This window comes from Notolabrus celidotus, chromosome 1 (genome assembly GCF_009762535.1).
Source record: "Notolabrus celidotus isolate fNotCel1 chromosome 1, fNotCel1.pri, whole genome shotgun sequence".
Lineage (NCBI taxonomy): Eukaryota > Metazoa > Chordata > Actinopteri > Labriformes > Labridae > Notolabrus > Notolabrus celidotus.
Genome location: NC_048272.1, coordinates 37,437,552 through 37,725,909, shown reverse-complemented (window position 1 = coordinate 37,725,909; position 288,358 = coordinate 37,437,552). Strand labels below are relative to the sequence as shown.

Here is a 288,358-nt window from a genome sequence, read left to right as displayed (position 1 = left end):
CCATCACGCCTTAATACCATATTGACCAAAATATTAGACACTTTTTTTCCCTTAAATATATCAGAAAAATTCTGGATCTTCTTATATTTAGACTTTTAGTCATTAAATGTTAAATGATACGTGATCTACATTACAACTGTAGATCACGTATCTGTAAAGCAAGTGTACCCCCCTTATATTGTGTCTATTTTTAAAGGGTTGTTAATGCTGCAGAGGCTTTAATCAGACGTCAAACAGACAATAAATATGGTGTCACAGAGGGTAATGTCGGAGAATGGCAAGCATGAGAAGATTGTCTGAATGATTTTTTTTCGACAGGTGGATGGTATGCCTATGAGCAGACCATCCATCCAACAGACTGCAGGTTATTGGATGTTTTATGGTACTCATATATGGATAGGCTACCTTAAGTGCTTTATTTACATACATGATTAAGGATGCAAATTTTAAGAAAACTCTGTAATCGATCTTTGGAAATGTTAAAGATCAATTATCAATTATTCATGAACAAACCTACGTTTTTTCCTTTGACGAAAACAATACCAAATGCCTTTTTCCCCCCAAAACATATATTTTTTAGTTCAGGGAGTGGAGATGGCTCATAAAAATAATCTCTGTGGAATTATAATCACACAGAGCGAGGGTCAAACTATTAAATGTGAAAGTGTTGCAACAAGAGAAGCAAACAGAGAAATATTTCAGACTCAGAATGTCTGGGAGCACAATCAGGTCAAAATCAGCCCGGTAGCAGAAACATGCCCAGGAAATCTGTCTGTATTGGCTTTCCACAGGCCGTGACCAAAGACATTATGTCTCACAGAAAGTTCTCAACCTCCTTGTCCATGTTGTGTATTGCTCCCTTAAAACAGAGCTACACTTTTAGCAAGATGGTTCACATTGAAACATGTTTTAAATAGAAAAAACAACTACAAAATGCATAATTGAGAACGTGCTTAACAATCAATCACTCGAGACTCCATTAATTGTTGATATCCCTGCAGGTTTATTTATTCACAACTCTGTATTATATAAGATATTAAACTTACGAGTTTTGCCCAAATAAGGGCATGGTTGACTTGATTGACAGGCGGGCACCCTGTAGCTATTCGCAAAAAGGCTAAAGGCCCGCCTCTTCACCTCACACTTCCTCCACAGAAGTTAGGTTGAGAGTTAGGTTGAGTTGAAGCGGCAACCTCTGGTTGCATACTACATTTGTAGGTCATATGTAGCAGGCGGTTTGGAAAAAACAGCCATTGTTCACTGTATCAAAGGCCAATCAGTGAAACGCGTGTGAGAGAGATTTAGTCCAGATTCATTTCCTCGATGTCTGATCGTTTCCTAACAGCATGGTTAAATAAATGGATGACACACGGTGGATATACTCCCTGTCAGACAGAGGATTTGTTAACATAAGGTGCATTTCTGAACTCTAAGTCATACTGAGTCCAGCTGGCTCTTTTGCTAAATGATAGTCAGCTAGTTTATTCACTCTATCTTTTAACAATTTAGAAACGTTTTCACTCACCTCCAGATTAATTACCTTCAGTTAACTTGTTAAATTAATTTGCCATGTCTTTCAGCAGCTGCCCATAAGATGTTTTTAACTACTGACATTGGCAGAACTCTTTCACAGTTTAACTGGCAGGTCTATTTAGGAAGTAAAGACATCATCGGTGTGTGCTGGACATCATTTATATTTCTTATAAAGTGAACATGAGACAGCTTTCAGATACGGTATCATCACTGCCTGTAGAACTCAAACTGTGTTTATGCACTGTAGACTAAATAAGATATACTTTCCCCAGCCCCTTGTAGAAACACTGAGCTCTGTCTTTGGGCAGAGGCAGGAGGAACAAGAACATCAACTCCCAAACATCATGCTGTAAAAAAGGCAGGAGGAACTTTACCCCAGAACTACATGCGTTTCGACCGGTGGATCCAGGTTCTAAATTCAGTTCAGGGGTAGATAATCTCCCCCCTAAAAAGCCCCTGCTAGGGGGGTAGTACTTTTCAAAGGTCCCGGGACTTTCAGGGAGAAGGGCCTGCAATGCTGAACGTGTCTGATTGGTAGATTAACCACAGTGTTTTTATTCTGCCCTCCGTCCACAATAACATCACACACATCTGTGATTCACTTGATTTCTCTTTCTTTCATTAGTTTTTATTTGTTCTATCTGTTTTGTATGTGTGTGTACTTTTCAAAAGAAGAAGCTGTGATTCACTTGATTTAGCAGCTTCTAACAGTAGTCTTTTCTCAGCCAATCGTGAATGCATCTCTCCCGGTGTTATGGTTTTAAAAGTGACCCTGTAAACTGGAGACCTTCAGCTGAACATGTCAGTGTTTGTGGAGTTTACACAGTTGTTGAAACACAGAGAGAGTTCCTGGGAATGCAAACTAGTTTAGTTTTTATTAAGATTTCGAAATATCCTCATCATATATTTAATAATCGTCTAAAGACGTTTATGAGGGATGCATCTGACTGAAAGTCTCCATTTGACAGGGTCGCTGTTTAAACCAAAACACCAGCCGATCTCTGCCACAGCCTTTTGAGTTAAAAACGATTTTAAAGCAGTGTTGAAACGTCTTTGCTACTCGCGCTTATCTCCTCTCACATGTTGATGCAGTGAATCGGTTGAAACGCAGACAACAATGGGGGCACAAGAACCTATTAGTTCTGGGTAAAGTAGTTCTGGGGGCTAAAAGACCCCAAAAGTCGTGGTCCAAATGCACCTTATCAGTGTATAGAAGGGCAATTGTAGTGTGAAAAAGCTGTTCTATTGTTTCTCTGTGTGGGAATCCCTTAATGAGCACTACTTTCTATTATTGGAGTAAACATGAAGGTGTGTATTTAGAGACACCCTCACCCCCCTGTACTCAGCTTTCAGGGGGAAAGCTTCATAATTGAGGTCTGGCATCAGTCAAAAAGTGATACACTTTGTGGATCTCATAATATACACTTACTCAAGTGATACCTCTGTAATTATTGTAGTAAGGCTTTCATGTTTGATCGAAGATGATGTCAGTGTGTCTTTTGAGCACCAACCTTTAGATTTCTTGAGAAGAATAAACAATAGTGTAAAAGGTGCCACGGGAGGCTTACAGGGGTTCTGTTAGACAAACAATAGCAGCTCGGTTGGCATTTCACTTGACTGAACTCTGTGAATTAAATGTTTGTCAGGTCTCGGGGGCATGACCACACTAAGCTGGATGCATCCAAGGCTTTTGACAATTACCCCACGAGACTCCAGAAAGTCTGAGGCCACATCACAGTGGAATAATTAAAAAGCAGGGTGAGGCTTCTGTAATGCCAGCGAGGGTTCCCACTCAGTGAGGAGGAAGGAGGTTAAGCTGATGTCATTCAGCCGGAGGCACACAGAGAATACCCCGGCTGCTTTGCCAAACACACCGAAAGGTTCCACTCTAACCCTGAAAAGGCTTTTCACCACTGCCAGTCTGCTCGCTGTAAATGCCTTAATGTGGTGACAGCCCAAACTGTCTCCTCAGTCTGCAAGCTTGTAAATTAACCCAGCTTGTCTGAATAGATTACATTAAACATATTTTTGGGTGGTCAAAGTGCTGTTTCTTAAATGAGTGATGTCTGCAGTAAAGCGGATGTGGAGATCCATCACAAACACTCACAATCCTGGATGTTTGCAGACTTGTTCAAACTTCAAGGCTCTAAAATCCAGCTTGTTATCGACATAGGACACAAAGAAATGTTTCTGAGCTTTCTGATTAAAAGCCTTCAAACTATTTTACTCAAAATTAAATCAAAATTCTACTTTTGCACAAAGAAACAACAACTTTAAGGGTCACGTGTTCCTAAAATGTGGGCAGAATACACATGCGTATCGTTTACTCCATGAAGTTGCACAACTTCCTTACTATTGTATAAAATGCTTCTTCAACGAGTGTGTGTCTTGTAAAAGAAAGGCACATACATAGCTACCAGCCATAGGGTGACGTCCCGTCCCGGAGCAGCTCTGAGATCTCAGGAATGCTTACATTCATTTGGAATGCTTGAAAACTTTTGTCTCAACCTGTTGAACTATTCATGTAATATGTTAGTATTTCTGTGAACTCGTGTTTCCTACCTGCTCATTATAGAGAGACAGGATCAAACAAACTAAAAGTAGTGTGTGGTGTTTGAAGCTCTTAAATTGTGTTATTTTGAAGAGGAAAGCATCTTAGATCCACACATATTAATCACTATAATGAAAGTGTGTCAGGAAGTTTTTACGCAAGAAGTAAATATGAATTTATTTCAGGTCGTAGTACACCTACGCTCTGAAATAAATTCATATTTACTTCTTGTTTATAACAAGAACAGAATTGTCAACCTGATCAGTGTTGTTCTGAGACACTCTGTAGTCAGAATGAGCAGTCTGATGTTTCAGTCTTAGATAAAAACATAATACCATGCACTTTTAAAGTTTAATACAGAGCCTCAGGGGTTTTGATCAAGCCATTCAGTAAAATACGAAGTTTTAAATCCATCCCTCCATGCCTCAGATCCAAATCTCTCAGGGCTTTAAGGTCTTGATTGCAGTTGAGCAGAGTGAAAGTTTTAGTAGAGGTGACGTATTCAGAGCATAGTACACCAAAGCTCTGAAATAAATTCATATTTAATTATTGCATTTTTAAAACTCTACACGTTTTAGCTTCAAACTTTGAATACTTTGCTTAATCTGCGCTTTCTTCCACGTTTCAGGTCCTGGAGAAGGGTATGCGTCTGGAGTGCAAGTGTCATGGTGTTTCAGGATCCTGCACCACCAAGACATGCTGGACTACGCTCCCCAAGTTCCGTCAGCTGGGCTACATGCTCAAGGACAAGTACAACAAGGCCGTGCATGTGGAGCCAGTACGAGGCCGCCGGAACAATCGCCCCACCTTCCTAAAGATTAAAAAACCCCATTCCTATCGCAAGCCCATGGACTCAGAGCTGGTCTACATCGAGAGGTCGCCCAACTACTGCGAGGCAGACCTTCTGACCGGTAGCATGGGAACACAGGGCCGCCTGTGCAACAAGACTGCTCTGCAGCCCAACAGCTGTGACCTGATGTGTTGCGGTCGAGGGTATAACACACACCAGTACTCCCGCGTGTGGCAGTGCAACTGCAAGTTCCTGTGGTGCTGCTACGTCAAATGCAACACCTGCAGTGAGAGGACAGAGGTGTACACCTGTAAATAGACATATTTATTGGACATGTTGTAGACGCACTTCCAAACCGGACTGTGTGTGTTGTGTGTGTACTCGAGGAAGAGAGTTTGGCTGATACACACATGTGGAGTAAATGCCTCGCTGCTTTGGCATAACAGAGGAACTACATCAACCAGTGCTTCCAACATGTGTTAATTATAGTGATGCCAATGGACATCTGCAGTGACACTGGATTTAACCCTTGGGCTCATACTTTTTTATTCCATGTCAAATAACTGTTTAACGCCCCAGGCTTGACTCCTCTGCAGGCCGGCTGCTCTGTTGGCACCACTCGCCTCGGACAGTAGTGACTTTGTTTTACTTTGACTAATAATTTATTTGATGGGAAAACTACTGATGATTTCAAAAACTCACTGATGAGTTCATGTGGTGAAGTTTTTAAGTTGGTTTAGATGCCATTAGTGTAAAATATTGTACGCGCACTTAAAAGGAAAAGTTTCTTTCTCACACACTGGAGCTGAAAACTGAAGTGGTCGTAAATGAACACAACTGAATGACACTGCAGCTTATACGAATCAAGCCTAGCAAACAAACGTTAGACTACTGATCCTTGGCTTGGTATGGTAGTATTGTTCCTCACGTGTTCTGCCCCCCTCCCCCCGCTGGTTTGCTGCTAGTCGTCTGGAAAGTGATGCCGTTTGTCAGTGAGCAGCCATATTGACTCTTTAAGCTAAGTCGACACCACTAGGAGTAGCATGAGCTTCCAGACATTGCCTTTTAAATATAGGTTGATAGAATATATTTTGCAAAAGATTATTTTTATATAATATTTTTTTATTTATTTTCTATCTATATGTAAGATAGTCCCCTTATCATTTCTGACTGTACAGTTACTGAGGTTCCCCACAGCCCCACTGAAACACTGTTTGAAGATGTGTGTTGTTTCTCAGCAGCAGAACACTAAACTGTTACACTGAAATGAGCAGTATTGTGATTTTAAACCCATATCAGTAACTGTGAGCTCAACTTACTGAGGCTACACAGTCAAAGGTCTGAAGTAGCCTCCAAGCTAGCAACAGTCGCGCAAATGCTAGCTTACTTGAGCCAGTGTGTTTAAATGTTCTTATATGGTTTACTTTCTGTAGCCTTACATAAACAAGTACTCACTACAGCAATTGCCAATACAATTTGAACAATGGCTAGTTCTAACTGAGTTTAATAATGGTTATTTGTTAGCAAATACATGCTATGGCTAGCATTTACTTTTAACATTGCAAACAATGAATCGCCATCATAAGCGCTGGTTTCTTTAATATTTTTGATGTCCAGCCTCAACCCTTTTGTCACTTGTTTCTGCTTACTGTCAGTGCACTTACAGAAACACATGTTGATGATTTCTAGAAGATCAAACAAACACGTTTTTTACATACACTACCAGTCAAAAGTTTGGACACACCTTCTCATTCAATGGTTTTTATTTATTTTAATTATTTTCAACATTGTAGATTAATACTGAAGACATCAAAACTATGAAATAATCTGGTTTTGCCATAATCTGGATTACAACAGTAGTCAAATAGGGTTATCCATTGTGTACTAACCCTACCTCTGAACAACACAACTGATGGTCTCAAACACATTAAGAAGGCAAATCATTCTACAAATGAACTCTTGACAAGGCTCATGTTAATTAGAAACCATTCCAGGAGACCACTTCATGAAGCAGACTGAGAGAATACCAAGAGTGTGCAAAGCTGTCATGAAGGAAAAAGGGGGCTACTTTACAGAATCTAAAATATAAAACATATTCTGTTTTTTTTAACACATTTTTTTTCATTCAATAATTCCATATAAATGTTCTTTCATAGTTTTGATGTCTTCAGTATTAATCTACAGTGTTTCAAATCAGTAAAATAAATACAAACCCTTGAATAATAAGGTGTTTCCAAACTTTTGACTGGTAGTGTAGATGATAAAATATCTCATCAAATAAAAGGCAAATTTAAGATTTGACCCAAGATTAAATCCCAGCGTTTGATACATGAGAGATGTAATATGTAGTTCTTCAGGCGTGTTTCTGCTGCTACTCCACGAGTCTTAACATTTGATGCTCAGTCACAATACAAAAGTATAAAACACATCACAGTGACCTAAACTGAACTTTTCATTATGTATTCTGATTGGTTATGGATAGTGTTTCATTGTAACAAGCCTTCACCACAGGGAGCGTTTCATGTGTATGTCTGTAGGAACCCTGCTGCTTCCTTCATAACTCTCTTCTTTGGTCGTTGTAAAGAAAGTTTCCATCCCAGTGCCTGAACTGACAATATCATATCACTAAAATGCTGCAGTGCTCTTAAATCAGAGGTCGTTGTTGACCGGTTTATGTACAACCACGTTGCCTTCTCGTTTGTGTTTGGTTAATAAATGTCACTGAATTAATAGAGGGGTACTTTTATTTGATTCACATGTTTCAGTCTTATGGTACGGGCAGATCTGAGTGAAGGAGGTTTGATTGAGGGTTGAGGTGCAGAGGGTGACACTGTGAGGCACACAGTGAGCTGTGGGAGTGTGGAGCTGCCGGCTGATGGATTACTCTGACATCTGCTTCATTCACTCCTCAACAACGTTGCCACAACAACCACACTGTGCCCCCCAAAAATGCTCCTCGTCTCATGGAGAGGCCAGACTGCCCATTAACAAAATGGTAACCATGCAAAACCCAGATAAAATTTGGATGCTATTTATTTTGTGGAAATGGCAAATGGGACCAAAGCGGTGAGGGGGCTTTACAATTGTAAGGGGATGATGTCAAGAAGGATTTCAATCTGACCAATTGAAAAGGTCTTAACTCCCAGAATAATCAGGACAAAACATTCCTCTGCTAAACTTTGCCTCAATAGAGTGACGCTCTCAAAAGGCAGCTGGCCAAACAGCCTTGGTTAGAGTAACACCAACGCTCTGTCATTGAGAGCTCAACAACATTATCTGAGTGTCTCAGAGCCCTGGATTGATGCATGCTTCACTTTTCTATTCACAATTCAAAAGATGTGGCCTCCTACCGACTCTGTAAACATGAAAACATTCACGGATGAAAACCACGCAACTAATCAAGCTTTATATGGGTTATGCTAATGTTTTAAACTGATGATATTCTTCTTTTCAAGACTTACTCCTCTATGTAACAAAACACCAAAGATTAACAATGGAGACCTCATTAAAGCTGGGGTTGGTAGTCAGATTTAGATACACTTTTTGTTATACTGGTTAAAATGATCTTTATGTCCCGATGGCAATCAATACATGATGTGTTCTTAAAAAAGAGCGGAAAAAAAGCTGCTATCTACAGCCAAAGTAAACCTGGGAAAACACCAACCAATCCCTGCCATCAGGAGCCAAATGATGAAACCAATCAAATCCAGTCCTGCCGTTCTGCCCGCCTCCTGCAAAGCGTACAGTTCATGCTTGTGTGTGTTTTTAACTTTCACTATGATAATATTTTGGTGTTTTCTTACTACTGAGTGAGACATGAGTTGATGTAGTGCAAAACACAAATGATGTGCTGAGGACCAGTTTGGAATCAGTCACCATCATATGGTCATGAATCAGCGACACTTGTGCATGTGAGCAGGGGCGTCGTTTTGGAGGAGCTCTGAGGGGAGGGGGGAGAGGTTAGACAGAGTCATGAGGAAATGCTACATTCAAATTCAAGCTAGTGTTCCGACCAACACTGGCTTTAATGCTCATGTCTTTCACTCATAGCTGTTACACCTGTAGCATCTTTTTCACAAACATTCAGCTGGTTGAGTTTAAAAGTTCTTGACTTTAGAAATTAGTGTCTTAGAAAAGTCTAATTAAACAGCATTATGCAATCTATAGAGAATGTCATGATACATTTCTACTCAAACTTTCAATTCCAACATCAACGAGACATTTTCAGTTTCACTTAAAAAAAAAATGGAAAACCAGTCACTCAAACATACACTTAACAACTTTGCAAATTCTGCTCGAGCCAATCCACAGAATCATCATTGTTCATCTCCACTGCAGCACTAATTTCAGAGAGAGCTGCTCTTAATCAAAATCATCATTTGTGATTGTTAATCTGATGAATTCATGTAAAAACACCGGAATAATGACTTGATGTTTCTAATTGAGGGCTAATTTATTTTGAACCCCTTCATCAATCAATCAATCTTTATTTATATAGCGCCAAATCCCAACACATGTTATCCTCAGACTCTTTCCAAACAGAGCAGGTCTAGGTCCAGTCCCATCTTACAGACAGGACTCAGTCTGATCTCATCCTAATCCACCATGAGCAGAGCACTTTGCAGCATTTAGCTTGGCAGAGGTACCTACGTGACAAGGGAGCTCTGGGACTCCAGAAAGGTCTATGGTTAGTGACTTTAAAGGGACAGGAAGAGTTAAAGTAGTTCTTCTGGGGGGGCTGCTCACCCTGTTGGGATTCAAATATGCATAACAAATCGCTCACTTTACATTAATCCACTTATTACCCAGCTCCCAACTAAAGACATCAAACAAGTTGATACAAAAATATCGATTAAAAATGATTTATACATACAGCTAAAAAACTGTCCCTCAAAATCCACGGTGAGTGATTCTTCCTGAACAAATCCACATAACTGAACATTTCCACTGAAGGTGACATCAGACGAGGTGAGCAGGACTTCTGCAAGAACGTTTTTGTTGACATTTCTGTCCTCATTCAGCTCTCCTTTTCTGAGCTTTGCAGTCAACCCCCTTTTTTAAAAACATAACTTCAAAAACATAACTATTAACACTGTTGTTATCATCACTTCTGTGTGAGGTTGAAGTTACCTCAGAATGAACCAATCAGCCGCTTAGAGATGCTCTCACCAGCTCTGCTGCTGTTACCTGGATCACAGGACAAGATGTTGCTTACAACAAGTGTCATTATTTCCAGGCTGAGATGTAAGCTAGTTTTTGGCCCAATGTTGACCAACGTTTACTAGAACTAAGATTGACCTTTTTGGAGTCCCTGAGGTCCCTTGTCTCGTAGGTTCCTCTGAGCTGCCATGGACGTCCTCCTGCTACGGACGTTCCAGACTCCAGCTGATACTACTCGTCTCATCACTATCACCGCTCCTTCCTCTCTTATTCTCCTCTATCCCTCTTTCCAGACCCAACTCAGTCCAGGCAGATGGCCATCTAACATGAATCTGGTCCTGCTCAAGGTTTCTGCCTGTTAAAGGAAGTTTTTCCTCGCTGCTGTAACTAGCTAAATACTGCGAGGTGCAATGCTCATGGTGGATTAAGGTGGGGTCAGACTGAGTCTTATCCTGTCTTGGTGTTGGGTCTCTGTTCATAATTTGACATAGAGTGGTCTAGACCTGCTCTGTTTGTAAAAGTGTCTTGAGAAAACGTTTGTTGTGATTTGGCACTATACAAATAAAGATTGATTGATTGATTGATTGATTGATTGATTGATTGATTGATTGATTGATTGATTGATTGATTGATTGATTGATTGATTGATGAAGATTGTCTGTACCCGGTCTCCTTCATGGGGACTGATTTGATAGTGCGTGTGTGTCTTCTGGTTGTCCCTGACATTGCTGTTGTTGTTATAAATTATTCACCGTTGTTGTAAGGTTTTGACCAATCCGAATCAAACATCAAACATACTGTTATAATTCCTGATAACTTTTTTCCCGTGTGCTCAGGGTGACATTCAAATGTCTCACATTTTAATTTGATCAGATTCTAATCACCTATAGGCCTGTATGCACGTCCAGCCATTAGCGATGAAAACGGCCGTTTGTACTAATGGTGAAAAATAAATTTTACCGCATTACCGCACCTGTTAGGCTGTTTAAAGGATTGAGGACATCGTGCTTATGCGTTACCGTTTAAGACGAAATATGTGAAGACAACAGATATTTAGGGATTGAACAAATCCTTTTGAAAAGTATGATCTTTGAGGGTTGACTTGCTGATAATATCTGTTTGTTCAGATACGGCCAAATGGGCCGTTCCATAACGGTACGTTAAGACTAGTGGTCCTGTTTGTGTAATGGCTGGACGTGCATACGGGCCCAGTTCAGCTTATTATTAACTAAACAGATGAACTTTTCTGGTTGTAGAATTATGAAGCCACCAGTTTCAGTTTTACAACCTATTACTTTTTATAGTAAGTCAAATTAAACTTGAACTTCCTCAGATAGACCAGAGTTGGCTGGAAACAGGCAGTGAGTAACAAGTCAAAGCACAGACTTGTCCTCTTCAGGCCTTGCTCGGTCAAAAACCACACACCAAAGCGGGATGATGGCAACACTAATGAACTGCTTCATAGTGTTTTTCCTGTAAACATGGTGCATCACTGCCAAGGTTCCTGGAGTTTAACGCCTTGGCATGCTCAAGGGGGTCTGGAGCAGCCTCGTTGGGACTGTCTGCCTCTGCTGCACCTGTGAACACCTGCTTTGAGGGGCTAGTCCACAGTTTATGACTCTACACATTTCTGCCAGTCTTTCACGTGAGAACGGTGCACATACTTCCAGTGCCTCATCTCTTTGTTTGTTCTTGAAGCTGCCAACATGCCACCCAGGCTCTTCTACTTGTAATCCAGAGTCAGTGTGATGTTTGTGCAGAGATTAATTCTTTAATACAGAACTTTCCAGATCAGCTCTTTCAGCATGAGGAGCTGACAGGTTGGTGCTCTGCTGCGAACAACGCTGTAAGATGTCACGCTCGGCTTGTGCAGGAGGGATTCTCTGACACAGCCTTGATTATTTAAGACAGGGGCTGCTTAATAACTATCATTACAGCCGTGCCTCGAGAGCGAGGGCCAATCAGGGTCCAAACACAAATCTCCTCTGCCAACAATGACGTCGTAGCTGAGGAATGAGCAAGACACTTGGTACGCATTGTTTGAAATACCAAAGGGTGTTAGAAGATTTAATTGAAGAATGCATAAATCAAACATTTCATATCACATAAACTGCATCAGCAGTAAATCACTATTTGGCTCTGCAGTGATGAATAATGAATGATGTGTTATTTGTTGTTTGAAATAGGCCAAGGTTACGGCACGCCAGATAATGATAAATCAATAGCCCCAAGCTAAAATTGTGCAGTTGTAAAATGTCTCCAGTGTTGAAAAGCAAACGCAGTAAAGTTGTTTATTAGGATGAATTCTTCACTGAGACATTTAAATCAGCCGCACTCTTCATCTTTTGTCTGGGTTTCGAAAATTCAAGAAATATTTTTCTAGCTCTGCTGACTTCTGCAGATAGATTTGTTATTATTTGATCAACTTGCCAGATATTCTTCCTCAAGTCTCGGCCTCTTCAAAGTCAAAGAGGAGAATAGAAACTTTTTAGTGTTGACCTCATGGGGAAACAATCCTTCAGTGAAGTCTTATCAGAACCAGTTTACAGATATAGAGAGTAGTTTTATGGCTTCCATGTAATTTGTCCATTTTCAGTATCAGGTGAAGGTAATATATTTGTTTTAGAAGTCTTAGTTGCTGGGTTTTTTTTTCTCATATCTGCTGGCTGTGAAAGGATCTCAGTAAAAGAAAACTTAAATGTCATGTATGAAGTACCTTTCAAAATAAGACTTTGATTTTGAATTATTTAAAAAGTCTAATCATAATGTTTCTCAGTTATTATTACTATTATTATTATTTTACACAAAGATAGAAGTTGAATTTTAGATGAAACCATGAAAACCAAAAACTTCTCTTCAGTTTTCTGCTGGTCTTTGTTGCCCCGTGACCCATTAGGTGATTATGATGGATTAATGAAAGCATCAGTGGCAGCAGGTTCATATACAGCAGCACAGAAAACACACAAACACTGGTAGGTAGGTTGGCTAATTTTCTGCAGACCAGTTAAATTATGGGCGCAAGCCAAAATGATGACACACAGACTCACCTGTGGGTCTGCTCATTAAATACTGTATGTCCAATCACTGCAGCAGTCTCAACGCGATGACTTGTATTCTGCTTCCAGCCTTTTGGAATGACTCTAACATAATATTATAGTTGTGTGGCTGTTGCGTTCTTTTTCTGTTGTTCTGATATCTGTTTTTGATATCATTTCATCCAAGATGGCGCTGCAGATGGCGACCTCTGAGTGGAGCTCCTCTGTACTTTGTTGTTTTTGCTTGTTTTCTCGGCCCTAAGCCACTCCACTCGCCTCATTTTCACCAGAGTTGAACTTTTAAACATCAGGCAACACACATTTGATATTTTCCAGACTGTTTTACAGATAGTATTTCAAATTTTATTTTGAATTTTTAGATTCGATTTTAGGTTTCTATATTTATTGTCGTTACTGTCTTGTTGTGTCCTTACTGTCTTGTTGTCAAGTACCAGTGTTCCAATCACCACGTCAAATTCCTTGTGTGTGCGAGCTGACTTGGCAATAAAGCTTTCTTAAATCTTAAATCTTGGGTCTTGTGTTGGCCTTTCAGTGCCTGCACTCGTATGTGCACACTGAACATAACAGCAACAATTCTCCACATTTAGCTCAAAAAAGTCATAAAAACGTATTGTGAATTTTAAAAAGTCACTTTTTTAAAATCACATTTAGAGGAATATTTGTGATCTTCTTCACATTTAATTGTGTTATGAAAAATATATTTAAGTTACAATCACTGTTAAATCCAAATATTAACTGTTAAATCCAAATATTAACTGTTAAATATAAACACAGATATGAATGTTAAATATAATTGTTAAATGTTAAATATAAATGTTGATTGTTAAATGTAAATGTTAAATCTAATTTTTTAATGTTGCTCTGCGATCCTAAATATTTAACTTATATGGTAAATGGTAAATGGACTTGTACTTCTATATCTCTTTTCTTTCTGACCACTCAAAGCGCTTTTACATTACTTGTCACATTCACCCATTCATACACATTCACTCACTGATGGTAGAGGCTACTATAGTAAGGGACCATCAATATTAGCTAATGTCATGCATACACATTCACACACCGCTGAACAACAGCGGAAGAAATTTGGGGTTCAGTGTCTTGCTCAAGGACACCGGTATGTGACTGTAGAAGCTGGGATCGAACCGCCAAGTACCAAAATAAAAGCTTCATAAAGAGATACAGACTTAGCAATACCAACTTAGCTTGTCCGTACTATAGACTGGGTCAGTTCTGACTCTGAGCTTTGTGAAGGCCTCCCAAACTGCCTTTCCAGCATTTTTATGCAGGTAGTCTGGCTAGTAACCTGTAGGAGTCAGTACTGACAGACTATGGTTTGGATATTTGTATCGCTTTATGTTACAATGTTACAATGTTACAATGTCATTTAGCAGACGCTTTTATCCAAAGCGACGTACATACGAGAACAAGAACAACACAAGCAAAGATTTAGACAAGAGGAAACAAGATCAGTAAGAGTAACAAAGTGCTTCAAGTCCATTTGGGTGCAGGTACTGCCAAGCAGTGTAAAGGCAATGCACAAAAGTAAATAAGGAATTTTTTTTATTTTTTTTTTGTAAAATAAGGAACATCTACAATGAAGCAACCAAACCATTTAAGACTTTCCATTATCATCATCAACAATTAACATCACCACAATAATGACCAAAGTACCAAGTGCTGGGTCACTCAAGAGCTGAACACAGATTCCCAGAGTAGAGCAGGACAGTGCGAGTCAATTGTAGCTGGAAGACATGATCTGCCACTGGGGACAACAGTGGAGAACAGTCTAGCTAAGTGCATAGTGCTTCTTAAAGAGCTGGGTCTTTAGCTGTCTTTTGAAAGTAGAGAGGGACTCTGCAGATCAAATGGAGTTGGACAATTCATTCCACCATTTAGGGGCAACAGAAGAGAAGAGTCGAGCTAGTGATTTTGATTTTGAGGCCTTGTGTGCTGGAAGCACTAGGCGCTTTTCAGAGGCTGAGCGTAGCGGGCGAGAAGGGCAGTAGACCTGGATGAGGGGTTCCAGGTAAACTGGAGCAGTTTTGGTGACTGCTTTGTAAGTCATGATTAGAGTTTTGTATCTGATGCGAGCTGCAACTGGAAGCCAGTGTAGCGAAATGAGCAGGGGAGTGACATGAGCTGTCTTAGGCTGGTTGAAGACCAGACGTGCTGCTGCGTTCTGCGCTTTATGAAGCTGTTATATTGGTACTAACAGCGCCCCATACAAATTCACACTTATGCCAAGCGGAAGTACCAAAATAAATGCTTCATAAAGTGATACATATATCATATTAGCTGAATATTTAGGATCGCAGAGCAACATTTCACATTAAGATTTAACAATTAACATTTATATTTAAATTTAGCATTTTGATTTAACAGTGATTGTAACTTAGATATATTTTCCAAAACACAACTAAAAGTGAAGAAGATCACAAAGATTGCTCTAAATGTGATAAAAACTATTACTTTTAAAAATTCACACTGTTTTTATGAGGTTTTGGAGCTAAATGTGGAGAACTGTTGCTTTTATTTTCAGTCTGACAACTTTACAAACGGCGCCCCATACACTCAGCTGTGAGCAACTTCCATCAGATCCGTGTTCGGTCTGTCTCTGCCCCGCCACGGCCACCACATGGAGATGATAGTGAAGTCATTGTGTGTGCTTTCACTGTCTCAGCTCCAGCAATCCGGAGCCCTCTGCAGCAGATACACAAGACTTCTATTTTACAGGTTAAACACTTAAAGGGACAGTGGGGATCATCAGTCTATGCAACGTTTGGGAACCCCTGCTACAATCTTTTCATTATGAGCATTTTCCATGTCTGCATGTTAGGCCGCTATGACAAATTGTGGTCCACACAAAGGTTCCTCTTTGAGCTGATCGACAGTATGTCGTACTTATATACACGTGTGTAATCTGTTACCTCTTCACCATGTTACAATGTTACAATGTTACAATGTCATTTAGCAGACGCTTTTATCCAAAGCGACGTACATACGAGAACAAGAACAACACAAGCAAAGATCTAGACAAGAGGAAACAAGATCAGAACGGGTAACAGAGTGCTTCAAGTCAATTTGGGTGCAGGTACTGCCAAGCAGTGTAAAGGCAATGCACAAAAGTAAGTAAGGAATTTTTTTTTGTTTATAATAAAAAAGTTACATCTATAATGAAGCAACCAAACCGTTTAAGACCTTTCATTATCATCATCAACAATTGGCGCATCCTAGGATGATGGAATGTGTCTCAAATCAATCTATGTTGCCAACACTTTTCAATGCCAAGTAAAGCTGCCAACCTGCCAGATCGAGACAAAAGTACTAAATGATGTTCTCTTAAACTGGCACAGACTCAGCTGTAATAAAACTCCAGAGCAGACGACTTTAACAAACACGACTGCACGATCAGAGTAACTAGCAGTGATGGGGATTCCTGCTTTTTATAGTGAGCAGGATTATTTGACTTGAATTATTTGATTGTTTGGCAGCACTTAGGCTCCTAAACGTCTCTCATTTAGTTCTACCACTGGGGCCAAGTTATGTTTCCCATGGTTATTACACAAGTCATATTTTTATTTGTGTCCAAAAATGAAAGTTTGTCTATATGTTTTGAAATACCTGATACCATTTAAAGTTAAACAGGGAGACATTTTCACAGTATGTATTAAAAATATAACTTTCAATGGTAAATAAAGGATTAAACAATCAATGACTTTACAGCCCTGTGATAGGTTGGCGACCGGTCCAGGGTGTACTCTGCCTTCAGCCTGAAGTCAGCTGGGATAGGCTCCAGCCCCCCGTGAGCCTGAACGGGACAAGCAGTCAATATAATGGATGGATGGATGGATGGATGGATGGATGGATGGATGGATGGATGGATGGATGGATGGACCCAGAGGAAAATTTTACTGCTCAAAGCTTTCTCTTCTAAGTATCTGGAGACAAAATTGAGATTCTCACTTCAGCCTCATTCAAGTTTCAAAGTGTTCTCATTGGTTTCTCCTAAAATTCACTAGGAGAAATAGTTGAGACCATGACATGAGTCTTATTTGAGACTTAAATGAGAGATCTCATTAATGGCTAATTTTCTTCTCTTTTTTTAAATATATTTTTGGCCTTTTGGCCTTTATTTGACAGGACAGCTGAAGAGAGACAGGGAATGTGGGGAGTAGTGAGCGGGGGAAGACATGCAGGAAATGGTCGACCGTCCGGGAATCAAACCGGCGACCCCTACGACGAGGACTGTAGCCTCTGTATGAGGGGCGCTTAGTTCGCTAGGCCACCAGACAATTGAGAGAGCTCCCTGATTTCTCCACCTGAGCTCAAAAGGAGTCACAAAACTTGAGAAATACCTGAGAATCATTTCAGATTTTGACAAGATCTCCTTTTGAACTGAAAGGGAGACTAAGCTGAGACTTTTTGCAACTTTTTTTCTGAAGGCAAGAATGAGAAACAGGAGACATAAGCTATAGTCTCATTTTGCTTTCAAACAGATCTCATTGTTGTCTAGGAGACATGAATGAAACACTTTTGAGATCTCCTCTCTAAATTTCTTTTCCTATGAGGATGGATGGGTGAATGGGTGAATGGATGGATGGATGGATGGATGGATGGATGGATGGATGGATGGATGGATTAACTTTAAAACTCTATCAAACTTTTTACCCACTAAAACACAAACACCTTGCTTTTGCCCTGAAGAAAATACAGAATCAAGTAGTTATGTTTCCATCCACAAATATGAAACGTTTTTAGAAATCTGGGACAGGAACTGATCACTTCATGTGTGCTGTCATTAACTTTGGTAAAGTAAACAATTGGAAGTTTGGGAAGTGGAAAACACATCTGATGGTCATCATTCACCTGTTGGACAAATCATAGTTATTGAAGAAGAAGAGAGGGCGATGGGATGATGTAATTACAGGGGTGCCAAATGTCCAATGAATGGCAAATGGACTGTACTTACATAATGCTTTTGTAGTATTTCCAACCAAGCAGAGCCCGGTTCACTAAAGAACTGGCCTGCTAAACTTGTGCTTATGAGCCAAAAATATATTTTCTAATTCACAAAACATACGTTAAGGGTTAAATGCTCCACCAATCATTTGAATGAGCTATAATGCATTCATTTGGAGCAAACTATACCCATTTGTATGCAAATAAGCCTCATTCCAGAAACACCTCATTCAGAAACTCTGATGTGATCAGCACCACGTGGTTAGGGTGACATTTTTACTGTCTGCTTAGATTTTTTGGAGGGATCAAACTCCTCAGGGATCACGTCAACATTCCACCTCTTGATGACCTAGAAGTAATATTTCTGCACACAAAGTCTGTTAATATTACTTTGATATCACTACTTTTATTTAAATCAGGGATTTAATCAGTCTGGTGCCATCTGTGGCTTCACATACAAGCTGCACCTTTACACACAACAGAGTCTTTTTGAATGATAGTGGGAGCAAATGATGCGCAGTTAGCAGCTGAAATCCATTTTTAGTGAATGGATTGCAATATGCCTTTACACTACATTTCACTTTCCCCATTCCATGAGAGATTATTGTCAGTTTTTTAAATTGTTGTATTGTATAACTCTATAACATGCCAAAGTTATGAGTCATGTTAGATTTCCTGCTCATGGAGCTAATAAGAGTGATCTCTGATTTTTTTTATCAGTGTGTTTAAAACGTGTTTTGGTTAGCGCTCCAGGTGTGATGTCACTCCCGTGACGCTCCAGCCAGGTCACTTCTGCTCATGCCTTGATTGCACCAGCGCAATATGTCAGAGCCCACAGGGGTATTTTGGCACCAAAGTTCAAACTGGGCATAACTAAAGTGACGTTGTCCTCTCGGTATACGATCAATCATTTAAACTCAATATACCACTAGCTCACTTTGTTTGACTTTCTAATTGAGACGTTGTCTTGAGCAGAGCTTGTCTGTATATTTTGTTTTCAGTAGGATGTTTGCAGTTTTTTCCAATTATGCAGGTGTTGATGGAAACATGTTTTTTTGAGGAGTGTTTTGGCAAGTTTTAAATGCTGTTCAAGTGTGAGCATGCACACATACACACAAAGACACACGGTAAGAATGCATAAAGTTTAAAAGCAATAATATCTGTATCTGTGGATGGGCATTTGTGTCAAATAAACTCAGACTGAAAAATAACAATAAAATAAAACGATCTGAAGGTCACATTATGCACAAACAAACCAGGCAGCAAAATCACTTTGTGTTTGAGTGTTGGCATTCTTTTCAGTAGCAGACATAAAACTGACTATAAGAAGCAAGCTACGGGTATTTCCACAAGTAGTTCTCACCAAAAACAAAACTTTAAAAAATATGTATACCTGTATGACTGATGTAGTTTTTGTTGTTAGACGTTGGCTCAACTACTTTTTGCAGGTGGATTATGTCCTTTTTTATCTCTGGAGTTGAATAAGAGATAATGTATGGTTCGCACGTAGTTATGGGAATTGGGGTCCCAACAGGGTGAGACAAGACCCAGACGCAGAACCACATTGTTTAACAATATGATGCTAACGGAAGCTTACGGTTTTACCTCACCTTGCGGTCTATGATGTCAACCAGCAGAAGCTCAATGTGTCTGAACTCTTTTCTGTGGATTGATTTGACATGACGTGGGATCAGTTTGTCTCCGGTGTTCAGGGGCGGATCCAGATTATTTTAAGGTGGGGGGCACAGGGGGGGTACAACAGTTAAGTCAGGGGGGCCATTAAGTACTTACACTCAGTTGTCATAGATAGTAGAGAAGACAGTGTTTGATGTCTTCATCTTTCTTTCATTACACAAATGAATGAAGGCTAGACTTTTTCTCTGCTTCATGCACACTGGAAGTAAATCCAGTTTTGCCAGACAGTCATACCACAAGCTTCTATACCAAACATTATAATCAGAACAAATTACATTCTCACAGAGAGAGCAATAACATTTATTATGACTGCTTCGTAAAAAGTAATGATAAACAACTTACAGCTGTAGTTCCACAACTGGACTGGACTGTTGCTAAGCAACCCAAACATTTCTCTGAACTCTGTTACTCAGAGTAGATATTCTGTGGTGCACAATAGACTCAATCTTATTAATTAATTTGCATGTTTTACTTTTTGCAACCAGTTAAGTAAGATTCTGCTGTATGATCACCTGTTTGACATTTTGTGGAGCAGAAATGAAAAGTATTGGTTTGTTCATGCTCTTGTATTTTTGTGATGAAGAGGAAGTGAGTGTAATTATAAGTACGTGAGAAAATTAAACTTTTTAAAAATAAGATCACATCAGACAGAATTATTTTCAAAGCATAAGTATCTTATGTAGATTACAAAGCATTTCTTGAACAGATCTCTAAGCAATGCAAATGATGTAGGCTAATAACATCCTGAGGTGGCCAAGTCTGATCCTTTATCACAAAAATGGAACTGATATAAAACTACATTCTATCAGGTGAGAAATACAAAAGAGCAAATAACATATTGCTGCATGGTGGGTTAATAATCAATAGTCTGCATTTGGGACCTTTAGATGCAGCACATGGCTGACTGGGTGCAGGTGTTTCTGATGCTGTCATCTGAATCCGTATCAGAGTCAGTGGTCTCTTTCCTGGTTGCATCTTTGACACAAAATTAAATTGCATCATCAAAACTTTAAGTGTATTTCTAAATTAAACTTCTATCATACTTTTTACAGCAAAGCATAAAGAGCAGATGTATAACATTTTCTCCACATCACCTGGAGGTCTGTCTGCTGCTCTGCATGCAAATTTAAACCAGTAGCTCACTGTTTCTAATGCAAACTTACAGAAATCAATAATAAAAGTAATAAGCTAAACGTTGTAGTGAGTGAAACATGCAATAGTTCTCATGAACCTAGGGAATAAAGGTTTATGGATCTAGTGATCTCACCTGGAACAGGCTGAACTCCGAGATGGAAGTCTGCGACGGTGCTGGTGTTATAAAGTTAGCATTGGTCTGCTGCTGCTATTTCCTGTTTAAATTTCAAATCAAGAACCCCTTAATTGTACGAACATGGTACAATCAGATACAGGTTTTTTTTCTTTTTCTGCTTGATCACAGAACGGCTTGTAGCGACATTGATTAACAGCATGAAGATCCAATGAAATTTTGGGGGGGCACATGGGGGGGGGGGGGGGGGGGGGGGGGGGGGCAATCAGATCCATGTAAGATCCGCCACTGCCGGTGTTGCTCATTTTAGTGAAAGTTAATAACTGTTGTCAAGGGGTTTTGACCAATCAGAATGTAACATCTTACACAGCCAGAAGATCAGTAAGAGAGACGGGTAATAAAGCATAATAATTTATTGCTGGTATGAACCATAGACTGTATAAATAATGGATGTAGTATCCGTGACATCACCCATCTGTTTCTGAAGCCCTGTTTTGTAGCCAATCATTGGCGGGAGCCATATTGGAAATTAAGAACTCAACATAACTTCTAGCGAGCTAGTGCGAGGTAAAGAGGTAGATAACAGCTACAGTGTTCCCGCCAGTCAATCAAGTCAGTCATGTCCTTAAATGGGCAAAACTCATAATCTTGATATCTTCTGAATCGTCACTTTATAAAAATTTCACCCCCCTACAGTGTGTGCCGATAGAGAAATGAGCTGTTCAGACCTAAACAGTTTTTTGAACCAGGCTGTAAACATGTTTATTTCTGCTGTAAAGATCATCTTTTTTGAATGGGTGTGTATGTGGTTTCTGGTGTATCTGCAGCTAGCCTCTAGTGGACACTTGATGAACTGCAGTTTTTAGCACTTCCACATGGGCTTCATATTGTAAGACTGGAGGTTGCCGCCTGGTATGAACCTAAAAAGTTATCAAATCAAAAATAATGCTTCAAATGGCATCACAGTTTTGTATCAAGAAAAAATCCAACCAGGTTAGGTTAGGTATCCTTCATGACATCAGTTTCTAAAAATGTACATCCTGTCTTACTGAATGACAGTATCACATTTTGGATTCAGTGTCCTCAAGATGTTAGTGACAAAACATGTTTTTTAAATACGATATTGAACTTTATATTTAAAGGATTATACAGGTTTTTAATGTCACAGTCATGCCAACAACCTTATTCTTTCACCCCAGTCCAAACAGAACCCAGTGTGTGTATGTGTGTGTGTGTGTGTGTGTGTGTGTGTGTGTGTGTGTGTGTGTGTGTGTGTGTGTGTGTGTGTGTGTGTGTGTGTGTGTGTGTGTGAAGCAGGTTGGGATCTCCTGCCATCGGCACTGAGGCGTCATGTAGCTGTGCTGGGGTTACTCACTGAGACATGAAGCCATGCAGGAGGTCCCCGGCCCCTTTTGTTTCCTGCAGTGATTGACAGGCAGCTTAATCCCAGAGAAGCCAAAGGAAATAAAACCAAGATGCACTTAATTACACTTTTTTCCTCCTGCAGGCCTTTCTACCACATGTGTGGCGTGTATCTGAAATTACACTCCACGTATGAAAAGGATTAGGGACGATTCTTGTGCTTGTGTTAGCTTGCAGTTCATACCAATTTGTGGAGTATAGAGAAGAGTATCATGCTGTTATTAGAGCTTACAGCGTAGTGGAGCTAAATTATGTGTTGTCCCTACAAAGGTTTACATCAGACACTACACCCTCTGCTCTTCAGACTGTAAAAATGTGTGAAGAATGCAGTAATGACACATGTTGTGCACCGTATGAACTGTAGTACTGACAGCACATGGGAGGTATGTCCCTGTGGCCATGCAGACATGAAAACCAAATAAGCAAGCATCAGCTACGCAAACGACTTCCTGCTTTACGCCCAGCAAGCTATAATTTTTTCTCCAAATAAAAGGATGTTAAAATATCTTGAGGCTTAAAGAACCGTTAAACGATGAGAACTGTGATGTCTGCAGCCTGAAGCAGAGGGTGGGCAAAGGCTGAACCAACAAGAGTACAAATCCAACTGCAGAAAAAGCTACGATTCATCCCAGCAGCCACCGTTCCTCACAGATAGAGCAGGTATGCTTAAAGTGATGCATAAATTCCTGCTCATTCTCGATGGTTTCATCACCTCATTCACAGATGATTTAGGCTGAGAAATGTGGAAGATGATCCCGCAGCAGAGAGAGCAGCTGGGGGAACCTGAAAACAGTTGTGACAGCCATGCTAAAATAAGTCTGAGTAATGAACAGCCTGATGACAGATTAATGCCATATCAATAAATCCCCAAACCCTTCTCCTCTCTCTTCAAATGCTCTGAGTGATGAGAAAGAGACATTTATAGGTGACTTTTCAATCACGGTAAAGCAATGATCAGGTTTTGACGTTTTCTGTCGACCCGTGTTGCTGTTCTCTGCAAAGACCGTCCTGATTGACTTGTGCAGCTTTCATTGGACTTGTTTCCCGGAACACTGGGTAGCTGTTTTCTGAACATTTCCCTGTAGCTCTGAAGTTTTTAGCTGGTTATGAAACAGACTGACATTAACTCTAATGCCTTCATGATTTAATAAGACCATCAAATAGAAGAGAGGCTGTGTCTTTAGTTATTTTTAATGCCTGAAACCTCTGGAGGGGGTAGTTGTAAAAACCAAGTGCTTTACTGTACGCTACTGGTGCAGCCATTTCTCATGTTCCACAGTAGTGTACTCATGTTGAGTGATTGATTTGACTGTAAAAAGAGAGCAGGATGAGATTTTTTGTACATGATGAAATCAGCAAAGCCGTCTTCATCCACAGGGGGCGCAGAAAATCAACATAAACCAAAAGTTCCTCTCAGGAGCTTTAGACAGACTCAGGGAGAATTGTCAGGGCAGAACAACCCTGGCGCAATGGTTGTCTAGGGCAGGGGTTCGCAAAGTGGGGGTCAGGACCCCCTGAGGGGACGCAAGACACTAATGGGGGGTCGCGAGATGTCATTGAGAATGTTTTTTTTTTTTTAAGTAATCTCAAATTGCATATTTTACCCATTATTGTAAAAATATAGACAACATTGATAGTTACATTTGAAATAAAACCTTGCAAATAAAAACATATTCATTAGTTTTCTGCCTACCTTTGTTGCCTGATGACTCCTGAGGTTAGGGTTATTTAACAGTTAGCAACAGTAGCAGCCACGTGTGCATGTAGGTGGACTCATTTTCTGCAGACCAGCTAAATGAAGGAAGAAGCTACATTTAATCACTTGGAGGGACAGGGAGGGTCGTGAGTCTTCTGCACCTGTATTTTGAGGGTCGCGGGCTGAAAGGTGTTGGAACCCCTGGTCTAGGGCATCCAAGAGTTTGCTGCCGTTCCGTAACAGAGGAAGAAAACAGGTTGCTGTTGAGCTAAGGCCAAAGAAAGGCGGACCTTACCTGTAGCGACTTCCCTTCACACCATGCATGGATCCCGGGACCAGCTCACGCTGCCTTCTTCTGATGACCCCTCAGGGTTTCAGATGACAGTTCATTAGTGGTAAAAGATAAACACACAACAATAAGTCAAACTTAGTAACACAATGGAGAACTTCTGAAAATCTTTCAGCGGCCTCTTATTCGCCTCCCGCACAGATGTCTACCCAAGCAAATCAAGACCACAGCTTCCCCGTCTCATTGGCTGCTTGACCTGGAAGCCCTGCCCACCTGTAACTTGACAGCCATTACTCAGGACAGAGATGCCATACGAGGATGCACCAACAATGGATTGGGCGGCTGATTGTACAGTGGCCAAGAAGGGCTGTTTCATTTCCTTTGGACTTTTGCATGTTTTGAACGTTGCATCGTTTCTGCACCATTCAGATCATGACAACAGCATACAGAGGAATTTCTTCAGTTTGTCTGTTTGTTAGTACACATAAAACAAAGAAGTAAATCATCAAACTCTAGAGGCAAAATTGAATACATCTGAGTGGTTATACAAATTTACAACCAATGTAGTGACTGTTTGACTTGGTCAACTTTACAAAACTCAAATCAAAAACCTGCCACGGGGCACGGGGAGAGTGGATCGTACACAGTGTCCAAAGATTGCCAACGTCCAGCCAAGTATGCAGTATTTTGGTGGTTTATTGTACAACAAAAGAAAAGCTTCTCTCAAACAAAAGGGAACATCTTTGTGCCTTGAAATCTCCTAGTAAAAAAACATTCACCCAGGTGTCCACCCCTCCTGCCTTACCTGCCCATCTACAGTTATATGAAAAAGTTTGGGCACCCCTGACAATTTCCATTATTTTCATTTATAAATTATTGGGTGTTTTTATCAGCAACTTCATTTCAATATATCAAATAACCAATGGACACAGTAATATTTCAGTGGTGAAATTGTGTTTTTTGGATTAACGATAAATGTGCAATATGCATCAAAGCAAAATTTGACAAGTGCATAAATGTGGGCACACCAACAGAAAAACCACATCAATATTTAGTAGAGCCTGCTTTTGCAAAAATAACAGCCACTAGACGCTTCCTCAGGCCTGTAATGAGTGTCTGGATCCTGGTTGAAGTTATTTTGGACCATTCTTTCTTACAAAACATCTCCAGTTTAGTTAGGCTTGATGGTTTCCGACCATGGACAGCCCACTTCAAGTCATCTCACAGATTTTCAGTGATATTCCAGTCTGGGGACTGGGATGGCCATTCTAGAACATTGTACTTGTTTCTCTGCATGAATGCCTGAGAACATTTTGAGCAGTGTTTTGGGTCGTTGTCTTATTGAAATATCCAGCCCCGGCGTAACTTCAACTTTTGAACATTATTCTTAAGAATTTGCTGATATTAAGTGGAATCTATGCGACCCTCAACTTCAACAAGATTCCCAGTACTAGCACTAGCCACACAGCCCCACAGCATTGTGGAACCTCCACCAAATTTTACTGTGGGTAGAAAGTGTTTTTCTTAGAATGCTATGTTCTTTCACCGCCATCCATAACTGCGCTTGTTATGCCCAAATAACTCAATCTTTGTTTCATCCGTCCACAGCACCTTATTCCAAAATGAAGCCAGATTGTCCAAATGTGCTTTTGCATACCTCAAGCGACTCTGTTTTTGGCGTGTGCTCAGAAAAGGCTTCTTACGCATCACTCTCCCACACAGCTTTTCCTTGTGCAAAGTGCGCTGAATTGTTCAATGATGGACATTAACACCATCTGCTACAAGATGATCCTGTAGGTCTTTGGAAGTGGTCTGTGGGTTGTTTTTGACCATTTTCACCATCCTTCGCCTGTGCCTCTCCAATACTTCTCTTGGCCTGCCTCTTCTGGCCTTAACAAGAACTGTGCCTGTAGCCTTCCATTTCCTCACTATGTTCCTCACAGTGGAAACTGACAGCTGAAATCCTTGAGATAGCTTTTTGTAGCCTTCCCCTAAAACATAATGCTCAACAATCTTTGTTTTCAGGTCATTTGAGAGTTGTTTTGAGGCACCCATGTTGCCACTCTTCAGAGGAGAGTCAAAGAGAAGAACAACTTGAAATTGGCCACCTTAAATAACTTTTCTCATGATTGGATGCACCTGTCTATGAAGTTCAATGCTAAATGAGCTCATCAAAGCAATTTTGTGTTTGAATAAATCAGTGTTAATAGTTACAGGTATTCAAATCAATACAATGACAAGGGTGCCCAAACTTTTGCACAGCCTATTTTTGACATCTGATTTATTTTCATACATTTAATATTTCTACACTTAAAGTTTTTGTCTTGAAAACACCACAGTACTCAGCTTTGATTAGAAAATGAATGACATGCCACTTTGATCATTTTCTGTGAAGACAGAGTAAATTATTGTGCAGCCTCAGAGGGGTGCCCAAACTTTTTCATATGACTGTATATACACATCACCCGGTGCAAAACTATTAACCTATAAAAGTGAGTAACAACATATATTAATAACACCTAGGGCATCAAAGTTAATCCTATAATTACTTTAAATGAATTAATTGATTAAAGTAAAAATAGTCATTAGGACACAGCCATTAGGACAAGTCCCTCAGGAGTTGGTGGAGACAGTGAAATAGTAAAAAGATATTTTTTTAAATACTAAAACTTTGAAATAAATGTGATGTTGTTCCCTTTCTAGGCTTCTGTTTGCTGAAACTTTAACCGTATCATCTAAAAAGACTCAAAACAGCACAAGTTAAGTTCTGAGATCCTGCAAGGCCTTGGTGCACTTGTCACCTCTGTAACGTCTCGCCCTGTGATTCAGGAGCAGACAGGAAACCTGAGCTCTGTTTTCCTCGGAGTCCTGGGTGTGCTGACACTACCTGTACAGGACCTGAGCACATTATCTTTACGCTAAATCAGCTGTCTGTGTTCACATACGCATAGCTTCAGTGAGGAAACTATCCTGCTCACATTCATCAAGCACGTATCTTTATGAGCTTCATGAGGAATTACTGAGATAAGACACGCTCATATTGTAAACGTGCATGACTCTGGAGTTTGCTCTAAAGCTGCATGCTTTAACAGCCTGTGTGTAAGAGCCCGTAATCGCAGATGAAGAAAGTTGTCTTTTGTTCTCGGCCCGTAGCGGCGTGCAGAAGCAAACTTTTTCATAAACTCAGGAGCTGCGTAAAAAGATACGATGAATTGTCAGTTTGAAGGTTCACAATAAGGTCAGCACAATGGCACAGCAGTATAAACTGTGGAAGAGGAGATAAGTATGATAATGATGACAGGCTCAGTCATTGGGCTGGCAACATTAGCCCAGGATTGAGTGTGTGAGATCTCCGCTGAGTTGCTTTAAAACAACAAGTTTTAACATGACGTGGGTTGAAAAAAAAAGACCTCAGCTCTCGTCTGTGCCAAATGTCATGCTTTTGAAAGCAGAGGCAGCTCCGACTTCCACTTCTCTGTGAACATTATGCAGAACCTTTGTGGGTCTTTGCGACATATTAAAAGCCAGATTGCATGTCAGCTGTCAGGGTAATGATACTGCAGAGAAAACAATAGCAACAACAACACGACTGTACCTGTGGGTTTAGTGACCTTTCATCTCGCTGCAGCCTCTGATGTTCAGACAAAGTCTGGCAGAGGTAAAAAGGGGAACAGAGATCAAAACCTTCAGAAGAACTATAATGCAATTATACTCTTTTCAGGCTGAAAGAGATTCCTCTGTAGTGTGTAGGGCCTCTGTCCTCTAAAGCTGCCCTGCTACCCGGCACTTGAAGGATGGGTCTGCTGCTTGTTACAGCTTAAAGAGTAATTACATAAATCTTTGTGTCGAGCAGGAGGCTGAGTCACTCTCACTTAACTTAGTCACTGAGTTTTTGTTGAAGTATCCCTGGGAAGGAAATCCTTTGGACAATTGTCTAATGTTCATGGACCTGCACTGAAGAGCCGCAGGTTCTACATGAAGAGTAAGGGAGGGATTTGGAGTTAGCGTCCTGCTACAGACGTGCAACAACTCTCTTTATGAAGCAGAGAAGAACATTTAAAGACACACGCTCAGCGACTCTGATTATGAGACGACCCCTCTGTTTCAAGAAGACTTTTAGAAGACTGAATCTTGTTTTATAAAGAAAAGAGATGATGAAACCAACACTCAATTCATTTTTATTCATATAGCAACCTGTCATACATTCATGCATTCAGCCCAGAGTGCTTCATAAAAGAACAGGCAGACAGAAAACAACAGCAAGAGGTAAAATGATACAAGGCTAAAACAAGATAGAGGAAAGTGATATGAAATACTTAAAAATTCAAATCAAATCAAATCATTACAATAGAATAAAACCAAATAAAACCAGAAAAATAAAATATAATAAAAGAAGAGAGAATAAAATAGAATACGTAAAAATAATTCCAAAACACTGTTAATAATGGTAGCAATGCAGTCCTTGGCTAAAAGGTAAAATCTCCAAATTAAAAGCCAGATTAAAAAGGTAGGTCTTAAGTTTACTTTCAAAAACACCAAGAACACAATGGATGTCTCTAAAGTAAATTGTCACATTTAAATGGAATGAAGCACTTTTAGTATCAGTATTTGTATAACATAAGATTAAAATAACCTGCTGTAAAAAATGGATGTTAAATGGATGACAAGTCAGCTAATAGGCAAACTGTTTCTCCAAAACATACTCCCACTCATATTTTAAGAGAATCTTTTCAGGCTCCTTGTCATCGGACACTTTTACTCTGTGACACCATCATTTGTGTCTGTATGATACTTGTTAAATGCATTCATAATCATTTTCTTAAGAAAGGCGTCAGAACTCTGCCACAGCTGTTGGTTAACTTGTCCTACTTCTGAGCAACATTGTTCACCATGTCACTCTATTATTCTGGCACTGTAGCAGTGAGTGAAGGTTGGCCTGAGTCATGACGTATGAGGGGTACACAGGCGTTACAGACTAGTGGCGCCGTCTGATGTTACGAATTATCAATACATTTCTAAACTCGACGACAACAGCTTTCTTTTTAGCTGTATTTTAAAACATACAGTATGTAATATATTTTCTTTGTCTTTTACTTTAACTTGGACTTCTGACGAGTGACAGAAAAGGAGAGTGGAGTACACACCAAATAGCCGGGGACGAGAGTCAAACTGGTGGCCAATGCATCAAGGGCTGCATCAAGCCTGTAGCTCAGTGGGTAGAGTCAGTCGTCGATCAATTGGAAGGTTGGCCATTCGATCCCAGCTCCTGCAGTCACATGCCGAAGTGTCTTTGGGCAAGACACTGAACCCCAAATTGCTCCCACTGTTGTTCAACGGTGTGGGAATGTGTATGAATGAGATTAGCTACTTACTATAGCAGCCTCTACCATCAGTGGGTGAATGTGATGAGTAGAAGAGCTTTGAGTGCTCAGAAAGACTAGAAAAGAGAAGTACAAGTCCATTTACCACCATATTTACCATATATTGGGTCCCTGCCAAAGTCAAAACCAGTTGCCCACGCCATGTGTGAATGATAACAACTGTTGCTAAAGAACCCTGCTATTAGCTGAATGACTCATCTTCAGTGATTATCAAAGTGGTTTAAAACACCCAGATTTAAAAATAATATTTGTCTTTCCTTTTAATTTGAATGCGTCCTACATTAGTGTGTAAATGTAAATGAGACAATGGAATGAATGGATGGAGCTCCGCACCTGCAGGTTTATAAAAAGCTGCACAAACACACGTGGGATCTGAGCACATACTTCTCCGAATAAGAAAAATAAAGGCTATTTCTTCCTTCTGCTCCCTGAGATGTGCATTCTGCTTTCCCATGGCTGCCTCATGTTGCTTGTTGCTGTCCCCTCTCATTCATTGTTTAGACAGCTTGAGGCCTCTTCAAGAAGGGAAAGTTGATATTTATGTTGAGGCTTTCGATCTGACCATAAGCAGGAGGAGCTTTTGCCAGGACCGAGGCAGCCTGCCACTGATACAAACTTTTATTCATAGAACTTTGGGAAAGTTGAGGGACTGTGATAGTGACTCTCAGATGTATCAGGTGAGGTCTTCTCTTTAGTGTCCCAGAAGTCATGGCAGGCTGTCAGGAAACATTCCAACAACACACTTTCCACTGAACTCCTCATGATTCCTCTTTTTCCAATCGATCTGGAAAGATATTCCGTCTCCTTTGGCTCTTGAGTGAGTTCCAGTGATAGCTAACTGCAGGAGTGGATTCTTGCTGCCGCCTGATTGGCTGAAAGTGTAGTTCAGCATGAGGTCAGAGGTGTCCGACAGTGTCATCCTCAGCCCAGAAAAACACAGCTGGCCAGGCCAGTGATGTCAGATAGAGGATAATAATTAAATAACTGAGGCTGGCCCTGTTGATTGACATGTAGCTAACACAGCATTAGGACACAGAAGACGACGATGAAGAAATGTACAACACAAGAGTTAATTTGTTAGCATTGAGAACAAACAAGACTGAAGTACAACTAAGTTATGACTAAGATCTGAGGACACATTGATATGTTGTAAACAAGCCACTGCTCCAGTGAACATTTAGATAACAGTTACTTGATAACCACACTTCCATATAAAGATGGCTTTGGATTACAAATACAAATAACAACATGAACAAGTGAGACTGTACTCCCACTGTGCACCTAACTCCAGCATCAGATTAAATCCAGCTATTTACAAACTTGTCCTTAATTTTGAGGCCACCTGATAGGCCAACCCAGCAGACGCACAATAGCCGTTCCTCCCTCTGGAGTTATTTAGCCCTCCTCTGGAATGCTTAGCAGGTTCCTGGAGGCCATTCCCCATTCAGCAAACAATCACTGCCAGGTAATAAAAGAAGCATTTGTGTGATATGTCAGCAGTGTGCGCGAGGCTTAAAAGCAGAGCGATGGTGTGGCAAGATTACATTCACTCTGTCTCCCAGAGGGGAAAGCTAAACCATCATTACCAGTAGCCACTGACACGGCTACAGTACTTTGAAATAAAATGTGGCAGAGGCTCCGTCAGACGATACTTGTGCGATCATGACCGCCATAATTTGCAGTTCCTGAGGTCCAATGACTCTCTGGTTACTTCTTTGAATACAACAATGGCCAATAGAGATCTTTCATGGGTCACACCGAAGAAAAGAAACCCTTCAGAAAATATGACAGACTCCAGTCATGAGCTGGTCCTATTGTAAAACCACAAATCCTTCAGTTATTCTAACCTAATCGACCACGGAGTTTCCTCCAAGATCCATTCTGACCTGACTTTTATTTGTAATTTATTTTATGCATTTTCGCTCAAGATATTCAAGACTAAACTTTGTACATGACAGAGAACCAAAGGGAACAATCTGGGGTCTATTTTATGGGCCCATTAAAAACTGCTACAACATCATCTGTTCTTCTGCTGAACAGGTTTATCATGTCAGACACAAAAAAGCAGATTTCCTTAACTATGTTGTTGTAACTTGGAACCAATGTTTCAATATCAAGGTGTGCTGTAACTAAAAGATAAATGATTTTAAGCCAAACACAAATAGACACTGGGACTATGTTTAAAAACTTAAGTCATGAATAATTTTAGATCAATAAAATCATCTTTAATCAAGGTTTTTACCAAGATCCTGGGTCTTGTCTAACCCAGTCGGGATTCTATTTCCCATAACTACCTGCTAACCATACATTATCCTTTACTTAAATCAAAAACATTATCCTAAAACTTGTTTTTATACTTGCAAGATTCCTCTCACTTACGGCACGCAAAATGTCACAAGCGGTCAAAGATGGTGGGCTTTTGTTTTTGAGGGGTGCTGTTGCAGGACTGACACATGCCATGATGAAATAAATCTTCACAGATGCAGTAAACTTGCTGAATCTATATCTTTCCATTCTGCTGTTTTCCAAGGTTCCTCTTCAACTCAGCTCTTTGCACTCATCCTTCCCCTGTCAGAGGCTGAACTGAGCATGGTGGAAGCGTTTATTACACACTGCATGAAATTGGTGACATTTCCTGTTTGTTTTCAACAGAAAACAAAGCTTTAACAATATTAGCTCTTCCAATATCATGCAGCCCTAGGTTTTAGCTTTTGAACCCTCTAACTTCTTTTTTCGCATTGATCCAAAATCATTCTTTCTGCAAGTTTAAATATTTGAACTTTATCAGCTTGTGTGAAAACACGTCTCTGAGTGCTGAACTTGAGATCCGTCATAAGTCTCTAGATAGGGTTCCAGAGAGGCGCTAAGCTAGTCTGTACATGTGTGTTTTCTACATGCTCCTTAAAACACATGGAAACACACAGGTTTGTTTTGTCTTATCTGCCTGTGGTGTGACCGTGAGCTACAGACTTATTAAAGCCATTCATCATTTCACCCAGTGCAGACTGTCACAACAGTGTAGTAGCTGGAGGAAAGAATCAACACGGTATGCGGTTTGGAACAATCAGCATTTGTTGACATTTCCATTTGTTTCCTCTTGATTTTTGTGAACTCTTAAGTCATTAAACCCCCGAACTGGTCCCATACCCGACTGCAACATTATAAATAGTTTTTAAACTATTGCTGTTTACTGTTGACACAAAAAGGGTTTTACTGAAGCTCAGGATGTATGTTTAATGTGTATTCGAAAGGTCCAACACAATATATAACACCTTTTTCCCTTGCCGCTTGAGTCAAACTCCAGCCGAGCTACCCTGAGAATGTGTAGGTAAAAGAGTCTCTGCATCGGTCGTGTAGCCCACCTACTGGGAAAACATAGCTTTGACAAGGCGATTTGAATCTCCTGTGGTAACGTAACGTCAGGAATGATTTGCAGAGGCATAGATGTAAAACCACTCCCACTCCTCGAGCAATTCCGCTTCCTTCTTTGCTCTTGTGGTTTTGCTTCAGTTTTGCAGAGCCATGTTATTAAAAGATAAAGCCAGACACACCAAGTGCTGTGGTGTCGGTTTCATAAACCAACACTAATGTCTTCATTCTGCCCCAGCACCTGAGGACCAAAGAAAAAAAGGGGTTGCTTTTTATTTTCAACAACAACGTGCTGGCTACAGTTGATGCTAACTTGTTCATTTGTGCCAAACACTTCATCCTGGGCTGCTTTAACAACTGTGGCTGACCACAGAAAGTTAAACACAAAGGGCAAGAAAGTAGGTTTAATTCTAATCTTCACGTACCACTCTGAGACATGCTGATGTAACACCACAACAATCGCCTTCTCAAGTTCAGATTCTGGATCATATGTGTAGTGTACTGGTGCAGGTTCTTCTGGGGACTCGCCATGTTTGTTTTGGTGTTTTTCTGCCTCTGCATCCATCTGCACTGGTCTGCATCCTCCCCCCTGATGCTGGACTTCCACCAGATCTGTGTCCGGTCCATCTCTGCTCCGCTTGCTCTCTCATCCTTCAACACCCACCAGCTGCATTTCTGGAATCCAGCACGGAGCAGGACCACCACACAGTTGGAGTCTTAGACCAAAGATTTCCCATGGTACTGAATCAATAATTCTCCTCCTCCTCTCCTCATCCATGTTGTCTTTCTGGTCCTCTGAAAACCTCTGACCTGTTGACTCCAGGCCTGGCTCCGCTCATCATGATGGTTTGTTGTTGTAGTTAAGTGAAATACAATCTGGTGATAACACAGAGTGTTTGATTCTGAAAATTAACCGGATGTTTTCTTTTTGCTTTGGTGCCTGACTTCCAACTGGCAAAAGTCTTGCGTATCTGATCTGGAGGGCTCCAGTGGAAGTTAACACATTGACTAGAATTGAAACCTATCAGATCTGGTGCTGTGACAGAGGAGAGATGGGCAGGACTTGGATCTGGTGGAATTTGGCCGTCAGGCAGCCAATCATCACAGTGCCTCATTATCAAAGCATCCCCGCCCACTCAGATCACTGCATGGAAAATCAGGTCAGAAACTGAGAGGCTGCAGATCCTCCAAAAGCTGAATTTGTGATGTTTTTTTGCAACTGAATCCATATCTGGGACCTTTGAAATACATACAGTGAGCAACAGCACTAAAGCAACACTTGATATAAGTCTGTTAAGGAAAAACATTTGATCCCAGCATCACAGGAACACACATGTATTTTCTCCCATTGCATCACAATTTAAAACTGGGCCTCCACATCTGGACTGTAAGAAACTCTGAGTTAACGAATGACCTCATCATTGTGTCATTACAATTAAATCTTTGGCAGATCAGTGGGCAAACGGTCATAGTCTCAATAACGAGCTCCCGCTTTCCTTTATAATTAAGACAGACAATGCTGCTAAGGCTTATTTACATTGATGTCAGTGGAACAACCACATGCCCCGACCTATGACTTATAGCAAAGGAAAATGAGACAGCTCAAAATGTTCTGCATACGAAAGTTAAGAAAAGGAGTTTATATCATATGACCTTGGTTGTTCTGAGGCAGTGGTGTGTTTGTTTACAGATAAATATGAATGTACTGTATGTATGCACCTGTTGACTACCGGATTTTTTGATGCATTGTTAATGGGGGCTATTTGGAGAAATCTCATAGCTGTGGAGGTGCTTAACAGCCCTGTGTGTTGGGTTAGGCCCCCAAACAAGAAGAGTGAGCCTTGAAAGAGACAATATTTTTCAGATTGTCTGCCTGTTGAGCAATGATAGAGCTGCCTGCCACATTTTTCTCCCTGACTACAGGGGCTCCCTTTCAGTGGAGCTCTCAGGCCCTCGGATCTGACACACAAGCACCCTTCCGGCCTTGTTTGCATTCAAATGTGATAAAACTAAGAGGTGACTTTCCCCCACAGCTGGGCAGAAAACGGATTAGGTCAAAGTGACAGGCTTCTTGGGGATCTTGTCTCAGCGACTAGTCACACTAAGGAAGAAAAGAGGCCTCACTAAGCTCAGCTTTGGAAGCCAATTGAAGGGCTTTGCTATCCCTTTCACACTTATAGTGTTCCCAATGGCAGCTAGCCAGCCATGGTGACCCGCTCACAGACAGGGTTAGTCATTCAGCACAATCTCCTCCCAATGCCAGGGTGCAAAGCAGCCCCAGCCCTGAGGATCATCAAAATACATTAGTTCATCTGAGAGAAGTCAAACGGTCCGGATGTTCTCTCACAGCAGAGAGACCATATGTACAATAGTTTTTTAACTTTTCAATGTAAAACTAATCACAACACTAGATGTAAAAGATGATATCAGGCAAAATGAACAAGAACATTGGACTGATTGTGAGTTGGTTAAAAAAATCAGCTGTAATCAAATACAAATACATAAAAGTGGAGAGGATATTTATCTTTGAGTAAACAGAGGTTGGGATATTGAGACTGACTCTCTGTGCGGTGTAAAACTTTATTTTAAACCTTGTATTCCTTGGATCTGTCGATATCGATATTTATCACGATAAATATCAAATCAATATTTCATTTAAAATAAAATGTAGATTTTCGGTCCTCAGTGAAAGTTGAAGAAATCAGACAGTTTGTTAGTTTGTATCTGGATTTAGTTTTCTGATAAACTTCTTGAATCTATCATTTCTGATGGTGCTAACAGGAAGCAGGTCTTTTGTGTAAAATTAGATTTTTGTGAAGTTTTAGTTTGTAGATTCTTATTTTTCTCAGATTGAGGTAATTTCCATAATTTAATTTACATTTACAACAAATATTTATCAAATTGTGTACTGTGTATTACTAAGGGTTACAGACAGAGTGATATTGTTTCCCACAGTGCAGTGAATGCATCACGGTTATCCAGTGTTCAGTTGTCCTACGGTGGCCGTGGACTTTAACGTGTTTGAAATGCACAGCAGAAGTTGTCTCTGTGCTCTTCCTTTACCCACATCCTGAAAGTGTATTTAATGAAGTGTATTAAGTTAATGGTAAACGCAGAGTCGACTCAGTGTTAGACAAACGACTCTGCTTTGAGCTGCTAGGTTTTGAGTTTTCTTCAGCGTCGCTCGTTTCAGCTGTTTACATTCCGCTCCGAACATCTTTAAGCCCCGCCTACCTCTCACCCCACGACTTCTGTCAAATGTTGGTTGGCAACTAGCGTTTAAGGCTCATTAGCGCCCCCCCCCCCCCCCCCCCCCCCCTCCATTTTAAGTGGCCGGGGGGTGTAATTACATGTTTATTTATATCATATTTTCATTGAAAATGTTTAATATTTATATCAATAAAAATTATATCATGATGTCTCATGTCCCATATGCAGAGACTATATTTGAAGCAAGCAGCCTGGGCTTGATTCAAATGTGTGGGCCTTTGCTGTATGTCACTCTCTCCTAGTTTCCTGTTCTACCCACTGTCCTAACCTCTTAATAAAGACATGAAAGCCCAAGGAGGAACATTAAAGCTGGGGTTGGTAGTCAGATTTAGAAACACTTTTTTTTATATTGGTTAAGATGATCTTTATGTCCCGATGGCAATCAATACATGATGTGTTCTTAAAAAAGAGCGGAAAAAAAGCTGCTATCTACAGCCAAAGTAAACCTGGGAAAACACCAACCAATCCCTGCCATCAGGAGCCAAATGATGAAACCAATCAAATCCTGTCCTGCCGTTCTGCCCGCCTCCTGCGCGTACATTTCATGTTTGTTTGTGTTTTTAACTTTCACTATGAGAATGTTTTGGTATTTTCTTACCGCTGAGTGAGACAAGAGTTGACGTAGTGCAAAACACAAATGATGTGCTGAGGACCGGTTTTGAATCAGTCACCATCATATGGTCATGAATCAGCGGCGCTCGTGCATGTGAGCGGGGACGTCGTTTTGGAGGAGCTCCGAGGGGGGGGGGGTTCCTGAGGAAATGCTACATTCAAATTCATGCTAGTTTTCATTGACTACCAACCCTAGCTTTAAGAAAGTCAGGTTTTGATATTCTTAACAAGTGGCAACATATTGGTCTATTTGAATAACTGAATCCACGACAACATGAGGTTGGGGTTTTGTTCCCCTGTCAACATATTAAAGACACTGAACTTGATTCTGCTTTAGGAAGCCAGTGCTGCACAACTAAGCTGTCATCAATGAAGTGTGTGCATGTTTTTCTTTTTCATGAGTCAGTTTAGTTCAGTTCCTTCTTTGTGTTTCATTCCTTGGTTTCTCCTGTGTTTATTCTGTATTAGTTATTCTTTGTGTGTTTAGTGATCCATGTCTCTTGTTGTACTTTCTTGTGTTTCTTAGTCTTGTCTTGTGTTCTCTGTTTTGTAGTTCTGATCCCTGTGTTTCCAGTTTAGTTTCACGTCATGCCCTTGTGTGTTTCCCTTCTTTTTGATTACATTGATTAGTTTCACCTGTATCCTGTGTTCACACCTGGGTTAATTATTCTGTGTATTTAGTTGCTGTTTCCCCTGTCCCTTGTTGGATAATTGTATGTCTTCCCTGTGTTTGTCTTTCTTGTGTTCTGTTTTCCCTGTGTTCTTAGTGCTCTTGTTTTTCTGTGGATTTGTTTATAGTAAGTTTTAGTCTGTCTATCCTGTTTTTTTTTTATTAAACCAGTTTTATTTTTAAGTCTGCATCTTTGGTCCTCCACCTTCTTTTCCCCGCATCATGACAATGTGTAGGTGGGTAAATAAATAAATAAATAAATAAAGAGCAAATTTTCAAGAATGTGTCAGCTAAGGTGACAATTCTTAAAAAAATTCTGCTCTTGAAATGAAACATAGGTAATGCATTAACTAACTAAATATGATGAACTGAAGTGGATTTATATAATATGTGATGAGTCTGACTCTCTTTAGATTTTGCGGTCATGGCCTGCAATAATTAATGATTGATTAATTAATGTTTTTTGAAGCAGGATCAAATGACACATTTTCTTTAGGTAACATTCATAATGAAGATATCAAGGCTCATACGACTTCCTCTCTGAGTGCTTTCTATTTATAGAAAACCTCTTTTAGGCACCGCTTGTCTATTTATTAGTTGGACATGCTTTTCTCCTTAATGTACGCCATGCAGCATTCAAGTGTTTATTTTCCAATAGACCCCTACTCTCTGGTTGTTGGCCCCAGATTACGACCAGTTTACAGTCCCTAAAGCACAGTTTGTTTAAAGCTCAGCTCTCTGTTGACTTTGGCTTAATCCACTGCAAGACACAGGATGCTTCTATTTGAAAACAAGCAAACACAGTTCCTTTAACATGCTATGGGACACAAGTTCACATCGCCACATGGTTGGGATTTCACTTTTTTTTAAGCACCATGCAAGATGTGATAAAGTATTTTCACCTGAGGCAATAAAGATTTTCCAGCACTGAGCGACACAATAATGACTTTGAGTAGGGCTTCAGGGTGCAATTAATGACAGAAAGGTATTTCCAAAGTGCTGCTGATTAGTTAATTGATTAATTATTGATTAAAAATGGATCTATATTCTAAACATGCAGCTGTGAATACAGTCTCTTTAGTGCTTAAGGGGATACTCAGAGGGCTCAGGACCTGGGGCGCCATCTGCAGGTTCACTGAGTCTCATTATTCATGAGCCTCACTCAGCAGTGTGATGTTTAAAGACCAACTAATGTACTAAACCTACAAGTCTACACTGTAAGAAATGCTCCTCTTTATAGAAGTGATTTTGGACTTTGTGATAATGCTGAGTCAGATGATGAAAGACAAAGTCATCGGATGCTGCGAGGATGAAAAAATAATCAAGATGTAAGTGTTCTTTTTGTCTTCTTTCAATTTGATGCTTCATTGACGTAATTCACAAGTTAACTTTCAATTATAAAATGTATCATGATGCATCAAAGGGATAATAAAATGTGATTTATTGTCTGTTGTAGCTTTTCAGCATGCACCACATCCAGCGAAGTTATCGCTGCTCAGTCACGCAATCGATGATTAAGGCTCCCGGAGCAGGTGGCATCTAACCTGAAGGTGTGCTCCTGCCGAGGACGGTTTCCAGGCCTTGAGTTTAGTTTAGTTTGATGTGTGTTTATTGTTGCAGAGGATAATATCGTGTGTTTAATGAGAGGAGTTGTAAAGGCTTCATGAGCTGCAGCCCTTTGAAGAGGTGCAGACAACATATCTGAGAACAGATATCACCTCAAAGCTGAAGTGTGAAACCGCCGACTAACAGCTGTGTGTATCATGTGTCATCACTCACACATTACCTGTCTACACCTCACACACACGCGCACACACAAACACACACACACACTCACGCCTACCTCTACAGAACTACTTCAACTATTCAACTACATCTATCGAGTTATTTAAAATACAAAAGGTTAAATCAGCTTAGTTAGAACTTGAGATGTCAAAAAAGATGTCTGTGGCAACACTTAACTGGAATAAACCAAACTACTGTGCATAACCTTCATACAATGATTACAGGTGGACACCAAGCAGAGGTCAGGTTATGCGAGTTAGGGCCAGAAAGCTTCAAACTGTTTCAGTCTCTCAGTCCCTCTCTGCTCTCCTCCCCCTCATTGTTGGCAGAGCTGCTCCAGGCCCAACTCAACCACGGCTCCTAATTCCCCCACCTCCTAACCTCAACCACACCCAACTCCTTCACTAATCATCCCCCGCATCACGATATGAACAGTCACACAGACCTATTCATAGATGCACGTTAAGACACATAAACCTCTCCCATTTCAATCTTGTGTTGTCTAGCAACTTCTCACTTCTACTGTTTTCACATTCTGCACAGTTAAAAATATAACGTCATGTGAAAAGAGCTTTTTTAATTTCCCCACTAACTGTAGTTTCAAGACGGACATTAATTGCAATCGCACCATTCCCACCAATCAGGGACGACATAGGAGTCACATGATCATATCAATCAATCAATCTTTATTTGTAAAGCGCCAAATCCCAACAAATGGTATCCTCAGACTCTTTCCAAACAGAGCAGGTCGAGACCATACTCTATGTTCTATTATTAACGGAGACCCATCATTATTTTTTTTTATAATTAAGTAGTGGTGATTGTTAATCGGCACAAATATCTCATTACTTTTATCGATAATAAAACTTACATTTGAGCATCAGGTTGACACTGTTTGCAAAAAGGCTGACTCGTGGCATCCTCTCTTTAGTGAGTTTCACCGGCTTCCCTAAGACCGCAGATACGCACTGCAAAAAAGCAGGACGAATAGGAAGATAAACTATTTTGTCCCAGTAGCAACTGGCCTCCTTAATGATGCCACATAACACTATTGTTTTTATGTTGTCACTGTTTTTTTGGTGTAATTTGTTGTACTGTTTTGTAGGGATGTAATGATATATCGCAAGACGGTAAAAAAAGGATAAAATATGGGTGGATTAAAATCGATTCAACAACATTTGTATTGGGATATTATTTTTAAACAGTAGAAGGCGCTATCTGCATTTCACTCCACTTATTCAACATCATTATTAAGTCTCTTGCGCTGCTCTCTTCTCACTTGCTGAGTGGAGGTGTTTTAAATCTAAAGCATTTGTTTGGATGTGAATCAGCTGACTGCACACAGCGGAGACGGTCAGCTGGGGGCTGCAGCTGAGTGACAGGTCTCCATGAGTGCTTTTTTTCCTCCGCCGCCACCACCGGACTGATTCGGACCCGGTTTGTCTCAGATCAGCTGATGCCTGACCACGTTTAAATGCTTATTTTTGTCAATGAGAACAACTAGACAGAAAACTGAAAACTGTGAGTCCAAAATATGATTCTGTTCAGTTATCCTGTTGCAGTAAATCAACATGTTGTTGTCTGAGTCTTCACTCTATGACCATGCATCCACAGAGATTATTTATAAGCCTGCTCCTCACGTTGATATTCAGCGTTTTAACATTTTGAACACCTCAATATGATCCGTAGCTTTTTAATACCATCAGTTATATACACTGTGTTGTGAAGGAAAATTTGGTTTAGGGGAAAAAGAAACACAGTTGACATTATTTTGACACGGAAAACGTTGAAGTTTTTTTTACTATAAAACGATAATTGATCGTTAACATTTCCACAGATCGATTACGGACAATATTTGAAATTTACATCCCTAATTCAAAGAGTTTTACCTTATTTGTTTTAATATTTAATACTTTAATTTGGGAATTGTTCACTTTCCATTTCTCTATAATTGTTCTGACATTTTCCAACAAGGTATTTTTGTACAGTGTTTTTAGTGTGCAGTGGTTTTATTTGAGTTACAACACACCTTAAAAATGAAAAAGGATAACTTTGTTTCCAAAGAAATATAAGAGAAAAATATATATTGCAACTTTCCATATCTGAGAATTGAAATAAAATAATAGTTATTAAAATTTTTAGTTCAATCCAGTTTTCTTGAAAATTGTTAGAGAATCGGGATTCAAATCGTATCGGGAACCAAAAAGTGAGATTTGAATCGAATCGGGAACCAAAAATCGGGATTCGAATCGAATCGTGGGTTGAGTGTATCCTTACATCCTTACTGTTTTGTTTATCTGTCACCGCTGACTGAAAAACAAATTGCCCCCCGGGGATAATAAAGAAACCTTGGACCTCAAACCAAGACAGGATGAGATCCAGTCCCATCTTACAGACAGGACTCAGTCTGATCTCATCTTAATCCACCATGAGCAGAGCACTTGGCGGCATTTAGCAAGTTACAGTGGCAAGGATCACACATTTTCAATTCGGTGCATCTAGTTTCTACAGAGAACAAGAAGATTTTGATGTCACTAAGTTATTTTTCATCAACACTATGTTTTGTTTGGTACCTATATTAATTCAGATAACACACCCATAAGGACGATTGTAACAGAAGAACTCACATGGTTTATAATATTCTTGCAGAGGTTTGAGCCTGTTTGATTTGTGGTTAACAAATGTTTCAGTGAGTTTCAGGTCCTGAAGCAAAAAATGTTACAACCCTCCCTTGTCTCCCTGAATACAGCTGAAGCTGTCTAACCTATCTAACATTTCCTCTAGGCTCAATGATTGATCTCTCTTCTAGCTTTGAGTCTACTTCATGAGAAGTTTGGGGGAAAATCCTGCTACAAGCTATATATTTTTTAGTACTTTTGTCATCCATCTCCCCATCTGTCAACTTGTGTCAGCTGAAAAAGGTTGATGTTTGATCAGTATCCCACAAAGAAAGTGCTAGGTTGACGCTTGAGAAAAGTACTGATGCTGGTGTTGCTTGGAGGCAAGATGAGAGGTCCATCAGTAGGAAAAGTGGTGATGGACCTGAATCCCTCTGCACAGGCATACATGTACTAATCTCAGTCCTCAGGCCTGCAGCTTTCTAGCAGCATCATCGACATTGCTCTAGGATGCTACAACAGCATAGGCCTGTATCTGTAGTGGAGACAGAGGTGCTGCAAACTGTACAGTTCTAAGCATAGTCCAAACTGAAATATTTTGGAGTGGAGGAGTTTTGCACATCACATATTTACAGTGGCTGGGACGTGCAATACAAATTTAAAAAAGAATGACACTCTTTTCCAAAGTTGGAGACAAATTTACATTTCGGAAAACATTTTTAAATTTTATAAAACAAAATCACATTAAACATTTTTAACAAGGCCACAACAAATTTACAATTAAGAAAACAAATTTAAAAAATCAGAAACACGTTTACAAGATAGGGAACATTTTTACCTGTCCCCAAACAAAATGACAATCGAGCGTACAATTTATGGATTTTCAAAATAAAAGACATCTGTAATATGAAAATGTGCAACAGCTGGGGAACTAATATATATTTGACATTAACAACCCTGCTTTTACTAAAACATTTAGATTCACACTGATAAGACAACACTTCAACGTGTGTTCCTGCCAATCACTTGGGAATTTAAAAATAAAAACATTGGAAATTTAAAGAAGAAGAAAGGTACTTTATTAATCCCCAGGGGGAAATTCAATTTTTTCACTCGTGCTATTTTTGGAAATGCTACACATACAGTTTTTTGGTATATACATACAATCATGCACAAACATGCAGTGAACATGATTAGGGAGAAATGTCAGAGTGAGGATACTGCCATCAACCAGCGCACCCCGAGCAGTTGGGGGTTTGGTGCCTTGCTTAAGAGCACCTCGGCAGTGCCCAGGCAAGTGAACCAGCACCTCTCCAGCCACCAGTCCACTTGCCAAACTTCGTCCATACTGGGACTCGAACCGGCGACCCTTCGGTTCCCAAGCCAAGTCTCTATGGACTGAGCTACTGCCGCCCCCATTTAGCATATTACAATGATTTTAGAAACATTCAAAGTGAGATAATGAACAAAATCCTAGTTTCCATTTCATAGTGTTCCACTATTAGTCTTAACTATAATGAATCAGTGGAAACTGGGATTTATTTGGTACAATCCCTGTCCTTCAGAATCTGCTGTTTGTAATTTTGTTTCAGGACAGGTAAAAATGTTATGTATCTTTAAAAGTGTTTCTGATTTTGTAAATTTGTTTTATAAAATGTAAAATTTGTGTTGGCCTTGCAAAAGCGTTTTGTTATGTAATTTTTTTTAATAAAATGTCAAAATGTTTTCCAAAATGTAAATTTGTCTCCAACTTTGTAACGGTGTTTCATCCTTTGATAATTGGCATTGCACTTCCCAGCCACCCTACAGATTCCCTTAGGAGTGAATGGGATTCAGGTCGAGTCACGTCCCTACATATAGTATATGGAAATGGAAACAAGACGCAAATCACCCGCTTAGTCATTTACCCTTAAAGAGCTAGACCATTTTTGGGGGCGCCAGACTCTGCTGAATTTATTTTTAATATGCTGAATGAGACAAATATGGTGTCAATGGAAAGCTGAGAATGTCCGCTGTAACTGAGTTTGTAAAGCTTGTTGATAGGATTAGTGTTTCAAAAGTTAATAAATATTTAAGAACAAGTAGCCATGGCCAGTTGTCTAGGTCTTTGAGGGCTACGCCAGCAGTGGACATTTGTGCTTTGACATATCATCGAGACCTGGACAGTGTCATTAAGGTAATTCAAACAGGTTTTATTAAATGATGTGGTAACGGATCCTTCTGATTTGGGGTGTGACCAGCAAACCAACAAAGCACGTTTTGTAGGATTTCACAGGTAGATGGGGAGTTTTAAAACCAATGGTATGCCTGATGAGACACAGGAGCTGTGTATGAGTATAATAAGAACTGGACCATGTTTGGAAGCTACCAGAGAGCTGTTATGAGATGTAGGTTACAGTTCACATCTGCACCTGGTGCCCTTAATGACATAAATGATCTGAATTACAGGGCAAATGTTTTGTCTCTTCTATCATCACCTGCATATAAAATCTTAGAGGCAAAATGAATGTTTTTAAATTGAATGTGCTGAGAGAAGGAACCTTGCAGGTGAACACACTCACAAAGGAGGGCTGCGCTAAATAAAGTGCTTCAAATCTTCAAATCTGCGACAGTGAGACATGCCTCTACACCTGTAGTTCAGTTTCAAAGAGGACTCTTAAGTCTGCCTAAGTTTAAAAGTGAGATGTTTGTGGTGAGTATTACAGCCTTAACCAAGGCTTGCCCTTGTTCTGAAAGAAAAGAAGCTAATTATGTCTCCAAGTGCTCTGATGAGTCAGACAGCAGGAAAATTACTGAGCTGTCCCCGTATGTCAAGAGCCCCGGCTCACATCTCAGTAAACTGATGTAAGCAGAGGCCCTCCTACTGTTTCCTGTTGGGGGGGGTTGAAAGAACGGCCACTGTCCTGAAACCTCTGGTAGCACAGAGACTGAGAGATAAGTAATTACACAGACAACACAATCGAGAGTGACGGTACCCAGCGACATGAAACAGTTAGCAGAGAGGGTGACAGCCGACAGCTCATCAAAATCATCAGATGGTTTAGAGCAGGTAAAGGTGAGTCATAAAGATACCTGGCCTGGAATCACATCAAGCAGCAGTTTACCACAAATTAGCACCAAAACTGGTGCAGCTGTGTTAGTGCTGAGACTGACAAAACTGAACCGGTGGTAATATCAAAGAAGTTTACAAGACAGTTCAAGAGGCTGACTTTTAATGTGCAGCTGATCTCAAAAATACATTTTCTCCAGATGAAGAGAAAATGAAGCTACAGTTTGAATCCAGCTTTACCTGAGGACTGACATGAAAGAAGGATGTTATGTTGTATTTTGATCTAGTGTACAGAACAGTCTCCATCAATGTTTCACACTCTTGAGCGTGACCTTCGCCTCCATTATTGTGAGGATTCTGGTGTGTGTGTGTTGTGTTGTGTGTCACCAAGGTGAGTATGTGGTAGCACCCCCTGAACTTTCCTCTCTCTGCCTCCCTTCTGGTGGCCTCAGCCTACATTAAGTTAAGTTTTTTTATTTGGCTTTCTTGTTGTTTAGTTCATGTGGTTTGTTGTTTTATGTTGGGGGCGTCTATTGTAGTTTTTAATGATAATTCTCTTAACTTAACTTTTGTAGGCCTATTTTAAATGGTGTAAGAATAAAGCAATTTTTTAATCATTAGTTGTTTGTTATTGACTTGTTTATCTTTATGCCTTTTCTTTCCCCTCAGCTAAACTATCAAGTTTTGCCTTTTTTCCCTTGATTCAATAAACTTTTGAATTACTTTTTTTTGAATTACCAACACTACCCTTTACTTTTGGCACTAATGATGTATGCTATCTCTCTGGTTTATGGTGATATCCATAAAGTTTACAAAATCAAATCCTGACCATCCTGCTCAAGAAACCTGAAATTTCCCCTTCAGTCAGACAAACAAGTTTTCATTAAAAGTGCTCATTTCTTCATGATCTATACACTGGTTCCAAACCTAACTTGGCTGACCTGGCAGCAGAAGGCCAGAGTGTTTGTCAGTGTCAGACTTCAGCGTGTGAGCATGCTGCATATAGAGTCGCAGGCTCAATATGAATTAAACCTGCAGAATTATCACAGGAAAGAATATGTTGGTTCATTTTGGGCGAAATGTGAGGAGTAAATGCAAACATGAGGGTTTCAGTTTGCACTCAGCTTGGATCTTTTGTTACTTATTAGTCCTAAGGAAGTTTATTGCAGCTGAAAAAGAGGTGTCTGCAGCCTTAGTCTAAGCTTCAGTCTGGGTTGGACAGGAGGAACCTGGTGCAGGTATTTGTGGGTAATGACAGGGAGGGTGACAGCCCTTTCACAAGCATGCTGAATGTCTGTATTCAGGAAGTTCAACACCTGGTCTGTGCTGTTCATTGTGACAGTGAGAGCATGCAGGCTGTCTCCTAAAATTATCACGTCTTCATAGACGTCCCCTCACAGATCCTACCACCATATTAAGTCATTAAGTTCTCAACCTCTCCCATGAAGGTTATTAATAGACATAATTTGGACTTAATTACAGGTTTACAACTCTCCAGTAATGATAGGAAGCACTGAGCTCCTCTTTGAAGTGAGATCCCAATCTTTTGGAAGATGGATAAGCACCAGTCCTGCAGATCGAGCTGATACCTTCGTGTCAACAGCCTCGGGGTTAGAAAGGCGAATGCTTTTTCTTAATGGGTAAACACACTTTTGCTCAATTTGAGAAAATTACACATTCAAGTCTACCACTGTGCTTTAGTCAAAGTACAAACAAATATATGACTGATTCCTCTTGTATGAGTGTCTCTTCCTTCTGTGTACCTTTTGAGGGTCATTAGTTGAGGAATTTCAAGCCTTTGGCGTGTTTGGCCAGTATGAACAAATTCTGTGATGGATCACTTAATGTTAGATCGCTGCACGTTTCAGAGAGAGAGAGAAAATTCAGTGTTAAAGAACATTTAGCTTAATCAGACATTTAAGGGAAGCTCCGAGTTTCTGGATATCTACTGTCTCCAGTTTATAAACACAGACACACAATCTGAGAGACTGATTCAGAGGTGGCCTGATTTAAACAATGTTCTCTTTATACGTCCCCTGCAGTGATCGTTCGGCTGCTCCCCCTTCCCCTCCCCCCTCCCTAACATTTGTGTTTCCCAGCAGCCAGACAGCTCCAGATCAGTCTGTCAGGTTAGTTTTACCTGCACCTGAACCCTGCACCACCTCCTGTTGTAGCCGGCAGCACCGGCAGCGCTCTCTTATCCACTAAACAAACGGTGAATTCCAGGTTCATGCCCCCAGGCTGTGATACTTCCACCACACATCGTCCTAATATGTTTTTACATGGAGCTGCTCATTGAAAAAAGGGGGATTTGTTCATTTGCTGCAGATCCTATCTATGACACGATCATGTAGCTGGTTGTCAGAACAGTTTTTTGCACAACGTGACATATCGTTTACATGAAACTCAATCTCAGCTTGCTTTTGCTTATTTTTGGCCTAATCTGTTTTGCCAAACTACAGCTTCCTCATCTCTAATCTCTCTCAAGGTAAACGTTTTTAACTATCTCTGTAAATGGGAGAGTGCTGACTTAAAGCCACTTTGATAAACTTTGAAGGTTTTGATTATTTCGTTTCAGTATCTGGTTCAAAATCATGAAAGCTGGCTTCAATTAAGCATCTTTTTTTACAACTTTCAGCTCCTGTGAGATGATTTTCAGTGCATTGCTGTGCGGATGATAAACTATATCTGTAACAAACTTCAGGTTTAAGTTTAGCAACATTTTAGCAGTCATGTCAACTTAAAGGTAAACACATTAGATATTATCTCAGTGTGAACTTGCTGCACTGCTACACGTCTGGTACTTCCTGCTTATTACCCAGCTTTCTTACTGATCTTCTGGTTGTGTAAGATGTTTGATTCTGATCGGTCAAAACCCCTTGATATCGGTTATTAACTTTCACTAACATGAGCAACACCAAACTGATCAAACTGATCACACGTCATGTCAAATCAAGGTCTAGAGTATCATCAATAACACACTAACACACTGTATGCATGCTGCACTCTGATTGTGCCAGAGAGAGAAAGAGAAAGATGAGAGAAGGGGAGGGAAATTTGTTCTCGGGAAATGGTGTTCCTCTTAAAAACATCCCTTAAAGCCTCAGGAAACGTAAATGGAATATTTAAAATTCATATATGTTATCAAAATTAAATATGTAATCAAGCTTCAGCAAAAATCTGAGTGAAAATAAACTCAAGAATCTGAAAATTATCATTTCAAATGGTCTCTGAGTGCTCAGTCCCAAAATACTTCAGAATCAGGACTTATATCATTTATTAGTTTTATCACTTCGTAGTCTCCAGGGCATCAGGACCATGGGACGCCCGGAGCAGAGGAGGCTGAAGAGTAGTATGTGCACGCAGAGGAGCTCGGCTCAGACGGAGCTGTTTGTCTAAACTCTGAGCTGTTTGGGGAAAGTTAGTGAACGGGTCCTGGGGGAAGTTAGGGAACCGGTCCTGGGGGAAGTTAGGGAACCGGTCCTGGGGGAAGTTAGTTAACGAGTCCTGGGGAAAGTTAGTGAACTGGTCCTGGGGAGAGTTAGTGAACCATTCCTGGGGAAATGAGCCGAGCATGTGCAGGACTGCTTTAGCCATTCGGCCAGTCAACCCAACCGCATCCCAAAGTTTCCCCAAATCCACCGCAGTTAGAGAAATAGAAGAATGACAACAAGCTGTCATCTTCAGCGGTGGATGTGCAGACAGGGACACACGAGCACAGCAGTGCAAAGAGCAGAGAGACAGCTATACAGACAGATTACAGACAGTACAGGATTAGCAAACATGCTAACAGCTAAGACAACACTGGAGGGAGCTGGCTGAGACGTCAGGAGACGGTCTGAGCAGGAGTGGAGTAGTCCTGTTGAACATGTGTGCACTTGACTTGAGTGTTTAATTTATGATTGGTTAGATATTTATTTTGTCATAAATATCCAAGTTAACCCCGCCTTCTTTATCCTCGCGTTAGAACAGTATCAAAACTTAGCCGATAATACTTCAAAAATGGATTAAAGTTCAGTTCCAATATTTTAAACATACATAATAGTCTGTAAATGTGACTATAAAAATCATAGGTAGAACGCTTTTGTTGATTTGGGTTACCAGAGGCTTTATGGCTGACGTGAGCCACAGGCCGAACAAATATAGGACTGAAGCTGCCATCGCTCACTTTGATAATAAGAAAAACCCTGACTTCTGTTTACGTCTAAAAATGAAGTAGCATGTGATAAAATTATGAACCATAATCATCAGGATTAACGCATTAACGCTTAAAGCTCATATCTTTCAATCTGTTCACAGAACAGACACGGGTATTTCAGGATATATATGAATCACTTGTCCGATTATTTTCCAAGTATAAAAGTATTTCAGAAACAGTCATTTTTAAAGACACAAAAAGGTTCACAACCCCGCTCCAACATCATTTTCCCTGGCAATACCATAACCTGATATGCACTAAGAGCTCTGAGATATTTGCACATAAATACTTTCTGCTTGGCATGCTTTCAGATATTTATAGCCACAGGAATAACACATCAAGTTACAAGCAGCAGTAAGAAAACAAGACAGAATCATGCCAGCTTCTGCCATCTCTGAGGCCCATGAACCCTGTTACCTGATGGGTCTTTGATTGGGATTCAGGAATGTCCCCTCGTCATCACACAAACATTTAAACAAGTTTGTTTGTGGAGTTCATAGTAAGGCCTGTGCACGCCTGAACATTTGATCTAATAATTTATGGGTATGATTTGTCTAGGTTTTATAGTGCGTACATTCAATATGCTAACAAACTCCGTGCTGAGGTTCAGCAGTTGAGGCTAGTTCAGGTTTGTGATGCTGCTTGTGCAGTAGAGCAGGGGCTTTATAGGAAATGTTCAGACTTTAGAAACCATCAAAATGAGTTAATTCATCATGCTGTAGCACACAGAGGATGAAAAGAGTTTAATAGTGGCAAAGTGGTTCTCAACTGGTGAGTAAAGGTCTAAAGATGGGTCGTGGAGCCATTTCCAGGGGCCGGGGTTTTGGCAAAATGTCTTTGCAGTGCCTTTATTTTTAAGAGCATGTATCTGATGATGCAAAGAGCTTGCTGTAGTAGGGTTGTTCATTCATACTCTAACAGTGTAGGATGGTGGTTATGCATCTTATTAACACTGGTTGTGATCCACCAATGAATAACACCTATTGTGATGATGGTGGTAGTGGGTCTTGAGGCTAGACTAGAGTTGCATAAAAGTTGACAGTAAAGCAGACATTCAGGATCGTGATTCTAATCCAGAGTACTTCAAATATACCAAAGTTTAATTCAGTAACAAGTTCCCTTTAAATAATGAAAAATTAGTCTCACTATGAAGCAATACTGACAATTATTGTTCCACAAGCAGTATCCTTAAAGGTGACATATTATGCTCTTTTTCATCAATATATATTGGTCTAAGAGGTCCCCAAAACATGTCTTTAAAGTTTATTGCTCAAAAAAACACTTTGAAATCAGATTTTGGTAAACCCCCTGTAAACCCCTCTTCTTCAGCCCTGCTCAGAACAGGCTGTTTTCTGTGTCTGTGCCTTTAAATGAGAATGAGCGCTCTGACCACGCCCCCTCAGGAAGTGGATGTGCCCTCGGCTGTCCAGCACGTTGATCTAATGTTTACATGTTCGCTGCATAGACATGGCTGCTCACAGACCCGCGTTACTTCAACCCTCTGAATCTGATCCAAAATCTGATCCTGACGGAGACGCGCCTGCAGCAGGACCTTTCTGAAGGATTGGTCACAGATTTTGTGTTTCTTGTTTTTTTATTTGTCCTAGTACACAGCTACAGCTACAAACATGTAGCTATGTGGCTTTGCTAACTAGCGCTAGCACTTTTCCATGAAAAATAAAAGTCATCTACTAGATCTTCAAATCTGCAGACGTGGGGAGTAAAACCGACATTTGTGTTTATTAAGACAGCCTACAACTAGCATGCCTCCCTCCTAAGCTCCTCTTTAGCACACGTGTGCAGGGAATGAAAATCGGAGGAGGAGTTGAGTTGTATTTTATACAGTCTATGGGCTGAACAAGCTCCAAGCTCTGACTTCTGTTACAGACTGGATGGCTTTGTGACGTATGAAAAACACTGAAAACTGAAACGGCTCGTTTCAGAAGGTGGAGAAATCAGAACAGGGGCAGAATAGATTTTTTTTCATTTTCGGGGGGTTTGTAGACATGCCAGGGACACATATTTCAGGTAGAGAACCATTAAAAAGGCGATTTTGCATGATATGTCACCTTTAATGTCTACCAACTAAACTGTTGCCCTTAGCTGTGTTCGGTCTGAATGGATGGAAATTAAATCACAGTTTAAATTTTGGCTTAAATTCACTCAATCTCGATTTTTTTGCAGAAACGATATCCAGACTAGACCATGGCTGAGTGTTCCCTTTGACTTTTATCTTTTGAGACAGTAATCCCTTACAAATTAAAGTTAACTGTCTAAGATATCTCAACATAACCTGACTGACAACTGTATGGAGAAAACAACAACATATTAACACTTAATTAACACAGATAACTTAACTATGTACACAAGTAGCCAAGATGAGAGGCCGGTGACGCGAACAACCGATGGCTGGAATCAAGTGATGGACAAAGGTTTTCACAATTTACCACATAATCTGACCTCCTCAATCACTGTCCTCCAAGATAGCTCCTAAAAACAGGTAGTGTTGATGAAGATGATGATGAAGATGAATCAACCTCCACCAGTATGTTCTTCACATCAAACGTCACCAGCGGATATCCATACTGATTGGCCATTGCGGTGCAAATGACTAGCTGAAGATCAGATTTTTCAACTCCCTAGAATAAACGAATGAGGTGAGTAGAGTGTTGCAAATTCATGCCATTTCATGTCATTCGCGTTGCCCAACAAGAACTCGCATCTACTCATGTCTTTACATTTACATTACATTTACTTTACATGTAATTCACGCGTATGATCTTATTAACGTTTGGTGTGAAGACAACATAACTATCACTCTCTCCAACACTCCCATAAGCTTTCGTTCACATGGATCTTTAATTACACAAAACCCTGTTCAGAATTAAATCCTCCAATGACTGTGTCCGTGAAATGTAGCATTATGGCTAAATTCCACAGGATCTGCCTCCGGTCCGTCTCCGATCCATCACAGCACCGGATTTGATAGGTTTCTATTGGCAATGTGTTAACTTCCACTGGATCCACTCCGTTGCGTTCTGGCTGCGTCTCTGATCCGGCAGGTCAGAGCCCTCCGGATCAGATACACAAGACTTCTATTTTTGCCGGATGCCGGATCACGACGCATCAATCTCAACAGAGCAGATGGAGCGGGACAGGAAGTCAGGCACCAAAACAAAATGAAAACATCCGGTTAATTTTCAGAATAAAACACTCTGTGTTATCACCAGATCGTATTTCACTTAACTACAACAACAAACCGTCATGATGAGCGGAGCCAGGCACTGGAGTCAAGTTTTCAGAGGACCAGAAAGACAACATGGATGAGGAGAGGAGGAGGAGAATCCTTGATTCAGTAATTACTGCAGGAAACCTTGGTCACATGACTCCAGCTGTCCGATGGTCCTGCTCCGTGCTGTGTTCTGAAAACTAGACAGAATTCGTTATATTTGACCAACAGGGAGGCAGAAGAAACAAAGACAGGACAGTTATATTTCACTTTATTGTATTTTGAATAATCCGCTCAAATCATCGAGCAAGACTTGTGAATGAAGAAGGCAGAGGTTCAATACTCTCACCAATGTGGTTTTCTTACGCACTCTGACCTTTAAGACCAACTTTTCATAATCTGCTGAATCATCGCCACTGAATCATCAAACTGTCTGCTCAGCCTCCAGAGTCTAGCAAACAACCTCAGTATGAATGCAGTAGAGCGTCACATTCAGTCCTGATTTATTCTGCCTGGGGAAGAACACAGAGTGATATGTTCATGTGACAAATGGGAAAAAAGAAGGCACTTTGCAGGCCTCTACCACAGACAATTAAACACATGGCTGTTTGGGGGTAGAGCACACAAGCAGGTTTACTAGTGAGGACAGGACCGTGCTGGAATTCCTGAGGTGTGCACTAAGTCTGCAGTAAAAACACTCCATGTATCTATCCAAGACTCCCACACACAGGCAGCCCAGTGTAAAGTGGTCATGCATCCCGACGGATCTGTCACCAGATGCTTAGTATGTCCCACAGTCGCTGACGGCCCTGGCCCGGCTCTTTGTCTGCCTGACTGCTGCACAACAGAACAGATTCGCATTCCCCACATCCACAGGCAGCACAGGGCACTGCTCGGAGAGAGATACTTTATGGTGGCACGGCACATTTTGTCTCCTCAATTTGTCATCTAGTGAAAGGAGGTTCATTAGCTGTGGATGGGCTCCATTTTCAATCTGAGAAGCAGAAAGCATCCAGCCTTTGAGGGGTGGCTGACTGCAGGCAGAAACACTCACCCCCCAGGTCAGGCTACATTTAGCCTACAGTACCAGTTCAATTCAGGGTTTATCTGCTGAGCTGTTTCAGGGAGGTGTAAATCACGGACGAGGTTTCCTGCTCTAATGAACAGAGTTGGAGTAAAGCAGGAGGGGAAACACATTTCTGAAAAACAAACACTTCCAAGAGAACTTTATTCTCCAGAAACACTGTGTCTCTGGGTGCAAGAAGCAACTTTAAATCTTTGTAGAGCGTTGTCCACTACTTGACTCTGAGTAATGTTTTGACCCTGGATCCATTTGCAAGAGACAACATGCATTCCTGAGCTGATTTGTTACTGAAGGCAACAACACCCCACTGGAAAGTGTGGAAGAATGCCCAGATGAGAGGAAGATAGAGATAAAAATACAGATAGAGAGACAGGATGATATTTAGAGGTGTTATTCGTATAACTGGTAAAAGCTAGTATCACATAGACAGATCTTTAGTTTGGGACATTGTTTGCAGAGGGATAAAGATCTTTTCATTTTCTATGCCGTTTAAAATTGTATGAATTAATTGCGATGTGATTAAGGGCTGACGATTGTGTCTTCTTTTTTAATAGTATACATTTTGTTCCTTTCAGCACATCAAAGTTAAGCTACCATAGCTTCTTCTTGCTGCCTCCATGATGAAAAATAACGACATCACTTTGTTGAAGGGCACATTTCACTTCCCAGTTGGCTTAGTTAAGACAACACATTTCTCGATCGCCACACACTTTAGGGGGTTAATTTTTTCATAACGCTGCAATATAGAAAATATTAAGATTACGAGTCTTCCAATGAGAGGCACAGCTGACTTGATTGACAGGGGAGAACACTGTAGCTGTTGGCTAGGAGGCTCAAAGTCCTTCTCTTTATCAATCAATCAATCTTTATTTGTATAGCCCCAAATCACAACAAACGTTATCTCAAGACGCTTTTACAAACAGAGCAGGTCTGACCACTCTTTGTCAAATTATGAACAGAGACCCAACACCAAGACAGAGTAAGACTCAGTCTGACCCCACCTTAATCCACCATGAGCATTGCACCTTGCAGTATTTGGCAAGTTACAGAGCAGCGAGGAAAAACTTTCTTTTAACAGGCAGAAACTTCAAGCAGGACCAGACTCATGTTAGACAGCCATCTGCCTCAACCGAGTTGGGTCTGGACAAAGGGATAGAGGAGAATAAGAGATAGAAGGAGCGGTGATAGTGATGAGTTGAGTAGTAGTAGCTGTTGCCGCTGGAGTCCAGCACGTCTGCATCTTTACCTCACACTAGCTCCCTAGAAGTCTGGTTGAGTTCAACATTTCCAACATGGCTTCCGCCGACGATTGGCTTCAAAACAGTGCTTCAGAAACAGATGGGTGACGTCACAGAGACTACGTTTTATACAGTCTATGGGTTTAACCACTTGCAGGGGTAGTTGGTGATCTGTTGATGAGCTGAAAAGTAAATAGAAAACTAGCAAGTCCAGAAACAAGTGCAAGTGCTGAAGGCTTGGGAATATCATAGCCTTGAGGTAGTTTTTAAATTTTGATTGCCCTTGAAAAGGTTTATTCTTTTACTTAAAGGCCCTGTGAGGAGTTTTGAACTGGCTTAGAAACAGACTGAAAATGATACCGATGCCTCTTTATAACCTTCAATAGCAAACAAGTCCATCAGCAGCAACACTGGCACCTTCTCTGTTGTAATGTTTAATGCCTGAAACCGCCCTGGGGGGGAAGGTGTCAGACCAGATGATGGACATCTTGCTTCAGAAACAGCCTTTATTTGACTGTTTTCATGGAAAGTAATCACATTGCCTGATAAAGTTGACTGTTGAGCACAACAGGATGAGGCTTTTGTTGAAAATACTACTTTTGCATGTATAGGACAAGAGATAAGAGGCATCACTTTGTCTACAAGGGGGGCGCCAGAATCAATACAAAACAAAAGTTCCTCACAGCACCTTTAAAGTGCCGTCTTTAATCTGGCTGGACTGTTGGCTTGGTTAAAAATAATAACCTTGTGAATGTTTATGTTTCTAAACCTTTTGGATGTGTGGAGATGCTGCTGGGATCTTCTTCTTCTCTACAGTCTATCTAATTTCAAAATCAATGCTCTACGTTATGTCTGGACGTTATTCACTGATTAAAGAATCGATAATGTTGTAAACACAGATGAATCATTTCAGACACTGGACAAACACTTCTCCTAAAAGCTTCTGACAGTACTCTGGAGCACTGACCAGTGAAAATCATTTGCATGCACATGCACGTTTTACATTTCTGGAATCATATCCCTTCACTGATTTTTCTGTAATGACGAGCCCAAGTTACGGCAGCCCTGAGGGTCCTGTAAAAAACATTTTACAAAAAGATGACTAATGGAACTGAAATATTGTGGTTCAGAGAAATGTATTCCTGTGCTGTGAGTAACCTTGCTTGCCATTGCTTGCTGGTGTTTTTTGGTGCATGTAAGCACCTGGGTAAAGTCCTGTGAGCATGATTCACTTGTATTCAGTGAAGTTAGCTGGAAGTCTTTTTTACCTGAAATGAAATAAATCACCTTGAAACTGAGCGGATCTTGGCAGAGCCCAACAAGTACCTGTGATTGAGGCCCACAGCAATGTCACAGTGTGTGGGTGTGTGTGCGTGTGTGTGTGAGCGTGTCACAGCAGTAGCACAGGAGCAGACTGCATGCCACACAGTGAGGCAGCCCTGGGATCAGTCATCAGAACCATTATCCTTTGTTGTAGCCAGACTCACCTACGTCAGGCGATGAAAGTTCAGGTTAAAGAGCACCCGGCTGAGGAAAGCTCTCTGCTCGCTGCTTTCTCAAGCCCCTAAATTAATTTGGCTTGATAGGACGGAAATGTTTGCATCCATTACACGGCTGAGAAACTTATCCCGCAAGAACCTGCCAGAAGACATTTCAACATACTTCATCACAAGTGAATACACATTTTCTACAAGGAAGTTTCACTGAATACGTCTGCATCTTACGTAGGTGACATTACAGCTGTATAACAAAAGAGACTAGTCTGGACATTCAGTCTGTACAGAGCAACTATGTTACACTTTTAATAATATATTATTTAAATGAAATAAAATGTTTTATTTTTGTGTGTGTATGGGAAGAGATCCAAATGTGGGTCAGAGTTCCTTATTGATCAGCAGTTAGTAGGATCACCTGTGATGTTCTCCAGCAGCTGTTGTCAATCAGCTGAGTGAGCTTCATAACGAGGCTGAGGTCTGTTCAGATGGGTTTGTGCTCACGAGAAGGTCAACACCACTAGCTTCTTTGTTTTTAGTTGAATGAGATTTTGAGTTGCAAGATTTCCTCCTGTTCACCAAACATTTTATTTACCCCCTTTTTTTTAAAATCAGTGACTCCCATTTCTGTTTTGGGTCCAATTCTTTGTTCATCTTAAATTTTTATTTCTTGTTTTATTCAACCTTCATTAAACCAGGCGGTTCTATTGAGATTGAAATCTCTTTTTCAATAGATTTGTTGAGTGGTGAGTGTTACAAACATTAAAAGAACAACAAAAACAACACAACACGGAACAATCACAACAGTCAATATTTCGCAAACATATTTAAATACACAGAAAAACAACCACATGCCTCTGTTACCACATTCTTTATGATCGTCTTAAAAATAAATGTTAAAAAAAGCAGTTTTTCCTTGATCCCTCAAAAGGATACAGGGAAGAGTAACTAATCAGAGGATTGTAGCTGGTGGAGAGTGTGGTGTTTTATGTTTATCCTACCCAATGTACCACTGCGCATGGCAGATAGAAAGTAGTTCCGGTTACACTGAGCCAGGAGTAAAGTGTGTGTTAACCTCAAGCATAAGCAATTGTATACTAATGTATGTTCCCGAAGTATACTAAAGTAAATGGACTGTATACAAAGCAAAACTGTAGTCTTTATTGAGAGCCTAACTCAACAGAGAGAAGGGTACAGAGGTAAGATGGAAGTTTCCCCAGTGTCTTTTTATAAATAAAAATACACTAGTGTTGTTGACTGCGAATTGCTAACAATGTCCAAATGGGGTCATCCCTAAGTTCCCACAGTCCTATGTTCTCACATTTCTAGGACATTTCAAAATTAGGTCTTGTGTTCCTACATTTTCCTTCAGTATAAGCTCTATCCTCCTTCAAGATTTTTTGGAAACACTTTATAGTAAATTAATGAATGAGTAATTTCATTTCATAGGCATGCTCCCATCCAAACCCCCATCAAGAATGCAGAGGTGAATGAGGGATTTTTCGTTGATAGCCTCGTTTTCAAAACCGCCTGCTACAGACTACCTACAAATGCAGTATGTAGTACGTACTGCATACTACGTTTGGAGGTAGTCTGTAGTCTGACTGTTGCTGGGTCAGTCTTCGCTGGATTTCTGGTTTCAGAAAGTGGAAGTAAAGAACAGCCAAGCTGATAGATAAACTGCTTCTTTAGTATCACTAATGATATGAAAAGTTAGGAAGTGGTTTATATGGAATTCGATAATTTACACAGCATCTAAAAACTGAGTGCCCCTGTCATATATAGAAAAAGAAAAGAGAACGTTAGTGCTGTGCATTGTGGGAAACTGTACGTGAGGGAGACTGGTCCACTGCATACTGAGACATGTTCCTGAATCAGTAAGACATCCGGGTAGTTTTGGCATACTGCAGACTTTGCTCTTGTTCACATACTATATACTGAATTTTTGCCAAATCAGTACGTACTGCTAGTATAGAGAGGCAGTTTCAAAAATAGCCGGGGAGTGTCTGTGGGTAATCAGTGCTACTAAAACACATTGTGTAACCCTAAAGAGACCCTCCCCTTTCTTTTTATGGTCGACAAATGATGCCCCGCGGGAAAGTCAGTTGGCAGTACCGGGAATCAGCAGGCCGAACTACCTTTGGTTTGCGTCAGGAAAGTTCTGGCAAACTGTTGTATGATTCAGGAGGGGACAGCAGGGTTTGACTTTGGGCTGTTTTCTGCAGAGAAGGATACTGGATAACATTGTCGGCACATCGAGACACCTTTTTGTAAGCTTACAGTAATATATCACAATTTTCAAATCTGGTGGTTGTTAATACATGTACGTAGCTACAAATCAACACATTACCTCATCACTCTGCAAAAAGTTGTCTCAAAAAAATTAAAGTAGTATTGAAAAGATGATCTGTATTCCAGTTAGGGCAGCGTTTATCACTTGTGATAGTAATTGAGTGTTATATGGATTATTATTGAATAAGAGATATTGCCTACTCTGTCATTTTTGCTTTATGAAACAGTAATATACAAAGCAAAAATAAGACAGCTCTTTTTAAATGAGCAACTAATCGTTTCCTTTTTGAAAAACCAGTGGCATTGCTGTATTACTTAATTGGATTGGTGCATTTGAGGCTTCAACTACTTGCGTGCGTGCGTGCATGTGTGTGTGTGTGTGCGTGTGTGTGTGTGTGTGTGTGTGTGTGTGTGTGTGGGACCAACCAACAATAATTGGAGCTCATGCTTGAGCAGACTGACGGTAGCATCATTATTTTTTTCACTTAGTAAATGTAGAGATATGTAGCAACGGAATTGCTTTACATTCATGACTAGCCATTAAATCCTGCCATAATTGACTCCTCATCTTTCCTTCAGTTTATAAACTCAGCTCGTGATATCGATCCATGTGTCACAACGTGTTCTGTAAGCTGGGAACATACTGCTGCTTGTCAGTCACAATGACTCGACAAGATACTTCTTTTTTTCTTTGCAAAAAAACGTTTTACTTTATGTATGCCGCGAGATAGTTGTAAGTGATTTGTAATTTTTTTTTGAATGCTTAATGTACAAACTATTTTTCGGTCCAAGTGTCATTCAGCCTGAGATTTATGCCTATTGTACTGTCATTCTCGATTCTGTGATTCCGCCAATAGCTTCATTCCACAGCAGAGTTGAGCTTAAATGAGGGATTATTGATTGAGTGCTCAGAAAGACAACTTGCAGGATAAAGATTCACACAAGACTACAGTTAATTCCCCCAGAGCCTCAGAGCCAAACCACAACACACAGGAGAGGCCACCCACAAAAATATTTCTCATAACAGCCTCAATCTCTGCTGATAAGCCAAGAGCCAAGATAAATAAGAACACGCTCCTCTGCCAGCCTCTTCGTTTACACTGTAAATACTGCAGGAGTGTGCAAGGCAGTTGGTCAACATTTCCTCTTTTAAGTCTGCCACACCCGGCTGGTTCCTCAGCTGTGCAGGGCTCGTCACGGCCTGAGGTAAAAGTACTCCTGTTGGAGCTTCCCAGAAATGTAGTCCAGGGATCAGCTGAAAAAGGGCCCTGCTCTTCACTGAAGCATTGTTCATTCAGAGGATTTAAAGAAGCTGGCTGCATGAACGCTGCCAAGGCTGCCAGTTAAAAAAAGAAGAAGAGAGGACTCCTTTTCTGTAGTGCATCAAGCATTTCACACTTAAAGATGGCTGACTTTCTTTGCACAAGCACCTCTTAATTCATTTGAACCTTTGATATTTAAAGGTTGCACACATGAACAAGATCTTTAAACCTCTTTGTGTTTATGAAACAGAGAGTGTGGTAAAATATCTCACACTTCAGAGAGAAAGAAGCATCTGGCTGTCCCTAAAGAATGAATTAACAGGAAACACAAAGTCAGGTGTCGAAAGACAACAGGTAGATCGGAAGCAGAGTTGTGCTTTGTTGGCCGGTTGGGTGTCATCTCTCCTCTGACCCCTGAGTAAACTTGAGCTTTCAGACTGCACACACACCTCCCCATAGAGGTATGAAGGAAGTTTAGATTTGTAAGAACTAGTCTACAGTTGCAAGAAAAACTATCTTAACCCTTTGGAATTACCTGGATTTCTGTATAAATTGGTCATAAAATGTAAGTGAGTAAGTAAGTACATTTTATTTAGTATAGCACCTTTTATAGAATAAAATCACAAAGTGCTTTACAGGAAAAATATTCAAATGAAAGCATGAAACAGTAAAAGAAGCAGACAATTGCATAATTAAAACATTAGTCTGTACAAGGTGAGTCAAAGCCTGTTTAAATAAATGTGTCTTTTTAGAGTTTTTTGAAAGTGACAACAGAGACAGCTGAGTGGATATTTACAGGAAGAGCGTTCCACAATGTTGGTGCCACCACTTTAAACACACGGTCACCTTTTTGCCCTTAGACAAGCTCGAGTGTCATAAAATGTGCTCTGATCTGCATCTAAGCCACAACAATAGACAAACACAATCTCCTTAAACTAATAACACACAAATAATTATATGTTTTAATGTTTTTATTGACCACACCATGTAAACATTTACAGTGCAGGGTGGAAAAGTATCTGAACCCCTAGGCTAAGGACTTCTCTGAGAGCTAATTTGAGTCTGAAGTCTGCCTACCTGGTGTCCAATCAATACGAAGAGATTGGAGTTGTTGGTTAAAGCTGACCTGTGCTATAAAAAAAAATACCAGTTTGAGTTTTATTATTTTCAAGAAGCATTGCCTAATGTGAACCATGCCTCGCACAAAAGAGCTCTCAGAAGACCTACAATTAAGAATTACTACTCTCTCTAGGAGTGGCCATCCTGTAAAGACGACAGCAAGAGCACAGCGCAGAATGCTCAATGAGGTGAAGGAGAATCCTAGAGTGTTAGATAAAGACTGACACAAATCTCTGGCACATGCTAGAGATGTTGACGAATCTATGATACGTTAAACTCTGCACAAGAATGGAGTTCATGGGAGGACACCATGGAGGAAGCCACTGCCATCCAAAAACATGACAAAAACATGCTGCACGTTTGAAGTTTGCTAAAGAGCACCTGGATGTTCCACAGCACTACTGGCCAAATATTTTCTGGACAGATGAAACTAAAGTTGAGTTGTTTGGAAGGAACGTACAACACCTTATGTGGAGAAATAAAGGCACAGCACACCAACATCGAAACCCCGTCCTAACTGTGAAGTATGGTGGAGTGGGCATCATGGTTTGGGGCTGCTTTGCTGCCTCAGGGCCTGGACAGATCGCTATCATGGACAGAAAAATGAATTCCCAAGTTTATGAAGACATTTTGCAGGACAACTTAAGGCCATCGATCCATCAATTGATGCTCAACAGACGATGGGTGATGCAGCAGGACAACAACCCAAAACACAAAAGTAAACCAACATCAGAATGGCTTCAACAGATGGAAATACACCTTCTGGAGTGGCTCTGACCTCAACCCGATTGAGATGCTGTGGCATGACCTAAAGAGAGCGATTCACACCAGACATCATCCTAAGAAAATTCATGAACTGGAACAGTTTTGCAAAAAGTAATGGTCCAAAATTCCTCCTGAGCAGGTCTGATCTACGGGAAATGTTTGGTTGAGGGTTTTGTTGCCAAAGGAGGGTCAACCAGTTATTAAACCCAAGGGTTCACATCCTTTTTCCACCCTGCGCTGTGAATGTTTACATGGAGTGGTCAAAAAAACATGAAAACATCTAATTTGTGTTGTGGTATCAGTTTAAGCAGACTCTGTTTGTCTATTATTAGGACTTAGATGAAGATCAGAACACATTTTACGACCAATTTAAGCAGAAATCCAGCTAATTCTAAAGGGTTCACATACTTTTTCTTGCAACTGTATATGGTGTCGATGAAAGCTTAAAACAGTGTGTGCCATGATTTGCACTTATAAAATTACACACTCTACACATTGCTGAAATTCCCAGAACTAGATCGGTTTTATATCAAGTTTGTATAAAACCTCTGAATCCTCTTCTACGTTCTGATGTACGCTCACACCACATGTATCTGACAGTCTTCTCCAGCTGTCACTCATGACTGACTTTGGGGTCTGTGTGTTTCCCCACACTGATGATCTACTCTGAGGTGAGACTTCAGCTCCGTTCAGCTGTTGATAGTCACACCTTTGAAAGTGAGCAGGATCAGACAAACACTGCATGACCAGCAGGCTGAGGTTTTGGAAAGTGGGAATTCCCTGTAGTGCTGCTGGCACAAAAGCTCTCTCCTGGTGATTTATGACAGCTGTTAGTTAATTTCCTTAAAAAAGCAAGAGCTCTGGATAAAGATTATCCCCCATGCAGCAAGATGAGAAGCTGTTCCCCACATAATGAGGGTTATTAGACAACAGGATTCAATTCTTTCCCCACAGCTGTTAGATCAAGTATTGTGTTTTCAGATGAAATCTCAACCGGAGCAAAGCCGCACGCTCAAAATCCTCTGCATCCTTTCATGCTGTTTGTGGTGTTGCTGAAAGGAATGTCTTTTGGAATCACATTTTTTAGCAGTGGGTGATCCGCTCCGTCTATCAGTCCATCTTTTATATCAAGAATGATATACCCTGTCAAGGATTAGCTGAATAGCTGTAAATCTCATGATGACATCAGGTGTATGATTCACCTTGATAATCCTTTCAGCTGCTAACCACAAATCCTTTCAGCCACCGGCCACTTTTGGAAATTTGACCAGCACTTTGGTTAACAACAATCAAACTCCTCAAACCTTTCACTTTGTTTTAACAGATGCTAAAATGCTTGTTCATTAATTCTTCAGACCCTTCATCTTCATATGAGGACACAACATTTTGGCTTCATTACAGACTGACCAGACTGTTAGACTGAAAAATGATGTTAAATGAACCTGAAGACACCTGACACCTATGTTAGTAATGCTGTGCAATAATCCCGTACTGTTGTCTTTTTTCTTGTTGTTACACTCACTGCAATTTTCTCTGTGCAATTTTATATTCACCTTTGATATAATTCTATTTTAACACTGGAAGTGCATTGTCGATTCTTGTCAATTGTTGTAAGCTGCTGTAACAAATTAATTACCTCCAATGAGGGAATCAATAAAAGTATCTTATCTTATCTTTAATGAGTTTTTCAGTTTTGCCCAGCCCAGGTCAGAAACATATTCAGCCATGTGTTCACACAGACAACCAAAAAATATAATACAGTGGTTTGTTGTATTGTTTTCAAATTTGCTACGAACATTTTATTTTAGCACAGCAGGCACTGACATCGTAAAGTTGTACACTATGTTACATAATGATGACTCTGTTGTGTTTAAAGAAATCAACTACTTCCTGATTGAAGACAACGGCCTGCTACATACTACCTACAAATGTAGTAGGCAGTAGGTACTACATACTGCGTTTGGATTTAGTATGTAGTATGACTGTTCTGTTGGATCTGTTATGCAGCATGCTGAGCCAGACGTCACTGGATTTCCAGCTGATCGCAAAACTGCTTCTTTGGCATTAATTTATAGTTTAAAGATAAGAGATAGTTTATATGGAATTCAATGATTTCCACAGCACTTAAAAACTGAGTGCCAGTGTCAAAAAAAGAAGAAGTGTAACGTTAGCGCTGTGCATTGTGGGAAACAGTATGTGAGGGAGACTGGTCCAATGCATACTGAGAAATTTTCCAGAATCAGTATGACATTCGGGTTGTTTTGGCATACTGCAGATTTTGCTCTTATTCACATACTACAAACTGGATTTTGGCAGTACATACTGCGAGTATAGTAGGCGGTTTCGAAAACAGCTAATGTTCAGGTTTTACTAATGTCAATCAATCAATCAATCAATCAATCAATCAATCAATCAATCAATCCATCAATCCATCAATCAATCAATCAGACTTTATAAAGCACTTTCATTCAATGACATTGTAACACAAACAGCTTAAAATAGAATAAATACAATTTTAAAATAGACCTAATCCCAAACCTAGTCTTGATCCCAAACCCACCCCACAATCCTCAGGTTAAGAACACAATAGATGCAATAATAATAATAATAATAACAATAATAATAATAATAATAATAATAATAATAATAATAATAATAATAATAATAATAATAATAATAATAATAAAATAAAATAAATGAATGAAAAATAAAAAATAAGTTGCTGAACGAACTGAAACACTGGAGGTAAAATAAGATGTTAAAACTCAACACAGGAAATTAAACTCACCAAAATAAAATACATTAATGAGATAACAAAACACTAAAATATTAAACCTGGAAAAGAAACTAAGATGCTATATTTAAAAAAAAATGACTACAATTTGAACTAGATAATAAATAAATAAACAAATAAATAAATAAATAAATAAATAAATGAAACTATTCTAAAAACATAACTCAGTTAAAAGCGAGGCTGATCCCAAAATGGTAAGGGACATCAAAAAGGCTGTGTCTCAGAAGCATTATCAAATAAATCACTAGCATTAGCATGTTAGCATGATGGCTGTATGCAAAGTTGCTAACATGACAACCATGCTAAATGCTAAATAGAAATGATGCTCACATTTCTACAGTTTTTAACAAAAACTGCTGACAGTTAGCCAGCACATACGTATATTATAGCATTTCATGATTTATTAGACAGACTTCAGTGAGAATATCTGCACATCACATTATGATTTGGTGAAAAGGACTAGCATACAGAAGTGTCCACAGGAGGAAGAGGAGCTGATCACTTTTTGTTTTTACCAGGTCATCAAATACATTTTAAAATGTGTTGTTGTCTGTTTGTTTTTTTTGCATTGAGCCTTTGACAGATTCTGATGTTTGCATGTTTGCATTCAGCTCAACGTAGGCTGCATTTGACTTTGTTATCATAGGATGACAAAATGCAGCTAACTCTAATGTCAATTGAAGTGGTTGATGTCCTGAACCTGACAGACTATTGCCATCATGGAGGAGTTTATTTTAGGCGCCACCTGCAGGACAGCCTAACACACGGTGCAGGTGCAGAGCAGCAGAGTAGATCTGAGGAGTAGCTGTCTTTGATCCGAGCGAAAGAGAGCACTCTGGCACATATTAGTCTCTTGTAAATTTGAATACACCGTTCAGTTATGATCACAGCAAAGTCATCATGTGTTCGTCCGTTAAACTAAGAGCTTTTGGAAGAAGAGCAGAGGGATTTACCAGCGTGCCTCCGGGCCGAGACAGAGCTGATAATAGCTGCACTGCACTCATCATGGCATGCAGGGAGTAATTAAAAAGCTACCTGTAGTTTCTTGCTGCCTTATGAAAAATGTGACCATCGCTTAAGGTCAAGGTGGGAAATGATTCCCTTTTCAATCTTTTGTCTGTATAATCACACATGCTTTGTGTAGACTTCAACATCAAATGCAGCATCAAACAGCTATAAAAACAAATCTGGTCCAACTGATAATTTCATAGTAATCATACATAATTTGACTATGTGTAATGTTAGATGGCAGCAGTTTCAATAAAAAAAGAGGGATTCTGATCAGTTTACGAGAAAAAGTTGATAATTATATAAGAATAAAGAGGATGAGAGAGAAGTCAGCTACAGGCTATGGCTAATCTGCATGTTGGCTATAATAGACAGTGGTTGTGATGTGTAAGCCTGCCTATTAGCCTGCCTTCATAATGTTCTTAGTTTCTTGCACCATCGATTCAGAATCCTTATTCTTGTGACAATAAGCTCCTAAAAGTCACAAACTTTAAGCACCATGCACATGTGGCGTACTACGCATTAGAGCGTGTTACACTTGGTGCAAATTGCCAGGGGGGATGGGGGGATTTCCCCCCTCTGACTTTTACATCACCCCCTCTGGTGTTACAGTTTTTATCTCCGGGGGGATACGTCTCATCCCCCCCTCTGGTAACATTAAATGCATTTCCTACTCCCGCCAGCAGATTGTGCCGACCTACCCGCCTCCTGACAAGTGAACAAATCTAAATATAAACAATATAGTTTAGGCTACTTTTTAAGTTTGCTAGCAACGTAATGGGAGTACTGACATGAAACGGCAACAAAACATTTCCTATTTTTTTTAATGCAAAAATTGAACTGTAAATGTCAATAACAGATAATGCAAGGGATAACGACATCCAGCTGCCAGCATCTCCAGAGATTCCACAGGTGGAAGATGTGGCTTTATGTACACCTATTTCTCTGGCCTCCTCTTCCTACTGCCCAAGCTTGGTAGGAGGTTGTGTCGAGCCAGCCCGCTTTGACCGATGGAGAGAGGAACGCAATTGGCTCGCTGTTAATGATGAACAATCGGTTAAGGGCCTTCCTCTTTGTTTCTTAGAGGTCCGCGCTTTGGGTCCCATCACAAAAGAAAGGGTCCATATTGATCCAGCTTTCATTAACAGGATGATGGTTAAAACTGCAAAAAAGTTGAATTATTGTAACGCCGTAACTTGTTTAAGTATCTCTTCGGAACTGTTAAACTTCAACAACGTTAACTAGGAACCTAATTAAATCACACTTGAGGGCTTGGGGAAGAAAGAGCATGGGACAACTTCTGCTGTGTCGTGACGCCTTTAATCCCACTTTAATCAACAAACTCATGTGACACCTTTACTTTAGCCTAAACATTAACTAAAATTCTGATTTTTTTCACTTAAATATATGACTTTATTCTCATAATATTAGTCTTTGTTCTTGTAAAGTTAAAACTTTATTCTTCCAAATTTACAAGTTTAATCCCATAGATTTACAAATTACATTATCACTGTCATTTGCCTTTTGGGCAGAGAGCTCTGGCAAACTCTTTGCAAGTCAAAAACAGACAAAAACAGACAAATGAATCAACTTTCTAATCAATAAAGGGGACTATACAGCTTTAACACATGTTGACCACAACTTAGATCATTGCTGACCAGACAAGCAACTCCAAATGAGAGACTGTATCTCAGTCTGCTGCATGTGTACTTCTACAAAAGCTGCCAATACAATATGAAAGAAAAGTTCTCGAGGCAAAGTATGTCTAAAGAAATACTTTTCCAACCTACTGTGATGTTACTGTGACACATTAGACCCAGGCAAATCCATCAGTGTGGCTTTGATTGTCAATGTCTTCAGGGCAAATGTACATAGAGGCAAATAACCCATTATTCTCATGAGATTTCCTCGACTATTTCAAAGTTTTTACGTGTTTTACGACTTCTCCTTGTCCTTTTTGTTATTTCTGTTGTCAGTCTAAATTTTAAACGTGTTGTGGTATTAGCAGAGAGTATTTTCACAAATTCTGTCTGTGTTGTCAGATTTAGAAAGTTGATTTCTTAACTTGTATCTTTTCATTTTCCGATGTAAAGTGTGTCTAGCCTTTAAGGCCACAAAACAGTTCTCAAGAAGAACAGGAGATCAGATCTTGGTGCGGTCATTGGAGGAGAATCAAAAGGACTGTTTATGTGGCTGCAGATGCAGATGCTTTGTTCTTACTGAAACGTATCTTCCTGAGTGCAGCGCTGAGCCTCATAATCACAGCTCTGGAGTGACCTGTGAGTGATTCAGCTGACCCGAGGATCAAAGCAGCCCGGTGTACCTGTGCGAGCTTCTCTTGTTAAGTACAAAGGCCTGTGCTGTCAGACTGAGCCTCCGTGTAGCTGACCTGACTCAGACGAGAACCCACCCAGCCTCAACGAACACACTGCTGGACGACATCAAACAAAGCACTCAGCTCTGAACTTCATTAGCTCACATGAAAGAGAGAAGAATAATAATTTCCAATTCGAGCCAGACATTTCGTTTGATGCAATGCACTGAACTATACGCGTACAGTGCAGGTCTGATTCGTGGATATCAGGCTCCAGTCTGTCATATTACACGATTACAACATGTGTAAAGTACGGCTCTAATAATGTCTGATCTCTGTGACTCCTGCAATGAAGCACCTCTTACAAACTCATTGGACCAGTTTAATGTCCTCTTCACACACCACTGTGGGTGATGAAGGGGGAACGTGCTTCCTACATTTCCTCTTGCAGCAGCTCATGCAGAGCAGTAACTTTTCAGGAGACCTCTTGCAAAACATTTCAGAGTTGTTGGAAGGTAATTTCTCTCACGTACCCAGAAGCTGCAGCGCCAGACGGTGAGAGAGCAGACAGGAGTTTAAAATGATCTGTCAGGTAGAGGAAACTCTCCCATCCTTCAGCTGAAACACGTGGCCAGTACAGACATTAAGATCACTACATTCTGAAGATGCTTAAGCAGTTTATAGCTGGACTTCAGCAGCAAACCAATAATCTTACTTAGCTTGTTGAACTGAGTCTTCTACACTTTGATTGAACCAGAAGTCGTCGCATTGTTTCGTGACTGTTAACAAGAAGAGAATCAGATTGATCGAACAACTTGTGATGAAATTTCTTTCCTTGAAGTCCTTACTTATAAACTTGGTGACCTCAGTCTCATCAGACTTATATTCATTAAACTACTTGGAGCTTTTTAGCAAAACTGTAATTTTATCTACTAGTATTCTAGTTTTAGATTTTGACATACTAGTGGTTTTGAAATCACAAAGACAGCACGTAAATAGCACCTTTATAATTGTGTCTGGTGTGGAAAATTAACGTTCACCTCAAACCAAGATTCATTTTTAATGAAGAATCAGACCAAGCTTTAACAAACAAATATGATTTACTGACTCATTAGTTTTTGTTTCTTTTTCTGCAGCCAAATGAGTGATTTCTTGAAACAAATAAAGAATTAAACTGAAGCAAACAATGATGAGCTACCTGTCAGCCAGATTCCCTGCAGGCCGGAAACAAGAATGTTCAGGAATGATGAAGTGAGCTTTCAAGTCTGCTCCCTCTTTTAACTGTCAGCGCCCCGGGTAAAATCAGAGCTTGGCATTTCAGGGAAAGTCTCTCTTTTCCTCTGGTCATATATCCATAAACATAATGTATTGGCACTCATTCCTCTTGGCTCATGTGAAACCGAATCAGTTAACCGCAAGGGATTTACATCTTCAGCTTGTTTCAGCGTGAATCAGTATGCTTAAAAAATGTATTTATAAAAGTTACACCGGGTCATTTCTCTCAACATTGAGCACAAATTTTGAAGGACTACAGGACTTTGAAAGTGTTGCTGATGGTTGTCATTCCTCTGTTTCCTCAATTTCTTCTGATTTCAAGTTTTCAATCCTCCAAAAAATAAAACATGTAATATACTGGACGCCTCTAGGACCCAGGTGGACATCAGTCCTACAAAGTGGATGGTGACTACAGACATAAACTGTATTTTTCTGATTTAAGAGACAGCTTCACTATTGCTCCTGCTCTTTATATATATTTTGTATTTAATTTACTAATTAATTCGATTTTTTTTTTTACTATTTATTGTTTTATTATTTATTTTTTATTTATTATTTTAATGTTCTTAATCTATCTTTTTCTATTTTTATCTGATGTGAAAACAGTCTTCTTCTTAAAACCCTTTTATTGTCCTTTGTTATGTTCAGGGTCAGATTGACCCATTTCAAAGTAAAAAAATATATTTATATTACAAGTATATTTTCGGTATGAAACTTCTTCTGCTTGGCTTAATTAGCAAAATCAACATATTTTTAAAAATGGTTCATTTAACATATTTGCAACTCCCCTGCATGTATATATTACATACATACTATTCGGGGGTCAATTTGACCCAGCAGTCAAATATTGCTTTAAATGGTTAGTAATGGAGTTAATAATGCAATTAAAAAAACATGTTAATTGGATTTTTTGGGGGGTTCTGACACTTTTGGATAATTAAATATGCCCCAGGTTAAATTGACCCAGGAACATTATTGCTGTTTCAGAGAAACGAACATAACAGGAGGGTTAATGCCTTTATTTATTTATTTATAATTTTAAAACCTCAATAACAATGATTTATTGTTCTTCTGTCTCACCACTTTATTGTCTTTAATTTGTGTTTATTCTTTTTAACCTTTTGTGTTGTATTTTGTTTTTGCATTGTTAGAATTTCTTCACTCCTCTCTGTCTGTTAATGGTTTATTCTGTCATCCAGATCCTGCCATGCTTTGTTTTTCAAAGCCCTTTGTAAACATTTGTTTTTAAAGGTGCTATATAAATACAGTCCATCCATCCATCCATCCATCCATCCATCTTCTTCCGCTTATCCGGGTCGCAGGGGCAGCAGCTTCAGCAGGGAAGCCCAGACACTCCTCTCCCCAGCCACTTCCACCAACTCTCCTGGGAGGATACTGAGGCGCTCCCAGGCCAACTGAGAGATATAATCTCGCCATGTCCTGAGCCTTCCCCGTGGCCTCCTCCCAGACGGACATGCCCGTAACACCTCCCCAGGAAGATGCATCACTGCAGACGCCACCCTGATCCGTCTGTCAATCTCGCGCTCCCTCTTCCCCTCACTCGTGAACAAGACCCCGAGATACCTAAACTCCTCCGCCTGGAGCAAAGACTCTCCTCCAGCCCGGAGTGGGCAAGCCACCCTTTTCTGACTCAGCACCATGGCCTCAGACTTAGAGGTGCTGAGCCTCATCCCCGCTGCTTCACACTCAGCTGCAAACCGTCCCAGTGCGAGCTGGAGGTCACTGTTCGATGAAGCCAATAGGACGACATCATCTGCAAAGAGCAGAGATGGAATCCCAAGGCCACCAAACCGGACACCCTCCGCCACTTGGCTGCGCCTAGAAATTCTGTCCATAAAAGCTACAAACTGTGACTAGCACAGAAGTCCAGCAACTGAACACCGCTCAAGTTCAGATCAGGCAGGCCGTTCCTCCCAATCACGCCCCTCCAGGTCACACTGTCATTGCCCACGTGAGCATTGAAGTCCCCCAAGAGGACAATGGAGTCCCAAGTCGGGGCGCCTTCCAGCACCCGTCCCAAAGACTCCAAAAAGGGTGGGTACTCTGAACTGCCGTTTGGTGCATAAGCAAACAACAGTCAAGACCCGTTCCCGACCCGAAGGCGCAGGGAAACAACCCTTTTGTCCACCGGGGAAAACTCCAACACACAGGCAGAGAGCTGGGGAGCTATGAGCAAGCTCACACCCGCCCTCCGCCTCTCACCCGGCGCAACTCCAGCAAAGAAGAGGGTCCAACCCCTCTCGGAACCCGAGCCGTGCGTAGAGGTGAGCCCGACTATATCTAGCCAGTATCTCTCAACCTCCCGCACCAACTACGGCTCCTTCCCCACCAGAGAGGTGACGTTCAATGTCCCAAAAGCCAGTTTCCGTAACCGAAGATCGGACTGCCAAGGCCCCCGCCTTTGGCTGCCACCCAATCCAAATTGCACCGGACCCCTGTGAGTCCCCGTGCGGGTGGTGAGTCCACTGGAGGACAAATCCATTTGACCCATTTGAGCTGGGCCCGACCGGGCCCCATGGTTGAAGGCCTGGCCATCAGGACAGGGTACACTTGTTCCTGTTGTTATGCTTCATTAGGTGTCTGGGGGCCGCACTGTGTCTGTCCCCTCACCTAGGACCTGTTTGCCTTGGGAGTCCCTACCAGGGACAATTGCCCCCGACAACATAGCTCCTAGGATCATCAAGGCACTCAAAGCCCTCCACCACGTTAAGGTGGCGACCCATGGAGAGGTATAAATACAGTTATTTTATTTTTTTATTCTTATATATTTTTTTTTATTTTTTTATTATTATTATTATTATTATTATTATTATTATTATTATTATTATTATTATTATTATTATAAATCATTACAAAAATGTCCTACAAGCCAGTTTTTTATGAGCTCATCTTGGCTCTGCCTCCCCTGTTTTCTAATATCTAGCTGCAGACTCTTCTTGTTGTGTAGTATCAGTGTGTCACTACCTGGAGCTTGCATGTGCGGAGCCTGGGTCTGTTGAACGTGACAATGCTGTATGGATTGGGTTATTAAATTGGGGTGTTCTGCTGGTGGATATGATGGACAGTGGGCTCTGGCATGGAGGGGGGTTGGTCTGGGACTCCAGAGTTAACCGTTGAGCCTCTCCGAGGTGTTTTGGGCCAAACTTAAGGAGACATAAGTGAAGGGAAGAGCCCACTTGATAACTGCAGATGTGCTGGCTCTTGCTCCCCATCCATCCTCTCTATCTCAGGCTTTGGGGGACATCAGGAGTACTAAACTCAGTAAAGGGCAGAGTGGGGTGTGTTCCTTCACTGAGCGCTCATCCTTTCTTTCAGCACAAGTCCCTTTTGTTTATCTCAAATTGCATGAAGCTTACATCTTGGTACAGGAAACCTACTCCACCTGTGTCTTTTACAGTCTATGTGTTTACACTACTTGGAAGTTCACACTATAGAAGTAAATTGGAATAAATGTGCTAAATTCACTGTGTTGCCCTGAACATTTGAATGGATATGTAAAGTTATTAAAGTTTATTTCCTGTAATATATAGTTTTTAAACACTAAATATATATAATATAACAATAACTAAGGTTGCAAAGTTCTGGGAATTCGGAAACTTTCCATGGGAATGAATGGAAATTTATGTGAATAAAGCAGGAATTTACTAAATAGAATGGGACTTTGTTGGGATTTCATTTTTGTTAACACTTGATAAAGTTCTACTTACCAATTCATCTGTTTTTTTTTTTATTATTTTGGATGGATGTCTGCTTATAACAAAACTAATATCTATGCTTGGATATGATACCTTTCCATTAAATGACCCTCAATTCCCAGTTAATTCCTATATATTCCCATGGAAAGTTTCCAATTTGGAATATTTCCAAAATTCCCCAGCTTAACTTCCCATGGAAATTTACAGGAAATTTTCCACCCCTTTGCAACCCTAACAATAACTGATTAACCAATTGATGCATGTATTAGACCAACTTGGTGCCGTAAGAAGGACTTTTAAAATCCTTTCTCACTATAGAAACGTTTAAGTGTGATGAGTGTGTAACCCTGTTAAAAAAGACACCTATTAAAACACATAGAAGTTTAAATAAAAGTATTGTACTTTGTTCAAAAGACTGTTATAAAAGTGGTTTAAAAACATTTCATAGAAGCTTAAAAACATACTAACTTTATTTTGAAGAGCACATAAGAGGAAGTTCTGATTGTGTGTAAAGGTAATACTGGTTGTTGAATGGTTGAGGGTCGTGACCCCAGGTCAAAGGAGGAGAGTGTGTGTAACGGTAACACTGGGGCTGTTTTTGAAACGGCCTGCTACATACTACCTACTAATATGATATGCAGTAGGTACTGCCTACGACATACTGCGTTTGAATTTAGTATGTAGTCTGACTGTTCTGTTGGATCTGTGTTGCAGGATGTTGGTCCAGACGTCACTGGATTTCAGGTTTCAGAATGCGGAAGTAAACAACGACCAAGCTGATAGATAAACTGCCTATTTAGCAACAATCTATGATTTAACAATTAACAATTTAATAATTTTCATAGTGCCTAAAAACTGAGTTCACCCCGTCAAGAAAAAGAAGAGAAAAGAAAAAGCGTAACGAGCGCTGTGCATTGTGGGAAACAGTACGCGAGGCAGACTGGTCCGATGCATACTGTGAAATTTTCCCGAATCAGTTGACACCTAGGGAGTTTTGGCATACTTCAGATTTTGCTCTTGTTCACAAACTACTTACTACATACTGAATTTAGGCCAAATCAGTATGTACTGCTAGTATAGTAGGCGGTTTCGAAAACAGCCGATTATATCATCGTCTCGGCTGGAAACCCTGAGGATTCATCGGACTCGCTGTAAGTGTGTGGACCAAAGTAATCACTCGGACCCTGTCACTTGCTGCCTGGCTTGACGCATCGCCTTGGACGCCTGTCTGCCGCCATATCGTACATCGGGAGCCGCTGCGCCTGCCTGCCTTCATCAGACTCCGGACGGATGCTGTTTGGACCTGTCACCTGAATTTCATTGCAAGGTAACATCTTTCACCGCTCTGTGGACGGAGCACTGCTCTCAAGCATCACAACATCCGGCCTGTAACGAAAAGTTCTTTATTATTTTGCCGGCTGTGTGTGTTTGAGTGTGTGTGTGTGTGTGTGTGTGTGTGTGTGTGTGTGTGTGTGTGTGTGTGTGTTTGAGTGTGGGCCCACTGAATGAAGGTGAATATGATTTACAGTATTTTAAGATAACAAAGGGTAGAGTAATTCATTAATTTATTTTGATTTGTAAAAACAAGCACTGAAGTGTGTATTTTATTTGCAACTTTAAGAAGTAAATCATTGAGTTTATTTGTCTCTATAATGTTGTCTGGTGTGATTTATCTCAGATAGCTGGATAATTTTTGTGTTAAAGGTAAACTTAAACAAAATCATATTGTTTAGTCTGACCATTAAAACATATTAAAGTACCCAAAATGACTTATATTTTTGTAGACTTGACTAAAAACTTAAATATTATTTTGAGTAGTTTATTTTTAAGTAAAGTTGTTACATTTTACGAACTCAGAGCCCCTCTCTGTCAAAGTAGAGAGAAGTGGGCTACAAGTGCTAAAAATATTAGGTGTATTATCCATCTTCATGTTTTTCCCAGCAGGCCTCTGCTGTGTCAGCTCGGCTCTGAAGCCTCAGCTGTGGTTACTCTGTCATTTTCACTTTTGTTACTGCTATCAGATGTGTCATGAACCAAAAATCTGTAACGCATCAGATTGTCCACTCATACAAATTCCACATTCTGCACTTTGGAGTTTGGATCTGGAACCAGAAGTGAAACCCTTATCTTTTGGGTTTAAATATTATTTTAATAGTAAAATTTTTATAATGTGTACCTTTTCAAAAAGAGGAGCAGTGGGAGCAATCATGACTAAAAATAGGGCGAATTTTCTATAACAGCCCATTCAAGAAAAACACTCTTCCACCTTTATTAAATGCTTGTCTTAGGTGATGGTTGTGATACTGAATAATTCATCACAGTGAGATCCTTCTGTCACAACAAGGAGCAACACGTTAATGCTGGGAGGACTGTAATGAGCGTGACTAATCATGAACTTCACACTGTGAAAGTGTGTTAGAGTCTCAATGTACACGCTATTATTAAATATGAAGAATTCACACAAACAGAAGGCTTTTATTCCTCTGAGAGTTTCATTTGTTGGACACAGATGATAAAAAAGGATGATAGAAATACTTTCATACCTCTGGGATAAGCCAGAGAAGACTATGAATAGCGTATAATCAGTCGATCAGATTAATGCCTGGTGCTGCTGTCACAGAGGGAGTTCACTGTTTTGGAAGAAACATCACATCTATCCATGGAAAAGCTGACTCATGATTTCACACAGAGTCTGCCTGATAACCCTGGTCTAATAACTTGGACTGACGCACTATCACAATAGGAATATGATTGAACACACACCAGTTAAATGGATGAGAGGTGAGTGAGTGAGGGAGCCCCTGGGAGAAGAATGGGAGGGAGGTTGTGCTCACATGTGCTGGAATGGAAAATGTAGGCATGCGTTTGATGAGCAGTCAGGTTACGCAAGTGTATTGTGCAAGTTTACATTCTTTGGACGGCATGCTGAGGCTGTGGGACTGGTTCAGTCTGCTGCCCTCTATTGTCCACCTGCAGAGGTTAAAATGTAGAAGGTGTAATAGTGCACAAAACTGAGGACACATATTATATAAATTAGATTTATGTTTTCAAACTACATGTAATATGAAATTTGAAGTATATATTTATGAGTGACCTTCTGAAAAATTCCCTTTTTTGAGAAAAAAAAGAAAAAAAAACTTCTTGTTTCTTTCAGAATTCTATTTGTTAAGGCTACTAAAAACATAATACTCTGTTTTTGGACTAATATCTGTATTATGTGTTAACAAAACAAGCTAGGTATTAGTGTCTTGCAAAGTGCATACAGAAGCTTTTTCCCCCTTTTCCTGGATCATTTTGCAGATAGGAGCTTTGCGCTTTGGCCATCTACACCCAGGATAGAATGACAGCTCTGGACATAACAAAGCCATCATTAAAGCTAGGGTTGGTAGTCAGATTTAGATACACTTTTTGTTATACTGGTTAAAATGATCTTTATGTCCTGATGGCAATCAATACATAATGCGTTCCTAAAAAAGAGAAAAGGAAAGCTGCTATCTACAGCCGGAGTAAACCTGGAAAAACACCAACATATCACAGTTTTTGGGTCCCAAAATTTTAAACCAGTCAAATCCCGTCCTGCCGTTCTGCCTGCCACCTGCGCATACATTTCCCCGTCCCCAGCCTCTGCTTCCCCTGACTCTACTGACTGCCCCTCTTGCTCGACCTCGGGCCTGTCCCCTCTGACCCGATGAGGTACTTTGCTCAGGACTGTAGTCCGGATCAGAGTCTAAAAAGCTCTCACCACGGGGGCTCTGACAAGCAAAAGAATTAATGACATTTAGTAAGTCCTACAGAAAATCTAGATGTACTGTAGCGTCCGTCTGGACTCTGTAGGGATGACGAGCCGATTCGTGAACACGTTGAGTTTTAATAACCGGTCACTGTCGGCCATGATCACGCCAACCAACAAAACAACAATCAATGTTTGAATGAATGAAGAACTTCTCCTCTCATCTCTCCTCTCCCCCTCTCGCACACGCTGCACCTCTCCTGATACATTCACTAACTGTCAACACTGTAGGAATTAAGAACATCTACACTGAACACGTTTAACAAACAGTAGAGCTGTTACAGTATTATATATGTGTTATAACTTTTCTCCTGATATCGTGTCACCAGTACAACTGGATAATGCTAGCATGACAGTTGTGTGTACTAACAGCAGCCATGTTTGTTTGTGTTTTTAACTTTCACTATGATAATGTTTTGGTGAGGACCAGTTTTGAATCAGTCACCATCATATGGTCGCAAGTCAGTGGCGCTCGTGCATGTGAACGGGGGCGTCATTTTGGAGGAGCTCCGAGGGAGGAGGGGAGGGGTTAGACGGAGTCCTGAGGAAATGCTTCATTCAAATTTATGCTAGTTTTCCGAGACTACCAACCCCAGCTTTAACATTATTAGCTTCACTTAACCCTATAACGCCAAGTGAATCATATTTGATACATCAGTTTTTGAGACCTCTACATCATCATATATCTGTGATATACTTTTTCAGAGTGAGGCATACGCGCGCAAGCAGGCACTGCTCTGCTCTCGAAGCTGAATTCTGCTTGCGCGTGTCAAACTACTTTTGACATTATGGAGGTGGAGACCAAGTGACGCACTGACCCTCTGATGATTGGTCAGCTTTCAACTTGACAACACCCACATGACTTCTGAACCTTAACCGTGATTGGCAGCTGTCACACAAGCCAGCCAGAGAGCATCTTCGCTGGCAGTATGGCCCACGGAATTCATGTTGTAAGAACATTTATCGGCTAAAAACTTAAAATATATTGTTTTGATCAAAATTAACGGCTGTTAAGGTTGAAGTGAGATATTATATTTTAAACTAAGACCCTGTCGGGATTCTTTTTCCTATAACAACCTGCCAACAATACAGTATAACTTACATAGTATATGGTGATAGGAAAAAATGTGATATCCCTCATGTCTGTATATCACAGGATGTTTAAGAGACAACACTTATTGCATTTGTCTAGCTCTGTGGTAGCCTTTCATCTCCTCCAGATCGCCTCAAAACAGGGAGGCTAATCTTGAAGTCAGACCCTTTTTTATTTGATTTTTTTTAGCTTTCTAATCTGAGTTTTCAGTTTCAACAGTCCTTACAAATAGTTAGCGAGTTATGACGCTACTTGGAGCTAAATAATATCTGATCTTAGTTTAAAATATAATATGTCACTTCAACCTTAACAGCCGTTAATTCAAAATTTTTAGCAAAACAATATATTTTAAGTTTTTAGCCGACTAATGTGCTTACAACATGAATTCCGTGGGCCATACTGCCAGCGAAGATGCTCCCTGGCTGGCTTGTGTGACAGCTGCCAATCACAGTTAAGGTTCAGAGGTCATGTGGGTGTGGTCAAGTTTAAAGCTGGCCAATCATCAGAGGCTCAGTGCGTCATTTCGAGAGGAATAGTTACTGGATTGATGCAATGTAACACTAATTAATATTTCATTACTTCATTTAGAGTTAGAGGTATATTTAGAGTAGAAATTGAGATATTTATAACGTATATTGTATTTTTATATATGCAACCTGCTGTATCATGATGATTGATGACTGGTTGATGTTGCCATGGCTCCCTAGTAAATAATTGTATTATGCTCATTGATTTCCATTAAAAACTGAACAATTCAGAGAACAAATATACAAGAAATGAGTTTATTTTTGTTTTATAGCAGATACAGAATATGTATGACATTGTTGTGCAATAGGGAAAAAATAATTTCTATGTTTGAAATTACTTTGGGAAAAATGTGAAGGAAACTCAAAGTATAATAGGCTAAAAAAATAGTTTTATGTTTTAGTTTGTTTAAAAAATAAGAAACTTTGAGCAATTCATTTGCATCAAAATGCCTGATGTATCAAATATGATACAAAGTAAAACTCATATATATATATAATTGCTATTTTATTTTATTTTATTTTCTCAAAATTTTGATGGTTTAGACTTTATAGATTTGTCCTGTTACTTTCATCAATGTGTCTGCTTTAGCAGGCCCTATTTAATGTTTGCATACAAATCATGAAACAGAGTTGAGGGATATGAAAGCAAAAACCTTTAGAGGAATATGACAGTCCCTCAAGGATTTCGCGGGATTTTTTTTTGTGATTGTTGCGGCCCAAAAAGCCTGATTTTGCGACAGCGTTTTGAAAAAATTGCGGTGAAAGTTGCGACTATTTTTTTTTGCTTTTTTCCCCAAATAACATCTCAGGGGCAAGTAAATACGCTAAATTACAGTTGTTTTTAGAAAAAAAATCTTGATGTGGCCACTGACTGTATTTTGATTCTCTGGATTCACAGAAAAATGCCATAAAAGGACTGTATTGCACATTTACGACGGTCCCTGAATGCACCTCGCAGCGACAGAGGCACTTGACAGGCAGTTCACGCACTCTGAAATGAATCTGCATCTTTGATGACTAGGAGTTGATCAAAACTTACTGAAGGTGTCTGATGTTTCACCAAACTGGATTAAATCAAGCTGTAGATGCAGAGCTTTTTACGGTAACCACGGCAACAACGTCAAACGTCAAATAGTAAACAGACGTCCCCCAGTTGTGTCTTTGTCACTAACGCACACGCGGTAAAAATCCTCAATGAAGATGAGACAGATGCATGGAGGAGGGAGAGCTGGTTCATAAAGCACACCTGCTGCAGGTAGAGACCAAGCTAACACTGAGCCCCTCAATCTATAAATAACAATGTTGTCATCGTCACTTGTCCTACCTGCTGTCCTCGCTTCTCACCAGTTTTCGATGTGTGTTTTGTTGTTGAAAAGTGCCGATCAAGTGAGGACTTACGTTTGTGTTCCAAGGAATGAAATTGATGACACAACCGATGACGTACAGGGGCTGAGATTAAGGTAATTGGTCAAAGTTGCGGGAAAGTGGCGGTGATTGTGAATAATTGCAGGGCCGCGAAAAAATCGTGCTTATTGGTTGAATTTGCGTTGATAGTTCCGATCGCGAAATCGCAACTTCCTGGAGGGACTGATATGAATTTAAAGCATTCAAAAACCGCAAAATGACTCACATACTTTAAAAACAGTTTTCGTGGTTTTGAAATCATTTAAAGTGGTACAAAGTAGATAAATATCAATTACAGATGCATGGATTAAATTCTGCTTAATTAAATAACCAATGAGCCACCACTGCTCTTAAACAAGGACTTACCCTTAAGCCAGTCATTAAAAATTTTTGCTATCAATGTAAATACCGGTCCAACCCACATAACTTAATTATGTCATCATTTAAAAACTGTGACTGAAGGAATATGCTGCTCTTCTGTCTGTTCACCCCAGACTTGTGGATGCTTGGTGGGCATCTCACAATATGATGTACACAGTAAACAATACAGTATCACTCCAGTAAGAAGGTAGTGATAATTTTCCAAATAAAATAACTGATTCAAAACGCCACTAGTAGTATAAAGAATTTTATTTCTAGACCAACTTCTTCTAGTAGACTACCGAGGGTGACAATGTTTAATCATGTTGTCTAGAAACTATGCACATCCCTAGTTGAGTCCCACTAAAAGTAAGAGTCTGCAGTATAACACTAATCGCAGAGAGACTAATGAAATCATCACCCAGTTAGCACCAGACGTTTTTCATGAGTCATTGAAGCACCAGACTGTTGCCCAATCTCAATTTCCTCCCTGAGCCCTGAGCCCTGAGCCCTTCTTGACTTAATTGACGTCAGCTGGAAAGTGATTGAGGGCAGAAGGCTGTAAGGGATCAAACCATAGAACTGAGAATGGGACAGCACTTAGAGACTTCTCACGTGACCTGCATGATGTCATGTAGCTCACCTTAGAAGCATTAAGAATTTATTTTGCACAATTGTTACTTTCCTCAAATTCAAGGCTCTCAAGGGATGACTGACTGCCATGTGACCCAGGCTCTTACCCTACAGACTGCTTAGCCACAACATTTAAAGTATATAAATATAACTATAAATATATTAATTATACTGTAAATGTGTCTGAGGATAAATAGATTTAGGCTGTTGTCTAAATCTACACCTACAGGCAACATTTTTTGTAATGCCAACATTTGTTGCACCTTCATGCTTCTTGTTTACCATTGCACTTTTTTGAAATTTGATGCTGCAGCGTTTGTTTATCCTTCAGTGCTTGCAGGCTTCCCCTGGAAATCCTGTGTTTCACGTCACAATGCTATGAACTCTGGGTAATTCCCTTATGCTAAGTCTGCAGAAATGCCCACTTACAGAAAGGGGGCATAAAGGGCTCAAAAAGTCTGTGACAGATCCCTCATGCACTTGAAGATTAGACAGTGGGACAACCCTAAGCCCTCACGGACTGAGTGGGAACGTGCCTCAAAGTCATTGAGTGTGTGAGTGTGGACATTGAGATTGTGAACAACAGGATATCATCATGCTCCATTAGACCCATAACTGTACATGATGCACCCATCTGCATTACTAACATGCCAACACACTATTTAACACCCAGTGTATGGAGTGTTAGGGATTGGAGAGCATCCAGTCTGAGACAGTGAAGTGTGATATTTGATATTTGTTTGAAGTCTGTGTCTGCTGGATTTCTCCACAGCACAATGCTTTTAAGCCCTGAGTGACCCCACCATCTTCAGCGAAGATCCAAGCACCGTCTTCCTTCTGTTCTCCCTTAAAGATCAAAGCCGGCCAGCCTCAGTCCTCAATGTCAGAGTCACCATTTGCTTTAACTTTCTATGATCTGACATGCTTTAAAATACTAATGCTGCTCTCTGAAGGCTGTTATTGCAGCTTTGTAGTGGAGTTATCACACTTCTACAAGGAGTCAGTCTTTTATTACAAAATCTTATTCTCATGAGCTGCCGGATTCTCTCCATTAAATATGATATCCCACATATACTTTAATGAGCAGCATGAGGTGCTGCAGTGAAACCCTCCTGTGAAAACAGAATAATTAAACTCTACAGTAGCAGGCACTCAGCGAGGATAACTTTACCAAGCAGACTGAATTTAATGGGAAACTCAGGAATTAATATTGAACGTATTAAATTGAATATACATACTCAGTAAAATGTTTTTTCAACACTGATAACAAGCAAAAAAAACCTGGACTAACAGCTCTTAATGGTCTAAGTACTCAAAGTCATTCGACTGATAGCTTTTGGACAATTTGAATCCTTCAGTAAGGAGTTATTGACAGGTGATGAACATTTCATATTGATGCCTCTATTTGATGTATAAAAGCAAGCCAGGTCATCAGCTGTTAGACTGAATGGAACATTTAGTTCAAACAAAGCAGGAGGAGAAACCTTTGCAGAGAAGTTAAGGTGTAAGCAGAGCTCTGGTTGTTCTCATGGTAAAGTAACATTGTCACATATATGTAGTAGTCTTGATAACCCTTTGAAGTTGGAGGGATAATCAGAGGTCACACCCTAACATGTGTGGGACGCACCTCAATGGCCGGATGTGAGGAAACACCCAAGACACCCAGAGCAGACCTGTGTCCCTGCTGGACTCACCAAGCAGCCTCCCAAAGAAACTATCTGAAAATACATGTGCACACACACACATATACTAACACACGCAAGCACGCAAGCACACACACAAACACACACACAAACACACTTTTTATACAACCACAATTCCAAAAATAGGTTGGGGCACTGAGTAAAATGTCAAAGCTCCTGTTAGAAGTTTTCAGCTGAGGCCTCATTATAGGTGCATTTCCACCAAGAGTTCCAGGGTCTTTTAGCCCCCAGAACTACTTAACCCTGAACTAAAAGGTTCCTGTGCCCCCATTGTTGTCTGCGTTTCGACCGCGGGTTGAAGTCCTGGGTAGATTGGGCAAATCAGGCCAGTGACGTATGGAAAAAAATAAAAAAGTTAATGCACTACACCACCAGACCACTTGTGGGCAGAGATCGGCCGGTGTTTTGGTTTAAACAGCGACCCTGTTAACTGGAGACTCTCAGCCGGATGCATCCCTCATAAATGTCTTTAGACGATCATTAAATATCTGATGAGGATATTTTGAAATCTTAATAAAAACTAAACTAGTTTGCATTCCCAGGAACTCCCTCTGTGTTTCAACAGCTGTGTAAACTCCACAAACACTGACACGTTCAGCTGAAGGTCTCCAGTTTACAGGGTCACTTTTAAAACCGTAACACCGGGAAAGATGCTTCTTCTTTTGAAAAGTACACACACATACAAAACAGATAGAACAAATAGAACAAATAAAAACTAATGAAAGAAAGAGAAATCAAGTGGATCACAGATGGTGGGGGGGACGGACACGTTTCAGAGCCTTTCAAATCAGCTGGTTAAGACATTTTAAGCAGCGTACCATCTTTTGTGGAACTGGGGTTGTAACTTCATGTCTGTCTATTTTAGTAGGTGGGTACATTTGTGGCATTAGGTTTTGTTAGGAGGAGCTCTGACCTCCCATCACTTCATAGTTTATACTAATGGATGTAAGCATACAACCATGATAGCCTTTTATTTCAAGGCTCAGTTTGGTGTTTTGATACATATATAAATACACGCTGCAAAGGTAATTTTCTAACACAAGAGCACACACCTGGTATGAACAGATGAACTGCACCAAGAAAGGACAGAGACTTTAAACGTCTCTGATTCAAAATGACTGTACAGAATATGAAAAGTCTTTTGTTTTTTACCATTGTAGTCTCGCTTTTTACTGAGCCTTATTCTTACAATAGTCTTATTCTATCTTACTTTATCTGTTTATTATCTAGTTCAAATTTAAGTCACTTTTTATGTATATACTGTCTTATTTTTTAACTATCATAGACGCATAAATATTATTCAGTTAACTTTCTAATTTATATTTATTTTTTAATTGATTATGGATTATTTCATTTTTCATTTAGTTATTAAGTAAAACTTATCATCTTATGATTTGTACAGATTACCTCTCAGCATTTGAATGTTTTATTCTGTTTTATTGTGCTGTATTTATTATTAGTGTAGCATCTTAGTTTATTTTAATGGTTTAATTTTTTTTTGTGTTTTATTATCTTATTTATTTATTTTATTTTGGTGAGCTTAATTACCTATCTTGAGTTTTAACATCTTATTTTACCTCCAGTGTTTCCTCATTAAGATATCATGACAGCGTTTCTTCAGTTCATTCAGCAGCTTTATCTTTATTTTTCATCTATTTAGCTTTTTATTTATTTATTATTATTAGTTTTCATTTATTTATTATTATTAGTTTTTAATTTTTGCATATATCCTGTTTTTAACCTTACATATGGATTGCGGAATGGGTTTGGGTTGTGATGGGGGTCTTCTTTTTTTTTGTATTTTTAATTTATTCTGTTTTTATTATTTTTATGTACAGCACTTTGTGTTTCTTTATCATTGTATGAAAAGTGCTTTACAAATAAAGTCTGATTGTTGATCATTTTCACCCAACTCTACAGTTCTTTGATAAACTATGTTTTTAGTGTCTTCGAACTTCTTGTTGGTATTGTCTGGAAACATAAACTCTGCTTTCTTCAGGTGCAGCAGGCAGCTGTACACAAGCTGCATAAAATAGCAGACGAGACAGCAACTAGCTCAAGAAGCATTCAGCTTCCACAGAGACGAATATTCTCCTTTATGAACAAAATCAGAGTTCAAAGAAGAGTGTATATTACTATGTGTTTGGTAATGATTATTCAGTGAATCATATTCATGCACTCTGTAGTGCCAAGATCTCAACTCAACTGATCAAATATGTTAGATTTTAGAGTTACATGTTAGGAGCCTGCTCCACCACAGTGTGGGAACATCAGTTTGAAGAACGTTGTTTATCCATCTGACAGAAAAATCATTGCCAAACAGCTCTGAAGCTGCTCATGGTGGAGGAATTACATCTTACTAACATTGTGTTGTACTTCTTTTTTTCAACTATTCACCCAATAGAGCCAGTCCAAATATATTACTGGTGATATTATTCTCCTAAAGCTTGCATTCGTCAGACTTCTGTTTATATGGCGTCGTGTGAGAGCTTCACTCCCCACACTTTCCATTTGAAGGTTTATCAGTTGGTGTGTATTAATAGGCGGAGGCAGCAAAGCACACACACTTTCCGGGTGGGAATGTTGGAGGGTGTATCACACACTATGTGTTCTTTGTGGAGCGGTGGAATAGGTGATAATAAAAGATAAGATACAGACTTTCTTACATCAACTGGGAAAAAGGTTATTTTTAGAAACACATCTTAATTTAAATGCTTCGAATGACTCTTTAGTAATAAGTATCTGACTTTGATAGTTAAAAACACACTCCGATATGTAGAGCTCTAAAAGTGCCTCAGTGTTAAAGGGTGTGACACTTATTCTCTCGTCTTGCCTTAAGAGTTGTGCTTGGTTAAGAAGGTCTGCAGACACTTTCACCAGTAGATGGCGATGTTGACTTACTGTTCACTTTCAATGAAAACAACACTACAGCACCAGAAACCATCCTTTACAAAAGTGCTGACTAAAACTGACCCTGACACTACAGTTTGCTCTGCACTTTAAAAAGGAGAATGACAACAGTCTGATCTTTGTTTATTGTTAGGTGTCTGATACAAACCTGATGTGTTGTAGCTGAACAGTCTGTGTGAGAGCAGTCTGGAGTTAGACCGTAGACTGATTCATTCCTTACTTGGTCAAATGTGTACACAACTCCATGATTTTCCCCCTGAGACACTCACTGCACAGAAACAAAGACAGATATGTCCAGTCATAGATGAGACTTTATGTGATGATCAACAGGAACTCAGTATTTTCAGTGCTGCACCAATGATCACACAAGTCTGAAGTACAATTTGAGGTGAGTTTCACCACTTACATTTTATCAGATCATGTCTTTAAAATAATGATAATATACACCAAAGGCTGAAATAAATTTAACATTTGAACACATACTCAATCTCTGAACCATCTTCTCCCTGGATGGTTCAGATATTGACTATATTGACAGCTACAAATATCTAGGAATTTGGCTTGACAGCAAACTTTCTTTTGAAACACACATAAATAAACTGTTCACTAAGGTCAAATCCCACATTGGTTTTCTCTATCGTAACAAATCCTCCTTCATACACTCTGCTTCTGGTTAAGATGACAGTACTCCCAATTCGTGACTACGGTGACATAGCCTACAGGTCTGCTTCCAACACTCTCCTTCAAAAACTGGATGTCATTTACCATGCTGCTATCCGTTTAGTCACTGGAGCCCCATTCACCACTCACCACTGTCACCTGTACTCTCAGCTGAACTGGCCTTCACTCCACTCTCGCAGACAAACACACTGGTTTCTATTCATTTACAAATCCCTCACTGGTAAAACCCTGTTATATCTACAGTCACTAATCAAAAGGCACAGCACAAACCATAGCCTGCGCTCAAATAGCTTTATTAACCTCATCACACCTAAAGCCCCGACCTTCTTTGGTCACACCTCCTCCCAGTTTTCCGCTGCAAACGATTGGAATCACCTGCAACAATCCCTAAAGCTGACCTCTTTCCTTCCACTCACCACTTTCAAAAACATATTACACCCCATAACTCAACATCACTGTATTTGTTTTTAAATTGCTTTTAAGTTGTCCACTCCTGTCATATTTTGTATTGTATTGTTCTGTCTCTAGGTTTCTCTGTATGTCCTCTCTGTCTTTTGTTTTTTATTTATAATCATGCCACTTGTGTTGCCTCTTCGCACAGGTCGTTACTGTAAATGAGAATTGGTTCTCAATTGACTTACCTGGTAAAATAAAGCTTAAATAAAACACTATACTGTTTTCTCACCACACTAGGAGTTTTGTTTTTTGGGCCAATGAGGCGCAAAACTGACAAAGGTACTAGAAAAAAATGAACTCAAGATTCATCAATACATGCTGGGAGAAGTGTTAAAAGAAAGGAAAGGATTTAGGGTTTTGTTTCTAGCTTTAAAATAGTTAAGTGAAGAAATGAAAAACAAACACAAAGTCCACTTGAGAATCTAAAATTAACTTAAAAACTTAAGTATGATTCTATGAATTTTTGAAAATAGCACATGCACACAAGCTTGCACCAGTATTTGCTTCAATGTACATAAGCATGCCAAAATCATTATTATAAGTTTAAAGAAAATATGAAATATTGTGCTGCATTTATCAGCCCTAAAAACTAACAATTTAAAAAGTAAAACAAGCTCATGGGTCTAGTATGTCTTATATAAGCTATTTAATTTAAAAAAAAAATTTGTTTGTTTTTTTAAGGGAGCTTTCTCACTGCAGTAAGAATTTTGTTTTTGGGGCAATGAGGTGAAAAACTGACAAAAGTACTAGAAAAAATGATCTCAAGATTCTTCAACAAATGCTGGTAGAACTGAAGAAGTTTTAAAAGAAAGGAGAATATTTTTTTGTTTCTAGCTTTAAAAAAGTTAATTGAAGAACTGAAAAAGTCAACTGAGAATTAAAATTAGCTTAAAAACTAACATGGGATTCTTTATACTTGTAATTTTAGCACATGCACATAAGCTTCCACCTGTCTTTGCCTCAACGTACATAAGCATGCCCAAATCATTATCATATGTATAAAGAAAATATGAAGTATTGTACTGTATATATCAGCCCTAAAAACTAACTAAGACAAATAATAAATCAAGGTCATTAAAATGAAATAAAAAAATAGGTCTAGTATGTCTTATTTAAGCTATTTAATTCAAATGATTCTTTTTCTTTTTTTAGGTGGGCTTTTACACCTTTATTTATAGAGAGGACGGCGGATAGGATAGGAAACTGGGAGAGTGTGGGAAAGGAGCCACAGGCTGGAGCCAAGCCCGGGCCGCCCGCTACATGGGGGCACAATTTAACCATTAGGCCAAATCCGCGCCCAAAGCTATTTAATTAAAACATGTCAATCAAGTTCAAATCTTTTCTGTCAACCAACTTGAAAATGTAAAAATGAAACTTTATTAAAAGAAGAAATAAAGACATCTGAGACATCTTTTAATATTTTAAATACACTCTAGTTTAATTGCATAATGAGATATTCAGTTATGAATTAACACTTTCAGTACATTTGTCAGTTTTGCACCTCCACAGGTGACAAGTGCCCATAACTACTGGTGCTGCAAAGATTAATTCAGCTCTTCAGACTCTCCTGAATAACTCACAAAAATCCAAAGTGACATTGGAGGTTAAAGCACCTGTGAGGAGCTTCCTGTTTGTGCTGTCTCCTGTGTTCAAAGTGATGCCTTTCATCTCTCTGCAGATTCTGTCCAGTAGGTGGTGTTTTCTGACTAAAGAAACACCCTGCTTCTCAAAGCAGGGTGCCAGAGTATTTCTCTCTGTGAATGGAGAGATTTTTTTTCAGCCTCTTCTGAATCTTCCAGTCTGACACCTTCTCTGACACCCACCTCTAACTTTTAAAGCTTCTGGTTACAGGCATTAAACTTTTTTCTTCTGATGGTCATGTTTGTTTTTGTAGGTCATAAAAAGGCATCAATGTTTTCTTCTGTCTGTTTCATAGCCAGGTAAAAACTCCTCACGGACAATTCAAAGAGCAATATTAAAGAAAATAGAGCACCGACTTGTGATCCCAACCAGCACAGTGACCCGTGCAGCACCTCGCTACCTTCAGTATGAGCCAATAACTCGAGTAGACCTTTATAATGGTGGTACACAAAAGCTATATTGCATTATTGAGAGTCAAAATGAAAAACACTTTGGTAAATACAAATACAAGGTTTCTCTAGAAATGTGATTGAAAGTCAAACAACCAAAGACAAAAACACGACAAGCTCTTTGGCAACATTTCAAGATTCTTGAACAAAGCACGATTGTCTGGAGGCAAATAAAAGAGTCTGCACATATAAACATTTAGCACCATATGAAATTTCCAGTCCATTTCACTTTGTGTTTCTCTCTGGTGTTACACGGCGCTGGATGTGATGAAGACATAAATCCTGGCCAGAAACGAGGTGAAGGACCCTTGCCTCAGCAGCTTCATCTCCACATCAATCAGGAAGTCTTTGGGCTTCTTAACTTGTCTCTGCAAGTAGACGGCACCCGTGAAGCTGTTGAGCTTCCTGGTGCTGAAGTAGCCCTCCTCGTTGCCCTTAATGATGCTGATGACAATTTGATCTCCAGAGTAGGCAGGAGACGGTCCGATCCTGAAGATCTGAGCCGGGGTGATGATGTTGGTCTGGAAGCTGAGCTGGTAGTACGTGATGCGGACAGGTGAATTCTGACAATCCAGAGAGTTAGCAGGACAGCTGGACCGCTCACAGCGTCTACAGGGAAGTGAAGAAAGAAGGAAGAAGGAAGATAAGGTATGAGAAGGACAATATTTGGTCTGTATGTTGCAAAATATACACATTTTCAGTTTCTCTCTGCTGTTTAGTTTTGTAGCGAGTCCTGATTTTGAGTCTGATTTTGTCACCAGTACCAGGGGTGTTAGACGAATTCCTGAGGAAATGCTACATTCAAATTCATGCTAGTTTTCCGTGACTACCAACCCTAGCTTTAAAGTACTTAACAGTAGTAATTGTGTCAGTCACATAAGATGCCGGTCAGCTTGGCTCCTTCAATGAGGAGCTGTTTTGGAGAAACAGCATGGAAGCTAGGCTATCAATTCAAAAAGACAAAAAATTACAATTAAACTAAAAAATGAGTAAACCTTGACGTGACAATGATATAATGCTTACTGTGGACACTGGAGGTGACCTTTACTGAAAGAAGTTTGCAGAGAAAGATGGCTTTCTGATGGCAAGGTAAATAGAGTGTACACTCCCAGCTACATTAGCGTTTGGGTTGTAGTTTCTTAAAATTAGCTTATGATGTGCAGCGGAGTAACCACTCAGCCAGTCAGCTTGGCCCCTTTAGCACAGTTACAACTTGCAAGTTTTTAATACATCCCCACTTCAAAAAGCCTGAACTATCCCTTTAAAAAAACAGTAGAAAACACACATAACAGCATAAAAAGTGGAGAGCTCATATGACCTCCAGGTGCTGCTTGCAGGGCTATCCTCGTCTACCTCCTCATTCTGATGCTGATTGCTTATCCATCACACATCAGAGTTGTGGAGTAAAGTTTGATGAATTGCTCAATAAACCCTGCACAACTCTTGCCAAAACAAGAGTGTTTTGGTGCCGGCCCAATGAATCACAGGGTGGCACTTAAGGTAAACCAGAGGACGTGTTTAATCTCAGCCTTGGTCTGAGGCTGCCAAGTCGTGTCTTGAATGAGAGATGTCTCTCTGTGCCAAGCCAGGCCATGTCACACTCAAGTTAACAAGGTGTCTCTTGATAACACTAATAAGATGTCTCCTCTTGGCCGAGTGGAGAGTATGTGTGTGTGTGTGTGTGTGTGTGTGTGTGTGTGTGTGTGTGTGTGTGTGTGTGTGTGTGTGTGTGTGTGCTGTTGCTGTCCACTGAAGCGCAGAGAGCAGGGAGCTGCAGAGACCGACCAGGGAAGCACCAAGCTGATCGAAGCCATCTGACTTCATTTGAAGCCTCTATAGGAGCCATGTTCAGTTACCAGCCAGTGTTTCAAGCAAGTTCACAGCTAACGAGGCCCTTCTGTGCAGAACACTCCACTGCATAGACATGGATGTATGGTCTCGGCCATTAAAGGAGCAAAGGCAGAGAGGAGCTGAGGGGAAACCTTTGAAATCCCACTTCTTTAAGCATTGATCTATAACAGTTTGATTTTTGAAATATTAAATACCCAGGAGATATTAGTGCATCTGAGAGCAGAGACTTCATCCTGACTGAACTTAGGAAATACAAAGTAATCCTGCACACAATCAGAACAAAATGTGCTTAGTCAGAAAGCACTGCCTTTTTACTTTAAACATGTGTTCTTAGTTGTTGTGACAAATTCAGACTGTGCATTGTGCTCATTCATATTGTTATTTCTAATTAAAGATGGAATTGTTCTTCATTGTGCAGCTCTATAAAAAAAACCCTGGAGTAAAAGAATCTTTGAAAAGGGTAACTCACATGTCTGACACCTTCTTGTAGTTGTGAGGACAGTTGAAGGAGAGACATCTGAAGCCTCCCTGCAGGTTATAGCAGGTCTGTGTGTGTGAGCAGTTGTGGGTGCCAGTTGTGCATTCGTCAATGTCTGTAAGAAATGCCAACACAAAAAGAGAGAACCTCAGTCACACAAGAAGGAGAAGAAGGAGACTTCATTGTTTAAAACTATTGAGTCATTCTGACTGTTACTCATTCATCTTTATAAATACATATTAGACACAGTTTGACTCAACACTCCAAACTCAAGCTCTACTTGTTTACAGATTTTTCACCCATTAGACATTTTCTTAAAGCAGTAAATGTATAAGCTTGATCTTCTAATGAGGTTCCGTTGTCTGTGCTGGTTTCAAGATAATCAAATATTTGCTCAAATGTTTTAAAGGACTCTAGGAACTCACTGCACCCAGCCAAGTTTACAATTTCTTCAAATGAAATAAAGAGAATCATCTTAGTTAGTTAATATTTTTTTACACTTTGGACAGTGCCAGGCTGGTTGTTTCTTTCTGTCACCAGGTCTTAATAATAAGCTAAGCTCGTCACTTCCTGATCTCAACCCTCAGCAAGGATATTACAGTATGCTCTTATAAACAGCATGTCAATTTCAAAATAATAATAGAAAGAAGGAATAAAATAACATATAAATACGAATACAATTTAAAATGTAAAATAAAATAAAATAAAATAAAGTATATACAGAAGCTCAGAATAGTTCGAATTATCTATGTACAAAATGCTGGGAATGAAGAAAGACGTAGTCACCTTTAAATCCCAAAAAACAAACAAAAAACAAAACAAACAAAGTGTTGGAACTCATTAGAACCTCAGAAAGTGTACGTTCATTGACCCTCACCTCTGCAGGTGTGTCCGTTGGCTGACATGCTGTATCCGTGAGGAGGACAGGCACATTTGTAGCTGCCAGCAATATTCACACACTGGAAGGCACAAAGGTTTCCAATGCTCTGGGAGCACTCGTCAATATCTGGAAAACACACATCTCATTAGTCAGATCAGAGTTCTCGGGGGAGGACACAGGCAGGTCAAGGTTAGGCAGAATGGCTTTCACATTTGATGTTTTGTGTATGTTTTCTAATCTTGCATGAGTTTCTCAAAGCCCTGTCACCCACGACAAGACTGGTGACATTTATGGAAAAAGAGGCACCTCTCCTTTGGAAGCATCTACCAGTCAGGGCCCAGGAGGCAGACACCCACTCCACTTTTAAGAGTAGGCTTCAAACTTTCCTTTTTGATAAAGCTTATAGTTAGAGCTGGCTCAGGCTTGGACCAGCTCTTAGTTATGCTGCTATAGGCTTAGACTGCCGGGGGAACTGGCGCGCTGACACACTGGGATCCTATCTCACCCCCTTCCCCCCAACCCCCCCATCACTTACTTTAACTCTTCCTGTCCCATTAAAGTTACTAACCATAGACCTTTCTGGAGTCCCTGAGCTTGGACGTGCTGGACTCCAGCGGCAACAGCTTCTACTACTCGTCTCATCACTATCACCGCTCCCTCTCTCTCTTATTCTCATCTATCCCTCTTTCCAGACCCAACTCGGTCTTGGCAGATGGCTGTCTAACATGAGTTTGGTTCTGCTTGAGGTTTCTGCCTGTTAAGGAAGTTTTTCCTCGCTGCTGTACCTTGCTAAATATTGCGAGTTGCAATGCTCATGGTGGATTAAGGTGGGGTAAGACTGAGTTTTACCCTGTCTTGCTGTTGGGTCTCTGTTCATAATTTGACATAGAGTACAGTCTAGACCTGCTCTGTTTGTAAAAGCGTCTTGAGATAACGTTTGTTGTGATTTTGCACTATACAAATAAAGATTGATTGATAAGAAGCTGGAGTTTCTGAAACAAAGGAGCAGATGAGACGTGTGGCTTCCATCAAGTTGCCATCCAAACAAAACGTTGCTGAAGGAGCAACATTTTATGGAGAGTTGTAAGAAAAGTACTAGCCCAAACATACAGTATATTACAATATGAAAGATATGGATATTAGTCTGTAATAAAGAGTAAGAAGACAATTTGTGGTAACAAGATGACTAATCCTTCTTATAATACCAAGATATTTACTAGTTTTTCTGCTAACCCAATCTATTTGTTCTTTCCAACTCAAATTCTGCATTGCATCTTTCAATGTAAGAACAAAAAGCACAAAGAAAAGTCCACCATAAATTCTATAACAGTACAACTCCTGCTGAAACTGTCTTTTGGCTGTCCCAGGTAGTTTTCTTATTTGATCAAATTGTTTTCTTACAAATCCTCAGCTAGATTTGATCCATTAAGAGATCAATAAGCTGAAGTGGTGCGAAGCTGTCGTTTTTTTTGACACTACCACTCAGAGGCACCAATGTCTGAGTGTTCTCCCTTCATAGGGATTAAACTGCTCAGGTTATTCGACTATATGTTCGGAGCTGGTTGTATTTCCTGATGGTGTTGTTTTGAACTGCATCATTGAATATGTGTCTAATATTCATCCCCCTCTCTTTTTTAAAATTATAGAATATCTGCTCAGCATAATGCAATCCAATTCAACCTCATTGCCAACATGCGCTCAATACGAAACACTCTAACAGTGTGAATGAAAAGTTTGTTGCCAATATCCCTTTGTAAGGCAGAGTTTACGGCTGAACTGTTGTACTGAATATCAATAGATTTAACGAGGACTTTAATGCACCTCCGACATATTATCGCCTCAAAAAGTTGTTGTTATTAATGTTTAGCAATAAAAGGGTCTTTAAATAGGAAGCTGCCCCACAGCAATAGCTGGTAGTAGTTTAAAGTAATTTATACGTCTTACTGGGTATAAGCATGGAACACATCTATAAGGGTAGGGGTATGTGGAGCGCACGGCCTGATCCAGCGGGGGTTAGCTCCAGCCTCCACACTTCTTTCTGTTCTCTCTTTCTCCTCTCATCCCTCACACATGTTTTGTGTTGGAGCCATTAGGGGCCATGTGTCATGTTGTCACTACCTAGAGCTTCTATGGATGGAGCCTGGGTCTGTTGAACGTGGCCACAGCTGTATGGGTAGTGTTGTAATATTAAGGAGGATATGATGGACGGTGGAAGCTGGCATGGAGGTGGTGGCTCTGGGATGCTATAGGCTAACTATTATAAGCCTCCTCGAGGTGTCGTGGGCCTAACTTAACAAAACACCGGTGATGGGAGGTGCCCACTTTATAGCCCCAGTGATGACCTGGCTCTCAACGCCCATCTCTCCCCATCTATCTCAGGCTGCGGGGGATACGAGGAGTCTTGTGGTAGGCTTGAAGCTTATTAGATGAGGGTGTGATTGGACCATAGACTGTATAAATAATGGACGTAGCCTCCCTGACATCACCCATCTGTTTCTGAAGCCTTGTTTGAGGCCAATCGTCTGCCATAGTCTCCCAGTGAGTTAAGTCTAATTTTACTTCTTGTGTTTTTCCCTCCTTGTTGATTGTCTTCACCTGTGCCTTGTTGGTCTCACCTGTGTCCTGTTACTCGTTACCCAGTGTGTATATAGTCTCTGGCTGTTTTCGAAACGGCCTGCTACATACTACCTACGAATGTACTGCATAATGAATTTAGTCTGTAGTATGACTGTTCTGCAGGATGCTGGGTCAGGCGTCGCTGGATTTCCAGTTTCGGAAAGCAGAAGTAAACAATGACCAAGCTGATAGAGAAACTGCTTCTTTAACATCACTTATGATTTAAAATTTTAAGAAGTGGTTTATATGGAATTTAATAATTTTCACAACACCTAAAAACTGACTGGGAAACAGTACGTGAGGGAGACTGGTCCGATGCATATTGTGAAATTTTCCTGAATCAATACGACATTGAGGGAGTCTTGGCATACTGCAGATTTTGCTCTTGTTCACATACTACATACTGAATTATGGCCAAATCAGTACGTACTGCTAGTATAGTAGGCGGTTTCGTAAACAGCCTTTGTGTTTCCTCCTTTCTGTGTCAGATCATTGTTCACCCCGCCCGCATGTTCCAAGTGTTCGAATTGTTTCAGTGTCTCCTGTTTATTTGTCAGACAGTTTTGTTTATTAAATCCTTAAAGTTTTGAATCTGCATTTTGGGTCCTGCACTTTATGTTTGCCATTTGCTGGATCGTGACAGTTGTCTGTACCTGGGTACCATTGCAAATGAGGGTTCTCCCTCGATGTGTTTTCTGAGGATTTAAATAAATAAATGTTGCTGATGATGATCCTTCTTATCAAAGCACAGGTACCTTATATCAGGCTATATGAAAGTCAAATACTCAATAACCTTATTATTACCACCCCTTATTTTACCAGAAGACATGAAGTAACTTTGTGATAATACCTTCACAGGTGTGTCCGTCCTCTTTCAGGAAGTAGCCTTGGCGACAGTAACACTGATATGAGCCGTAGATGTTGGCACATTCCTGGCTGCAGGGGTTTTTGTCACATTCATTAACATCTGAAGAAGAAAAGACAGTTCAAGATTTGTTCCTGTTTCCATGTTTTGAAGGATAAAGCTGACCTCTGTTCTTTTTTCAATAAATCCTAAAAAACAACATTTTGACATTAGTATCTTCAAGCCAAGCTCACTTCGGGGGGTGTAGATTTTAGATAATAAGTTGCAGATTATTTTAAGTAGTGATTTATGACACATTTGATTCTCTAGTGAGTGTTAGAGCAGCCGGCATGTGTCTGAAATACAGTCAAAATATGTGACACGTGAAGATGCCGAGGAAGATGGCTGCTTGAACTCGAGGCTTCAGCGCTGTTGCCACTAATCTTTTGCTTTAACTGGTAACATCCATGATATAGTTCTACTACTTATTGCCACATATATCTGTGCCTATATTAAATGAAATACCTAACACCTGAAAGAACAATGCTAATACAGCTCAACAGCCTCACAGCTCCAAGTCTAATGCTAACTCCAGAGCTGAGTAGACTACAGCAAACAACGCAGATATCATCACGGTCGAGCAAAACTCCAACTCTGTGATTCTGTGCAAAAGTTATCTGAGGACCAAAAGGTTAACTTTATGGAACTGAGGCAAGAAATGTCTGAAACTTGAAGAGCCGTGACTGCAATGGAGGAGAAGCTAGCAGACATTTTTACTCAGATGTCAAGTGCAGAGGCTCGCCTCAACATGCTAGAGCAGGGGTTCCCCAACTTTTCAGCCCACAACCTCCAAAATATAGGTGCCAAAGAATCACGATCCCCACTGTCCCTCAAAGTGATTTAATGTGGCTTCATTTAGCTGGTCTTCAGAAAATTAGCCTACCTACATGAGCATGTGTCTGTGTTTCCTGTGCTGTTATGAATTAACCTGCTGCTACTGATGCTTTTGATAATTAACTGTTCAACTAACACTAAACTTAAGAGTCATCTGGTAAAAAGAAAGGCAGGAAACTCATTACATTTTCTATTTACAAGGTTTTATTTCAAATGTAGCTATAAGTTAAGTTATAAAATGTGTTAAAAGTCAGCTAAAAGTAATTTGATTTAATTCATGTTGATTTTCTGTAAAGTTAAAAGCAGTATGGTATTGCTGTTTCAGCAGTGAGTTAGGTTAATGTCACTTTAAGAGAGAGAGAGCGCTCTGTAGTGTTGCGGTAGGGTGAGACTGAGGCAGACAGTTGAGGATCAATTAAGGACTGCGCCACGTGGTTTCTTTACCATAATATAGTCCATTGTTTGGGAAAACTTGACTTTGAACCATCCAGTAAGATTGTTTAACAAAACTGTGGATTAAAGGAATTTGTTGTTCTGTGGGAATTTTTTCCTCTTCAAGTGAACATCCAAGGCCATTTGATCTTCAACCCACCACAAACTTAAAGAAAAAAACATTCTGGACGCAGAATCTTTGAATTCATGGATTTCCAGAGCGCACTGAAGACAAGGATGCTACATCTTTCCTAAAAGGACACACTCCCAGAGATACTCCATGCTGACTTCGAAGGAGGCCTAGATCTGGAACGAGGTCATAGATCACTGATGCCGGTCAAACACGGGCCCTGACGAGCGAGTGAGGAGTCTAGCCAGGGATATAGGAGATGTCCGCTGGCAGGGGCACAGGATCAGCTTCTACCAAGATTTGAAGGTGGACGCAGGATCAGCGTCGTTCATTTACAGGATACACACCATGTTCAAGTACAATAAGGTAATTGGCTTGGTCTGTCTTTGGATGTACTATAACAAAGATTTTTAAAATACCCACAGCCATCAATTACTCTGATCCGTTCACCAGACAAGGAAACGATCACCAAAAAAACAAACAGATGGACTGAAGAGGCAGACCTTCAACTCCTCTTGAAGTCCTAATAACTAATACTCTGTGTTTAAACTGTTTCCTTAAAAAAGACCGGCTATGAGTGTCTGGAGCTAATGCATCAGAAACACTCAACACAATTTAATTATCTGACTCAGACGAGTGTTTTCTCTTTAAGTATAAAGGATCAGGCTTCAGCTGAACAGAGAACACAAACTTAAACACTCTGAATGAATGAGTTTCCTGATTTATGCCGGAGACAAACTGAACACAATGTTCATTCTGTTCGTGCAGCTTTGAAGCACTTCAATATCTCCAACCCACAGAAGACTAAACCTGGAACCGTTTTATGTGCATGTGAGACACCTCTGCATCCAAGAGATGCATACTGAATCAGATTCTGCTGATAACAAAGACTACAAAAAACTGTTTAACACTTTTTCCATCTGTATATGAATCTCCAAAGGCAACAGCTGAATCTGCTGACCGTGTTCTCCCCAGAGGCTTAACTTGATGTCTTCAGTTCTTTAAGGAAAGCAGAACAGTCCATCTACACAATGTGGTTCGTTCCTTCATATTTTGTTACAGGAACAGTCAGGCTTACCTTCACAGTTCTTGCCATCAAATGCCAGAGAGAAGCCGGCTGTGCATGAGCAGTGGTAGGAGCCCGGGGTGTTTTCACAGGTCTGGGCACACAGCCTGCCAGGGTAGCGCCAGCACTCATTTACATCTGTCAGTGCAGAGGAAGGAGCCATTAGACTGCAGTGAGATACCCCCGGGCCTCTAAGGAATCAATGCCAGTTCTGATCAGGAGGCACAGTCAGTGACGTGTAGACACACTTTTATACAACATAGCTAATTATTCTTATTTCGCTAATACCTTTTTCGCTAATATCATGTAGAGTAGAGGTTATCCCTGTAAAGCCTGAACCATCAAATAATTGACAGAAAATTCAAATTCTTTTAAAATGGAGTGTTTATTGGACCTTCTGACAAATAATAAAAAAAAAAATTAAAAAGCAATTTTCATATATGAGTTTTAATTTGTATCATATGTGATACATCAGGCATTTTGGTGTAAATGTATTGCTCAAAGTTTCTTCTTTTTTAAACAAACTAAAACATATAAAAACAACATTTTTAGCCTATTAAACTTTGAGTTACCTTCACCTTTTTTCCAAACTAATTTAAAACCTAGAAATTAATTTTTTCCATATTTCCCAACGACGTCATACATATTTTGTAGCAAAAAAACCCAGTGTATTGTATATTTCTGTATAAGCAAAAGACAATTATTTACGAGGGAGCCATGGCAACATTCAACCAGTCATCAGTCATCATGATACAGCAGGTTACATATATAAAAATACAATATACGTTATAAATATTTCTACTCTAAATATACCTCATTATGTCATTTAAACATGTTCTTAAATAATAAAAAAGACTGTATGTTGCTTTATGGAATGCATAATGTATGAAATTTAACACAATTATGATTGACAGATCTCAAAATAAATACCTGCTGTATTAATTTTGATACGCACATTTTCAACATGGTTTGACTTTAAATTAAGTTATGAAATATTGATTAGTTTTAAATTGCATTGATCCAGTAACTATTCCTCTTGAAGTTTCAGTAACAATTTTAGTAAGTTTTTTTCATCCAAACTTTTTCAAAATTGGCAAAAATATCCTTGAAAAACCTTGAGTGGGTCTCTGATCCACAGCTGCCATTTTTGGATGTCTCAAGTGACGTCCTTCTTGCAAGACAGTCCAGCTGCAGACCTCCACCCTCAGTCTGCTCTCTTGTAGGCTCCATTCTGAGATCCCCTCCACCGTCAGAAAGAAGTGACGTCAGGATTAAGCCGGCTAAGAGTGGAGGTCTGCAGCTGGACGCAACATAAATTGGTGGGCACCTCCGTTTGGTGTAATGATCTCGACCGTTTTCATTTCCTCCAGAGAAACACATTTGTTTGATTTGCGCTCCAGTCCCATCACAGCCTCTGTGTTTACATTCATTGTTGTTTTAACCATATAACGGTGATAGAGGTAAGATCAATTCAAGGTTTAAAGATTCACAGCAATATGATTCACTTCATATTATACGAAACACATGAAGGTACAATATTTTCATTGAAGTCAGTTTCATGATAAGTATTTTACGGTTATTTAGTTATAGTTAATTTTATATGATGGTGATTAAAGTGATTCCAACAGTCCAAAGCTAATTGTCTTATGCTACGATATTAAAACGCTCTGACGATAGAGGAGGAGGAGCTGGAGGGGGAGAAGCCTATCAGACGGCTGAGGCCGCAAAGGAGGATTAGATTTACGTCACTTCCATCCTACGATGGACGGAAGCTTCCGCTTCACGTTGGAGGAGCCGTTTAGCCGGCGGAGAGTGGAGGGCTGTTTCCGAAACGGCCTGCTACATACTGCTTACTAATGTAGTAGGCAGTAGGTATTGCCTACTACATACTGCGTTTGAATTTAGTATGTAGTATGACTGCTCTGTCCGATCTGTCATGCAGCATGCTGAGCCAGACTTCGCTGGATTTCCGGTTTCGGAAAGCGGAAGTAAACAACGGCGAAGCCGATAAATAAAAAGCTTATTTAGCATCCATTTATGATTTAAAAAGTTAGGAAGTGGTTTATATGTAATTTGATAACTTTCACAGCACCCAAAAACGGATTTCCTCCCGTCAAAAAATGAAGAAAAAGAAGAAGCAGAACGAGCGCTGTGCATTATGGGAAACAGTACGCGAGGAAGACTGGTCCGATGCATACTGAGCTATTTTCCCGAATCAGTAGACATCCGGGGAGTTTTGGCTCACTGCAGATTTTGCTCTTGTTCACATACTACTTACTACATGCTGAATTTTGGACATATCAGTACGTACTGCTAGTATAGTAGGCGATTTCGGAAACAGCCGAGGTCTGCAGCTGGACCCTTCTCCCTTCTGGTGCATGAATTACTCACACCTGGTGGATTATCCATGCACTGCACATATCTGGTTGTATACATCATGTTGTTTCGGAAAAAATAATTCACACTAATGATGTAGAGGTCTCAAAAAATGATGGATCAAATATGATATGCTGGCATTATAGGGTTAAGTATTAAACCCTGGCCGTTTAGAGAGCATAGAACCCCCTGACGTTGGTTTAAAAAAAATAAAAAAAGGAAATATATATATATACACAAAGGTTAAGTGACCAGAAGTCTTAAACAAAGAAAGAATAAAATCAGTGATGTGGATGCTTTACTGCCTTTTCAAATTCAGAACACTGTTATATTTTATAAAGCATGAGAACTCAATGGCTGCTCTCATAATGACCTGTGTGAGCACATGATAATTGGTTAGCTGCAGAGAAGCATACAATCACTAATTACTTCTAATCATGCTGTATAAGCTCAAAGAAATTTTCCCTTCTCTGGTACTCAGTGAAATATCCACTAATTACGTTTTATTATGTTGTAACTTTTTCATATTGTTAACACATAGTCGTTATTCTATTCTGTTTTTTGCTCTGTCTGTCTCATCTTGAAAAATGTTAATGACACTTTGTTGATTTAGGACCACGTCTTCAAACAAACTCATCTCCCTCCACCGTCTCCTCCTCTTCATGCAGTCAGATGGAGGAGTGTTACACTCTTGTGTTCTGTCTCTAAGTTTCACCAGCTCGTTTGTCATTATGAGAAGTGTCTTCATATTTTATCTGACACTCTCATTATGTTACTCCAGTAAACTATTTGATATTTAAGGGAGACAGTTGTGATTAAGTTTGGGAAAGAGTTTCTTCCACACAGGGAGAGAGAAAGAGTCAGTGAGTTGCAGTCCAGACACTCTCTCCCACTTCTTTCAGAGTCCTTGGTCTTATTTGGACAGGATATGCAGATGGTTTTTTTTCTAACTGCTTTGTAGATAATTTATTATACCATTTTTAAAATGCCATCATGATTTATGCCTGGAGATAACTGAAACAATTCTCTTGACATTGTCCGTCTGTTTGTGTTGCTTTCAGCTCATTAGTTTAATTCTGAGGAATTAAAGTTTTTTATTGAATATTTTCCTTTGGCAGAGTTTTAATGGACCCACTTCAAATCTTTTCCGCCTCCAGAGCTGGCTTGAGCTTCAAAAACTGTTTGGACATTACACCTCAAATCTGCACATCATCATCTCCCGGACCTGACACAGTGAAACGTACCGGAGCAGGCCTTGCGGAGTGCGTCATACTGGTAGCCCGTCTGACAGTCACAGCGGTGGCTGCCAGGGAGGTTGTGACAGATCTGGCCCACTCCACAGCGGTGCGTCCCCATCTGACACTCATCAATGTCTAGACCAGCAGAGAGAAAGATAAAGCACCTCAGCTCTGACCTACTCTACACCTGATGGAGGCCGGCTGAAACACAGCCAAGCACCACAACTACAGTCTGTACTCAAACACAAACACTCAGACACTCACAGTTCTCACTCTTTATTACCTGAAGTCACAGAAATCGAAATATTTACTGTCTCAGTGAAACTCTGAGACTACTACCTGATTGCATTACATCTAAGGTAGTCTTTAAATTACTTACTAATTAAAGCTGGGGTTGGTAGTCAGATTTAGATACACTTTTTGTTATACTGGTTAAAATGATCTTTATGTCCCGATGGCAATCAATACATAATGTGTTCTTAAAAAAGAGCGAAAAAAGCTGCTATCTACAGCCGGAGTAAACCTGGGAAAACACCAACCAATCCCTGCCATCAGGAGCCAAATGATGAAACCAATCAAATCCTGTCCTGCCGTTCTGCCCGCCTCCTGTAAAGCGTACATTTCATGTTTGTTTGTGTTTTTAACTTTCACTATGATAATGTTTTGGTGTTTTCTTACCGCTGAGTGAGACATGAGTTGATGTAGTGCAAAACACAAATGATATGCTGAGGACTGGTTTTGAATCAGTCACCATCATATGGTCAAGAATCAGCGGCGCTCATGCATGTGAGCGGGGGTGTCATTTTGGAAGAGCTCCTAGGGGAAATGCTACTTTCAAATATATGCTAGTTTTCCATGACTACAAACCCTAGCTTTAACAGTTCCTTATTCATTAAGTTGATGTTACATAATGATATTCACCTGAGCTGACTATGAAAGTGAGATTTAATCAGGCTCATTCTTTTCTTTACACCATTTTGTGACAACTGAATGGGACATTGGTGTTCTAGCCAAGAACCAGTACCACATCCATCCTTTCATTCACAGTTATCTATAGTTCCCTGTCTCCTCCCTTCATGCTGTTGTGCTACAGGAGTAAACCTCACCAACACACTTGGCTCCATCGGGGCTGGCGTGGTAGCCGGGGCTGCACTTTATGATCTTCTGCTGGCAGGTGTAAGAGCCCACTGTGTTGATACAGTTAGTACCAGAGCTGCACGGCTCACTCAGACTGCTGCACTCGTTTATGTCTGCACAGAAAGAGAGAAAATGAATCCTTAAGACAGTGGAGGAAGTGACAGCTTCACAGGCAAATGATTGTGAGGAGGTTTAATCCTGAATGACAGTCCTACCTATGACCAGAAAAATACTGTACTGGTGTTCACATGTTGACTAAAGGCTGATTTATACTTCTGCGTTGAATCAACGGCGTACCCTACGCCGGGGGTTGACGCGGACATGAGCCCCACATACTTGTGCGTCGGTGTGTCTGTGTCGCGCAGCAATTCTCCGCCGAAACGCTTGAGGGCAGTGTGGTCTCTCTGATAGCTGGTTGCCTGCTTCCGGCTACGTTCTCTGTTTACTTTTCCACAGCGATTCAGAGCGTGTTATGTTAATCTACAGCTGATACATGTTGCTGTTTATCATACAGACATGATTACATGAAGAATAGAGAGGAGGAGATGAAATACACGGCCGATATGCGGCCGATGTCCGGGATCCCGGAAGTGCTGTAAATGCGGGAAAGACAAAGCCGCCGAGCGGACCAATCACAGGGCTTGCGGTCCGCGTCGGCTCTACGTGGAGTTACATTTTGGAGGAGGTGCACGTCAGCTACGTGCGTAGGTCTCGGCGTAGGTACGGGAGCTACGCGGACACCCGGCGTAGCGTACGCCGTTGATTCAACGCAGAAGTATAAATCAGCCTTTAGTGGTGGTATGTTTGTAATTGTGGTGTCATTACTTGAGCAGCAGTGATATCGAAGCAAACCAAGGTTTAAAGATTCAACACTTGCAAGTTTTCAGAGGGAAATCAATGTGGAAGTGGATTTTTAACTCTGAGGTCAGTTTTCATCACCAAAATGTTTGACTTGAATCTATCTGAGCAACCTTGATATTATAAAGACTCACGCTGACTATCTCTTACCAATACAGTTGCCATGGGAGTCCTGTGTGAAGCCACTCATACACTTTTGCTTGGGGTTACAAAGGAAGGAGCCCATGGTGTTCTTACACACGAAGCCCATCCCACAGTTATGTGTGCGCAGGACACATTCATCAATGTCTGCGGGAGAGTAAACATGAGAAAGTAAGTATCAGACAAACAAAACGAAACAATCCATTTTTTATTACAGTTTGTTTGGACTGCATAAACACTAAAAAAAATAAGTGTTACAGAATTATCAAAACCTTACACCCAAGGAGCAAAACATTGGCCCAGATCTGCACCACTATAAGTCACAATGTCAGCCTCACACTTTATGAAAAACAATACACACAGTGATTTGCAAAACACTAAACACACTTGTATACATTAGACACAGAAGTACATCATGATGTCACTTCCTTCAATCCCAAAGCACTGACTGTCAAATTACCACACCTATGAGCCAACTAGTTAAACAGCCATCAGGTGCGCAAACACATGATTGCTTAATTGCTTAATTACATTTTCATCAGTCTGCAGCATTGCTCTTGTGTAGTGTTGGTGATGTGTTATTGCATATTTGCACTTTCTCTGTGTACTTCACTTACAGTACTCTGATCACTGAGAAGTAGAATTGCTGAAAGTGTTTTAGGTTAGCAGCAGCAGTGTGTAACTGGTTCAAACAGAATTCAGTCATATGAAAAATGTGTGTTTCATATGGTAACAAAATATGGTTTTGTAGTGTTTTGACAAAATGGGCCCTGTTTTCAAAATCGTGTTTTGGGCAATCAAAGAAAGTGCAGATGAAGAGTTTAAATGTGCTCTCTACTACCTCAGCTGCAATACTGAGCCCTCTTACATTAACAGTCCAGTAGGTGGCACTGTGGCTCAAGCACAGAGTAAACATGAACCATCCAAGGAATGTTTCACTCTCACTCACACCATGTTTAACTGGAGGAAAATTCCCCCTCCTATGGAAACACCATTTGTTCCAACTTTGCAATTAACAGAAGTTGAGCAGAACTTCTTAATTGACAGGTATTGGATCTCCCAGTGATGTGTGGAGTTCAAATGAAACATTTGTCCTTTTAGACGGTTCCTCAGGACTTCACACGATATCAAGTCCTTAGAGGCAGAAAATCTGAATGTCTTCATTTAGGTTTTTCTCCGACAGTCATCATCAGACAGATACATTTCCACTTCTACAGCAGCGACCACTCTCCTTTTTTCAAGTAGCTAATTAGATTCTTCCCCTGTCGGATGGTCAACTAAATATTACCTTCATTATCTTGCTACATTGATTGGTTGTGCCTGCTGCCAAGTGCTGGTGACACCAGTCACAAAGCTACAAAGTGCCTTCCCGCCTGCACAATGCTGCCTCTCTGGGTGATTACCTTGTCACATATTGAACCTGGGCATCTGCTCAAACAGCACTGCTGAGGCCAAAAAAAGAGCATTAGCAGGAATCTTAATGAAGTCCTGCTGACTGGGCAGAGTAGAGGTCATGACCTGGAATTATTTCAGTATGGCTAAAATCTCAAAATGATTGTTAATCCTTGGACTTTACACTCAGGTTTCTATGCTTTACTCTGAGTTGTTCTTTTGATCACTAATGTTGATTGTATTCATCTAAACTTGGACTGAGGGTGAAAATGAGCTGTCTAAATATACCCTGTTCTTGTTGAAGAGCCTCTTTGAAAACAATTGTCTGCCATCAACAATGCCCGGACACTTCAATACCCTAAACACCTATTAATGATGAACTACACTGCATTGGTATTCAGGGATTTGTGTGAGCCCAGGGCCCTTTAAGGACAACTTACTTTAGGTTTTTGGATAAAATTAGACAGAGCCACACGGGGAAAGTGATAACGAACTAAAGGACCAGAATAGCCTGCGTGTGCATGCAGGAGCATCCATTTTTAGTGTCCCAAAGTTTGAGCCAGGGGTGTTGGGTGAATGTGCTGTGTGTTGCAGGATCCTCTTTAAATTACCTGGAAACTGGGAGCACCGAGTTTCACCCCCAACACAAACAAAAGCCTCCAAACAATCCACTTATAACTTTCGTGGAGGAGCAAAACTTTCTACATTTGTAAGTGAAATGATCCCGTGGAAGTCACAACCTGCATGCTGCAAATTTGATTAAAACAGTCTCTGTTTAAAGGTTACCAAATCTGCGGACCAGCACCTCTAAATGTTGCTTATAAACATGTTTCCAGGAAACCAGCTGAGACTTCAGGGAGTGGAGACTCCAATAAGTATCACTGTGTTCTAATCTGGCATCTTTTTATGCATTAAATCAACATGTTACACATTCTTGTTAACTGTAGGTGTGCGGGTAAGTCAACTTTAGGCGTTTTTTCGACCGGAGGAACTTTACCCCTGAACTACCTGCGTTTCGACCGGTGGACCCAGGGTCCAAATTTAGTTCAGGGGTAGATTATCTCCCCCCTGAAAAGCCCCTGCTAGGGGGTAGTACTTTTCAAAGGTCCCGGGACTTTCGAGGGGCACGGCCTGCAATGCCCAATGTGTCTGATTGGTAGATTAACCGCAGTGTTTTTATTCTGCCTGCCGTCCACAATAACATCACACACATCTGTGATTCACTTGATTTCTCTTTCTTCATTAGTTTTTATTTGTTCTATCTTTTTTGTTTGTGTGTGTACTTTTCAAAAGAAGAAGCTGTGATTCTCTTGATTTAGCAGCTTGTAACAGTAGTCTTCTCTCAGCCCACCGTGAATGCGTCTCTCCTGGTGTTATGGTTTTAAAAGTGACCCTGTAAACTGGAGACCTTCAGCTGAACATGTCAGTGTTTGTGGAGTTTACACAGCTGTTGAAACACAGAGGGAGTTCCTGGGAATGCAAACTAGTTTAGTTTTTATTAAGATTTCAAAATATCCTCATCAGATATTTAATGATCGTCTAAAGACGTTTATGAAGGATGTATCCGGCTGAGAGTCTCCAGTTAACAGGGTCGCTGTTTAAACCGAAACACCGGCAGATCACTGCCACAGCTTTTTGAGTTAAAAAGGATTTTAAAGCTGTGTTGAAATGTCTTTGCTACTCGCGCTTATCTCCTCTCACGTGTTGATTCAGTGAATCCATCTGTGATGAATTATAGCAGTTTTACTTCCCTCTACTGGTCTGGTGGTGTAGTGCATTTAGTTTTTTTCCTCCATACGTCACTGGCCTTGCCCAATCTACCCCGGACTTCAGCCCGTGGTCAAAACGTAGACAACAATGGAGGCACAGGAACCTTTTAGTTCAGGGTAAAGTAGTTCTGGTGGCTAAAAGATCCCGGAACTCTTGGTCGAAATGCACCTTTTCTTACATTTACTTGCTGTTTTTTCATTCCTGTCTCTGGCTGTTTTCGAAACCTCCTGCTATATTCTACCTATGTATGTAGTATTCAGTACGTACTGCAGGTAGTATGTGTCTGAAGGTAGTATGTAGTCTGACTGTTCTGTTGGATCTGTTCTGCAGGATGCTGGGTCAGGCGTCGCTGGATTTCAGAAAGCAGAAGTAAACAACGACCAAGCTGATAGAGAAACTGCTTCTTTAGTATCACTTATGATTTAAAAAGTTAAGAAGTGGTTTATATGGAATTTAATGATTTTCACAGCACCTAAAAACTGAGCCCCCCCCACGTGAGGGAGACTGGTCCGATGCAGACTGAGACAGTCTCCTGAATCAGTACGACATCCAGGGAGTTTTGGCATACTGCAGATTTTGCTCTTGTTCACATACTACCTACTGAGGTTTAGCCAAATCAATATGTACTGTTAGTATAGTAGGCGGTTTGAAAGAAGCCGTAGCGTTAGCCCCACTGGTACAGTCTGCATGGTGTTTGAAGAGGGGGGCCACCAAAGATCTGTACATTCTGTCATATATTAGCTCTCCTGTGACATAAAGAAAGTCAAAACTCTCTACTGCTTTTCAAGAAGACATCACAGACACTACTTCTTCAGCGGCTCTGGAAATGACTGATTGGTAAACTGGCTTAATGAGACACATCAGTTACAATGACCTCACCCTCACAGACGCTGTTCCTCCGCTGGTATCCTGCAGGACAAGTGACCTGCCGCTCGCATACAAATGAACCCACAGTGTTCAAGCACTGCTCGCTGGGGCGACAGCTGTGGGTGTTGGTCGCACACTCGTCCACATCTGCAAAGAAGAAGAGAGGTGACGGTGTGTGAGGTGACAGAAGGTGAATGACCATGAAGTGCAGGTGAAGCAGAACCTCTAAAGGGGTTTGATAGACAGGGCCTGTGTGTCGCTCTCCTCCCCCTGACTGCTCCTGACACTGTCACTATAATGGAGCTCCATGAGTCAGCAGCAGATTGACGTCAGCTAAATAATCCCACAGAAACTAACAAAGCAAGTCATTATAAGAGTTTGTGGAATACTAGAAAATTACATATTTTGCTTTTGCCAGCATGATAATCACTGGCTGCAAAGCTTTTATGAGTCTCAGGCTGAGACACTTTCTTTTAAAGTCAACTGAAAAAAAAACAAAAAACAAGTCATCCATTTCTGCAGTGAAAACCATGTGAAAGTGGTTTTCAAATTCATTGTTTACGCTTTATTTTCTAGAAAACATGGAGGAAAGGTTTTTGGAGCTCATCATCATTTGCATTTTGGCTCAAAGCCTCTGACGGTGCCGGCCAGTATAGAGGCAAAGAGAGGCATGGACAGTATTTTGCTTCGAAAACCCGCTTCATTCATGAACTCTAAGATTTCTATTCAATTTAAAGATACTCTCCCTTATTGGTGACATTCACCAATGGTGATTTATAATTGTGAAAACATAAAAATGGTCACTTGTAGCAGCAAATCTGTCCTCAACCTGCAGTTAACAAAAGCCCCATGGAGCGGTCTTCCTCTTTAAGCTCTCTGATCTTCTTTTAGGGACCCACAACATAAATATTATGGTTCAGTTTCTGAGCCCACCAATCCCTAATCCAGATGGATCAGACTAGCTTGCAAAGATTGGAGCATCAAGCAGCCCCAGATCTTATCCAGTGCTATGAAGATATTGTAAGGACTACATATGCATTTAAAGGTGCAGTATATACAGTAGTATGTAGCGACATTTGGCAGAGCAGACTTGGTTGAAATGAAATATGATATTCCTAAGTATGTTTAACTGAATATGTTTATTTTAGTCAAATTAGAACAAGTCTTTTATATCTACATAAGGAGCAGGTCCAATTCCACAGAGGCCGCCATCTTGCACCACCATGTTTCTACTGTAGCCCAGAATAGGCAAACTAGTAACAGACAAGTATTGTATTTAGTGAGTGCTGCATTAAATGCAGCAGGTGAAAGATGAAGACGAAGAAGAAGAAGCGAGAGGGTGTTGTGTGCAAAATAATTTGTATTGATAGACATTTATGTTGGTAAAAACTTGACAAATGAAGGAACATTGGGCGGCAGTAAATCAGGGCGGCAGCTGCTCAGTTCATAGGGACATGGTTTGGTATGGACGAAATTTGGCAATGGACCAGTGACTAGAGAGATGCTCGTTTGCCTGGGCACTGCAGAGGTGAGAAAGCCTGAGAAGGCACCAAACCCCCATCATGTTTGTAACTGGATGTCAGACTGAACATCATCATCATCATCTCGCTGCAAAACAAATGTACCTACACACTGTAAACCCGAACAGTACTTTTAACTCATAGCCTTTAAGGGTACAGAACTCAAAAACAGCTATTTAGTTGAACCAACAATTAATTATTGAGTTATCCAAACGATTAATGTTGTTTTAAATACATGTGGTTCAATTTTATGGAGTTAATATCCATGTCCAAACAATGATCCAACAAGAGACAGGGGAACAGAGGAACTAAATACACAGAGTCATCAACACAGGTGTGAACACAGGACACAGGTGAGACTAATGAGGAACTAAACACACACAGTCATCAACACAGGTGTGAACACAGGACTAAGGTGAAAATAATGAGGGGTATCACTAAAGGAGGGAAACACACAAGGACATGACTTAAAACTAAACTGGAGACACAAGGATTCAGAACTACAAAACAAAACAGAGAACACAAGACTAGACTAATAAAACACAACAAGAGACATGGATCACTAAACACTCAAGGGACACAAAGGATAACTAACACAGAATAAACACGGGGAGGAACCAAGGCATGAAACACAAGGAACAAACTAAACCAACCAAACCATGACATGGACTCAGTTTCATCTAGTATGTATGAATCAAACATAAAAAATGTAACTGGGGCGCTGGTGGCCTAGCGGTGTAAGCGCCCCACGTACAGAGGCTACAGTTCTCGTCGCAGGGGTTGCCGGTCGATTCCCGGCCGCGACCATTTCCTGCATGTCTTCCCCCACTTTCTACTCCCCACTATTCCTATCTCTCTTCAGCTGTCCTATCAAATAAAGGCAAAAAGGCCAAAAACACAACTTTAAGAAAAATAAATAAAATGTAACAAATAAATTTGAGTTGGGGAAACTTGAAATCGTATTTATAATTTCAGTTATGCTCAAAAATTGTATTCCCACTACATAAAAACTCCTATGTAATCAGTTACCACAAACATTTTGAGTCATTTCAACTTGTTCAGGTTTACAGTGCAGGTATAAATAAAGTAACCTAACCTAACCTGCTTGGGTGACGCTGGTTGATGGCAGTGTCCTCACTCCGTCATCTCTCCATTTGTGCACGTCCATAGCATGTTTGTGCTTAAGTGTATGTATCAAAAACCAATGCACAAAACATGTTCTTCATTAATGCCCCCTATGTTTTTTTTCCAGGAGCTTCTTGTCCTTAAAGACAGGAGGAATGAGCCAAGGAGCCTTTCAATCTAAATCTGACCGCTAGATATCACTAAATATTCACAGTTCTACCCACTGTACCTTTGTACTGACTTGAGTAGATTAATCATTCAATGTTTGGTAGCTTGTTCAGCAGAATGAAGTGCAGCACAGTCTCGATGCAGTGTAAACTCTGAGGCTCTAAGCTTGTGGTTCTTTTTCTGCGGTCTTGTCTGGCTCGTAGTCAGCTTTACTGTCAGCCTGTCATAGCCGCAGTGATGATTAAACTTTATGCTAATCACTTTTAAAGTAACGATCTGCTTGCCCATAGGCAAAGAAACATTTGCAACCTTACTGATATATCCACAGACAGGAGGCAGCGTCAGTAAATTTAAGTTTTTAATATATTTGTGTTCCCTCCAGTGTTACATTTTGTCCTGCCCAGAGCTGGGGACATGATTCCTAAAGGTGACGTGAATATATGTGTGTGCAGAAAATAAAACAGGCCATCTGAAGCTGAGCTGAACTGACTAAATGAAGATTTGTTCTTTCTACAACTCACACTGCCTGCACTAACCTCCCAGAATGCATCATGGATGTTTGGCATGCCTTTATACCAACTTTTGATTGATTTGATTTTGGCTACTTTGTAAATCCCAGGTCAAATTTAAAATATCAGGTCTTGGCAAAAGCTAAGTGTTGTTTTGCTTGTGAAGCTTGTTTGTGTGAAATAAACTTCACAGTTGCAAACCTTTAAATCTTTATCAGCCAAACAGCTCTGCAGCCAGTAAACAGGCGCTGTTGATTTATGACACTGGCTTGCTCATGCCGAGACAGCGGATCGTCGCTGTGTTGTGGCCTCTCTTTATCAAACTGCTGCATACTGTTATCATGCATCATAGTGCATGGCCGATTAGCTGGATGCACTGATAGCGTTGGACTGGGATTATGGTGTGTGTGTATCTGCATGTTGCTTGCAGGGGCTCGGCAGTCTTCCAGATATGAAGATCGCCCCAAAAATATTCCACAGGGAACCAGACGAAAAGGTCTTTTACAAATCTGCATGAAGGAGCTGAGGCTGAAGAACAAAAGGCAGGAACAAGAGGGAAACATATTCTCCTGTGTTGCCTTTGTATCTTTTGGCAGTCCCGCGTTAGAATCCCTTTCTCGTCTTTCAAAGCTTTGCTACAGGGAAGTTGAATGAACTGTGTCTCACAACACCTTCCAACCAAGAGCAGCAGGAGGAAAAACACTGATCTGAGGTTTTCATTGTGCACCTGGTGTGTGAGAAACATCCTGCAGCTCTTTCCCTGTAAGGTTATTCACCTCAGAAAACTACACAAGCATCACCTTTCACAGCACAGAACACAGTTTATTCTATTATATGAGGCCTCTTAGGAGCCTCTCAGGAGCTGCAGAAAACACATTCATCTTACTCACTTAAATGAACACTTTCCACTTCTGACACTGTAACACTCTGCAGAGTCTACAGGACTTTCAGTCTGCTGTACAGGCATTGCAGTGGTGACATACTCTCGTTTCGGGGCCTGCCTTTGCAAATGTCCCTGTTTGTTCCCCAACTGAGAGACATCTGCTGTCTTCATTGTGAGGAGAATATTTCTAGGGGCAAAGAAAACTGAGGGCTGTTTTTGCCTCATCCACTGGGTCTAACTCCCCGTCAAGCTTAGGGATGGATGGGACCGTTTCCAATTTTTGTGCATTGCCAGTCATGCAGAGAGTCGCCTTCTCCTTCCACTCTGGTGGCCAGCATTATTTCCAGTGCGTCATTCTAGGAGGGAAAAAAGAAAATAAAGGGGAAGGCCTATTGCCTCAAGGTTCCTTTCCCCCGGGGACACCCACATTACACAGCAGTGAGGAGTGAAGTGATCCAATACAAGGTGGAAACAAGGACTCTATTTTCTGAAAAATACAAATGCTTTCTTAAGCGCAGAGGGGAGATAGGAGCCTTGGAAGACTTCCATCACAAAGCCAGAGAAGGCTTCGCATGGAGAGTCGTCTGAGAGGCAGAACGATTAGGCACAGAGGTAAACATACACCCTGTTGTTCTTTCACATCATAGCCCACAGACCATGAGGTTTTGGAAAGTTCAAGCTGAGGTAATGAAGTCAGCCTCGGCTTATTTGGAGATTTGGTTATGACAAGAAGGTTAGGATTACACAGAGAGGAGGGGCTGCGAGGATCAAAGGCTGTGAGCGTGATTTCCCCATCAATGTGATGTTGAGGAAAGTCACAAAGTGCCACAACAAAGAAACTTGGATGAAAACAGGTGGACAATATCTTGGCGTGGGGGCGAGTTTTAACTGCAGACCTCCAGTGTTTTTTAATTCCTGCAGTCAGACATCTATAATCTTAATCCTATACAAATCTGTCATGTGAAGTTAAACTTTGACTCCAAACTACCGTCTTGTGTTTGAAACAGGAGACGGATGAGTCACATGAGAATCGGCCCTGACTGATTCGTAACCCTTTTAAACCGAGGCAGTTTCAGGGCCGGTTCGGAGATGGCGCTCAATTGAGAACCAGTTTTCGTGTTTCGACTGTGAGTGAACCAGGGGTGCAGGTCACTCGGCTGGAAGTGAAACTTCCACAAAAACTCTTCCTCCTGGGGGCTGGCTGCAGTATAGGTCAAAAACTCTGTCACAGAAATTACCGTGGCAACACAGAAATTCTCTACTGCGCAGACTCTGGCTGTACAAGATGGCAGCGCTCTGGAACTGGATACTTTGGCTTCAAACCGTTCAATGAGAAAAGGCGGAGCGATCCTATCCATTTTATTTACAGTCTATGGCGTGAACCAGCTCCCGGACGGGAAAACCGGATCCAGAACAGCTCCAGCTCTTTGCTGGTCTAGAACTGTGAACTGCTTACATCAGGGGCGAGGGGTGGGGTTGCAGTGATCAAAAACACAAGGAAAACATGTACCGCCATTGTCCTGTGGGGAAAAAATAAAAAGAGACTAATGGATTCAAGGCAAAGCAGTGGTCGGCCGAGGAGACAAGCTGCCGTTGTCCGCCATCGTTGTTGTTGTGAGGGAAAGTTTGCTCTAGCGCTGCTAGGTAAAGCACTCACGTAAATCTGACGTCATGACGTGCCTCTTCCAGGGGTGCAAGCGTGTGGAAAAAGAAACAGGTGCCGTGTTGGTTTGCGAGTTCAACCGGCTATGTTATGTCGGCCGTTGCGGACAAAAGGAAACTTTAGATTATATTTAAGGGGCAAGTTCAAGAGACTTATCTCCTTACACAGCATGGAGACCTTTTTTTGCTTGGATCCATCAGACGGCAAAATCTGATTGATCCGGGGATGACAGCATGGCATCTTCCTCTTAGGTCTGTCTTATTATTTGGTATCCTATCACTGGTTCAAGGAGAGAGAGAGTAAGCTAAGCTGTGTTATGTTGACACATCATGTGAACAATGTCAGTAAAGCAGAGACATTGCTTCTTTCAAGCAGATTCCTCATGGCACAAACGTCAGTCTCAAATCACACACTGTCGTCTTGTGACTCCTGTGTCGAAGTTAAGATGTTTTGTCCCCAAACGACCATATTTAAGATAAAATGATAATGGGATCCTATAGGGGAGACCTCTAACATAGGACAAGTTTTAACACCATTGTTTCCACTTATCAGGGATAACATAGGAGCCATGTCATCATTTCACTGTTCTCCCTCTTATTACCACCATGAATAAAAGTATGGTGTTCTGGCTTCTTTATAAGTGTAAGTGGAATTACATAGAATGATTTAAGTGAAGAATATGCTCACTGTCCAACCACAGGTCAGAGCATTACTAAGTATGGCTGAATTAGAGGTGGTACTAAAAGAGGAGCTGTTTGGGAGCTGAAGCAGCGGCTCTTACTGCTGAACTGAGCCAAATGATCTGGCCCATTTAGAAAGAGCTGCTTTAAAGCCTCTGTACACCCAGGGTCCAGCTGCATTTATACTACTGATTGGACCTCTCCAGCGTTGTCAGACATCTCCCAAACTCTCTCCTGTTAGCTGTGCTGCACCTTTTGCAGAGTGATAAATTACAACTGTATTCTTATTGGGCACCCTCCAAAACCTCTTAACCCCACCACTTAAATATGCAAACAAAGTGCCACAATTACCAACAGCTAAAGAAAGTAGTACTACAAACATAAATACTCACTGGTTTTCATTGCTGATCAATATGATCACTGCTTGGTGAAAGCATAGATTGTATAATAAATGGATGTAGAATCTGTGACGTCACCCATCTGTTCCTAAAGCACTGTTTTGAAGCCAATAGTCGGCGGGTGCCATATGCTGAACTCAATCTAACTTCTGTCGAGCTAGTGTAGGGTAAAGAGGCCGGCTTTGAGCTAGTGCTGGGCGATAATTTGATAACGATAATTATCCTGATATAATTTTCCTCTATATAAATATAAAAAATGTTGATAAACCAGGCTGTAAACATGTTGACTTCTGCTGTAAAGATTATCTTTACATTGGTGTGTATGTGGTTTCTGGTGTTTCTGCAGCCAGCCTCAAGTGGACACTATTGGGAGCTTTATTATTATGGGTAGGTTTGGTATCAGACCGTATAAAGCCATGAGTAGGAACATTCAGGCATTTTGTAACTGTTACCATTGTGTAATTGTTATGAGGTTATGAGAATCAGAAATATTAGAACTTTCCATGAGTTTTGAGGAACTGCAGTTTTTAACACTTTCGCATTGGCTTCAATTCTCGCTTGGGTGAAACCCTTTTTAACTACTCAAACTTCCCCCTGATGCCAGAGTGTGACCTCTGCTGGATGCATGGTAAAAACAAAGTGAGTCAACTCATGATGAGAATTTGTCCAATTATCATTTCATTGACACGTTAAAAACATTAACTGGTGTGGTGGAAATCTGGAAATGATAGACTCAAACAACAACGGTTTGTCTTTGTGAGCTTTATTCCGGCCTTCAGTAAGCTTTGCAAAGCGGTCAGCTGGCAGAGTGATCTAATAACCGAGACAAGGTATGCTCAACTGACCCAGAGTGAAGATGCAACACGTTACTTATTCTCTTCAGATAATAATATTAACACATCATTAAACATCTTCCAAGAACTGTAAGACAAACAAGAGAGCTTTTTACGACATCTTGCTTCCTGGTCACCTTCCTGACATTTCACCCCCTGGTCTGCTCCTCAGCCATGGGAACAGATAACAGTATGCAAATCACAGAAGGTCTGGTATGTGTGAATGTTTCTAGCTTCTAATCAACACAAGAACAACTTACTATCATGTCTGTATTTTTCCCATCACACTGGTCTCTGCAAACAACAGCTTGAAAGTTAGTCTGAAAGTTACTCTGAAAGTTACTCCTGTCCCGTTGTGCCTCTCTTAAACTGATGTACCAAGTGCAGAAACATGAAGAACAGCACTGCTGTTTGCACTAGCTTTTCTACATCTCATTATCCAAATTCTTTACAGGAAGATTATATAGATTTAAATAATTGTGCATTATTTGTACAATAGTAAAACGAGATGACCTTCACCCTGGATTGGACCCTAAGGCGTCTCTTTGTTGGCTCATCTCTCCCGTCTGCAAACATTGTGGTCAATCAGTGGTAATATCTCCCACAAGGTTTAGCAGAGTAGATCAAATATTACTCTCAAGGAGTTCCACATTACAAACCAAAAAATGATGAGAGCACAGGGAGGATAACAGAGTCAGTTTTTGCCCTAGGTCTCATCCGTGCAAAAGCTCTCAAGGCTGATCCCCATGCTACAAATCACAGAGCTCCTTTCCAAAACAAATCCAACTCTGCTCTTGTTTACAGCAGCTTGTTTGGGCTGGTGGAAGTGATTTATATAAATGGGTAGTGGTGGCAACCACAAATGTAAAACCTTGAAATCACTGCAATATCCGAATTTGGAGCCGTCAGTGTGCTGTTGTTGGTGTTTGACTGAAAATGTATTCATTCACAGCCTGGTGATGAGCAGCGGCAATGTCAAAACACTGATTAACTGTCTAACCCACACATTCAATATTCAGGTTGTGTTAAAGCTTTCTTCACACACTCCATTTCCTTTGACACATTGGGAGAATCCTGTTTCACACACACACACACACACACACATACAGCCATAGACGGTATAAAATATGGACATCCGTGACGTCACCCATCTGTTTCTGAAGCGCTGTTTTAAAGCCAATCATCGACGACAGCTATATTGCTTCTATCGAGCGAGTGTGACGTAAAGAGGCGGGCTTTGAGCCTCTTAGCCAACAGCTACAGTGTTCCCGCCTATCAATCAAGTCAGCTGTGCCTCTCATTGGAAGACTTGTAATCTCAATATCTTCAAAATTGCTGTGTTAGAACAAAATTCACCCCCCCATTGTGTGCCGATCAAGAAATGAGCTATCCAGACTACACTCGCTTTTTTGTACCAGGCTGTAAACATGTTTATTTCTGCTGTAAAAATCGGCTTCTTTGAATTGGTGTGTATGTGGTTTCCAGTACTTCTGGAGCCAGCCTCAAGCGGATCCTGGATGAACTGCAGCTTTTAGCACTTCCACATTGGACTCATATTTTTAGGCTGGAGGTTACCGCTTGGTGAAAGCCTTGAATTAATTTATATTCATGTTAAGCTGAACATTGAAAGGAGATGTGAGTAGCTTCATGTATACTGTTCAAAGTATGAATCAAATTATCACAGTCTAACATAAGTGCTTACATGTGCTTGACACATTTGAGATTCTGCAAACATGTAAGGTGTTAATCATTCCCAGTCTGCATGATAAACCCACACCAGCAGGTCCTCCATACTTCACAGTCTACTTACAACTCCATCAGATCTCTATTGCCCCCCTCACCCTCACCCTCACCCTCACAACTTGTAGTGCAATTGTCTTTGTTTCATTCCTGTCCAAACCCAAACTTGCCCACCCACACGTTCACATGTGGAAACACTTTGCAGAGAAGGTCCCCGCTCTGCTCTCTGGATGAAGTGATCGCAGAGGAACACTAACTCTTATGTGGTGCTTGTGCATGTAGAGGGATTATCCCACTGGCTGACTGACAGACAGTTTAAATAAACTCAGAGAGGAACTGCACTTTGACTGTATACGTTCGCTTTCATAGCTGCAGGGATAACATTTGTTCACAGCTGGCTTCTAGTAATGAATCAGCACGTGCCCAACATTCATTAACAAAACTATATCTACACAAATATCCTTAACTTCCTCACTGTTTCTTTTCCTTTAAAAACATCTTGACACATTTAAAAGTACATGTGCTTTAAGGAGGGATTCGGACTCTTATTGAGCTGGTGTGTATTGGATTCCAGAGTTGTAGCATAGATCACTTTGAATCACAAAGGAAAACTGCTGCCAAGTTCTCACCCTGCTGCAAGATCACAGATCAATTTACTAACTACTGCTGGAAATGTATCACTATAAGGCCATTCATAGAAAACAGTAATTGGCATGAACACATTTTCTTCGGGGAGGTTTTATGTTGATTGTCTATCTATGTGAGAAGTTTTTCCACAGTAGATAAACCTTTTTGTTTCTCATTTAAATGGGTTTAGATTCTTAGAAGCAGCACCCTCAGTTGAACTCCATTTACTGAGTAGTGATCTTTATATCACAGGGTTTTTCATTTTCATCAACAAAGAAAATAACTCCTTGTAAAAAGGCATTACAATACGTTCTAAAATTGCCTCTGAAGCCTTAGAAAGTAGATACTATTTAAAGCAATAATTGATCCCAATAAGAGAGGCCTCATACAATCCTCTTTAAAACAGAACTAATTAAACAGCCATTAAAACTACAGCCCCCAAAATGACCATAAAGTAAAATCAACACCTCTCTCGAGCTGGAACAAAAACTGTTCACTACACCTTCATGAAGGTAACACTTACTGTAGGACTGTTGAACTAGTCTGCATTACTGCTAAATGTTCCTAATGCTCTGTTTAATGCCCTTATAAAGTCATAATGGGTATGATGTCACACCCAGTGGGCATGAGCATTCACCTGGAGTTGTGGTTTTGGCCACCAACGTTGCATAATTGCTCCCTTGTAGCTCTGTTTGGGTCTCCACCAGCTCTAAATAAAAATAAGTGACTCTGGAAGTAATGGTTAAGTGGTGGTAGAGCACATGTTAGTAAGCTGTTTGCTACGTGTGTTATTTTGCTCCATGTTACTGAGCACTCTATAAACAAACAATAAGTAAGCAGGAAAAACCAAAACACCAAGCTAAAACAGGCTATGTGGGAATTTGATTGTTGGAATCAGAAGGCTGGATGTGAAACAAACACCCCATTAAGAAGAAAGCTGTTCACTGATTGGCCAAACTGAGTGTAAACATCATGTCTGTGACATTCTAACAATTGGTTTGGACGTTACAGTCTACTAGTTAAGATGAACCTTACGTCTCCAAGGTGCAACTAAAAAATGAACCAAGTTAAGTTATAAACTAACTCGTTTCAACATATGGTTTAGTGAGGACCTTAGACTGTATAAATAATGTACGTAGTATCCATGATGTCACCCATCTGTTCCTGAAGCGCTGTTTTGAAGCCAATCGTCGGTGGGAGCCATATTGGTAATGCTGAACTCAACCAAGCTTAGTGTGAGGTAAAGAAGCGGGCTTTGAGCCTCCTAGCCAAAACCTATGTGTTCCCGCCTGTCAGTCAAGTCAGTCATATCCTTAAATGGGCAAAACTCTTAATCTTAATATCTCCTGAACCGTCGCATTAGAAAAAAGATCACCCCTGTACAGTGTGCGCAACCGTTTTTTGAACCAGGCTGTAAACATGTTTATTTCTGCTGTAAAGATCGTCTTCTTTGAATGGGTGTGTATGTGGTTACTGGTGTTTTTGCAGCCAGCCTCAAACGGATGCTCCATGAATTGAAGTTTATAACACTTCTGCATGGGATTTTGAGATCATTTGGTCTGAACGTTTGGTTTAGTGAGGACTGTACACCCTAACTTAGGACTCAATTTATGTAGAGCTGCTGCAATAGGCCAACTTCAGAACCATGCAAATATCAAACAAGCAGTGAGTACCGATGAGAAACTTCATCTTGTAATAACAAAGGGATCAACCCATAGAACTGTGGTGGTGTAATGTGTAAAATACTGTATGTAAAATGTTAAACAAATTTAAATACATCTTCAAAAACAGCTTCTTCATAAGATTCAGGATGGAGGGACTAAGGGCTCAGTTATCAATCATGTGGAGTTCATCTGCAGTGGCTTATGATATATTAAATTTATTTTGTCTCACTTTGTTAGTTTCATGTTTGTCTGTGTTCATGGGTGATGTTTTAAATACCTTTGCCATGTGATATATCTTAAAAATGGAAAAAGGAGTGGGGCTAAATAAGACCTTGACTTCATTCCAGACTTTTGTAACAGAGTTTTGTTTTTATTCAGATATTTCAAAGATGTTATAAATAAAACAAACCTTAACTCATGTTCATTTGAAAAATAATTGTGTAAGACAGATTTAATCTACAAAGCCTCTAACAGGTATATCTGAGTAGTTAATACGTTACTCAATGTACTGCAGAAACCCTGCACCCAGCGTGTGTTAATCCACGGCTGAAAATCCCAGACTAATTACCTCCACCCTGTGCCATGTTCGCTTAAACCTGGACTGCAAAGCTGGTTGAAAACATAACACAAAGAAAAAAAAAGGTTGCACTACAATTGAGCCAAGACTTTAAGGTGTATATCAGGAGGAAGTAATTGGTTTCAAAGTAACAAACAAGTGTGAAATGATAAGGTACAGAGGGGTGAAGTAATGCTCTGTAAGCGTTCAATATGTTCCAATAAATCGTGAAACTGTAGGCATGATGATGTATTGTTCTCTGTATGACTTTATCTGTTCATGGGCCTGTGGTCTTTGTGATTCTGCCATCGATATGTGCTAGGTCGCTCCTGTCTTTAATTTATGTACACTGCAATCCAGGGTTCAAACATAACATGAACATAACTGAATGAGACCCTGGTATGAGTATTTGCACACTAAGGGCCCGATCTACTAAACTTGATATGGCGCGCAAAGCACATGTACTAACAGGGTGCACCGAGGATTGGGTCTGTCAAATGAGCAAAATAGCACTTGCAATCCATTTAGTGTGTTTGCCTTCATGAATATGCAGAATACATGCAGATTATCAGTAAGCGCAAAATACTGCGACGAGGAGATGCAAATGTAATCATTTAGCACATGCAATGTGATTTATCAAACCTGAAACTGTGTGTAGTTGAAGGTTTTGCGTCTATATTGAGCACGTTTGAAAGGCAGGTGCAAACTGGCACAGGGTTACACACAAATGGCTGCGGCCACCCTGGCGAGAAGGAGCCATAGGTGCAATGACAGACGAGGGAGAGAGAGAATCTTCCGTGCACGTGTCAACATATTTGGACCATAGACTGTAAATAAAAATGGAAAGCGTTGCTCCACCTCTTTCCGTTGTACGGTTCTGAAGCCAAAAAATCTCGCTCCTGGGTGCCGCCATTGTGCAGCCAGAGCCTGTGAAGCCACTGTAATAAGCTCCGCCCTACAGCGTAACGTCACAAGACGCTGTGTGCCCTTTGAAGTTTCACTCTACGGCGGCTGTGAATCAAAGGAAACCCGGAAGTGAAACCCCGTTTTTTAAACTCTAATAACTAACGAAAAAGAAACTTTTCAGGAAAAAGAGGCCTTGGACACAAAACAGTCAAATACTAACTACATATCACCACAGCATACGGATGTGAGAAACATTCGTACAACGTGTATTTATTTTTTAAAGTTTGACTGCTCCCCCGAGCCGGATTTTTTTTACCTATACTGCAGCCAGCCACCAGGGAGCAGTCACACTGCTGAAAGCTTCACCACCAGGGGAGGATCTGGCTCGCTTGATTTGGACAGTCAGAAATAAAAATAGTAGAGACATATCGTCTATCCAGCAATGCTTTTTTTGAGCTGCTGGATGACCCAATTAAGGGCTGACCCTAACCCTAACCCCATCGCAATTAGTGCCTGCGTCTCCAAGTGTCCACCCGTCCGTATGAACGTTCATCTCCTGTGCTCTCCCCTCCCTCTTCATTCACTGGCCGCTAAGTTAGAGGACCACTGCCACGAAATTACCTCCCGACTGTTGCCAGGGCATTGACGGCCATTATCAGCGCAGACACAGCACTGACCCGCTGCCTTGTGTACGATGGTCCAAGTGTTACGGCGGCGGGCGCGTGCCACATTAGACACAGCTCTCACCTCGCGATCTATGGCCTGTAACCCATCCGTTTAGGGCTGTCAAAATTGCTCCAAAATGACGTTTGAATATTCGCTCTAAAACAAAACATAGGTTCGAACCATTCAAATATCTATATTTGCGCATTATGTCAATAACAGGTGGACAAACTAATACAAGGAGACATAACTACTTGTATATGTATTTTTATTTAAGATATAACATGCCTAAAACATACCTACACATTACAAAACAAGTAAATTACCTAATGGTCTAAACCGAAACACTTTGAAGACCGGAGACCTCTCGCTCGCTCGCCTCTCTGTGCGCAATGCTCTGAGTGAGTGCTGAACAAGACTTGTGCGAGCAATCAAAGGTCCCGACTCTTGTCCCTAATATAGGCAGGCTTCATTCAGTGATTGAAGCAAATACTATTAACATTAATTGAAGTTAAAGTTAAAAACGAAAAAGTAGTCCACTTACATTCTTGGCGCTTGTATAAAAAAAGAGGAAAAGCTGCATTTTATCCCAGTGTCACTGATTGACGGGCTCTTTTAGTCCACTGTCAATGTAGGGTCTTAGGCCTGACAGGTTATTTGCCAAAAACACAAGACAGTCCACATGTGAAGAGGCCCGATCTCTTTTTATTCACTGTATTTCCAGCGGAGGAAAAGACGCGTTCAGGGCGCACTGAGGATCTGGGGACGGAAGGATTTCTCTCTGCCGTCTGCTTCACGCTGTGCATGTGTGACTCCTGTGACCTGTCCCTGACCTGTCATGCAGTGCGCCCACTCGCAAAGCAGCCGCCAATGTGTTTTTTTCCACAGTCGAATATTCATTGTCACAATTTAATCTCCGTTTTTTTTTAATATTCGAATATATATTCAAATTTAGAATATTCGTTGACAGCCCTACATCCGTTTGATTTCTTTTTTGCTGCAGCAACACCCAATCAATGTCATCATAACAATCTGGATGCCTGCGGGGCTCTGCTCAGGTGTTTTCTGGTCTGAGCTGATTTGGGCATTGTCAGACATCTGATGAAGATTCTCCATTTAAGAAAAAAGAGATTTTTATTTTTTTTTAAGGTCATGACGGACAACTTACAAAAACACTTTTCAAAAACGGAAATCACTTTTTTTCCCATTTTCCTAAATCGTGTTTCTTCTGGCAATGCTGAGATGTCTCTGCTGGAGTTCACCAGTGTGTTTATTTGCCTCTTCTACCAAGACCTCCAACTCCATGACTTCAAACTTCATTTTTCGTTTATGGCCCCTCTGCTCTCTAAAACTATCCATGGTGACAGCCGGTATCACACGCAAAAACTTCATTTAAGGTTCTGCACCACTTCTGCACCTATCAATTGCGCACTCAATCATAGAAGATGATCCGTAACACGCCCATAAATAGCACATGCAATGTTTTAGTTTGCACAAGCAATTTAGCACTCGTTATTTGGGATCCTAGTAGATCAGGCCAAAAATGTTCCTTAGAAAAAATGACGTTTTAGAGAACTGATGAACCATCGTAAACCAATGTTACATTATATGGTTTCTAATAATAATATATGACTAAAATGTTTTGTTACCATGTGTTCCTCCAACATTTGCAAGTTCCAGGTGGCGCACACTTAATTACTGTCATATAAACCACAGCACACTGCAATTGTAACTTCTGACCTCGACCTGTTTCTTCGCCTGTAGCATTGTTGTGCCAAGTTATCCTGCATGGTTTTATGAAGGGATTGCAGCTAAGTATACAGATGTTATGTGAAGTGTTTGTTTTTGCAGCTTTAGTTGCCACCAAGAGTAATTGGCTAAGGTTGACTAATGCTCCAGGCACCAGGAAGTTGGAGCCCAATCAGTCGATGCATTGTTTAGCAGCACAAGAGCTGCATTTTTCCTGCTTCATGAGTGACTGCATCCAATTAAAAAGTGTCCTGATCTCTGGACATGCTGCTCCAATGCTCTTATGTTCTGTTTCCATGGCTGTTTGTGTTTGTTTTTGTTCATTTACACAGAAGTGAGCGCTGGTGTCGCCAGTGCTGGGTTGTTTGTTACTTTGTGCAAACCCTGTTTTAGGGGAGACAGCTTAAAGGATACATTCGAGCATTGTGAATCGCTCCAATTACTGCCAACAAGAAAAAGCAGTGGGCCTTACCTTCACACATGCGTCCATCCATCATCAGAGAAAAGCCTGGGAAACAGGAGCAGCGAGCCCGGCCTGCAGCCACCGTACACTGCTGACTGCAAGGACCATTTTCTGTGGGAGACAAAAATATGAGCAGCATGACTCCACACAGTTACACCTGCAGGACAGTCATTCAGCCATAATGTCTTAAATTCTTCATCCTTGTGCTGTTTCTCTGCTGTCCTTGTAATTCATTGTTCTGTTGTTTTGGTCCCAGAGGCTCCTCCACCTTCACACCCTCGCTCTGATCACCATCCCCTGCAGGAAGGAGCCTCTCATGAGCCGTCACATTCAGCCAAACAGAATCAATTCTTACTATTTAACAGCTCGATAGCCTCGTCACAAAGAGGCATGCGCCGGGAACTGTTCCACTACTGTTTCTCAGGAACACTTTCTCCACTAATGCTATGCAGTAGTTCAGTGTCAGAAGGCTGCTCGATTCATTGATCAGGATATTCTCATAACTAACAATCAGACACTCTAAAGGAGCAGGGCCTTTGTTCAGTTCTCTGGGGATGAGACTCCTGCGTCCTGAGGGTTTGCACTGCTGCACTCGATATTCAGCTGCAGGAGATGCTGCAGTGTTAACACCACATCAACTAACTTTATCAGCAGGGTTACATGCAGAAAGAGGACTGTCCTTGTTTTTACTTCTTCTTATAATGGATGTTGTCACCTCAGGGTAGTGAGGTTTTGCCTCGACACATCCTGTCAGCTCTTCTTAGCTCTGCGTACCTGCTTTATTCAACAAAATCAGAACTGTACCTTGAGCAGATGCATCCAGCCAACTGTGCTCCAGGCAGCAGACAGGAGTGCTTACACTTCACCTCCTTCTATGAAACCCTCTCTGAGCCCCCAAACACTCTCATCACCCATTACACATGAAGCCAGAACACTCCACTACAGCCAGAGAAAGAATCCATGAAAAAGAGTCTCAAAGCAAGAGGTGAAAAACTCTACAGATCATGTTTAGTGTTTCGAAAGAGTCTACTCCCAGCTAACCAGGTAATGCAACTTCAGTGAATCACCTCAAATCCAGTGCCTTCCTTGCTCCTAAATGGGTTGCCTATTGTCTCAAATGAGTTTGATTTACATCGATTAAAGTTTCACTCATTCTCACATCAGAGGGGGCTGGCTGTTTCAGAAACTTTGGAAGACATTATCCGTTCTCAGTATCAGGGGCTAGAGTGAAAAGTGTCTCCACCTTTGTCTCACGGTCAGGGTTAAACCAAAATATTCTAAGCATATTAGGAGGAATTCAAGAAAAAGATAGAGGCCACTAAAGCTGCATTTTGACCAAGAGTTCCAGGGTCTTTTAGACCCCAGAACTACTTTACCCGTAACTAAAAGGTTCCTGTGCCCCCATTGTTGTCTGCGTTTCGACCACAGGCTGAAGTCCCGGGTAGATTGGGCAAATCAGGCCAGTGACGCATGGAGGAAAATAACTAAATGCACTACACCACCAGACCAGTAGTGGGCAGTAAAACAAAGACGAAGGCCATTCATCACAGATGACACCATAAAAGCAGACGGACAGGCAGGTATCATTATGAGCAACACAACAGTTAGCCTGTTAGGATGAAGAGACTCAGCTCACGTTGTTTTAGATGGTGCTATATTTCATCACAGATGGATTCACTGAATCAACACGTGAGAGGAGATAAGCACGAGTAGCAAAGACGTTTCATTAAAGGGCAACGTAAGCCATTGCCCTTTAACTCTTGCTGTGCATGTTTACACTCCGCGGTAAGATGTGATTTGGAGCATCATAACCCTCTTTTTGTTTTTTATATCTTAACTTGATTACTGAGCTTCTTTGTTTTTTGTGTCAAGTCTAGCAGTGACATCTGCAAAGGTTTGCACCGTTCCTGCATTTGCAAAGTATGATGCATCTTGTTTTGACGCATCAGTTGGCTTCACGTTCATCGCCTCTCACTTTTTCATTCTGTCTTCTCTTCTGGGAATGCCTGTTTATGTTTGTGGTGCAAGAAGTTTGGAGCTATCATTAGATGAAGCAGACGTCTCATACTGAGGCTGTGGAGAGTACAGTATGTTATTTGAGACAGCCCTAGGAGCAGCCCAAGGTACCTGTGATCATAAATCGCTGCTGTTTGTTTAGCTGCTTCATTGCTTTTGTGAAACAAAGTTTTTGCTTCTTTTAAATCCTGCTAATAGTGAAAAATGATCAACAGCTTCAAGGTCTATTTTAGAACAACAGCTTGGACCTCTGAGCAGTGGGTGTGGCTCACCCGGCTCACATACCTACTATCATAACCTCAAGCCTCCTTTACAATGCTAATTCTCAGCTCTATACCTCTATTCTCTGGTTCCACTGGGGTTGTTTTGCATGATTACCTGATGAAAATGATCCCTAATCATCTTTTACCGGTCACCCATGCTGCCCCTCAGTTCAGCCTCTGTCTCAAAGAGCCCATTCAGCTCCTGTCTCCGTGAGCCCCCTTTCTCTAAAAGTCACCTTTCTTCTGATTAGGCGGCGCTCTGGAAGACCGCGAAAGGGCAACAGTGGCAGCACCCATCTGGACTCGAAACCTTTCTGGGCATCACTTCAAACTTGAATACACAAGTTTTGAGAGGAAAAGTTCAAAGTCAGACTAAGCGGGTGAATTGGAGCATCAGTTCACGTTATGGACTGCTCGGCCTACATTCAATAACTCTGTAAATAAACTGGCAGCTAGCTGAGTTTGTCTGTTTACAGAAATATAACAAACGTCAGAAACAATGAAATCTTACACTAACCAACATTTATGAACCTGATTTGAAGTTTTAGAGATGAACACCTGACTTAGTTACATAAGATATTTGACAGACAGCAAAACAGGTCCCTTCTTTGACTCTCAAATACAGATCAGGTACTTTTGCTCTCATGAAAACTAATTTTCGCCTCACTCTGTCCTGAGCTGCTTTTATTTAGTTATTTACTTTCCAGTTTTGTGTTTCGCCGTCATTTCCTGTTTTATTTTGTAGATCACACTTTGAGTTGTCTCATTAACTGCTACTCTGGTTCAGTTTTGTATTGTTCAAGTTGGGTATTTCGGTTGTCATATCACTCCTTGTGTGTGTTTTAAGTTGTGTTTATTATCTCAGTCTCAGTGTTTTCCTGTTTTATTTTGTAGTTCTTGTTCCCTGTGTGTCTGGTTTAGTTTGACTTCCTGCCTTTGTACTTCCCTCCTGTTTGATTACATTAATAAGTTTCACCTGCGTCTTTAGTCGCACCTGTGTTAATTACCCTGTGTGTATTTGGTGTCCCTGTGATCATCTCTCTTTGCCAGTTCATTGACTCTTCCTCCTGAGTCTTGTTTGCGTCTTCATGATTTCTAGTGTTTCGTGTGGATTTTGTTGTGAGTAAGTTATTGTTTTCACTTGGCTTTCATTTATTAAATCCTTTTTATTTCTGTGTCTTTTTTTATTTTGCTGTCAAAACATGACAAACCCTAACACCAGACTTCCAACAGATCTGTGTCTGGTGCGGCTCTGTGCTCTCTCGTTTGTCCACTGGATGCGTTTTCAGAATGCAGCACGGAGCAGGACCTCCGGACAGCTGGAGTCATGTGACTGAGGTTTTCCCGCTGTAATTACTGAATCAAGGATTCTCCTCCTCCTCTCCTCAAATACTAACTACATATCACCACGGCATACGGATGTGAGATACATTCGTACGACGTGTATTTATTTTTTAAAGTTTGACTGCTCCCCCATTTCAGTGAATGGGGGAGACAGATTTTTTGACCTATACTGCAGCCAGCCACCAGGGGGCAGACACACTGCTGAAAGCTTCACCACCAGCCGAGCCGGATGCACCCCTGGTTCCCGCCTGTCAGTCAAGTCAGTCATGTCCTTATTTGGGCAAAAACTTGTAATCTTAATATCTTCTGAACTGTTTCGTTAGAAAAATATTTAACCACTGTACAGTGTGTGCCGAGAAATTACATACGTAGAACGCAGCTGTTTTTTGTACCAGGCAGTTAATATGTTTATTTCTGCTGTAAAGATCGTCTTTTTTGAATTGATGTTTCTGCAGCCAACCTCAAGTGGATTCTCGATGAACTGCGGTTTATAGCACTTCCGCACGGGCTTTATATTTTGAGACGGGAGGTTGCCGCTTGGTTCTGAATTTATGTGAAACAGCAGAAAAAGTAGTGGGCCGGAAACAGACTATCAGAGAGATGACACTGCACACCAATATTAGGAAGAAAAGAGAAAGAACAGAAAGAAACGTATTTAGAGAAATGTTAGAGAGTGAATAGGGAAGGTAGAGCCAGGGCAAGAAGCCTGTTTGGGCTGCAGCTCACCCCAACCAGAAGGCCTCTACTCCCCTACTTTCATGGGGGAAGAGAGGAGCGAAAAAAGAGTCTTATTAACCAGTTTTTAATATCAAGGCGAGACAGAACCAGTGCACTGTGTTGTCTAATGAGTTGAAGTGTCATGCTGCTGGTATTACCTGCACAAGGATTAACGTGGACAGGTGGTGGTCTGGTGGTGGTGGTTGTACTTGTCGTAGTCGTAGTTTGTGTTGGGACTACAGCCGGCTCCTCTCTGACTCTGTTGTCCTCGTCAGGACTCACTGCTCATGGAAACACAACAAAAAAGAAGCCAGGTCAGTGAAGGGTTAACTTCAGAAAGGAAACTACTTCATTCTTGAAAACTGTAAACTCAATGACGGCAGATTGACTAACATGTTCCTGATATATTAACCAGAATTAAAGAGTAACTTTCCACATATAAAACTGCTCCCTTTTAACATGACATGGTTTGACCCACGCTGAATGTTTTCATCATTAAACTCTTTTATGGAGCAGAGATATGGCCGAGGATAAATCATTTCTCATTTGAGGTTGAGGGGAACTTCAATGAGCCTGTTTCTTTGGCTCTATCTCAAGTGCCATTAATATCATGATGAAATCCGTTGTTGGTTTTCACCGCAGCATCACCAAAGTGAAATAACTATAAATGCACAATAATAAAAAATTAAGATTCCTGTATTAAAGTCTTTAATGGACACGAAATACTTCAGTTTTATTGCTCAGCAGTTCTGTCTCATGTGATTGCAACAATGAGGCATTTGGATTGAAGTAAACCCAAATTCACAAATGGCAAAATAAGAGACAACAGAAGAATAGTAGACGGCGTATGTGCAGGAGAGTGAGACTTAAAGGTGACATATCACGCTTTTTTCATCAATATATATTGGTCTAAGAGGTCCCCAAAACATGTCTTTAAAGTTTATGCTCAAAAAAACACTTTGAAATCAGATTTTGGCATGCCTGAAAAGCCCTCTTCTTCAATCCTCCTCAGAACACTCTGTTTTTCCTCTGACCACGCCCCCTCAGGGAATCTGATCCAGAATCTGATCCTGACGGAGAGGCGCCTGTAGCAGGACCTTTCTGAAGGATTGGTCACAGATTTAGTGTTTCTTGTTGTTTTATTTATCAGTATGTAGACGTGTGTCTTGGTACACAGCTACGAACATGTAGCTATGTGGCTATGCTAACTAGCGCTAGCACTTATCCATGATAAATAAAAATCATCCACTAGATCTTGAAATCTGCAGACGTGGGGAGTAAAACCGACCTCTGCCAGAAAGGCAGTGGGACCTTTCTGAAGGATTGGTCACAGATTCTGTTTCTTGTTGTTTTATTTGTCAGTATGTTGATGTGTGTCTTGGTACACAGCTACAGCTACGACATGTAGCTATGTAGCTATGCTAATTAGCGCTAGCACTTATCCATGACAAATAAAAATCATCCACTAGATCTTCAAATCTGCAGAAGTGGGGAGTAAAACCGACCTTTGTGTTTATTAAGACAGCCTACAACTAGCATGCCTCCCTCCTAAGCTCCTTGTTACCACACATTTGTGCAGGTAATGAAAAACGGAGGGGGGATTCAGTATTATTTTATACAGTCTATGGGCTGAACAAGCTCCGAGCTCTGACTCCGTGACAGACCGGATATTGTTGTTACGTAACAAAAACATGGAAGTCTGAAACGGCTCGTTTCACACACATTTACAGAGAGGTGAAGAAATCAAGACAGGGGCAGAATGGATTTTTTTCATTCTCGGGGGGTTTGTAGACATGCCAGGGACACATATTTCAGGTAGAGAACCATTAAAAAGTCCATTTTGCATGATATGTCACCTTTAAAATGTCAGTTTACAGTGTGGATGACAACAGCTTTTATCACTGAAAACATTCACATAAAAGAGTCCGTAGAATCCCTACTAAAAGTATAAGTATCACTGTCATGAGTCGATGTTTGGTTCGGTTTGTCCTTGTGTTTCTTGCCTTGGTTTCTCTCGTGTTTATTCTGTATTAGTTATCCTTTGTGTCCCTTGTGTGTTTTGTGATCCATGTCTCTTTTAGTACTTCCTGGTGTTTCTTAGTCTTTTCTTGTGTTCTCTGCTTTGTAGTTCTGATCCATGTGTTTCCAGTTTAGTTACTTTCTGCCCTTGTGTGTGTTTCCCTCTTTGTTGATTAGCCTCATTAGTTTCACCTGTGTCCTGTGTTCCACACCTGTGATAATTACTGTGTATTTAGTTCCTCTGTTTCCCCTGTCTCTTGTCAGATCATTGTATGTCTACCCACCCACATGTGCCAGTGTGTCCTTGTCTCCAGTGTTTTTTTGTTCAACAGTCAGTAAGTTTTGGTTTATTAAATTATTAATTTGAATCTGCATTTTGGGTTCTCATTAACACAGTAAACACATGCAGGTGATGAAGATGTGATCAGCGTGTGAGGCAGCCATCACCGTGTCTCTGCATTCCGTGTGCTCCGAACAGTAGTCTTTATTAAAAGTATAACTACACTCGGTGACTCTGCACAGTGTTAGAAACATTGAAAGATTACAGTCACTTTGCTGATTTACGTCTTCTGATGTTACTTTGGTTTTACCTCCAGACGAACACGTTAGGATACGGCCCGTTTTGTTCCTCTACACCTTGGAGAAATGTGACGGTGAGACAAAGCTGATTAAATATTTGAAAAACTTTCAGACAATCTTTTATCTTTGAATAACAGCTTATCGGAAACGGCTCAACATAGTCACGTATTCAAATAGAATGTGCAGATTTTGTCGATGATGTTGACGCGGGTCTGTTAATATTGTTATTCAATGAAATCAAATGTGTGAAAGGCATCAAAATATAATCTGACTTCAGTTCTCCCTCTCACCACCTGTGTCGCCAATTTCCCCCTGCCTCTAAAATCTACGTACGCCTGGGTCAGAGTTTGCTTACCGGTAGTCACATTTTCACGTCAAGTTTGTTTTTATGAATCACAAACTTGGCGTGAAAATTGGCGTACGCCAGTTTCAGGCCCTGTTTTGTGTGTAAGCAACATTTATTAAAGCTGGGGTTGGCAGTCTCGGAAAACTAGCATGAATTTGAATGTAGCATTTCCTCAGGACTCCGTCTAACCCCTCCCCTCCTCCCTCAGAGCTCCTCCAAAACGACGCCCCCCCGCTCACATGCACGAGCGCCGCTGACTTGCGACCATATGATGGTGACTGATTCAAAACCGGTCCTCACCAAAACATTATCATAGTGAAAGTTAAAAACACAAACAAACATGGCTGCTGTTAGTACTTACAACTGTCATGCTAGTATTATCCAGTTGTACTGGTGACACGATATCAGGAGAAAAGTTATAACACATGTAATACTGTAACAGCTCTACTGTTTGTTAAACGTGTTCAGTGTAGATGTTCTTAATTCCTACAGTGTTGACAGTCATTGAAGGCATCAGGAGAGGTGTAGAGTGTGTGAGCGGGAGAGAGGAGAGACAAGAGGAGAAGTTCTTCATTCATTCAAACATTGATTGTTGTTTTGTTGGTTGGCGTGATCACGGCCAACAGTGACCGGTTATTAAAACTCAACGTGTTCACGAATCGGCTCGTCATCCCTACAGCGTCCGGACGGACACTACAATACATATACATTTTCTGTAGAACTTACTAAATGTCATTAATTCTTCTGCTTGTCAGAGCCCCGTGGTGAGAGCTTTTTAGACTCTGATCCGGACTACAGTCCTGAGCAAAGCACCTCATCGGGTCAGAGGGGACAGGCCCGAGGTCGAGCAAGAGGGGCAGTCAGTAGAGTCGAGAGAAGCAGAGGCTAGGGACGGGGACAAGAAGTACACGCCGGGGAAATGTACGCGCAGGAGGCGGGCAGAACAGCAGGACGGGATTTGAATGGTTTAAAATTTTGGCACCCAAAAAAGGCTGATTGGTTGGTGTTTTCCCAGGTTTACTCCGGCTGTAGATAGCTCTTTTTTAAGAACACATTAGGTATTGATTGCCATCAGGACATAAAGATCATTTTATCCAGTATAACAAAAAGTGTATCTAAATCTGATTACCAACCCCAGCTTTAAAGAGACCACAGAACTTTTAAAAAACATATCGAAGATCCCTTCCAAATTCTTCAGCAGGTATTTTGATAGTCTGTTAACACCTTAGCCAGCCTTAAATAGTACACATGCTAACAGACTAGCTTGTTAGCAGTAGGCTGATGTCACTCTGAGTTTTCAAGATGGAGTAGTTTTTGACGGTGTCATGACTAAAAGGGAACAACCAATTTGAAAGAAAGTGATGAATTTACCCATCTGCTCCTGTTCCTCTTTTTGCTCTGAGTTATTTCCTTCATGTCAGACAGTTATGCTAATGATGACATCCAGATTGTTTGTGATTTGTAAGAGATAACACGTAAAGGAACTAAACTTTAAATTTGAAACATGGCTGGAAAGGAAGGGTTGGGATATAGATATCAAGTTTCCATTTACTTTAAGTCCTTCCACTAAATTCTAAAACTTACAGCCCAAACCAGATGATTTAAGTAACAGGTGTGTAAATGAACCTTTCATAAGACTACCTGGAGCACAGGAGTGTCCGTCCTCCTGCAGGATGTAGCCCTGGTGACAGTCACAGCGATAGGAGCCCCAGATGTTGGTGCATTTGTGCTGGCACAGCTGGCCTGCGAAGAGCTGACACTCATCCACATCCTCCTGCTCTTCCACCGTGTTGGCAGCTTCATCTGTGGAACTGATGGAGAACGCTTCCTTGGGGAACTTGCTGTCTGTGACTGGGAGCAGTAAGGGAAAGGATCGGGGGAAGGGAGGGATGGGGGGGGTCTCAAATTAGCTACAGCACCAGATTGCCTCTATAATTTATCCCTTACACTTACCTCATGAAGCTGACTTGAAGACACAAAACAACATCTGTTCTCCCATTACATTTACATCCAGTGTTTAAGTGGTGCTTAAAACAGAGCTTCAATTCCTAAATTTCCATCATTAGAAAAACCAACAGCAGTGAGTGGAAAGGACAGGACCTAAGCAGGAACACTTATGAACTCAGGACACTAATGTGAGAGTTAAGTGCTGAGGAAATAAATGCACATAATGCTAAGTGTTTCTGGGGAGCAATTAGTCGAGTGAAGAGGAAAAATTATTTGGCGGATGAGAAATGACATGAGGCACTTACCAAAAAGAGGGTTTTAGCTAACTCCTGTGTTTGTTTAAATATCATTGACTCTATAACAGCTGCTCACTTTGGACTCAAGTCTAAACTTAATTAATGCAGCCATCGCTCTGCATGTTTCAATCAGCCGACACTGCCTGTCCTGCCTCTGAGGACTGTGGCCTGTAGAGGACTCTGTATGACAGTGATGTAGATCATGTACTGTGGGGAAGAGACATAGCGTGTCTGTAAGTGAAGGGTTTCTGCATGTTAGCAGATAAAGTGGGATATATGTAATGGCCGGTGAACAACATCAGACAGTGATTGAGTGTCAAGGCAAGCTCGAAGGTGCAAAGTAAAGGCTTGTTTATACTTCTGCGTTGAATCAATGGCGTAGCCTACACCAGAGGTCCTTGTAGCTCCCGTACCTACGCAGAGGCCTATGCACGTAGCTGACGTGCACCTCCTCCAAAATGTAACTACACGTAGAATCGACGTGGACCACACGGCCTGTGATTGGTCCACTTGGAGGCGATGTATTTCCCGCATTTACAGTACTTCCGGGACCCCCGCTCATTGGCCGTGTAATTCATCTCCTCCTCTCTATTCTTCATGTAATCATGTCTGTATGATAAACAGCAACATGTCTCAGCTGTAGATTAACAGAACACGCTCTGAATCGCTGTGGAAAAGTAAACAGAGATCGTAGCAGGGCCGGAAGCAGGCGACCGGCTATCAGAGAGACCACACTGCCCTCAAGCATTTCGGCGGAGTATTGCTGCGCAACATGGACACATCAATGTACAAGTATGTGGGGCTCATGTCTGCGTCAGCCCCTGCTGCGTAGGGGCGATGCTGAAGTATAAATCAGCCTTAAGAGTCAAGAAAGTCAAAGGTTACCAATTATGGCTCACGGCCATAGACTGTATAAATAATGGACATAGTATCCATGACGTCACCCATTGTTGGCGGGAGCCATATTGGAATTCCTGAGTTCAACATAACTTATGTTGAGCGAGTGTGATGTAAAGAGGCGGCCTTTAACCTCTTAGCCAACAGCTACAGTGTTCCCGCCTGTCAATCAAGTCAGCTGTGCCTGTCATCATGGAAAACTCGTAACCTTAATATTATCGAAACTGCTGTGTTGTGAAAAAATTCACCCTCAGTACAGTATGCGGCGAAAGAGAAAGGAGCTATCCAGACTAAAATTGTCTTTTGTACCAGGCTGTAAACATGTTTATTTCTGCTGTAAAGATCGTCTTTTTTGAATTGGTGTGTACAGTATGTGGTTTCCGGTACTTATGCAGCCAGCCTGAAGCGGACACTCGAGGAACTGCAGTTTTTAGCACTTCCGCATTGGCTTCAATTCTCCGCTTGGTCACGGCAGAAAGCTGCAGAAAAGGGTATTAACTTTTCTTCATCACAAAACTATGGTTTGAGTGTGTGATTAAGACTAAGGGCCTGATCTAGTAAGATCCCAAATAACGAGCGCTAATTTGCGTGTGCAAATTATAATTTTGCACATGTTATTTCTGGGCGTGTTGCGGGTGATCTACTAAGACTGCGTGCGCAAATGATAATGAGTGCAAAAGTGGTGCGGACCGCCCTATTTTAATGAGGATTTTGCGTGTGCTATCGGCTGTCACCATGGAGAGTTTTAAAGAACAGAGTGGTCTTAAGGGATAAATGAAGTTTGAAGCCATGGCGTTGGAGGTCTTTGTGGAGGAGGGAAATAAACACATCAGTGAACTCCAGCAGAGACCTCTCAGCGTTAGAAACGCAATTTGGAAGGCCATCTGTGAAAAGGTGATGTGAGAAAAAAACAGAAGATCTGGCAATGAAATAAACGCATCTACTCTTCTCCAAAACGCAATCAGTGTTTTGATGAAGTTTAGAGAGCGATTTGATGAGGCTTAGTCTGCCACTCTTGCTCTAGAAAAGTTAGGCGTCACTCGGATGAAGACAGCGCCTCACTGTCCCAGGGAGCAACTTTCGGGTGAACGTTTTTAATTCCTGATATCATCATCCAGCAACTGTCCCAAAGATTCACCAGCTGAAATGGAACTGTGAACATGTTTGTGTCAATTCACCCCAACACACTGCTGCAAGCACGAGATGAGGAGTTAAGCAGAGCTGCCTGGCGCAGTTCAGTGAGCGCTCATTCTCCAAGTTAAAACTAACTAAAAACCCCTTGATGAGCACGATGGGACAGAATAGACTGAGTGGACATGTCATGTTATCTATCGAGAATGACAGATCAAAGAAAATGGACATACAGTGCAACGTGGACAAGTCCATAGAGCTTAAGGCTCCTTCAAACGGTGGTGAGTAGGCCGAGTACTTCATATTGATTTTTTGTTTGTATGTGAACATGTGGGCCGCTGTGCCAATTTTACTAAACTGTATAGCTGTTGATACAGTGGCCATATGTGCTCTCATTAGTTGGAACAGTTAAAGTGAGTGTCAGAATGATGCGGTCGCTATCCGTGGTGCTGAACTGCTTTGAATTTGTGTTGTTTTATTATTATTATTATTTGTTTGTTCTCTTGGTTTGATTGACTAAAACATGTAGTAATGCTTGTAAGCCCAGCTTTTCTGGGCATGTTGTAAAGTTATGATGAGCTTTGCAGTGACCGCAGCCATGTGTGCGTAACGCTGTGCCAGTTTGCACCTGCCTTTCAAACGTGCTAAATATAGACGCAAATACAGCGTGCGCTATCTGCTTCAGGTTTGATAAATCACATTGCGTGTGCTAAATGATTACATTTGCATCTCCTCCTCCCAGTATTTTGCACGTTCTGATGATCTACATGTATTCTGCATATTCATGAAGGCAAACACACTAAATGATTTGCGAGTGCTATTTTGCTCATTTGAAAGATGCAATCCTCGATGCTCCCGGTTAGTACGTCAGCTTTGCGTGCGCTATCAAGTTTGCACGTGTTTTTATACACGCAAACCTTTAGTAGATCGGGCCCTAAGTGCTCAAAATGAATGTAACCACAGAGCCCAAGATATTTTTTTTGATCATTGTCCATCTGTGTGACATATTTAAATCCAAATTATGTCTATAACAAAAGAAAAATAAAGAATAATTTAGTGAGAGTAAGTAAGTCGTGCCAATAGGACAAAATAACATATCGTAGCCTGCAGTGATAATCAGCACAGACATGTTTCCATAAGTTGCACCGGTGGTGGACAGTAACAGAGTACATTTACTCGAGTACATTTTGTGAGTATCTGTACTTTACTTGAGTATTATTTTTGGGGAAACGTATTACTTCTACTCCATTTAAAGACAAATATCACACTTTTGACTCCACTACATTTCTATCAGTGCTCTAGTTACTCACTACTTTAGCTTTGAAGTCAGCTCATGAATTTCCTTTTTTTTTCTGAAATCTGATCCCTGAGACAGTACATGTGTTTGTGTAGTTCTGTTTGTCTCAGTGGTTTAGTCGTACCTGTATATCACGCGTCTCCATGGTTGAACGTGGAGCAAACAGAGCATCTCTCAGATCAGGCAGTTCATGTAGAGGTGATAATGATGGCTATAATTGGCACCTGAGCACCCATGTCCATATCTTCAGCCCGTGTTAGAGGTTTTTGAAATGAAGAATGATACGTATGGTTCGAAATGTTCTTCCTGTTACCCACTCTGCCCAAACAAACAAACAAACATTCACTGTCCAACCTGAGAGAGCGTGTTGAGCTACGTAACATTTGTTTCCTTCCAGATGAACATTTCAAACTAAGGTGTCTGTGCTTGGAGTAACTTAGTGTCTGTTTTTATTCCATGGTATAGTTTTTAGAGATTTCAAGTAATGTTTTCTAAATAAACATAATGTAACAGAATGCACTCCTATGTATTCTTGACTGGGGTATCTATACTTTGACTTATGTAATGAAGCTGTGTACTTTGTCCACCACTGCTTTGCTTGGATTTACAGATACATTGAACTTCAGTTATTCGTCCCATTATTCCAAAAGGGTCTGTCCGAACACACTCGCCCCAATGGACGCTACAATATGACCCCTGGAACAAAGCACCCTTGAAGCTGAGGACATCAAAAACAGATATATCTTTCATCATAAAGGTTACAGATTTGTTTCCTCTGAATATATGGCTTTAGCTTTTCTTTTATATATGAATTATCATGAACGTATCCAAGTCCAGCCATATTTATGTGATAAAATAAAACCTCTTAAAATGCTAAAAGAAACAGAGTTTAATTCAAGCAAACTGATTTATCATATGAGGCAACATTAGCATACAATGGCTAACACCAGCTGACAAATAACGTGCAGTATTATTGATCATACAGCCTAATTCAGAGCTGTTGGTTAGAAAGCATGCCTATGTTTGCTACTCGATGTGATATAGGAGCATTGTTTGAATTAATCTTGTGAATTGCAAACGGTACATGTGCAACTGTTATCGTGAGGCGAGGATCAGCCGTGCATGAATGCTAAAGTGGGATGATTGTACTTTGTACAAAAGCAGGGAGAAAAAATAGAAAAGTATGGCTCATTTGGCAGGATTGAGACAGTATCATTAGTGTGATTTACACAACAGTTTTATAAATATCACCAGGCTCAACCAAGACGTTGCAAAGTGGTCAAACCCTCAACAACACATGGTGAGAGCACTTTCACAGGACAAGCAGTGGAGAGTCTTTCTCCTGTTGTTTTCACTGTGAAGGAAAAGTGAGGATGTTTTGTCTGACAGTATACATGAGGAGAAAACTTGGTTTAAAAATGTAGGTTTAGTCATTTTACTATTACATTAAGAGAGAATAAACGTCAAGTGTCAAATCAGAAATACAGCTGAAGTTGATCAGAAAACGTTGGGGTTAAAAGGGTTAATCTCTACAGGCCTTACTGAGAGCTTAAGGCAAAAACACACAAAGCCTCTCTCTCACAGAGTAATTCAAGCATTACAGTAACGACACTACACCACACTGCTGTTGGTTTGCAGCAGTAATGGCTCCAGTTGCGAGGTTTCAAGTAAATATTTCTCACAGTCATTACCTGCGGTTTAAATTCAGAGGAGCAAGGCGATTACATTTTTCCTGTTTTAATTAAAAGGCGGTGAGTCATAAGAGTGAAAACATATCCCCCAAGGAAATAATTACAGTGCATCTCATCCTTATTTTCATCCATAAAACACTCTCAAAGTAAAGGCATCTTTGATGAGGGAGAGGGGGAGCGTGTGTGAGAAAGAGTTTTACACACCAGCTTAAACTGTTTTTTTGCTTCTCCTAAACCTCTCACAGCTTTCAGCAGGTTAATTGATTCCCACTTCAGAATGACATCATTCATATATCCCTTCAAAGCTGGAGGAAATGAGCTTGAGTTGATGGTTGGAACAGAGTGTGTTTAAGGGTGGGATTAGGAGGAAATCTTCTGATGTTGTGAATGGAATAACAGGCTACAGGAGGCAGAGAGAGGACTGACCTGAACTCACCATCACACTCAAGTACAACTGTTTCCATTAAAGGATAACCTCCACATGCATGAACCAAAAAGCTGAAGAAAGGTCTTCTGAATCCCAAATCAATGGATTACGAAAGGCTATTAGCTTGATTTAAGACCGCTCTCCTAAGAGAGACTGAACGCTCTAATTGCACAGGAGAGAACAGACAGACCAACACACTAATAAAAGATCTTCTTTCATCCATTACAATTCTGATGTCATTGATGAAAAACATGCAAATCCCTCCTCACTGAGCTCACAGCTGCAAACAAGTCACACATTAGGTCATGCTCAGAGACCGCTGCACTGAAGTGAACTGTTCACAGACACGCTCTTCTTCTACTGCAGTCTGTAGAGGAAAGGAGACACCAGAAGGTCCTGGAGTGCTTTTATAGACAGGTTAATTCTGAGCCTCAGTTTCTTGAAGTGAAACCTTATTGATGTCAATGTCACTGCATACGGTACTTGATGGATCAGAGATGGAGGAAAACTTTGCTGGCACGAGTAGAGAGACAACAGCCCGAGCCTCCATCTGCTCCTGATTCATCCCAGCTTGCATACTTCTTTTCACATTACTCTGAAAGGTAACATAACTGCTGACCAATCAACCCAGAGCAGCTGTCTTTAAAAAGATCAAACTTGGCCTGGATTCCACCTCTGACATAAACTTCAATGAGGACTGAATTCCAGTGGCTCAACCCGGGACACTACGGTGCAACGTTTGTGGAAGGTAGCTCATGCCAACATCTTTGTTGGTGGAGTGCTGAAGAGGCAGATTTATCCAAATGATTCATGTCAAAAGTGTTACATTTGAAAAGAGAAACTTTTGTGACCAGATTAAGAATCACCATGCATGTGAGATCTTCTAAGTTTAGCAGCCTGGTTGACTTGTTCACCTAAACTGCAGCTGAATGATTCACAGTATGAAGTCTGACTCATGCTTTAATTACACACATTAGGTTAGTGTTACATTCACAGAGACAAACTGACAACTGCAGTATGCACCAAACGTCTTTAGTACTACTCTGAAATGTGTTAAGAAACTTTAGAAACTTTCCACAGCTGCACAACATAAAGCAAACGGCCAACTGTAGTAAAACAGCTTGAGATAAATCTCAGACAACAAGGTTCTCAATCTTTTCTTCTTTAACTACATCACAGACGTCAAGCTATTTCTTCTTGAGTAACAGTAGCATTACAGAGCAGCTGGTTGACTGACCTCTGACAGCTCATGGCTAAACTTTGGAAAGTGTTCTTTAGCATTTCAGGTTCCAAGTATAAATGTGCAAATTTTTTTGCCACCAATCGATGCACAATAAATACAGATCTATTTCTGCTAGAGCAGCATTGTGCCGTCAAAGATGAAGGCAGCGGTATATTTGATCTGATCCCCTCAGCCTCCTACATGTGTCACAGTTCCTCCTCTGACCTCTGTGTGCCTGTAAGCGTGTGTTTTTGTTTACGTTCAGATTTTTAGTGTGAGTGAGGAGTGACTGTGTTTTTGTTTTCCCCTCCCCCTTCTGCTCTGTCTCCTTCACTTTCTGATCACCTGCACTGGATCTGCAATCAACACTCCTGCCAGCCATCATCCAATCACCACTGCCTAGAAGAACCCTGCACTGACATCCAGTCCCTGCTGGATCATTGTGCCTTCATGGTTTGTTTGTCTAATGGCCAAGTTAGAGCTGGGCGAAAATACTGAAAATAATTTAATCACGATAAAATATTTCATATCAGTCGATATCGATAATTATCACGATAAATATCAAATCGTTATTTCATTTAAATTTAAAGGCAGATTTTTGGTCCTGAGTGAAAGTTGAATACAGTTTGTTAGTTTGTATCAGGATTTAGTTTTCTGATAAGCTTCTTGAATCCATCCTTTCTGATGGTGATAACAAGAAGCAGGTCTTTAATGTAAGATGAGATTTTTGTGAAGTTTTACTTTGCAGATTCTTATTTTTCTCAAGATATATCAAAATGTATACTGTGTATCAGTTTAGTAGAGTATTGTTTTGAGTTGAGCTCTCCCGTTTAAGATACTAAGGATTACAGGCAGAGTGATGTTGTTTCCCACAGTGCAGTGAATGCATCACGGTTATTCAGTGTTCAGTTGCCCTACGGTGGCGGTGGACATTCACAGTAGAAGTTATCTCTATGTTCTTCCTTTACCCACACCCTGAAAGTTTATTTAATGAAGTGTATTAAGTTAATAGTTAACACAGAGTCGACTCAGTGTCAGACAAACGACTCTGCTTTGAGCTGCTAGGTCTTGAGTTTTCTTCCGTGTCGCTGTCACTCGTTTCAGCTGTTTACATTCCACTCCAAACATCTTTAAGCCCCGCCTACCTCTCACCCTGCGACATGATTGGCTGTTCAATGCTTTCTTCTTCTTCTTCTTCTTCTTCTTCTTCTTCTTCTTCTTCTTCTTCTTCTTCTTCTTCTTCTTCTTCTTCTTCTTCTTCTTCTTCTTCTTCTTCTTCTTCTTCTTCTTCTTCTTCTTCTTCTTCTGTCTAATGTTGGGTGGTAACTAAAGTTTAAGGCTCATTAGTGCTCTCTCCTTTTCTAGTGGTTGGGCACCCCAGGACCCCCCCACCAGCTATCCCTTCACCACTTCTGTAACAAAACTGGAAACAAGACCGGTCTAAAGTCTGCTTTTTGGGTTCAGCCGTAATACGTGACATGTTGCAGTTTTGCAGCTCCACTATCAAAGCTCCTTTTTACATGCTGAACTCTGCAGTAGTGTAATACTGGTGTCTCTGTGGGATTTCACATTGCATTACAGTGTTGTCACTGTAAACACACAGCGGGAGATCCACATACACACACACACAGACAGTGCTGTTCCCCCCCTGCTGTACAATCTTACCCTCACTCCACCTTTGTTACCACCTCAGAGGGACAATCAGAGGTGGACTTTGTCCCACCGTTACGCCTCTGTGGGTTACATAATGCAGACAGGGCGTGGCAGAATAGTAAATATACCTCATTGACATGTTAGTAGTGTTTAAGGGCCTACATGCATGTGAGCATATTTTGACGTGCATGTGGAAAGACTGCTTTATCGACCTTCATTTGTTTTTCAGTTGTGAAATTCATTTTAATAAGGAGTATGCTGGAGCAATGTGAGCTCAGTGAAACAAATCTGCAGTTAAATAAATCACTAGCTTTAGAAAAATTAAACTTTAAAAATCATTTCAGTAATAAACTTGGTTCAGGGAATAAAAACTATGACAGATATGTTTAAAAATCTTTGGAAAAATTAGATGATTATATTTTTTCACTCACTTGTCCCTAAAGGCTAATGTGGTCAGCTTAATTCTCTTGGCTTATGTTGCACAAGGAGTGTTTGCAACTGTTAATCCTAACACCACCCATGTGCATGATGAATGTTTCAATGTTTAAAGCTCCACGTCAGTACAAACTCACTGTGCAGTGGGTAACAGATACCTTGTCTCGGCATAGCAGTTGGTCTGGGCATCTGCTTTCTCCTAAGTGGGATCTGGCGTGGACTCTCCCCTTCCTCGCAGCAGGTGAGGAAGACGTGACCGCACGGGTAACCCAGGTAGTGGTTGGCATCACAGCCTCGCCCTTCACTGCGAACCCGTAAGCCGAGGGCACAGCAGCTGCAGCACACCTGCCAATCCACACACAACAGCAGTGCTTATTAGTGTGGAGTGTGTCACCAGGGTGCCCTTCACTTCTCTCATCACCACCTCTCTTTATTGCTCTCCACTCTGAGCCATGTTTAGCAAACAGCAGAGGAGGAGGAGGAGACAGAGCAGCTAAACAGGCAGCAGGCTGGTGAACACACTGCAGAGGCGTTCAGCTCCTGCCTCAAGCTGAAACACATGTCAGAGAAAGAAAGCCAGACCTTCACTTTTCTTTAAGTTTCCTCTAAGTTTCCTCTAAAACAGTGACCTGGCACAAAGGTTTGTCTCGGCGGCTATAACACATGAAGAGTTTGCTCAGGGGCCAAACCACCGGGTTTCCTCTCTGAGAAACAGCAAAAATAATCAAAGCTGTTTTTGAGCAGAGGCATGATTCTCGTCTCAATGTGGAAGTGTTTAAATGTCTGCTGTATGCAGAAATGGAAGACTTTGGCAGTTCTTTACAAATCTATTTCAGCCTGCTTGCCAACAAACACAAACACGCTGCCTTAACTTCATGAAGGCCTCTTTGCAGGCACAAGGTATCTGAAATTAAAATCTTACTATCACCAACACAGCCATGCATTTAATGTAGTGTTAGAACTATTCAACACATACAATACACTGATATACTCAGTGCTCTGTGTGTCAAGGATTCACACCCTTCAGCCTGTGCCTTCAGTTTGAACATACAAAGTGTGATTTCTAATCTTAAACTAATCTTACAAGATAGTCAACCCTGCTTAAACCAGACACAACGTTCATGCATTATTTAAGAGGAACATGTCATTACCTCTAAAGAATTCAGTGTTTGTTTCATGCAGATTCCCTTGTCAGTGAAATGTCTGCACCATAAACCCATGACATCATGTCTTTCAGCCATGACTCAAACATCTCTTCTTTGTTCCTCCCAGCATGCACCCTTCACTACACGCTCTCTAATAAAGAGACTCAGACAGCGGATGACATGACAAACATCACACAGTGGTAGTTTTCATAGTGATGAGACAGTGTCGTACCTGATAGGAGTCATCTGTGCACCGGTCCTCCTCATTCACTTTACATATGTCACCTCCTCTGGCTGACATCATACCTGACTCACACTGGCTCTCCCTCACAGAGCTGAGGCAGCACTGCTTCTCTGCAACACTGACACACACACACACACACACACACACACACACACACACACACACACACACACACACACACACACACACACACACACAAACACACACACGCACATTTTTCACAGTGATACATCAAGCCGAAAAAAAGTTAAGCTGACACCTCGGGCTCACTTCACCAACTAATGGTTTGTGGAGCCCCAAGTTCAACATTTTCACTACCACATCTGTTTTTTTTTAACCAGAAAAGACCATATTTGGTCCTATTTATCTATTATTATTATTATTATTATTATTATTAGTATTAGTAGTAGTAGTAGTAGTAGTAGTAGTAGTATTAGCATTACTATAACTATTATTATATATATTCAGTATTTATGTATTATTTAATTGTATTGCTTATCGTTTATGTATTATTATTATTATTATTATTATTATTATTATTATCATTATTATCCTAATTATTTTTGTTATTATTTACTTGTATTATCTATTATTTATTGTTTATGTTGTTATTTTATCTATGTATTATTATTATTATTATTATTATTATTATTATTATTATCAATTGTATTTATACTTTTTTATGTATCTATTTATCATATTTGGTCCATGTATCTATGTTTGGTCAATATTTGGTCTTCTCTGGTGAAGTATAGCTGACAGGTTGCCATGATAGTCGCCTGTCAATCACAGATAACCATGACCTAAAGCATATAATGCTTTTTAGTCAATTTGACTCAAAATGACAAAATGTTTTATTTTCATTCATACTTTGTTTGAGGACCAAGCAGCAACCTCAAGACATCAGAAAGGAAGGCTTGAAACTCTGCTTCAGAAACCAATGGACGGGGTCACACAGACTACCTCCATGTTTTATACAGTTTATGGTTAAGACTTGAAATTCAACATTCAACTTATTTAGGCAAACACAGCAGCCTCCCTCACTGGCCTCTGAAACCAAAGCTAGTTTTAATCAAACCCGTGCCTTTGTCCACCTTTTTATTCAGTCTGTAGTTGGAAAAAATTTTAACACAAAAAGCAGAATAGTTGAGAGTGTTTAAGTCAGACAGGCGAGGCTGGATAATTCAAACTGAGGAGGTCAAGACATGCCTTCATTACTCAACATGTTGAGGCCTTTCTGTAGAGACATTCCTCCCTTGTGTGTTCTTATTGTTGGGCTGATTTGTGTAATGTGTTAGCAGTGAAGCAGTTATAATAAGCATAATTAGATCAGCTGTAATTGAACATACTGTGTTGCATTAAAAACACCTTGTTGGTTTAATCCGCTCAGTTCAGATCCTTGGCTGTTGTTCTGTTGAGCAGCTTTTATCTGGGAGAGTGATCTAAAGCCTTTAATTGAGCAATTTGACTGACAAGTATTTAAATGTTTTAAACCTCAACATTTTGATGAAAACCTCAAAACAGAAATTAACACAATTATGACTCTCATTGGATTAAGCCAAGCCATAATCAAACTTGTAGCCAGAAGTTGGAGAGCCACTTCAACATAAATCTAAAAAATGAACATAAAAACTCATCTAACCTTAATATTCACATTCTTCATTGCAACTCACATTTCTGAGGATCTCTGTATGGTCTGACTTAACCTTAAATTAATGCGTTTCAAACACGTAGTTCAGTTAAAAGACTAAGTTATTGATCTATATTTTGTCATATTTGGCTCCATTGAAATGATAAAGTAGCCTGTGATAAATGTTCTGAAACTGAATCTTCTTTAATATTCTTGAATTATGTTTCAATCTTAATCTACAATCATTCACTGGGCAAAATTGTATTTTATTCTATCTTACTATATTATATTTCATATTATTTTTTTTGGTATTCATCAGATTTTATTCTATTGTTTTTTTTGCAATGGTTTTATTCTATTGATTTTATTGTAATTATTTAATTTGTTTCTTCTTTTATTTCTCTGAATTTATTTTATTGATTTTATTGTAATGATTTTATTTCATTGATTTTATTTTAATTATTTTATTTTATTTTATTTTATTTCATTTTATTTTATCTTATTTTACTGATATTTCTCTGATTTGATCTTATTGATTTGATCAGCATGATTTTATTTTTTTAAGTATTTGATATCACTTTCCTTTCCACCTTCGCCTCTTGCTGTTGTTTTCTGTCTCTGTTCTTATGTGAATAACTTTGGGCTGCATGCTTAAATTTATGAAAGGTGCTATATAAATAAAAATGAGTTGAGAAAGGTCACTTACCTGCACAGAGAGAGCCTGTCACTGTTCAGAGTTGGGATGTTGTTGCAGTGGTGATTTTCTGTGGCCCATGTCTGGCCTGCAGCACAGCAGCTCTGCAGCAGGTCTTCAGTAGAGACACCTGGACCTGCAGCACACAGACATGCAGGTATGCCTACATCAGCACACACAAGACTGATGGAATTAAAACAGTTCTGCACTAAATCCTTTGAGCCTGTACAGCTAGACTACATGGAGCAGACAGAAGCCTGAGGAGTGGATACAGGCAGCACTCTGACAAAAACATATGACTGAACCATATGGTAGACTGCACCGGGCCTCAGAGGCGCCTTTAACATTTCTACAGCTGAATAAAGAAGTGAAGTCACGTTACAGTAGCCTGTTTAATGATTGGAAACTTCTTCACTCAGGTCTGGGGAGAGTTTCAGTTTAAGTGAGTAAATAAGTAGAATAGCAGACATGTTTTTTGAACATGAAGTGTGACAAATCGACACTGACATGTTAGTGTACTGACAAATAGTTTGGATGTAGTCACAATCAACAAGTAAGTGGAGGGAGGGATTCGACATGAGGGTTTAGAAAGTATGTCCCATTAAAATTCTGCATAAATCATCTACATGGACCGCAGGGGTAGAAACTCTCTGGATTCAACTATCAACATACTAACTGAACAGTTGTGTCAGATTTAGCTCTCTACATTAAGGTTGTTTTCATTTAGAAGAGCGCTCTTAGCTAACTGCTCAGAAATAAAACATGCTAAAGTTAGGCAGCTAGGTTTTATCACCTGAATTAGCATGCCAACATTCACTAATACCGTAAGTATAGTAAAAGCATATGGAAATGTCATTTGTTATGGTTATTTAGTTGTCACCTAAAGTGTTGGTGAGGCAAGACAAAAGTAAAGACATTGCTGAAGTTAAAGTTCATTTAGAGATTGGCATGAAGTCTGCACCAGGAAGTAATCTTGATCCCAATTTGTGGAGCTCATGGTGCACTCAGGAAAGAGTCAGAGGGTTATCTCAGTTATTAGGATTCATTGTGCGACAGGATGACTATCTGTATTAAATTTGGTGCCAATCCATTTGGTTAATGAGATATTTAACAGGGTAGATTTAAATCTTGCTCTTGCTGATGATGCTGAATACTAACAAAGTCAAGAGGATTCATATTTAGGATGACAAATGTACCAAATCTGATGAAAATATCTCATTGTGCACTGAGGTGTGCCACTTAACAAAACACTGCATCCATGAGAGCCAACTCTCAGCATTTAGAGACAGAAACTACAACCTCTGAGCTTTAAAGGCAACATTCTGCATCGCCCTACTCAGCAGGGGCTGACAAGGACATGAGCACCACATACTTGTACATTGATGTGTCCATGTTGCGCAGCAATACTCCGCCGAAATGCTTGAGGGCAGCTGGTCGCCTGCTTCTGGCCCCGCTATGATCTCTTTTTACTCTTCCACAGCGATTCAGAGCGTGTTATGTTAATCTACAGCTGATACATGTTGCTGTTTATCATACAGACATGATTACATGAAGAATAGAGAGGAGGAGATGAAATACACGGTTGATGTGCGCATCTCAGAAGTGATGAAAATGCGGGAAATACAATGCCGCCGAGCAGGCCAATCACAGGGCTTGCAGTCCACGTCGATTCGACGCGTAGTTACATTTTGGAGGAAGTGCACGTCAGCTACGTGCGTGGGCCTCTGCGTAGGTACGAGAGCTACACGGACCTCCGGCATAGGCTATGCCGTTGATAGGACGCAGAAGTATAAACCAGGCTTAAGCAGGAAGTTGAGGAAACATGTAGTAATAACAGTGGATCCATTGGCCACCTTAACTGTTTGCAAAGCTTTCTCTCAAATAAAAAAATGGAGCCAGAACAAAGAACAAAAGTTACAGAGACTGCTTTGTTTCTGTGTTCAGGATCATGGATGTCAATAATAATAATAATAATAATAATAATAATAATAATAATTTACTTTTATTATTGGTTAAAATAATCTAGAACAATATATTGTTTTCCATTTATCAGTGCTTTAATGTAAAACTAAATATTCAGAATTATTCTTATACCACCCACTCTGAAAACGTGAGCTGTACATCACTTGAAACTAATTCTGATCAATTTGGCTAACTTGAGATAGTTCAGTGGTTGCTTCTGTAAATTCATTCATGCACCAGCTTAGTCATTTAGTGAAGGAACACCTTATTAAAATCCCAGTTATGGATCTTATTCAAAACCAAATGTAATTTGCCATCTACTTCTAGATGGAAAAATGGCAATGTTTCAATGTCATCAACTCGAAGGAATGATCCTGAACACGTGCTGAACCAGGATCAATTAAACTCCTGTGAGTGAATGAATTTCACATTTCTAAACCGCACAGTTCTGTTGCTGTAAGCCAAAAATCAGAGTCCTTTCTTTGCTTCCAATGAGCTGTTTAACAGGAAACCTTCCCAACGTCACGAAGCCTCTGACGTGGCAGCCGTCACACTGATCACTGCCATTCTTAGCCACACTGTGGGCCCCACAGAGACTGAACCGCCCCCCCACTGCTGAGTGAGTGTGCAGCACTGAGCCCAGCTGCTCTGCATGGGGCTCACTCTGTGGATGAACACACTGTGAGGAAGCTGCTGATGCTGCTGCTGTTTGGCATTAAGGAGCGCCAAGAGCTCATCACCCTCCCGGTATCCACGTCAGACCCAAAGCGGTCTCACCCTGCTGCTTGTGCACACCTATCAGGTTTAACGCTCAAACACACACATGCACATGAGCCCAACTTCTCTCTGTGCCCTTCAAAGAAAAGCTGGCAACAAAGAGCTTTTGTTTTCAACTCATAAACCTTTTTTGGCTTCCGTACAGCGCTGAATATTTGCATATTCTTATAGCCACTGCTGGAAGTAAAGATTTGATTTACACTTTTAGCTTGTAATTTATAAAAAAAAACAAGTCAATTAGTCTCATTCTGTTGGGATGCACACTTATAACAGAGTTCATTTAACTTCACTGACAAAGTTGAAACTTTATTGTAATTTAAAGCAGCCACATCAGAGAGAAGTAAAGCACTGTGATTAGATTTAGCTGTCTCATGCATGCAATATTTCCTCAAAGTAAAACCCATTGTATTCAGTGCAAATGCAATATGTATGAACTATGCTAATCCCATTCTGCAGTTTTATTCAGATAAAGAAGAACTTTGGAGCCAAGAATGCCTTAAATAGCTGCTTTGAGCTCCCATCTGAAACTTCTTCCAGTCCACTCAGTCTCATCTCAGTCTTTGCTCCTTTAAAGATCAGTAAACAATCATTTATAGCAAAGGCTGCGTGTGCATTATTCATTAGCACTGTCTTCAGAAAAGAGTGTCAAGTTGAGAGAAGAAGAGGTTTCAAAGTAAAAGCAACTTTAAAGTCTATCCAGAAAACAAACACGTTTCAATATGTAAAGCATTATCTTTGCAGAATTCATGTCCTCATAGAGCGACTCCTTTAAAGTACCTTCTTCTCAAATACTTTCATGTCAGGTTACGTATCCATGTTTTATTAATGCAGTGTGTGAGATCTGTTTCTAATCCCATCAAGGAACAAGGTACGACTTCAGGTATGTTTCCTTTGATTATTAAAGCAGCCCTGAGGACTGGTGAATAAATATAAAAGGAACAGACTGATCAAACTACAGATCCACAGTCAAAGTATGATTAGAGACAGAGGGACAGAATGCTGGGGCTGTGTTTTATGTCCTGTCTGCACAGGTTCAACATTTCAGAGCAACTCCAAATGGGAAGTTGGACGGACTCTTCTTTCCCACTGTTATGTGAAGTACCTTTCTGGGGTTCTTGCCAAAGGCCAAACATGTGGTTCAGCCGGAGGGTCAGATGCAGCTTAACACTCAGGAGTGGCCTAGTAATTATCCAAGAAACATCAGCAACAAGTGCATGTATTTATAGGTCAGAAAGCACACTTTGGTGAAAGCTATTGTTGAAAGAGTCCACATGGTTGCCAGCATGGCGGCACGGCCTCTCCTCTAATCTGTCCTGTTATGTTGCAGATAGACCAAAAGTAAGAGACATCCGTCCACTTAAAGCGCTCCCATGGGGTTTGTCTGGACTGATTAGCTCGGCCTCACACTGATCGTCTATCATTACTCTGTCTGGGCAAACACAGGCCGCTCTACACCACACAGAGACACGTGTCAGACACATCTGTGCTGCCTGAGAGTGTACGACAACATCCATGTGATATGATTTATAGCTCCAACTGCTAATGTGTCTGTAGTGTGGATGGTTGTGGTGTCAAAGGGGTGCGGATATGCTGCTTTGCTGATTTATCACGCTGATATAGCGCTGACGGATCTATTAGGTAACTTTGTTTGAAGGAGCTTCTTCACCGAATGGACTCACAGAAATAGAATCTGTATTATAAACCAAAGTGAAGTCCTTTAACCTTAACATATTTATTTTAAGTGTATATTAGACCAGCTGATATAATACATTCTATAATTATTCTACACAGTCACCCTGCAGGTGTGTTGATTGTTTGCATCTGAAGCTGGATTTAAGTTCTGGACTTCCAGCCACTGCACAGTTTCTTAGTCTTGTCTTGTGTTTCCTGTTGATCCCTGTGTGTCCAGTAAGTTTAGCTTTACTTCCTGTCCTTGTGTGTTTCCCTCCTCTTTGATTAACCTGATTAGTTTCACCTGTGTTCTGTGTTCACACCTGTGTTGATTACTCTGTATTTAGTTTCTCTGGCTGTTTCCGAAATCACCTACTATACTAGCAGTACGTACTGATATGTCCAAAATTCAGTATGTAGTAAGTAGTATGTGAACAAGAGCAAAATCTGCAGTATGCCAAAACTCCCCGGATGTCTACTGATACAGGAAAATATCTCAGTATGCATCGGACCAGTCTGCCTCACGTACTGTTTCCCACAATGCACAGCGCTCGTTCTGCTTTTTCTTTTTCCTCATTTTTTGACGGGAGGAAATCCGTTTTTAGCATCATAAATGGATGCTAAATAAGCATTTTATTTATCGGCTTCGCCGTTGTTTACTTCCGCTTTCCAAAACCGGAATTCCAGCGAAGTCTGGCTCAGCATGCTGCATGGCAGATCAGACAGAACAGTCATACTACATACTAAATTCAAATGCAGTATGTAGTAGGCTATACCTACTGCCTACTACATTAGTAAGTAGTATGTAGCAGGCCGTTTCGGAAACAGCCTCTGTTTCCCTTGTCCTGTGCTGGATCTTTGTACGTCTCTCACATGTTCACAGTGTTATTTTGGATTTTTTGAATTTAGTTTTTTTGACATGTCAGTAGTTTTGTTTTTACCTTTTGTTCTTTTGTCTATTAAAACATTTTAATTATTATCTTTTAAGTAATATTTTTGGGGCTTTTACAGCTTTTTATTTTACAGAGAGGACAATGGATAGTGTAGGAAACTGGGAGAGAGTGGGGGAATGACATGCAGGAAGGAGACCGCAGACTTGATTGGAACCTGGGCCGCCCGCTACATGGGCGCGCAACTTAACCATTAGGCTAAGTCCACACCCAAAACCTTTTTATTTTAAAATCTGCATTTGTGTCCTCCTTTAGTCTTTCCCTCTACGTGACAAAATGTGTCATCAGAACATGCTACAAACACAATAAAGCATGACCTTATAAAGCTGATATGAAGAATACTGAGCAAACAGATGATGATTTCAAAAGAATAAGATTGCCATGTTTTTGAGTCATATTTGGTCTAACTGATCAGTTTAATGAAAAAAACACCCTTTTCAGCTCTAGTTTTGTTCTCCACCAACTCCAGAGAAAAACACATGTCCTTATAGACTAATATATTATTTACTTTCGCCTCTAAACTTTTACTATGTTCTCTTAGAAGCTGCATGATTGTTCTGCTATGTGGTGTTTAGTATGCAGTGTGCAGTGAACTTCTTGAGCCTTCTTGAAGCTTAAAGGTGCTAAAATGTTAAAGTAAGGTGTAGAATCAAGTCACCATTTCTGTAAAGCTCTCACAATAAACAACACCTTTTAAGCAACACAATATTGTTTAAATTCTTAGGAGGATAAACATATCAAAATTATTAAATAGAAAAAAAAATTGGAGACGTTTTAATGTGTCAGTAGAAACCAAGCGGCAACCTCCGGTCTAAAAATATGAGTCCAATGTGGAAGTGCTAAAAACTGCAGTTCATGGAGGATCCGCTTGAGACTGGCTCTGAAAGTAACGGAAACCACATACACACCAATTCAAGGAAGACGATCTTTACAGCAGAAATAAACATGTTTACAGTCTGGTTCAAAATACAAGCGTAGTCTGGATGGCTCATTTCTCGATCGGCACACACTGTAAGGGGGAACGCCGCAATATCGAAGATATTGAGATTACAGAAACAGATGGGTGATGTCACAGATACTACGTCCATATCTTATACAGGCTATGGTAGAAACCTGAGGTAAATGTGTCCCTGTGCAATAGGAAGTATAATTCAGGGGAAAGAAATAGTTCATTAAATGTGTGGAAAATGTTGTGTTAGCGGCTAAAATAATATAAGCCTATATAACAAAAGTCTGGAGAGGAGTAACAGTTGAGGATTGAAGGTATAGGCTGAAGTTAGATCCAGGTTTTCAGAAACTCCTGGCAAACAAACCATTTCGTCTCCACCAGAAGAAAAAAACTTCATTCCTGTTGAACTCTCACAGATGCAAAACCTGATGGATGCCCTCTTTCCCGCCTCTGAGTGCTTTCTTTTCCATGTGTTTATTTGTGCAGTCACTATGAATGGACTAACGGGGCACTGAAGCCATTTTGGGAGTGTCGTTTTTACGATGTAATAATACAAGCCGGCCGGAGCGGGTAATGGCTTAGAACAATGTGAGGATACTACATGCCTCCACTTCCACTGCTCTGGCGTGGTCACAAGCCTCTCTTCCCTTGAAAGACGTAGTGACGGTCATTAATCAATCTGCTTCCTTCACAAATAAAGCAGCAGAGTGGAACTGACTTACTCCCTCCATGCAGCGACCACAGGAGGCTGTCTGAATTATACACTACACACAATGAAGCAGTAAGGCAGGACAATTCTTCACTACACCGGGCATATCTGATCTGAGGGTGCTGTTCTAGGAGAGAATGAAGAACAATTTCAAAGTATTTTGGCTAAAATTAGCACAATGGGCTGCTTTCTGCAGACATAAGAAATGTGTAGAATTCCTTTGTGAGGTGGCAAACATCGGACAATATGAACTTCAGCATCGTATCAAACCAACTCCCTTGTTATCTCCAATGCTCTACAGGGTCTTTGTGATATAACACAATGTGTATATGTTCTGGTTAACAATGGAAAGAAACTCTGAATTTAGGCTATACCCAAGCTATTGCAGAGGTAGGGTTAGTACGCAATGGATAGCCCTATTTGACTACTGTTGTAATCCATGTTATGGCAAAACCATATTATTTCATAGTTTTGATGTCTTCAGTATTAATCTACAATGTTCAAAATAATTAAATTAGATAAAAACCATTGAATGAGAAGGTGTGTCCAAACTTTTGACTCACTGGGCTACTCTTTCAACGATTGGGCACGTTAGGTTCTTCTTGGTCTGTAAGTCACTGAGTGTGAGGCAGATGAGTTTCCATTGGCTGGCTACAAACCAACCTGTTTGTTAAAATGAATAAAGTAAACTCAGCTGCATTTACTCAAAACATGCTCTGAAACTTTCAAAATGAAGAAGTTATAAGGTCAAATATTCTCTTAGATTGAATCTTAAATTCACAAGAAGAAATTTGAAATGCTTTGCACCAAAGCAACACAACCTGAGCAGATTAGACTGAGGCAGAATTGGCTTGGCAGCCTCCCAACAAACACAGCACAAGTGCTCTCTTGCCAGATTCGGCTTCCTGTACCCAGGGGCTGACTCTGCAGTAACCTCCGCTCAGCTCTTCCAGACAAGGTCACTGGCTGTTTCCCTACCTCTCACTCCTGTCTTACTCAGGTTGATCAATTTCATTTTGAGAGAGTCGTGATCTTTCACTGGTTTTCATCAAAGCTCTGCCCTCACACTCAAAGAGTCCCTGCTCGTCCTTATATTGGCTGTGCTCAAACTGTAAGCACTCAGAAATGGTCTGTAAATGTTCAATCGATGACACTTAAAGCACGTTTCTCGTCCTATAATCACTCAAAGTGCTTTACATGTCACATTCGCCCTTTCACATATGCATTTAAACCCAGACAACAGAGGCCACTTTGCAAGGTGCCTGGCTATATATACATTTACATGCATTAATACAGTAATGGCTATGTTTTGCATTCAGTGTCTGGCTGAAGGACACTTCAACATATGGACTGCAGCGACAAGGGCATCAACTACCAAGTTAGCGACTACAAGACATTGGGGTTTTCTCCCGAGGGCCCAAGGGAAGACAGGCTTCCCTTGTTTTCAGACTGTGGCTGTCATGTTAATAAAATCCTCTGTTTAACGGTTATAAAATGACAGTGTTGTGCTGTTGCTGTCATCTCTTATCCGCCCCATTTCTCTTTTTATCACAAACACTGCCCCTCTACATGTCATGTGGTGGATGTTTGGTGAAGGTGGCTGTTAATTTATTTGCTCCTGTCACATCTCTGAGAGGTTCAAGTGCAGTCGGCATCCCTTGTTGATTTGGGGTTTTTAGTAAAGAGCAATTTTAATAAACATCCACCACAACAGCAACATAGAGTTTTGAGGCTTTCTCCTTCCATCCCTTTACTTCCTGTTTCCCTTTCTCTGTGTTTGTGTCCCTGATTTGTCTTCTCTGTTCACCTGAAGCTGGGCGTAGGTACACCCTCCTGCCATCAAGTCTGCTCACCTGCAAACAAGAGATCTACTCTGTCTGCAGTATAAGCCCGGCTCAGTCTTCCACTCATTGACAGATTATCCTTTTACCAAGCGTGGTATTCAGTTCAGGCCTTCTCTCAATGAGTTGATTTTGTCTCTCCCTGTTCCCAGATCTCTGTGCAGCTTCTCTTCCAGAACCAGCTCCGGGACCACAACCAGCCAGTCTACATTCACAAAGGGACCCTTGGAAACCAGCAGCCTGTTTCACCAGCTGTGCATAAGTTGAGTCCTAAGTTAGGGTGTAAAGTCCACCCTAAACTATACGTTGAAATTAGTTAGTTTGTAACTTAAGTCGTGTCGTTGTTTGGTTGCACCACGGAGACGTAAGGTTCATCTTAACTAGTAGACCGTGAAGTCCAAACTAACCAAAACATTGTTGCAGGTAAGACGTTTACACTTCCAGCAGCCAGTCAGAGGAAAGCACCAATTAAAAAGTGATTTCAAAACATCATCTTTGCCCCTGTTTGGGTCCCAACCTGGATTTATTATGACAGAAGATTTATGCCTAGTTTAACACAACATTTAAGTTCAATACAGAAAATATCTGTGCATGCCATGAAGTTACACCTTGGGGTCTTGTGATTGTGAAATGTCTGTTTGCAGATAATTGGTTTCACCATTGTCAAATTACCATTATTAGGCTTGCATAGCCAAACACAGATGCATTACCTAATCTCTATGAATCATGCAAACAGATGTGCTTGACACATACTGTTGTATTTTCACTCCCTTCCAAAAGGCATGCACACTGTAGTCAGATTAGTCCTTAAAATGAGAGAAAAGGGAAAAACACATAGTGGCCAATGCATTGCATTTGGTTTTGCAAGCCAACGTGGATAAAATAGAATATTTCAGCCAAGTTCTGCTCTGAAACATTGCAGTAGCCAGACCTAACCCAGTTAGGTCAGATTCCAGTTCGGACTGAGCAGAACTAACTAGATTTAATATGTACCAATCATGCTCGTGTATTAACCCCAGAAAGCCATGGGAAGCTGCTCGGTGCAGCTGTTATGTTATATTCCTGTTATGTGAATGAAGCCAGCCAAAAATCTCATCCATAGCTAATTTAAATGGATAGACCGGCCACTCAAAGACAGACTTGTTTTTTCGGTATAAGACACTTTTTGAGTTTCTTTTAAAGTGGCTTCTTCCTGTCAAATAACCACTCTGTCAATAAGCTGTTGCCCTGATGAACGACCAGGTCAAACAGACTAGTTTGGAGTTACTCTTTCAAAGGTCAGTCAAAGGATTGTTGAATTTCTCAGCATCAGTACGATGTTTAGACATAACCACAGCAATGTGCAAGCTTAAATTCCTCTCATCTAAGCCTTTCTTCACACTCAGCCCCCAGAGTCTATGAGCAAATGGGAATACAGTGGCCTGTACAGGCTGATATAGAGTGTCCTTATACAAAGTCAAGGCTGTCCCTGACATATATGGTTCCACTTCAGTAAGAAAAAGCTTTTACAGTGCTGCACTGCCGTCTCTTTGTCTCACACTCTGCCTACCTCAGGGGCAAGCCACGGCTGCTTTTCAGTCACCCTCTGCCTCAAAACAATGGAGCTTTTAGTCTTGTTGTTCTCAACAGTAATTCCTTTCTGCCCAGAAAGTCTAATCTCCTGCAATGCCCAGCTTGCCCATCCGGCCTCCCACCACCAGTCATCCTTTTTTCATGTCTGGCAATCCATCAGCTCCAGACAGCCGTCAACAGCAGCCTGTTCACGGCGGTACCCAGGGCCCAGCTCCCAGCTGCCTCTTGAGAAATGTCTGCCGCTGTTCTCCTCTACATGAAAAACAGCAGGGCAGCTCAAACTCATGGTTCAAACTCTGGCTTCAAATCTTTATTTCACCTTGTAATAAGCATGCAAGGTGAATAAGGTCTAAACCTAGTTTGGCTTATGAGCAAAACAGTTTTTAATGCATTTAAATTTAAAAACATATGAAAATGATTCCCAAACTTTAGATTTTGGTATCCAAAGTGCAATTTTCTTTATATTCTGGATATCCTCTCACTGTCAGACTACATTAGTCTCAAAGCCGCTGGCATCAAGCAGGATTATTCTGGTTTGACTCCACCAAAAGTCTGAGTGAGATCTGAGCCATGGACCAGACATGGTCTTGAAGACGGGGTTTGAAAAGCGGCAAACTTGGTAACAAAATGCCAGATTCACTTTCACATCGAGCCCTTCATCTGCCAGTTGGAGCAGACCACTGAGGAAAACCTGGTATAAATACATTTGAAGTGATGTAAAACGGAATAAGAGACGTTTTAACAGTCAGTGGACAGATATACCTGGCTTATAGAACATATAGATACATCACACTCACATTGTTTTGTAAAACAGGTTAAAGGCACTGTGAGGGGTTTTAACAGATTTTGAAATGGTGTCACTCTTATACTGTTGTGTCCTCATGACATACAGATTAAAACAAGATTATCAGAAACAAGATAAGTTATTTCATTATACTGGATTTTAATGCCTGTGTTGGGGTCATTTATTCTGTGTGCAGCAGTCATCCTGAGGTTTGGCAGTAAGAAGTGAGAAAGCAGGAGTACTTTCATTTCCATGAAATCTGTGCCACATACAGTACTTGGATCCAACCACTGACAGTGTTGCTAGGCATTAATCAGGCCTAGCCGCAATACATGACTTCCTTTTCTTTTATGGCCAAATTCCACCAGATCCGTGTCCGGTCTGTCTCCGATCCGTGAGGTCACCATAACTGATGGTTTCTATTTTAGTCAATATGTTAACTTCCACTGGATCCGCTCCATCGCGTTCCGGCTGTGTCTCTGATCCAGCAGGTCGGAGCCCTCCGGATCAGATAAACAAGACTTCTATTTTTGCCGGATGCCAGAGCACGACGCATCAATCTCAACAGAGCAGATGGAGCGGGACAGGAAGTCAGGCACCAAAACAAAATGAAAACATCTGGTTAATTTTCAGAATAAAACACTCTGTGTTATCACCAGATCGTATTTCACTTAACTACAACAGCAAGCCGTCATGATGAGTGGAGCCAGGCCTGGAGTCAACAGGTCAGAGGTTTTCAGAGGACCAGAAAGACAACATGGATGAGGAGACGAGGAGGAGAATCCTTGATTCAGTAATTACCGCAGGAAAACCTCGGTCACATGACCCCAGCTGTCTGGCGGTCCTGCTCCGTGCTGCGTTCTGAAAACTCAACTGGTGGGTGTTGACGGACAAGAGAGCACGGAGCCGGACGGCAGCCAATTGGAAACTGACCAGACACGGACCTGGAGAAAGTCCGATGTTAGATTGTGGGCATACTGATATAAATCAGACATTTACTGATTTACTCATTTTTTTTATTTTAGGACACCACATCACACATCATGAGACCAGGGTTGTGATGGGCAGCGTTAAACCAGAATGTCTTGACCCCTATGTCCCGTTCCGGTAATGATTTTTCATAACTACTAATCAACACATTACCTCATCACAAGTTGTCTTGAACAAAGAAAAGCAGTATTAAAAAGAAGATCTGTAATCCATGTATTTGCTTCCACAAAAAATGCACACTTTGGCAAAAGCCACATATTTAGCACAGTGGGTGGCGGTGCTCATGGGAAATGCAGTCTTCATACCAGAGCAAACACCATCAATTCTGTCTCAAGGGGTCAGCAGAATCAACACAGCACGAAGACTCCACAAAGTTCCTCTAAAGCTTCTGGTGTTTGAAAAGTATGTTTGTAGAGAGAGAAAAAAGATGAGATGAAGGGGAGAGAAAAGTTTGTTTGGGAAAACAGGAAGCTTTCTTTTTCAGGCAAAGCAGACGTCTTCCCTGCAGTATTCTGGACGCCCAAACAAAGAATATTTTCTTTTTGTACAAAAGAGATGCAGATTGATATCAGGGAGAGCTGAGCAGGATGGGGTTATAGAAAGGTTTGTCTCTTTATCAAGACAGATGGCTGTCCACCAAGGGCTTAGTCCTGCTCAGAGGGAGTCTTTCTTTGCTGCTGTTGCAAGCTCTTACTCATGATGGAATTCCTTAAACAATATGAAACACAAAGTCCAGATCTCCTGTAAATCTGTAGTGTCACGAACGTATGACCTTCTCTTGCCATTAGTACAGTTAATGGGATGATGTTTAGTATGGATAAAAACAGAGCTAGAGGAAAAGGATGTAGCACTTTTTGAAGTAACATGTTTTTCTGAGCACATGCATCAGAGGTTCATAGCTTTGCTTCACAGTAGGTATACTTTGGCTGGCTTCTCCAAACAAGGGCGGTGCTGGTAGCATGAAGGCGACTTTAAACTTGTACAACACAACTAAAAAAAACGACCTGCCCCTTAAAGACGGCCTGACTCGCCCTACTACTTACATAAGTGTTTAAAAATCACCCTCCCAAGTTCCATGACGCTCCAGAAAGACATTTTGCTGGTGTGGTTTTATAAATAATATTTTAGTGCTGTGGAAAACTCATGTAAAAACTGTACTCCATTCACCCTCACAGATTGGATGGACAGATTGGATGTAGAAACCAAAGCTGGTTACATGCCTACTCACAGCCCGACTTAAATGAGAACAGATTTCTGGTTTGTTTCAGTTGAATATTTTAGATGATCAATAGATAACATTTTTGGAAAAGACTAGCAGTCTCATTATTGCTCCTCCCTGCAGTTTTAACTCTTTTGGCAGCAGCACTGTGCTCCACTTCTTCCAACTGTTACACATGTTCTCCTAACGAAACAGTGTTACAACAAGAGGCTGTTCTGTCTTGATTAGTTGTTTTCTGTTTGCCTAATTACCTCTACTCCTCCTCAACAGGAATCAAAGACTTTCTGTTGCACATCCAAGTGTTTGTTCTAGCGCTCCAGCCCAGCAAGCAGAAAGAAAGGCAGTGTTTGCAGGATGGCTGCTAGATGCTTCACTTTACAGCTGGCCAGCACTGACAAAACAGCAAGACTTGGGTCATAACCAGTGTTGGCTGGTGGCGTTTTCTCCGGGGGGGGTTCATGCTTCTTTGTCTTTTCTGAAAAGTGCTTCAAATCAGTAATACCTGTCTTAATCCATGCTGGGTCAGATCCTGCCGTTTGAAAAAGGAGGCAGGGAAAGCAGAATAAAGCATTAGCCTCACTACATGCAGTTAGCCAAGCCTTGTTGCTAAACTAGGTCCTGGAAAAAGACCGGGTGTATTGTCTCCCCATCTTTGGATTGCTGATTAATGGCGATGTTCGGCTGATCAGGTCGGTGCTCTTTCACGTGGAGCTTCTCCTGGTACGTTCTCCTCTCAAAAGGTGATGTCTGAAGTGATTTCACTGAACTATTTAATTTCTCTTTCTCCATTCTGCATCTCTGTCCGATCGTCTCCAACTCTCGCGGCTCGACCGGCTCAACCTGCCAATCAGCCGCACTTTATGACAGACGGTTCGGCTTTGACGTCAGCACCATGGCGGGAGGGTGGTGGTATGTAAATCCAGCTGCATTCAGCTCAGGGCGCAGGGAAGGTGGGCCCAGACAATGTCTTATCTCTTGTATTGAAGAGGAGCTACTACACATGTACAACTTTTAACCAGAGTCTATGGACAAACATTTTTGCGCGCAGGATGAAAAGATGTCACCAATCAGACAACACAGATGAACGAAATAACTTTACTCATCATAAACTATATAATATTTATCTTGCTCATCTAAAAATATATACACATACAGTTCAGAATATTATTTTATTATTTCATTTTAATTTAATTTCTTTATGTCTTATTGAAGGTAAAGTGGTGGGGCGGCACCCTAGCGCCCTCTATTGGCCAGCCGCCACTGGTCATAACCAAAGAAGGCCGCCTACAAACATGGCCGAGGTTTATCTCCAAATTCAAAGATAAGGAGGAAGACTGATGACAGATGAGGGACCTGTGCTACATCCACTTTCATTCAGAGGCGTTGCTACTTCCAAGAGGCGCCTGAAGCAAAATGGCTCAGACGTCGGCTGAGAACAAAGGCAGAAGATAGCAGGCAGAGAGGCGAGAGCTTTCTCAGATCCACTTTAGATATGAAAAAAAAGCTATCAAGTTGAGATACATGCAAGAAATATAACAGGAGATGAAAATCAATATCATCCATTATTCACAATATCTCTGCCAGTTGCTTTTAACGCAGACATCTAAAGAGACACTCTACATTGTTGGGAATAACAATAACATGAAGAAAAAAATCTGTCTCTGATTTTCCACCCAGACAGTCAGAGAAGATTTGAGCTCTATTCCATTCAGAGCCGAGGAAAAACGTCAGAGGCAATAAAAGGAGAGGAAGTAAGCTTTTTCAGTTTCTGCTCAGACGGCACAATGCAGTGACACAAATGGAATCAGCTCTCGTTGGGATCAGTTGTTTTTTTTCGGGCCACCATGTAAACATTGTCATACCCTTTTGCTTTCACACTTTGAGCTTGCATTAGAATGCAATATGAGCTCTTCAGGGACACATATTTCTACTCAGACACCTCTGCAGTCTGTGTTCTGGCCTGCAGAGACTGCAGTACTGTTTTTATGATTGGGGTCATACAGTAAGTCGGGCTGACACTGGTGCAGGGAATGTCACAGAGACCTTCATAACAGCAATATTATCCGGGGAAAGCAGTACACCAGAAGTGTGAAGGCACAAGGGGGTCGTACTGACTCCCCTCAGGGCCAAAGCAAAAACAGAGCCCACCTATCTATCACACACAGGCTGCTTTCAAAACCAGACTTCAAGAGGGGGGGGTGAACCTCAGGGCACCTAAGGGTCTCCTGCTAAATCAGAGGATGAGGATGAGGAGAAGGAGAAGCCACAGGACACCTGAGGATTGTATGTCTTGAGGCTGATATCCAGACGAAGCTTCCACTGACGCCATAAATATCTGTGATTGTGTCCCTGTCCTCTGTCTGACGTCCAGTTACCCCAGGACACACTGCCATCAAATCAACACTGATGACTGTCTGAAGATTTGTGACCCACTTTTGAGCCTGTCTGACTTGATTTAAAGATCTCCCTCTTGACCTTTTGACATCAGGAGCTCAACCTGGCAAAGGTCAAACTACCCATGTTACAGGTTCGATATGATGTATTTGAAGAGAGTGATATATGTATGCTTAAAATGTCCTGCTACCTTCAGAATATGACCGGCATAGACTATTGACCTGCCGTTGACACACTGTAAGGCCTCTCAGGTCAAACTGTGATGTAAACCCCAGAGAATTTCAAATAAAAAGTCTTTCAAAGACAAATCCTCTATTTTAAATCTCCAAATATTTGGATCATGTCTGTGGTTTCAGAGCACCTTCATTTCAATGAACTGTGCGCCACATACAGAGTTGCTAGGCATTAATACTCCAAACCGCAATATACAACTTCCTATTCTTTTACGACCAAATTCCACCAGATCCATGTCCGGTCCGTCTCCGATCCGTCACAGCACTGAATCTGATAGGTTTCAATTCTAGTCAATGTGTTAACCCCCACTGGATCCGCTACATTGCGTTCCGGCTGCGTCTCTGATCCAGCAGGTCGGAGTCCTCCAGATCAGATACACAAGACTTCTATTTTTGCCTGATGCTGGAGCACGACGCATCAATCTCAACAGAGCAGATGGAGCGGGACAGGAAGTCAGGCACCAAAACAAAATGAAAACATCTGGTTAATTTTCAGAATAAAACACTCTGTGTTATCACCAGATCGTATTTCACTTAAATACAACAACAAACCGTCATGATGAGCGGAGCCAGGCCTGGAGTCAACAAGTCAGAGGTTTTCAGAGGACCAGAAAGACAACATGGATGAGGAGAGGAGGAGGAGAATCCTTCATTCAGTGATTACAGCGGGGAAACCTCGGTCACATGACTCCAGCTGTCCGGCGGTCCTGCTCGGTGCTGCATTCTGAAAACACATTCTGAGTGTTGCTGGAGGAGAGAGCACGGAGCCGGACCGCAGCAGATCGGAGACGGAGACGGACTGGACATGGATCTGGTGGAAGTCTGATGTTAGAAGGTGGAAATACATCTGTCTATCTCACATCAGCGAAAGCTCCAAGTACCTGTGCAATAATTCTCACAGCTTTCACACAAGAGATGCAGCTGAAAGAGCTTAAGGTGATGCTATTTGGGTTGCATTTCACATGATCCTCCTCTCTTGCTCTTCACACTGGCTCTCTCCTGTGCAAGGGGTTAACTTGTGGACAATACAACTGAGACACCAACTGGGAAACAGAATAATTCTAACCAAAAGCTATGTCACTTGCCATCACATTCTTCATTAATATGCAGATATGTGTTATTAGTGCTGCTTGGTACTGACCTGACCATTCTTCAGGCAAAACTGACTAATACCATGCAGGATCAAATATCAAACAATCAAGTTCATCATCAACAAAGAGCTTCTATTCAGTGTCCTGTACTGACAAACAGTTTGCAATATTGCAAAGACGTAGAATTACATGTAACAGTAACAACAGCACAAACATGCTTTTTTGACACTAGAAAGAAGAGGAAATCATTCTGTAATGAAATGTTGCATCTGCAACAGAACTGAAATTGGAAACAATGATAGGATTTCCCTCTATCTTTGATTATGCGTTATTGAAACACATTCAAAACAAGCCCAGAATCGTGTGTTTGAGGGTCACGGTAATCTGAGGGCCAGAGATAAAATGAAGCTGTAAACAAGAACATCAGAGTGCAAGAAGGGAGACTGAAATATCTCAAAGTGCAAAAGAAAAGGCTGTGTCAGAATCATTTTGGATAATGAGAGATGATTACAGGACCATCTGGAAGAAACTGGGTGTTTGTTTTGGAAGTGTGTTTCAGCTGAGCTTATTTCAAGACACTACAATAAGGGTATGTGCCTGGAGTTTATCACTGTCACAGTCACTGCTGCTTTCTTCTAAATGTCACGTTAGGTTTCTAACATTTTCTCCCACACAAACATGCTCAAAGTTATCATCACTACATTTTTATTCAACCCAGTTATTTCTAATCGCAGCCTCACCCTTGTTTTCCTAGCCTGTTAAAATGGAACTACAGTGCAAATAAATGAAACACTCATCAGAGAGTTTTCTAAGTCTAATATGAGACGATAAAATCTCTGTCATTTGAGCTGTTTGTCAATGATTGATGCTGACCCTGATAAAGTTAACACCGTCACATCTGAATCTGTACAACCTTTAGCTAACACAAGTAACTAAAATAAAGCTATCTTAACTTGGCTCATACAATTCTCATTTAAAGTCAACAAGTCTTGATCCACTCAAATACATTATCCCTTTGTCCTGATCAAAGAGGAAATCATGGATGGGTCAGGTAGCCATCTTGCTGTAAAACCAAGGACAGAACAGATGGAGATAGATCACTGAGTCTGTTACTGAGTCTTCTTCAAGCTTTGTTTTTGATCGTACCTCCCCCTAAAATCCAAGCTAGCTGCAGTGTTCACATGAACAATAAAACTAGTTCAAATTTCAGTTCATACAGTCTAAAATGACCTATTTCAGGTTAATTCTTTTTATCTGCATCTACTGATCATTTTTCAGTTGAGGTCTCCAGCCCTTAATCACTGACATTTACTAAACTACATGAATTACTGTATTCTACTATATAATTATTGACAGGTATTAAGAATAAAAAACAAGAAAATCTGCAACTATGAAAACTTAGAAACGCACATCTAACTCAACAACCTGTCAGCTGAATATTTGGATAAAGGACCTTAACGTCCCAATACACAGAGACAATCCCCTAGGGGGAGCTGAGGGTAAGTAAACACTGAACAAACATTTAAAGGGAACTATTCCTCATTCTCTAAAAGCCACACCTCTCTAAAACCAGACCAGCCCATTGGGGTCTGTCCTGATTCTTTCAACTCCTTCAAATGTTCACAACAGCTGCTTCACAGGTACTGCTCACTACATCTGAATTACTGGACGCATAAACCCTGCTGATTGCCTGTTGGGTGCCGTACACCTGACTTCAGCTACAGTAAACACAGCCCTCAGTAACTCTTGGTAACTCTTTACCCTTGGAACCTCCCGGACTGTACGCGATTGTTCTCTGCCTCCAGAGTGAACGACGGTCCTGTTCCTATTCATGAGCTGCAAACTGAGCGGTTCAGATCACCGTTTACCAAATCACGCACAACACTGGCTACCTGACAGTGTTGTAGTACTCGAGTCCAGGACTCGGACTCAAGTCCAACTCGCGATTTGCAGAACTTGTGACTCGACTTGGACTCAAGCCCTGATGACTCAGACTTAGACTCGGACTTGAGCATTGACTGCATTAGGACTCTGGCTTATAAATTGATATGGACTGTTTTCATTTTTAAATTTGATTTCATATTTTTTATCTAATTTATTCCATTCAGAGCGAGGGCTGGCCATGTGTTCGCCTGCGTTTTTCTTCCAAAGATTTCACAGTAAATGCAGCTAGAGCAGAGAAACATGTTGGAGATTTAAAAGAGCCACCAAGGAAAGGAAAGAGACAAGCTCAAACTTTAACAGACATCTGTACAGGATAAACCCAGAGGAGTGAGAGAGATGCTAAAGTTACTGAGACTGTTTATTACTTTATTGTGCTAGCATGCTAACGGTAATGTTAGCGACTAAAGTAACTAAACCATCGGGTCTGAGTTGATTGGTTAGTTACAATTCCAATTAATAGGGTTTGGGCTGATGCACCGATTCGATCCTGGTATCGGATATCGGCTAGATCAGACTCAAAAAGTGAGATCGGATATCCGGGACAAGTGGTCGATATATAGTGCTGATCCATATGGCAGATCTATTCATCTCAGTTCTATGCTTTTCTGTGTTTACAACAGCCATGTACCTACGTAATCATTTCTAAAATGTGCTGCTGATTAATATTGTCATAATATCAGACGCAGAGAAGGGAAACAGTAAGGGCAAAGCTGGGCAGAGTAATGATGTATTCAATTATTTTAATAGCCCTCCTCCTTGCCGGAGGTACACTGTACTTCTGTGGGAAACACTACATTCAAATATTTTTTATTTTGTCATTTGAAGCAGTTTTCTTATACAGAATATTTAATTGATCTTATCCCCTGCTTAGGTTTACAGTTGAATTGTAATATCTGTTGGTTATGAAGAGTAACTCACCAAACTGCTACACACTGGTACACATTTATAATATCTTGAATAATGATACTGTCAGTTTAAAAATGTTTATTTTATTTTGGTTAACAAAGTCAGAAAAGCCTGAAGTTGCCAAAACATGATTCTATCCTCACATTAAGGAATAGAGATTGTTAAATCAATACCGGGATCGGATCGGCTAGTATCGGTATCGGCAGATACCAAAGCCCAGGTATCGGTATCAGGACCTAAAAAGTAGGATCGGTGCATCCCTAGGGCTGAGTTTACTGGACACAAGCAGTGATCAGAATCACCGAGCGCATGCCCTCATTAACAGAAGCACGACGCATTTACACTTGAGTCGTACTCGACTACTAGACACTGAGGACTCAGGACTTGACTCAGACTTGATGTTTGGTGACTTCGACTACAACACTGCTACCTGATAATACCAAACAACTTAGAAACATAAAATCTTCTGTGCAGCAGAAGCTCATTGGTGTAAACGCCTTACTCATAGCAAACATTTAGATCCAGTTTTCGTTGCATGTCGGTTGTCTTAAGTGATGCTGAAGACACTGCTTTAACTGCTTTCACATGAACCTGGTAAAGTATTGTGCCTGTCTTAACCCCCCCACCCCCCGCTTCACCTTCAACATAAATAAATGTGCCACTCTGTGGCAGTCGTCATAAATAACCGTGTACTGCTGCTTATTATCAACACTGATGTTAAAGGAAGAACTTGGTAGATAAACTCAGTCTTGGCTTGAGTTGCAGGCAGAAGAGCCATGAACAAACTGCATATGGCATCAGTTCCTTTAAAGTTTAATTAATTTCTGTCATGTAAGAATAGTCGTTTGCACGTTTTCATGGGCGACCTTCTATCATAATTAGAAACTGGAACAGGAGGCATACTGAGCCAGGTGCCAGAGCCGTGTTGGGACAGGAGAGTCATAGAAAGGATGAGTTCATCTTAATGACATGGGCCTGAGCCAGAACACAACCACTGTCTCTCTTGGACCCGTCACAGAGATTCACTCTTCAGTTTATCACATAAAATCTGTCCTCTCTGCCTCTCACCGAACACTGACGGTAACAACACCTGAGGAGAGGAGAGGAAGACAGTTTTCATCTGACATTTGACATAAACTCTACTGTTATCCACCCTGATCATTGGCTGTATATGTAATGTAATGTGTCAGTCTGAAGCAGGAAACTCACAGCAGAGAAAACTCACAGTGACTCTCATGTGTTAATCTGGTGCACACAGCTACATTTGTCAACAGAGCAGTCAATCATGGCGTTAAACCCATTTTTAGCATTAATTAACCAATTTAAAATAAACTTCTAAGAAAAATAAATATTCTGACTTGGACCAGCTTCTTGAAAAACACTGTTATGTCTGAAAATACGTTCAAAGGAAAAAAACTAAAAAAACATTTTTAGTTTTAGAGTTTGGACTTTGTCATTCATCTAAATGTTTTGGCTTCAATTCTGAAGGGGCTGTCATGGTGCCCATCTCTTTATGCAGACTAAAGTCTTGATAACAAATCCTGCTCTCTGGAACCCTTTTTCGACCAAGGCAGTTTCAGGGCTGGTTCGGAGCCGGCGCTCAATTGAGAACCGTTTTTTATGTTTCGACTGCAAGTGAACCAGCTCCCGACAGGGAAAACCGGTTCCAAAGAAGCTCCAACTCTTTGATGGCCTAGAACCGCAAACCACTTACGTCAGGGGCGAGAGGTGGGGTTGCTGTGATCAAATAACAAACCAAACGTGTTTCTACCATTGTCCTGCAGCGAAAAATCGTTGTTGTTGTGAGGGAAAGTTTGCGCTAGCGCTGCTGGGAAAAGGGGACACATAAATCTGATGTGATCACGTGCCTCTTCCACTGGCTCGAGCGGGGCAGAAACAAACAGGTGCCATGTTGTTTAGCGAGTTCAACCAGCCAGGAAATACAACCCAGTTTGTGTTGCTAGAAAAGAGGTATGGGTTATTAAAGGCACACTTCCAGTCAAAAGTTTGGAAACACCTTCTCATTCAAAGGTTTGTATTTATTTTAATTATTTGAAACACTGTAGATTAATACTGAAGACATCAAAACTATGAAAGAACATATATGGAATTATTGAATGAACAAAAAAGTGTTAAAGCAGAATATGTTTTATATTTTAGATTCTGTAAAGTAGCCCCCTTTTTCCTTCATGACAGCTTTGCACACACTTGGTATTCTCTCAGTCTGCTTCATGAAGTGGTCTCCTGGAATGGTTTCTAATTAACATGAGCCTTGTCAAGAGTTCATTTGTAGAATGACTTGCCTTCTTAATGTGTTTGAGACCATCAGTTGTGTTGTTCAGAGGTAGTGTTAGTACACAATGGATAGCTCTATTTGACTACTGTTGTAATCCAGATTATGGCAAAACCAGATTATTTCATAGTTTTGATGTCTTCAGTATTAATCTACTATGTTGAAAATAATTCAATGAGAAGGTGTATCCAAACTTTTAACTGGTAGTGTAAGTAGGCACTTCCTCCCAGTAATGATACTACAGATTAACTGAATGTGTTAACAGGATAAAGCAACCATCACTTTTAAAGCCTGACTTCCTAGTTCAATCTTCACCATGTACTTCCTGTCACTGACTTCTACAGGAAAAGGCTCATGATTCGTGTATTAGTAGCAACTTTATGAAGGCATGTTTAGTCTCATAATAAATGGTAGCCAGTGTAGATAATTGTGTCTGTAACAAATAGAGCATTTAATGGTCAGTATTCCACCAAACTGTAGGAATGTGATCAAATCCAGGAATAGTGTTTGTTCATTTTTTCCTCTTGTCCTCTTCCATGTTTTCTCTGGTCTGCTGCCGGTTCTGTAACCGAACAGCAGTGTTTTACCAAACTCCAAAGTTTGAAGGTTAATGACATCTGCACCAAGATAGCTGTGACGCTGGAAAACATTTTCTTAACACCCCCTGCCATCCAAAATCAGATTGGCCACCCCAGAATCCTGAACCATGGCCTCGTCAGAGTCAGGAGTATGTCAAAGCAAATATTCACGCTATGTTGCAACAGGCTGCTATTACTGTTTTTGCAGTCAAATGTAACACCTTCTACTTGTGACTTTGGATGCCTTTTTTAAAATCTTGTTAAGAAGATTCATATATTGCAGATTCATTGTGTTACTTTCTTAAAGTTGCATGAATCCTGCACACTGTCCAACTTGAACATAAAAAAAGTTTTATAGCAACGCACTGGTGCTAGACCTTAATCAGGCAAACGAGGTCTACGACTGAGGCGTTGCAGTTAAACTTTTTTTTTCTGTGCAGGTTGGACAGTGTCCAGGATTCTTGCAATATGAATTTTGTGAGCTTCATCTCACTTCTCTCCTACGCGCCTGTCTCTCCTACGCGCCTGTCCTTGATGTGCGAAGCTTTTTCTTCTTTTTTTACTTTCTCAAAGTTAAAAAACACACTCCCGACCACGACCGCTGATCAATTTCTTCCCTCACTCTCTACTCTCTTCATTTCCTGTCTCTTTTCAGCTGTCCCACCCAAGTGGCAACCTCCGGTCTAAAAATATGAGTCCAATACAGAAGTTCTAAAAACTGCAGTTCATCGAGGATCTTCTTGAGGCTGGCTCCTGAAGTACCGGAAACCACATACACACCAAATCAAAAAAGCCAATCTTTACGTCACAATAGCTCGACACCAGCAATATGGCCTCCACCGACGATTTGCCTCAACACAGCGCTTCAGGAACAGATGGGTGACGTCAAGGATACAACATCCATAATTTATACAGTCTATGGTCCCACCCAATAAAGGCAAAACTGCCCCAAAAATAACTTTAAATACTTTTGAAAAAATAATAAATTCCTATATGTGTTTGTGTAGTAATACTTCATGCCACCCCTGCAGAAGTCAGTGCCCCAGTCTGTCCACCCCAGTAACAAAGGTCTGACTCTGCCTGTGTGTATGTCACTGACATATAGAGCAAGTAATCACGCAGCACATGTGCTCCATCTGGTTCAAATCACTTAATGTATGAGACAAGTGCTTCAACATGACACAACTGTGAGAGATGTCATCTGAGAAGATAAATGTACACTGAGCCAGGATACCAAGTCAAGGTCACTTCAGCCAACTTCCCATGTGGTGCATTCACATTCATAAATTCACTCATTATATGTGACACAGAGCTCAGTTTGAACTGTTTGTACTGTAATTCCTCAAAGAGGGAAATCATTTCCGGCACTAATCCAGACATTAGACCGGTCTTTTGAGCTTTGTGTACACACTGCACTGCTTGGAAACCGTCCAAATTTCTAATCAAAGTCACATTTTCCCAAAGCACACAAGTTTAGTGTTTGCTATTCTATATCCAAGAGGAAGCAGAGTAACTCAGGTGAACAGATGGAAACTTTTGTCTTGTACGGACTGAATGCATGCAGAATACCTCTGCTGGTTTGAGACAGTGCCAGATGAGCTCTGTTCATGGAGCTGAAAGAGTTTCTGCAGATATGGTGACGTGAAAACCGTTTGCAGTATAGTAGAGAGGACAGCCAGGAGCAGATTGTGAGAAGCAGATTCCATGACCATCCTATCTGTCAGGTCTGGAGAGTGTGACTGGTGTTTTGATTGCAGAATTTCTCGGGGGACTGTCTGAGACCTTGAATCTGGATCGCTCACTGTGGTTGGGGAGCCATGCAGGATCCAGCGGGGACTCGTTTTTAGGAAAAAGACATGTTTTCTTCAGTGCATAATCACAGTCAGTTATTTCCTCTGTTGTGTATCTTATTTCCAAAGATGTAATAACCCCATGTTTTTATGGCTCTGTGGCAGATGACCATCATAAATCTGCAGCCAGTTGACGGTGTTGTTTATCGATATCAGGTCCACTTTTATTCCTTCACTGTGAGCTGAGATTTCAGGCCTGTCAACACACTTCCCAGGCTGCTATGAGTACTGGGACAAGGAGCCTGTGGCTATCAGAATGTCAAGAAGCTCTCAGCAGCACGCAATGTCTATTGTTATTTCTCAATGTATTATGTGGCTATAACTAAACGCATGTTTCTGTTTAATCTAGGCTGTAATGACCGTTCAATAAACTCCTCTTACTATTATTCAATCAAGCCGAGACAACGTTACTCTCTGTGGCAGGTTCGTCAATAACAATACATTTTATTCAAATGATTAGAGGTTTAGAATAATCAGTGAAGGAAGAGCTATTCATATCTTTTACTTTGACTTACTGTGAGGATCCAGTTCTGATACAGCCTGAATCATTAAGCCTCTGGATGACCTTATGCAGTAAAGCCGTACATCATCTGAGTGACCAATGTTTTCAAATCAAGTTATTTCCAAGGCTTGTCACAGCTGTCATCAGGTTGAATTTTCTCTGGAAGGATTTCCACCACACAGACCAAAAGAGAATATGCTTACATTTCTCAGGCAAAGGTTCACAGTGAAAGTTAGACTCCGAGGTGAAAGTATAGTAGATTTTCCCCCCAAAAAATACATTGAAACGTGTTGATCAGGTTTGGAAAGTTGAACCTGTAGATCCGAAGAAGCCTCAAAATTAAAGACCCTATTATCTGCATTAGGTTCAGGTACTACGACCCCACTTTTAAAGACACCACTCTTAGCAGAGTTACTGGTGGGACAGGGGCCTTGCTGTGTGGAGTTTGCATGTTCTCTCTGTATATGCATGGGTATTCCTGTGTGGAGTTTGCATGTTCTCTCTGTATATGCATGGGTATTCCTGTGTGGAGTTTGCATGTTCTCTCTGTATATGCATGGGTATTCCTGTGTGGAGTTTGCATGTTCTCTCTGTATATGCATGGGTATTCCTGTGTGGAGTTTGCATGTTCTCTCTGTATATGCATGGGTATTCCTGCTTCCTCTGACGGTCCAAAGACAAGCTTGTACCGTTAACTGGTTGCTCTAGATTTCCCCTCCAAAGTCTACTTTTCATGAGCTCAGAAAAGTAGACCTAATTTCATCTGTTAGCCTTTAGCTTTTTTTAAATTGTCTAATTAAAGAAATGTGACATTTTAATCAAGCCTTAAAGGCACAGTCAGTGCTGCAGTTTATAATTTACTGGCTATCAAGCACGTTACAACCATGCAGGGTTCTAACCTTAAAATTACTTGAACAGCTGTTTTATTGGCCAACAAATCAAGCTTAATGTATGTGGCCATTTAACCTAGGCAAAACCTGGAGTCCCTGAGCTCCCTTGTCTCGTAGATTCCTCTGGATCTCTGTTGTAGATGACCTGCTGCTGTGGACCTGCCAGACTCCAGCTGCTACAACTACTATCATCTCTCTTCATCTCTCTCTATCCCTCTCTCCAACACAGTCTCAGCAGATGTGTGTTTAACATGAGTCTGGTCCTGCTGGAGGTTTCTGCCTGTTAAAGGAAGTTTGTCCTTGCTACTTTAACTTGCTAAATGCTGCAAAGTGCTCTGCTCATGGTGGATTAAGATGAGATCAGACTGAGTCCTGTCTGTAAGATGGGACTGGATCTTATCCTGTCTTGATGTTGGGTCTTTGTTAATAATAGAACATAGAGTATGGTCTAGACCTGCTCTGTTTGGAAAGAATCTGAGGAGAACATTTGTTGGGATTCAGTGCTTTATAAATAAAGATTGATTCATTGAAAATCGGTAAAGACTATTGTGAATTAAGCAACGTTTCATTAGTTTATTTCAGGAGTGTTAGAGAGAAGTTCACGTGAATTATCATTGTTCCTAAGTTCAGGAAATCACAAACAGGAAGCCAGAAGCAGAGACCCGCAACAGACGGCAATCCAAGCCCCAGACAGCAGTTGTCATGGAGCCTGATTTATCACCACAGTAACCTTTGAAAAGCCACTTCGGGACTGACTCACCTGAGTCCAGGGACAGAGAGTGTGAAACATCCATCTGACACAATAAATCAGCTTCATTTAATTGACCAGCCACTCTATCGGCCTGACTGACTGCTTAAAATGTCCGACTGTCCGACTGACTGAGCACCAGTCATATCACTGGAGGAGGGGGGTTGAGTGAAGCATTTTACTCAAAGTCAAAAAAATTTTTTAAAGTTACAGATTCATACTCAAGGTTTATGTAGCACTGATTGTTTTCACCATAAATTCTAACCTTGTTCCTGAGATGAAAATGTGCACCAACTGAGGACTTTGCGTGCTGCAGTATAAATGGGAATAATCCCAAAGGCACGGTCAACAACAGTCAGAAAGTTCAACCATAACTTTTAAATTGTAACTGCTCTCTTCATTCTAACACTTTGTTAAGCTGCTTCAGAGTCATTTGAAAATGGTCACACTAGCAGTAAAACCCCTCATGCTCTCTAGCTTTCACCAAGAAGATTTGCTACATTATTCAGACTCAGGCTACATTTTTATTTATCATCTTACCAAAGAGTTGTAAAGTCTAAAACTGACCACACAACAAACTTTTCACAGAGTAAACCAGGTGTTTGAAACATTATGAAACTGCACATGAGGTAGGAAATAATCAGATATTATTCAGATGTAAAAACATCAATACAATCTCTATTCCCACAGTCCAAAGACATGCTCATCAGGTGAGCTTTGAACTGCCTGTAGGTTTGAGTGTAGGTGTATATGGTTGTTTGTTGCAACATGTGATGGACTGGCGACCTGTCCATAGTATCCAACCTCTCACCCAATGACAGCTGAGATTGGCTTTAAGCCCCTTTGTGTCAAAAAACATACAAAATGAGAACATCTGCCTTACTTAGGACAACACTTAAGTTTGCGGCAAAACCATAGACTGTATAAATAATGGACGCAGTATCCATGACATCACCAATCTGTTTATGAAGCATTGCATTGAGGCAAATCGGCGACGGCAGCCGTATTGGAAATGTTGAACTCAACATAACTGCTGTCAAGGAAGTGTGATGTGAAGAGGCGGGCTTTGAGCCTCCTCGCCAACAGTTACAGTGTTCCCGCCTGTCAATCAAGTCAGCTGTGCTTCTCATAATGGAAAACTCGTAATCTCAACATCATCTAAATTGCAGTGTTATGAAAAAAATCACCCCCATACAGTGTGTGCCGATCGAGAAATGAGCTATTCAGACTACACTCGTCTTTTGTACCAGGCTGTAAACATGTTTATTTCTGCTTTTTTGAATTTGTGTATATGTGATTTCCGGTACCTCCGGAGCCAGCCTCAGGCAGACACTCGAGGAACTGCAGTTTTTAACACTTCCGCATTGGACTCAATTCTCACGGCCCGAGGTTGCCGCTTGGGTAAAAACAAAAATACTTCTGAATAAGCCCTGACTGCTGTTTCCAGAAACACAGGTTCTAAGGTTAACTCCATTTTGTATAACACTTTTACTTTCCTCCTCCTCTTTCCAAGCACTACCCTGCAAGATAAAACAAAATATATATAGGGAAACTTTAACACAATGTCAACAAGTGGACAGGGCTGGACTGGGAAAACATCTGAATTCAGCCCTGCCAAGTTGTCCAACCAATATTTTTTCCCACATTGTTGGTCCCAACCCCGCTGCCCACTGGACCAGCCCATACACTTTTCTTAGAAATGTCACATTGCCAGTCAGAGCCTGCCATTTGACGCATTTCTACAGCTGCACAGCATAACTCCACATCACAAACAATCACTGCCTCTTATGAAGGTCTCACTGAAGTTATTTGCATTCTACCTTACGTGAAGAAAAGGTTTTTTTCATCAATTAAAATAGCCCTTTTTTCATTTAGTGTGAAAACCTTAGAGTTACAATTGTCAGAACCCAGCTGGATGTTTCTCTACAGCTGAAGACATGCAGGACAAACTCTGCTTTAACTTTCAAAGACGCCCAAAAGTACCACTCTACATAAAAAAAAGTCCTTGTTGGATATTTCAGAGCTGCCCAATCCTGCATGCTTTGTTGTTGCTATCCTGAGAAGATGTGCCATCAGACCTGATAAAATGTGTTATCAGCATTCAGAGCGAGGGCCTGCCCGGCCTTTCCTCCTGCCTCCACTATAAGATTGTGAGCAGCCACCTGTCTGTAGTCCAGGGCATTTCTATCTGAAGGAAGCACTTTATCTGGAATTAGAGCACCCTGTCACCCTGACAGATAACTTCTCCTCAGCTTATTCTCCTGCATATGCTACAGAGGACACAGTGCTGTGTCATTTTTAGGGAGACACTCTGGGACCCTGTCGAGGTCTAGCAGCCGGTCTGCTGTCCTTGAGTCTCTTCTAATTACCATGAATCAATGTGCAAACGTCCTGAGAATACATCAGATGTGGCATCCAGTTATGAGGTAATTAAATTATCTCATAAAAAGATTAATGAAATGGGACAGGCCTCCTAATGAATTAAGAGTTATCATTTCATCATCTGTACACTCACCTCATGTGTTGGCTGTTTATCTCTCACATGAGCTCTTGTAGATTAAGACCTTAATGACTGAACAACACCTTTATAAACCACTACATCAGTCCTGCAATGAGCCTAGATAGAGCACTTACCTTTACCTTTGTTTCACCGCCCTGGTTTTCCACATCAACTCCATGTTTTCACAACTCTGGGTCAACACTCCAAACTTGTGCAAGGTTATTAAATACATCTAACTACTGACAGTCAGCTGCAGCTGCTAGTGTACAGAGCAGGCACTTCAAATGTAATTTATTATTGTGGAACCCACCTTCAAGTCTTGTTCTTATTGATGTCTTGTTTTTATTGAGGGTTACCTTGTAAGGACTGAGCACTTGTCATGTCTCATCTTGTGCTCACTAGAACAGCCATGTGGGTCTTTTTGACTGTTTCCACATATCGACTGTATGTCATGTAACTTTGTTGAATTAAACATTACTGAGCTGACTGTTCCTGACTTTTCCTAAAGTTGTGTGTTCATGGTTTTAAATGTAATTTATATAAACCGCACAAAAGGCAAAAATTATATGATCATGTTACTTTCTTCAGCCACAGGCAGTAACAATGACTCCACACAGTTTGTTGCGGATAGGATTGGTACATTTCCGCGCTGGGTAGACGGTTGCTTAATAACTTTTATTGTCTCTTTAAAACTTAGAGACCGAATATGAGTTAGTGTGCAGAGCAATTTGAATGGTTCCGTATTGGAACAGGGAAAATTGGACGACTCTATATTTTTGCAATTATCGTAAAAAGAAGCAAAAAAAGAGCGATGATAAAAGGAAACCTGAAAGCTATCCGGTGACTCGTCATGGAAAGTTTCAAGCCATGTGTATATATAAATATACATATATATGTATATATATATTAGGGATGACCACAATTAATCGAGTATCGATTAATTGATTGATAAGAAATGACTCGAAACACGATTTTATTTCATCAATTTTCCGTCACGTGGAACAAACATCATGTGGTCTCATATTACACTCAGCTATCAGGGAGGTGTTTTAAGTTTAAAGCATGTTTCGATGTGAATCAGCTGTTAAAGGTGTTGCGCACAGCGGAGACGCTCAGCTGGGGGCTGTGGCTGCGCGTCAGGTCTCCACAAGCACTTTTTCAAAGAGGATCAATACTAAACTGCTGCCAACAACGACACGGACACAAAGGTTGACAACTTTACATGGGACATTTCCCACCTTTGGATACGAAGGCAACAGACTGGGGGGAAATTCTGGTACGCTACATTTGCAGAGCAGCAACATCAGAGCCGTCTGAGCTTTTCTGCAGCTGGACTGATTATGACCCGGTAGCGCTCCCGGCTGACACCTGACCGAATACACATGTTTATTTTTCTCAATAAGAACGAGTAGACAGAAAACTGGACACTGTGAGTCTGAAGTAATTTTCTGTTAGTAGTCTCAGACTTCACTTTATAAGACTATGTCCGCGTAAAATATTTTAATGAGCCTGTTCGTTGATATTCTGAGTGTCAAACATGTGCCCGTATTCAATCCTGTCAGTTATATGCATTTTGTTGCTGTAGAAAATACAATTTAGGGGGAAAACAACGTATTTGGCGAGTGGAGATGTAGTATGGTTCTATTGGCATTAACTATTTTCTTGGCTTTGTCTTGTTCTAAATCCGTTCATTTTCAGCATTTTAACTTATTCCTTATTAGAAATGTTTTACAAATATTAAATTAAATGTTTTTAAATCAAATCAGATTAAATAAATTGTTATTTGTTGTATTTATTTAAGCTGAATTAATTCTCTGTTGATATATAGAGTATACATGTTGTGTTTACAAAACATTTAATCTCTTAACTTGCTACAATTTACAGTTTGGTGTTAATTTTTTTAAATATTACACAACAAACACATCCCTCTCTATATGTGGGTATTTATCATAATAGATAATAAAATCTGGCTGTCAAAATGACCTCTGGAGGCCTTTCTAGTGGAAATAGAATTGGGCCCCTCTAGTGTTAAATGGAAGCTGATTCACTGCAAACCAAATCTACCTACAGGTAAAAATACAGTAACCTTGAGATAATAATAACATGAACTTGAACTCTAGGATCATAACAAGCTCACATCTCAGTTTCTTTGACCTGAGGATTGCTCAGGCTGAACAGTGACCAATACGGTGTCCTGACTCGTGATGGCGACTTCTCAAAACGGTACCGACCACCAGCTTTCAGCTCCAGCTGCAGGGAGCCTGATGCGCTGCAGATAGCTCCAGTTTAACTGTAACTAGGAGATCATACAACAGTTGATCCTCCCTGTCCATACTGGGAGGGTTCAAACCTGGCATAACTGACCTTCCTCTGATGTCAGTGTATTTGGCAGGTCGACCTGATGCAACTTAAGATGCTGAATTAAAACTGTGGATTGAAATAGCATCACTCTCAAGTTAAAATTCTGTCAACTCACACAACAAGCAAATGAGTCAAAGTCGTGATTTGCTTGTTCATACTGTTCTCAGTGACTCAGCTTGTTAGCAGTTATTTCACATCTAGCATCTGCGATGATCACTTACTGCCATCAGTGCTGCCGCAGATAACTAAAATGGATCTTCAAGAAGCACATTTCTTAAATACAACAATTACTGCATCATCGTTAAGTATTCTAACTGAGACTGAACTTATATAAGTCTAACTACAGTGCAGTTACAGTGTGGAGTCTCAGCCTGTATAATCCCTTCTGGGCACCAACATCTGGATCCGCTCGTACCCTGCGCTGCTCTTTTTTAAGCAATTTCATATGCAGCAGCACCAGATCAAATAACTCAGCTATCCACGTAAAGTGCATTGACCTGCTCCACTATTTCAGCCAAATGTTTAAACAGCAGCCCACGTCACATTCAACCAAAAACATGTCAGCCTGTGTGTTTCCCTCTACTGTCAGTTCATAGAACGAGTCAAGTGATTCATCTTTCGCCAAATCATCCCAGCTTTTAGGTTTTCTTTTATGAAGAAAAGTAGGAGAACAGATGTTTTTCACTTTTCCACTTTCTGATGTAAATTAAAGAACTGTATATTCTGCATTAGCATTCGTTTTTTCTTTCAAAACCAAGTCCAAAATGCTGACATCAAGCACTGCCCTCCCTGTTTCATTTACACCGCTATACCTTTAACGATTGGGATGCTAAAATATTCAATAACATGCTGCTTCTAAATCCTTTAAATGAAACTTTACATCTAAGACAGGACTCTGGACTACAAGTCTCTGAAGGCTGAAGTCCAGACTGAATTTATTACCAAATCCAGATTCTTCAGCCTCGTCCGTCTCCTGTGGGAGAGCTGAGGCAACGTGCAGTAAAAGTGCAGCAAGGCCCGGCATACTGGGAGAGCGATGGTGCTGACTGCAATGGGACCGCCGTGAGGAGATGTTCTCCACGGGAGGACTGTTTGACTCCTCGCTCCTGACAGACCTTGTGCTCACTATTTATATTCCTGTTCAGATACCTGGGGACCAGCAAGTGTCTCCTCTCCTTCCATCCGCTCATGACATATGGCTCGGCTCGTTATTTAGACTCAACAGAAAAGGGGAGCATCGTTCCAGGAGGACCATGTTGTAAAACCCCCAAAATTAGGAAGAGCAAGTTCTGAATGATTTATGCTGGACACAGAATGGGTAGTTAATACAGCACTGCAGAAACCATTTCCAGATCTTCAGCAATATAATTAGAATTCATGAATGGATAGAGAATCACAGCTTAGCGTCATTTTCCAAAATTAAGAAATGACAGAAGTGGTGATGTGTCCAGCCCGATATTATATAATATAACAACATAATAACTAAAGCAGCCAAAATGTACATGAGTCAAAACCCTCTGCACACTGCTGAAGACAAGCTGGCTGCCCCAAATGTAAGATTCTCCTGGTTGAATAAGCCGTAGTCATCAAAATATAGACCTTTTACATGTTGGGGCACCAGACAATGTTTTGAGTTTAAGGGCTGAAAAGAACTGCTGTAAGTAACTTTGTAGACAAGAGGCTACATTCAAGAGGAACTCACTAATAATCAGACTTTAAAATGTTCATTTTATAACCACACAAAGCAAGTTGTTTCTCAGATCCAATGCTAACGGCAAAACCAGTAATGACCACCGAGAGCGCTGTGGGCCTCTGACCATATATCCGGACAGGGAGATCTCACATGTCATACTGGTAGCTGTTTACATCCCCTCTCTGCCAACCTGACTACGGCATCCAATGTTCTCAATACTGCCATAGCCAGACTCCAGACAGACCACCAGAGTGCCCTCTTCCTGATCTCAAGGAACTTCAACCATGTATTTATTTTCTACATAGCTTATTTTTGTATTTGAATAACTTATTGTGTATGGAGTAACTGTAATGAGTGAATCCCCCCCAGTATGAATAAAGTATTTCTGATTCTGATTCTGAAATAAGAATACTGTCAGAATAGAAGTATTACTAACAACTAAATCTGTTTTTTTTTTTATTTTATCTGCATGAAAAATTTAATTTCAAATCAATAAAATCCTCCTTAAATCAATACTTCGTGTCAACTTGTTTGTATCTTTGCGTGGTAGCCTGGCAATAGGCTTCCAACAGGCAACATAGTCAACAGTGAGCAAGCGGTTATGCTAAATAAAGTCCTTTCAGGCTGGTCAAGACACTATAAATTATCCTTTACTTAGCGTTAGCCTGGCTCTATGATGCTAACTCGTGAAGAATGGTAGTCTCATGAAAGCTATGACTGATTTGTATCTGTTTAATGTGTCTGTTTTAATATGTCACTCTTGTTCAGCTTGTTTCATTGAACCAATGTTAAAATCAGTTAGGTGATAATATATGATATCCTAGATAACTGTCCTCCCTACGATGTAGTCTGACCATGAGGGTAATTCATAAACAAAGCATTACTTTCTAACACAGAATCCAGTGTGTCTTGTGAGTGTGAGGGCCTGAGCAGTGAGTTCATCTGTGACTTACCTCCATCAGGTTTGATGAGCACAAGCGGATGATCTTTCCTCTCTTGGTCCCTCTCCGTCCCCTTCTCCTCCTCTTCACTGTGAAGGTTAAACGTCCTTTGACCTGGCTGTCTGCTGGGCTCATTCTCGTCTAGCTTGAACCTTTGTGGCTGCTGGGTGGTGGTGGTAATGAAATGCACCATGGGAGTTGTCAGGTACTCGGTCTTCCTGGGAGAGCTGGTGCTGGGCTCAGGTGTTGTCTTTTCGTAGCTGCTGGTTGGATGGCTGCTCTCTGGCCCCTCGTTGTTTCTCTCCTGTTGAGGTGGAAGAAGCTTGTATGGCAAATCTTTTCCTTCAGACCCAGCGACACTATGAAATGTTACTACTTCATCTACCTCTTCATCCTCCCCTTCCTCTCTGTGTGGTGTCCTCTGTGATTCTGTTGGAACATTTGTGCTTGTTTGGGGATGGACCTGGCTCTCTGGGCTTTGAAGCATGTGAGGTGGAACATTCCCTTTATCTGATGGTCTTTGCTGAGTGGTTTGACTTGCTGTTCCTCTCACTGGATGATTAGTCTCGGGGATACTCTGATGATGAGCTGCTCTCTCTTCATGTCCTGGGTGTCTTTCACTCCTTAATCCTAGGTTTGGTCGAAATACGACACTATCTAAACTTTTAAGTCCATGCAGAGGATTTTCTACATCTGTCTGTGCAGTTAGATCACTTTGCACACTCTCTAGGCTCTGTGATAGCTGCCAAGAAGTTGTGGCGTCCATGTGCATATGAGGTGTGACAGTGCTCAGGTCTACTCTCAGGGGACTTTCTGTCACTTCCTCTCTGTCCTCAGGATGGTCATGAACTCCATACTGCTCTCTCAGCTCCAGCTTGCTTTGTCTGTCAAAGCCCTGAAGGCCTGCGGTTCTGTCAAGTCTGTCAGAGCCTTTGAACAGAGAGAGGACCTTGTTGGAGGAGGGGGGCTGCGTGGAGAAGACCAGAGATTGATGGTAGTTCTCTGGAGATTCTATAGGGCCATAATCATACTCCTCTGGCTCCTCTTTATACAGAGGCAAGTCTTTAAAGAGAGGAAGAGTCCCATTCAAGTGATGAGGAATGGAGGTTTGGTCCATGTGCCCTCGCTGGTCTAAACCGAAGGGGGGGCTGTTGTGCTTGTCGGCGGTGCCCTCTTCTCTTGATGCAGGCAGCATTGCTTTTTGGACTTTTTGTGGGTCACAATCTTGCCCAGGGAAACACATTAGCTTGCCCCCGTCATCGGGACAATAGCAGACCTGGCAAGGGTCAATATGAAAGGAGTGTCTAGCCTCATACTTTTGGCCCTCATGGATGCAGCCAACACGTTCGCACTGCGTGCAACCATCGGCAGGCTCCAGAACATCGATGCAGTTTGCCGGCAATTCAGGACAGCTGATGAAGCTGCAGCTGATCCGGCCTCCTCCTGCGGGGCAGGCGCACTCTGTGCTGCCATAGTCAACAAAGTAAGAGTCCCCCTCTGGCACCTTGCCATTCTTGAATCCAGCATTGATGCAGTCATAATATTGGTACCCCTCACATGTGCATCCTTTTTGCAGGCATGAAGCACAACAGGCTCCACTCTCCAGGACTTCTTCAATACAGTTGTCCAGCTGGGGACAGTCGGCACCTGTGCAGTCACGCTGACACAAGCACACACTCAAGCAGATGAAGAGACATGTAATCCTCACTAGTGTTACTTCTGCACTTTTAACACCAGCCATGGCCCCAGGTGTGCGTCTAAGAATCAATGAAGATCAGGTACCATCCAAGGCCTTCAGTTTGTCTTCAAGGATTCTGGCACATTCTGCCCTTGTGTCGGACCATTACTCTGCAAGAAACAGGAGAGAGAGAGACAGACGGGCAGACAGAGGCTTATTTCTCAAAATGAAAGCAGACCAACATCTGGCTTCACAGTCCAGCTGAAGAGAGCCCAGTTTTTACAGACTTATCGCTATCCTGACATGAAGACGACATACACCTCATTTACACCAGCTGCAGTACAGTGTTTTAATCATCATGCAGACTGACACGTGATATTTGGAATCTGCACGAGACACTTCTACCACTTCCCTGATTATCTACGTGGAAAAACTGCCTTTATAATCTGCGATCAACCCCGAGGTCTTTCTGCCGAAAAAGAGGAGTCAGAATGCTTCAGCAGTGGGTTTTATTCTGAGATGGATCACACGTTATGAGCAGCACAGTCTCAGATGTCATTAGTGGACTTGAGACCAAAGTCAAAGCTCTCCTTTGACTTCTAAACGATGTGTTGAATTAGAGTTACACCCTGCTCCTGCTCAATCAATCTAGTACTGGTCTTCTTACATTTTGCAAAAATGTCTTTGTTTTCTTCATTTCACTGGATTCCATAAACCAACATTAATGTGCATTAACTCCTTCCTTTGTTAAGCTAAGTTACACAATAACCTTGGACTAAAATTTAACACAAACTCCTTTTGCTGGTTATTCTGCTGGTCATCCTCAGAAGTAAACACATCCCCCACATAACACTCCTCCTGCTCTGTTCCTTGCCTGATATTCATGAAGTATCTGTGAAGTGCTGAATTCAACACTGATTTGTCACAAATGGTGCCGTCAAAGTCTGTGAATCTGCTCTGGATCTCAATCCAAACCTTCCCTTTATCAGCAGGTATCAGCGACCTGAAGCACAGAATGACCTTAAAGCTCCTGCGAGGAGTTTTTAGCTGGCTGTCATACAGACTGAAATTAATACTGATACTCATACATGGCCTCAAAAAGCAAACAAAGTCATCAGGGACAACACTGATTGTTTCTATAGGCTGTTTTAATGTCTGTCTGCTGCAGTGAGGTACTGTAGGTGTCAGATGAAGGGAATCACAGCACACTGCAGAAAAAGCCTTTGTTTGCACTTTCCACTGCAGAGACTCACAATGACTGAAACATTTCAGTGTTAAAAGACAGCAGGAGGAGATTTTTGACTAAATCAGCACAAAGAGAGAACTGCTGCATTATCTACAGGGGGCGCCAAAACCAACACAAAAATATGTATTTGCAAGTGTTTGTTTTCCAGAGTAGATTATTTTAATTAGGGATGGGCATTTATAGCCAAAATACTTATCAATAATCATTGGCATCTATTCAACGATTATTCGAATAATCCCCTGACTGATTCACAACCAGTCCTCAGCACATTGTTTGTGTTTTGCACTACATCAACTCATGTCTCACTCAGCGGTAAGAAAATACAAAAACATTAACATAGTGAAAGTTAAAAACAAAAACAAACATGAAATGTACATGCAGGAGGCGGGCAGAACGGCAGGACAGGATTTGATTGGTTTAATAATTTGGCTCCTGATGGCAGGGATTAGTTGGTGTTATCCCAGGTTTACTCCGGCTGTAGATAGCAGCTTTTTTTTCGCTCTTTTTTAAGAACACATTATGTATTGATTACCATCAGGACATAAAGATCATTTTAACCAGTATAACAAAAAGTGTATCTAAATCTGACTACCTACCCCAGCTTTAAGACGCTCTATAGGCACCATCTGGCGGGAATATGGTATTACAACCAGGCACCGGTAAAAACGATGAAAAATTGTACTTTTAAAATAAGAAAATATTCGAAGTAACTCTTCTACTTTTTTACAAACTGAATGAATATTTGAAAATCATTGCCCATCCCTAATTTTAATGAGTTATTTCATGTTAAAAAGATGACTGGTTGATAGCTCTGGGTCGGGACCAGGGGTGCATCTCGCAAAGGGGGCAAAAGCGTCTTCCCCCTGGCTGCTGGCTGCAGTATAGGTCAAAAACTCTGTCTCCCCTAATTCATTTGAATGGGGCTGCAGTCACACTTTAAAAAATAAATACACGTGGTACGAATGTTTCTCACATCCATGAGCTGTGGTGATATGTAGTTAGTTTTTGACTGTTTTGTGTCCAAGGCCTCTTTTTTTTGAAAAGTTTCTTTTTCGTTAGTTATTAGAGTTTAAAAAACGGGGTTTTACTTCCGGGTTTGCTTTGATTGACAGCTGCCGTAGAGAGAAACTCATAGGATCTTGTGTACCTAAGCTGAAGGGCGGAGCTCGTTACCGTGCCGACACAGAAATTACTGTGGCAACCCAAGCGGCAAACTCCGGTCTCAAACGATGAAGCCAATGCGGAAGTGATATAAACTGCAATACATCGAGAATCCGCTTGAGGCTGGCTGCAGAAACACCGGAAACCACATAGATATGAATGGGAAGAAGACGATCTTTGCAGCATTAATAAACATGTTTACAGCCTGGTTCAAAAAACGGCTTGGCCCTACAACGCTAATCTCTCTAATGGCATACACTGTACGGGGGGTGAATTTTTTTCTAACGTGACGGTTAAGAAGATATTAAGATTATGAGTTTTGCCCAAATAAGGACATGACTGACGTGACTCCCGGTCGGGAACACACAGCCATTGGCTAAGAGACTCACACTACGTCACACTCTGCCTAGTTGAGTTCCGCATTACCAATATGGCTGCCGCCGTCGATTTGCTTCAAAACAGCTCTCAGGAACAGATGGGTGACGTCACGGATACTACGTCCATATTTTTTACAGTCTATGTGGCAACCACAGAAATTCTGTGGCTTCGCAGACTCACAATGGCGGCGCCCTGGAGCAGGGTTTTTTGGCTTCAGAAATGTACACCGGGAAGAGGCGGAGCAACGCTGTCCATTTTTATTTACAGTCTATGGTCGGGACCCCCCCGGGGGGTTGCGTGACACAAATTGGGGAGTCGTGAGATGTCTTCAAGAATGTTTTCTTTTTTTAAGTCATCTAAAATTAGTACATTTTACCCATTATAGTAAAAAAGATAGACAAAAATAGTAGTTCATCGTTTCATAAAACCTTGATAATAGAAAATGTAATGAGTTTTCTGCCTTTCTTTTTGCCAGATGACCCCTAAGTTTAGGGTTAGTGAACAGTTAATTATCAAAAGCATCAGTAGCAGCAGGTTCATTCATAACGGCACAGGAAACACAGCCACATGCTTGTATAGGTAGATTAATTTTCTGCAGACCAGCTAAATGAAGCCACATTAAATCACTTTGAGGGACAGTTGGGGTCGCTAGTCTTTGGCACCTATATTTTGGGGTCATGTGCTGAAAAGTTTGGGAGCCCCTGGAATAAAGGAGGAGCAGTGAAAGAAAGTGAATGAACACTAATACAAGAGTCATTGCACTCTTCATAACCTTGAGTGTCCGCTGCGTATGAACACAAGAGTCGTTCTGCTGCAGACTGACCTGAGGGATATTTTATCTGTACGTTAAATGTGGTGAGCGGTCTTGGTGACATCAGTCCCACCGCTCCACCAGACAGATTATTTCTGCGCATGCCTTGGCTGCACCGGAACAATATGTCAGCACCCGAACTCATCATGGCAATGATTTAGCTCCACATCTCACAATGGGCGGAAATGGAGACAATTATGTTTAACTGTTTGAACCTCAACTAGCATTTTTCACATTTATTCATGTATTTGTCTATTTTTTAGGGGCTTCCCTGACAATTTATGGTTGATTTTGATATTTCACAGAGTCAAAGCCAAACAGACTGAACCACAAAACTCCTCTGCATGTGTCTGAGGAATGAAAAGAGGACTACATTTTTTAGAGCTGAAGCTCCTGCAACAGCCTCCCTTGGGGGGGATAAACAGCCCAGCCCACCCTCAAGGCCTGCTGTCACTAAACTGAGCTCATTTCTGCCCTAAAGTGAGGATCAAGGCAGGGCTGTCTGTGGAGGTGATGCTGTGTAACTGTACCACACTTTATAGAAGGGTGCAAAAATGACACACAAAGTGTTACCATGAGAAGCAAAGGATGGGGAATTCCTTTGTGTTCACTCTGTCTACACACACACACACACACACACACAGGCAAGCACACACTCAGCTGATGTCTAAACAATCCCTGATGTCATGCAGCTTTGCCAACATGACCACAATGAGAGGATTCTTTAGAGCTGCACTTTTTTCATTAAACATGAAACTGTAACAGACTCAGAGATGTAATGCAGTGCTGCACTCACAGAGATGTTTCTGTAACTCTCATGCATACTGTGAAATAGGACAACAAATGAACGTGTGTATCACAGGTGAGATGCAACGACTACAGTGTCAGACTTTTAATATGTCACGTTTTAATGTTACAAACTGGTCGCAGATGAATGCAACTACCAGTATAGTGTTTAGTCTGCATGTCTCATTCTGCATTGAACAACGATTGATTACACAGAAACTAACGCTCAATAAAGACTCAGAAAATACTCCAATATTCTGCAAACGCCTCCGTACCTGTCACCTCTCCTGTGCTGACTGAAAACAACAACGTCACTATTAGTGCAAGTCTGCACAAAAGTTTAACTCCCCAGGGGAAGCAAAGTTTCCAGAAGAAGTCCGCATGAGTGAGTCAGTCATTCTTACCACAACATCCATGGATCACACTGGAGCAGGCGAACAAAGAGCTGCAGACACTTCAGACGGTTTATGGACTGAAGCAGTCTGTGGACTCCGGTCTGCGTTACCTCGTCATGCGGAGTGATGGCCTGGAGAGAAGCCGGCTGCAGGTCCTCCGTGCGCTGGAAGTGAGAACCTTTGACTATGTAGGATCTGCCGGGACCAGGCAGGCAGGCTGAGGGGGAGGTACAAAAAGTTTCCCCTGATCCGGGGGAGATCCCGACTCAAGGCTGAGCCAGCCCACAACAGGTAGTCTGAGGAGAGGGGGACTTGTTTGAGTCATGCAAAGTAACGTCAAGTGAATGAGTATTTATAAGTGAAAGGCTACAAACGGGAATTGATTAAAAATAAATCCCCCTCCTACTTATGCAGAGTGTGCACTGCAATCAAACTTTATTATTCCCAATTTTTCATCACATTTCTCACTTTTCAACCGAGGTTTAAGCGAGCCACAGGTCTTCACCTGTTTTTCAGAATCCTGTTCATTTGCTTATTTAAATTATGACTTTATGACGGTGGCCCTAAAGGACAAAACAAATTCACAAAAGATGAAACACTTTTACAAAGTTGGAGACAAAATTTACATTTTGGAAAACATTTTTACATTTTATAAAATAAAACTGCATTTACAAAACACTTTTACCAAAGCCAAAACAAATTTACATTTCAGAAAACAAATTTACAAAATCCCAAAACACTTTTAGGACCTTTACAAGGGCTGCTGTGAGGGGTTCAGACTGCTGATCAGGTCACTGTGCTCCAACATGGTGAGGGATCCCATTCAAACATCTAGAATGCCACATGCTCCCAAAACTCTTTGAACTCCAAATTATAAAGGCCTGCTACAGGGGCACTAAATCTAGGTATTCTGACATTTGTTGCTGCGCAGTCACTCTAAAAGGCTTGAATATAACAAAGTGACCGAGGAAGAATTATTTCCTCACCTTGTGTGAATTCAAAGAGAAGCAAACCTCAATGACATGTATCCTTATTCCTCGGGGAATAGGGATCAAAAAAGTACTAGAAACAGACAGATTTGTTCTTCTGTAGTAGTTAAGATAGCTCCTTGTGTCATGCATGGAGTATAACTGACCTGAGATAGACAGAGACAGCCTGACCAGTGATGAATGTGTCTGTTTGGACAAGGTTACGGCCTTCCCTCTAAGAGGTACATGCTAGTTCCCTAAAAACACAGCACACAACAACTGCTAATGTTTACTCTGAGGGCTGACAGCATGGCTCTAAAGGAAATATAAATGAGAGCAGCAGCACTGTTACGCTGATCATACAGTGTGTCTGTCAAAAGGCTCAATATAAGGGAAAAAGGGATTGAAGTAGTCCACAACAATCAATCAATCAATCTTTTTATGGTACATTTACTACTCTTGATTCTATATTTAGTTCTGCAATCAGCTATTTTAAAATGTTTTACACCAACCAGACGATTTCTTTGATTTAAGTTAAATATCAATCTTTTTCCCCCTTATATTGAGCCTTTTGACTTAACCAAGTCACACTGTATGATCAGCAGAACAGTGCTGCTGCTCTCATTTATATTTCCTTTAGAGCCATGCTGTCAGCCCTCAGAGTAAACATTAGCAGTTGTTGTGTGCTGTGTTTTTAGGGAACTAGCATGTACCTCTTAGAAGGAAGGCTGTAACCTTGTCCAAACAGACACATTCATCAGTGGTCAGGCTGTCTCTGTCTATTTCAGGTCAGTTATACTCCATGCATGACACGAGGAGTTATCTTAACTACGACAGAAGAACAAATCTGTCTGTTTCTAGTACTTTTTTGATCCCTTATACACGGATTCAGGATACAGTCATTGAGGTTTGCTTCTCTTAGAATTCACACGAGGTGAGGAAATAATTCTTCCTCAGTCACTTTGTTATATTCAAGCTTTTTAGAGTGACTGTGCAGCAACAAATGTCAGAAAACTGAGAAACTTCACTTCTGGAGACCAACCACCCTTCCTTTATTTAAGGGCACCCTCCTAGCAGGCCATTATGAATGTGGAGTTCAAAGAGTTTTGGGAGTGTTGTTTGGAACAAAATGTGGCATTCTAGATGTTTGAATGGGATCCCTCATCATGCTGGAGCACAGTGACCTGATCAGCAGTCTGGACCCCTCCCAGCAGCCCTTATAAAGGTCCTAATGAGGAGCTGTCAGGAGCCTGGGGTGAAGTGGTGGTTGGTGCTGTGATAAACAGATCGCCTCTGATTGCAGATAAGACCACTGCCAGGGGAGCGGGCCTGCTTTCAACCAGAGATGAGAGATGAGGTAGAACAATGGCGAGGAGGACTCACACACTGTGATTGTTCGTGGCTGGGTCAGTGGAAGGACATGTTACAGCTTGCTTGTAGGGATTCGTTTTATATTCGATCTACTGTACTACTTATTTTCCAGATGTAAAAATAGACTGGGCTGTGACAGCACGGCTCCCAGGAGTTAAGTGCAGTTTTGTCTGAAGTCGCACGGCTGACACAGTGTAGGATAACAGGATCAGAGGGAGGGAGGGGAGAAGGGGTTGCCATGGTAGAGTGAACAAACTTGGATTTTACATGCGCATAACAGGATCAGGCTGAGCCCCGCTGTATAACACTGAGAGAGGCTTCACAACGCATGGGCGAGATTTGTAGAATCCCAGTGTGATCTTCAGGAAGAGCCATCAGACGCACACTAGGCTTTGAAATAGCAAGGGGGGCCTCAGGGAGTCAGGCCTCATGTGTGGGGTCACCAGGGAGCATCTGGCCAAGACAGACCGGTTCCTCTCATGTGATTTACTGAAGAGAGGCTTGGCAGGAGCCTCAGAATGGATTTGACATCATGTCAAGGGCCAGTTTGTGTTTCACTTAGAAGTTAACTGCAGTAATGCATAAACACAACATTTGTGCAACACATGTTGTTCATCTTTAAGGACTCAGGACCGAGGGTGGGATGCTGTTCAGAGCGGTGATGAGAATTTGTAAACACAGAGGAAGAGTGAAGAATCCTGAGATGACTTTAGTCTCGATTGACATCTAGATCCCAATCACTGTCTCTTTGAAAAATCTGAGGAAGGGGAGTCATGGATATACTTTAAGATAATCACATCTTTTTGTCTGACAAATCAAATTTTCTGGTTAACAGGTTCATTAGCTGTATCATATCCAACGTCAACAGAAAACAATGTTAACCAGATGCTGAGAGAAAGTTGGACTCAAAAGTTTGATCAGTTTTATTTCCTCAGGAGACGACAGAGTTTGGAACTGAACTTTAGGGAAGAACTTTAAGAGTTTATGTGCAAAATGTTTTGCTAAACTTGGCTATGTTTGTGTTGCTATTATTCTTTTTAAAGAGTTCTGCTTTTTAATTTCATTCTTGGTTTTCATAGCAGCAGAAAGATGTTTACCCATCCTTTGTTTGTCAGAAAATGTTTTTTGGAAATCCATGAAATAAAGAGATTTTTTTTTAAATGGCAAGAAAAGTGGTTTTATAGCTAAAGTTCAAAACTAGCCTTTATTCCAAATTCCAATGTAAATTCATACAATTTCTCACTCAGTGTTTCTCTCATTTGTCCTAGCGAAACATGACAGCATGGGAATTCATGTCCTGGTGAATTGGTTGTGACGATACATTTTCAGTTTGCAAGAAAAAAAAAGAAACAAGGAGCACAAAAAAAGGTAAACATGACAACTAACACAAGGCTAACACAAGATGTTTAATATTGAAATGGAATTGAAGTTGGTGAATGTGGACTTGCTTTTTAAATCAAGCTGTGACATGCCCCTCTACATGGTGGGATTATAGGAAGCTGTGTCACCTAAAGGCATCTAAAATATAAATAAAGAATGAACTGATGTTATATTTTTTCAAAACCTAATGCTTATCTCAAAACTGTAAGCCTTCAGGTCAAACTGGTCAGTAACTCTTTTAGACTGGAGTTACAAGCAGTTTTTTCAAGTGACAGCCTCTGGTCTTGTTGTCATATTGGTGTCAAAAACTGCATTTCCTTGAGTGTCCACTTGAGGCTGGATGTTAAAGCCCCTGAAGCCACATACACACCCATTCTAAAAAGCCCATCTTTACAGTGGTGCAAATCCTATTTTGTATCTTTACACACACTGCATAGTTTATGTGAATTTTACTGATTATTCTTGATGTTATGCATAATTATTATTATGGGCTTGGCTGTCATGGCTGACAGGTGAGCACACTGTAGCTGTTGGCGGGGCCTTCATTCCACCTCTTTACATCTTGTTAGGTTGACAGAAGGGGAGGTTGAGACATTTTTTCCATTATTGTGATCACCATTGATAAACCTTGGTTTAGACACCATTGGATGACGTCACTGAGACTGTCCCCATGTTTTATATTGTTCCAATCTATAGTCAAGTGTTCCATAAAGTTTTTGTTCTGTTGTGATAAAAACATTAAAAACCATTAGCTCATCCAATTCTAAATATACACTACCAGTCAAAAGTTTGGACACACCTTCTCATTCAATGTTTTTTATTGATTTTAATTATTTTTGACATTGTAGATTAATACTGAAGACATCAAAACTATGATATAATCTGGTTTTGCATAATCTGGATTTACAACAGTAGTCAAATAGGGTTATCCATTGTGTACTAACCCTACCTCTGAACAACACAACTGATGGTCTCAAACACATTAAGAAGGCAAGTCATTCTACAAATGAACTCTTGACAAGGCTCATGCTAATTAGAAACCATTCCAGGAGACCACTTCATGAAGCTGACTGAGAGAATACCAAGAGTGTGCAAAACTGTCATGAAGGAAAAAGGGGGCTACTTTACAGAATCTAAAATATAAAACATATTCTGCTTTGTTTAACATTTTTTTGTTCATTAAATAATTCCATATATGTTCTTTCATAGCTTTGATGCCTTCAGTATTAATCTACAGTGTTTCAAATAATTAAAATTTTGAACATGCTCATGTCATTATGTACAAAACTCTGATATACTGTGATGTAACGTGTGCCCCGTATGATTAGGACTAACTACTTACTTTGTTAACACATCCCTCCCTCACAAACAGCAGGATGGAGCACATTAAACTAATAATAATGCAGGCACCCCATTACACAAAACAAGAAACATACAACACATTATTTCCATTTACTGAGCAGTTCACATGTAGGTCACCGTTTTCCTGTTTGGCTGCCACTGGAATGATTATCATGCAAATGATCAGCCCAATCTCCATGTGTATCAGAATGTAAAACATATCTGTGCTCTGTAAAAGTGTGACGCTGTTTAAAATGCACAGTTTGGTAGCTGAGTCATAATGCAATGTGCAAATCCACTGATGTCTCCACTCATGGATTTTGTTTTGTCCTTGAATGGAATATTTAATGTGAGGGAAAATAAACTACAGTTAAACACAATGGAGGTATTTAATTTCTGGAATGTTCTTTATTCAGTCAGTGTGTCGCTAGCTCAAACTTTCGGTGCATAAATGAATGAAAATTACTTCCAGACTAACTTTATTCAGACGGTAATGTGTGTTGAGAGTATAAATAGCATATTTTGGTAACATTTTTTCCCATCATTGACTGAGAGAGAGATGGAAAAGCTTTGGAAATATCTTCCTGTCTGTGAGCAGCCCTCATACATGCAGCATGTTGTAATTAACTCCTGGCTCCAGCTCAACACCACATTTGTGTTTCCTGCAGAAACTGAAGCATTTTAAGTACATCCTCTGGAGTTCATGGCAAACAAGAGATGTTAATACACGGGCAAAGCATGAATACAGCATCGCAGATTCCTTTGATTATCCTGCTGCAGAAGACAAAATACTCTCTGTGTCCCGAAGACTCGAGGAGGAGCGGCCTTCATGTGTGCCTCAGTCTGCAGGTTATCTATGGGACACAGCTCACAGAGTGATTTGCAGGACAAAAATGAACTCTGAAGAGAAAGGGGAAATGGGTGGTGTTGTGATCTGGATTCTCCATTACCCGGACACTGTGGGGGACATAGCGACCCTGCCCTGAATCACTGATCCTCTAACGCCAGGTCAGGTAACCCTGATCCTTTTTAAAGGCAGATACGAAACGCATCGTCAGTAGACTGTTTCATAAGAATAAAATGTGCTGAAATCAACCCTTTAAAGGGCTCAGGCGAACCGTATACAGACCTGACTCATGCTGTGCTCCATCTGTATCTGCCTCTGCACACATCTTTCATCTCTGTCTGAGAACATGTAAGGCCTAACTGCAGTCATAGCACTGACCTGGGTGGATCAACTACATAATAAGCTAAATCAGTTTTTCGTCATCGAGTTGCTCTTTTGTATAAAACTGAATGAAACTTTTCCATATAAAAGAAACCCAATCCAAACTTATTTGGCTGAATTAAACATGCCAGATTAAACAACCGTCAGCATGCCATGTCTGTATTTGTTAGTGTTTCGGCTTGTTTTAGACATTGGCAGACCGGTCTTGTTTGGCAGCACAGAATGTTTGGACGGAGTGGAGTGAGTAAAGAGCGCTGCATTGACAGACATGTGCTCTGATTGTTGCCTGTGCCCGTCAACAGGATGCTGAAGTCTTTTATTCTCTGTGTGCTGATTGAGTTTAATAGCATGTTGTTGACCGTTGAGGAACAAACAAGGGAGAGTGGAATCCAGTGCTAAGGCTGAGATTAAATCTCTCAGTTATGTTTGTGAGTTAAAATGCTCAGAAAGTCAAAGGGCTGTTTACTTTATTACAGCATGAGGGTCATGTGGTCATGCATGTATCATGTAATAAGAACCTAAATGTTTAAATGTGCCATGAAAGTGATTGGTAAGAAAAATCACCTGTCCCTTCGTACTATCTTTTGAAAAACTGTCGTCAATCAGACTTACATTTTTTGAAGGACTCTTCTCATGTTCTTTATTCAGAATATGAATTATTGCCCTCTGGAAGATGGTTCAGACGAGCAGATATGAAAGTAATCGCTTCAAGCTCTCCTTCCTCCCTACTTCCATCACTCTTCTCAACAAACAATCTGCACTAACATAACGCTCTAGTAGGGGTCTGAGGGTTGACTAACTCTTGCACAAATTTTCATATGACATTGCTTTTTACTGCCACATTGGCATTTTATTGGTATTTTCTTGTATTATTGATATTGTATTGACATTGTATTGGTATTTTATAAGATAAGATAAGATAAGATATACTTTATTTGTCCGCCGTTGGGGGAAATTTCTTTTGTTACAGCAGCTTACAACACGGGACAGGGGAATTCAACAATGTACTAACATAGTTAAAATATATAAACAGTAATAATAGCATTGACAAGGGTAAATTAAATTAAATAAAATAGAATAAAATAAAATAAAGTAAAAATAAAATAAAATATGGCAACTAGTACAGATATATACACACTATGTACACTTCTATCTGATAAATAGATAGGTAAGTTATTGCACGATAAAAATTGCACCAGGTTATTTAAAAACAAACATACCAGTATAAAGAACAGTGCGATTCAGATGGATACAGTAGTTATTTGTGAATGTGCCAAGTAACATAGTAACTTCCATGTAGTGGAATGAAAGATGAGAACAGATGATTAACGGGACACAGCAGTGCTGGTGTTAAACAGTCTGATTGCAGATGGGATGAAGGACCTGCGGTAGCGCTCCGTCCTGCAGGATGGGAGTCTCAGTCTGCTGCTGAAGGAGCTGCTCAGGGACCCCACAGTCTCATGCAGGGGGTGAGAGGGATTGTCCATTATGGATGTCAGCTTGGCTAACATCCTCCTCTCACCCACCTCCTCTATGGAGTCCAGAGGACAGCCCAGGACAGAACTGGCCCTCCTGACCAGTCTGTTAAGTCTTTTCCTGTCCCTGTAGACCACTGCATAGAAGAATGCAGACGCTACCACATTGTCATAAAATGTCCGTAACAGAGTCCTGCACACTCCGAAGGACCTCAGTCTTCTCAGCAGGTGCAGACAACTTTGGCCCTTTTTGTACAGGATGTTGGTGTTGTGTGACCAGTCCAGTTTATTGTTGAGGTGAACACCCAGGTATTTGTAGGTCTCCACCCTCTCGATGTCCAATCCCTGGATGTTCACCGGTGCAGTCTGGGGTGTTTTCCTGCGGAAGTCGATCACCATCTCCTTGGTCATGCTGGTATTGAGCTGAAGGTGGTTTAGCTCACACCAGTCGACGAAGTCCATGATGACCTCCCTGTACTCTAGCTCGTCCCCCTCAGACACACACCTGACGATGGCTGTGTCATCGGAGAACTTCTGGAGGTGACAGCTCCCAGAGTTGTAGCTTAAGTCCGAGGTGTACAGAGTGAAATTGGTATTTATTGGTACTTTCTTGTATTATTGGTATTTTCTTGTGTTATTGGTATTGTATTGGTATTTTATTGTTTTTGTATTGGTATTTTATTGTACTATTGGTATTTTATTGTAGTATTGGTATTGTATTGGTGTTTTATTGTGTTATTGGTATTTTATTGGTATTTAATTTTACTATTGGTATTTTATTGGTATTTTATTGTTCTATTCATATTTTATCGGTATTTTATTCTACTATTGGTATTTATTGTACTATTGATATTTTATTGGTATTTATTGTACTATTGATATTTTATTGGTATTTTATTGTACTATTGGTATTTTATTGGTATTTATTTGTATTTTATTGTATTATTGGTATTTAGTTGTGTCATTGGTATACCACAATGACATGTTTTTTTTATTTTTGACAGTGGGTTTGTTATTGTAATATTGGTATGATGAATGTATTGATTGTGAGCAGCACTGCACTTTTGTCCATGACAAATTTCCTGCTGGGGACAATAAATTTGATTTTATCTTATCTTATCTTATGGGGAAGTCTTCTGTGAGGTGCCTTGTTTGGAAGCTTTTGCAGCTCACGATCAACAGAGATTTAAGGTTAAAGTGCTTAAAGCTGTGTTCATCAATATTTAATCCAAACAGTTACAAGGTGTTACCTGTATGATGAACACACAAAATCCCTTTTCATATCCAGAGTGTGCCACAGCACCATAACGCAGCTCCGCCGTCATCACGCCTTTGTACTCTCACATTGATCCAACAACAGCATAACATTGTAGTCCCAGTGTGTGACAAACACACAGCGCTGTTCCGCGCTGCAGTGATCCTGTCTCGCCCCTCTGCTACACCTCTGATATTACCTTTGATGCAGTGCAGCAGTGGGATGACTTGGTCCCACCATCACTCCTCTGTGACATTCATATTAAAGGTGACACGTTAGAAGGGATGTAATGTTACGTCTTAAACTGGCAATATGAAAAGGGCTAAAGGTTTATCACCTAACTCTGCGCCTCCAAAGCCCTGTCGTAAACATTTAAGGCTCTTTCACAGTTTAGATTTTATGGCCTCAACTTATGCTAACAGTTTGCAGCTAGCTGGTGAACATAGTGAGGCATCTAGCAGTCAAAACACATGTTTAGGGGCTGCTGCTTGTTACCTGCTTTATTTTAGGCATCAGAGTGTTAAATAAATCAAAAAGTCAGGAGGTTTCTGCAGCTTTACTTCCTGGTTAAAAGCCAATATTAAAAGACAATGTAATGACCCTGTCACACCTTGATATTTAGCCAGTGTTTTCCTGACGTATCAAAATGCCTCTAAAAACTGACATACGCTGAATTATCATTGTTTTTTGAACATTTTGAACTTCATTTAATTCAACAACAGGAGCTTTATCGTTGAACACCACCAGACTTTGACATGCTGGCTTCAACTTCTGTTTCAGAGGCTCTGCTGTTTGACACTGAGTGAGGGCTCCAAGGCTTCTCACACTCACACACACGCAGACACACAGCTCTACGTGTGTGAACGTGTGTCAACCATCGCAGAACGCACCTACAACTTATGGCAGGCGTATGCCAGACGTATGAACCATACGCTGCATACCTTTAAGGTGAATATGAGCAAACTCTTGCTTATTTTACACATCCAGTTGAAGCAGCTCCCCTCAACACAGGAAACAAAGGGGGTTACTGAACCAGAAGCATGAGCATGAGTCTTGAGTCTCGACCCCTCTGTTCCTGATGATTCAAATACCGTGACCCCTCATCCCTCCTTACCTTGACCCCTACTCATCCCACTCTACCTTGGCACTTTAACTTGTTTAAATACAATTAATTAAACTGTGCTATTATGTGTTCAATGACATGTTGTTTATAAAAATACATTTTTAATTACAACAGTGGGTTCGGTTCAAAAGGTGGTTTTAATGCACAAAGACTTGGTCATGATAGTTACATGTATTTATGGAGACCTGAACTTTTTCAAACATGAATTTGATCAAAATGTGCAAACCTGCTGACACATAGTGGGTCAGAGCTGGATATCCCAGCATAGGGATATCTGTTTTCAAGAGCGAACTGTGTCTACATAATGAAGAGAATTTAAATAACATGCATTTCTTGTGTCACAATCTTTCTGTTGTGTGTGTCTTTTAAGATAAAGACAAAGCATAGTTTAAATCACTGACTTAGTTTGTACATGATGCAGTTGCTGTTGTTGGTATTTGTTCTCCTTAGTTTGCAAAGAAGCAGTTCATGTCTGTGTCATGTAGTGAAACAGGTTACAAGTGTTTTTGTGTGTGTGTTTTATGTGTGTGTTTGACAGAAAAGGTCACGGAGTCTAAGGCCCAGTTGAAGCTGAAACTTTATTTTCTACCTGGGTTGTAACTTAAGACGGATGTTTCTTTACAAGAGTGATTGTTTTGTTGAATGCGACTATTTTCACCCATTCAGTTAATCAGCCTCTGATTTCATGAAAAATGCATGGGCGACCAGCAGGCGCTCGGCAGGGAGCTTCAGTTTCCAGGGGATGTTGCTCGATACGGAGGAGGCATCCAAATTATGCATCGCTCCAAATTGGCTCCCTGTGTCTTCAGCCTTCCACAGCATTGCATTACAGCGGAAAAGTTTCAGGCTGTAAGAAGTCTGAAATATGGAGCTTCACATTTCCTCAGAAGTCCCTTCAGTCTTTAACCCCAGTGGTTCTGAAGGCTTGCTGTATCAGCGCTGATTCAACCGTCCTGTGATGACAGGACGATTCATTCTTGTCCTGACCTGATGAATGGACCTCCAAGTGCAGTAAACATCTTGTTGTCATCTCCCTTTATGGAGATGGGAGCCAGGGCTAAGCCGGTGGACAAAGGCAGCTTTTAAAAATGCAAAACAAATCCAAAACACCTGGAGGAGAGTCAGCTGTTCTTTCAACGGGATGTCTGGAAGAAAAACAACACCACTGAGATGTGGAGCAGGTCATCATGCCATAATCGTCTGACCTTTACCTTAAATGAAGAGACAGATCCGTAAAAAGTTATTACTTTTGGTCAAGCTCCATAAATGTCAGATATAATCTTGAGTGGAAAATTCCTGACTTTAGTTTCTAAAATCCTCAACCAACTCTTTTCATCCATACTTTAAAATAAAAAAAACTTTGCTTGTGCATGTGTGTGCTTTTACCCCATGATTTAACATAAATACAACAACTATTCAAATGAGTAGCCCTTGAACTATATGCAAATGTCAACCTAATCAACTGCCACGCTTAAATGTCGACAGTGTGCCATTGTGAAAAGCAGCTCTAAAGGTTGCTGAAAAAGCAGTGATTGTGTTTAAAATAGGGCAAAGGATCTTCTCCCATCTGGTCAGCAGATCCACACGAGCCTGCCTCGAGGGCTGCACCTCTGTCTGCAGAGGGGATCCACCAGGAACTGCAGACAGAAACAATAACATATACTATTAAAGCTGCTGTTGTTCACATCCGGAGTCGTGTAATAACACCAGCATGTGATGTTCACATGTTGTCTCCAGCATAAAGCAGCACTAAACACCACCAAGAGGTGTTTCTGTGGTGTTCTGCATGCTTCTCTCCTCGAGCTGTAAGTTTAATCTTCAGAGTATGACAATGAAACGTATGAAGCAGTCCTGACTGGTTTTAGAGCTGATCCTAAGTCTGTGTTTAGTTTTGTTTTAAGGATGACATTTGCATCACTGTCCTGTTTCCTCCAAGATGATTAAAGCTTCACAGCAAACAAATTTGCTGCGAGGTGTTGAGAACTGAAACAGCTGATTGTACTTAGTCTTTTACACTGAAGGACTTTCTGGTGGTGAGTGTGCACTCTTGATGTGAGGTCTTACCTTGCACATGATGATAAAAAGGGCTTTCAGATGATATAGTGCAACTCAAGGCCACTCATTGGACATCCTTAGTCAGGGGGCATTAAAATACAGAACATCTGCTTCTCTGCACTGTTGTTGTCTGAGAGGATTTAATAGACATGGCTAACGTATATCAGCACTGCAGCTAAAGGTACATTTCGACCAAGAGTTCCTTGGAGTCTTTTACCACCAGACCAGTAGAGGGCAGTAAAACAAAGACGAATGCCATTCATCACAGATGACACCATAGAAGCAGACGGACAGGCAGGTATCACTATGAGCAACACAACTGTTAGCCTGTTAGCATGAAGAGACTCAGCTCACGTTGTTTTAGATGGTGCTATATTTCATCACAGATGGATTCACTGAATCAACACGTGAGAGAAGCACAAGTAGCAAAGACGTTTCAACACACCTTTAAAATACTTTTAAGGCAAGCGAAACGCTCAACTTAAAAATGATTTTAAAAGCTTTTCTGTCTCATTTGCTTGCAATCATGCATTTAAAAAAAAAACTGTGGCATATTCACTAGCAAGGACCACGCCCCATAAGGATATGTGAGTATAAACATTTAATGGATGATGTGTGTAGTGTGGCACAGCAGAAGGAGGCTCAGGATGGGTGCTCAGTATCGGCGTTATCCTGCCAGAGCTGATCTTGACCCAGGTTGTACCTGGAATTAGAAGAGGGCATAGAAGAAGCAAGCACAAGTTGAGCAGAAGGGGATCAGGAAAAAGGTTAAAGCTGGGGTTGGTAGTCAGATTTAGATACACTTTTTGTTATGCTGGTTAAAATGATCTTTATATCCTGATGGCAATCAATACATAATGTGTTCTTAAAAATAGCGAAAAAAAGCTACAATCTACAGCCAGAGTAAACCTGGGAAAACACCAACCAATCCCTGCCATCAGGAGCCAAATGATGAAACCAATCAAATCCTGTCCTGCCCGCCTCCTGCGCGTACATTTCATGTTTGTTTGTGTTTTTAACTTTCACTATGAGAATGTTTTGGTGTTTTCTTACCGCTGAGTGAGACATGAGTTGACATAGTGCAAAACACAAACAATGTGCTGAGGACCGGTTTGGAATCAATCACAATCATATGGTCGTGAAGCAGCGGCGCTTGTGCATGTGAGCGGGGGCGTCGTTTTGGAGGAGCTCTGCGGTGGGGGAGGGGGAGGGGTTAGACGGAGTCCTGAGGAAATGCTACATTCAAATTCATGCTAGTTTTCTGTGACTACCAACCCTAGCTTTAAGTTTCTCTCTTCCTGTACGGGTGCCTTTGTTTAATACATTTTTAGTTAAAAGCCTCTTTCCAGTACCTTGTCTCTCCTAGTTCCCTCTGACAAGCATGTCACAGACATTAAGCTGAACTACATAACCAGACCCCAAGACTCTACTGGTAAGAGGCTGACTGAATACACTTCACTGTAATATATTTTATTGGGACTATTCATGTGCTACAGTGTAATTCCACCTAGTAATTATTAAGCAATATCCATTTGAATCACCAATAAGTGGAAGAGTCTGATGTTAAAAGTGCACATACATGATGGTTTCATTGGGGCCTCATACACTGTAAACTGTCCATCAGTGTCCCTTTAAGTTGGAGGCAGAGTGCCAGCCGTGTGTTACATTATGAGCAGAGTCTTATTCATCGTCTGTTATGTCACTTGTTGGCAGTGCCGGTCTGGCACCGCTGAGTATCTGGGACAATTTAAAACGTTATGGATTGCCTGTAAAACCTCACGAATCACAGGAATACATTGGTACAAAGAATCACCCAATAAAATTCACAAATAACGAGGTCTGGGCTTGTTAAAGGCCGAACATTGGCTTGAAGGAAACCCACAGTCTCCACGGCAGTGTGTTTCAGCACCAGATTATGTAGCAGGCTTCCTCAGGGCCTCCCGTCTTAATGAAACTGTTCTGTGGGGAGAGGGCTGATGACAGAGCTGAGGTTACCAAGGTTATTTAAACACACAGAGGGTTTTAACTTCACATCTTCATTTGTTTATTTGTGTATTAGCTGCATGCAGTTTGCAAAGTTTGTTGTTTAGAAGCACAAAGTCAGTGCACCGGAGTATCAGACTACAGACTGTTGAAAAACAGGAAAAGACAACATGAAGACGACATGGAGAAGAGGACAAGATACAAAAACTGAAGCATTTCTTTGTGTGCTTTGAGCTTAAAGCTGCTGACAGCATGTGAACATGCTCCACAGGTCATTGCTAACCTGCTGAAGGTTATGTTGTATAACATTGACCTTCTTTACTATCTTGAAGTTTGCATGTTAGCAATAGTTTAAGGGAATTGATCAAAATCGTATTGAATTTGAACTTTGATGTTAGCCGCAGAAAAGTCAGCTGATCACGTAAAATAAAACAGTGTAACAGATTATATTATTCTCATCATTGTTTTAACAACTTTTATGTATCTTATTTATTAAGTTATCTATTTATTTCTTGTATTTTTCTGATCATTTTAACTTGAACTGAGTTTTAATTTAGCTTTCTACTCTTATTTATTTTATTATATTGATATTATTTTCTTTCAAGTATTTTTTTAGGATTATGTCTTTTATTTATGTTGTTTTCTGTCTCTATTCTTTTGGGCTGCATGCTTGTTTGTATGAAAGGTGATATATAAATGTACCTCTAGCGAGAGTTCAGACAGGAAGACTATAAAAGCAATCACAGCAGTTGTTTAACTCTCCCCTCCCTTGTTCAATAGCTCACCCGCTTCCAGCTGCAGGCTCCGGAGCTGTCATTGGTTAATCAGCAGCGGCGTCATCCAATAGCTCAGTGGCACGCCCTTATCGTCAGCCTATCAACTATCTGCTGTCTTTTTAAATGTCTCTCTCTCTCCTGCTAGTTCCTTCTTGCATTGATGGTGCGTACCCCTCCACCTCCCCATCTCCACCTGGTCTCCGTACGTCTTCAATTCCTAGGATCATCAACCACCACCTTCAGTGTCTGGACTCTAGGGGGATTTCTTCTTCTGCCAAATTCACACATTCTACACTCACAGCATTATCCCCATTGAGTCCTTACGCCAAAGATTTCTGTCAAGTTTCATTATTCATTAAGTTGTAGTAAATAACCTTTAATATTCAAATGTGTCTCTCCTGATTGAAATACAGCTGAGTTGAGTGTAAAGCATTCAGAAAGGAGGTTTTCATTATTGAGCGCCTCTAGTTTCCCTGTTTTCAACCTTATCCCAGTTTAAATTCAGGATATTGTATTTACATGCACACAGAGAAACCTGGTTGTTCATATCCCTGTATGCAGGATAAATACTTGCATCTCTGCACTGTATTTGCACAGATGCCAGTGATGTTTAAAACCGCGGCCAAGATTTTGTAACATTTTATGTGGTGGTACAGAGTTTCAGGAGCAGGACCACATCTCAACCATGCCTCTTCCGACTTTCTTATAAATTCAAACCTATCCCTCTCCTCCCCTTTGTTCTCCAATTCCGCACCCAACACCCTGCCCTCCCTCCCCTTTTCTTCTTATTTCTTTCTTTCCTGCTATACATCGGGCTCTTAAAGGGCAGTTCATTGTGCCTTGGAGCTACGGCGGATCCCCTCAAGCTTCCCCAATCAAATCCAGAATCACTATTCCAATTAAATCAATAAAGCATTGTCAAATTACGTCATGTTGATGGTGTGGTCCTTGCTAGTGAAAGCTGCTGGATCAGAGCCTCTTCTTCCTTTCCGATGTTTGACCAGTAACGTTTCTTGAATACCTTAAAGAGTGACTGACTTGCACCAAACATGTTGGGAAAGCAGCATCCTATAGCCTGTTCACCACAGACTCTAAGGGTAAGCATTTCAACGCTCTTTTCCATCTAAACTTCAAATTATATACAATTCTTTCGTTACCAGAAGACAAAACTTTGTAAGTAAAACCCTCTCTTAACTGTTACGTCGCGGTTTTGAGGTCACACCTGTGCAGATCGTTGGTAGCTGTCAGAGACCAGTGTAGGGTTTAGACATGCCACACTGTAAACCTGAACAAGTTGAAATGACTCAAAATGTTTGTGGTAACTGATTACATCAGAGTTTTTAAATAGCTGAAATACAATTTTTGAGGATAACTGAAATTATTAAAAAATGATTTCAGTTTACTCAATTGTTTTCTATCTTTTTTTTTAATTTTCAAGTTTCCCCAACTCAAATGTATTAGTTACATTTTTTTATATGTTTAATTCATACATACTAGATGAAACTGAGTCCATGTCATGGTTTGGTTAGTTTAGTTCTTGTGTTTCATGCTTCAGTTCCTCCCCGTGTTTATTCTGTATTAGTTGTCCTTTGTCTCTCTTGAGTGTTTAGTGATCCATGTCTCTTGTTGTGTTTTCTTAGTCTAGTCTTGTGTTCTCTGTTTTGTTTTGTAGTTCTGAATCCTTGTGTCTCCAGTTTTGTTTTACATCATGTCTTTGTGTGTTTCCTTCCTTTTGTGATTCCCCTCATTAGTCTCACCTGTGTCCTGTGTTGATGACTCTCTGTATTTAGTTCCTCTGGTTCCCCTGTCCCTTGTTGGATCATTGTTGGTCTTCCCTGTACCGGTACAGCGGTTTGGTGTTGTCTTTCCTCGTTACTTGCCGCTTCGCGAAGCACAGGCATTGTGACCATTGATGACGTCCCTCTGTACACTCAAAAGTTGTTATTTGGACATGGATATTAAATTGATCAACATATAATTAAAACAACATTAACTATTCGGATAACTCAATAATTAATTTTTGGTTCAACTAAGTAGCTGGCTATGAGTTAGAAGTACTGTTCGGGTTTACAGTGCACAGTATCCTGTTTTCCTTGTGTGTTCTCCGGGGAGCGAAGTAGGGTTTTTCAAAACTGGGAGAAGGGCTTATACCGGTTTCTGAAATCAGGATAGAAGTTCACATGCACAAACACAAAGCACATCTTAGTGGTTGAAGGTGTGGAAACGTGTTGGATAAATCCTTCTCCTGAGATTGTGCAGTGTGAGCTCATTATGAGAGAACTACAAAAAAGAAGGTGAGGAGCCTCTGATCAGGAAAGATGTTCCCTAAACTTCATTGAATGTATGGAATATCACAGATATTAAAATAATTCTCATGCTGCACAGGCTTTAAGAGTGGTCGCTAGAAAGAGGTTGTTTGTCGGAGTGAGGGAACTGCCTTGTGTTGTGTTCACAGTGCACATATCGTATGATTCAGAGCCCCTCTGAGTCTCCTGGGAGCTGAAGCTGTGGGCAGTCTGCAGGATTTCACTGCAAACACAGCTAACTCCATCTGTCTCAGCAGCTAATCAGTGTCCCACAACTTCCTGCTCTCCCTGCAGACTGAGCGCTTTCTTCTTCAGCTGAGAGTTGAAAGCAGAGACATGCAACGAAACCTGTGGAAGCTTTTCTCAAGGTGCTATTGTCCCCACAGAAATGGTGTTTTTCTTTTCCTTTTATGACATCTGCCTCAGCAAAACAACACACAGGCCGTCTGAAACTTCTTTCCTCAACTGAAACTTTAGAGACATTTAACCTCTGTTCTCTCTCTCTCTCTCTCTCTCTCTCTCTCTCTCTCTCTCTCTCTCTCTCTCTCTCTCTCTCTCTCTCTCTCTCTCTCTGTTGCAGGAGACGTTTTGATGCATCAGGGAAATGAGCCACAAAGGGAAGTTCAAACACCTAAGAGGATACACTACAGACCAAAAAAAGTGTTTGAAACATTCGTTTTCAGAACAAAGGCTCATGCTTTCCCATTTGATCTCTTTCTTAAATGTATTCATGCATCAGCACTGACTTTGATAACCCTTTTTAAGAATCCCTGACTGTCCCTTTATTCCAGCCAATATGGGGATTTTTTAAAGATGGGAGTAACAGCAGGGGGCATGTGCTGCTTTTATGGTTTCACTGCAGGGACAGTGAGGCGGCTGACTCAGGACCACACTGGTTCTATTGTTAAATCCCTTCTATTCCTCAATGGGAGGTACAAAAGTGCAGATGATTAACAAATGAAGGGGAGCAGAATTTCTTAGAAATAATACCCACAAAGTTTTCTTCTAATTATAATCATCACTTTTCATTGAGCACCACTGTCACGCTCTATAAATCAAAAATAATATCCCTCCCCATCTTCTTCACCATTTCTCAAATCAGCTGCATCATGCTGCTTTTATTTAGTCTAAGTTACATTTTTGGGCTCCCGGAAGCAGAAATAGCAGATCCATAAAATACATACATGATGACATGATTCAGCAAACATGAACTACGGAAAAATGTCAGCAATTGCCGGAAATGAAAGTGTGCTATCATTATTTATTCAATTTGATTTGAAAACAAAAAACTATTGCATCAAAAGTTTTGCTTTGTTTTCATGGTCTCAAATTTGATCAGACGATGATATTAGTTTACTATAATCAAGATGACTGTGGGGTCTTAAACTGTAATGATAACACAATGTTGCTATTAATTCTAAATCTGTATCATTTGGTTTTAAGTTTGATCAAGCTCTGATCTCATGGATGCGAGTCCCTTGTTTGTTTAATTTTTTTGTCTCGCTTTTAACTGAGTTTTATTCTTTTAACAGTTTTATTTCTCCTTAATTTATTTATTTATTTTATTGTCTAGTTCAATTTTTAGTTACTTTTAATTTATTTTATTCTATTTATTTATTTTAAGTATATCATCTGATTTTCTTTTAATTGTTTAATATTTTAGTGTTTTATTATATTACAAATGTATTTTATTTTGGTGAGTTTATTTTCCTTTGTTGAGTTTTAACATCTTATTTTACCACCAGGGGGTAGGATGCCAGTGGTTCCCAGCAGTCTAAACCTATACCAGCACAACTAAGAGCTGGTCCAAGTCTGAGCCAGCTCTAACTATAAGCTTTATCAAAAAGGAAAGTTTGAAGCCTACTCTTAAAAGTAGAGAGGGGGTCTGCCTGCTGGACCCTGACTGGTAGATGATTCCAAAGGAGAGGGGCCTGATAACTGAAGGTTCTACCTCCCATACTACTTTTAGAGACTTTAGGTATGACCAGCAGTCCTGCATGTTGGGAGTGTAGTGTTCTAGAGAAGTAATAGGGCACTATGAGCTCTTTAAGACATGAAGGTGTCTGATCATTAAGAGCTTTGTAGGTCAGAAGAAGGATTTTTAATTTTAGTCTAGAATTTATGGGGAGCTGGTGTAGAGAAGCTAACACGGGAGAGATGTGCTCTCTTTTACTAGTTCTAGTCAGTCCTAATGCACCGGTCGCTGGGTCAATTCACTGTCCTGGCATGATTTGATGCATACCATGACAGGGATGCATCACTCCCAAGCGATCCTGTCATGTAGAGGAAAAAAGCGCACTTTCCCAAAAACAAAGCAAAACCAAAAAAGGCTCCAGAAGTAACTCTAAAAGGGATAACTCGATCAACTTCAGAGGCATTGTGTCATTATTTAATCTGCCATATTTGACAAGTTAGGGATGAGAACTGGCTTTAATCTGGCCTTCATGCAGAGCAGCACAGAATGCATTGACAGAGGTTCTCTTCAGGTTCTGCAACTGGTTGTCCATAGTTGTGAGAGGGAGTGTGATTGTTGTTTGTCCCTAATAAGTGTCAGCCCTGTGATAGGCTGGTAACTTTAGGGTGTAGCCTGACAACCTGACAAACCTTAACAGGATGAAAGATTGAGATTGAACTGGTAATGTGGTGGATCTTATTATGCTGAGAGGGCGGTCCCTCATGTTTTCATCCACACATTTACCATGATGAATCCACTTCAACACAAAATCTCCACCATGAACCAATTATTATAATGTTGATTAAAGTCTCATTAACAGAGTCAGCATACTGGAACGCATGCAGTAGGACCAAAGACTTTATAAATGATGGATGTTGTATCCGTGACATCACCCAATTGTTTCTGAAGCGCTATTTTGAGGCCAATCGTCAGCAGCAGCCATATTGGAAAGGCTGAACTCAACATAACTGCTGTTGAGCGATTGTGACGTAAAGAGGCGGGCTTTGAGCCTCCTAGCCAATAGCTACAGTGTTCCCACCTGTCAATCAAGTCAGCTGTGCCTCTTGTAATGGAAAACTCGTAATCTTAATATCTTTGAAATTGTTGCATTATAATTAAATTCAGGCCCCCTACACTGTGCCGATCGAAAAATGAGCTATCCGGACTACACTCATTTTTTGAACCAGGCTGTAAACATGTTTATTAATGCTGTAAAGATCGTCTTCTTGGAATGGGTGTGTATGTAGTGTCCTGTACTTCCGGAGCCAGCCTCAAACGGATCCTTGATGAACTGCAGTTTTTAACACTTCCGCATTGGCTTCAATTCTCGTGGAGGTTGCAGCTTGAGTAGGACACATCTGTTCTTTCTTACTCTTAAAGGTACCAAAAGTGAGTCTTAAAGGTGGCATGACTGTTTCCAGACTAAAAGTAACAGCAATGATGAGATGAAAAGGATTTGTAATGCTATTTTAAACTGCAGTATAACAAAAAGGACTGTGTATTAGAACTGGTAATGTGTTATTCTGGGTTTTTTTAGATCAAAACGTACAGTGGGTAAGTCAATCCATTTATTTTGTGTTCTTTAATTTGGAGGATTTTCTGCAGACGGAAAAAGGGTTTTGAAAAATAATATCTGTGGTTGTCTTCTCTTGATCATCCCATGTAAGGTCTGTCAAATAAAAACAGATACTTTCCTTTGATCCATCATGTTATTCATCAGAAATAAGTTGGATCATTAAAATTTGAGTTGGCTGAGTGCAGCTTTTGATGTCAATCCTTTAGAAATGTAAATAGTCCCCATAAGGTGCTTTTCGACCAGAGGGACTTTACCCCTGAACTATGTGCGTTTCAACCCGTGGACCCAGGGTCTCAATTTAGTTCAGGGGTATAATATCCCCCCTAAGAAGACCCTGCTGGGGGGGGAGTACTTGTCAAAGGTCCCGGGACTTTCGGGGGGCAGGGCCTGCAATGCTGAACGTGTCTGATTGGTAGATTAACCACAGTGTTTTTATTCCGCCCACCGTCCACAATGACATCACACACATCTGTGATTCACTTGATTTCTCTTTCTTTCATTAGTTTTTATTTGTTCTCTCTTTTTTGTATGTGTGTGTACTTTTCAAAAGAAGAAGCTGTGATTCTCTTGATTTAGCAGCTTGTAACAGTAGTCTTCTCTCAGCCCACCGTGAATGTGTCTCTCCCGGTGTTCCGGTTTTAAAAGTGACCCTGTAAACTGGAGACCTTCAGCTGAATGTGTCAGTGTTTGTGGAGTTTACACAGCTGTTAAAACACAGAGGGAGTTCCTGGGAATGCAAACTAGTTTAGTTTTTATTAAGATTTTAACAGGCTAACTGTTGTGTTGCTCATAATGATACATGCCTGTCCGTCTGCTTCTATGGTGTCATCTGTGATGAATGGCATTCGTCTTTGTTTTACTGCCCTCTACTCGTCTGGTGATGTAGTGCATTTACATTTATTTTTCCTCCATACGTCACTGGTCTGATTTGCACAATCTACCCGGGACTTCAGCCCGCAGTTGAAACACCGACAACAATGGGGGCACAGGATCCTTTTAGTTCCGGGTAAAGTAGTTCTGGGGGCTAAAAGACTCCAGAACTCTTGGTCGAAATGTACCTATAGTCAGCATGTATTCAACTGTGAATGTAGAACAACATGAACTCCTGAGTGCTGCTCCAGCTCACTTGTAAGTCCGGACTTGAATCGATCAGTTTTTTTTTAACTACCAGGTTTTTCTGTTTTGTCCTGCCAGAAACTTCTTAAAGAGAAAGTCATGAGGACTCCAGGCGGGACCATCTGGATGTGTTTGGCTCATTTCTTGATGTGCCATCATCACTGAATCAAAAAACATGAACCATAAAAAAAACACCCTAAATTTGAAACAGGATTTTTCTTGCATGATAATATGTGAATCAATCAAACTACGGCAAGAGTGAAGTTACAGCAGAGGCTCAGCTACGGGCTGAATGGAGGCAAAGATGAAAGTTGAATTTATATGAGCGTTTTTCTTGTAGAGGAACTTTTGAGCACAATTTGGCAAAATTATCAATCAAGGCCTGCTGCAGATGTGACATTTAGTGTTTCAGGTATGCCCATAAATCTGAATAAAACCCCACTCTGGTGGATTACAGCGTATGAATATGAAATAACCTCCACCTACCTCCTCAGTCTGCAGAGATGTGATATGTATTTTCTCACTCTGAGTGAAAGCGATGTTTACTGTTTGCCTGGTCATGATCGAAACAACAAGAACATTGTAATTGCACACAGCCTCTGTGCGGATTCATGCAGTTTAACAGTAACACGGTATTTGGAGCTCATAAATTCAACAGACCTACCAAACCATGCCTTGTTAAGACTTGTTCTGTTCTCTGCTCCTGATCGACTGTGGCAGCTCGGATGTGGACAGCGGTTTCCCCAAACATTCATGGTGGTTTCACAGACTTCCCAGAGCACAGCTTTGTCTGAGGCGGATGAATAAAAATGCCTGGCTCCCACCCGAGGCTCACCGGCAGCCTGATCGAATGAGAGCTGGAACATGAGGTCTCTGTTGTCCACACAGCAAGAACAGCTGGTTTCCCAGAGGAACGCTTTTAATGGGTCAGCTAATCAACCTCAGTGATCCAAACACCTGCACCACTTGTCTCCTTAAGATGAATAACCCTCTCATTTGGCTTCATTCTTTCTTCTTATTGCTGGTTTTGAAAGCATTAGGCTATTCAAGTAAAAACAGCTAGCTATATCTGTTACTCCTCTCTGGTGTTGTGCTCTATGACACGTCTCCTGAGCTATGTGAATATGAATGAACTCATCAGTAGACTGTTGCACCAGCTCTGTATAAATTGTCTCTTAATTTTGGATGCAAAGTACACAGTAAGCAATACACTGAAACTAGCTGGTTTGTCACAGAAGTTGTTTCATTGTTTGGTTGCACTGTGGAGAGATAAAGTTCATATTTCCTGGTAGAACACAGTAGCCAAACTTATGGTGCAGAAATGTCCTTTTCACACAATTAGGCCAATCACCACAAAGCACTTTGACAAGAAATGCATGGTAGGACTCGGATGACAAAATAAACCGTTAACAGACAGAGAGGAGTGTAGAAAATCTAAGAATGCAAAAACAAAATACATCAAAAAAGATCAAGAAGAATAAATGCAAATTAACCAGAATAAAGTGATGAGACAGTAGAATAATAAATCATTGTTATAGAGGTTTAAAAAAAATAAATAAAAATAAGTCAGTAAATAAAAGGCATTAAAAGGGTTTTAAGAAGAAGACAACATCACATCAGAGAAAATAGAAAAGGGTAGATTTAGAACATTAAAATAATACATGAAAAAATGTATAATAAAATCTCTACAGTACTTCCTGGTCTCCTTCTCCCCTCCCTAGCTCCCCCCGTTTATTACATCCCCTCTTCTCCCTTCCCCTCTCTCCCCTCTCCTTTCTAGCTCCCCTGTTCTCTACGTCCCCTTCTCTCTCCCTACCATACATATTATTTTAAGGTGTGCATGTGTTAATAGTTTCTTTTTTATTGCTATTGTTGTTTAAAAAAAAACTTCTCTGGAGGAGGCATATTCCAAAATTGTGACTTGTGTTCCCCCCAGATCATTTGTGGATGCGTCTTGCACCTGAGTGATTTTCTGTAGCGGTCCCTGCACTGGGCAGTGGGCGGACACTGGACAGGGCAGAGATGTTGGCTGTGTACCTATAGAGGCTGTTTGTAGAACCATGTTGTCATGTTGACGTGATCATGCCCTGTTCCTTTTTTCAGGATTTTGATGATGATGAGGAAAGTTCATACAACGATGTGCCAGTGGAGATCCTCTGCCATGAACAGGAAAACATCACTCAACACACGCAATCCCTTCACCACAATGCATCCTCAGTGGGAATCATCTTGGAGGGAAACATTGTGATGGAAGTTGAGAGCCTGCCCCAGGCCATGTACACTGTCTTCAGACTCACCTACACGAAGAACACTTTTGATTTTTTTCAACAGGTACTTCTGAGCTTAGGTAAGACAGATCTGAAACCTAAACTTCAAACACTCGAGAAACAGCTTGCAATGTAAGATCCAGAATCTCCTCTTCCCAAGTTGTCACTTGTGAGGTTTTTTTTTAAATATTAGCAGTAAAATAATATATCAATTGGCAGTAAATTTGCCTGAATTATAACATTTGTTGATTACAACTTTAATTGAAGGAAATGTATAGAGGTGAAGAGAGAGAGGATAAGGAGAGAAAGACAGATGTTACATGGGGGATAGAGAAAACATGGGGGGTCGTGAAGAAGGGAGGTAGAGGGAGGAGGAGAGGAGAGGGTGGGCTTTGGTTTTTGGTCATGGCTTTGTTTCTTTTGTTGCTGAAAAAAGATATGTTCAATAAAAAAAATTGGATCAGTGTTATGTTGCAGTTGTATTTATCTATTTTACATGGCTCTATTGATTGGAAGACATATTTTAAGTTTCAGGAACTAAAAAAGTTAAGTTTGGTCAGTTAGAAAATACAGTTTAGTTGAATTGGTGATGGAGTAGGGTTTACTTTAAAAGCTGAGTTAAATAAATGGGTGGGGAATGATTGTTTAAACTAAGTATCTTCAGTTACCGTAACTCAGTTATTTGTACATCCAACTTAAATGTTCTATTCCATTCCATTAGGGGCTCAAGTACATTCGAGTACATCGAACATAGTCCACTTCACTTGTTCAACTAATGCTTCATTACTTAAAAATGTTAAGGCAACGAGTTACCTTGATTTTTTTAAGTAGAGTCTACTTATCCGGGTTTACAGTGCAGATATGAAACTCAAGTGAAGTGGTAACTGAAGTACAAAAACTGAACAAAGGTGTCCCATGAAAGCAACCTTGCTTTGCTCTTGAACATGGGATCAGGGATGCTGAGTTCCTGCATTACTTGCTTCTTCTTACATTCATGAAAAACTGTAACATCCAAAATTGCCAAAATGGGATCAAACAAGGATAAGACTGTTATAAATTTACATAGCTTCATTACAGAAGATAAATTGTTGGCCAATATCAGTTTTGTTTCTATGTCTGAAGGGAGCTCCAGCATGTGTTAACCTGGCATACTCTCCATCTAGTTGGAAGGGAACACAACAGTAATAAACATAGGCTGTATATTAAAATGAACATCATAAGATTTCACTGACCGAGAAGCCAAAAGATTTAGAGCGATCCCTGCTGGCTGGGTGCAGAAGAAATCACAAACCCTGCCCCGTTATTTTTTTAAGTTGGGCATTTCTGTCTGTATTGTTTAGGACAGTTGAAGACAGACTGGAAATGTGGGGAGCAGAGAGTGGGGGGAAGATGTGGCAAATTGGTCGAGGTAGGGAGTCGAACCAGTGACTGCTGCGATGTGGATTCTAGCCTCTGCATAAGAAGCGTGTGCACGCTTAAACTGCTAGTCCAACGGTGCCACACACTGTTAAAACGAAAAAGCTGCGAAAAATCTAAATTTCAAGTCAACTGTCTGCACTCAATTTTTGAGTTTTGAGGCTAACTAGAAATCTTATAGTTTTCGTTGAGATAACTTATCATTCATATGTAGTGTAAATTAAAGTTTTGAGTTCTACATACTAAGAAGTGAAAGTCGTGCCAACTTATTATTTCATGTTCAGAAAATGTCCCTTTTTTTACTGCACTGTTTTCACACTTGCAAGGTAGCTAGCTAATGTTCAAGGTGGCTAACTATTGGTAATGACCATGCCTTATTAAACTAACTAAACAAATTAAAGTTACATTAACTGGTAATCAACTCACCATCAACTGACCAACTGTAAAGCTAGAGTTTCAATACAATACTCAAACAAAATACTCACCTTTAGGGCGATCGAATCCACACAGGACAGGAGAGATGGAGCCACATGTGGGAAATTGAAAGTGTGGAAGACCCCTGGAGATTTGAGTTGGAGACCCCGTTCTTTGCCTGAAGCATACTCAAACAATTAAGCCGAGCCTCAAACCCATAATTTCAAGTTTTGCCAACCTAACTTATGAAATGAGACCAACTTTACACAACAAACTTCATACAGGTAGTTTGACGTAGTTTGAAACAAAATGGAATTTTTTTTGTTTTTTTAACCAAAAAATTATTTTCAGGCCAACAATTTTAAGTTTTCATTTTTACAGTGCACCCTGTCTTTTTAATGCTGGAGCATGGGTCAAACTTTGCCCTGTGATAGGTTGGCGACCTGTCCAGGGTGTACCCTGCCTTCCGCCTGTAGTCAGCTGGGAATGGCTCCAGCCCCCTGCGACCCCAAACGGCTTAAGCGGTTAAGATATTGGATGGATGGATGGATGGATGGAAAGCTCTGTTGACCATGCAGGCCCCTGCAATGTTCTGCTGTGGACTGGACCCCCCTGAAGGAGCTCTGATGTTTTATCGGTAAGTTGTATGAGTTTTTGTTTGCGTCCCAGATGTTTCGCAGTCCCACAACGCTACCAGCCAGGTCACTTCTGAACATGCCTTGGCTGAACCAGTGTCAGTGGAGGCAGTCTTTAGGCTTCAAAGCTCACAGTGGGCAGGAATTGGGTAATGTTGTCTATTCTACGCAGTCAATGATAATAACAAGGAAGTCATCATGGTTAAAGCAGCTGTTAGCTCAGAGTGTCTCAAAACTCTACAAACCTGTCTGACTTTTTCGTGTGTGTGTATGTAACTCCAACCCGGTCTCAGCAGATATGTGTCTTACATGAGTCTGGTCCTGCTGGAGGTTTCTGCCTGTTAAAGGAAGTTTGTCCTTGCCACTGTAACTTGCTAAATGCTGCAAAGTGCTCTGCTCATGGTGGATTAAGATGAGATCAGACTGAGTCCTGTCTGTAAGATGGGACTGGATCTCACCCTGTCTTGATGTTGGGTCTTTGTTAATAATAGAACATAGAGTACGGTCTACTCTAGACCTGCTCTATTTGGAAAGAGTCTTCAGATAAGGTGTGTTGTGATTTGGCGCTATATAAATAAAGATTGATTGATTGATTATTACTTTATAAAAACGTACTGTAGTATACATAGGTCTGTTTTTGAAATGCTTTAAGTTCTGGTGTGAAATAAATGTTTCCTTCTGTTTTTCAGTATTTGGGCTAACAATGTTCACATAATCTCATCTTGCTTTCATCAAAGGATTTAACACTGAGCTCCTCTTCTAATTCTCAGAAAGACAGAAAGTCCACATGTAACCCCAAACTTTGGAGCATTCCGAACAGTAACATATAAACAGTTTCCTGAACAGCAGTTTGTTCCCTCGCCAGAAAAAGCTGGACTCAACTGCATCTTGTGGTTTTTTATGGAACCATAAAATCATCACATGCATTATATTACAACGTTTCTGGGCACTGAAGGTCAGATTGTTCAAACACTTTTCCCTGCTTCTTGGAAACATTCAGATGCACCTTGAAATATTTAAACTACTTCAAGAAAAAAAAGTAACTTTCTGCATTTCCCCTGACAGTGGAGGGAGAATCTCTCAGATGAAACAGATTCATTGACATTGAAAGATTGAGGGTGTCTCGGCGCGATAAGTCAACAGCTTGATTGATTATTGTTGCGTTAGCATCCAGGCACTGGGCCATGACTCTGTGGCTGATGGTAGATTGAAGGATGAAAGCTGAGTCTGGAGCCCTGTGTGGTCCTGCAGCTCCATGAGGACTCGATTCTGGCAGCTTCCTCCTTTAGAGAACACGCCTTTATATATCCTCCAAAATTAATTATTGTGAGGAAATGAAGGTGGAGATGTATAACTTCACATTCAGTGACCTTGCACAAAGGGAAAGACTAGACTTTGGAAATGGGTTGAGTTTCATGCAGCTAAAGAATTATGTTACAGTACATTCTTTCTCTTTAATTTGTAGCCTTGGAAAGAAGACCTCTTCATGTGCGGCTGTGCCAATATTAACAGCAAGAGAGAAAGGAATGTTTGGACATCAGATTTTAAGGGTGGGATCATCTGAGATTAGGTGCCAGAAAAAGAGAGGTCATTGGCTCCATCACTTAAAGCCCTGGTCCCCTTCAGCACTGTGCTTAATTGTGAATCACTGTACCCACACAAACCATCAGTAGTGGACAGAGTGCACGTCTTCATTACTTAAGTCCTCCTGGTCAAGCATTACTCCAGTACAAGTGAAAGTTGTTCAGTCAGATTATGACTTGAGTTAAAGTCCTGGAGTATTTGCTCTTAAAAATACTGAAGTATTCAAAGTACTTTTTAAAATATCTCTAAACATATTTTCACAAAGCATGAGTGCAGTCAAGATTGCATGGGTGTACATTCTGCTCCGTTCTGTTTATCTAGAAAACATGATTTCATATCTAAAAAGTATACCATGAAATATAAACTAAGTTACTACAAGCACAGACAAGTTTCAAATGTTCATCTGGAATCAAAGCAGTGTGTTAGCTATAGACCTCCACATGCTTTCTCAGGTTAGATGCTGATGTTTGAAGTTTGTGTGGTAAACAGATCAGAGAGTTACAACAATACAAACAATCATTCTTTATTTCAAAACCTCAAACGTGGGTTTAAATATGGCCGTGGTGCTCAGGTAGAGAATCATCATCCTTCTCAGTCATAGCCATCATCACCACGACTAAATGAACGCACTGATCTGAAGAACGTTTGATGTGATCTACGCTCAACTGAGGTCCGGCTACACCACTGAGAAAAAAACAAACACAAGCACACCAACAGTTTACAGTCTTTGGGATCTGATTTCAGAAAAGAGAATTCATCAGCTGACTTCAAAGATAAAGTAGTGAGTAACTAGAGCTCTGATAGAAATATAGTGGACTTAAAAGGATGATATTTGTCTTTCAAATGGAGTAAAAGTAAAAAGTTAACCAAAAAAATTATACTCAAGGAAAGTCAAAAACCTCAAACATGGGCACGTGTACACAATTTGACATACTGATGTCTGCATTTAGCTCTAAGTCCATTGCACCTGTGCCAGCTTTCAAGTGATTACATCTTCACAGTAAAGCAGACATGTCTGGAGTTAAAACGCTCTAAACATCCTGGACTGCTTTCAAGCAACTTCAACCTGCCTGTCTCAAAAGAGCTTTTATTGAACGCGGTCCCGATATGTTGGATACCATCACTTATGTTGTGTCTACTTTTATCTGTTGTAGCATGACAGTTTTCACACACTTCTGAAGTTCCTCTGCAGAATTTAAAAAAAAAGGTTAAATGAAAGAAAAACCAACAGCAACACTTCAGAAAAGCTCTGCTGCCATGAGTGGTGCCTTGGCTGAGAGACTCCTTTTGTTTCAAAGCTTATGTCATTTTGTTTGACTGACACCACAGATGTGTTTTCATTGTAAATGTTCCCTGAAAGTAAATGTTCAGACCATATGTACAGTGGGTACGGACAGTATTCATACCCCTTCACTTTTTTTACATTTTGTTATGTTACAGCCTTATTCCAAAATTGATTAAATTATTTTTTCCCTCAACATTCTCCACACAATAACCCATAATGACAAAGTGAATAAATGTTTTGTAGAAATCTTTGCAAGTGAATTAGAAATAAAACACTCAAATATTGCATGTACGAAAGTATTCACACCCTTTGATTTGAAACTCAAAATTGAGCTCAGGTGCATCCTGTTTCCTCTGACCATCCTTGAAATGTTTATACAATTTGATTGGAGTCCACCTGTGGTAAATTCTATTTATTGGACATGATTTGGAAAGGCACACACCTGTCTATATAAGATCCTACAGTTGACAGTGGATGTCAGAGCACAAACCAAGCGTTAAAGTCAAAGGAATCATCTGTAGACCTCTGAGACAGGATTGTATCGAGGCACAGATCTGGGGAAGGGAACAGAAACATTTCTGCTGCATTGAAGGTCCCTCAGAGCACAGTGGTCCATCATACGTAAAAGAAAGAAGTTGAAATCACCAGGACTCTCTCTAGAGCTGGCCGCCTGGCCAAAATGGGTGATCGGGGGAGAAGGGCCTTGTTCAGGGAGGTGACCAAGAACCTAACGGTCACTTTGACAGAGCTCCAGCGTTCCTCTGTGGAGATTGGAGAACCTTACAGAAGGACAACCATCTCTGCAGCACTCCACAGATCAGGCCTTTATGGTAGAGTGGCCAGACGGAAGCCACTCCTCGGTACAAAGCACATGAAAGTTTGCCAAAAGGCACTTAAGGGACTCTCAGACCATGAGAAACAATATTCTCTGGTCTGATGAAACCAAGATTGAACTCTTCGGCCTGAATGTCTGAAGGAAACCAGGCACCGCTCATCACCTGGCCAATACCGTCCCTACAGTGAAGCATGGTGGTGGCAGCTTTGTGCTGTGCAGGGGTTTTTCAGCGGCAGGAACAGGGAGACTAGTCAGGATTGAGGGAAATGTTGAGAAATGCTCTGACCTGTAAAATAAGCTGTGTTTGAACAGAGTTTTTTCAGAGTTGTTGTCACAGTCTGCTCACCTCCTCCCCTCTGTCAGTAATTTTCCACTCTCCTTGCCTCTGCTCCACTCTGCTGGCCAGCCACGCCCCCTCATCAGGCAACCCAGTTCACCTGCACACTCACCTGCTCCTCATCTGCAATCAAGCTGGTTTATAAGCAGCAGCCACTCTCCACTCCTTGCCAGAGTGTTTTTTGACCTCACGTAAGACTTTCCAGCGTTCTTCTCCAGACTGATCTCCCGTTGCCGACCCTGCCTGCCCGTGACCATCCCTCCTCGCCGCTTCCCAGGAAAACACCTACACCTTCTGTCCCTGACTACGAGTTCTGCCTTCGCCCTTCCGGGGTTCTGCCTGTCCGTCCTCGTGGCCGTTTGGTGTCCTGTCCTCCTGCGGAGTACGAGTGAGTCTGTTCTTCAACTCCCTCCGGGATCTGTCTGTCACCGGTGCTTGATTCGTCAGGCTGTCTTCGAGACTCTATTCCCTACCTGTGTTCGACGTAGAGAGACTATTCACCTGTTGCTTGTGTCTATTGAACTGTTCAATAAAGGTCATTACCAACTGATCTCTTGGCTTCCGATTCTGCTTGTGGGTCCTAACTCAACCCGTTACAGTTGTGGATGTTTATTTCACTCAGATGTTGTTTGAAGCTTGATTACACATTACATTTTGATATTCTATGTGAATTTTCAATTCAATTTATGTTTCCAGAGGCTTTAAGTCAGTCTCTTCCAGGTGAACTTCAGCTTCCCTTTAGCCCACCGAGACAACACAGTGCAGTCTGAATCCATCCTCAGCCATATGGCACATTCGTCTACGACAGGGTGTGTTCACGTCAGGATGACATCCAAAGAGCCAAAGACAACAGTGATTTTCCTCTGAGCTCACATTGAACTGCTGCTGTGTTAATGTTTCATTCATCTGCTTGTTTTTTGTTGTCAAAGTTAAAGAAGTGAAGTGATTCCACCGGAGACACCATGGGATGAAGAACACATACTTAGTGATCACTATTAAAACAAGAGGTCAAGAGAGACAGAAGATGAAGAGCTTCATTAAGAAATGTTGTTTTTGTTGTGTGAATATCAGTCCTACTCCCTGCTAGTTTATTGTAACAAAACACCTAAAATGACTCAAAACATTTTTGGCATAACGAGAAAGTTTGAAACTATAAATATAGCATTTACCCATCTCACTGGTCCACCTGCTGGTTAGGCTTCAGAATTACAATTTATAGACATGAATAATTCATGGACATCTGTAAGGTAAGAAACTTTAGTGCAATCTGAACAGCAGCACAGCCTGAGTCATACTATTCACAACATCAACACACCACACACCACTGCCAGCTTCGCTCCTTCAGCTCCATATTATGAATATCAAAACAGATGCAGGCAATAAATGTGTGCAGCAACATCTCTGAGCCCGAGCCATATGCTCAGATTTAGAGAGCTACAAGAGAACAAAGAGGGAATTATCCAGAGGGGAGCAAAATGCCAAACACATCTGTAATCTAAACAGTGTGTGTTTCTATTCTATCAGTGGTCAATCATGAGATCTGAATCATGAAACTAGGAGAAAGGAACCTAAAGATGAAATAGAGAACAGGCTCAAGTGTGCTGTTTTTTGAAAACGTGACTTTTTCCAGCATCTTAAAGATCAAGTTGTTTTTCTGTCTGCATTTATCTAGAGTTCTGTCCCTAATCAATAGTATCTGTGATATTTTCACTGAGCTTAAACTTTTATTGATGTGTTGACTGACAAACAGTTCAGATTCTAGAGAACTAACCTCAAAAGAGGAACCTACGAGACAAGGGAGCTCAGGGACTCCAGAAAGGTCTATGGTTAGTAACCCAGCAGTCTCAAGTAAGCCTGATCCAGCTCTAACTATAGGCTTTATCAAAAAGAAAAGTTCAAAGCCTACTCTTAAAAGTAGAGAGGACCCTGGACCCTGACTGGTAGATGATTCCAAAGGAGAGGTGCCTGATAACTGAAGGTTCTACCTCCCATACTACTTTTAGAGACTTTAGGTACGACAAGCAGGCCTGCATGCTGGGAGTACTGCTCACATGTTCTTTGTTTCCTTAACATTGGCTTTGATCCTGCTAATTACATTTAGAGCAGTAATAGGAAGCTGTCTATAGTTTAGGGAGGGGAAGAAGCCTGGCAGGGGAATGATGTTTAAAGGATGAGTTCAGTTACTGGAGGTAGAGCAGCGTCTCCCTGTAGCAGTAAGCCCAGGAGGCAGCATGTTGGAGGTGGGAGAAACAGCCTCCAAGAAATATGTCAGTGTTTACACTCAGCAGCGATATACTCCCGGTGCTTTAATACAAAGACATTATCCACTTAATGTCTTCGAAGGTTGCTGCTAAGTCCTTCTGATTAAATTCAAACCCACAGGGAGTGAAGAACTTAACGATACCCAGGAGTGTGAAGGCAGCCTTCCTGCAATATGAATCTGACAAGGTGAGTGAAACAACTTAATATTCTCATAGTACTGCAGAGGAGGAATTGCATAATCTATCATACATTAGATTGTAAAAAAAACTCCACTGTGAGGCATTCCCTGAATTGGAGGGAAACAATGAGAGAAATTCTCGTTCTTCACCCCGGGAGGTCTGCCTGCCTCTAAAACATCCCTCAATTCATAGAGAAGAGAATCACAGCACACATACAGAGTGAGGGGACTGGGAGAAAAACATGATTTGTCTAGATTTGGGGCTGATACTGCTGTTTGACATGTTATATAAGAGCTGTGAAACAATAAAACTAGCCTGCCAAAAGAAATACCATTAACTCACCATCCAACTCTTCCCGGTCAGGATCTAAATTAAATCCCCAGCTGAATATATCACAGCTTGTTGTATTTCTGTCGAGGGGTTTGCAGGACTACCTTTACTGCCAGCTAATCAGAGGTAATCTATAAAAGTAGTGTGGGCAGTTTTGTTTATGTTTGCCCTGGTGAGTTCAAAATCACTACTGCAGACAGCTAACATTAAGAGGAATTCTCTACTAAAAGCTTATAACTTAAACTTTGGATCTAAAAATCACCTGTGCATTATTATGCATAGATAATCATCACACACCTCCCTCCCCCTTAGCTAAACAAAGCATTTAAGCATCTTTCAACTGTTAGCCTTCAAATTATCAATCAAGCTTTATTTATATATCACCAAATCACAACAAACATTATCCTCAGACTCTTTCCAAAGAGAGCAGGTCTAGAACGCACTCTATGTACCGTACTGAATTTCCCTTAGGAATTGATAAAGTCCATTCTATTCTATTCTATTCTATTCTATTCTATTCTATTCTATTCTATTCTATTCTATTATATTATATTCTTTGTCCTATTATTAACAAAGACCCAACATCAAGACAGTCCCAGCTTACAGACAGGACTCAGTCTGATCTCATCTTAATCCACCATGAGCAGAGCACTTTGCAGCATTTAGCAAGTTACAGTGGCAAGGACAAACTTCCTTTAAAAGGCAGAAACCTCCAGCAGGACCAGACTCATGTTAGACACACATCTGCTGAGACCGTGTTGGAGAGAAGGATAGAGGGAGATGAAGAGAGAGAGAGAGAGGATAGTGGGGAGACAGATATTAGTAGTTGTAGCAGATGGAGTCTGGCACGTCCACAGCAGCAGAGATCCAGAGGAACCTACGAGACAAGGGAGCTCACGGACTCCAGAAAGGTCTATGGTTGGTGACTTTAATGGGGCAGTAAGAGTTAAAGTAAGAGACATGGGGGTAGGATCTCAGAGTGCCAGTCTAAGCCTATAGCAGCATAATGAAGAGCTGGTCCAAACCTGATCCAGCTCTAACGATAAGCTTTATCAAAAAGGAAAGTTTTAAACCTACTCTTAAAAGTAGAGAGGGTGTCTGCCCCCTGGACCCTGACTGGTAGATGATTCCAAAGGAAATCACCTATAATTAATGATATGAATGTACAGTTAAACATTTCAAAATAAAGGTCACACACATAAAATTAACCAGTGTGCAAAAATCCTCAAAATATGGTGTGAAACAATTTGGTTTTGTTAAAATGACCTTTGTTACTGAAAATATCTGCCCTTGCTGCAAGCAGAATAAACTGATCAAAAAGTTTACCAGCGTGCATTGGCTGATATTTTTATCTGCTGTAAGTCAGGCCTCATTTTGGTTTATTTATGAACTTGAGAACACTGGAAACCAATTTGCTTCACATGATCTGTACCCGGCTACACAAAGCCTTTTGGGTTGGTTGAATTCTCTTTGAATAGTTTAAAAATGTGTATCTTAAAAAAAGAGGAGTTCTGATCTCAGTTTGAGTGAGTGAATCCACTGTGTTTCACCTCCGATGGAAAGAAACTGACCCTATCAGAGTAAAGAGCCCCATGTTCGCTCAGAAAGCCAAAGCAGTTAAAGTCCTGCTCCAAGAAACCTAGTGAGCGTGAGTCACTTTGAATCTCCTAACATCAGTCTGACACATGCAGATTGATCTCGGACCGACATCTCAAAGGTCCACACATGTTTATTCAAAGTCTGGCTGGTTAACCCTCAAAAAGAAACACTTTCATCCATGATTTGTTCTCAGTAATCTTGAGGTTCTGGCCAGCAAAGCCCTTTGGTCTGCAGTTTTGAGTCATTCAAACATTTTAGCGAAACTCTCTTTGGAGAGGAGGACTTTGTTATAGGAAGCTTGAGACGTAATAATAGCTTCTTAAATCAGGAGCTAAGTCAATGCCGTGGGCTCCGTGTTTCCTTTAAAGATCATATTTCTATGAGAGTGGGGAGGTCAGATTGTGAAAACAGCTGGGAAAGACTGTTAACAGTATTATGGATTTTGAGATGATGGATAGGCATAAACTACCCCGCTTTGAAACTATTTGCTGGTTAATACATCCTCCATACAGCCCTGGATCAGAAACAAAGCCAGACCTCACATTATGCTAAGCCTTAGCTTAAACACCTGGGCTAATTCATATACAACAACTGATTGAATTTCCACCTAGATTACCCCTCCATTCGGGAGGGTGCGCTCCATTTATTCTAACAGCAAAGCTAAGCATCCATAGTACTACGAGTTGCTCAGTAATGGTCTTTGTAATGATGTTGCTGGGATCTTTGAGCAGGTAGATCTCACTGAAGTCTGAAAACTTTGCTCTATTGGTTTTCACTCGGACACTTTCATTTCTGCAAAGACACGTTAACACCAAAAGCCAAAACCAAGAGATCTGAGTTTATACTCTGATGTACTGAAACAAAGTTAAAGAACCAAACAGAAAGCAGACTTCATGGTTATGTTTTCTATCAGTAAGATTTCTCAGTATTCGTAAATAGTGACTGCACTAAAACTAAAACTAACTTATGAAGACCTGAATTTATTCCCCGGATTTATTGTTGTGTTGGGAACAAAAACAGTTTTGGTTGAGATGCTTATCCATCCAAAATTCTCCAATCTCCATCCCCATTTCTCTATCATGCCTGTCCAATCTCAAAGAAGCACTTCAGCACTTTTGGCCTTTTACCTGCTCGATGTTAGGGGACTAATAGGCCAGGGACTGAAGCGTGACTGATGCCAGCCTAACGATTTCTCAAGCCATTTCACTCTCAGAGACACATTTTCGATGTCAGAGCACAATCATGATACTTTTGGAGAGTTGGGGTGTGCTCCTGTTGTCTCAATTATTCTCTATGTGGTGTTTTTAGTTTGACTGCTGTTTGTCTTACAATCACCATAAAACCTTTTCCCTATTCTTGTATGGCTATATTTTTTCAGCTTGGCCCATGCAGACATTTGTAAGTACTCCCTCCAACACTGAAGCATCATTGATCCTATAAATGGAGGGAGCTATCAGCTGTGGTTGGACACAACACACTGAGCCCACTGAATCCTGTCTTTGATTTCTGGTTTTGTTTCATCGTTATCATTGTGTCTTCCCAGTGTTGCGTTTCAGTGATTCATGTTCTGTGTTTTATTTGTTACCTTTTTGTGTTCTTGTGTGTTTAGTATTTGGTCTTGTTACTCCCTGTGTGTTTTCCTGTGGTATTGAGTTAGTTTTCAGTGTTTTATTTTGTAGAATAGTCTGGTATGTTAAGTTTTTAGTTTCACCAATGTTTTTCCGCCTTGGAGAGTGGATTCCTCGGATTCCTGTCTTCCAGTGTCCCAGTGTTTTTGGTCCCTGGATTGAGTTTGAAGTAAGTTTGTTTTATATCTGTTTTTGGTTTATCAAATTATTTTATTTTGAATCTGCACTTGGGTCCACCCCCTCCCTTCTTCAGTCGTGACACCTATTGCCTTAAAGACACATCCTGGTGTGAATGTTTATGAATGTTTACTGTTGGGGACTTTGCACAGCAGCCTCTGCCACCCCTTTTGTCTCTTTCCAAGACAACAGACTTGAATAGATTATCATATTGCTGCAGGTAGAAGAACACCTATGATGACTATATGTCACAAATGCAAATAGTGCAAACAAAAACACAACAACAAAAATGGAAAAGGCCAAAGGAAAATTTTCAAAATAGAGCGTTCATTTGTACCAACATGATTGTTTAGGCTGGAGTTTCCTAAAATTAGCTAAATTACTTGGTAATGGATTTTATGTGGATAATACACTTACAAGTACCTCATCCAACCCCACTTACAATATAAATATATACACAAACTGTATATGTATGTACTATTCATGCATACATATACGTATTAAAATGTTTGTTTATATATATTTACTATATATGAATTAAATATATGTATAAATATATATTTTTACTGCATACATATACAGTGGGGCAAAAAAGTATTTAGTCAGCCACTGATTTTGCAAGTTCTACTTAGAAAGATGAGAGAGGTCTGTAATTTTCATCAGAGGTACACTTCAACTGAGGGACAAAATGAGAAAAAAATCCAGGAAACCACATTGTAGGATTTTTAAAGAATTTATTTATAAATTATGGTGAAAAATAAGTATTTGGTCACCCACAAACAAGCAAGATTTCTGTCTCTCACAGACCTGTAACTTCTTCTTTAAGAAGCTCTTCTGTCCTCCACTCGTTACCTGTATTAATGGCACCTGTTTGAACTGGTTATCTGTATAAAAGACACCTGTCCACAGCCTCAAACAGTCAGACTCCAAACTCAACCATGGCCAAGACCAAAGAGCTGTCCAAGGACACCAGGAAGAAAATTGTGGACCTGCACCAGGCTGGGAAGAGTGAATCTACAATAGGCAAGCAGGTTGGTGTGAATAAATCAACTGTGGGAGCAATTGTAAGAAAATGGAAGACATACAAGACCATTGATAATCTCCCTCAATCTGGGGCCCCACGAAAGATCTCATCCTGTGGGGTCAAAATGATCATGAGAACGGTGAGCAAAAATCCCAGAACTACACGGGGGGACCTGATAAATGACCTGCAGAGAGCTGGGACCAAAGTAACAAAGGCTACCATCAGTAACACACTACACTGAGAGGGACTCAAATCCTGCAGTGCCAGGCGTGTCCCCCTGCTTAAGCCAGTACATGTCCAGGCCCGTCTGAAGTTTGCCACAGAGCATATGGATGATCCAGAAGAGGATTGGGAGAATATCATGTGGTCAGATGAAACCAAAATAGAACTTTTTGGTAAAAACTCAACTCGTTGTGTTTGGAGGAAGAAAAATGCTGAGTTGCATCCCAGAACACCATACCTACTGTGAAGCATGGGGGTGGAAACCTCATGCTTTGGGGCTGTTTTTATGCAAAGGGGACAGGACGACTGATCCGTGTTAAGGGAAGAATGAGCAGGGCCATGTATCATGAGATTTTAAGCCAAAACCTCCTTCCATCAGTGAGAGCATTGAAGATGGAACGTGGCTGGGTCTTCCTGCATGACAATGATCCCCAACACACCGCTCGGGCAATGAAGGAGTGGCTCCGTAAAAAGCATTTCAAGGTCCTGGAGTGGCCTAGCCAGTCTCCAGACCTCAACCCCATAGAAAATTTGTGGAGGGAGTTGAAAGTCCGTGTTGCCCAGCGACAGCCCCAACACATCACTGCTCTAGAGGAGATCTGCATGGAGGAATGGGCCAAAATACCAGCTACAGTGTGTGCAAACCTGGTGAAGACTTACAGGAAACATTTGACCTCTGTCATTGCCAACAAAGGTTATGTTACAAAGTATTTAGTTGAACTTTTGTTATTGACCAAATACTTATTTTCCACCATAATTTACAAATAAATTCTTTAAAAATCCTACAATGTGATTTCCTGGATTTTTTTTTTCTCATTTTGTCTCTCATAGTCGAAGTGTACCTCTGATGAAAATTACAGACCTCTCTCATCTTTCTAAGTGGGAGAACTTCAAAATCAGTGGCTGACTAAATACTTTTATGCCCCACTGTATATAGATATATAAAATACTTCAAATAATAAATACAATAAAATGAGAACAATAGAGACAGAAATACACTAACTGGCATTCAATCTCTGGTACACCATTTTTCAGGATCTCATCATGCAGTTGTTGAATGACCGACATGAGTATACACAGAGCCATGTTGCTGAAACACTCCTTTTATGTGGCCACAGCCTATAAAAGTCTCATTACCACAGCTATCCATTAAAGTGAAACATTGGGCAGAGCTTTCATCAACTTGTTGTAGTGTTGTTTTCAAACCTGCCTGGTTAAGCTGGGATGTTTATTCTGGCCTGTTAATACCTCACTCCGGTCTGTCTGAACTGAAAACATCCCAATACAAGCAGCCAGACAGCAAACACTCGATGTCTCAGCTTCCATCCAGCTGAGCCTTGAGGCAGTTTATCTGAGGTAAGATGGTAGCAAGGAGCCAGGCACACTGCCAGAGAATCATGTTTAATGAAGCTTAGAGCAAGGTTCCTTTTTCCTACTGTACAGTACACAGCCTGCATGAAATCATGTTGTCATGGTGAGTTCTGTAAGTCCATCCATCGTCTGTGGGTGGACACAATCTAGGAATATAGTAACTATAGCAATCTAAGATAAAGAATACATCCTCCCACAATAGAGGATTAATAGTGTCTCAGTGCTCCTATTAATAACCTGCAGAGTTCATTTTAATACAACTCATATGTTATACTAAAATATGCACTAATAAATATACAGTGTTATTAATGAGCTCATCGGTATAATTGGTTCTCTGTCATATATCACAGTGATTATTGCAGAGAATAAGGTAGATGAAGTGATTCGTGTTGAAGCTTGTAACATGGCTGTTAAAAACTTTTAATATAAAAACTTTAAAAAACCTCTTGAAGTGCTAAACATGCAGAATCAGGCGCTGACAGAAAAATGAGTGTTGCTTGCATGTTGCCTCCATATTTTGTCCGTCTGCACAGCTGCTTGTTGTGACTGATTTCTTTTTTCAATCAAACTCCCCGCTCTGCTTCCTCCCTGCTTTGTTCATAAAGTGTAGTTTGCTTGTCAGTGGGGAAATGAAAACAGCATACACATGCAGATAAGTAAGAGTCCTCACACCCCTTATCCACCCGCACAGGTGTTTCTTATTCTGCTTGATGACTGTACCCCTGTTCTCAGGACTGTGTGGGCTTGCACAGAGGAACATGTGTAATGAAAACAGAGGTAACACACTCACTATAGTGTACAGACCAACCTACGGCCGCAAGAATCGAAGCCAATGTGAAAGTGTTATAAACTGCAGTTTGTTGAGTGTCTGCTTGAGGCTGGCTCCGGAAACACCGGAAACCACATACACACCCATTCAAAGAAGACGATCTTTACAGCAGATATAAACATGTTTACAGCCTGGTTCAAAAAACAAGTGTAGTCTGAGTAGCTCATTTCTCGATCGGCACACACTGTACTGAGGGCAATTTTTATTTCTAATGCGACGGTTCAGAAGATATTAAGATTCTGAGTTTTCCATTACGAGAGACACAGCTGACTCGATTGAGGCGGAAACACTGTAGTTGTTTGCTAGGAGGCTCAAAGCTCGCCTCTTCATGTCACACTCGCTCAACAGTAGTTATGTTGAGTTCAACATTTCCAATATGGCTGCCGCCGATGATTGGCTTCAAAGCAGCACTTCTGGACCTCCTCACACCCAATCAACCAACTCCACAATGTTTATAATTGTAATTTATAGTACATGGTAGTAGGGGTGACCCCAAACAGTCGAATATTCAACGATTCGTTCTAATGAGCCTTAGTCGACTGCCATTCTCATAGTCAAATATTTGCATATGAAATGTGGATCATTCCATTCAAATCATGGGGGTGCTCAATGTCTAATTTTACATTATTTTCCTGTTTCCTGTAAAAATAGTGTCTCATATATCCTATTTTGATATAAATATAGACTTATTTAATGTAATTCTGAGAACAGCTCTTGAAGTGTTAAATCTCCTTAAAGTGGTAATTAAATCTCCCCTGGTAATTAAAGGTGGACCATTTAGCAGGGACTTGTGGAGTAGACGTACCTCAGCTGGCCTTTAAATCTTTCTACGTTCATAGCAGCTCAAAATGTCAGGAAATAAAACTTCAGTTGATCCTAAAAAATAGTGATGAAGATGAGGAGCAGCTTCATGAAGAGGGCTGTGAGATCAAGGATTACCGGACCACACAAAAACTGTACGGGCCAAAAGAATGAGGAGGGATACCTAAAGCTGTCCGAAGCCTCAAAAACAATCCACAGCATCCCATCCACCTCCACGCCATCAGAGAGGATATTCTCAAAGACAGGATTTACAGTGAACAAAGCAAGGAGCGCACTTCGGCCCGTAAACACGATGGTTTTCCTCACGTACAATTTGAAAAGACTCAAGCGGACAAAGACGCGATGAAAGACTGTTTTAAAAGGTTCTGTTAAGAGATTTAAAAACCCTTTAGCTGGTTCAGGTTTGATTTTGAACATTACACAAATGTTTATCCTTAAGTTGGGCAAACTACCCTCCACAGTGCTGCTCTCCACTGTGTGAACACTGTTTAAATATCTCCTGGTTCCTTACTCTATAGTGGCGAGTTGTTCCATGTTTAACGGATGGTGGCCTTATTTGAGTTTTCTCTCCATCCCCTCGTTGTTTTTGCAATATAGATTTAAACAATCTAAGTTTCGTGCTTATAATATTCTGTTGTCCCTTTTACTTTAAGCTACGAGTCTCTTAATTGTAAAGGGTTATGCGTAATATTGTCATGCGGTCACCATCATGCAGACTTTGGGTCAATAAGGAAAAACAACAAACATTTGACTATTCGTCGACTATGGACAAAATCTGATTAATTAGATTCGACTAAGCAAATCCTTAGTCGGGCTCACCCCTACATGGTAGTACTTCACGCTGCACCTTGTTTTAATTGTGAATCGGAAAAACTATCTTTGAAATAGGAAGCTGTAATCAAAGGATTATTTGAATCAATAATTCTGATTCCCAAGCTAGGGCAGCGGACATAAACACATGTGGTGTCCATAGACTGTATAAATAATGGACGTAGTATCAGTGACGTCACCCATCTATTCCTTAGCGCTCTTCTTAAGCCAATCGTCAGCGGGAGCCATATTGGAAATGTTGAACTCTACATAACTGCTGTCGAGCGAGTGTGAGGTAAAGAGGCGGGCTTTGAGCCTCCTAGCCAACAGCTATGTGTTCCCACCTGTCAATCAAGTCAGTCATGTCCCTATTTGGTCATGCATTTGTAATCTTAGTATCTTCTGAACTGTCGCGTTAGAAAAAATTTCACCCCCCTTACAGTGTGTGCCGATAAAGAAATTAGCTGTTCAGATCCAAGCCGTTTTTTGAACCAGGCTGTAAACATGTTTATTTGTGTTGTAAAGATCGTCTTCTTCGAATTGGTGTGTATGTGGTTTCTGGTGTTTCTGCAGCCAGCCTCAATCGGACGCTCAAGGAACTGCAGTTTATAACACTTCCACATGGGCTTCATATTATAAGACCAGAGGTTGCCGCTTGGTGTTGTCACAATATGATGCAGTGGACCGGGGCTGTTTTCAAACCACCTACTATACTAGCAGTACGTACTGATTTAGCCTAGATTCAGTATGAACAAGAGCAAAATCTGCAGTATGCCAAAACTACCCAGATGTCGTACTGATTCAGGAACATGTCTCAGTCTGCAGTGGACCAGTCTCCCTCACGTACTGTTTCCCAAAATGCACAGCGCTAACGTTCTTCTTCTTTATCTTTTTTTCCCTATATGGCGGCACTCAGTTTTTAGGTGCTGTGAAAATGATTAAGTTCTATATAAACCACTTCTTAACTTTTTATATAATAAGTGATGCTAAAGAAGCAGTTTCTCTATCAGCTTGGTCATTGTTTACTTCTGCTTTCTGAAACTGGAAATCAAGAGAAGCCTGATCCAGCATCCTGCAGACCAGATCCAACTGAACAGACATACTACAAACTACATTCAGACTCAATATGTAGTATGTACTGCATACAGCCTCTACCATCAGTGAGTGAATGGATGAATGTGAATAGCAGGGTAAAAAGTGCTTTGATTGGTCAGAAAGACTAGAAAAGCTCTATTTACCATGTCATTGTGTGTGGCAGATTCAGCACTGGTTCAGTTTTAGTGTTAGCGTGTAATTTGAACGAGCAAAGCTGTACACGACGGATGACTCACCCTCTGACTCATCTAGCTCTCTTTTATTCTCTAATTGTGCTTTGGTGACTGATGAACATCCTCAGTAGATGCCTGTGAAGTTCAGAGGCTTGCCACACAAACATCTATTTGCTGCAGGTGATCAGGTTTTCTTGAGCGGTGGACTTGGACACATTAGGATTCAATCTTGAGACCACTCACCCTGACCTGTTGACTTCTAGCTTTGAATGGAACTTTGATTTTCATGGTATACAGGTGCAGCTCAAAAAATTAGAATATCATGAAAAAGTTCAATATTTTTTGTCACTCAAGTCAGAAAGTGACACATTACACATAGAGTGACATATTTCAAGCCTTTGTTCCTTGTTATTTTGATGATTATGGCTTACAGATAATGAAAACCAAAGTTCAGTGTCTCAGGAAATTAGAATATTACATAAGATCAATAAAAAAAGGGCATTTTAAACAGAAATGTCAGGCTTCTGAAAAGTATTTTCATTTATATGCACTCAATACTTGGTTGAGCTTCCTTTTGCATGCATTATCAATGTGGCATGGAATGGAGGCGATCTGCCTGTGGCACTGATGAGGTGTAATGGAAGCCCAGGTTGCTTTGATAGCGGCCTTCAGGTCATCTGCATTGTTGGGTCTGGTGTCTCTAATCTTCCTCTTGACAATACCTCAGAGATTCTCTATGGGGTTCAGGTCAGGCGAGTTTGCTTGCCAATCAAGCACAGTTACACCATGGTCACTGAACCAGCTTTTGGTACTTTTGGCAGTATGGGCAGGTGCCAAGTCCTGCTGGAAAATAAAATCAGCATCTCCATAAAGCTTGTCAGCAAAAGGAAGCATGAAGTGCTCTTAAATGTCCTGATAGATGGCTGCATAGACTTCAGAAAACACAGTGGACCAACACCAGCAGATCACATGGCACTCCAAAGCATCACTGACTGCCTCTCCCCTCTTCCTCCAGACTCTGGGACCTTGATTTCCAAATGAAATGCTAATTTTCATCTGAAAAGAGGACTTTGGACCACTGATCAACAGACCAGTCCCTTTTCTCCTTAGCCCAGGTAAGTAGCCTCTGACGTCTCTGTTTCAGTAGTGGCTTGACACGAGGAATGTGATATTTGTAGCCCATGACCTGGATTCGTCTGTGCGTGGTGGCTCTTGATGCGCTGACTCTAGCGTCCACTCCTTGTGAAGCTCTCCCACATTCTTGAATTGATTTTGTTTGACGATCCTCTACAGTCTGCGGTTATCCCCGTTACTTGTGCACCTTTTATACCACACTTTTTCCTTCCACTCAACTTTCTATGGATACACACGAATACAGCTCTCTGTGAACAACCAGCTTCTTTAGCAATGACCTTTTGTGTCTTACCCTCCTTGTGGAGAGTGTCAGTGACAGTCTTCTGCACATCTGTTAAGTCAGCAGTCTTCTCCATGATAGTGTCCCTACTGAACCAGACTGAGAGACCATTTAGAGTCTCAGGAAACCTTTGCAGGTGTTTTGAGTTTATTAGCTGATTCGGTTGTGACACCATAAGTTTCCAATATTGAACTTTGTCACAATATTCAAATTTTCTGAGACACTGAATTTTGGGTTTTCATTATCTGTGAGCCATAATCTTCAGAATAACAAGAATTAAGGCTTGAACTATGTCACTCTATGTGTAAAAAATCAATATAATATATGAGTTTCACTTTCTGACTTGAATGACAAAAAATATTGAACTTTTTCATGATATTCTAATTTTTTGAGCTGCACCTGTATTTATTATTGTCACATAAATCCAAACACAGCATTAACCCTCAATCACCACATCAAGAAAACTGTCCAGTCTTGTTTCCTTCATTTAAAATCCATCTCCAAAATCAAATAAATTCTGTGACAAGCCGACCTGGAAAAAGTTATTCAAGCACTCATCTTCTCCTGTTTAGATTACTGTAACTCCCTCCCCCCCAGTATCACCAACAAATCACTCTCTCGCCTCCAACTGGTCCAGAATGCAGCAGCTCGGCTTCTTACTGGTTTCAACAGACGACATCACATCACTCCTGTCCTCTCTTCTCTCATAGGATGGGGCATTTTTGGTGGTTCCAAAGTCTAGGCTCAAATCCAAAGGGGATAGTGCTTTCTCCATCAGAGCCCCTCGACTTTGGAACGACCTCCCTGAAGAGATAAGGCTCGCAGAGTCAGTGACGTCTTTTAAATCTCTTCTAAAAACCTATTTTTACAGACTTTTATGTGACTCCATCCTTCTAATCGCCTTTACCTCTATTTTATTATTATTTTAAGCTAATTAATTGTTTTGATTTATATTTGATTATCTTATTTCATTTATTGTTTATTTATTTTTCATTTATTATTTTAATGTTTTTAATTTATCCTTTTCACATCTAATTTTCCCGATGTGATGTTGTCCTCTTATTCTTAAAACCTCATTTATTGTCCTTTTACTGCTTTTAATTACTTATCCATTTTTTTAATTTATTCAATTTATTTATCCTTGAAAAACCTCTTAAAAAAAGATTTATTGGTCTATTTTCACATTACTTCATTCTGTTTAATTTACGTGTATTCATTTTTGCATTGTTAAAATTCCTCCTTCCTGTCTGTCAAAAGGTTTACTTTGTTATTTGAAACATGCTTTGTTTGTGGAGCCCTTTATAACATTTGTTTTTAAAGGTGCTATATAAATAAAGGTATTATTATTATTAAGAGGTCTGAGGACACCAAATAAAAGCACCTGTGTGTGAAAACAGAAGAGGTCCAATGAACTTACTTTATTCCAGGAAACACAGAACAACTAAAACTGTAACAGCAGGATGTGTCAGGGCAAGTGCACATATATAAAACAAGTAGCATTCAGTAGAAAGTTGGAGGGAATGTAAAACTACATAGCAATAATATGATCACCTGTGAGTTTTAAATGTCTCTTTAGTATAGAAAATGGAAAAGCAATACAGAGATTGAACAAAGGAAATAAAACAAAACTAAGCAGTCATTTTGTTTGTAATGGATTTATTCAAATTATTGTGAATGCATAGAAGTAGTTCAATGTCCCCCCCTTCAATATACAGTACAGCTTTAAAGACTTCAGTATGACTTTTGGCACACAACACACGCAGCTGATGAGCTTGAATCTGCCTTCTCATCAGTATTAAGAAGAGGCTTGCTTACAAGAAATGAAATATTCTAAGTCCTAATTAAAGGTAGACTGCTTCGAACCTTTCAACTGTATTCTAATGCAGCACACAAGATCAAAAGCACCAGCTAATTAGCAGTGCCATTAGTAATATGGCAAACCTTTCACAGTTTCATTATGAGTGTGTCCAAACACCTTCCTGAACGAGCACCTGAAAAACAGCTCTTCATGCTGTTCAAACATCCTTCAAATCATGGGGAGCCTACACTCCTTTCCTAACTTCTGCAACTTTTTTTTAACCCTCTGTAAGCCTTAGCCCATTTTTGGTCATTCGCAATATTCGCCTGTTGTGTTTTGGTGTTTTTTTCTAAGCTTGGGGCATGATATTAAAGACAGTGGAGTTGTTTGGGTCAATTTACAAAATTTTTACATATATGATTTGGTAAGTGTAATGTCCTCCAGTGTACTCATTTTACTAACGTTCGTGCTCTTAAGCCAAAAATGGCAGCCATTGAAACCCATTCAAACCACGTTTTTTGATCCTGGAATTACTACATCAGAAAAAAAGGTTCTGAGTTACTCATTGTTGTGAACCAAACCAAAGGGACCTAAAATTTTGATTTTTACCATAGAACACCAGATGCCGCCATTTTCTTAGTTTTCACCCCTTTGCCAAATTCATGCTACTCTCCCTTTGTCCACTAGGGGCACAAATCCTGCTCTAGAGTACCAAAGGGCAAATGGGTTCAGACTTTTTTGAGTTCACTGCATACCTTGAGATGTCTGGAAGTGGTGTATGTGTGTGTTTAGTGAAATTATTTTGTGTGTGTGGGAATATCTGTAGCCAAAATTGGAGTAATGAATTCCTTATGGGAAAAATGCCCTGATTAAATCCCCACCTAAAAGCATAAAACACTCAAAGTTTGAATGCCATTATTCTGCAGGAAAAAATCATATTTTTTTTCAAAACAGCTTTGACATTGTAGGTTTGCCTTCAAAATCTATGATGTTCAGGGTTTTAAGCTGAATGAACCACTTTTCATGTTTCCACTGTGGGCCAAACTTCATGTAGGTTTTGATTATCATTTTTTTGGCTCTTTTTGGGAATTTTAGCTATAGTTTTACATTTTGGAGCCTTCCATGCAATTTTGAAATTAGATTCAACCAAGGAAGGTCTCTGTGTGTTGATATTGATCCTCAAGATTGATGTATGTATATGTGCATGGTGAAAATAATGTGTGTGTGTGTGTAGGGGGGATCAAATTATAGCCAAAAACCTATAGAGAAAGCTCATTCGCTTTTCATGGTTTTTTTCATAACAAAGGATCAATCACAGACTGGCATATGAAGGGTTAAACTTTTGAAAATAAAATTTGTTTCAATTGATAGTGATGAATGACTTCCATTGAAAGATTTTTTTTCAAAATTTGAAAAAATATATTATTGTATGGCATATTTATAACAGTTTAGACTGCCCACTTTTGGTCAATTTGAGGCCAAAATTGTGACTTTTTGATAAAAAACATGACTTTGCAAAAAAAATAATGCAGTCATTTAATTAGTGTTGTTGTGAGTCATCAACATATGTTAAAATGTGTTGACCCCAAATTTTTTTTTCCAGTTTTCATTGTATTATACAGGAGATAATAATTTAATTTTTTTTTCATCCCCTAAATTCCCCTCTCTGGCACTGTAACACGTGGTAACTAAAGGGTTAATTATAATATTAGTGAATGTTTAGTATGTATCATTAACACTGAAGTTAATTTAAAGATTAAAAAAAAAATTGGAACGATCCATCAATATATGACATATTTATATCAGTTTAAAGCAATGCCCATTTTTGATCGCCTTAAGACCTTCAACGTAACTTTTTTAAACATAGGACATTACATGAAAAATAATGCAGTGATAAAAAAAGTGTTGTTGTAAGTCATCAACATATGTCAAAATGTGTTGACTCAAAAAAAGAATTCCAGTTTTCATTATATTATGCAGGAGCTGATCCATTTTTGGTGTTTTTTTCTTCCCCTAAATTCCTCTCTCTGGCTCTTAAACACGTCGTAACTAAAGGGTTAATTATAATATTAGTGAACATTCAGTATGTCACATTAATACTGAAGTTAATTAAAAGATTTATAAAAAAATTGGAATGATCCATCAATATATGACATATTTATATCAGTTTAAAGCAATGCTCATTTTTGATCGCCTTAAGACCTTCAACGTTACTTTTTCCTAGGGCTTACAGAGGGTTTTAAAGAGCAAAGTGAAGCCAGAGCAGGAGAAGATAATGAGAGTGAAACTCACACACACACACACAAACAAAAAACATGAGAAAGTCAATGCAGCCGCACCTGCCAGCTGCCACTTCAAGACCACTCAGCTGCAACACACATGCAATGCACAGGCAGACAGAGTCCACAGAGGATGTGGTCTTATATTTAAAAGAACCCTTCGGCCACATTCACAGCAACATTAACATTTCCTCTAATTTGGCCAACAGCTTTGTTGTGTCTTCCTTTTCTCCCTGAGCGTCCAAACTACACACAACAGGGTGTATCACATCTGGGGCGTCTACGTTTGTCTGTGTATTCAACAGCTGAGTGCACTAGTTTAAGGAATCAGGATGTGATCTCATTTACTTAAGTATTTCCTTGTTTGTTTGTTTGTTTGTTTGTTGGTAGTTGGGTGCTTTAATCATGCCGGGGCCAGAAATTGATCCTATAACCTCCCTCTCTATACATGGGGGGTCTGTTTCTTTCTCGGTCTCAGCAGATGTGTGTCTAACATGAGTCCGGTCCTGCTAGAGGTTTCAGCCTGTTAAAGGAAGTTTGTCCTTACCACTGTAAATTGCTAGAGGGAGGTAGACACCCTCTTTAACTTTAAGAGTAGGCTTCAAACTTTCTTTTTTGATAAAGCTTATAGTTAGAGCTGGCTAAGGCTTGGACCAGCTCTTAGTTATGCTGCTATAGGCTTAGACTGCCGGGGGAACTGACACACTGGGATCCTGTCTCTCCCCCCCCCCCATCACTTACTTTAACTCTCCCTGTCCCATTAAAGTAACCATAGACCTTTCTGGAGTCTCTGAGCTCCCTTGTCTCATAGGTTCCTCTGGACCTCTCCTACTGTGGACGTGCCAGACTCCAGCTGCTACAACTACTACTATCCGTCTCACCACTATCATCTCTCTCTCTCTTCATCTCCCTCTATCCCTCTCTCCAACTCGGTCTCAGCAGATGTGTGTCTCACATGAGTCTGGTCCTGCTGGAGGTTTCTGCCTGTTAAAGGAAGTTTGTCCTTGCCACTGTAACTTGCTAAATGCTGCAAAGTGCTCTGCTCATGGTGGATTAAGATGAGATCAGACTGAGTCCTGTCTGTAAGATGGGGCTGGATCTTATCCTGTCTTGATGTTGGGTCTTTGTTAATAATAGAACATAGAGTGGTCTAGACCTGCTCTGTTTGGAACAGCATTTTGAGATAATGTTTGTTGTGATTTGATGCTATATAAATAAAGATCGATCGATTGATTGATTCTTCAGCCTGAGCCAAAGTGGCGCTCATGGAATCAGAATTGTTTAAGGCTTGGGTATAATATCTGTCATTTATTATAACTTTGTACTTGTACTGTTTGGTCACCTTTTGTAGTGGGGTTACCTTAAAACACGAGTGGAGGTGGCACCTTTTGTTTTTATTGAATTAATGATCACACAGATTTAAGAGTTCCCTGTACAGCTGCACCTGCCTTACAGCTGTTTATTATAGTAAACTATTAAGCTCCATGTGAAGATGAGATCCTTATTACAAGTCTGTGAGACTGACGTGGTCAGTGAAACAGCCCTTTATTGGCACAACACACTGCTGGCAATGATGAAGGACTTCTTGACCAGGTCTAAGCAGAAACCCCGGTATGTACAATATAGTTGAAAACATCAAGATTACTATAATAAGTGCAGTTTTGTAACAAACGTGAACTCTCCCTTTATATGTTCCTTCACATGCAGTGTAACCTTTTAAAGCTGAACATAGCTCGAAAAGGCAAATTGAGTGTTTCATTATGTGATTGAGTGGAGATGCCCTTTACAACCCAAATGGCTAAGTGTAGATGACACACACACACAAACACGCATTGTGTAGTATGTGTTCATTATGTGTTCATTGTGTGTTCATCGTGTGTTGTATTGAGTCTTCAGTGTCTTTTGGAAGCAGTGATGTGTTCAGGTTCCTTCATGAGTCTTATTGATCCAATCCATCCAGAGATCGACTTTTTCTGCACAAACACGACTGCATGTGAATGTAAACATCATTAGTGTAGTTCTCTGTATCAGACGGCTGCAAACACATTAGAAATAAAATAAACATGAAAGCTGGGCGCTGAGGGGCTGCTCATTGATCGCACAATCAAACACTTTAGAGCTTTTGGACTTTGATGTACAGACCACTGACACACTGCAACAAGAACACTGATTTTCAGGAGTTTGGGAATGTTAGATAACTTTCTATCACCACCGACGCTTAAAGTGCTTAGAGTCACACGTTTTAGTGTTTCAAATTTCTTTACACTTAGAAAAAATATTTTAAGGCTGATTTATACTTCGGCGTCTCCCCTAAGCAGCAGGGGCTGACGCGGACATGAGCACCACATACTTGTGTGTCGATGTGTCCGTGTCGCGCAGCAATCCTCCGCCAAAATACTTGAGGGCAGTGTGGTCTCTCTGATAGCCAGTTGCCTGCTTCCGGCTACGTTCTCTGTTTACTTTTCCACAGCGAGTCAGAGTGTGTTATGTTACTCTACAGCTAATACATGTTGCTGTTTATCATACAGACATGATTACATGAAGAATAGAAATGAGGAGATGAAATACACGGCCGATGTGCAGCCAATGTGCGGTTGATGAGCGGGGATCCCAGAAGTGCTGTTAATGCAGGAAATAATATGAACCAATCACAGGGCTTGCGGTCCATGTCAATTCTACGAGCAGTTACATTTTGCGTAGGTACAGGAGCTTCATGAGTCTTATTGATCCTTATTGATCCTCCGGAGTAGGCTCCCGTCAATTCGACGCAGAAGTATAAATCAGGCTTTAGTACCAACAATAAAACCATAGAGGGCTTCATGTAAACATGAACTGAAGAGACAAAGTGAATTTAAAGCTTAAGTTTAAAATGATGATAAACGGCATAAGGTTTGTACTATCTACAATACTATCTTGTGAAAACCACTATGTGTACCAGATATGATGAAACTAAATGCTAATGAGGGATGAAGAACACTTAATCTCTAAGAGGATTAAACATCACCTTCAGGTTAAGTTTGATAGTTACTGCTTTCATGTGAAATTATCTTGTTTCACCTCCACAACCGTTCACCAGAATGGAGTATAATTACTACACTCCCTGTGTATCTGTAAGAATATCAAACCTCTTTACCATTTCATCTACTATTAATACATCAAATCTTTTACACATGACGTATTCACATTTCCTGAGATGAAAGAATACCTCCCTAAAACTCTGCACCCAAGATACATTAAACATAGAAACCATTATTCTTCCTCTAATGAATATTTGAACTACTCTTTTTGTAGCTTTTTGGGGGAGCTTATGAATCTGAGTCAGGAGAGTGTTATTGTTTCAGGATCATTCTTCTCTTTGAGTGATTACTCCCTTTGAGTCATCGCCAACTTATACACAGAAACATAAAATACAAAAAGGCTCCTTTTTTTGTCATTAATGTGCAAACAAGTGTTGATTAACCACACATTCACTAACTTTAGATAAGCTCCTTGTTATGTGACAGCAGTAACCTATCATGTCACAGTCGCTGCACAGAACAGAGTTACTTCAGTGCTTTAAATTATCACCTATGGGGATGACACACCTGTGAGTTAGGACCCCAGGGTTTATGCATCTCAGACAGTCGTAAATTTGGACCCCTCAGATCCAGAGCTGCACATCATGCTGGTCACCAGTGAAGACGACCCCTCCGCCTCCAGAGCCTCTGCTTCTATCAGGCCCTGCTGGTGTAGGTTCAGGATGGAGTCAGCGATGATACGGGCTGTTTTCTTCTGGTATCCCCCAGATGTCACCATGAGTATGGGGATGTTTCGCCGCCTTGCAGCCCTGAACACAATCTCATCTCTTTTTACAATGCCCTGGTAGACAAAGAAGAGGGGGAAGCCGCCGTGTTAGTTTACCCGAGCTGATAGTGGTGGTAATTTCTCTGAATTTTGTCAAGCTATGAGCTAACATTGCTATCTATGCTCCCTTCCTCCCCTGAGAGGGAGTGGAAGTCTGCAGGCGGCCATATCTCACCACTCCACCGTGCAGCCCTAAACCTCTCAGAGTGTCTTGTTCCTGGGAGGAAAGAGACACACACCCCTGTTTGCCTTGAGACTATGAGTGGGAACAGCTTGTGTAGAAAGTAATTTATTATGGAGCAATTTGTAACACAAGGACTGGTTTTAATCTTTATTAGCCGTGACAGTAACACATGTTCAACCAGACTTTAAATAACAACCACTAAAGCTGGACTGACCAAGCATTTCTTGTTTCATCCAATTTCAGGCCACTTAAAAGCCTAAAACACAAACTATCTCTGCAACATATCAGAGTCCTCTCAAGCTTTCTTCACATTCACCTTATTTGCTCCAATTCTTTTCTGGCAGGATCACTGGCGGGAAATATCTGCACACAGGAAGCAATAAATCCAAATTTGGCTTATCCAAATCAACTGTATGCTTCCAAAACTCCTTACAAATCAGCTTCATGTAGTCCTTACAGAAACCCAGCTGAGCCTGCCAGGTCTACATTTCTCTCATGACAGGTTTAAACTTCAGACATCATCATCTTCTACTTTGGAAAGGGATCAGAAGAGCAAACAAGGAGGAAAACTCATACAGAGCCTTCACTTTTCTTTTCAAATCACAAAACCATCAATGCAGTGTAACACATGACGTGTCATGTCGGTGTCTCTTCTATCTGAATTTGCCATCAGCACAAGCTATCAGCCAAACAGATAGACACGGAAACTTTCCCAGACAAGACCTCCTTACTGTATCAGGTCAATTTATGAGCTCATTTAAGATCTGGGGCAGTGTTTTGATGCCCTGGGTTTGCAATGATCAGAGGAGACAAACTCATTCATCATGTTACCTGGGTCATGTTTATGATGTCATTCATTTCAATCATTGTAACTTCCTATTTTATTTTGTTCACACTTCTTGATCCTGCCCCCATATTATGTGTCTACCCTGCTCTAATCAGACCCTACAGTGTTGATAGTCTGCATAAATAATCCTCACGTGTTCCTCCTTTGATGCCAGTTAGGTGTTGCCTCATTACTGCATTCTTACTCTTGAGTGTTTGACCATCACCTCTGTTTCTGACCCCGTCTGTTGCCTGCTCCCTTTTGGATTGCTTGCTCAGTTTGTATTTATTATCCATGTACCGACTTTGGACTTGGCATTAAACTCTTGCATTTTTTGGGTCCATCTCTTTGTCTCCATTGGTTGCTTTATTTGGTATGACTCTTTAGTTTCACCAGATTTGTTTTGCCTGGTAAATCATGGTGCACACTAACAAATTCACCTAATGCTCCCTGTGCTCTCACAGAAATCTAATCGACCATTTCCTAAAGTGGATTGATTGATTGTTTTTGGTAACATTGAATAAACATCCTTCCTATATCAATCAATGAGGTCACAGTGGTGATAGATGGTGGATTACATTATGAACCTCAGCCTTTCTTTTTTTTTTTATCCTCCTCACAAACATGAGGTTAACTACATTTAGGAATCACTACTCAGTACAGTGCAGCCCTGAGTGACACTGAATTCATAAAGATCAACAGAGTTAAAGTAAACCATCAGAGTGTGTACCTAATACAACTCCAATCCTGAAATATTTAGGATGATGTGTAAAGAGAAAAATGAATAGAATTTGAAGGTATGCAAATCATTAAAGTCTGTATTTATTGAGAGTCAGTGGTGGACAAACTTCACGTCTTCATGACTTAAGTCAAAGTAGAGATCCTCCTGGTCAAGCATTACTCCAATACAAGTGAAAGTTGTTCAGTCAGATTATGACTTCAGTTAAAGTCCTGGAGTACTTGTTTTTAAAAATACTGAAGTATTCAAAGTACTTTTTGAAATATCTCTAAACATATTTTCACAAAGCATGAGTGCAGTCAAGAATGCATGGGTGAACATTCTGCTCCGTTCTGTTTATCTAGAAAACATGATTTCATATTTAAAAAGTCTACGATGAAATATAAACTAAGTTACTACAAGCACAGACAAGTTTCAAATGTTCATCTGGAATCAAAGCAGTGTGTTAGCTCCAGACCTCCACATGCTTTCTCAGGTTAGATGCTGATGTTTTGTTGGCTGTGATGAAGTTTGTGTGGTAAACAGATCAGAGATTTACAACAATACAAACAATCATTCTTTATTTCAAAACCTCAAACGTGGGTTTAAAATATGGCCGTGGTGCTCAGGTAGAGAATCATCATCCTTCTCAGTCATAGCCATCATCACCACGACTAAATGAATGGACTGATCTGAAGAACGTTTGATGTGATCTACGCTCAACCAACCGAGGTTACGGCTACACCACTGAGACAAACCAAACACAAGTACACCAACAGTTTACGGTCTTTAGGATCTGACTTCAGAAAAGAAAATTCATCAGCTGACTTCAAAGCTAAAGCAATGAGTAACTAGAGCACTGATAGAAATGTAGAGGAGTCAAAAGTATGATATTTGTCTTTAAATGGAGTAGAAGTAATAAGATCCCCACAAAATAATACTCAAGTAAAGTGCAGATACTCAAAACATGTACTCAAGTACATTTACGTTGTTACTGTCCAACACTGATGAGAGTAGAGACAACATATAACATGTTGAAACTGAAAACTGTTATTCTTTTATGAAATATATGTGCTTGTTTTAAATTTGATGCCAACAACACGTTTTAAAAGGGTCGACGTTTAACATTAGGGTCAACTGATGCCAACACAGTACTGTCACTGCCTATTTTCCATTCAAACTCGATGCAGGTCAGTGCTTTCAGAGTCCTCAGCACAGAAATGCCATCAGCCTTATATGACTTTAGTATCAGCGTTCTCAGTTGAAAATAGTGCAGTACTCGTCAATGTAAATTTTTGGTCATGGACCAATCAGAATCAAGAAGGGGCGGGACTTCTGGTTTCAACAACAATTGTGGAGGTCCGTACAGAGGACGAAGTGATGTCACTAAAGTAACCCATCATTTCTCCTGTCCCTGATGTGAAACTCTTAATTGAATAGTAAAATAAATCACTCTGGCAACACACGTCACTCACTGCTGAAATAAATCAACTTTTCAAGTGTGATTGAGCAGGCACAGTACCTGCGGAGAGATGGAGAGTCCTCCAAGTGGGTCCCCATCCAGGATATCTGTCCCTGCGTTGTAGACGATTATGTCAGGCCGGACCTCGTTCAGCGCTCCCTCAGAGTGGAGCTCAACCTTCTGAAGGTACTCAGAGTCTTCAGTGCCCCAGTCCAGCTCTACCCTCCTCTTTATGGCTTCTATACAAGAAGAGAATGGGCATAGTGATGGATTATGGGTAAGTAGCTGCCATCAGTAAACCATACAGACAGTACATAACACACGCAAAAAAGGTTCCCTGACTTTAAATATCCATAAGTGGGTAATTACTGCAGTGTTTCATGCTATAGGATTTAAACACAGGCAGACAAAAGGCTTACTAAGTGAATTTATGACTGAATTCTAATGAAATACTCAGGTGCTTCAATATCTATAGAATCATATGGAAATCAGCAGCAGTGCTTTAATTAATTAGTATGTACATTTCCAGGAATTAATGCAAATGATGAGAAAGGTTAATTAGGAGACCTTTATGTTTCAGAATTTAAACAGAATGAAGCTAAAAAAGCTGGAGAGAACGACGCAGCAGGATGTGAAACAGTTACTGCTAGTTCTCTAGTCTGGTGCTGCTTCTTTTAGAGGAAGACTTGAAATGAAAAAAAGTGTCCAAAAATGGTACGTTTTGTTCTTTGAAGGTACAGGAAAATAAAGGTGTCTCAGAGGAAGAATATGAAGTAGAACAGGGCCGTGGTTTTTATCTAAAACAAGCCAGAATGTACATTTACTTCATGTTCTGAGGGGAGAGGGAGGGAAGGAGGAGAGAGGGGGTGATTATTAATTCAATTAAGTGCAGAGAGGAAGACAGCCAAAGGATGAAGAGAGTTTTAAAGGCAGTGCAGTAACGTTCTGACTCAAGAGTAAGTGTTAGAGCTTTGGTTAAATAGCAACATGTGGTCGCTGTCAAATCAGCTTTAATGTATCGGCGTATTCATTTGTGTGAAAGCTTTGATTATTGTGTTGCATAGATTGCTGCATGACAGATGTCCTGCTGTGTGTTAATGAGTGAGAGGAAGTGCAGCAGAATTAAAATGTCCCAGAGAGATGACCGACCGACCGACCGACTTCCACCTCCATCCAAGCATCAGAAGCTGTTAATGCACCAGAATGGATTCCATACAAAAAAAATCAAAACTATAAAAGGTCCTTGAGCAAACTTTGAGTACACACTCACTTTTGGCATATGTATCCCCGGGGTAAATGTAACGATTATACATATCCATGATGAACACTCTCTTGTCATCCAAGAAATCTCGCTCGTGTCCGTTTCCCTACAAAAGAGCAGATTTATTAAAAAAATAAAAGCACTTTGATGCTCTCTCTGCTTCTTGAAAGTAAAACCACTTTGACAAACTGAATCAAGGACTGACTTCTTTTCTGCAATGATTCCTCATTCTGGTGTAATACAAAACAGTCAATAACTCTCAGCACTCTGACAATCTGCTACATTACATGGCAGTGCCAAGGAACATAAGTGTCACTCAGACCCGCGTGTTTACCTGAGATCCAGTGCTATGACTGACAGCGCCGGATCAGAGATAAATAGGCTTGTCCCCGTTATGCATTAAATGTTAAAAAATAAAAATAAAAACTTCAAAGAAGTCATTGCTCCATCATTTTTCATTCCCCACTCTACATTTGTCACCCAAAGTGTCTGGCTGCTGTCAGGGGGGATTAGGCTCTATGCCAGGTTTGGTATTACTGAATGAAAAAGAGGATGTATGGACAAGTGGATCAACGGGTGTCAGCTGTACATCATGCCCCACAAACTGTGTCGTCCATGGTTGATTAAAAAGATGGACAAAGAAAAAAAGTGCTCTCTTATGTGATGACTGACTAGTTTTCATATGAATAGAACCTGATGCTGTGTCCTTATTCATTCACTGTGAGGAAAAGCAAGAAGTGTGAAGAGTGACGAGAAGATCTGTAGCACTCTCATGTTTGTGAGCCAAGTGTGAAGCTGTTATAAGAAGGTGATAAGCTTAGCTGTCATAATAGCTGGAAGCAGAGGAAACATGCATCCAAAGTAAAAATACAACTACTAGCACCTTGAAATCCAACATTTAAAAGAATGTAATAGCATTTGCCTAACCTGTGTACTACCGTACATCAAAGTGTGGTTGAATGATTTACAGCCAAACTGCTGAACTGAGGAATAATCCAAGCTTGCAGTGAACACCTTGGCTCTTTCCAGTTTGGCTCTAGTACCAAGCTTGACCCAAAACATGCCAATGCTCTCGAGTTATCATTTAAAATTCAGCTAGAGTAAAAGTTATTTCTTTTGCCCAAGAAACTTTGAATGCTACATGAGCATTTAGGACTGTGTTCGGCAGGATTACACAATATTTGACACATTTAGCTCAGGAAAGATCAGAATGTCACAGAGTGGTAACCTCTGGTCTTAAAATATGAAACCCATGCAGAAGTGCTAAAAACTGCAGTTCATCAAGCGTTCACTTGAGGCTGGCTGCAGAAACACCTGGAACCACATACATACCCATTCAAAGAGACAATCTTTACAACAGAAATAAACATGTTTACAGCCTGGTTCAAAAAACAGTTTAGGTCTTGATAGGTGATTTCTCTATCAGCACACACTGTACGAGGGACGAATTATTTTACAACGAGGCCGTTCCGAAGATATTAAGATTAAGAGTTTCGCCCATTTAAGGACATGGCTGACTTGATTGACAGGCGGGAACACTGTAGCAGGTAGCGAAAAGGCTAAAGGCCCGCCTCTTTACCTCACACTAGCTCGGACAAAGTTAGGTTGAGTTCAGCATTTCCAATATGGCTCCCACTGACCATAGGCTTCAAAACAGCGCTTCAGAAACAGACGGGTGACGTCACAGATGGTATGTCCATTTATTGTACAGACTATGGTGTGCACCAGGACTTTCTGAAGTCTGCCGCTGAACGATATGAAAACTACTGTATATAAAAAACATATGACAGCTGACAGATAACATATTGGCAGTCTATCTGAGGCTAATAAAGTAGACTAAAAAAAAACGCCATCATAATAGTACTTGAAAAATTATTTTAAAAAAGGGCAACTTTAACATCTGGCATATTGGGTTGGGTAAAGCCGTAGAGATCACAAGTTGTAGTCCTAAACACATAAATGAATGAATGAATGAATGAATGAATGAATGAATGAATAAATAAATAAATAAAGTGTAAGCCAATCATACCTTTAAATGTGACGTGGTTGCATTAAATTTGAAATGCAGCCCATGAATTCAACATCAACCTCTGAATTTATTTTAAAAAGAAGTTGCAGCATCCTAAATACTCCACCACTCTCATATTAGTAAAATGTGTGTGGTTATTCTGTAGCAGCCTGCTGTCATTTACACATGATTTATTGAAGGTAAACACGGTGAACATTTGTGGGTAATGGCACTGATCTATGACACAGCGCCTCTCCAATCTGAGGCTGCAGATTTATCAGCTCGTGTCCTGCTGCCTTCGGAGGCCTGCAGGGATTTAATGAACTGAAGGAGTTTTCATTCAGTATAAAGCAGCTGTGAGATACTGACGCTGTACTGCTCACATTAACCAGCGTTTATGCTTTACTTACATTCATTGCCAATTGAAACGCAGCCACTGGCTGTAATGTTGTCATTAAAATGCTTTATTGAAATCTAATTTGTTGGAGAAAAATATGGAATTGTGTTAACACTTCGCTTTGTGCCACAATGAAACTAGGTGATATATGATCTTATTAACATTCAGAATGTATTCATCAATCAGTCCAGTCTCATTGCTAGTTTTCACTGCGGGCGTAAAGAGAAATGGTGGGGAAATCTTAAATGTCTTTTTTTTTCATGAAATGGTTTTCCTCCGGTTTATTTCTCACTGAGTCGGTCTTCTTAAAGCAAACTGAGACTTCTTAGCCATTGATGCCCATTCTATATTGTTGTTGTTGTTGTTGTTCTTGCTGTGTAGCACAGAGCTGGACAGGCAGACGGATGAACCAACCTCCCCTCATCTATTAGTCTGCCCTGCTGGTAAAGGTGGGCCAAGAAGCTTATCTGTAGGCATTCGATCATTCATTACTTGTGCAGCTCTCTCGGGGACCAAGAAGCTGGGTTACTTCTCCATTTCTGTTAAATCACAGAAGATGTGTAGCAATCTCTTTTTGCTGTAGGACAATAATAGCAATTGCATTTGCAGTTGGTAAATTTTTTAGCATTGTAATCAGGTAACACCACAGTATAAACACTACACTCACAAACATCATCTAACTATTTCTGTAGAATAACATTTAAATTATTATGATTTATAATTCCTAACCTTAAAAACATTTTTGGGTGGGTGGGCAGGTGTTTACATTTGCTGCCATGTTTGTGAGCTGTAAAAGCTGTAAAAACAACATCCGGATGGTTACGCTCTCGTCTGCTCCTCTCATTGGCCATTGCGGGTATTCCACTAGAGGCAGTCTGGATAGTGGATAGTAAATAATCTGGATAGTAAATAACAAACATGTTTGATATTTAAAACCTCAGGTGAGGGAGGCTCCGACATAAAAAGACATGAATTAGGTCACACCCAGAGATTATTGGGGGTTGAAAAACAGGCCCTAAATCCTGCCTAACAATGGGGCTGGCCAGTGTGTGGCAAGCAGAAACAAATTATCTTCATTTACTAAGCTTATTGTCTGTGTACCTGATAGAATCAAACTCTTGTCCTTACTGCAGGGCTTCAGACCTTCATAAAGTTAATCTGTTTAGTTATCTTTGTATTTGGAGCCTGTCATGACTTTTAATGACTCATTTGTTGGCCATAGACACCAAACTGGCTACGTTTGCAATAGTGTTTTTACTATTTTTGTTCCTGTCTGTGTCCGGAGATCCTGTGTATCCATGGTAACATTGTTTACATACAAGATCAGCTGTTAGCAGCATGTAGCATGTCGATGCTAAACGATGCTAGGCCCCGATGTTCCCTGCGAGCTATGGAGAAGGAGGCAAGGACGCCGTGCTGGTACTGAGGTGCAAGCTAAAAAAGATGACATCGACCTGTCCTTCCACCCACCGTTATGGGGAATGTAGATCTATCTACGATAAGGTGGACAACACGGAACGCCACATTGGAAGGATTTCACCTGCTGTGGGCGAATACAGGAGAGCAAGACTGAACTAACTGGGGAATAAGGACAGCTCAGTCCTGGACCCTGTGGAGGTGGTGGCTGACAGGAGAATTATGGCCAAGCTGTCATTCTTTTATTTTTATTTTTTTCTACATACATTCTTGTTGAAATTCTTGCACTGTACACTTTTTTGTTTGATGCTGTAACTCCATGAATTTCCCCGTTGTGGGACGAATAAAGGAGTATCTTATCTTATCTTATCTTATCTTATCTTATCTTATCTTATCTTATCTTATCTTATCTTATCTTACTTTAGTGCTCCTGGGTTAGCCAAGCAGCCTGCTTCGGCTTTCACGGGAGAGCATTGCAAAATCCCCACAAGGGTAAAACAGACATTTGGTCTAAACAGGAAGAGGAAACGTTTAACCAACAGCAGCAGAGTGTGGGCAGCAAAGGTGTTGCAGGGATTAGCAAGAGGGAAGAAGACTTTAAATAGACCGCCTTATCGTTAGAATGAGCTGTGATTGATTGTGTGGATAGGAAACAATGATTCAAACTGCAGCCTGTCAGCTGACAGCAGCTGAGGCGTATGACTTCCGTGTCCTGCATGGACTAACGCAAAGCTTCATTATTAACGGTAATATGGGTGGCAGTAGCTCAGTCCATAGGGACTTGGTTTGGGAACCTGACAGCTACCAGTTCAAGTGCCGGCACTGGCCAAGTTTGGCAGTTGGACCAGTGGCTGGAGAGGTGCTAGTTCATTTACCTGGGCACTACCGAGGTGCCCTCGAGCAAGACACAGAACCCCCAACTGCTCAGGTGGCGCTGGCTGATGGCAGCCTCCTCACCCTGACATCTCTCCTAAGCACGTTTGTGCATGAGTGTATGCATAAAAACCTACGTGGGTAGCATGATCAATAAACCCCAGAGTGTAAAACTTGAATTTCCCCCATGGGGATTAATAAAGTACATCTTTATAAATCACCAATGGTTTTACCAAAGGTTTATGTCTGTTCAAGGGAAGGTTTCCTTGCCACTGTTGCCAAAGGCTCAGTCTTAGTGGACCCATGTTGGGTCTTAATAATAATATAATGAGTACGGTCTGCACCTGCTCTTTATGTTTAATGTCTTTAGGAAACTTTGGTAAGGATACTGGGCTATACAAATAAAAAAGGGATTGATTTATTGGGCACCTGAGAGGCACTAGCATCACACACTGTCTCAACACCATCCCATTATAAATGCTAGCTAGAGCTGAAGCTAGCCAGTAGAAAAAAATATAACATGGGCAATGTTTAACAACTCCCGTAGTGCAGTAAGACATGCTACTGTTAACGTAGCTGAGACCAAACAGCCATAAGCCTGGTTGGCTATTCCCACTGGAGGACTGTGTTGTAATAATCACAGCGCAATACATTAGGTAAAGGTCTTAATAATGTGGACAACATCACAAAACTTCACCTTGAGGAGTAAAAGTAGAACAGCAGCCAACACTGAGTCTATATAAAGTCTATAGACCTCTCATAGCTTTGCATTAGAGTTTCATTTTGTACTGTATGGATGAACCAGTAAACATGCACTCAAGGCTGATACCAGCGTCCACGAAACAAGGACTGAATGAACATGTAAGTGAATGTTTTGCTCTGCTGTGCCTCTAAAAGACAGCCTGAGCCCATAAATCAGCTCATATGCTGTCTGAGCTCCTGCCGCCTGCAGTCTTATTAGTCTTATCCTCTCCCCCACATACTTTACAATAAAAGATTGCTGTTTCACTGCCATTTGTTACTGTCAGCCAAAAGCCTTCACTGCTGGCTTCAAACAGCCTCTGCTTGTTGTTCCTCCATTACCAAGTTCAAATATCTATAATGGATATTTGATCCATTCTATGCTTGTTTATCAAAGCATAATTAAAAGGCAGGAGATCTGCAGCATACAGAACATTTTCTCTTTCATCAACAGGAGCACAAAGGATGTTTGTAGAACATGTCCAGGATGACCCACTAAGACGTGAGGGATCATTAATCACTTTGTTTCTCTATAAATGTGTGATGTATAAATACAAATATTTCTCTGTATGAATTGAAATCATTGTCATTGGCACAGTACTAATGAGACATTTCAAAAAGACATATTTGTTTGTGTAAGATATAGACCTGATATAAGGTCTGATGCTCTAGTATATGAGTTGTAGAGGAATAAACATGATTCACAGAGACACAGGCAGCCTGACATAAATTATAAGAGCATCTTCTAAACACAGCACTGATTAAGTCTTTCAGAAACCTCTGATATAACCACAATTTCTTCTTCATCCAAGAGTTGCAATAGTTTAGTTTTGAATTGACCATGTTTTGTATTTTGGTTTTCATTTCTTGCTTTATTTTGTAGTTCTTGTGTTTCACATGTTGTCTTTCTTCCTGTTGTCCTCTCTACTCCCGCTGTGTGTGATGTCATTTGATATCCATTCTTCCTGTTTTATTTTGTAAGTCCTCGTCCCAGTGTGTCAGGTTTAGTTTTACATCCTGTCTAAAGCTGATGTACTAACCGGTTGCACCGTGGATTGCATCTGGCAAAAGAGCAAAATATCCCGCACAATCCATTTAGCGTGTTTGCCATCATAAATATGCAGATTATCAGAACCTGGACATTGTCAGACATCTGATGAAGATTCTCCATTTAAGGAAAAATAAATTTTTTTTTTTAAGGTCATGGTCACTTTTTAAATAATGAAATCACTTTTTTTTCCATTCTCCCATATCGCATTTCTTCTGGCAACGCTGAGATGTCTCTGCTGGAGTTCACCGATATGTTTATTTGCCTCCTCCACCAACACCTCGAACTCCATGGCTTCAAACTTCAGTTTTAGTTTGCAGCCACTCTGCTCTCTAAAACTATCCATGGTGACAAACAGTAGCACATACAAAATCCTCATTTAAGGTCAGTCTGCACCACTTTTGCACTTGTTATCAATTGCACACTCCGTCATAGTAGATCACCAGCAACACGCCCAGAAAAAGTACGTGCAATTGTAATGTAATTAATGTAATTTATTTCTGATTTTAGAAGATCAGGCCCTGTGTGTTCTCTCTCCTCTGTGATTGTGTGCCCTGGCTAGATTAGCTTTACCTGAGTCTTGTTTGCCCCTCATGCGTTGGATTGCCTGGTATGTATTTAGTCTCTGTGTCAGCTCATTGCCTCTAACTTGCATCCATTTCCAGTATTCTTGGTGAAGATGTTTCCTCATTGTGCTCACTGTGGTTTCCTAGATTGACTTGTTTGGATTCAGTTTCCATGGTGTAAGTTTATGTTTGACCTCTTTGCTTTTTGATCTGTTGGTAGTTGTCTGCACCTGGGTCCTCCTGCCTTTGTGTTTCTCATAATCTTGACAGTAGTTTTGTTAACTTCATGCCATGCTGTGTGGAAGGTCATCATACTACCTGGGGCTGTCCCATTACGCACACTTGATCATACTTACATGCTTGGTGTGAGTGTTCATATGCTTAGTGTCAGTGCCAAAGTGTGTCCCATTTCTCCAACAATCAAAAGAGCAACGCGCTTGATCTGTGCTTTATCTGTACTTTCGATAAGACCGCAGCTGAGTGGTATTATACCAAATGTAAATCCCACAATGCATCTTGTTTGTGAAGTTTATTCCCATGAGGTTAAGAGACAAAAGATTGCTGCTGGATGCTACGGAATACATTTCAATGTAAGAAAGATGTTTGAAAGATACAAAATTGGTATCTTTATATATATATTTGCATCTTAACGATACATATAGCTGTACGTTTGCAGTGAGCAAGTCCACGGCAATTAATAATGTTATGTTTATTTCATAAAGGGACCAAGAAAGAATTCAACGCTCCAATTTATCAACTTGAGTGTTAATAATGATCAGCTAAGTGTGGAGAAATGAGACAGGGCCACAGTCTCATCACTATCATCTCTCTCTCTGTCTTTCTCTCTTAATCTCCTCTCTCCAACACGGTTTCAGCAGATGTGTGTCTAACATGAGTCTGGTCCTGCTGGAGGTTTCTGCCTGTTAAAGCAAGTTTGTCCTTGCCACTGTAACTTGCTAAATGCTGCCAAGTGCTCTGTTCATGGTGGATTAAGATGAGATCAGACTGAGTCCTGTCAGATGGGACTGGATCTTATCCTGTCTTGATGTTGGGTCTTTGTTAATAATAGATTCAAAGGGTTTAAAAAAAAAAAAAAAAAAGGACATAGAAGATGGTGTAGATCGCTCTGTTTGGAAAGAGTCTGAGGATAACAGTTGATGTGAATTGGCGCTATATAAATACAGATTGATGATTGTTTTTCAGATTTCCATTGAACTGTAGTGGATGGTATAAACAGGAGTTATCCTTTGGGTGTTGTTTCAGACTCATACAGTTCCCACCCTCTGCACAATTCATAGCAGACAGGTGGGAATATGCCCACACAGCAGGTCTGAGTCCAGCTTGTTATAAACTGAACTCTTAAAATGCTCACACTAGTGATTTGTTGTTGGGTAACACAGCTGTGTAGGCCATCGGCTCCATTTATGTAAAGACAAGCGCACTTTAAGTGTCATGTTTCAGGATTGTAATTAGGACTTTACTGCATATCACCAATATTTTCTTCGGCCCAATTATCTGCTGAGTGGGGCTCTCGAGACTCATCTCCATGCATTCATGCAGATTTGCTCTTTTGCACTTCATGAATTATTTACTCAGCATCTGTATTGATCCCTGGTTTGTGTCAACAGGTAAAAGCGCATCATTACCATTGAGCCATAGCTGAAAATATAAAAGCTTCATCCCTGGAATTTATCCATGGACCTCAGGGAACCTTGAGACATCATCAATTTTGAAACAGTTCTCAGGGCTAATTGGAGGTGGATACCAGTCATGATGTTAAAAACACAAAGTAAGAATAAAGTATGATAATCAGACTTAAAAAAACATTGAGTCATTATTCTGAACAACCGTGGTGAGCTCAGTTTCCTAACGTTCAGTGATAAATCAGAATCTGAATCAGGGTTCTGCCAGCTCTATTCTTTCAGAGAAGGGATTTAGTATATTGATGCATTATCAGCTCAGTAAGCAGAATGTAAAGAAAAGAGACGTATCACAAACACAATGCCAAAGATGAGATGATAGAAATCCACATTTAACATTCTGCAGATAGACTTCATCGGCTGTGCTCGTACTACAAGAGTTCAAAGTAGTGTGAGAAGTTTCCTTCTATGCACCTGTCACTAACTAACTATAAGTAAACATGAGCCTGTATGTAAAGGTTGATGGGGCACACTGAGTATTTTCACATCCCAGCTCCTAACAAAGGTTTTGGTTTCTTTTGATTATTGAAGTGATGTTTTAAATACTCATAGTTACCATGGCTCAACCATCCTTTGATTACTGACATTTCACATATACATGGACACTTGACTCAAAACCTTTAATCTAGGCTGTAAAGTAAAAATATAGTCCTCTAAAGTTTGATTAATACTTTGTGTCAGAACGACGGTGTAGTCTACGCGTGTAGGTCTACATAGCTCCCGTACCTATGCAGAGGCCTACGCACATAGCCGACGTGCACCTCTTCCAAAATGTAACAACGCATTGAATCAACGCAAACCACAAGCCCTGTGATTGGTCCTCTCAATGGCATTGTATTTCCTGCATTCACAGCACTTCCGGGATGATCTCCTCCGACGTCTCCTCTCTATTCTTCATGCAATCATGTCTGTATGATAAACAGCAACATGTATCAGCTGTAGATTAACATAACATGCTCTGAATTGCTGTGGAAAAGTAAACAGAGATCGTGGAGGGGCCAGAAACAGATGACCCGACTATCAGAGAGACCACACTGCCCTCAAGAGTTTCGGCGGAGTACTGCTGCACGACACCGACACAATATGCAGAGCTCATGTGTGGGTCAACCACTATTGTGTAGGGTCGACACAGAAGTATAAACCAGGATTAAGACACACATGGAGAGAAACTCTCGTGATCAGACTTAAGCAAAAGTTTAAATAGATAGCATAGCTTTGCATAGACGGCTTCCCCTAAGCTGATGATAAAGTATAGTGATGGTAGAAACATGCCAGAATAACTTGGTATAGTCTGGGACATGACTAAGATCCTGAACTGGGACCAACGACGCTGAATAAAGAGAGTTCTGTCAAAGAAGACTTTCCTGTTTTGATGACAGGTTTTAGAAAATAAAGGATCTTAGATGTTAAAATAAGCATTTAACTTACCAAACGTACATTAAATCAGGGAATCTCTCATGGCACCCTTAAAGTGATTTAAGCTATTGGGAAACAGCTCTGATAAGAGCACGGATAAGAGCAGAAGTATTTGATGTAGATGGAGTCAACGTGAACCTCTCTCTGCCTGCTCAGCTGTGATAAACTATATTCAGATCCATCTACAGGCACTCTAAATGGCATTACCCACTACAGCTGGTGTGCTCTCAGTTGTTCTGCAGAGGAGATGATTTTAGAAACCTTCCACAGAGTACGACAGTGAGACCTTTTTATCCTGCAGAGAGCCACATTGATTGGTGTGGTGGTAAAAGGCAGCTATCTAGTCATCAATGTCAGCCTCTTATCGCTGATGCCCATTGACGCGGGAGAGATGTAATGGCGTGGACTCACCTGATGAGCATCCAGATCGATGATGGTAGCCTTGGAGATGCCTTCCACTCTCTCAAAGAGGAACTGAAAAACACATTTATAACGTTTGCTTTCTCTCTGGAATAGAAACACTATCAACTGTACATGTGTCATGCTTAAACATAAAGTTTTGCTGTCGCAGTGAAACTAGATTTGAGCATAGTGAGTGCATGAATGTGCTTAATAACCTTGCAAACCTATTTACTTTTTTCTTGGAAGCATTTATTGCGCTTTACTCATAAGTCTTAGTTTATTAATGATGCTTTTACATTCATCTGGAGAGCAGGATCAGCAAGAATCATTGATTCTATTAATAGCTGGTTATTAATGACTGTGTATTCAAACTAGTGTGGTTTACAAGCCAAACATTTGATCTATGTTTACATTATCCAAAGTAAAGAATCAGGCTGTTGAACCTTAGTTAAATAAAAGTAAGAGGAGCTTTTTGTTCAGGGAACTCATTTTATATCTTGGGAAGGATCACAGAAAGGACAAGACTTTAGAAACAAATAAAAGCTTAAAGGGACAGTACACCAGCAATAGAAAAAGTCTAACACGGGACTTCCACCAGATCTGTGTCCAGTCCGTCTCCGATCCGCTGCGGTCCGGCTCTGCGCTCTCTCGTCCATCAACACCCACCGGTTGTGTTTTCTGAACGCAACACAGAGCAGGACTGTCGGACAGCTGGAGTCATGTGACCTAGGTTTTCCTGCTGTAATTACTGAATCAAGGATTCTCCTCCTCCTCTCCTCATCCATGTTGTCTTTCTGGTCCTCTGAAAACCTTTGACCTGTTGACTCCAGGCCTGGCTCCGCTCATCATGATGGTTTGTTGTTGTAGTTAAGTGAAATATGATCTGGTGATAACACAGAGTGTTTTATTCTGAAAATTAACGGGATGTTTTCATTTTGTTTTGGTGCCTGACTTCCTGTCCCGCTCCATCTGCTCTGTTGAGATTGATGCATCGTGCTCTGGCATCCGTCAAAAATAGAAGCCTTGTGTATCTGATCCAGAGGGTTGCGACCTGACGGATTACAGATGCAGCCAGAACGCAACGGAGCGGATCCAGTGGAAGTTAACACATTGACTAGAATAGAAACCTATCAGATCCGGTGCTGTGACGGATCAGAGACCGGACCGGACCGGACACGGATCTGGTGGAATTTGACCGTAACTGTATGGGTCATTTAAAACAAGGGCTGTTTTTTAAACCGCCTACTATACTAGCAGTACGTACTGATTTGGTCTAAATTCAGTATGTAGTATGTGATCAAGAGCAAAATCTGAAGTATGCCAAAACTACCCGGATGTCGTACTGATTCAGGAACTGGTCTCAGTCTGCAGTGGACCAGTCTCCCTTGCATACTGTTTCCCACAATGCACAGCGCTAACGTTCTGCTTTTTTTAGGTGCAGTGAAAATGATTAAATTCCATATAAACCACTTCTTAACTTCTTAAATCATTAGTGATGCTAAAGAAGCAGTTTCTCTATTAGCTTGAACGTTGTTTACTTCCGCTTTCTGAAACCAGAAATCCAGCGACACCTGACCCAGCATCCTGCAGACCAGATCCAACAGAACAGTCATACTACAGACTATATTCAAACACAGTATGCAGTATGCAGTAAGTACTGCATACTATTTTGGTAGGTAGTGTATGACAGGTGGTTTCGAAAACAGCCAAGGAGAGTGTTGAAGGATTTAAAGGATTTTGATTCTGTGTAGCATCATTCTGTTGTATTCAGGTTGTATTTTTTAATGTGTTTCTGAACTGAACAGTCTCCTTACTTGAAGCAATCTGAGTGAGTCACAGCACACTTTCCTTGACGGCTAGAGGTAGGTTTGTTTTAATGAAATGAGGTGTTATACAATCCCGTAAACATTATCACGCTTACCTTGTCATATACCTAATTTAATGTGACCAAAAGATATTACTTTGTGTGCTTTCCAACCATCACATTTATGTTTCCAGCTGCTCCAGGTAACTGTTTGAGTGAGTCTTTATAAGAGGGCTACATTGTGCATGACATCAGTCTTACCTTGATGGCCAGAGTGATGTCAGCGTAGGCGCAGAACCCCCCTCCCCTGTCCCCAGAGCAGTGGTGGAAGCCTCCTCCTGGGAAACAGGAAATGCACGGGCTCAGTGTTCGGGCCGTTAAACAAGCGGAGCAGGTCACATCACACAGCACATCTGAGGAGTCTATTATTCTAAACGACCATAATTGCAGATTTAAACTAGGCTGTTATTGAGTTTATAGCAGCTTATAAAAATGTCTGCTGTTCCCCTGTGGTACAACAATGGGAGGACTGACACCACAATAGCCCGCTCAATGGCTCCTTAAATGCCTGGAGAGTAGTAACGTACGGAGACGGAGGGGGAAAAACTGTAAAGAGCCTTTTTTTTAACAGGGATGATAACCATTAATTCAGGTTAAGAGTTATAGTACCCTCTGCCCCACTATGCTCATGTTCATTAAGCTATAGTGTAGAGTGGAATATTAATAAAGGCCAGGAAGGCGAGGGCTGAAATATGATTATCATTTATTGCCCGGCTTGCAGAAGCAGCCTTTCTAAAGCCTCAATGTCCTGGTTGTGTTGAGACACACAGTATGCAGATGTCAGACGCATTTGAATAGCCTTCATATCTATATTAAAATCATGTTTATTGATGCAGGACAATCTTTCCCACAGATTCTTCAACAGACAGAGAGAAAGAGCTGTGCAAGCAGAAGGTACAAAGTAAAAGTCTGATGCAGCTTTTTTTTGTTTCCTGCTTGGCACAAACGGTGGAGGGGAGGGGTGAAGGATCACCCTGGCTTTTCAGCCAAACACAGTCCTGTTCTATCAGTCGGGCCAATGATGGCAACATTTCAGAGGAATATGTATAATTTTTTCCTCTGGATAAGAATCAAATTAAGAGGGCCAGTGGTAAGATACCATATGAGTGTTAGTCGTTGCCCTCTAAGAGCTGTTACTGTTGAGTTTATCTACATGCACTTTAGCAAATCCCTGAGCTATGCAAATGTGTCTTCAGTTTAGTTTCAGGAGAGGCAGGCTGTGTCAGAGTGAAGGCACACATTAGAACCAAGCGGCAACCTCCGGTCTCAAAATATGAAGCCCATGCAGAAGTGTAATAAACTGCAATTTATCGATATCCGCTTGAAGCTGACTGCAGAAACACCGGAAATCACATACACACCAATTCAAAGAAGATGATCTTTACAGCAGAAATAAACATGTTTACAGCCTGGTTCAAAAAACAGCTTGGCTCTACGTAGCTAATTTCGGCACACACTGTACGAGGGGTACATTTTTTTCTAATGCAACGGTTCAAAACATATTAAGATTACGAGTTTTTGCCCAAATAAGGACATGACTGACTTGACTGACAGACGGGAACACATATCTGTTTGCTAGGAGGCTCAAACCCCGCCTCTTTACCTCACACTAAGTTTGGTTGAGTTCAGTATTTCCAATATGGCTCCCGCCAGTGTTGTAGTACTCGAGTCCAGGACTCGGACTCGAGTGCGACTGGAGTCATGTTTTGCAGGACTCATGACTCGGACTTGGACTCGAGCACTGATGACTCATGACTTGACTTGGACTTGAGCGCTGATGACTCGGACTTGGGGTTGGACTCGAGCATTGACTGCAAGAGGACCCGGATGATAGAGAGGACTTGGGCTTATATATTTATACCAACTGTTTTAATGTTCATTTTAGATTTTGCATGTTTCATAAAATGTATTCCGTTCAAAGCGAGGGCTGGCACGAGCGTTCGCCTGAATGCGCATTCACGTGACGTCTGCCAGGATTAAAAGACGCTACCAGCCGAGCATTTTTCTTTCAAAGATTTCACAGTAAATGCAGCGAGAGCAGAGCAACATGTTGGAGATTTAAGAGACCCATCAAGGAAAGAGACCAGCTCAAACTTTAACAGACATCTGTACTGGATGAACCCAGAGAAGAGAGAGAGAGATGCTAAAGGTTCTTGAGACCGTTTATCACTTCACTGTGTTAGTATAACGGTAATATAAGCGACTAAAGTAACTAAACCAAAGTTATTAAGTTGTTTGATTAGTTAGAATTCTGATTAACAGTGTTAGGGCTGAGTTTATTGGACACCGGCAGGGATCCCAGTGCAGCAGAATCTCTGAGCGCGTCCCCTCATCAACAGAAGCACGGCGCGCATTTACGCACGGCACACAGCGCTGTGGCTTCATTCATAAACTAATCTCCAGACACACCGGCCAGATTTCATTAGAATCTCACTGCAGTGGCAGTTAGACCTCGTCAATTTACTAAAATCAAAAGTGAAAATCAAACCGGCCACGGCGCTGGGGGAGAGCGGATCGTACAGGATCAGACACATTTTAAATGCCCAGGAAAAACTGCAGATTCTCTGTTGTCATATTAAACAAGATAGTTTTATCACCAAACAGTCTGTAGCGTCCTCGTGCTCTAACGTCTTCTGGTGAAAAAAAAAAAAACATTCACCTCTTCCTGTGTCCGCCCCTCATATCTTACCTGCCCATCCAGGTGATAACCATCAAACTATCAAAATGCTTACTAAAATCAAATAATAATAGTGCACATGACATTGCCCTTAATATAAAAAACAACAAATAAATAACATAAAGTAAAATGATTCTGAATATATTAGAATAATTAATATTTATGGCATAAAATGATGGAAATAGCTCCAACACTAATGTTAATGAAATAAATGTGTTTCCTACACATCCAGAGGTCCCACACAGCCAGTCTAACAGTCAATAGTTTGGATTCAAACGGCTGCGCTCCTTGTAATATATAATATTACCGGTAAGGACTCGACTTGGACTCGGACTCAAGTCATGAGGACTCGACTCGGACTCAAGTCATGAGGACTGAGGACTCGACTCGGACTCGGATTTGGGGACTCGACTACAACACTGGCTCCCGCTGATGATTTACTTCAAAACAGCGCTCAGTAACAGATGGGTGACATCACGGACACTACGTCCATTTATTATACGGTCTATAATTAGAACCTCATATCTTCGAGCTGTGTTGATATCTGACATGTTTTTCTGAAACAGAAGTTGGAGCATTAAGAGTCAGACTAGAATCTTTGAAATAAAAGCAGTGGCCTTACAACAACATATGAAATCAGAGTTGAGTACTTGTGTAACTAATCAATGTTTAGGTTTCTGTTAACTAACATCATGATTTAAAGGGGACATATCATGCTTTTTTCATCAATATATATTGGTCTAAGAGGTCCCAAAAACATGTCTTTAAAGTTTATGCTCAAAAAAACACTTTGAAATCAGATTTTGGCATGCCTGAAAAGTCCCCTTCTTCATTCCTCATCAGAACACTCTGTTTTCCCTCTGACCACGCCCCCTCCGGAAGTGGATGTGCCTCGGCTCTCCAGCACGTTGATCTAATGTTTACATGTTGGCTGAATATACACGGCTGCTCAGAGATCGCGTTACTTCAACCCTCTGAATCTGATCCTGATGGAGAGGCGCCTGTAGCAGGACCTTTCTGAACGATTGGTCACAGATTTAGTGTTTCTTGTTGTTTTATTTGTCAGTATGTAGACGTGTGTCTTGGTACACAGCTACGAACATGTAGCTATGTGGCTATGCTAACTAGCGCTAGCACTTATCCATGATAAATAAAAATCATCCACTAGATCTTCAAATCTGCAGACGTGGGGAGTAAAACCGACCTCTGCCAGAAAGGCAGCAGGACCTTTTATGAAGGATTGGTCACAGATTTAGTGTTTCTTGTTGTTTTATTTGTCAGTATGTCGACGTGTGTCATGGTACACAGCTACAGCTACAGCTACAGATACAGCTACAGCTACAGCTATGAACATATAGCTATGTGGCTATGGTAATTAGCGCTAGCACCTATCCATGATAAATAAAAATCATCCACTAGATCTTCAAATCTGCAGACCTGGGGAGTAAAACCGACCTCTGCCAGAAAGGCAGCAGGACCTTTCTGAACCATTGGTCACAGATTTAGTGTTTCTTGTTGTTTTATTTGTCAGTATGTCGACGTGTGTCTTGGTACACAGCTACAGCTACAGCTATGAACATGTAGCTATGTGGCTATGCTAACTAGCGCTAGCACTTATCCATGACAAATAAAAATCATCCACTAGATCTTCAAATCTGCAGACGTGGGGAGTAAAACCGACCTTTGTGTTTATTAAGACAGCCTACAACTAGCATGCCTCCCTCCTAAGCTCCTTGTTAGCACACATTTGTGCAGGTAATGAAAAACGGGGGAGGGATTCAGTATTATTTTATACAGTCTATGGGCTGAACAAGCTCCGAGCTCTGACTCCGTGACAGACCGGATATTGTTGTTACGTAACAAAAACACGGAAGTCTGAAACGGCTCGTTTCACACACATTTACAGAAAGGTGTAGAAATCAGAACAGGGGCAGAATGGATTTTTTTCATTCTCGGGGGGTTTGTAGACATGCCAGGGACACATATTTCAGGTAAAGAACCATTAAAAAGTCAATTTTGCATGATATGTCACCTTTAAAAACCTCACGATAAGAAACGTATGGTTGTCCAGATGTTACTGCATTCAAAAAACAGGGACATATTTATACTGAATGTATCATCAAACAGTTTACTGATAACAGAAGTGCACATACTGAGTAACTCTTTAACTTCACTATGTTTGTTTTTTTTTTATCTTAAAATATCCTGAACATGAAATTATTGTTGTTCTTATAAAATAATGTTTAAGCAATGTTAAAAATGTACTAAAGATAGGTAAAAGAGTGAAAATGCCATCGTCTTCTCCAAACAAAAAACAAAGTGCGTATTTTTGGTGTATTCTTATACTAACCAGACACACAATCCACAACATGATCTGGTTTCGGTGACACATTTGTGACCTTTGTGACTGAACCCACTACTTAGACAGTAGTGACACCTCTGTGATCTACGTTAGCACCCCTGAGCAGTCCGTCAGCAGCTCTGGAGGATTCAGATGTGATCTATGAGCAGCTCAGACTGCAGCTCTCTGATTCTTGAGAGATGAAATGGAGTTAAGGCTGATTTATACTTCTGCGTCTCCCCTACGCAGCAGGGGCTGACGCGGACATGAGCCCCACATACTTGTGCGTCGGTGTGTCTGTGTCGCGCAGCAATTCTCCGCCGAAACGCCTGAGGGCAGTGCGGTCTCTCTCAGGGTTCCCACTCTTTTCCAGAGATCATTTTCCAGGACATTTCCATGACATTTTCATTGATGATCAAGCTGGTATGACAGTCTAAATTGAGTTCCTAATTTAGTTCCTAAATAGTCTAATATGTTCCTCTCAGTGGAAGTCTACATTGAAAGACGTGAAGTCTATGGCTATCAATGAAATCATCTCTTACATACTTAAAAATTATGGCAAATTGATAATAGAATAATACAACCACAGATGTACAGCACTTCACTTTATTAGTGCAACCAAGTAACAATGATGGGCAACTCTCATCTCAGCTTTCTCTTTTCTCAATAAATATGAAATGAGCTAAGAAAAAAACAAAAGAGGTGAGAAAATTGTCCAAGGACCCCCTCATAATTGTAACACAGATTAAGCACATTAGTGATGTGTCATGATCAAAAGCTGCGGCTCTGAGAGTCGATGCTTTATAGTGAATCAGAAGAGCCAGCTCACATCGAGAGAGCTCCCAGTTTGTTCCTTTCTCTGCTTAGCTCTCACAGTGCTCAGCCCCAGCTCTGCTCACAGCAGAACTTTGTTATGATTGGTCAGCATGGCGGCCATGCGGCCAATCACATGTGAGGATATAGGATACAGGTGATGGAGGGGAGGCTGTGTATCGTGGCTTCATCTGTTCCTTCTGAGAGAGTCTTCTTGAAGAGAAATCGGATCAGACCATCCAAGCTGAGGCATCTGATTGTTCTCAATGCCAACCTGAGGACATTAATAATGTTTGCTCCAGTTTGGTTCTGGTTGTGTTTACTTGAGTTGGTTCTGGTTCTGGTTCTATTTGTTGAGTTCGGTTCAGTTCTGGGTCGGTTCTGTTACGGTTCAGTTCGGTTCTGGTTCAGTTCTGGTACTGTTCTGGTACGGTTCGGTTCGGTTCGGTTCTGGGTCGGTTCTGTTACGGTTCTGGTTAGGTTCTGGTACTGTTCTGGTACAGTTCTGGTTCGGTTCGGGTTCGGTTCTGGTTCGGTTCTGGTACGGTTCTGGTTAGGTTTGGTTTGGTTCTGGTACTGTTCTGGTACGGTTCTGGTTCGGTTCTGGTACGGTTCTGGGACGGTTCTGGTTCGGTTCTGGTTAGGTTTGGTTTGGTTCGGTTCTGGTACTGTTCTGGTACGGTTCTAGTTCGGTTCTGGTTCGGTTCTGGTTCGGTTCTGGTTCGGTTCTGGTACTGTTCTGGTTCGGTTCGGTTCTGGTACTGTTCTGGGACGGTTCTGGTTCGGTTCTGGTTGGGTTCTGGTTAGGTTTGGTTCGGTTCTGGTTCAGTTCTGGTACGATTCTGGTATGGTTCTGGTTCGGTTCTGGTTTAGTTCTGGTACAGTTCTGGTTCGGGTCTGGTTGGGTTTGCTTGGGTTTGGTTCTGTTTGCATGAGTTTGGTTCTGGTTCTGTTTGCTTAACTTTAGTTCTGGTTCTAACCCTAACCCAACCCAACCCTAACCTTAACCCTAATCCTAACCCTTACCCTAATCCTAACCCTAACCCTAATCCTAACCCTAACCCTAACCCTAACCCTAATCATAACCTTAACCCTAACCCTAACCCTAATCCTAACCCTAACCCTAATCACAACCCCAACCCTAACCCCAACCCTAATCACAACCCCAACCCTAACCCTAATCCTAACCCTAATCCTAACCCTTACCCTAATCCTAACCCTAACCCTGACTGTAACCCTAACCCCAACCCTAACCCTAACCACAACCCCAACCCTAACCCTAATCCTAACCCTAACCCTAATCCTAACCCAAACCCTAACCCTAATCCTAACCCTAACCCTAACCCTAATCATAACCCTAACCCTAATCATAACCCTAACCCTAATCATAACCCTAACCCTAACCCTTACCCTAATCCTAACCCTAACCCTAATCCTAACCCTAACCCTAACCCTAACCCTAATCATAACCTTAACCCTAACCCTAACCCTAATCCTAACCCTAACCCTAATCACAACCCCAACCCTAACCCCAACCCTAATCACAACCCCAACCCTAACCCTAATCCTAACCCTAATCCTAACCCTTACCCTAATCCTAACCCTAACCCTGACTGTAACCCTAACCCCAACCCTAACCCTAACCACAACCCCAACCCTAACCCTAATCCTAACCCTAACCCTAATCCTAACCCAAACCCTAACCCTAATCCTAACCCTAACCCTAACCCTAATCATAACCCTAACCCTAATCATAACCCTAACCCTAATCATAACCCTAACCCTAACCCTAATCCTAACCCTAATCCTAATCCTAACCCTAACCCTAACCCTAATCCTAACCCTAATCCTAACCCTAACCCTAATCACAACCCTAACCCTAACCCTAATCCTAACCCTAACCCTAATCCTAACCCTAACCCTAATCACAACCCCAACCCTAACCCTAACCCTAACTCTAACCCTAATCCTAACCCTAATCCTAATCCTAACCCTAACCCTAATCACAACCCCAACCCTAACCCTAACCCTGACCCTAACCCTAACCCTAATCCTAACCCTAATCCTAACCCTAACCCTAACCCTAATCATAACCCTAACCTTAACCCTAATCACAACCCCAACCCTAACCCTAATCCTAACCCTAACTCTAACCCTAATCCTAACCCTAATCCTAATCCTAACCCTAACCCTAATCACAACCCCAACCCTAACCCTAACCCTAACCCTGACCCTAACCCTAACCCTAACCCTAATCCTAACCCTAATCCTAACCCTAACCCTAATCCTAACCCTAACCCTAACCCTAATCATAACCCTAACCCTAACCCTAATCACAACCCCAACCCTAACCCGAACCCTAACCCTAACCCTAGGTTTAGGGTAAGAATGGTTTTGTAACAGAATAAATGCAAATTTATTGGGAAATTATAAGGATGCTCATAAAAAGATTGTTAAAGGGTTTTTAACACAAACCATTATTTTTTGCAAAGTTAAGGTAAAACATATGGCTACAAAAGATCCTAAATTAAGAGCCGTTCGGGAGTCGAAAAAGCCGGCTCTTCTTTGGGAGCCGAGTCAAAAGAGCCGGCTCTTCTTTGGGGGCCGAGTCAAAAGAGCCGGCTCTCTGAAAAGAGCTGAACTTCCCATCACTAAAGAACATGCTTACTACCATTTGCACTCTTAGATACCCTTGGAACTATTTGTATTGTAAAACGTATCACTGTAAATCCTTCAGACCTGTACCATAGTGATAAACAGATAACACTTAAATTTGAATAATGTAAATCCCACTTGTATCCTTTAAAACAGAGGGTCATTTCATTCCTCGTGGACTCAACATGACAGCATTTATACTTTTCAAGTAATTGATCTTAAACGCTTTCAGAAAATTAACAGTAGCAAGACTCACATATCCCTTCAAGCCACCAAATGGTATCAGAACAATGGTGTATATGCTGTTTTGTAATGACACAGCACAATTTTATAATTTATTAGAAAATTTATTCAAATTATTTCACGGACCCCCATGCTATGGTTCACGGACCCCCAGGGGTCCCAGGACCCCACTTTGAGAACAACTGTGCTAGAGTAGGGTAACTGAGCTCTCAGCCTGCAGGGAAAGTTGTGAGGCACAGACCTCCAAGCTCTCTGCCCGACTCCACTGGTCACACTATAACTTAAATATAAGACTCTTTGAATCAAAAGAGCACTCTACAAGGTTCATATACCATAAAACATAAACAATATACCCCTGTTTTCTGTGAATGCATGATTATGAAGTGAAAGAAGTAAGATGTGAAAAAAGTTGCACAGTGTCGCTGTCTTTTCCAGCAGAGCGTGAACTCAACTTTCAATGAATGGGGATGTGTTTAGTTAATCAGGTCAGGTCGCATGCAGCCATGTTGGAATCATTTTCCAGGACTATCTGTGATTTTCCAGGACATTTTACTTTTTCTCCCATTTTCCAGGTGTTTTCCAGTACTGGAAAACTGGTCGACTGTTTTCCAGGTTTTCCAGGTTTTCCAGGACGCGTGGGAACCCTGCTCTCTGATAGCCGGCCGCCTGCTTCCGGTCCCGCTACGATCTCTGTTTACTTTTCCACAGAGTTTCAGAGCGTGTTATGTTAATCTACAGCTGATACATGTTGCTGTTTATCATACAGACATGATTACATGAAGAATAGAGAGGAGGAGATGAACTACACGGCCGATGTGCGGCCGATGTCCGGGATCCCGGAAGTGTTGTAAATGGGGGAAAGACAAAGCCGCCGAGTGGACCAATCACAGAGCTTGCGGTCCGCGTCGGCTCTATGGGGAGTTACATTTTGGAGGAGGTGCACGTCAGCTACATGCGTAGGCCTCGGCGTAGGTACGGGAGCTACGCGGACCCCCGGCGTAGGGTACGCCGTTGATTCAACGCAGAAGTATAAATCAGCCTTTACACCAGAACAAAAATATAGTTATTAACGGGTTTTGATAATTGGGGCAAAAGGATTAAAAAACAGGCTTCACTTTTGACTATAAAAAAGATTAAGTTGGGATGCTGCTCTTTCCCTCAAAGCAGAATTTGGCCCTGAATGTTCCTGATAATCAATTATTCATTCAACAAAATGGGTCCAGTGTCTCGGTAAGTAGAAATGACATGTAGACCTCAAGAACCAGGGACCTACCTGCTTATCTCACCATCAGACTACAACCTGATCTACTTCGTAGGGACTGCAGAGACTGACAAGGACGGGTAACTCACTCTCACATGTTGGGTCTAAACCAGCGGGTTCAGTGGAAAGGTTGTTTATGTATGTTTGAGAGTATCTATACCAAGAACTCACCTACATTGATAGCCCATCCTCGGTCAGCAGCCAGTTTTCCTGCCTGTAGACAGAATATCAGAGTACATTTTTCACTGTCGACAAAGAAAGATGTTTGAATCTGACCCTTTCAGGCAGAAACACAATTTCAATTTATGGAGGAAAATGACCTTTTCCAAACAAACAAAAAAAATGCATCAAATTAACATCAAGCAGCTTTTGTGAAATTAAAAATGTGTCTCAAGGCGGTTACTTCAATTGCTGCTTTTCAGAGCAGGGCCCATATCTGCATATAACACTCCATGTGCTGTACAGAAATACAACGGCAAATGTTGGTTTTCTCATTTGTGAAGTTGACCTCCAACCATGCAGGGGGCACGTGCATAGCTTTTAAATTTACATAAACATATGAAAGGGTATTAAATGATCCTCCCCACTGATTTTTGGTTGTTTCTGTGCAGCGGCTTTTGGGTTAAAAGCTAATGCAACACTTTGAAATGTATCACCTGATCTATTACCGCTGAACTCCTCCGTCCACCCTGCTGAGATCACTCTGTGGTTTATAATTAAAAGGTCAGGGGTTTCAAATAACAGCCAATGTGTCCCCGTACAACTCCAAAGTGTGGAGGGTTGAACACAAATGGACCCTCACAGCCCTTATGTTAATGAAAGCAGTCAAATAAATGTCTAAAGTCAGAATGAGTCAGATATCCCATAAATACAGTGTTTATTAACTCATACAGATATAACCTCTCTCAATTAGCACCCTTAAGGCTTATATATACTTCTGCACCGCCCCTACACAGCACCACAGACTTCTGCGTCTATGTGTCCGTGCCGCGCAGCAATTCTCCGCCGAAACGCTTGAGGGCAGTGCGGTCTCTCTGTTAGCTGGTCGCCTGCTTCCGGCCCTGCTACGATCTGTTTACTTTTCCACAGAGATTCAGAGCATGTTATTTTAATCTACAGCTGATACATGTTGCTGTTTATCATACTGACATGATTACATGAAGAATAAAGAGGAGGAGATGAAATACACGGCCAATGAGCGGGGATCCTGGAAGTGCTGTAAATGCAGGACATACAATGCCGCCGAGCGGACCAATAACAGGGCTTGCAGTCCGCGTCGATTCTACTGGTAGTTACATTTAGGAGGAGGTGCACGTCAGCTACGTGCGTAGGCCTCTGCGTAGGTATGGGAGTTATGCCGACCTCCGGCGAAGGCTACACTGTTGATTGGACGCAGAAGTATAAATCAGCCTTGACACCTACAACTGGTATTGGTAAGGATACTTTGTAGTAGTGCTGTAGTTGAGTCAACAAGTCGAGTCCTGAGTCCTCAGTGTTCAAGTCTGAGTCAAGTCCGAGTCAAGTCCGAGTCACCAGAGAACAATCTGGGTCAAGTCGTTATTGGTAATATTATTTATTAGCAGGGCAGCTGCTTTATTCCAAACTGTTAACAGTCTGAACCTGGACTGACTGTGGGGGACCTTTTGGATTTGTTTAATTGAACCTGGACTGACTGACTTTACGACATTTATTTGTTGTTGTTTTGATTAAGGGTAATGTTATCATTAGTTTATTTTAGTACTCATTTTGATAGTTTGATAGTTTTGCTCCTAGATTGGCAGGTAACGGGTGGACACTGGGAAAAGTGAATGCTTCTTTAACAGGAGACGTTAGAGCATGAGGACGCTACAGATTGTTTTGTGAGAAACCTCTTTTGGATAATAATACTTCAGAGAAACTGCAGTTTCTGCCTCGGCATTAACAATGTATTTGATCCTGTACGATGCGCTCTCCCGTGCGTTGTGGCCGGTTTGATTTTCAGTTTTGATTTTAGTAAATTGACGAGGTCTAACTGCCACTGCAATGAGATTCTAACCAAATCCCGCCAGTGAAGAAAGTCATGTGCTCAGTGATTCTGCTGCACTGGAATCACTGAATCAATAAACTCAGCCCAAACACTATTAATCAGAATTTCAACCAACCAATCAACTCAGACCCGATGGTTTAGTTCCTTTAGTCACTAATATTACCATTAGCATGCTAACACAGTGAAGTGATAAACAGTCTCAGTAACTTTGGCATCTCTCTCACTTTTCGATTCATCCTGGACGATGTCTGTTTAAGTTTGAGCTTGACTCTTTCCTTTCCTTGATGGGTCTCTCAAATCTCCAACATGTTGCTCTGCTCTTTCTGCATTTACTGTGAAATCTTTGAAAGAAAAACACAGGCGAACACATGGCCAGTCCTCGCTCTGTACAGAATAAATCATATGAAAAATACAAAATCTAACATGAACATTAAAACAGTCTATATCAAAATATAAGCCCGAGTCCTCCTCTCTATCATCCAAGTCAGAATGCAGTCAATGCTCGAGTGAGAGTCCAAGCCTGAGTAATCAGTGATCAGTGATCAAGTCCAAATCAAGTCACGAGTCCTGCAAATCAGGATTCAAGTCGGACTCGAGTACTACACCACTGCTTTGTAGTAAACGTAACTGTACAAGACGGGACTCCCACCAGATCTGTGTCCGGTCCGTCTCCGATCTACTGCGGTCCGGCTCCATGCTCTCTCATCGTCAACACCCACCAGTTGCGTTTTCAGAACGCAGCACAGAGTACTTTTAAAAAGTACTTTGAATACTTTGAATACTATTTTTAAAAGCAAGTACTCCAGGACTTTAACTTAAGTCATAATCTAACTGAACAACTTTCACTTGTATTGGAGTAATATTTGACCAGGAGAATCAAAAGTTTGACTTAAGTTATGAAGATGTGTACGTTGTCCACCACTGCTACTCACACAAACTTTAGACTTTTCATCTTCATTCTTGAGCTGTTCGATATGTCAATTGTCATGAGATAACTTATGTTGTTATTTGGTAAAGGACAGTTCAAAATGAGCTGACGTGACTTGGTTAAAAAAACTTTTAATTTCTCCCCACAAGAAAGAAGAACGCATACCTGATGATACACCATTCCTCTAAATGCGGATATATTAGCTTGATCAGACTCTCCTACGCGATGAACGTGTGAGGTAATGGACCTTTTCATTTTACTGCCAGGAATCTTACAACCCCAATATATGCTGCACCTACTCCTGAGAGCATTATTACTGAGAGCAGAGAGACGTGCAGTGTTCGTCTCACATGTTGATCAACTTAATCTTGATGTGCATGTCTATGCATGTGGAAGGTGTTATTTGAGGCCGGGTGCTTCACTGGCTCATCCTCTGAAGACACCACTCAGGGCTCATCTAGCACACATCACAAATAAAAGACATTTAGGGTGCAGAGACACAAAAGCTTCAGAGCACTTCATAGTTGGGGAGGACTGCTGCCTAAAATGTAATTCAAAAAATCCTAATATTAAAGACATAGGAGCTACAGTGAAGGAAATCCTTAGAGGTTCCTTATACTGTACTCTGGGAATATTTATTCAGTCTGGCTTTTATGTAGGGTTTAACAATTTTATGACTTACTTTTACTATAATATTGGTTTAAATGTTGCTTTATTATTTATTACTTTAATTTACATTTTTACTGTTTATTTTATTTTATTATTTATTTTTAGTTAATCTACTCAATTGTAGATGGGGGGGCGGGTAGACAGAGTCCGGAGGAAATGCTACATTCAAATTCATGCTAGTTTTTCGTGACTACCAACCCCAGCTTAAATATCAATTTGATGCTTTAATTTACTTTAATTACACATAATTTAATGTTGTCTGTGTGCATTAGTCTCTATTTTAAAATCAGTTTTTTGTTTGTCTTGCCATTAGTTTATTTCTGCTTCTTTCTTGTTTTCAATCGCTGTAAAGCTCTTTGAATTGCATTTGATTTATATGATAGATTGATTAATTGATTGATGGATTGATGGAGTGATGGAGTGATGGATTGATGGATTGATGGATCCATTGATTGATTGATTGATTGATTGATTGATTGATTGATTGATTGATTGATTGATTGATTGATTGATTGATTGATTGATTGATTTAATGCATCATGCATGGCGGTGGCTGCCTCTTCCCAAGTCAGGTCAAGATTTCTCTCTAGGGAGAATAAGGGAGGCGTTACTGCGTTGTATGTCTGGAGCTACACACGTACAATGACTCCTGAGGTGAGGAGATATGAGATGAGGAGATCGTGTGTAAATGCCAATATGGCTCTCTGATGGCTGAGTAATAACACATTAGCATGTGCTCACACACTCAGGCAGCAGCCGTAACACCCCTCTATGTGTGGAGAAAACATGCACTTAGAGTAAGCAGTGAGAGTGCCTGGAGCTTTTAAGTGCATCTCCACGACTCCATCAAACCATCAGACCCAGGGTGATAAGACATTTTAGTACCGTGCTCTGATATCATTAGTGTTTGGATCAGATGGATGTTGTGGAAACAATACTGTGTGGGCTTTTTTTGCCACAAACACCTGAACTAAATGCTGATTTCTCACCCCTTATTTTTATTTTTCTGTAACAAGAGAACAAAAAACATCTCTATGTTTCCCCTCACACTCATCTGAAAAGAAATCACAGCTCTTTACAAAGAGAGTCAACTCCATCAGGAGGAAGCTCACAAACTATTCCTCAACAAACTTCAGACTGTTTCAGACATTACATGGAGGAGAGGCATTGATCATGGAGTAAAGACAAACACATTTTCTCCAGTGTCCTGAAGGAGAAAAGAGAAATGTGTTAATCTGAGTTTTAAAGAAAGTGTTCAAGACTTACCGGAGTAAAACCCAATACAGCTTCAGTTCCACTCTGTCCCGGACAAAGGTGCAAGGAAATTTCTCCTGCATCACAGAGGAGCTAGCTGCTCAGATTGTACAGTCTCTTTTGTTTTTAATCTACCATCTGGCCGGCCCGCCGTGACTAAGGCTGCAGAGTGGTTCTCTCATTGGAAGATTGGTGGTTCGACCCTGTTTGTTCCAGTCTGCGTGGTGAAGTGTCCCCAGGAAAGATTAGGAGGGTTTTCTGTGATGCATGAGAAATTTCCATGCTCCTTTGTTTCGAATACAGGGAAAAGGAAGATGTGTTTGGTTGAAAATCTGAGGCTTTATACATTTCTCTTATCTGCTGAAGAAAACTAGAAGGGAATCGGTGTCTTTATCTGCATTATCTGTGATGTAGCAACTGAAGTATGAAGTTACATTGAACAGGTCAGAGGCATAAAGTGTAGAGAGCGTTGAGTCAGTCAGTCCTTGGCCCACTCATGTCTTCTCTTAACTTAGCAGCCACACATCCACTTCTTTTACTCTAGTTTGACACAGTGACAGGCAGCTGACCTCGTATACAAATGGTTTGGCTCTCTGAATGCAGCCTGCAACACAACTGCATGTTGGAATAAATCTACCTTCCCCATCCTACGTCTTATCCAATGTGTTTCATATTGATTGTCCTTTTACTTCACTCTAACATCACACACGGAGGCCAGTCTTGCTGGAGTTTCAGAGGTCCTGGCCCTACCCGCTCAGGTCCAGTCTCTATGAATGGCTGTGGAGCTCTGATATATCTATATTGACAGCAGCTTCCCTTCAGCAGATACAAAGACTGGCAGTCTGGCCCAAAGACTGCATTTTCTTGGTAGACTCAGACTGTTTGGCATAAGCACGAGTGTGATGTTGACCTTCTATAAAGCTGTCATGGGAAGTCTGATCAGATATGGGATGGCAGCCTGGTTTGGCTCTCTATCTGTTCAATGTAAATCTAAGATTGAAATAATGTTTAAATGTGCCATGAATGCAGAAAAATTGTCCTTGAGAGCGCTTACACATCACTCACATGCAACATTTCTCTACTCAAGAGAGCAGATTTTCAGCCTGTGAGAGGAAAACTACCTTTAGAGTCCGTGTAGAAGTGAACTGAGTGCTAACAGGTTTAATCTGCACGCGCACCTGTTTCCCCTGTACGCATGCCCCTCCTGCTCGCAGGTAACAGAGCTGCTCACACCCATGTATATTTTAGATTCGTCAGTCAGGGGGCGGGCACAGTGGGCGTGCACAGTCACCATGGTGTCTGAGTGTGATTGGCTGCAAAGTCCTCGTGTTTCCTGATTGGACAGTTTTTTTTCTTTTCACCGTGTTCGTTGTTATCGTCCGCCTCATGCACATGGACATGAGGAGCTGCTATTTACGAGCTCCTTGGCTAATCTTCCGAGATTGACATCTTTGCATGTAATTCTCCAAAGTGGAGACACTTTCCTCTTAAGTCCCCCCAGAGCTGGAACGTGGACAAAACTCTGTCATCCAGAATTTGGACCACAGCTATGAAGTATCTCTGTTACATTGCTACATTTTATTAAACTCTGTGAGTTATATGCATTTCGTTGCTGTGGAAAATATAATTTGGGGGAAAAACAACATATTTGGCTTTTTGACATAAGAAAACTCAATGTTTTTTTGATGATTAATCAATAATTGATTAACATTTCCAAAAATCGATTCACGGAGAATACTTAAAATGTACATCCCAACCCCCTACGCTATTATATTTGCAGAAATAAAAGGATTTGGTAATCAAAATCTGATGTTATGCAATGTGTCATCATCCAGCAACAAGCTTAAAGGAGATGTTACAGCTTTGAAGGTTTACTTCACAAGGTGAACTCAAATGCTTAACTGACTGTCATCTCTACACACGGGCAGCATGATCTAGTGCTTGTGTCAGGATAGTTATTTTATTAGAGATGAAGCAGTGCATCATGGGTAACAGCCTGCCAAATATATTCTATGAGCTCCACAGACCATCAGTTTAACACCTATAAGCTCCTCAACTTAGTCTAATAGTCATCATCCTTTTTTGACAATATAATACTCATGAAACTCTGTAAGTTAAGATCTTCTTTCATAAGAAGCAGAGGGAGAGATGTCTTATTGGGTTATCCTTAGTGACAGAGTTATCACAGGGAGGTGAAAGAGTATGATGAGATATTTAGAGATTTACATGAATAAAGTTTTTTATAGCAAGCGCTACAAAGTTCTGTATTTAATGATGCATTATTCAGCTGTTGGTGCTGCATGTGTGATCGCTGACGCACCTGCAGAGCTAGTATGATTTGATAAAGGTAACAGAGACAGAAGTGGATTACTCCATTATTTGATAGCGGTGCAGATTATTATCTCTGTTTCTTCTTCTTCTTCTTCTTCTTCTGACAAATGATGGTAGATACAGGTAGATGGGTAAAATATGTAAATATTATCTGCTGCAGTTAAACGCATAAAAAGGAAATGAGGTTCAGAGATTCTCACCATTATTGTTCCTCCAGTCTGAGTCCGCAAAGGCCTCAACACTCTCCGCTGCACCAGGAAATTAGGCAGGAACATGAGGGGAGGAATTTCTGTAATTGTTGCCACCACCAGTGACCACTAACATAAAAAGAAAAGAAAAAAATATTAGACTCGGCATTTAAAAACCTTTTTCATTAACATTCCCATTAAAGCAAAGAAACAACAACAACGATTCGCCTGGATGGTTGAAATGTGCAGGAACCTGAACTGGGTTTAAAGTGTTTCAATGTTTGCCAAGCAGAGTTTGGGTCTTTAGGCGTAGAACATGTGACAAAAGGAAGGAGTTTAGACACCCCATTTCCTCCCTCCCCCCTGGGCACACTCCTCCATCACCACGGGATCCATATTCACTGCTACGCCGATGACGCACAAGTCTACATCTCCTCCAAACCCACCGCTGCCATCCCTCCCACCTCCCTCATCATCTGCCTTGAAGACATCTGGAGCTGGATGAGCAGGAACCTCCTGAAGCTTATCAGCAATGAAACCGAGGTCCTCCTTATCGGCTTCAAATCCACCCTCACCAAATCACAACACACCCCTTCTCCCTCCAAAGTCAAGAGCCCCGGCGTCATTCTGGACAGCACCCTCTCATTTGCACCTCATATTCAAAGCATCACCCGGACTACATTCTTCTACCTCCGTAACATCTACAGACTCCGCCCAGTCCTGTCCCAATCCAGCACCGAAATCCTGGTTTACTTGTTTGTCACATCCCACATTGACTACCGCAATGCCCTCCAACTCGGCCGCCCGGAACATCACCCACACCAAATCATCTGACCACATCACTCCTGTTCTCATCCAACTTCACTGGCTCCCTGTACAATACTACATCCACTATAAAAACCTTCCCCTCACCAATAAAGCTCTCCACAACCTGGCCCCCACTTACCTTCACGACCTCCATCATGAATACACTCCCTCCTGCTCCCTCCGCTCAACCTCTGCTGGACTACTAACCATCCCAACGTCTCGCCACAGTACCATGGGTGCCCGAGCCTTCAGCTGCTCAGCACCCAGACTCTGGAACTCCCCCCCCACACACACATATGACAGTCAGACTCCATCACATCATTCAAATCCCAACTCAAATGTCCAAATTGGCATATTCCCTTTAACTGGACACTCTGCACTTCACTTGTTTCTATGTTGATCTTCTGTTTAAATCATGATTTAATGATGACTGCTTTTACTCTCTGTAAGGGAACCTTGGCTGACTTGAAAGGTGCCTCCAAATAAAAATGTATTATTATGTATACAGCCACATATACAGAGGCTATAGTCCTCATTGCAGCAGTCACTGGTTTGACTCCCAGCCATGACCCTGTGCTGCATAGCTCCCTCCTCTCTCTACCTCCCACATTCTGTTTTAAATAACTTTAAGAAAGACAGAAAGAGAAAAATGTGACTGCATAAAATAATGCAAATTCACAGCTGAATTCTGAGCCCTCCAAGAAATAGCTCTGCATGCAGCAGAGTGAAAACAGAATAGACTACACAGTTTTTGAGCATGATAGAATGACTGTTATCAGTTCAATATGTTCTGCAACAGACACTCCTTTTAGAGGGAATAACAACCACACCATAGTATTTTAAAATCACTGAGGATATCAAATGCTCATGACTCAGTGTGCTGGTGCCTTCAGGTTCCACTTGGTAAGGTAAAAAACAAATGTATATCATTATAACCTCTGGGGCAATGAATTAAAAAGGCAAAACACTTGTATTGACTCAAATGACCCAGAGGGGCTTTCTTCTGAATATGCTTGACATGACTGATTTAAATGAAGGCTAATTCCCTTAATGGATGAGCCGCAGCATTTCAATGAGTACTCTGTTCTACCACTACCTGCATTATAACATGGGAGGGAAATGCCAGATCAAATGATTGTTTACCAGTTTGGGTTCAATCCCATCAATACAAATTGTGATAGAATATTATCTTGCACATAACAAAAAAAAATCCAACTTAATACAGAATTCAGCTGAGTACACAACACCAATATTTTGCACATTAATCTGGTGGCCAAATTCCACCAGATCCGTGTCCGGTCCATCTCTGATCCGTCACAGCACTGGATCTGATAGGTTTCTATTCTAGTCAATGTGTTAACTCCCTTATTCCGGCTGCGTGATCCGGCAGGTCAGAGCCCTCCGGATCAGATACAGAAGACTTCTATTTTTGACGGATGCCGGAGCACGACGCATCAATCTCAACAGAGCAGATGGGGCAGGACAGGAAGTCAGGCACCAAAATAAAATGAAAACATCCGGTTAATTTCCAGAATAAATCCAGATCGTATTTCACTTAACTACAACAACAAACCGTCATGATGAGCGGAGCCAGGCCTGGAGTCAACAGGTCAGAGGTTTTCAGAGGACTAGAAAGACAGCATGGATGAGGAGAGGAGGAGGAGAACCCTTGATTCAGTAATTACAGCAGGAAAACCTCGGTCACATGACTCCAGCTGTCCGGCGGTACTGCTCCGTGCTGTGTTCCGAACATAACCATTGAGGATTGACGGACGAGAGAGCACGGAGACGGACTGCAGTGGATCGAAAACAGACCAGACTCGGATCTGGTGGAAGTCCTGGGTTAGAGACACTCATCTTAGATGCCAATGTGGACTAGGTGAGGCGATCTTTTTTTTGAAGACCAGTCAAAGAAGACCATACTTCACAAAATAAGACATTTACAACTTACAGTTGTGAATTTAAGTTAAGTGTCTAAGGGAGACTCAAGAAAGACTGTGGACATTCACCCAGAGCACTTTTTGTGCCTGGTTGGGGTTTCCACTTGTCATAAAGTGTACAGAAGCCATAACAGCAGCCATCTCTCGTCATTGTCCTCTTCTCTTTCATCTTTTCAGAAACAACCACAACAGTAACATTTAATCTGCATAATAAATCCATTGAAGTTGATGGAATTCTCTGCTTCCTTGTACTGCGAGATGCATGTACTGTACAGAGGAGATGTAGAAGAAAAACAAGACCTGGAGGGAAAAGATGCTGTTATAATGAGTGATGGAGTGAAGGTTGGTAGAGGGAGGGAAAACAAAGAGACCTTTAATCTGTTGAGGTAGCGTTTGGTGTGAACCACCAGCAGATCCTCTTCAGTAGCTTCACGGGCTTCCACAAGGTTCTCATCGGTGATGAACTCCTCCTCTGAGAGAAAGGCAGGCTGTGATTAGGATCATTATAACTCCAGAGAATTAAAGTATGAAGCTATAGCTGCATGCAACACATTTTTTTGTATAATCAACCTTGATGCACAAAAAGATGTTGCCTAGATATTAAAGTTACATTCCCATTGTGAAAAATGTATTACTGTCTCATGCTGCAACGTGTTGAGCCGTTTAGTCTCACACAGTTTAATCCATGTTCTGTGTTTAGTGTCTGAGGGTGCATTTCTATCTTAAGTATATGAGCTACACCAAGATGTCATTTGTGATCAAACTAATCTGCATACATGTCCAGAGACTTGGACTTGAGCGTGACCGATACAAAACCATGGTCAGTTTTATGGTTCAGTCTGTCACATGCGGCAACCTCTGCTCTCAAAATATGAAGCCCATGCAGAAGCGTTAGTGATAACATGTTGGTTACGTCCAAGTCTCCTTTAAATCAGGGGTTCCCAAACTTTTCAGCCTGCGACCCCTAAAATATAGGTGCCAAAGATTTGTGACCCCCACTGTACCTTGAGATTAAATGTTGCTTCGTTCTTCAAAATGAGTTTCCCTACATGCACATGTGGCTGTGTTTCCTGTGCTGCTGTGAATTAACTACACTTACTGCTACAGACCTTTTGTTAATTAACTGTAGGCTAACCCAAACCCTAAAGTTAAGAGTCATCTGGCAACAAAGAAACGCAGAAAACTAATGAAATATACTTATTTGCAGGATTTTATTTCAAATGTAACTATTTTTGTCTTTATTTTTACAATAATGGGTAAAATAAGCAAATTTATATTTCTTTTAAAAAGAAAATCTGGAAGACATCTTGCAACCCCCCATTGGTGTCATGCGATCCCCCAAGTGGTCCTAAACCACACTTTGGGAACCCCTGCTTAAAATCATTCATCCAGTAGAGGGCACAGACAAGATGATTGTTTTTAACTGTTTAATGACTGTAACTGTCAACTTCACCCACTCACATATTACAATAACCAGATTAAAGGAGTCTTTTTTAGAGAGTGTAATTAATGAAAAATAAAGGTCAAGTTTAAATTTTAAAGAACAAGCGGCTCTACAGCACCAATATATTCTACGACGAACCTAAAACTTGGTTTGGTGGAACCGTTGAATCCTCTTCTACGCATTTGTGCAATGAACAGGGATCCTACACACTTTTTTCAAACCAATTTAAGACTTTTTGAGACCTAACAGAAGAAAAAATAAATACAGTTTTTACATGGCCGAACAAACTCTTTTTAAAAAACAAACTCTAATTTAACTTTAAATCCAAAGTTCAAAAGCTTATTTAAATACTTTGCAAGTCACATCATAATCATCATTCGACCCGTCAAACATTAAATCAGAAAAAAATCAATCTTTACACTGAAAATGTTCAACAAATACATCAAACTAGAAAGGGCCCCACATATGTTTTAATTTCTGCTTTCTATCTTAGAAAAAAAAATGTAATTTCAATTTAGGAAATTCCAGATCTAGGTCAACATAAATAACCTGACTGTGGAGTTCTGACTTATTGTCATGTTTTGGTCTGTTCTTTGTTTTCTTTTAGTGATTTTTGTTTTATCTTGTCCCTGTTCAGGTTTATTTAGTTTCCACAGTCTTTTGTTTCATGTCTTGATTTTCCTTGTGTTTTATGTTCTCCTTTTTTGTATACTCATGTCTGGGTATTCCTTGTCTGTGTTTTTGTCTAGTGATTCACTGTTTTATTTTGTAGCCTATTCTTCCCATGTGTGTGTTGTGTGATCTGAGATGTTTCATGTCAAGTGTATTCCTGAGATTCATGTGTTCTTGTTTGAAGTAAGTTTTTATTTATTTTTTGTTTATTAAAACATTTTATTTTAATCTGCACTTGGGTCCTCTGCCTTTGGTTTTCTGACATGTGACACTAGAGGCTGATTTATACTTCAGCATCTCCCCTACGCAGCAGGGGCTGACGCAGACATGAGCACCACATACTTGTGCGTCGATGTGTCCGTGTTGCGCAGCAATTCTCCGCCGAAACGCCTGAGGGCAGTGCGATCTCTCTGATAGCCGGCTGCCTGCTTCCGGTCCCGCTATGATCTCTGTTTACTTTTCCACAGCGATTCAGAGCGTGTTATCTTAATCTACAGCTGATACATGTTGCTGTTTATCATACAGACATGATTACATGAAGAATAGAGAGGAGGAGATGAAATACACGGCCGATGTCCGGGATCCCGGAAGAGCTGTAAATGCGGGAAAGACAAAGCCGCCGAGCGGTCCAATCACAGAGCTTGCGGTCCGCGTCGGCTCTACGGGGAGTTACATTCTGGAGGAGGTGCACGTCAGCTACGTGCGTAGGCCTCGGCGTAGGTACGGGAGCTACGCGAGCTACGCGGACCCCCGGCGTAGGCTACGCCGTTGATTCAACGCAGAAGTATAAATCAGCCTTAATGGTTTGCTAAAAATGCAGCTTACAGTGAAGTCCATATCAGGACTCTACACATTAACCAGCTATCAGCTAGTTATAGACCCCCAAATAATAGATATCATGCAGGCTGGCCCGCCCCAGGACATTTATCAGGTGTAATTGTAATTTGAAATGCATTAGTGAGCCCTCAAGGTCTAATTCATTGGTTTAGCTATTAAAAAATGGAGCTCCATTTAATCAAATTCAAAAATGTAATTTATTTACATACATCTAGGTAGCATGGGATTTGCTCCATACATCAAGATTGATAGTCATAATATCATAATTACTTTATAATATTCTGCATTAGTGTTTTAAATCTGAAAAGTAACTAATAGATAAACTTAAGCTGTTCTATAAATTCAGCGAAGTCCAAAGTTCAGTTTTTACCTTAAAAATGAACAAAGTAAGCAACCACTCCACGACTCATTGTGAAAACGCAGCAGAGTAAGCTAGTGCTAGCTTGATAATCTTTGTAACAGAATAAAAGAAGCATTGTTCTGCAGAGAGTTTAAACCATAGACTATAAATAATGGACGTAGTAACTGTGACGTCACCCATCTGTTTCTGAGCACTGTTTTGAGGGCAATCGGCGGCAGCAGCCATATTGGAAATGATGAACTCAACCGAACTTCTGTCAAGCGATTTTGACGTAAAGAGGCAGACTTTGAGCCTCCTCGCCAACAGCTACAGTGTTCCTGCCTGTCAGTCAAGTCAGCTGTGCCTCTCATAAAACTTGTAATCTAAATATCATTGAAACAGCCGTGTTATGAAAAAATTCACCCCGAACACTGTGTGCCAATCGAGAAATTAGCTATTTAGACTACACTTTTTTTTGTACCAGTCTGTAAACATGTTCATTTCTGCTGTAAAGATCGTCTTCTTTGAATTTGAATTTGTGTGTACACCAGACGAGTGATAAACTCTGGCATATTATGGATAATCATTCTTCCTTTACTTTGGCCGGAGTAACATGACGCGGTTAAACCCTACCGATGTTCCCTATCAGAATAAGAGTTTAATATTTAGAGTGGAATGTTGTAACTGAACATAAACAGACATCAGACAAAAATGTTGTGAACGGTAACGTAGAAGAGGAAATCAACAAAATAAAATAACAATCGTGTCACACAACTACCTTATGTACTATTTTCATAATATGTATCCAGTAGGGACACACACACACACACTCCTGTCCCATTAATAGCCTGTTTGTGTGGCAGTCCCTAAACCAGCAACAGGACGAGGTGCTGCTAGTAGCGTGCACTAACAGCGTCTGTCTCGATCTTTATGTCGGTGTTTCTTTGGCGCAGCATGGCGTGTGTGCTTACATTTTACAGCCATGCTTAGTCTCTGGAAATACATGTGTAGTAGTGTGAGATTCAGAAACAGAGAAAATTACAGCGACTGTTTTCTTTTGCCATTTGATGCAGTTAGCATTCTTCTTCTTCTGTTATTTAATGCAGTTAGCAAACAGCTTTAAGACGCTCTATAGCCACCGTCTGGCAGGAATAATGTATTAAAACCAGGAACTGGTGAAAACAATGAAAATTTGTACTTTTAAAATGAGAAAATATTCTAAGTAACTCTTGATTAACAATAAGTGAACAAATATTTGAATATTCAAATATTTGATTGCCCATCCCTAGTATCCAGGCCATAAGACCCATCTTTGACTACATTACAATGACATCTTCTTTAAGTATCTTGAAGTAAATATTGCACTTTATCATGAGTCATCCTTGAATTCTACAGGATGCAGTTACAGTGTCCTGCAGTATAACAACAGCGTTTTGAGATGAATATAATGCTACAAAAAGGGTGAGGATTTTAGTTTCATAACATAATGAAGTTGATTTTAACTGTCTATATCATCATGTGTTTTCTTCTCGGACCACTGTTGGAAAAAGTTGTTGCAATCTGATGTCCATTACTCTGCCCAGTGATGTGAAAGAAAAACCTCTGACATTAACTGCAATGCATCTATCACATGAGCTCATCTGGAATATGTTAAAATATGCCATCTAAATTTGCAGTTCTATCCACTTTTACTCGAGTTTTTGCAAGCGTAAATAAAAGTAAATCAAAGGTTTCCCGCTGTCAGCAAGAGCTCAGTTCTTCATTTGCACTCTGAACTTGTGAAAGTTTTTGAATTCATTAAGCTGTGTACAGCACTTTCTATAGCACAGATGATCAGCCATGCAACTTGACAACAACTTCATGTGAAGTAGTGCCAGTTAGCAAGTCACTGTTCTCCCTTGGCCTTGGAACCTTTGCTGGGCCTCATACTGTACCTGAAAAGACTCCCACTGGGACTTTCCTCTAATTATCTGTGCTCTATTGCTCTGCATTTCCCCTCTGCAGCATCTGTACTCTCTCATCTCTGTTCTCTACCTCTCTTTGCCTCCCTTTACCTCTCTGATCTGCTCTGAGAGATTCATATATACATCAGCTCAGGGAAATGTCCTCTCTGTTTTTCAGTCTCCTACCTTTCAAGAAGTGAATGACTTTCCCCCACTTCCCAGCATCAAATGGATGGAGCTTTTCCAGGCCCATGAAGGTGATGTTGTAGTCTGGGTGGTAGACAATGGGCAGACATGTTCGAGGGATGTTGGCGTACAATTCAGTGCGATGAGGGCTGAAAGAAGAAAATCAAATAGGTTTTAATCCAACACTGCTGCATTACATTTACATGGACTGATTTCCCCTGAGGCTCATACGGTATTCTTGGATCTGTCTTGCTGTTTGTTTGTGCTTCTTACCTCTTTTTCCCTTCATTATCTTCTTTGTGAGACATGTTCTTCAAACATTGCTGTTTTCATCTGGAGGGAAAAAATGAATATCAACTGACAAATCAATTAGTTCACCTGAAACAGTTGTAAATATTTAGCTGCTCCGAGATATTCTGACTAAAAATATATATTAAAAAATGATTTCAACACAGTGTATGACATTAAATCGCAGAGATTCAACAGAATTACATTCCAGGAGTATGTAGTTTTTTCAGAGCCATTCATCACAATGCTACTTTGAGGGTGATTTTATAAATGTTTGTGAAATGCTGCTTTGATAAAACTACATTTTCAGTCTTCCTTTAACTTAACAGCTCCAAAACTGAAGCCCTTTTAGTTGGCACTCCCCTACCAGACCCAGTCATCTCCAATCCCCATCATATCCTTCACTGGCCAAAACATTCACCTCTCATCCATAGCCACAAATCTGGGTGTCAAAATTGACCCTCCCCTCACCTTTGAGGCCCACATTAAAAATATCTGTAAAACCTCTTTCTACCATCCCAGAAACATCTCCAAACTCCACCCACACTCTCTCTCCCCGATGCAGAAAAACTGGTCCATGCCTTCGTCTCCTCCAGGATAGATTACTGCAACAAACTACTCATCTGGATCCCTGGCAAAAGCCTTCAAAGGCTGCAGTTCACCCAGAACTGTGCAGCCAGGATCCTGATGAGAGTGCGTAAACATGAACACATCACACCCATCCTGCAATCACTCCACTGGCTCCCAGTTTCACTCCGGATCGACTTCAAAATCTCTCTGCTGACACATCAGTGCATCCATGGAAACGCCCCCACATACCTGAAAGAACTGTTACATGCACAGGCCACCACAAGAACCCTCCGCTCCACCAACACCAATTGCCTCAACTGCCTTCGAGGCTCGAACCAGGCTCAGCACTATGGGAGACCGGGCCTTTTCCTCCGCTGCCATGCAACTGTGGAATGCCCGCGACTGTTGAAAGCCTCCCCCCACTGACTCCTTCAAAAAAGAACTAGAAACCTTCCTCTTTCGAAGGGCATTTCCCGAGAGTTGATCTGACCTCCCCTGCTGCTTTGATCTGTTTTATTCAGCCACACTGTTTTTACTTTGGCTTGTTTCAGTGACATGTAGCACTTTGAGATTTGTTTCTGAATGTAAAGTGTGTTATTATTAATAACAGTGCAGTTACATGGGGAGTTCAGGCTTAGTGATGGAGTGGTGGTTGATTTGAAGCTCCTGCTGCCCACATGTTGAACTTTCCTTGGGCGAGAAAATGAACTCCAAATATCTCCCAAAGGCATTTCCATTATTTATGAGTTACCGTCGACGGGATCGGATCAGACGTGATGGGTATAGATTGGTAATCTGCATAGAGGCTTCTGCCGTCCACTTTATGAATGAATTTATGAATAATTGAATGCCAACAAGGAGCGTGAAGCACACAACGACCATGAGTGAAATCTGATTTTCATATGGGACAGGGGAATGCACTTGGTGTTTTATTAAAACATGATCATATTCTCCATGCTAGTCTCATGTCTGACTTCTTGCTGCTTATCTGCTCCGTCCAATGTGATGTGGGTGTACTGCAGTCTGTATAAGATAGACAGTTGTATGTGTATCCTTATCAGAACATTGCAAAAATAAACGTCTGTAAAACTTGGAGTTTACCTGATACAATCACAAGTATTAACTGAAGTGACTGGATTCGGCTTGATACAGAGGAATTCAGGCCTAATTACAAAGGCTGAGTGAAATTAACTTAACAGTTTATTTTATGAAAGATGATAGACAAATGTAGCTTTGATTATTTGTTCTTCTGGGAGGCTGTGGCTCAGTGGGTAGTGTTAGGAATCTCTCAATCAAAAGGTTGATGGTTCAATACCAGCTCCTGCAGTCACATGCTAAAGTGTCCTTGGGCAAGACACCCAACCCCAAACTGTTCCCTCTGTTGTTCAGTGGTGTTTGAATGTGTCTGAATGAGATTGGCTAACACTGATGGTCCCTTACTATAACATCCTCTGCAATCAGCATGTGAATGGGTGAGTGTGACCCATACATTATTATTATTCTATATATATATAGAATATACATTTTTATTCTATTTTTTATTATTTATTTTTATTTTTATTTTTACTTTATTTAAATGTACTCTTTATTTGTGCTTCATTATTCTTGTACTACTCCAGCTACCATGTCTGGTTTGCTGCAACAACCAAATTTCCCCACAGGGATCAATAAAGTTTTATCTTATCTTACGAGTACAAGTCTATTTACCATTGTGAGCGACCAGTGTGTGTAAAGTTACAATATTGCATCCTTACTCAAGTCTTTAACCAAAGGATGCAACTGTTTAGATCTCAGCACAGGATTGGATAAAAACATGAGCTTGATATTCTAAATGTATCTATCCCTTAAAAATGAAGACCTATGTGAATAAATAATGTGTGTAACAATGTAAGTAAGCATTCAAAGAAAGTACACTACAATTGTTTCCTGGGTTTCAAAAACTGACAGATCTGATTATTTACACCATGTGTAACATCTGTATATACCTTTACATTTTTATTTATCTATTTTTATTTTGACTTTGTTTAAATGTACTCTTTATTTTTGCTCCATTATTATTATGCTACTCCAGCTACCATGTCTGTGTTGCTGTAACAACTGATTTTCCCCACAGGGATCAATAAAGTTTTTATCTTATCATATCTCTTATCTTTTACAAGTAAAAAAAACAAGCAGCTGATATGAGGGTGATGTCTTTGAATGGAAAACAGGCTTTACCTGTTATTTTAAATGGAGTCATTGCTTCATGTTGATGTGATGCTCTGTGATTTATGCACACTGACCATGAAGAGCAGATAGAGCAGATTACATACAATAAGTAAAAAACAATCAGTAATTAAAATTAATATAATGTCTTGTGTTGCCTGTGACATCTAGTTAAATTGTTGTTTGGGTCTTTAGTGTTTGTCTTCTTGATGTCTGATTTCTCTTAGTGTGTGTTTTTTATGTGCCCTGTTGCTTTTCAAGCATTTTGTAAACCAAGGTTTTAAAAAGGTTCTATATAAATAAAAGTATTGTTATTATTATTGTAAAAGTTGAAACTTATATGCAAATAAAGTGTAAATGGAGATCACAGACATATTTTTGCATAAGATACAGCCAAAGGCTTCAAGTGAAATAAGGTCTGTCAATTTCAAATCCTTCTGGAGTTTATTCATGCAGAGTGCAGCAAAACTGAACTCTCTTTTTCCTGACTCTGTCCTAACAAGAGGAACACACAGTTGTAAATTGTCCCATATTTTTTGACTCATGTCTTTAGAGTCAACTTATTTAAGTTATGTATTCTTCTCTGTTGTAAGGGTTTTTTGTGAATAAGGTACACATTGCACAAGTCTATTTACCACTGTGAGAGTCTAGTGTGTGTGTAAGGTTACACGTATAGTAGCCTTTACTGAAGTCTTTAACCAAAGGATGCAATTGTTTAGATCTCAGCAGAGGACCAGATACAAACATGAGCTTGCTATGAGAACGGCAGTTAGGGGAGAGAGAGTGAGGGGTGGAGTTTGGAGATGTTTCTGGGATGGTAGAAAGAGATTTTACAGATATTTTTAATGTGGGCCTCAAAGGTGAGGGGAGGGTCAATTTTGACACCCAGATTTGTGGCTAGTTAGTCCAAAATGCTGCTGTTCGACTTTTAACTGGCACCAGTAAGCAGGAGCACATTGCCCCCATCCTTGCCTCTCTCCACTGGCTCCCTGTTCATTTTAGGATTCATTTTAATATTTTATTGTTTGTTTTTAAATTGTTAAATGGAGTAGCATCACAGTGCATATCCAAACTCCTGCAAAGCTGCACTCCAGCAAGGTCTTTGAGGTCTCCTGGTCAGCATCTTCTTGTGTCCCTAGGACCAGACTGAAAACCAGGGGTGGCCGTGCCTTCTCGGCAGTGGCCCCCAAACTGTGGAACGTGTTCGATTGTCTCCAACATTAACGACTTTTAAATCCCGCATGAAAACATTTTTTTCATTCCTTGGTTTTAACCCAGCATGAGAGTTTTGTGGTCTCTGACTCTGTCTGCTCTTTTACTGGATGTTTATTTGCTCTTAATGTTTTTATTTTTTATTTTTTTGTTATTTATTTTATTTTGTGTTTTTAACCTATTTTCTGAAAGTGTTTTATGCGTTTTATTATTATTATTATTATTATTATTATTATTATTATTAATAATAATAATAATTTATTCTATTTCATTTTATGACAACGTTTCATGTTCTGTGCGTTTTAATTGTTTTTACCTCATTGTGCAGCACTTTACTAAACTTGATGTTTTTTTTAAAATGTGCTATATAAACGAAATGGATTGGATCGGATAGAAATGCATCTGTCCCTTAAAAATTAAGTCGTATGGAAATAGATAATGTATTTAGAATGTAAGTAAGCATTCAAAGTACACTATAATTATGTCCTTGGTTTAAAAAACTAACACATCTGATTGTCAATAACAGAAGCATTACGGTGAATAAATGAATAAATCAATACATACATAGCCCACTGATGATTCTGCTTCAATTAAGGACTTTGATCTGTTTGTTTACTGTTTACAGGTTATGCTTCAGACATAAAACATAAACCGTCACCTTCAAACTTAGAACTGAATGATTTTAGCAGCTGTCAGCTGTGATCAGCTGCTGCATCTGATTCCTTCCTTTTTCATGGCTCTTCAGAGAAAATGTTGATCATTTTAGTCAAAAAATCAAACAAAATCATTAAGTCGTTTCATCTCACTTCGTAGGTGGAGCCTCTCTAAGCATCCCTGGTAAAGGAGACTAATGCAGGGAAAGGAAAGGAGGCAAGGGAAAAGGAAAATGGACTGAAGAGGATCTTATTTGAACGCAGCCTTTGGTCGCGCATGCGCACAGACATGTAAACATTTCTACAGACGCAACAGCATTTAGAGCTCTCTCAGCTGACACACAGCCTCTATATAATGTGTGTTTGCATACGTTTTACCCTGCCAAGTTGCGTTATGAACAAACAGGTGAACGCAGCTGCTGTTTCAAACAACCAGGAAATGTTTCAGGGTCAGGAGCTCGTGTTAGCCGACTCACCTGCTGCTGACTGAGGACTCACGATGATCTCTGAACAGCTCCCGGAAACATATAGAGCCTGAAAAATGTCACTGTATTTCCTTCCTGACTGTGTTACGCCTGAGCTTGTCACCAGTCTCAAGTTTACACACATGAACTTTCGTTTTTCAGACTGTTTCTGGACAGAGTCCTTATTCCCTGCTGTTCCACTCCTACGTACTTTACGCGCAGACTGCGTCACTGGCGTCCACAGCGCGCACGGAGATTTAAAGCAGCAGCATGTGGGATGCAGGACGAGGCTTTCACTTTCTCCTCATCTTTTACAGATATATTACATAGGCTATGTTTAAAAGCAGATAAGGCAGCCTTATATACTGAACGGTGTTTTCTAATGTTGAAGCAGCTGATATGAGGGTGTTGTCTTTGAATGGAAAACAGGCTTTACCTGTTATTTTAAATGGAGTCATTGCTTCATGTTGATGTGATGCTCAGTGATTTATGCACACTGACCATGAAATCAGTTTAGTCAAAATAATTATAATAAACGGTATAGAACATATTAAATACAATAAGTAAAAAACAACAATCAATAATTAAAATTCAAATTATTTATTGTGTTGCCTGTGACATCAGGTTAAATCATTGTTTGGGTCTTTCACTACCTCCCCCCTCTGCCCCCTGGACTGTAACGCACACACACACACACACACACACACACACACACACACACACACACACACACACACACACACACACTACATACAAGGACTCTACCTCAGCTGCTTTTTGCACATTAACCGTTTACTTAATCATTTACTTATCTCGAATACTGTCTGCACCTTAATATCATTTGCACTTTTATCTATTTTCAGTTTCATTGTCCATTTTTAAACTGTTACTGCACTACCTGCACTGTGTACATTGGCTGTTTTTATAAAACTGTATTTTATTATATTTATATTTTATTGTATTTCATATTTAAATTTCAGATATTTAAAAGCTGGAAGAGAGAAACAGCATCTCGTTTCTCCTGTATGTCTCGTATATACAGTGAAAATTGACAATAAAAAACTTTGAATCTTTTTTAGTATTTGTTTTCTTGATGTCTGATTTTAATTATTGTTGATTTCTCTTTGTTTTTTATGTGCCCAGTTGGTTGTCAACATTTTTGTTTGTTTTTTAAAACTGGGGTTTTATAAAGGTAATATATAAATAAAGGTATTATTATTATTATTGTAAAACATGAAACTAATATGCAAATAAAGTGTAAATGGAGATCACAGACATATTTTTGCACTGTCTTTCTTTTAAGATAAAGCCAAAGGCTTCAAGTGAAATAAGGTCCGTCAATTTTAAATCCTTCTGGAGTTTATTGCAGCAAAACTGAACACTCTTTTACCTGACTTTGTCCTAACACAAGGAACACTGTTGTAAAATGTCACAGATTTTTGACTCATGTCTTTAACGTCAACTTATTTAAG

At 40.8% G+C, this 288,358-nt stretch overlaps 3 protein-coding genes across 7 annotated transcripts in view; 1 reads left to right on the top strand and 2 right to left on the bottom strand.

Moving 5' to 3' along the window:
• Positions 1 to 6,676, top strand: part of wnt7aa (wingless-type MMTV integration site family, member 7Aa) — a 14,724-nt gene extending 8,048 nt beyond the window's left edge. The window contains exon 4 of the mRNA XM_034690018.1: positions 4,713 to 6,676. Within this exon, the coding sequence (XP_034545909.1) occupies positions 4,713 to 5,192 (480 nt within the window). The 3' untranslated portion in view covers positions 5,193 to 6,676. The remainder of the gene's footprint in view (positions 1 to 4,712) is intronic.
• An 81,254-nt stretch (positions 6,677 to 87,930) lies between these two features.
• fbln2 (fibulin 2) lies at positions 87,931 to 187,044 on the bottom strand. 4 transcript variants are annotated; one of them, XM_034698362.1, is made up of 18 exons: positions 186,532 to 186,791; positions 180,453 to 181,915; positions 180,080 to 180,371; positions 145,732 to 145,855; positions 143,384 to 143,513; positions 142,165 to 142,351; positions 132,652 to 132,861; positions 128,225 to 128,347; positions 123,736 to 123,837; positions 107,592 to 107,726; positions 103,560 to 103,697; positions 102,521 to 102,664; positions 101,421 to 101,549; positions 97,813 to 97,938; positions 95,285 to 95,401; positions 91,816 to 91,944; positions 90,930 to 91,053; positions 87,931 to 89,218 (listed from the first exon to the last, which is right to left on the bottom strand). In XM_034698362.1, the coding sequence occupies exons 2-18, from the start codon at positions 181,806 to 181,808 to the stop codon at positions 88,858 to 88,860; spliced, it is 3,927 nt and encodes a 1,308-aa protein (XP_034554253.1). In that variant the 5' UTR covers positions 181,809 to 181,915; positions 186,532 to 186,791; the 3' UTR covers positions 87,931 to 88,857. The 4 variants fall into 4 exon arrangements, with proteins under 4 accessions (XP_034554253.1, XP_034554242.1, XP_034554244.1 ...); XM_034698351.1 differs by having other exon boundaries at positions 180,080 to 181,915; positions 186,532 to 187,044; XM_034698353.1 differs by lacking the exon at positions 186,532 to 186,791 and adding an exon at positions 186,403 to 186,450 and having other exon boundaries at positions 180,080 to 181,915.
• Positions 187,045 to 236,587: 49,543 nt separating this feature from the next.
• hdac11 (histone deacetylase 11) lies at positions 236,588 to 287,135 on the bottom strand. Of its 2 annotated transcripts, XM_034680767.1 has the most exons (12): positions 286,899 to 287,135; positions 281,768 to 281,827; positions 281,495 to 281,643; positions 276,444 to 276,544; positions 273,338 to 273,454; positions 266,101 to 266,143; positions 256,141 to 256,217; positions 254,085 to 254,147; positions 243,518 to 243,614; positions 242,308 to 242,486; positions 238,799 to 239,072; positions 237,137 to 237,201 (listed from the first exon to the last, which is right to left on the bottom strand). In XM_034680767.1, the coding sequence occupies exons 2-11, from the start codon at positions 281,800 to 281,802 to the stop codon at positions 238,830 to 238,832; spliced, it is 1,104 nt and encodes a 367-aa protein (XP_034536658.1). In that variant the 5' UTR covers positions 281,803 to 281,827; positions 286,899 to 287,135; the 3' UTR covers positions 237,137 to 237,201; positions 238,799 to 238,829. The 2 variants fall into 2 exon arrangements, with proteins under 2 accessions (XP_034536583.1, XP_034536658.1); XM_034680692.1 differs by having other exon boundaries at positions 236,588 to 239,072; positions 286,899 to 287,134.
• Between the last annotated feature and the right edge of the window lie 1,223 nt (positions 287,136 to 288,358).

Coding starts and splice junctions, on each gene's coding strand:
- hdac11 (XM_034680767.1), bottom strand. CDS start 281,802: ATGTCTCACAAAGAAGATAATGAAGGGAAAAAGAG. Junction 281,644..281,767: donor GATAATGAAGGGAAAAAGAG/GTAAGAAGCACA, acceptor TTCTTCTTTCAG/CCCTCATCGCACTGAATTGT. Junction 243,615..254,084: donor TCGATCTGGATGCTCATCAG/GTGAGTCCACGC, acceptor GCTCTTTTGTAG/GGAAACGGACACGAGCGAGA.
- fbln2 (XM_034698351.1), bottom strand. CDS start 181,808: ATGGCTGGTGTTAAAAGTGCAGAAGTAACACTAGTGAGGATTACATGT. Junction 145,856..180,079: donor GCTCATCAAACCTGATGGAG/GTAAGTCACAGA, acceptor TGTGTGCTGCAG/GTCCAGGTGTCTCTACTGAA. Junction 101,550..102,520: donor CGATGGAGCCAAGTGTGTTG/GTGAGGTTTACT, acceptor CTGCTGGTCTAG/ACATTGATGAGTGTCAGATG.